Source organism: Cinclus cinclus, chromosome 1 (assembly GCF_963662255.1).
Source record: "Cinclus cinclus chromosome 1, bCinCin1.1, whole genome shotgun sequence".
Classification (NCBI taxonomy): Eukaryota; Metazoa; Chordata; class Aves; order Passeriformes; family Cinclidae; genus Cinclus; species Cinclus cinclus.
This window is the reverse complement of record NC_085046.1, coordinates 107,229,909-107,518,266: the sequence shown is the minus strand read 5'-3', so window position 1 is coordinate 107,518,266 and position 288,358 is coordinate 107,229,909. Positions and strand designations below refer to the sequence as shown.

General features: G+C 39.2%; 1 protein-coding gene across 1 annotated transcript; it reads left to right on the top strand.

Moving 5' to 3' along the window:
* Positions 1–90,853: 90,853 nt before the first annotated feature.
* CDH2 (cadherin 2) lies at positions 90,854–203,680 on the top strand. The gene is made up of 16 exons (XM_062501341.1): positions 90,854–90,928; positions 101,714–101,825; positions 166,764–166,990; positions 168,820–168,966; positions 170,037–170,192; positions 171,577–171,721; positions 172,773–172,945; positions 177,819–177,956; positions 178,318–178,503; positions 180,354–180,610; positions 181,947–182,089; positions 183,279–183,512; positions 183,828–184,061; positions 185,285–185,424; positions 196,141–196,305; positions 203,474–203,680. The coding sequence occupies exons 1-16, from the start codon at positions 90,854–90,856 to the stop codon at positions 203,678–203,680; spliced, it is 2,739 nt and encodes a 912-aa protein (XP_062357325.1).
* Positions 203,681–288,358: the final 84,678 nt, after the last annotated feature.

The window sequence follows — 288,358 nt, the reverse complement described above, 5'->3', positions numbered from 1 at the left end:
ATAAAGCTAAAAAGCAGAGGAAGGAGAAATGTCAACAACACTTGGCATGGGTACTCCCCAGATTAGCTGAATATGCCCATCAAAGGCATCTCCTACATACCAGCCTGGGACATATGTCCCAAGGGCCTCTCAGCTTCCAAGGCCCTGACATTCAATAGTGCAAAACAGCATCACAGTAATGCTATATCTATTCCCCAATTAGTGGCCATATTGTAGGTATTAATGCAAGATTTGTTTTAATTAACTAGTATTTTTAGCTACTCAGAATGACTGAAACTCATTTTTCTCCACCAAGGATGTATACTGTGCTAATTATAATTTAGCTCTATTTTGAGCTCAGAAACTGTGCATAAAAATGTTGTTGTCCAGAGTAAAAAAAAAAAAAAAAAAAAAAAAGTCTGCCAGAAAGAGAATGAATAAATAATTGTCATCTCCTGACAAACATAAAAGCAGAGGAGGAAACACATATGTGATTTGGAAACAGGATTACTCAAAGATTCAGAAGTAATAAATCCAATTACCTTGCTTGATTCATCAATAAATGGGAAAGTAGTATTTGTTTTATTATCAAATTAAGTTATTTTTTGGAAGTAATCCACTTAAAATAATTGTTTCCTAGCATCAAGGAAAAGTAATCAGTAAAAAGGAACATAAAATGTCTTTCTACTGCTTTCTGTAAAAGGCTTTTTCACATTTTCCTGAGCACCAGATTAGTCCATTATAAACAGTGGAAGAGAAATTCAAGGAATCCAGATAAGAAAATGCTGCTTTTATAACATCTTTTTGCTCTAACTACATGGCACAGTGATTTAAAAGCAAAAGTTCTCACACCCCAGATTCAGACTAAAACTGTCTTCTGGGAACTCTGCAATTCAGCTACTGTTGAATTTTCTGTCCTCAGTGAAACAATGTTGGTGAAACCTTTGACTGCCAGGGCTGAAGTATTCCCAAAAGCATCTTCTGCTCACAGGCCGTTACTCTGTGTGCAGAGTACAAAAATATTGGCAAGACTGGGTCACCAATATTGGCACAACAAATACAGATTCACCTATCTCAGCAGTAATGGTTTAAGCAGAGACAGAGGGAGATGGAAAAACCAACAACAAGCTATCTGTTGTGGCTAAAATATACTGCAATTTTATGACTTATGTGAGTGGAACCTGCAAATGTAATGTAAAGAGCAAAACAGGGAGAAAAACACTTAAAATCTTAAATGTTTCTTTTTCTAAATCTCCTTTCTGCAAGGCAGCCTTTGAACCTTCAAACAGTAAGGCATCTAGAATGCTGTCTCACGCTCAGAATTTGGTATGTAAAAGAATAAAACATCCCTCTGCTTATTGAAAAGGAAATCATAAATCCCACCAATGCAGACAAGGCTTTTATTTGTCATCAAAGAACTGATTCATCTCATGCAGAGTGAGATTCAGAACTTGGATTACAGAGATTATCTGGCAGTGACCAGAAGTTTTTGTGTTCACTCTGTTCTAGCCCGACTGAGAACTTTTTTGCCCATCTGCTAGGGAAGCCTCCATTGTGTTTCACTGTGAAGAGGTGAATCAGTTTGCATTGCCCTGCTAGACGCACCAGTACAGAGTTTAAGACAAAGCTGGGACTCAATGATGACAAATTAATTTTTAAATGAAAAGTTTTCTAACTTTGTACAAGCCATGGTCTGGAGCAACCTTCTGATAGCATAAGTTTCAACCAAATGAACAGTTTTAAACAATGTAAAAATTGCTTTATGGCAATGTCTGTGAAAAGCACCATGGTGTGAGAATCTGTTTCCATGACCCCGACACTCTTTTTTCCCCTGCATCCTATGCTCCTAAATTACTAGGAGCTGCAGGGTTTTACCTGACCACAGTTCTCCAATGCAAGTAGCCATTAACCCCTCAGATATGCAGGCTGTCCAGCTCTCTACTCTTGCATATATTCAAGCTAGGACCTAGCACAGTAATGGACAAGCCACAGAATCCTTTGGAGTTAATTATTTCAGCTCAGCAATCTATTTCTGGGTGTCACTAATATTAATGTAGAGGTTGTATGTTCTTATCTAGGACTGTATTTTTAGCTGGCAGAGACCCATCTGAAGGCATAGTTGGTTGTCTAGGGTTGGAACAAAATGTCAAACTATCCAACATCTAAAAATATTAATGTAATTGCATGCTGAAAAGTGATAACTGAGTGAGTAAATACAAATGGATGTCAGCTTCAAATTGTGGAATATACTGTTCTATTTTTTCTCGCAATTGGCATCAATCACTTTAATTTTTTAAGATTCAGTAGCCAAATATTTTTTCATACTGCAGTGAAATATTTTGGTTTAACTTTGAATACATTATGAAATAATGCATTTAAATACCTAACAACAACAACAACAACAAAAACAAACAAACCAACCCAGCATCCTAACACATTGTAATATTTACAGATGTTTACATATTCTTTAAAATAATAATTGTATCTAAAATTACTAAGTTAAAAAATCTCATTAAGAACTCAGGTGCTAGCATGAGGATTGGAATTACCACTATAAACATTATAGAAACATTATAACTGCACATTCTGCTTCTGAGATAGTTTAATCCCACAATTCCTTTTAATGATACTCATTCTCAAATGATATTGCTGTACTTTAAAATTTTGGGGAACCTGAATTCAGTGGAGAACTGTTTAGATAAGAATAACCAGTGATGTATCAGAGCAAAAATCTAGGATAGTCAAAGGGAGAGAAAACCAACAGTGATTACAATAAATGAACAAAGAACAAAACTCATAGATATAAATTAAATCAAATACCTTTAGGCTCCTGTGAAGTCTGAAGCATACCACTACATTCTAATTTCAGGGAGAAAAACCAGAGGAGGAATTCTGCAGTGATTCTAAATAGAGCATACTGTGAGCACAAGGATTAACCGCAGTGCACTACATAAAAAAATAATCTATTTTTGTCATCTGGATTCTATGACTCCATATTTTTCAGTTCCACTATAGGAGCATTTGTGATAGTTTTTGGCCTCTTCACTACACATACATGACTTTTCACTGAGAATCCCTTTGAATAACAGATCAGAAGCACCTGGCATGTGTACACAGTAAGACCATATGACCAGGGAGGAGTATTTTCCCTTGCAAAATTCTAAATTCTGAAATCCTCCATTATTTCTTCACATGAAGTCCATGGCTCTTACTCTAAGTTATTCTATGGAAAAAACTCAGTGCTGAGGAGAGAAGCAACAAGAGACTGAATCTAGAGTGAGCACCTGGGCCTCTTAACTCTTGAGGGTCTGGGCTGGGCTGGATGCATCTCTGCTAAAGAAGCTGGAAGAGCTCTATAGTCCTAGATATTTTTATGTTCCTCACCTGCAGGGGAACTCCAAACTAGAGAAGATTCAGAATGCCCTGCAAATTTGCTATTCCTGATTTCCTCAAAAAAGGAAAAGATGTCTGACTGAGGTGGGAACTACTGATTTTTTCCGTTTGTGTGTAGACAGAGAAATCAAAGGACCAGAACCCAAAGGTATTGCCTCTGTGACAGGGCAGACATCGAACCAAACAATTAGAAGTGCTTAGGGCAGAAAAATCTAGCCTTTTCCCACCTAATTTTTAAAACCTGAAGTCCCCTAAAAAGGGATTAGTAACCTAATAAAATGTTAATAATGTATTTATTAATATTTCTATTATTTGTAGTTCTGCTAAACCACTCTTATTTCAAATACAAAGCCAAATCCCAACAGGGTGTGTGATCTTAGGACTTCTCATCTCTAGCTTGTTATTTCACAGAACTGGGCAAATAGAGAAGCAATTATAAAATATGAAATTTATGTTTGAAAGGAGAGAAATTATCAAGGCAGACTCAACATGCACAAACATTTTTGTTAAACAGCAGTTAACAAAATCCTGGGTGATACACAGAGCAATGAGTTTTACTGCCAAAGGTTAAGTTCTGGGTGCACTCATCACTTCAGGCTTCATTATTTCTGAAGTACTTTGTGGGACAGGAAAAAAAAACCCTGACACCATTCTGTCTGAAGATGGCCCCCTACAAGGGTGGAACTCACACCCAGAAGACATCAGAAACCTTAGAACCTCAGTGCTTTTAAAAACCAATGTGAAACTTGTCTTTTACGCTCCATCTTTCCTCAGAAACTCACACAGAGCAATCTCATTTTTCCCACCTGCATGGAGAAAGCAGATAGTCACAGAGATCCCTTTCTGCCTGTGATGAACAGCTGTAGGTCTACAGATGTTGGGTTTCATTTGGTAGAGCACACCATTGTATCCTCTGTGTTAAAAGGTGCTGAGCTGGGGTTTGATGTGCTGTTGTTATAGCTCCATTTGCACTTCTTGGAGGTCTGGACAAGTTTCTCTGTCTGGTTTGTCCTTTGCTAACCCAGCTCAGTGAACTTAGGTTCATACAGAGAGCGCAGGCTTTGAAGTTATCTGAGGCAGGTGTCAATGTTATCATCAATAGCACTTCTGACACATGACTTCAACTGGGATTTTAACTGCATTTTTGCCAATACACAATCCTTTAGCTTCCTCTAACTTAGCATAATTGCATTACAGGAATTTCAAGGAGTTCTTTGAACCAAGGCACAATTAACATCCTTTCAAAGAACATTCCCACCCAGCATTTACCCTAGGTAAACTTCCTTTCTGAAGAAACAATCTGTTTAAGTGTAAATCAGCTTCTTCACTTGTGGAAATAGTTTCCAGTATCTTCTCAAATACACTTTCATACCAAAACCAGTCTTCAAGGCTTTGCATGTTATAAGGCGCATTTTTAGCTAGAAAGCAGGTAAACAATTAGGTTAATTTTAAAGATTATTAGAAAATTAGTCTCTGCCTCTAGATTACTAGCCCATGAATTCAAGAAAGAAAAACTGACAATGGATTCCTAGGTAAAAGCTACCAGTGGTCTTCCACTTTTAATCTCATTTTTAAATTGTCCTGAGAAATCCCTGCTGCAAACGTTGGTTGATTGGAAAACAAACAGCAGCTGTAGAAGACAGATGAAAACCAACCCGAATGAAGCAAAGACAGGATTATCTTGTCTTCTGTCCACTGCTGAGCAAAGAGGAAACTTCAGACTCCAGAGCTGTCATTTTAACACCTCTATATAGGAATAAAATATAAGTTGAGAAAAATCCAAGTGTCTTAATCACTACATGGTGTCATTTAGGATATCATCTGACATTAGCTAATCGTGCACATCCTCTTCACTTCCCTAAGCCAGGCACTGCTACTGAATGGGAGAAGATAAGAAACCCATTTTAAAAATATTTTTAAATGACAATGTTTAATTTCATCATTATTTTTAGGAAAGAAAAACCCTGATAAGCCTTTTAAATAACAATCCACAGCCCTGTGGTAACAGGCTGGCAAGTGCAGGTGAAGATTCTGTGCTATAAGAAGCTTTGAAACATCATAACTAATTCTTTCCTTTCCTTTACATCTAATCATGCTGTGCTCAAGCCATGTAATTTCCAGAGGCAGGCTATTTGTGTGCTGTGAACATTTATGAGTTTATACATCATATAGTATTTATTAGAATTTGGACATAAACCCAAGAGTTTTAATGGTGGAGTTGAATCACATTTTGCTGAACACATACACAGAAGAGCTTGAACTACTGCCTCTTTTTTTTTCCTTGGATTATCAAGGATTAACTTAATGATTTCTGTGAGGGAAAAAAAAAACTCATAAAAGGAAAGAGAGGAGGAGATGAGAGTTTTGGTCATATTTAAACAAAAGAACTCATTGCTAAGCAGATGTGATGAAAATATAATTTCCACAATTTAGAAATTCAGGTTGTTTATTTTCCTGAGCCAAATGTTCAGCCTATAGATGTCTTTGCATTGGAGATCTTATTAGATTCATCTCTTTTCAGAAATATCTGATGCTATGATTAAAATACAACCTCCTTCATCAAAGGTTTTCAGTCAGGAAAACACTGTTCAGGGATAACCCATAACCTCTTTTGGATCCCTCAAAATATCACTTACCTGCCAAGGCAGGGTCACACATTTATTCCTGGACTGCAAAGGGAGGTGGGTACCACTGAATAATCCATTTCCAGAGTTCAGGGCCTGGAACAAGAAATCTTAATGATCTTTAATTTCTGGGTTTAGTGGTTTACACTACATATTGTGATATTTCTTGTTCGGGTCCAAAGCAATAAAAATGCTTATAAAGTTCATCCTACATCTGGCAAATACATGGTAGAGGAGATCTAAATCTGTGTTCTGGAACTAATTCTTTCAAAATGGAGTCAAAGGAGGATTTAATCAAGTAGAGTTAATAAATTCACCAAGCCCTTATGATCACTATGGTCATGCTTTTAGAAAAGATCACAAATCTCACAGACAGCTGCTCTCAAAAAAAACCAAAAAACAAAAAACAAAAAACCCAAAACAAACAAACAGACAAATAAAAAACATAAATAAATAAATAAATAAATAAATAAAGCAGAACAAGCTTAAGCTCCCAGAAACTTGCTTCTCACTGTGCTAGTCCAGATTGTGTCTGGGGTGAGAAGATAAAAAGCACTGAATTCACACTGCTCCAAAATTGAAGGAGTGCAGGGGTGAATCAGGCCATTAAATTTGTAATCGGATCTGTTGATTGTCTGTAGTGCTGAGTTCTGCTCTGCTTTAAAATAACTGGAATTTTATTTATAAAGAGAGTATATACCTCAAACAGGCTAGCAGTCCTGGAAAGCTGTTCTAAAAAGTTAAATTCTCACATTATCAGATAATCTCATAAAAATTTATATTCAAATTAATCCACTACAAAATCCAAACTTTCCTGGGAGAGATTTCAACCAGTGAGCATCCCTTTTCCATTGAGATCAATGTCTTCCAACCTGTTGCATTAGGGAGGGTTTTGGTTGGGTTTTTGTTTGGTTTGTATATTTTTCATTTGCACTGACAGGTCACACCTGCTGGTTCTTCCTTCCTTCCCAGGGAAAAAAACAAAAAAAAAAAAAGAAATACCTTAACTTTTCTCAAAATTTATTTAGACAAAATGTACAAATTTTTCAGTGAAAGAGAATGTTTGATTGCTCATGCTAAAACAAATATGTGCTCACTTACCTTTGCTCATGCTTGTTTCCATAGTAATTTCTTTGTCAGAAAGACATTAAAATAAAATTAATATTTTAAATTGCTTATACATAGATATGATTACATATGCAGGCACACATGAGTTCAGATATGAGGCTAAAAAGTTCTTCAGTTGCAGACATAAGATATGTTGGCAAAATTGCCCAAATAAGCATCAATAACAAAGAAGTTATCAAGTCCTTCCTGGGAATAACCTTAAACAACACTGCTTTAATCATTTGGTGGTCAACCTTGGATTGGAGACAGAGCGCATTATGTATTTCCCCCACAGCTATGCAGTCATTTGTCGTGTACATTATGAGTATATGGAAAGGACATTCTTTAAACAAAGGCAGCAGAAAATAAAGTCATCTTCAATCACTGTCATGAATATTCTGCTTAATTGCTGATGGCTTTTATTTCACCTCATTGCAATGCCCAGTCTGCTGTCTTGCAGCCAGGCATTGCAATAGAACAAAAGCTGCAGTGGGCTCTCATCCTTCTCTAGGGGTCCAGAAACAAGAGCAGAACCTGCCAGTTCAGACCAATAACTGCTGCGAGGCGATGGCGGTGCTGCAGGAGGAAACAGATTTCTCCCTGAGAAGGCATAAGACAAACACCCTTCCCATTCACTCTCCCGTGATTGAAATGACACATTGCTACATCTGTCTCCGACACATGACTCTTAAAATCACAGCTCATTATCCTTGACCTGTCCTTAATGCTGTGCCTAAAGTAAGCATTGAATAGACTTTTTGACTGCCCTGTTCCCAAAGAAAACTTCTGTTTTTCCTGTCAGAAGCCATATAGTTTTTTAAAGTATCTACCTTGACAATTCCAAGAGACCTTGGCCACATTGGCAAAGAGTTCTGCTCTTTTAAAAGAAATATCCTCCATCCTTGACAAGAAGTAAATATATCACCTAAAGTTACCTCTGCTTTTCTCCTGTGTTTGACATCCAAAAGGTGATCCAGTGGCTGGTCAGCTGTGGAAGAAGTGCTTATTCTGTCCTAATCAGCATAACAGGCCATTCTGGAGGGAACCCATTCTATAGGGAGAAGGAATCAGAATCAATGGCTTTGCTGTTGATGGTTGCCACATACTATGGTCTTCCCACTTTAGAAAATTCCACATTACTTTGGAGCACTCACGGAAACATCTGTGGATTTGTGGGTTGATCTTTGTTAAATGTTAACTACTTAATGCCACAGAGCAGGATCTCTCAGCAGAGCCTGTCATCTATTTGAACAAAATACAGCAAAAGAAGCAGGGTAAGTTTTGAAAAGCTGTCTATCCAAGACTTAGTGAACATAAATAATGTATTTCTTCCTGGCCTTGGTCTGCTTTAACACAGCAGCACAAGAGCAGCCTTGCCACTGCTGCTGAGTGCAGCTAATGGTCTTTTTTGTCTAAATTACAGTTGGTCCCTCTAAAAGTGTGTTTCCTGCCAAGTGTGGTTTCACAAAATGCTGAGTCAGAGGAGCTGTGGGGAGGGACCAACAGCGGCAACGGCAGCTGGACACGGGCCCATGGCATTAATGGCACTTCTAAAAGAAGGTTAAGAAACAACAATGTTCCTGGCAAAAGGCGCAAAACTGGAAGGCAAATAAGCTGTAAGGCAGGGTAAATTACAGTGCATTATTTCTCAGAAGGGAATGTCTTACTATAGTTGCTTGGTGACATATAGACTAATGCCTTAATATTTAGGAGTTGGTCCTTTAAAATATTCATGTTTTTCCTATTGGCCTAAGGACTCAGATGCAGTCAGTTTGACATGCATCAGCACAGTGGTCTGTCCCAGGAAACTGGAGGCAATTTGCCCTAGTTCAGGTTTCTACAAGAGAGACTTAAGTAAGGCAGCTCACTTTATTTTTGCTTGAGGACACACACATTGGCAGCTATTATATTCCCACTGATAAGCTGTGGGCTGTTAATTCACACTAGTATCCAGTGGACACAAAGTCTGAATGCTTGTGAGGGTGTTGGCCAAGTTTCTGTCTTCCAGCTAGGGTAAGAGTTATGTCACCTCACCTACCTGGACTTGACATCAGTGCTTCCACCCAGAACTATCTCTGAAAAAAAAAAGATGACAGGGCCACACAGGCAGCAATAGCAATGATGAGACAAGATGAAATATAATTTTCTTTCTGCATTTCATGTCTGAAAATGGAAATAGGAAAAAGGTTAAGTTAGGTGGTGTTAAAAGTAGTTTAAGCAACTCCTAACTTCTCTGGACACTTGTCCCTGTTCCCTGTCACCCTCAGTTGTTGTGACTGCAAAGCATAAGTGCAAGCACAGAATGAACAACATAAGGGATTACATGCATTTGCAAATTAACCCCCATCAAAACTCCTTGTTTTCCACCCAGAAAAGTAATTTAGCTCCATGTACAAACTCCAGGGTCAGTGTAACAAATAGGGCAAGAACAAGTGACTGCAGGGCTGTTTCAGTCAGCACAACAGTAGAAAAATGTCCATGCAACCACAACCACCTTTCCAACTTTCAATGTCTTTTCCTGCTCCAAGCTCTAATTCTAGCAACATGTGACCTGATCTGTTTCCTCTTAAGTAAACTGTAAACTTACCATTAACCTTGATATAAGTCAGATTGATTCTTGATATGTAATGGATATGATTTTCCACATTTCTTCAAGGGTAGTATCAAGGAGTACATCAGCATTGCTGAATCCACTGCCCCTCACTGCCTGTCCTGTAGCAGATATTGGGTCACCAAGCAATCAGAGGCCAAACTCCACAAGCTTACCTGTACCCCACAGAAGGGCTCTCAACAGCACAGAAGAGCAAGGACTCAGCAAACTGCAGGTGATCCCACACAAGGACACACTGCTCTTCCACAACACCACCCTTTTATTAGGGCAGAAGGTGAGTCCCATGCACAGGGTGGGGTCCTGCAGCAGCTACTACCAAATAAGAGCAGTTCTGCCCAAATCTCTCCACAAAAGAAGGGCCACAGAAGGAGGAAGGGAAGGACCACATTTACTATCACAGAGAGAGCCTTCAGTTACAGTGAAACCAAGTGTATAGGCTACCAAGTTCAAAGCAAATAAGCACAAACTTGCTTGCAGCTTTGCCACAGGCAGGAAGCCATGGCCAAGAGGGCTGAGCCTGGCTTAACCCTGCAATCTAGCACTTTTTGCTGAGCAAATTCTTTGCCCAGAGCAATGAAGAGGCACAAGTGCCCCACACTGGTCCTTTTCATCTCAGTGAAGAAAGTAAACACAGCAAGACTTTCTTTTTACCCTGGTCCCTATTGCCTCCTGGCCTGTTTCTCAACTTTGAAAGGGTTTAGAGGTTTTAGATACAACTTGCTCTTTCTTGCTCTTTTGGCTTTTTTTCTATCCCTGCTCCTACTTTAAATGGATTGTTGATGCAGATAAGCAATGAAAAGGGGAAAGACACTCTTTATGTTCTTTTATAACCTTAAACATCATTTGTGGAACAGAATCAGCAACACTAACCTGGAGGGATGTTTTCAGAAGCCACTAATAGATTGATACAGTGAAGGTGCAGCTCTGATGTTGATGGGTCCCTTATGGAACCAGTTATACAATGAGATAATAACAATTTATGTGACTGCTTTCTCTATCATACCTTTTCTTTCAGAGTTGTTAGGTTTTGGTTGGGCTACTTTTTTTTTTTTAGGAGATATATTTGATGCATTTAGCTGACTCTTGGCCCAGATTTTCACTTGTAAAGAATGTCACAATCTAACAGCCTAAATTTATTCATTCTTGGTTTATTTATTTTCTCTAAGGAAACATTTTGCATATCAATGGAAAACACAAGGGTCTTTCCCTTGAACCACTTATGAGAGTAACTGTTAAAGGACGCTGTTCACAATGCACTGAGGAAGCAAATGACACAGACCTTTTGGGCATTCAAATGTCAGGCTGGACATTTGTGTGCTGCAGGAGCAACCTGTGGGCTTTCTGCTGATGGCTCAGCTCTATTTTACATGTACTTTCTATCGCTACATTTTATTGTTGTTCACAGTAGCTCACTTATACATTCCTTTTCATTCCTTAAGATTTTTCCAGATGAAAATATGCCTGAAGCATTTTATGTACTGATAGATGCTCTTCTTTCTTTTGCTTTAAGTTTTATTTCACTTTTTTATAAGAAAACTAGACAAAACTGATAAGATGGGGTATATAAGGACAACAGAGATACAAACATCTAGAGAGAGAAATGGGACCATGGCTCAGGAGGGCAATTCAAGTTTGTACAAACACCAAGCAAAGCAGCCTGGAATGCACGGAGAGTCCCTCCAAGATCTAACTGCTTAGTAAGCTACTTGTCTGCTGCTGGCTTACTTCTCTTTTCTGTGCATTTCTAAGTGTTCTTCCAGATGTCTCCCTCATTTTTCCTCATATCCTATCATGAGAGAAGGGTAAGAAGGTGCAGGGTCTCCAAAGTGAACAAACAGATTTGTGCTGCTTCAGAGTTGTCAATTTTGTTTGGATTGAGTCTTCTTCTTCTTCTGTCCAATTTTCAGCCTGTAGCTGCTGAAAGAGTTCAGAGGAGCTGACAACTATGGACTACTCTGTTAACAGGGTGCAAGTGCTAAGAGGAAAACACACATTTTTCTACTTCCAAACTGGAAGGCACTTTGATAAACATGCAGCCAGAGCACTGCTACTCACAGAAACCAGTTACAAATGAACTTTAAATCTCTTTGCTGTCTTACTTTTTCTAGAAGTGTTAAAGAAGTAGCAAGGTTAGGCCTGGATTATGCAGAGACACTTGGAAAAGTTATGGTCTCCTAATAGCCCATTTAACATGTTAAATGAGCATAAATAAATGTAGGATTGTGTGTTTCACAAGATTTAATTTTATGCTAGTTTCTGTACTCATCGATTTTCCCCTTTTCTTTCCTTGAAGAGCGCCCATAAAGGGAAACCCTATAGGCTCAACTTCACATCCTCATAAGGATGCATAAGGATAGTTAATTGCTGTAAGTCCCTACATTTTCAGCCTTAAGGGAAAGCAGGACTAGAATACCAATGTAAATGGGCATTATTCAAAGCAGCTGCCTCTGGGCATAGCATCTCTGCCTCTCTGCAATGAGCTCCCTCATTAGCTGGCAGTTAGGAAGGGGTGAGGTTGGGAGAAGTGGGGCTAACAGACAGGGCTTTATTGACTGGTGGGGATGTCTCCCATGAGCTTTTTGGGAGAATGGTGAGGGCTGCTGCTGCCTCAGAGGCACTTGAACCTTGACGTGTTAGAGTTTTGTCTCATCCTGTCTGTGGACTGGTTGGTACTTCTGGTAATTTTCAGTTAGTAAGAGCAGATAATGGGGAATGAGCACAAAAGGTCCATTTTGAAAAATAAATGTGGAGTTTTAGTTAGAAGGAAGGATTTCAGTAATCATACACTTGTATAGTTTTGAAATGGCTGGGCTTGGTGCAAGGTCAGAGATCATATCCCCTGTGGCATCCCATGATGGCTCAATATTGGCAAAAATTGTTTGGTTTGTTTTCTTTGTCTGCTTGTTGGTTTTTAATTTTTTTTTTTTTTTGGTAGTTGTGTTGGAGGGTTCTTTTCTTTTCTTTTCTTTTCTTTTCTTTTCTTTTCTTTTCTTTTCTTTTCTTTTCTTTTCTTTTCTTTTCTTTTCTTTTCTTTTCTTTTTTTTTCTTTTCTTTTCTCTTTTTTTCTTTTCTTTTCTTTTCTCTTTTTTTCTTTTTTCCCTGGACTGAAAAATACATGGCTTTGGCTTGTATCTCAGTAATACAAATTAATGGTTAGTGATACAAGATAACTTCAGTTTACCATAAGCCTAACATATTTGAATTTTGATTTTCTCTTCAAGAAGGATAAGTTGTTAAATATCATGATGTCTTCTTAATATTAGACCTTATAGTGTTTCTGCTGAAATCATAGAATCATATAATTGTTTAGTTCATGCAATTATGTATTCATGGCAAACTCCTAAATTCCATAATCTTTTTCATGTAGTGCACATAGTTTCTTAATAGCAAACAACATTTTTATAGCTGGCTCTGCTCTGGAGTATTCCAAGTCTGATATTTATGGGTAGAAGAGACTTGGATGGTGCTCCAGTAACAACCAAGACAACCTCTAGACATAAACCTTATTTCTCAGACTGAGCCACCTGCATGTTATATTTTTATGTTAACTTTGAAACCAGTAGACAAGATATTTTAGGTAATGTGTCATTAAATGTAGTACCTTTTCAGATTAAGAGTGTTATACATTCCTTGTTTTTATGCTAGGGTTGCCCCATTGATCTTAAGTATGAAGTTAAGGTATACTAGGGCCAGACTGACTCTTGACATTGCAAGATACTTTAAAAAGCCTTGTAACAGCAGCTGAGGATTTCCATGCAATTTCTTTCGTGCACTGCTTTTGTATAGTAAGAATTAGGTTAATATAGCAACTCCCTTCAGTGATTCACAGGTGTGGTAACTGCCCCATGGAACCACTGCAAGTTGGCAGAGCAGAGCAGACTTGCTCCTCCACCACTGCCCACAGGGACTGATTTCCCTTTTGTCTCCTAAAGATGGAGCATTTTTTCTGTGAAAATGAGCTGGCCATAAAGTGAAGCAAAGAAATAAAAGGGTGACAGGATGTATTTTCTGATTGTTGGATAGCTGCATTCATTGCTGTGTTTCAGTGTGGCTCCAAGAAGTGTTAGTCAGAGGACTGGTGCTCTAGACATGGCACTGCCAACTGCATTCATCAGGCCTCCAAAGAGGCAGAGAAAGCTTCAGTCCAGAAGTATTAAGCAACCTTCAGACCCAGTGTCTCGCTAAAATTAATGAGCCAAAGTCATCAGCATGCTCTGTCTGTTCTGCACTGCCCCAGCTATAGAAAAAAATATGTAAAACTAGTCTGATGGGTCAGACAAATACCACTTGAGATTGTTTCATATTTCTAAAGATGCACAAGAGGAGCTGGAAGACTGGACCCAGGCTGTTTCTAATTCCCTGTCAAAGTTATGGTGGTATTTAATTGCTAATGTTGCCAAACATATTGAAAAATGTAGTAATATGGGAGCCATACAAATAAAGAGATCTAGATTGTTCTCTACCTGAGTCTGCTAATATTGATTATATTTCATAAAGCATGCAATTATGCTTCTGAGCACAGCAGTAAAATACGCTGACAAGTTTTCAAAATCATGCATTACAGTGACACGAACATTCTTGGTTTTAGAAGGAATTTGGCCATAAAATTACCTTCTCAATAAAGACATTAAAATATTACTTGCTAGATCCACAAAAGCATTTAGAAGCCATTGCTAAATAAAAATCAATGAGAAATAAGTGTTTAAATGGCTTTGTGGATTCAGCTGGTATGTAAATGACAGAAGATTCTACTTTTTGTAGACTCCTTATTACAGATGGAAGACAACATTGATTGCAGAATCTGTGAAATATCAAGGGGACAAAAGGAAAACATTCCCGTGCTGAGATTTCTGGTGTCCATAGCACTAGGGTTATACCTCCTAAGTAATGCAGTTGGGTTTTTGAAACAATTTCTCTCGATTTTCAAAAAGGAATGTGTGTTTTCAGAAGCAAAGCCTTCATCATCTGATTCCTCAGTTCATTCAAGGGAGCATATGGAAAATAAACACATCAATATGTCAAGCAATGGTTTGAAGCAAAAGCAGATGTCACAATTGAAGTAGGTGGACAATTGAAATACTTCCTGAAGGTTTCACGCTTTAAGAAGAATTGATATTCTCTCCCTGAAGTACCTCCAGTTTCCGTGGATTTCAAAATGGCTTTTAAATTCATGACTCAGTTGTCTTTATTATCCACAGATATACACTATTTACCAACAATTTTACTAAAATGTTTTTCACATGAAAAGGTAGAAGAAATCTCTTTTTGTCTGTTCACCTTTTATTTCATATGTAGGAAGTAGAAAGCTGTGCTTGCTAGGTTGGGAAAGACCTCATTAAGTCAAGGTACTGAAATATTACAGTTTAACCTGTTATGGAAAAGGAGGACAAAATACATTCACAAATAATATAATCATCACATCAAAAAGAGGTTGTCAGCTAAACTGTCACAAATAGCAGACAGTGAGCTCTAAATTTTAGAAAAAGCTCCTGAGTAAAAGATCTGTTTCTTACCTCCTTACAATACTATAAATAAAAACAATTCTCAAAGTTCATGGAATTACACCAATATGAGCTAAGAAAACATCAGATTAATAAAATGCACATTGCATCAGCTCAAACAAGAGATTTTAGATGGATTAGGAATAAAAGAATTTTTGAGCAGACCTCACCCAGACTGCATGTACATTCCTGCCACTGTGTCTGTAACATCCCCTGCTCTTTTCAGAAGCCCTTGCAGTGCATTGCTCCTCTTCCAGATATGAGGGCAGCATCCAGAATTTGGCTAGACCATCAGAGCAGAAGCCAGAGCACCTTCCTGCTGTGCAGACCTGAATAAAATTATCCAGAGGACTTTGGTAAAAATTAGTGATCTTCAGTAAAATTACACAACAGACCTTGGTAAAAATTAATTGCATAGTTTAGCCTAGAGCACAGAGGACGGCTGTACCAAATGAACAACAGCAGAGTTTGGCCTACATTGGAAAGAGCTGATTTTGATGTTGGTCAAAAAATAAGAAGGGGGGAGAGGGGGAGCCTGAAATTTATTTTGTTACTGATTCCAGCAGGAAATGAAAGTAGATCTTTCTTTTAAGGCTGTTTGTTGAGTCATACTGTTCTGAAATTTTCTTCTTTGTATTTCTGGGAATTATCTGTAGTGCCAAAGTACCTTCTTGTTTAAACAATGTTTTGGATTGCCAAAGTGGTGAGGAATGTGTGCCACATCACACTGTTTCTGTAATTCTTCATAAAGAAGCAGATGAGGCTGGTCTGACCACTGTAGAAGCCTCAATTATATTGAAGGTTCCTTGTGTTTTGTAACACTGTAATCAAAAGGTTCTGTATAATTCAACATCACTAGAATAATGGCTAATTTGAAAAAGTACAGGGATACAAATAGGAAACTGAAGAAATTAAATTCAGCAAGACTCTGTAAGACTTTAGTGGGATTAGAGAAAACACAAAACTATTCAGGCAGCAGGCTGGGTTGCCTAGAAATGGGGTAATTGTTTAAGGTAGTTAAAAACTAAGTCATTTACGCTCCTAGGGCCTTTATTGTTAGCAGACTGGTTATCTCTTAATTTTCTACCTTTATCAAAGAACAGGTTTTTGCCACATAGTATAACCAAGTCACATCGCTCTGTAAAATAATATTGTTTTGTGCACTAGATACGCATATTTCCATGCAAAGGGATTCATTTTTCAGAGAATTATAGCCTTTGGAGAGAGAAAAGACCTATTAGGTCATAAAATCTGTACCTCTGCCAGCACAGGATTTGTTGCATCGTCTATGTATATTTATTAGTGTTTTGTTCAAGCTGTTTCTCAAAGAAGCAAGGGGACTTCCAGTGCTGAACCAGGGAAACAAAAATGTGGCTGAGTTGATCTCACCAGTCAGCCCTTATACCCTCTCTACTTTTACTAATGTTGTTATTATTAAATACACGTTTTTCATTTTCAGAAATGCTTCTGTACTAGTCAAATGTTTATTACAATTCCATCTTAAATTAAAAATTCATTCTCTTTCAGACAGCTTTGTGTCTCATATTTAGGGAGAATTGAAGTTACTGAAATTTAGGAAAAGAAAATTATTCCTTTCTGACATTTTCCACATCTCTGAAGATGGTAACCAGGATGTAGGGGTTTACAGGTGAAAACTTTGAAGAAAAAGCCATCTACTATATACCAACATGATGTAACATTTCATCTGTCTGTGTCTTATCTGAATTTCATACAAATCTGCATTATGGAAATTTATCTTAACTTTTGAAGAGGCTTCAACCTATGCTCTAGATCAAATGAGAAATTGTATATCATTACAGTCAAGGCCAAATAAGGGCTCAAGGTCAAGCATGGTATTAAACTGTTGTTAAACGTCCTTAATGAACATGACACTTCAAGAAAAATAAAAAGATATGTACAGTTTCTTGTTCTCATTCATAAATTATTTTCAGTATAAAAACCTACTAATTTATTCTAAATACAAATTTCTTCCATGGAATTCAGCTCAGCTGTGCAAATATAAAAGGATTTATTAAGAAGCTCATAATCATAAACCTCATCAAACAAAATCACATAGAATTTCACATAATTGCAGAGTAGACACAAGTCGTACTTTCTGATGGCTGAACTCAACATTATTTTGGCTTTTTTGTAGTTTTAGAACAGGCTTTGTATGAATTTCCAAAGGTGTTTTGAGGGTTATTTTATTATTGTTCCTACACTTTTAGATGATGATAAAATTAATATGGTCTCACTGATCTAGTGTTAATCAAAATCCCCAGGTCCACACTGGCCACTCAAATAATCTTAGTGAATACAGGGGGATAAAATTGCCAAAATAATTTCCTTGGCTCCTTGTTCACAGAACTAATAGCTTTGTGAGCCAATTTGTTGTGTGATTTGGCCTCTTTGTGTTGATCAGTCCTGGTATTTTAGTATCTTTTTAAGAAAAAAAACCCCATGCATTACGATTGAAGAGTGTTGATTTTTTTTTCCTGGTGAAAGAAGACCAGAACCTACTGCCATCTTTTGCCACTCCAGTTTGTCATTTCACTTTATGAAAAAAGCAAACATTAGCAATCTCAACCTGACATTGCTGAGTACAATATGAACACATTCAGAAACTGAAAAATCTTTTCAGTGGTGCTTGTCGGTGGCCATCTAGAATGACAAGAAGGAAAGAGACCTCCTGTGTATGTGCTCATGTTTAGGAGCATACCATAACCCACAGGTCTGCATGAACTTTCAGCATAATATTAAAAGGGTTGCAAGTTTTACAAAGCAGATGTGCTTCTAGATGTTATCATATTGGCCAGTCACACTAGTGCTGTAACCAACAAAATTGCTCAGCCTGGAGCTCTTTCAGTATAAAAAGGAAGGTGGGACTGGCAAGGTGTTTTCAAAACCCTCTTCTAGGGAACACATATTCCTGGTTATTGAAAAATCAGATCTGTCAAACTTTTGGCTTCCTGCATGTCTGTATTCCACCGGGCTTCCAGGGGCAGGTTTCCAGCCAAGATGATGAAGACTGAAGGTGGATGATTGTCTTCACAATAGCTGGTGGATAGACACTCTGCTGAGGCCTGCCTGTCACATTATTTTTATAGGTTCTGACAACAGCACAGTCGAGTTTATGAAACAGATGATTCATCCTATGTATAGCTTTTTCTGTGCCTGAGATATATATGCATATGCATTAAAAACATGGTGGGAACTGCTGTCACAGAATATGCCTGCATAAAGAGAGATAGTAATTCTTCTTGAAGGGGAGCACCCACAGAACAGAAGCGACACGCTGGCACTCTGAAATGCCGAAATGCCATTCTAATGAGATAAGCAGCATTTAAAATTTGTGCTCCACTGTATTTTCAGCTGCATTATTTTCTGTGCATCTAAAACTTTATTAGCAGTTTAAGGGTTTGTCTGGGAGTAGTGTGTGTTTATTTGTACACTTTTTACAGAAAGAAACGTGTTCAAAAGCCCCGATAGTCTGTTCTTTGGTTGAATGATGGTCATGCAGGATTTACAATTGGATTGTAAGGACAGGAGGACAGGAAGAATACAAGTGACAAATACAAGAGTCTCTCTGCCAGCAGGGAAGAAGAGCTGTAATGAGCAAAACTCCCAACTTGATCTAATTTAGAGCCAAGCAGAGCTGCAAGAATGTGTGGGAATTAATCTTTTTATTTATCCAGAATGAAGGAGGAGAATTAAGGGTAAGCGGAATAGCACTGAAATGGACAGATTTGTATTCCCTCCTGAAAAACATTGCATCTAAGTGCCTGACGGCTAAAGTTCATAAGTGCAACAGCAGATTTTTAAGAACTGTAAGAAACTGTTTGTTCTTTCCACATGGGGGAGGGGAAAGAGGGTCTGGATTTGACCAATAATGTGATCATTGTTGAAAATCTACAGCAGTACAATAAATGAATGGAGAATATAGTCTTAAGAAAAAGGAAAATAGAAAAGTAAAAAAAGTAGAAAAGATTAATGAGTTTTCCTGACTTAGGCCCCAGCTAAGCAAAATGTCTAATCAGAGAGCTAAGGTTTTGCAGTGTTTGGCCTCTCAGCTTGAAAAGATGTGATCAGCATGCTAGCATGGTTATGGTTTCTGCTCATCTGGGTTTCTACAACTTCCAAACAGCCATATCAAAACTCCACTTGTCTGCTCAAGCAATTCCGTTTCAGCCTAAATAAAATTAAATATATGAATGACTCATAGAAATAATTCCATGTTGGGAATCTCATAATGTCACTACTGTTCCTTGATATAAACCAGGTCACATAGTTGGACTTAGCTTGCACATAAACTTATTCCTATAGTTGCTGGCTTTTTGCACTCACATGCATTTTTATGTCCCCTTCTCCACAAGCTTCTTTCATCTTTCCTTTTATATACTGGCAGCTTGCCAGTATAGTAGCCAGATCCCCTATTACATGCCAATTAATCCCTTCTTGATGAATTTGAGTAATTTGTATTTTATTGTACACAGTATGGAAATACATCACGGCAAAATGTAGTATAAATAGGGCATGGGTTAGTCAAGTATAAAGGCTTTTTTGTCCTCTACTAGATGCGCATTTATAATTTCAAATTAAAATAACCAACATCCTGCTACAGCAACCTTTTCCATTGTATTTGAAAAGCTTTTTAATAATTTTTTCCCCATCTAAATGCTACCAGTGCAGTTTGACGTGTTTTGGTTTCGAAACAGAGATGAGATGTAGAGTTACTATATCATGCCGTTCTAGAAGTCATTGTTTAGTAGCAGTATAATAGTCTGTAATCAATGTAAAAAGGCAATTGTCTCCAAGGAGGTTTCTTCATACCTCTGACCTCTGCCCAGAGAAGAGCAGGTTTACTCCTATTAGTGAAACACCAGGAGATTTGTGTGCTCCCGCCAAGGCAGGGACGTGTGTGTGAACCACAGTCAGAAAACATTTTAATTGGAGGCCCACAGTGGATTGTCAAATCTACCTCTGCTTAAATCACATACTTAAATCCAGCAGAATTTACTGACACTACACCTGTGAGGTAAACAGGTGTTCAAGCACAGCTGAGCTGGAGACTTTGGCCTCCTTAGAGCACAGTCCCACACTGACTGAAGAGATAAATGCTCCACAATGCCTGAAAGACAGATTTTGCCATATCTTTCATTTTCTTTTCCTTCCTTCCTTCCTTCCTTCCTTCCTTCCTTCCTTCCTTCCTTCCTTCCTTCCTTCCTTCCTTCCTTCCTTCCTTCCTTCCTTCCTTCCTTCCTTCCTTCCTTCCTTCCTTCCTTCCTTCCTTCCTTCCTTCCTTCCTTCCTTCCTTCCTTCCTTCCTTCCTTCCTTCCTTCCTTCCTTCCTTCCTTCCTTCCCCTTCATGCTGCTTCACTAGATATTTACCCTCTCCCCTCCATCTCACCAGATTCAGTGCTTAGCTGACCCCTAGGAAAATTCCTTCCATTTGCTTCACAAACAGAAAAAAATCCATATACACTTTTTTTTCGCAGATTATGTTCTGCCAATTTATTTACTTGTGATGCTATGTTGAGCTGCATCACCAAGGCCAGTACAAAGTAAGTGTGTAACCAGAAGCAAGAGCAGAGGAGAGCTCGGAGGAAAGGCAGGGTCTTCACCCTCACTGCAGCTGCTCTTAGTTCATATCAGGTTGCATTAGGTACTCTTTAAAAAAGTAATGTGACTTCTGAAATTGAAACATAGTGCCACCTCTTTAAATGCACTTGTGTTCATAAGGGCAGCGGCTGAACTGGTCTTATTAAGTCCAGTTCCAGTTATAAAACCCTGCAAAGGCATTCCATTGCATAATATTATTATGGTGCCTAGATGCTTCACTCAAAAGTCAAAGGAAATTAAAGCTCTGTTACACTGCAAAACTGTGTACCCAATTAGAATACATAAACTGTTCAGACAGAAATGTCTGTATGTTTAAGAATAAGAAGGATTTAACTTTTAACCAACCTTAGAACACATCCTTGTATGTATCCTTTACTTGTTAATCTGATTTTATTTAGTTCTAAAAAGGGGCTTTGCATGCTAATTCAGATTAATCAGGTCTGACTGCATGTAATTAAAAATTAGTAAAACAAAGGCAGACCCTAAATCAGTTCTTAAAGAACATCTTCCTCCAACTACAAAAGATTAGACTTTATGCATCAGTAGCTCTGAAAGGAAAAACAGTTATTATTGAAGAGTATGCTAACATTTTATCATTAAGAAATGAAGCACGTTTGCCTAACAAAATTAAATGATCCAGACAATAAAGCACATTTGCTGAGATCAAGAATGATAAAACCAACAGTAGAGTAAAATCCAATGCAAAAAATATTAAAGCCCATTACTGCAATGAGGTTTTGGCAAGGGACCTCTGTGCAATAAAGGTCATATAACATTTCAGTGTTTGCACTGGGTATAACCCAGGGAATTAATTCCAAGCTTACAGTGGAAAAAATATTGGTATTTTTGTGTGCTTCATAAATAATAGAACTTGAACATTAAATTAGGAAATCTTCCTTAATTACCTAGTCTTCTTTTTGAATCTGTGGAATTTAATTAATTAATTTAATTTTGCTAATCCATTTTGAATTTGAGAAGCCTTTTTCACCCAGTTTAGTTTACTGCAGTTGGATACTAATATCACAGCAAAATATCAGAATTTCCAAAGCTTCTTTATAATTTATTTAGATTGATTTTTACAAAAGAGAATATTTGGAATTACTACCAAAAGAAAAAAAAAATTTGCACAGCCCTGTAAAACAAAAAGCTTAATTTCAGGGACAATGAAATGACCAGAACAGACACACAACAGTTTCTTTCACAGCTGAAGTCATGCCCTTTATTTTATGTAAAAGGAGAAAATGAAATTCAATCCTGTCTCCAAAATCAGGCCTTCTTCTGCCCTTTGCAAGTCTCATTTGTGTTATTAAATATCTTTCAAATGAGTCTTCAGCCTGCTCTTGTATGTAAATAAGAATTCCCCTGCTCCCCTCACCTCTGTGCAGGTATCAGGGCCAGAAACTCCAGCCCTGGCAGCTGCTATTCCAGCTGCAGTGAGGTTAAGATTATATTGCCAAGAGAAGTGCTCCTCTGGGACCTGAATATAAACCACTATGAATATTACGGCCCATCTAGGATAATCTCCAGGAGCAATGAGCCAGGATGGGTAGGCTTGCAGTGGTGCCTCCCCAGCACATGAAGAAGCTCACTGGTGAAGGGTCGAGCACTTGGCTGTCACCTCCAGCAGCTGGCATTCATTTGCCACATTTCAGAAGGGTGCTGCCCACAACTCAGGGGGCAAATAGCCCCAGAGGTACAAGTAGGGAAGAGAGGCAGTTACTAAATCATCCTTTGAGATCAACCACAGAGTGTAGGCTTTTTCCCATAATAAGTATTTATCGGTGCTAAAAGTCCCACATTTTCACAAAAAAGTGGAATTCAGTATGTTGAAATCAGCTCTTCATGGGGGCATCCAGTCTGATAAAGTCTAATTTACTTCTTTGGATTCAGCATTTTAAGATGAATGCTGTCTTGTCCAAGTTACCTTCCAATTATTAATGGCTGCTGCAAGCATTTGTCTAACAAGGGATTTCAGAATACAACACAGTTACAGTTGCACATATATTAAAATATAGGGCTTAAATTTATCTCAGGAAAGATTTTTCCTCTGGGAAAGCTGCAAAATGCAACCATGCTTTCTATTTTTGGCAATAATTAAACTATACTATAAAGAGTTATTAGACTAAATGACACTGTAAACCCCAGAAGCAAAATATCTGACATCACAATATGATGTTCTTAGTCCTGTCTCATACTTCATTCTTTTCAGCTCTACTGCAAATGAAAATTAGAGTCAATGGAAACTAAAAAGGTCTTTTATGCATGAAATAACATATTAACTCACAGAGAAAAATAAATACTGTTTACCTATTTCTGTTTAAAAATGTAAATTCTTCCTGCTGCAGAAATTTGTAAAGTAAAATTGCTCAGTACTTCTACATCTCTCATGCTTATCTTCTAAATAAACACTGATAAAACCAGAGTTTTGAAAGTAATAGAGTATGTAATAGGAAATTCCCTTTGTCACTTGCATTAACACAGTGCAATGAAGTCCAAAAAAAAAAAAAAAAATAAACTATTATTCTGACAATAGTCACTTGGAAGATAAACTTATCATGGATTATATATCTTCTTTTAAATAATGCATCACACACTTTTCTGAACCACTGCAGTTCCTTCTCAAGGTGCTGTAAAAGCTGAACAACCTGAAGCATATTTATACAGATTAAGTGGTTTCTAATACTCCAAAGAGCACTTAATCTGCATGAATGTGCTTCGTGTTGCTATGTGCTTCTAAAGCCTGAACAAGGAGCCTAAGTGATTCTGAAAGTCTGCTGCACATTTGTATTTTGATAAGTCAAACAAAGGCAAAAATGGAAGAAATATGTTAATTGGCCCTGGCAAGCAAGACAAGCAACTGGCAATCAGAGGCTTTCGAGCCTGAGCTTCTTATTCTCCAGCCATGTCCTTAAAATGTCTCAAATTATACTAATAATGCAAGTGATTATGCTAATATAGACTCAAAAATGGGATAATGCTGGAAATGATGTATCCTTGATAAAAATGTTCCATAATCACCATGACTAATGTTTATTAAAATGCTGCCCTAGAAACTGAGGCAAAGGCCAGCTGATTTACCTTAAGGGTTCTGCTGTGGCATTTTTCAGATATTCTGTGTTTATCGCTTTTTCTAGCAGACCATGTAAATAAAAAAACAGTGGTAAAACACTTGGCAAAAAAAAACTTCATATTCTAACACCTTCCTCTGGCAGAGGCAGGAAATGGTTATTCAATAGACAGCTAACATATCTTTAAGGTATGCTGAAAGTGAAATGCACATAAAGGGAATTTCAACATAAATCCAACTGATTTTTATCAGTTCCACACTTTGTCCAGTGTTGACTAAAATAAGGGGAAGATATTACAACAGCAGAATTAGCACAAAACCAATTGCTCTTCCTGACTAATGTGGGGGGACAGACTCAGAGGTGTGTTTTGTTGCAGATATCCTTCCTCTACCACTGTTTGAGTTAAGGACACAAGAAATGTCTTGTGGTGAGCAGAAGGAAGATATTCTCCTACTGTATTTTCTTGTGGGAAATGAAGAAACTTGGTGGTAAGGTAGGTTCTGAATGCACTGTGACACATATGAAAAAATTTTGTCATGTAATTCAGGCTGTTACAGAGGGTAACTTTGAAAGACTAGCAGAATGAGGTGTACTGTCAGCAAGATGCACTGTTTAAGTATCATCTAAAATAAATACAAAGGCATCAACATTTTTTGTTGTTGTTTTACTCTATGCAAAGTAATAATGTGTGGGATCTTGTAGAACATGTAACAAATATTCAGTACAAACTACTTTTCCAGCAACTGGGTCCCAGAGCTGTATAAATATCTCCAGAAAGCAGTGCCCAAGGCTTTAAGAGTATGTGAAATGAAAAGGATACATCTGTCAGCTGGTGTGTAGCACAGGAGGCAAACTGCTGAGTGAATTGGCAAGGGAGAACAGAAGGTGATAATGAAGACAGCACTAAAGTCACTGGAAGAGATGGAAGGTAACATTTGCTGGTCTTCAGTTCAGCATGGTTCAGAGCACTGGATCATTTGGAAAAGTTCATTGTTTCCTAAGGCATAAAGGTACTTTCTTCACAGAGTGTTTGTCCTCGGTATCTTCTACTGACACCTGTCCTGAGAGACAGAAACAGTCTTCTGAGCTAATAAACAATTCACATAGTGCTTGCCACAGTAGAGCAAGGAGCATTTGGGGTTCATAAAGGACTAGAGTAATAGCTGTAGGGAGCAAGAAAACATGAAGGAAAAATGATGCATGGCTCAGAGTTGCCATTTCTTTTTCTTGTTTATGTTTTCTGTAAGTTTATTTACTGTAATCCTAAAACAGCACTATTAACCGACCCCAGCCTTGGGGGGAAAGGGAGGTCTGCCATAATACCTTTGGAAGGGAAAGCTTCCAAAAAGTCAAGAAAAATACAGGCATATAAATGGATGATTCAACCCAGTTAGGCTACAATACTGAATAATTTATACAAATACATTTGTGTGGGATGAGCCCTAATTCCAACTGTTTGGAAACCACCATATTGAACAAGTCCCTTGTATGCATAGGGACAGGATGTTTTCTACCCTGACACCTTAAAATGTTAGAGGTAATAAAATCAGTGCAATGTGCAAAGCATGACACATACCAAACTGCTCCTTCCTCACATTTGTCACTTTAATGAAGCCATAAAACTTGGGCACGCAGTGAGGATGGAGGGATCAGTGGTGTTTGGGTTTTTTTTTTAAATACTTGGGTGGAATATGGCTATTTTGTCATGTGGCTGGATAGGTTTATAGGTGGAGCAGAACAGACAGATCTCCACCCTTTTAGGTTACTCAAGAGTTGGATGTTAGGATAAAATTCAGAGCTGTAAAAGAGCATTCCCTGCATTCTTTATTACCCTCTTGCTATTGTTGCTTGAAAATTTTAATATTTCTCTGACATATGCCAGAAATGTAAGTCCGCAGGATAGCACATTCATAATAAAACCTTCGGCTTTTGAAAAAGCAAGCCTAAAAGGTCCAATGCCATAACACTGCATTTTATTTGCATGCTGTAGGATGGTTTCTTCTGCATTTCACCACGCACTGGTTCCAAAGGAAATTAGACCATATGTTGATCAATTTGCTTATGTGTGCAGTTTACCAACTTTGCCCCTAACAGGTGTGGATATTGCAGCAGTAATGGACTAATGGGATTTTTGTCACTCAGCTGTTTGCCTGCTGTGAAAGGCCACCCTCCCTCACTGCTAGTCTCCATTTCTTCATCCTCAAAACAGCTGAAGGGCGAAGTGTAGCATGTTTCTTGATGCTTGTCCATCTCTTCCATGCCACTGCTAGGTTACTTTTTGAACTGGTCTAAGACAGCTGTTTGCAGCTTCCCCGTTTCCCCACCATTCCTGCCTTCAAAACCTACCAGACACAACTTTCGTAGGACCACGCTTCAGCTCTACTAACACCTCCCACCTCCACAGTTTCTGACCCTGCTTTCCAGTGGTGCAAACACCATGATCCTCCTTCCAGCGGGCTGTCAGGGCCAAGGGGTCCTACCAGATCCCAGCACATTCTTGAACTTTCTTTTTGGATGCTTAAGATCAGCAGTGGACACAGGGAGCTGAAGGTTGTACAGCAGTGAAGGACCTCACTTTTCTTTTTGTGCACCTCTCTTAACCCTGGGAGGAGATCATAGCACAAAAGGTGTTCAAAGCAGCAAGAGTGCTGAGTTCACCAGTATTTTCATAGCATAGTTTTGTAGATACGAATTTCTCAAAAAACTCCCGTTTCTTCTCTCCTTACCTTGCTTTTTTTGGTTGAAGCTGTGCCAAGCTAATGAATCCAACAAAAGCAGGAAAAGCAACATAATAACCCAACCAAGACAAAGTAGTTGTAAATTATTACAGGCAGCTCCAAATTCAATCTGTTGTTGTCCTGGTGACTGACTGGGAAGGAACAATATTTTTTTTTGTTTCTTTTCAGGCTGCAAGATGTCATCCACAATAGTCTGTCTTCCCTCTCCTCCTTCTCCAGCCTTCCTTGTTGTTTCCCCTTTCTCTCAACCTGTTTTCTAATGACACAGCTTTGGAGTTAAGCAATCCCTCAAATTTCAGTGCTATCTGCTACTGTATATTTTTTCATTGATTGTTTCATTATTTTTTTAAGAAAAGCTCAGAGGCACTGTACTCTTAGTCCTCTGAAGAGCTCCCTGCTCCCTGCAGTTCTTGCATTTCCTTTTTTACATGCAGTCATGCAGCCCTGTGTGATGTTAACTCAGCCCAGGAGCCAGTACACCACTTTGTCACCCTGCTGCTTTGTGCTCCTTTGACTCCTTTCTGCCAGGCGCACCAGTATTTCTACCACTGATCTCTGACTCGGAGCAAACAAATAATGAGGCTGACCTCATCTCAGAAAATAAAGCAGTCTTTTACCTGGACACATGGTAGCAAAGGGGCTCAGGACTCCATTTCACCTTGGCTTCTCCATTTCACTGCTCCTTTGCTCTCTTTTTCACTTTAACTCATCCTGTGCAAACAAGAAATCTTCTAATACATACTCTTTTAGAATCCAAACTTACTATTTTTGTGACTTTCCTTTTCTGTTATGTAAGATTTTTTCTTAAAGTTTTTATATTTCCCATAGAACGCATAGAAGTGAGGAAGTTTGTATGTTCTACAGTTGTAAGAGCAATGATGGACACTAATATATTGCATCTTTACTTAAACTACGTCAGTACTCTGTCCTCCATCAAGAGGGAGTATAAAAATTTGCCTAGACAAAGCATATATCAAGTAGGAAAAATTGCAAATAGAGAATGTGTGCACATTTGATGCCACAAGAGTGGCACCTTATAGTAAGTTGTTTAAAACAAAAACACCTTAGAGCAAGGTGTTTATAAAAGCAAATAGAGATATGTAATTCCTATCAACCTACTTAGCTGCCTTTGCTTCCTTCAAAAATTTCCTCTTTCAAAAATGAAAGCACTATCCAAGTATTAACACATACTACGTTTAGGAAATAGGTGGAGTGGTGCTGTAACACTCCTGTAAGGCAAAATTTCTGAAATTTGAAATGAAGCATAACGTTCTTCATAAAAGAGGGCTGAGGTGGGGAGATGTTTGGTTCAAATTGTCCACTGCAATAGGATCTCAGTGCCATGTGTTAAGACAAAAAAAGAAAAAAAAGTACTGTTCCTATTACTTATCAGCGATTATAACAGAGGTGGGTGGTTTTCACACTCAGTTATACAGGAGTCTCTTATCTGTCTTTAATTTACTAAACAGGAACATGAGAGTAAATTTCTTGGAAGTTCACAGTTGGGATTTTAAAATTTCTGACTGCAAAAATGAGTTGCACAATTATAGGTGATTACTCACGTTAAACAAAGAGAAATTGTGAAGATGGCTAGAATTCAATTCAGCAGTAAATAATTGTAAAACAGATATATATGGAATAAATTCTTTACAATTCTCCTGAAATATGTGTTTGCCTGAACACATATCAAATTTACTTCTGAGATCAGAGAAAGACCCAAGAAAGTTATGCCAGTCATATTCTTGGCAGCCAACAATAGAGAAATGCTGTCAAATATGGTATAAATTTCCTATTAGCACATTGTACATTCTGCTCCTCTTGCATCACCCACGGCCATGCAGTCAGGAGTGGGTGGAGACTGGTGACAGCTTGGTCCCCAGGCAGGACCAACAGGTGGCTCTTAAACACCCAACAGTGTTGAATGTGTCAGAGACTCCACAACTGAGGGGTAAACTCCACCAGGAAGAAACAAATGCAGGAGAGGACTCCTTCAGCTAATATAACACACCAAGGTGTCAGAAAGCAGCAGGAATAATCCCATGGCCGTGGTGTCCACAGCATGAAATACATCTGTGAGCAGAGGACCCAAAAAGAGGCTGGCAAAATGACAAAGAAATGAAAAAAGCCAAGGAACTGCATACAAGAAAGATGGCAAAAAACTAGGTGGAGAATCAAGACATTTGCTGTCTTGATGTCAACAATTAATGGCAGATGCTGCAAATAGCTTTTTGCTCAGCAGCAGTGAGTTTTAAAATGGTTTTGAGAATCCCCATCTACCTTCCTTTCCTACTTCTATTTTTTCCACACCACACCCTTATTTTACAGGCACTGTTGCTTCTTGCATCCTGAATAGAGGAATTTCTCCCACTTGAAAACTTAACCAGCACAAATGAGAGAAATTAAAAGAAGGGCTGTTGTGGAAAGAAATAAATGAAGAGGCGACAATTGCTCAAGACAGCACTACTGGAATGTGAACTTTGCCATTCCGTCCTATGTGCCTTCGCAGTTGCACTTCTTTTCTCAATATTGCTATGCTCTGCTCTAATCCCTTGCAAACCTGAAATAGAAGGGTATAATTAAATGATTCAGCCCCCCTGCCTCCCCAGGACCCTGTGCCCTCAGATGAGGGCAGGTTGGGCTCCTCAGGGAGCCCAGAGAGAGAGACGCCCACATTTCAGGCGTCTGGGACTGGCTCTGCTGGTTGCTTCCCCTCAGTACAAAATCTGATTCGAAAGGACAAGCTGGAGAAGTCGATGGAATGGCCTGACATTCCCCTGTGCGCAGACCCACTGCTTCAAAAGCAGAGATGAAAGGCATCCTCACCTTCCTGGTTCCCTACCCGGGGGCACCTAACCAAGGGGCTGGTTGTTAATATACTCCTTGGGAAACTGGGGTGCTTAAAAATATATATTAAAAACGACATGGCCTGAATCACATTCTGGAAAGTGCCCTCTATAGCTGATACAGATCGCTGTGCATCAGGAGCACTTTCAAATAGAATGCAGTAGCTGTTCCTGGTTTTTGGCTTGCAGGTGGGCCAGATGCCATAACTGGATGCCTGCAAAAAGAGATGCTGGAAGTTGAAAAGCAAGAAAAGTTGTTCCAGAGAAATAACATGTAGAGAAAGATCACCGAAGACACAGAGTTCACCCCTATCACCCAGCACACATAATGGTTTAATCCCAGCTGGCAACTAAGTACCACACACTCACTCCCACCCCTTCCCCTGGTGGAGAAAATAATTGGAAAGAAAAGGTAAACTTTTTGGGTTGTGATAGGAACAGTTTAAAAATTGAAACAAAATAAGATATAACAGCATCAGCAACAACAACAATAATAATAATAATAATAATAATAATAATAATAATAATATCCAGACCCTACTGCTAATAATAGCTAATAAAAGGAGAGAGAGGAACAAAAGCAAAAAAAAAGTGATGCACAATAAAACTGCTCACCACCTGCTGAGCAGTGTCCAGCCCATCCCTGAAAAGTGATCAGTCTATTTCAGCCAACTTCCCAAATTTATATACTGGACATGGCATTTCATGGTGTGGCATATCCTTTGGCCAGTTCAGGGCAGTAGTCCTGGCCATACTTCCTCATGCTTTTTTGTGCACCTGCTTTCTGGCAGAGCATGGGAAATCAAAAGGTCTATGGCTTAGAGTAAACTCTGTTTAGCCACAAGTAAAGCATCAGCATGTAATCCACATTATTCTCATACAAAACCCAAAACACAACATTGTACCAGATACTAGGAAGAAAATGAAGTCTGTCCCACCTGAAATAAAACCAGGACAGCCCCATCACAGCTAGACATGTGCTGTGTTACCCACTAACAGTTTGCCATTGCACAAAGTCCACCAAAGTCCCATTTTAAGCACCTTCATTCATTGTTAGCTCCCAATTCTCAGCTATATCTATATATATGGCTTCACATTTCTCCAAAAATCCAAGCTGGATGCAACCTTTCTGAGAGGTACTCATCTAAACCCTGTGTCCACTCTATCACAGGAGCTGTCCTGGGCCCTGACCTAGTGCATAGGTCAGTTATAGGGCAGGCTGTCTGTGGGTCATGCTTCCAGATAGTCCTTCAGGGCAGGTGTAGGTTTAACACCTACACCTACATAGAAGGGAAATGCTATTTAACAGACAAATTTTGTCCATGAATTTAACAGGACTCTTTGTAATAACTACTCCTGCTATGCACTGATTAGTTCGGATACATGCACACATACGTATTTACGTGTATGTGTGTTATGCAAATATATATTTATATTGATGCCTTGAGATCACACATTTTGTATTATAACAATTTCTTACGTATAGTGTCTTTTCTAAACAGATGGTTGCACAGAAAAACAGAAGTTTTGTTGGGTAAGTACTAGACCTGTCAGTTGACACACCAATATTCTTTATTACACATTCCTCTTGTCTCACCTTAAGTTTGAATCACAAACAAAAGCTAACATCAACCTCTTTGAGCATATCCTAAGTGGGAATGATTTAAGGCTACTTAGGAGAAAGATCCCTCATTTTTTGCTGCGCCCTCACCTTATTTGCAAGTTAATGCACAAGGCAGACCGTAGGCAGCCTTAATTTAGTTTGGTCTCTTAGCTCTCGAATCCCTCATCTGTACACTGCCATTCAACACAGCGGGGGTGTCAGGTTCTCAGACCAGAACAACTCCAGTCCCTCTAATTATTGAGTGAACTTTGTCTTTGGCTTTCACTGAGGTAATGGAGCCCACAGGGAGCAATGATCAGGTCTGAAGTATAATGAAGGTCATTCTCATCAAGATATTTATTTCTTTAAATTAATAAGAATGCGGAAAAACACCTATTCTGAACTGTAAAGACACTTGGGTTGTCTAAGCTACAGGCGAACTACAGATGAAACTGTATTGCATGAAGAAACACTAAGAACTTCTGAAATGGAAAATAAAGAAATCTGCATCATATGTGCTGCATGTTATCCATAAGACTCTCCAAAGTCTCATTTTACCACTAGTGTCTCCCTGTTGAGGTGACTGGCATTCAGCCTGTGGGGTGGGATAGCTTCTTAGAGTTTCCCAGGTTTCCCAGGTACAAGCTTAGATAAGCAGCCAGAGAAGTCTGAAAGACAAACATGGGATAAAAAGAAAATCTTTGTGAATCACATTCACTCTAGCTTAGTCAGCTGGGGAAGATAAATCAGCTGTACAAAACCTGGCTGCATTTGTTGTCTAGACAAAGTTAAGCTGGATGAAAAGGTAGATCCTTTATTCTTTTAGAGAAGGGATGTGTTTGTGGAAGATACTGCTGAGATAACCCTGAAGGATGAAATCTCCCCTTTGCTCAGAGTGCAGGGAGCAGACATGGAGTAAGTGGGATTATTGAGACTCCCGTGCTATGGGGGGGCCTCTACAGTCATGAACTCAAGGCTGTGGACAGCTAATCACAAAATCTAACAGGAACATGAGGGTAGGAATAACACCTTGTTTTTTTAAGGAGTTGGGGAACAGTGATAGAGAATATTATGTTTCAAATATTTAGGGTCAAGAAGCAGGTGCGTGGTTAGTGGTGTTAAGGACTGATTCAACCTTACCTTTCAAAAGCCTTCAAAAAACATCAGAACACAGTGCCAGTTAGGGCTGCAAATCCAAGCACTGCTTTGGGGGCTATTGAAACTGATACTAAGGTGACTTTGTGTTAAGTCAATATGTTTTAGCAGACTCCTCTAATGAAAACAAACAAACAAGCCAGCAAACCAGCCACTAAAAATCACCGCAAGTAAAATGCCATTCCGAGAAAGTCGAAAGGGTCTTTGTGAATGAAGTTTTCTTTCACAATATTACAGACAAAAGATGCCTCTAAGGTCTGAATGGGGCACATGGCAATGAAGTTGATCCTATTTTCTTTTGTTTTGGATTTTCAGAGCTCTACTTAATTATTCTTTCCTCTTACACAGAATAAATGAGGACAAGAAAGACCTTTGTGTTTTCTAAGTAATTGTAAGATAGACAAGGAAAAAACATGGCATGTAATTTCTTTCTGCTCTTAAAGGCTCCTAAATAAAGTACATCCTCCCCAGTCAAGGATTCACAGTAGCACTGAAGGACCTCTGCAAAGCACCCAACTTTCTTCCAGAGAGGGTATCTCATGGTTTGTTTCCATTCCTGCATCTTTGATTTAATTAGATATTATTCAGAGCATGCTGAATCCCCAAATTTTAGTCTAGTATTAAAATATCAAGCTACGAAATCTTACAACAACTTTTAAAATATTTTTATTTTTCCCCCTTTTTCTTTTCTTTTTCTTTAATTAGTTTTTCTGTTACAAGGGGATTTAAAGCTGATTTTGGGTTTGGGTTTGGGTTTGGTTTTGGTGGTCTCTTTAACTGTCTGCCTGTTTGATTGCTAACCACAATCTTGCTAACATGACTTCTGGACAAGCTGACCCTCCTGTCTGGATGAATTCATAATTGCATCCTATTCTGATCCTACAGACAACGCATCCTGACTGTGTCATGCAAGCTGGGAATGTTTTATTCTTGTGCATCTCCTAACCCTCTCCTAACAAACAGAATCTTCTGCTCAACAGAAGTACATCCAAGATATTCTTCAAAATAAAACACAATTTCAAATTCATTCTTCTGCCTGGGATTTTGAGATAATTCTTTTCCTCTGTTACTTGAGATAATTCTTTTCCTCTGAAAGTTCTGAAGATTCCTTGTTTTACAGATATAAATATAGGTGAGATGTGTTTTTTTTATCTCTCTCTTTTTTTTTCCTTTTTTTTTTTTGTAAAGCTCTTCTGTTTCCTTCTAGTGTCTCTGTTAACTATTTAGGATATTGCTTTGTAGCCTTTTTGAAATGTGGCAAGCATTGTTCTATCTTCACAGTTCAGAACTGAACGTAAAATTTCATTACTCTATTTTGCCACACATCTGTCACTCATAGAATATAATGTAGCTGAGATGAAAATAAATGCAACTCTCTTGAAAAACTGAACACCCTCCAGTCCTACTAATTTCAGGGGAACTGTAGCCTATTAACAGTTCTGCAGACTAGTCTTGTTCATGAAGTCTTTTGCTCCCCTGCAAAGCACATAGTGAATGCCACCACAGTGGCACACACTGAGTGACATGTGCTTCAGTTAGAGTGGGTTTAAAAACATCCCCTTGAATTTACTTAGCAAAATGCTGTTCATAATGTTTTTATTGCCTAAATTTCAATTATTACTTCCTGAAGTCCCTACTGTGTGAAAAAAAGGGAGGACTTTGTTAGTTTTGTGAAATGGACAATTGAACTATGATTTCTGCAGGTCCAAGATATTGTTTTGTAACAATGACAAGGTTAAAAAAAAAATCTTTAAATCAATTTTGAAAACAAGTGATTCTACTGGATGTGGATGCACTTTATATTTTCAATATAATTTCATGCAATTCTTGTTTCTATTGCATTTTAAGATTCATAACTAACTCTTCAGATGGTTTAAATGCACATTTATGTTAGTTCTAAAGAGACTTTGCTACATTGCACTAATTGAAGTTGTGATAATTTAAATGTATAGAATTAAAAAGGAAATACATATCTTTTATGTTCTTATTTCTGTGCTATCAACACTTCCTATTAAATAGCCACACGGTCTTCTTTCTACTACAAAAGATGCACACATCAAAACCAACCAACTCAGTGAAGAGTTTTATTTGTCAGAGTATCCTTAGGACAGAAAGGAACTTATTAATACAATATAATTCTACACTGCAAAAAATCAGACTTGAAGCTATCTCTTTTTTCAGGAGCAATAATGGGAGTGTTAGAGTCAAGATAGCATAAGCAATTGTCATCCTTTGACCAAGCTTTGAACTTAGGCCTGCTCTATGATCTTCCACCTTGGCTACTACCAGTGGAACAAGATAAAAGAATATCTTTTCAAATAAAAATGAATGTTTGCAAAATGTATCACTGGATTGAAATACTTAGCAAAACTTCTGACCTTCAGTCCTGCTGAATTCAAAACACAAAGGAAGCTTTGAAATGCTGCAAATTGGGCCTAGCTGACATTTAAACATCAATTTTGAATGTGTCGACACCAAAATATCGATGCATCAGAACTGGGGCTATTGATTATTTTAAAAATGTTTCAGCCATCTGCTTTCCTTCGCTTAGTTTCACTTCTGTCAGTTCTTACAATGAATAGACTTTGGTTGGGGATTCACAGGCAAAGAAACCTCTTGTTTGAAATAAAAATGGACCAAGTAATAGTGTTTCCCTGAAATTGTTGCCCAGACCTTGTACGACCATGCTGCTAGCTCTGCTCACCCAGCGCTGCCAGCAGGAATGTTCTATAAAGCAGCTGTTGCCTCTGAAACTCTTGCATGGAAAACCCCTGCCCTGAAAAACAACCCACAAATTGCTGGGATCTTGGGATTCCTGCTTTTTTTTTTTTGTTTTCAGGCTGTTTGGAATACTATCAGTGCATGGTTTAGCCTGTGGGCTTTTGTCTTCAGAACTCCTCAAGCCATCATTTTGGACAGACCACTCTTCTTCGCACCTCTGCCAAGTCAAGCAGGATACCTTAAAGCACCTTGGCTCATCTTCATCTTTGGTCATAATGGAAAGGGAAATTCTCCTGGACAGAAACATCTACAAAATTCATCAAAATGTTCTTTTTGCCCTCACTCAGGTATTTGGTCCCTCCCTTCCCTCTCTTCAGATCTTGGCGTCTCTGTCCCATGACAAAGGATTTCAATGCTGAGACAGAGGCTGCCAGAAACAAACTCAGGATTGACCTTGAATGATCTCCGAATTAGGGAAGAGCTCAGGACCAAGCAAAATCCAAATTCACATGGTCAGCTATATTTTTCTCTCATTCATGTCTAGTGCATAATTCTTTCTGGAGTTTTTAAGCATTCTGGGAGGGATCTCTGGAAAGGAAAGCTATAAAGCAGAAGGGCAGTAAGATGGGCACCTTATGGAGTAGGTCTGAAGAAGACAATGAAAGCGGGGAGGTATTGGAGGAGTACTGCAGGTACTATTATTTTTCTGCCAGTACCAGCATGTGGGGCACTGTAGGGGAATGTTTATTTGGCCAGGCATTTCTGAAATGCATTTTGATTATTAGTGCTAAATTAAGCCTGTAATTGCTGTTTGTTCTTTTGGCTTTCTTCTTGTTGTTGCTGTTGTTGTTGGGTTTGGCCTTTTTTGAGGTAGGATTTATCATTTAATCTGTCTTTTTTATTTCTGAATGCTGGCAACCTGTCTGGCCATATGGCATTGGGGAACAGTTCTGTTTGGCTCCCATTATGTCCTACCACTTTGCAATCAGATATACCCAGGTGTTCTGAAAAGATGGAGGCAGATCATTGTCCCTATTTCATGAATGAGGAAACTGAGAAAGGTCACGGGGTTTGCTTGGCCCTTCTTGGGACACTCTTCCTAGAACAGAGCAGCCGACCCCTTGGCACGCTCCTCACTGGAACAGCACTGTTGCCTGGGATGGCAGCATGAATGGCACAGGTGTGGGGGAGCCAAAGGTAGGCACAAGCTGTTCAGTTTAGATTATCATCAGGTTTTAAGTGCATCCTCCACTTTGCATTTGAAAAACTAACTGATTGTGCTATTATGTTTCTCCTCACTTCCAGATGCATGCAGCTGCATTTCTGCTCTCACCAGAGAGTAAGGGACACAATCTCCACAAATCCTAATTGTAGGTACTTGTCACATAAAGAAAAAATACACTAACTGATTCTTTGTTTGTTTGGTTGGTTTTTATTAAACTACTTTAATTGAAACAGATAAAAAAAAAAAGTGGACATAAACTTTCAGGTAAATTAAATTAGGTAGAAAAACAAACAAACAAAAAAATTATGCCTACTTTTAAACCTTTGAGACCTGGAATGTAAAGAGATGTTTGAAGCCAGTGGAGAACCTGATGAGTAGGTTTCACTACCTGATCTCTATGTCCATTTGTAATGTATTGTCCTAAGCCACTTCATCTGAAAAATGATTCAAAGTATAAACACATCCCTAGCTTTTGCTGTTATGGCCCAGTACATTTAGTCAAAGAAATTGGGTCAGTGTACTTTTTATTTTCTTTCCATTCTACTAACTCAACAGGATACTGGCCATATTCCAAGCATGCTGTGTCCCATTCCAGATTTCATAGGCACTGAAAAAAATAATACCAATGAAAAAAATGGACTGTGGATGGCTCAGCTGACACACCCACAGGCAGAAAATGGCTGGTTGTTGCAGCACATTATCCACAAAGGAAGACAGACTGTAGGTTTTGTTATTTTACATTTCATCCTGCCAACCATGTCTATTGGTTGTCGCAATCAGAGCTGCTGCTGCTGCTGCAGGGTAGAAAGAGAAAAATAAAATAACAAAGATGGAACAGCAGAAGCTTCTGCTGGTGCTATGAATACACACAGTAGAGCAGTGTAGGTATAACCTGTTATTGGCTTGATTAACTAATTGGTCTCCGATATTTATTTTCTTGTACCTGTTAGTGGACTGGGTGATAGTGATTAAAACTGGTCATTTGGACATGTGAAAGTTTTGTGAACAAAAATAGCTTGTGAATGGGACATTATGGAAGTCTTTTTGATGCACAGTGGAGAGGCAAAGGAGCTATAGCTATATGCATATGTGTGTGTATATATATATGTGTGTGTGTGTGCGCGTATATAGGACAGAATATATGTATGCATGCACATTATGCATGTATACTATATATATATGTGGGACTAAAAGCTCCTGAAATCTAAAAGCATTTTCCAAATATTGAAATATTGTCTTCTTTCCTTAGTCATCTTAGTATGATTATATAACTAAGCAATTTCACTATAGAGGAGGAAGCATTGCACACCTACTCTTGGTATAATGATAATATACAGGAGGGCGTTGAAAAAAAATTTAACAACTAATTAGCATCACAGTATCACTCCTGAATAAAAACAAAGGTGTCTTTTAATTTCTAATTCCTTAGAAGTTTTTATGTGTCAAAGGAACTGCTATTTAAAATCTTCCCTTGTTTCTCAATTGTTGGGATTTTTTGGCATTTATATTTTTGGTGTGTATTTTTGTCAGCCTGGACAAAGAAGAGAGAGAAGCTGACAGTCTATAAGAGTGTGTTTGAGTGTATGTTTGTATATTTACACATGTAGGTGGGCTGGAGGGGTAGATAAAAACAATGGGAATGTTTTAAACAGATTGGAAATTTAATTAGGAAAGATTCAAAGAAGTTCAGATGCTGCAGAGAGCCTCATAAAATTCAGTTGCTTAGATTGCCACAGAATCCTCCAGTGCTCCCATTTAAACCATGGAGAGAGCGCCCAATAGAGCTGGGACAAGAGTGATACTCAGTTTGTGCACAACATTACACACCAAGACGCAGGCTGTAACCTTCTGTAGAATCACAGTGTCTTCAGCTATTGCTTGAATTAGTTGAATGACTGATCTGCCCTCAGTAAGTGCAGAGCAACTTCATGTTCAGTGAAGCAGCAAACGACCCGGGGATTTTCCTAGCACTCCTATCAAAAGGTAAGTAACACCATTATTCGGGTAAAACTGAGGCACTGAGAAATCCCAGAGTAAATCACAGACACAACTGGGAATAAAAGCTGGACTCCCCAGTTCCCAGACTTGTGCAATAACCAGTAGAAAACTCATCTTCTTTTAGTCAGTGGGGAAAAACAGCTGAATTCCCATGGGGAAGCTGGGAATTACTCAGTATAATCCTACAATTAAAAGCCAATACTTTTACTAAGATAAATCCTATTGCAATACATGCAATCTGCAGAAACGAAGCCACGATGAAATAAGGAAGCCTAACCAACCTGGTCCATTGTTAATGAACTAAGATTGTTAATGGTTTATTCACACTTATCAGACTGGTGTCAGACAGCAGCCGTGTTCTGGGAAAGCTTGTTAAGGACAATCTCACAATCATTAACAGGGATACGCCTCCAGCCTCCCACAAGAGAAGCACTACCTTATCAAAGTTAAAATGGATTTAAAATAATTGTGAGCCCATGAATTCTGCCAGGAAATACATAAAATCATTTTGGGATTAATTTTCCTGATTCTTGTTTATTCTTTTCTTCTGGAGTAAACAAATATTCTGTATAACCAAACATGTTTCCAGGATGCACTGCCTGAAGTCAGGATGTTTTTGGCAGAATTTGGAATACAACCCTAATCCCCAAGTCCCGGCACTCTTTCATCAGTAAAGAATTGCAATCAGGGCCTTGTAGCAGCAATCAAACAGAAGTGATTGTCATGAGAACAGAGCACAGGGAAAAATAGGATAAAATTGTATGGGACTTAAAACAAGTAAGAGATAAAGAGATGCTATTGAATAAAACCAGTAGCAAGAATTTCTGACCTATTTATGACAATTTGATTAAGAAGGTGAGAGGTAACTATCAAAGTGGGGAGATGATAGCTAACAACAGATTATGGGAGGGTAAGCATTGTCACTGTGTGACGCTGCAGTGAGTACACTCGGTGGAATTTTTCTCTGTTTTAAAGAGCAGAAGCTTTTGTCCCAGGGATTCTTTTTTTTAATTTTTTTTTTTCTGTTTGTTTGTTCATTTGCTTGGGGTATTTTTTTTTTTACTCTTTTTTTCCTGTTGGACCTGTCAAAAGAATGATTCTGCTACCTTATAAAACCAGTGACATTTGGAAGCAAACCAGACACCGAAAGAGACAGGTGTGGTGCTTTTAGCTCAGCACCCTCAACATGAAGCTCACAGCCTGCAGCATCACCCACGTAGAGAAGGGGACACACAAGGTCCAGGACACTCAGTCACCTGGCTCAGAGCTTGCATGCAGCTGAACTGTCATTCACCCCTTATCAGTGCTCCCTCCACAAGCCCAATGTCGAGGTCAATTAGAGGGCAGTGTTGGAAGGAACACTCACCAAGTCAAGGGCTGTGCAATGACTAACCTTGAAATTAATCAGGTTTTCCTCAGTTACCAGTCATTTTAGCCTGATGCAGACAGTAATTCTTAGAAAGAAAAGAATGAACTGGTTAGCCTGCCCAAGCCCGATAGTTTGTGAGTAATTTCACTTCGGTTTTGCACCAGCATCATAAGAGAGCTTCCCCCATTCACTTGTATATAAACCAAGTATTGTGCTACTGTATCCAGGAGAAACAAAGCTGCTTAAGTCGAGAAGCCGTGTGTAAAAATTCAGGTTGCAAATTAACCAAGTGCCTAATATTGCATGCTGAAATCAGTTGTCTGTAAAGAAATCAGGGCAGTCCTTCACAAGTGTGACCTGAATTTTATTTCTTAGCTTCAACATGCCATAAACCATTTCCCTTCCAAATACAGAACATACTTTAAAAATCACACTTAATTTTGCATTTTCACAAAATCAGAAAAGGAATTACGAAGGTTCAACATGTTCAAAAGCAGTAATTCTTCACTGTCTGTCAATTATAGCTATAACACGAAACTTCCAAAAATAGTTATTTGGAGGTGATGGTATTTCTGTGGTGAGAAAAGTGATTTCCACTGCAGCTTTTGCTTTTTGCAAGAAAGTAAAATACTCCCTGGAAACCCAGATTTCTCCTCCTTTTTGGATTTGATGAGTTTTCGTACAAACACATTTATCACATAACACAAAAAGTTCCTGGGTCATGAAAATATCAGCAACACAGTCACAATTTGTTTTCAGTTGCCAGTAGATCATGGAAATTACAGGACAGTTCTTCGGTGCATTTTTGAGTTACAGAATAGGTTGCAGGGAATCAGACACGATTTAACATATGTTAGATCCTGCAGACAGATTTGAGCTTAGCAGTAAGCATGTGGCTAGTCTAATTTAGAGGAATTATAAAATTAGGCAGGACTATTTCTAGGATTGGGTTAGTCATTCATTTTTAGACTCACAGCATTTGAAGAATCTGATCACTTCTTTATTTCTGAAGGATAATTCCCTTAATTTTGTGGCATTAACTAGCTTACACCAATCAGCTCCTCAGTGTCAAAGATAAATGTCTGCTCAGGATAGCATCCTGGGCTCCTTAATTCCTCTAAGTAATGTCATAGCAGCAGATGCATTGCCAGGAGTGAGACACAGGTTATTTGTAAAGCACAGATCCATGTTTTACACTGTGTCCCCTGCCACACCTGACCAGACACCTCAGCTTGGTAGCACTGCCTCTGACAGAAAACAACTCTCTTATGCTGCTATGGCAAATAGTAGCTTCTGCATTAAGCCATTGCCCCCTAACAGGCATCTAAACAATCAAGTGGGTTTTGCTTATCCCTTGTAGCATCTTTACTGCCTGGGTATTTTCTCTTACAAACTTTTTGCTGGCTTCAAAGGGATTGGTATTTTTTTTCTACCTATTTAAAGTCATGTATTGCATATGCACTGTGTTTATCTAAGAAGCATAGGGAAGGGTGGCATGGCATAAATCTGCTGATACTTCAGGGATAACCTTGGATTAACCTTGGATGATATTCCATTTTACAGGATTTTACAGGCTGAAATTGCCAAAGACAAGATTTTAATAAAAAATGTTATTAAATTCTTTTTTACCTTTTTGTTCATAGAATATATATTGAAAATAGAATCAGAACACCTTAGCTTAACCTTTTACAAACCTATACCACAACAGAATAAAAAGGCTGCATCTCATATGGAATTTGGCTTTTATTTATGAAATAGAGTTTAACAGTGGGAAAAAAATGCACAATGTAGCATTTTTGCCAGCAAGATATTTTATCACCTTCTCTTGAAGCTCACAATAGAGAAAGGACAAGGTGAAAGGGCAACTGATAGCCATCTTTACCACAGAATTCTTCAATTATGCTTTATCTTTCATGGTTTCTTGTAAAAGAGAAGTTTCAAGAAGTACCATACAGATTGTAAACCTTGCTGTGGACTACAGTGAAATGACTGCTACCTTAAATGCAGGTGTTAACAAGTGTCATTTACTATACTTTGCAGAAAAATCTGTGCCTTTCTGATTTTTTTTTCCCACCAGTTTAAGCTGTTTTCTCCTTAGAGGCATCAGGAATAAGTTGTTGCTAGTATATGAGAAGAAATTATTTTGTTGCTGAGCTCAAGTTCCATTTCACACTTCTGCAAGCATTGCCCACTCTTTCTGAATCATAAAGCATGACAACCCAAATTTCCTAGCATGAAGTTTCTCCATGAATAAGGTTTAATTGCCAATGAGAGGTCCAAAACTTTTACTCATCAAACACTTTTTCATCAATCATGGCTTCATGGAACAAACATTGTCTAAGCTTTTAGTCTAACTTACATTTCAAAATTGCTTCAGGAAAGTTAAAAATGTCACAAGTTAATCTATAATAAACCCACAGCTTTGTATGTGACAAGGCATGACAACTCATCTTTGTAAAAGAAACTCAACTGGTATGCTCAAAAGCCATGCCTGCTAAAAGAACATTAGATTTTCACCACATGCTTGTACTGGTTCTATACCATTGCATAGTTTTGTTGCTTTGGGGGGGGAGGGGTTTGCTGCTTCTTCTGTTTATATTCTCTAAATTTCCCTCCTCTGTTTCCAGATCTTAATTTTCTGAGACTGGCTTCTTGAACTAGACCTCCTTCACCATAAACTTGCACTAGCATGAAGAAAGAAGAGGCACAGGGAGAGGGGAAAAAAATGGTCAAGTGCATTCCCCAAACAGAATTATCTGTCTAATCTAGACTGTGTGGCTACCTGATAAAGAAAATATTTGTAAACATTCAGGTACAAGTTTCTCATGTTTTTTCAAAATGTCAGAAATAGATGCTGGGTTTTTAGCATTAGGCAATAGTGCATTAAAGTACAATTATTACATTTAACACAAGTAGTGCTGATATGTCTGCTGATATTTCCAGTAAAAAATTTATTTTTTCCTTGTGAATGCTGATAATTTTGGCATGAGCCGATTGATCTAAATAGAGCTTCTGTAATTCAATAATGTTCATGTTTAGAAATTAGTTTTCCCATGGGGTTTGCTACACTGATGAAGTACAAACTTAAAGTAAATGGAGCCATGTCACTTTTGGCATGGTTTTCTCCTTACAGTCACTTCTAAAAAACCCCACAACAAAACTGATTTGTTGGCGGATTTTTTCATCCCCTCAACTGGGATGGGACTGGCAAGCCATAAGGTTCTATAAAAATGCCATGGAAAGGAACGAGGATAATGAATCCTTAATGTCCTAAAAGCAACAGGTTTGTCAATATCCATCTGGGGAAGTTTGAATCTGATGTTTTAGTGCTCAACAAACAGATGAATCACCTAAGGATACGTGACAAACAGTTTATCAGCTGGACTGAAAAGCTGAATATTCAACAAGGGCAGACACACATGGTTAAATAACCCTGCTACTGTATGAACACAGGGCCTGTTATATGCCATGATCTGAGGTTATATAAACACAGACATGTTCGAGCATTTGTTAGGGCTTTTTCATTTTTTATAGCATTACTGGAACCTTCCCGAGAGTGCGGAAACAGCATTTGTTGGAGAACAAGCCTCATTAAAATAAATGACAGTGTTGCTACTTCCTCAGATAACTTTGCTCCTGTCTCAGCAAAGGTGGACTGGTTCTATTACTGGGAAACATTCTCTATTGCCAATTCTGTGGTAGAGGAATGGCATTCTAAATTTAAAAATCCTTTGCTATTGATCCATGTTATCACATAATACTACACTGGCTTGCATTAAACAGAAGATACATTTTCGTCCCTATGAGGGGAATTAAATGCCCAATTCTTATCATTGTTAATAGTTGTGTGCCTAATGCCCAGTGTGCCTGCCTGCAAACATACCCCCTTAATTGCCTAATGTGAAGTCTTGAGAGAAGCAGATTATTCAGCTTTATGTTTCTGCATTTGCAAATATACCGAGGAACTGCTGGCTGTGGCACAAAGAACAGATTTGTCAATTTGTTTATTTTCAAAACAGGACAGCACAGGGTCTTTGTTCTAGCAACTCTTGGCTATAGAGCTGTGAAATTCTTAAAAAAAAAAAAAAAAGAAAAAAAAGATGCATTTTAACATATGGATTTCTACAGTGTGGGAAGGCTTTGCTTTGCATTCAAGACTCTTTCCAATTAAACTGAATGTTAGCTCAGCCCATTTAAAATGCATATAAATTGTGCTTACGGGTTTCCAGTTATGCCTACCCTCCTTCTGAAAGATACCATGAAGGGCGTGAGCAGAAATGCAGAAATGTTTAAACCCTGAAGCTTACAGCTAAGTTTTTGTTTTTGTGTATTTTCCCTCTGGATGGAAAATATAGATACCTAAAGATTGTATTTAACCCTGGTTTTTGAATAAATTGAGGAAGTTGTACAGTGAAAAGCATATATCCTGAACAATTATTGTTATTCTGCATTACACTAGTGTTGAAACAATTTTGGCTATGTTGAGTAGTCCCCAGAGAACTTCATTAGCTTCAGTGGGACTAAACCTAAGGTCACATTACTTCCCACAATGACAATACGAGAATTCAATTGTATTAGGTGAAACATACTATTAAAAACTGTATACTTGCAAATACACTCCAAGGCTGGGAATAAATCTGAAAAATTCATGCACGTGATTTCATAGTGACTGTGTCTGTTTTGGAATCCAAGGTTTATTGGAGTCCATAACATAATAAGTCACTGTATCCTTTGTAAAATCTTGTGGCTGAAGTTTTCTCTTTTAAAATAATAAAGGCATTCCAAATAGGTTTCTCACAGAAACTGTCTTGAGATTCATTTAGTGCAGATCAATCTGTCCACATTATCTCTATTCACACATTCCAACCACCTCCATTGTCAGAAGGGAAAAGCACAGCCCAGAAAACATCTAAACAAATAAATAAATCCTTTTTCCTGTGCTTTGAGGAAAGCAGAATATCCCTTCACAGAGAAGCCTGAGAGAATTAGGTGGCTAATGGAAGAAGGATACATCAGCCTGAAGTCTCAAGGGTAGAAAGGATGAGTTGCTTCCGCAGGCAGAGCTACATCCTGAAACTTTTGGTGCGTCTGAAATCAGCAACATTTCTGTTCTTTCATCCGGGGGGAGTGTTGTGCACAGGGAAGCCCCCTGGGTGCCTGAACCATTTCTCATCAGGCTCTGCCTAGGATAGCAGCTCTTGGTTGTATTTCCCCCAGGCTGTTGCCCCTGGGTGTTGATCTCCTTGGAAAAAGGTCCCTCCTGCAGCTCACAGCATCATGGTGTCTCTATGTTGTGATAAGGTAGGGAGGAAACCCTTCTTAGCTGCTTCACGTCATCAGGGCTGAGGCAGGGCAGAGGTTTACAACTCCTCATGCTTCTCATTTGACTGAGTATTATTCACATCTCTCAGACAGGGCAATAGCACACTGAGAAATAAACCTCTTTACTCTGCCATATCCCAGTAAGTGATACATCCTCATTAGCAACTGCCTGAGCCAGTCAGTCAAAGATTTTCCAAATGCTTCTTAGCATCATCTAAGTCCCATAATATTAATACCACCGATGTCTGCTACATCTCTATGGGATTTTAGTAAAGAAAGAATGTTATTAGAAGAGATAGTGTGGCTTTCCCTTCATTTGTTCTTACCCTATATTTGTTAAACCATAAGCAGTTTTTCAAGTCACACCAATCAAACACAAACATCTAGGACATAATGTTCACCGTCAGATGCAGAAGTCCAGTCCATAAAGAGCCAGATGGATGCCTGGGAGTGGTGTAGTGGTACCAGCAACATTGGTTCCAAACCAGCTCTCAAAACCAACACTGTTGTTGTTAAGTGAATTGTCACTTCCTCTTCACTAACCACAGCAGAAAAATCATTATTCTTTCTGGCACTCATTAGAGGCACTGATACCTTCCTTGTATGAAGTCCCAGGTTGTTCAGATCCCATAAGACACATGCAGCTCTTGGGAATGTTCCAGCTTCATTGGTACAACTGGAAGGGATTTATGGGTGGGAAAGGGGAGGCATAAGATGAGGCAACATATCTCCATGTGAAAACGAATTTATTCTGTTGCACAGGCAGGAGCGAAGAGACTCAAAGCTGCATGAGCAAAAGCTGAAGGCTCCTCTAAGCTCCCCATACTACTCTACCTCGACAGGATACAAAGTGATAATTTATCCAAACATTGAAGACAGAGTTCCTCGGCTAGCATAAACAGGAGTTTACGCATTGGCTCTGGCCCTCCTGAGAACAAACTCCCATTGACTGATAAGTGATCCTGAGGATAAGGCACTATTGTTGGGCTGTTTCTAAGAGCTGGCCCTCATAAACTAATCCTTTCATGGGTGCCATAGGCATCACATTCTAAAGCACTAAATTCACTTGAGAAATCCCACAATTAGAAGGCAAATTGACTCACCAATTTTGCCTGTAAAGGTCTTATTTTGCCAACCTATATTTAAGAGGGCACGAATCTAGGCATGATAAGATTATCAGGGCACAGACAGATGAAGAGGAGGTGGGGCTACCCCGAAGTATTTTCAAATCAAATTTACAAAGGAATTCTGTGTGCTCAAGGGCAATTATAGTCACGCAACTGTAGGTGACTGAAACCCATGACTAATAAAAATTAAATTGGTCCAAAATTAATCATATGCAGCAAGACTGATTTGATTCAACCAGATTAGCTACTAAAATGCCTCGAGAGGGTTGGATTAGCAGATGATATACCCTTCTATCTCAAGGCTCAGAGAGTAATATCTTATAAAGGCAAATTAACAATCGAATACATTAGTTAGTCCTCTCTTGATCTCTGTAAAGAAGAAAACAAGGAAAACATGACTGTGTGTGTTGGGTTGTTTCTGCATTTTCAGTTCTTCCATCCAACTTACTTCAGCAGATGATGCAGTGCATGGTTAATGGCAGACTGAGTAGAAAACAAGAGATCACTCTGTGGTAAGTACAGCACCACAAGTTTTGCATTATTTGACAGTAAAAGATTGGTTAGTGGGGACAGATTTCTAATATTCAATATAAGATTTAGATCAAGGAGATGTGTTAAAACCAGCTGGTCTTTTCAGCTTCCCTCCAATCTTGTCTTCCACTACCTGAGCCAACGGTAGCCTAATAGTCTCATTCATACCAGTTTAATTTACAACAGACCAGGAGACAAAATGGCAAAGCAAACCAGCCTTAGATATTCTTACTACCTTCTTCCCATCTCTAAATCAAATCTAGGATTCAACATCCATAGGTTCCTGTTTTGATATACCTCTCCATAAAGCATTAGTGGTTCAAAAATAGAATAAGTATGACCAAAAATGCAAGGAAGAAAAGAATAGTCTTTTCAGTTACCTCAGAAGAAGTAGATACATCTAAGCCTTGTATATATGGGCTAAGGATGAGCCTACACATATCCAAGAGTACTTTCAAAGAGTTCTTTCTTCATCCCAGGCAAAGGCAGGTGGATTTTCATCAGAGTAAATGGCCCTGTGCCCTTGGCTAACTTTAAACATGGAGAAAACATAACTCTGATATCCCATGGTTTGCTCTTGATTTCTTGTGTTTATTTGTAGGCGTCACTAGTTCCTCCCTGTATCTTGTAAATAAATTATTGGACAGAATAATTGTCTCGTGCAAAATACAGTTCAGATAATTTTTGTAGTGCTCTGTATCCATCAGTCATATTCATGTAGCTAATAAGATAAAGTGGGGAAAAAACCCCAACAAAATCCCCAGATTTTCTAATATGTTGCCAAGATGGAAATATTGCTCTAAATTGGAAAAGTATGCATTTAGTTTTCTCATCAGCTGGATCTAGCACTGTGTAGGAATTTTTCCATCACCTGATATAGACTAGAACACCATCCCAAACTCCTGCTCACTAAAATCTTTTAGTCCATGCACTTGTACAGGAATGACATCAGCTCCATAACACTTTCACTTTTCCTTGTAGAGCATATAAAAATAATTCCTGCAGTTTTCAAGTGCTACTTAGGACCTGTAACCCTAATTAAACTTTTTTTGTGATGTAGCTGGCTAGGTTGAACAGCGTCAGGTCAATGTATTGGAAGCCGCTTTTCAATTTGAAAATTACATGAATTGACTGAATTCAGTCAAAATATGGACAGGGCCTCATTTATCTGAAATCTGATTTATAGTAAATAGAAAAAATCAGGTTTCATTTACATAACTCCCTGAAGATGCATATTCTACATAAATTTACTCACCTGTTCTTGTTCCTTTTTATAAACCTAGGAAAAGACAATTTCCCCAAGAATATCTATTGGAAAGCCTGGAAAAGAAAACAGAATTGATATGTATGGATGTTTTTTTAATGTTTGGGAGGCATTTATTTCAAGAAATAAACACTTTTATTTTTATGAATAATATTATTAAGGAGAGCTCATGATATTTAAAAAGGTTCATTATTATAGCTTTCCTTGAATTCACTATTGAGTCAAATATAGCTGCAAAACCTTCAATATCTTTGGTACTTATGCTTGAATCATCTTTTACATTTTTCATAAGTCTCAATCCAAAGAAAGTGAAAAAAAGGTTAAGTCGCTATAAAAATTATGTCAATTAAAGTAATCTTTTTTTAATCATCTTCCTATGAAGATCAAAATATGTCCAATGTGAGCATGAGCTCTGTCTTCTCCCCTACAGGAATTTTTAGACAAGATTTTAAGCCTTTAGCCACCAACTGAAATATATTTACAGTGCTTATGGTACACAACATTAATTACAGAGGATTATAGATTAATCTAATTTGGAAGAGGGCTCTGGGCATGACCTAGTCCAAACTCACACTCAGAACAAGTCTACTTTTGGGTATGGTTGCCCAGGACCTTGTCCCGTCAAGATTTGGGTGTCCATGGGGAGTGAGATTCCACAGCCTGTCTGGGATCCTGACCCACTGATCCACAGGTGGGATCCTGATGCACACCACTGTCTCAGTGAAGGACTCTCCCTTTAAGCCTTGATGCACAGTGCCATAGATGCCTTAGCCTGCTGGATTGCAAAAGGCCTTCTGCCTGAAATGTTGTAGACCGCCTTTTCTCCTTTCTCATGCCCAGCATAGCTCCTTTTCACACCAGCTGCCAGGACAGTGCTTTCCAGAGCCTCTGCCATGGTATCTTTCTTTTGTTGCTCTCAAGCTGCTCCTTCATGCTGTTTATCTCAAGCACCTGCAAACAGTGATGGTGTTGTTGTGGCAGGGAGGGGGTTTCTGCTGGTGTGACAGTCACCTCTTCTTTCTGCCCTTCTCCCCTTTCCCTCCAGCTGTAGCATCTGGATTACATTAGAGAACCAACAATGTACATCCACAAAGCTCACCTATGAAGCACCTGCTGCTCATCAAAGCATACTCCAGGTAGTGCTAACTTTCCTCAGCAGGAGAGACCAGAGAGGAGTCTGAGCAAGGGCTGGTGGTAGCTACTGAGTTACTGTGGAAAAAAATACGATAAAGGAACCCTGCTGCATAGGAGACAGGAAGGTGTTCGTCTGGGCTCATCACTTTCCTTCCCAGCTGGCCCATGAGCAGTTTACCCACCACCTTCTTTCCATCTGTGTTTCTCCTTCTCTGGCCCTTTTCTTTTTCCCTAGAAAGTACCCTGTGCACCATCAACTATGGATGGACCTTGATGATATACATCCATGCATGTCAACCTGCCTCAACACACTTTATGTTGAGAATATTTTAGTTGGAATTTCCCTTTCTGCAACTCATTGCTGTCATCTCTCATCCCCTTTTTGTGCATGAAGAAGAGTAGGGCTCTGTGCTGCCTCTAACACTTCCTCAGGTAATGAAAGACTGCAGTTAGATACACACGAAAACATAGACTTTCCTTGTATGTCACATCCTCCCATCCCCTCAATGACATAGCAGCCCTCTTCTAGACTCTTTCTAGTTTGTGAACAACTCTTTTGATGCGCCCCTAAATCAGACCTAGCACTCCAAGTGTGGCTTGGCAGTACTGAACAGAAGGGAAAATAATTTTGTTTAGCCTGCTGAATATTTTCTTGGTAATGCAGCACAGGATGTGTTTAGCTTTCTTCCCCTACAGTGTTGGCACATTTAACACTACCAGGTCCATTTCTGGAGAGCTGCTGATACCCCAGTAAACTCCAGCTGGTGTCCATTCATGGGTTTATTTCATGCCAGGCACAGGAATTTACATTTGCTTTTGTTGAATTTCACAATGTCCTTTCTTACCCTTTCATCCAGCTTGTTGAGGTCCCTCCCTGGCAAGCCCTGCCCTGCAGCATGCCGGCTGCATCCCCCAGATTTGTACCATCCATAACTTGCAGGGGACTCATCCATGCCAGCCCATCACCCAGGCTTTTGATGAAGATGATGAACAGGATCAACCTCAATGTCAGATTCCCAGGAACATCTGACTGCTGCCAATTCAACTTCCTGTCATTAACTACAACTGCACATCCAAACCTTATCTGCTCAGTGAAGTTATGTGGATGTTTTTCCATACTATGTCGACTGGTTTACTAAACCTGAGGCAAACATCCACTGTTCTCCACTCATTCACAGAGCTTGCCGTTTCACCAGAGAAAGAATTCAGGCTATTCAAGCACAAATTGCTTTCAGTAAACCCCTCCTGGATTCCCAGGCTTCACAGCTCTCTCAGGATTTCCCAGTTGCTTTAGCATAGTGTCCTTAGCTCAACCACACATTGACAAAAACAACTGAGATTTCTTATTTTCTACAGTTAATACACTAGTCTGAGCAATTTTAATGACATTGTGAAAGCATATAAAGATCATAAAACTCAATGACTTAATATTTCTTCTAAGAAGAAGACTTAATATGACTTCTAAGAAGATGTATAGCACAGCACTTTCAAAGGGGGACATCCTCTTTCACAACTACACAAGTGGGCTTGTAGTCTGCAAAGCACAGATGCTTTTCTTTTAGTGGCTAAAATTATGAAATAAGCGAAATCTTAAGGGCCATATCTTTACTTATTCACATCAACCCATGCATTTTAGCTGCAGTGTAACTGTACTAGTTTGTGCAGTTTCTGCCAAAGGAGGATCTGGGCTCCAGTTTCTATTTCCAGCTCTGTTTTGCTCATGTGAATGCAGCAGCTAATTCAGAACATATGGAAGAATTGGGGGAGGGAGCTCCTGTTCTCACAGCTCATGCAGCTAGTTTGAATTTTTGTTAAAACTTAGAAAAACTCCACAGCACATACCGTGTGTGACAAGTCACCATCCTGCATTTCTGATATGAATTATACTGCATAACAAAATGTGAGTGTAAAATTTAGTAGCACAGCAGTTATGCCACGCAACACTTCACCTGCCTGGGACTACAGTTATTTCCATTTTCAAAGTAATGGACTATTGTATCCCAAAATGTGCTGAGAGAAAACACACTAATAGGATTTTATGTAAACACTTGGAGAACAAATTTATACAATGGAACTGGACCGGAATTATTTGATTAAATGGAAATCATTAATGTTGTAAACAATACAAAAAGAGAGTAAGCCTAAACTGAATGCGAAATAATGAGAGAAAAATTGGCTTTATACTGCTTAAAATGCACAGGTCAGATCATGCAGCTTCCACAGTATCTGCTAAGGCAACTTTACAGTAAAAATGAGAGTTTTCTGTTATAGGAAAAAGAGCTCCATTTGATTGACTGGGAGAGATGTATTGCAATACTGATCATGAGCTCTAGGTCGACGAAAATATTTATAACTCTTATTTACCTCCTTCTTTTCCCACTGAAATAAACTGAAAGTATGAATACTGTACAATTTTTAGATCGGAACTATTGTGACTTAAATCCCTTTAAAAAATGGTCTTGACTTGGAAGTTTTCTTTTTCCCAGAAAAGAAAAGAAAGGGTATATCACAAGGGAAAAGAAAAGGGCAGCTTATATTTCACAATCCTTGCTTGGATGCAGCCCATTCCCCTGCTTCCACAGATAAGAGAGGGTGTTTAAACAAGTGAGATGGCATAAGCTAGAAGAGGCTGGAGAGCCTACAACATAGGCAAAAATACTGCAAATTAGGAACCAACACAATGAGGACAGTAGTTAAGTGCTTATAAATACCCATTTCCTATGGCAAAGCTGTAATCCAGATTCAAAACTGCTCGTTTGTGTCTTTTGCTGAATTTTCATTGCCTCTCCAGAGGCAGGAAGGCAGGGAGGAGAGATGCCAAAGCGACACTATGCCCTGAAATTTCACTACAGCTCTGTGCTTGGTTGTTTCAGGTGCAGTGCTTGAACTGTAAAGGTGCAAAACACAGCTCCCCTCAGGTACTGCTCTCATTTGTCAGAACTGCAGAAATGTGACCACCTTAGGAAACATACCTTTTTTTTTTTTTTTTCAGCACTCTCCTTCTAGATACTAGATTTAGATGCCTGACTTTGGACACTAAACGAGTTTTAAGATGTCAGTTTTCATGCCCAGCTTGAAGGCCTTTTTTAAAAATAATATATTTAGCTGGTATAAAATGAGCTAAATATATTATTGTAAAAACATACAATGTATCCCTTGTAACATATCCCTTAAGTAATTTGGTCTATTGTGCTCATAGTCTGCTTAATTTTTATTTTTTGTTTATTTCTTCTTTGGTTCACCTTTGTTTTTCTACCCTGTGGCAAATAAACAATCCTTTTATTGAAGATAGATGGAATTGAATGTGAAGAGTCATATGTATTACTCACTGAGGGTGCCTTAGAGCAAAGGGAACTACCTTACTTTTTCTATTCTCTCACCAACCCCTCTTGTAATAGCGCAGAGTATTGTTACTATCATGGCATGACTCAGAGAAACAGCCAAAGAGACATTTTAGAAGACAGGATAAACAGCTTCTGAGGAACTGGGGCCCTATTTCTGTCCTTTATGCATCCTTTTCAACCCCTTACTGAGATTTCACCAGATGCTCTTTTCAAATTTCATGAGTTTGGGGCTTCCCTACATAAGAGTCAGCTCAAAATGCACCTCTATCTTTCCTCTTCTCCAGGAAACCCTGGAACAAATAAAATTCAAAGGCAACATTCAGCCAGACACAAATTAGTTTGGGGTCATTTTGAGATTTGGCTTGACGACTGAACAAATTCTTACTGCATCCCCTGCTAAGCCAGGTTGTTCATCTCTCATTTTAAACTCTAGGTACTTTCAGTAGTGTGGTATGTGCAATGCTTCCTGTCAAGCTGATATGAAAAGACTTTCATATGTGAAAAACATTCAGATACAAAATCACCAGGAAATTTGGGAGATGGAAAAATTCCAGCTTTACAATATCCTCCCAGAAGGATTTGCTGCTAAATTGAGATCTATTTGTTTATCGCTTTTTAACTCTCTATGGGAGACGCAGCACTGGGACAATGAGACATACACATAATGAGCTGGGTAGAAGAAATGCTGTAAGAAATATCCCCAGTTCCAGGGGTTATAATCTCTCAACTTTGTTTAACTCATTTTTCCTGTAACTTAAAGAGCACTGAATTTCCAGCCCTTAGGAGATGACTACTACTTCTATTACTACTATTACTACTATTGCTGCTACTACTACTAATTATTATTATTATTATTATTATTGCTATTGCTGTTGTTGTTGTTGTTACGTATTATTCTATAAGAGGAAGAACTTATGAAAGAAGATTTTCTGTGAGTCTGCTCTTTTGCCCTCATGTCCATCTCACTGCAGGTGCCCCCAAGCAATCCCTGTCTTTTATGATACTTCTAACTTGAAATGGATTATACATGCCACAGTCACTTTGGAACTAAGGTCAATCAAATAAGTTTTGTACATTCATAAGTAAATAAACAGAGAAACATGCATAATACAAAGGAAAAGGCTTGAAAGATGAGCCTGGAGTCATTTACCCCATTGAGGTAAACGCTATCATTCACCAGTGGGACCTATCATAGCTATCATAACAGCAGGAAGAATAATCTGCATAGGAAAAATATGAGTCAGTAATAAAGGTAGGTTTTGAAAGTCTAGATCTGCTTTGATCAAACACTGTTGTATTTAAAACACTGCCAGCTACTAAGACTTAAATCATTGCCGGAGAAGCTAAAGAAATGTCAGAGCAATTGAACAGGAAAAGGGCTAATTTAGGAAGTCAAGACCACATGAAATGGAGCAGTTTCACTTGTGAAGGGAAAAGCCTCCATTCTTGTCAGCCTCGGAGTATAACCTCAGTCCCATCAGGACCAACTCCCTTAATGCCTTTAATTTAGCAGAAAACATCAGTGTTTAGCTGAGACAATGAAAAAGACACCTGTATAAATTCTATGGAGCGGATATAAATTCCCACCTGCCTAGAATTTACAGGCTTAGTATTAAATCCCACCATGGATATGCAGTAATTTTATGAGTCAGAATTTTACCATGGTTTAATCATGGGATACAGGGTTAGTCCATGGTTAAAAGTCACTGAGATCCAACAGCAATTAGAAAAGTCAATGTGGAAGGTTAATAGTGCCCTACTTGGATCTCTAAACGATTTCAAAACTGAAACATAGGGCTCTCTGTCCTCCTCAAAAACACACATCAAACAGATTTCATAAACTTGTTACAGGGCTGGGAAAATCCCTATTCCCTATTCAAATTCCTTTTGGAAGTACTTTAATTTCTGTTTAGCTTCCAGTATCAGAATCTTGTGAAAGCACCCCGCAATATGCATATCTGTAATTCTCTTTTGACTCTAATATTTGTATTAAACCTCAAGTTCTTTACAAATTCAACACTGGTAATCCTAAAATACATCTGATGTTACAGAGGACAGCAGCTAGCTCAAAGCTCAGAAGTACAGTGGTATTTTAAGTGGCATTATGAGTGCCTTGGAGTGATAAACTTTGTTGCTTTTGGACTGAGCAATTTCTTATCTGAGACTCCAGTGGGTAGTAGATGGTCATATTTTGTCATTCTTTGTCACACTTAACGTTATATGGGGAGTATTTGAATGACCACTCAAGTTACTTTTTTAAATGCTGATGTCATACTTCTCTTCCATGTGGCAGCATGTGTAATACTGAAACAGTAATCAGGACCTATGAGAAAAAAAGATATTACAAAACCAATCCCCTTTTTTTTCATCATTTTATGAGAAATTGCTTCAATGTCCAGTTGTGAAAGACTTTTTCCAGACCTTTATAGATCTCTTGCTTAGGCTGCAGCTTTTTGCTCTGTGTTAAAACTTTTTCCCAGCATGTCTAAGTGAGAAACTCTTCTCTTTTCAGTCACCGCAGAAAAAAAAATAGCAGGTTTCATTGATGTTAAACATGGAAAGGGTTAGCAGAAAAGCAGTGCTATGAGTGACTTCTTTCCCTTTTGTCAGATGATAAAACAGAAATACCCCAAATGACAGAGTCCCAGATCAGATTTCTGATTGTGGCGTTTTCCTCTGAAGAGTCCAGTATAAAAATAATGCAATGTTCTCCGTGGTCATACTGCCCCACAGCCATGGAAGTCCTTGTAATTGAGATCTCTGTGTTCAGGCAACATTCCAGATGAAGTTGGCGAAGGAAAGTGAAACTGATCCTAAGAAACCATTTACACACTCCAGAGTGTGCATTTGTCAGCCAACATATACATATCATGTGTAGCTGAAGAGCTTTCAGGCCAGGAATGTTTTTGAGTGCTTATGGATAAAACTACACAACTGTACATGCCAGGGTAAGCCCAGATGTGGGTCAGCAGCAGGGCTCAAGCAAGCATCACCTCTGTGACGCAAGGCAGGTGAGACACACTGAAATATCTGTTTTGTATGACACCATCACACGTTCATGGGTTCACACACATGTAACTGTGTTGGTACAATTACATTCCCATCTGCATTTTTAAATCACGCATACACTGGTTTTGACGTTTCACCTGACTTTGGGAGACACTCCTTTCTCTGGGGTATTCAGATATTTGGTCCTCTGGACATTATGTGAATAATAATATTAGTATCACATCCTTTACTCATTCCCCAGTTTACTTTCTCCCTAACCAAACTAAAAATTGATAACTTTATGATGACTATATGCCTACACTAGTTTATTCCCTTCAACACACTCACCCCTGCATGGGGTGCCATTAGCAGCTGCAGCAGTAAACATCACTCTAACAGGGAGTAGCTTTTATCAGAGGATGACAGACTTCGTATTTACTTCATGAAGAGCAGTGCCGTCTGTCCTAATGCTCTCACTTTTACTACTACCAAGAAAAGCTTAGGATTGACATTGAAGGTACTGACTGACAGAACATGCCAAGTTAATACCAATAACTTAGCAGCAGGATGTAAGTAGGCTGGCAGGCTCTAACCTAAAAGGTACATAACACCTGATACGAATGGAAATACTCTCTCCTACACAAGGGAGCCACACCCATCATTCTTATATTATGTCTTTCTTGGTTTCTAATTGTACTGGCATTATATTATTCCTTGTCTCCAAAAGCTGTATTTCAGATTCCTTGACTGTCCAGAAGGAACCAGTCAAGAGGTGAATATACTGGTATTCTCTTTCAGTGCTGCCATGACTTCACAAGAGATGTCATGTCACAGCCATGTACAAGCTGTGTTCTGGTCCCAATTGCTTTCATCTTTCCATCCCCTTTACAGACTTTAGTCTGTAGTTGTAGCAAGACCGAAAAGTTTTGGGTGGCAGAACATCTCTTCCCATGTGCTTGTGCAGCAAAGAGAAATAGGCTCCTATCCCAGCTGAAATCTCTGGATGCTGTTTTAGACCACAAAATGCTTTTGGATCCTGGCCCAAAAGAGATAGCAGCGTACACAGGGCTATAATAGCACAGCTCTGCCTTGTTCTTTTTCACACATAGCAGTTTCCTTGACACTAGACCTGATAATTATTGAATGAATGGCCTCTTCCACTCTCAGCCCCCAGCAACCATTATCCTAATTACAGTCAAGCTGGAATCAGGAGAAATAATCCCACAAAATCAACATCATCAAGTTATACCTTCAGCATACAAAGCTGCAACCACTTAATTCTAGTCTGGGGTGCTGTGTAAATCACCTCAGAGTATTCCACCTGTGCTTTGAATAAAGTCCACTCAGCTTTTGTAAAGCTTTAAATGTATAAAACATGTTCATTAGAACGAGGTTATTTGCATGGCAAAATTACAATTTGCTGGTGAGAGGGGTATTTTAAATCATGGCCAGGTGGAGATTTTTCTTTCACCAGACAGTAAGTAACTCAGAATCCATTAACTTCTGAGGACTTGTATCTTAAAAGAAAGTTACGCGTGCAAAATGAAAAGTACTGTAGTCTGACAGATCTGGATTCATATGGATATTTTAATTTTACAGCAAGCATAAGAAAATGGTTAGCAGGTTTCATACTTCAGCTTCCATATTCCATATTTGCAAGAGCAGTACAGACCCAGATACAGCACTATTACATGGTTTATTCTGACAACACAATATGTAATGAATGAAAGAACTTGTTACCAAGGAGATAATTGGCCTTGAACAGTGAAAATGTCTCAATGTGCCAATTTTCAACATTGGTTTTTCTTTTGCTGTGGCTGTGAATTGTTGCTGGCCACATTTTTAGCATAGCAAACTACTGTCTTTATTTTATTTTTGTATGGCAGATTCCATATTCTAATATATTGTTCTAACAGGGATTTTATGCAAGGTTTGACCTGCTATATATTAATAATCTTTAAAAAAAAGCCAAAACAAAATAATAATAATAATAATAATAATAAAACAACAATTAAAATAAATAGAGCATCAGTAAGGAAGGAGAGTTTGCAGACACATCAAAAAAAGACAAAGTAATATTAGGCGAGATAGCCTCACAAGAAGAATTGAGTGTATAGACAATATTTTGCAGGATGCAGGAATGGTATATGTTGATGACATACACTGAAAGGAATCCTGCCTACCTGTCTGGCCAAATTTCATTACCATCTTATTCTATAGTCTTATAACTTTAAATTCTATTACCATCTACATACAAATATATTTTTCTAGGCCTCTCTGATACTGACTTTTAGGATATTATCTGTAAATGAAATCTCTTTGACTTTTTTCTTTTCTTTTTTCAAAACCAGCTTCAAAACAACAAACTTCTGAGACATGCATATCACACAGAGTATAACAAATTGATTAAATTGCCTTCTTCTCAGTCTATATCAAAGCACAAGTACTAAGCATATATGACAATTATTTTTAATCTTTAGTGATGTTTGATATTCAGCTGTTCACCACGTGGAGAGGTGTCCCCATTTGCCTTATTGTTCCCTGTCCTACTTGTTGAAGGTGAAGCAATCAATACCACTATTTTCTTTCATTATCAACAGTAGCCTGTATCCTACACCTCAGTGTTCCTAAGTTTGTGTATCAATAATTCTTTCCACACATACAGAGTCTGGGAATAATTGAAGGGACCAGCCCAAAGGTCTGTCTTTAGTTACTGCCTTAAAAATGCCCTTGCACCTTGCTAAAGTTTCTAGCAGTTTATTTCTAAACAAACATTGCAATTAAGTCTATGCATGATCATCTTCCAATACTAGCAGTGCCACCCTTTCCTTCCTCAAAAGCTCCCACTGCCCCCTTGAAGACTGACAGTCCTTCAGATCCAGGGGACAAAATGTTCCTGCAAGCCTTCCTCAACCTGCTGCAGTCTGAATATGCCACCCTGGTAGATTCTGGTGAAATGAGCAAGATATCCCATCTCCTTCAGGCTGCAGAAGGTAAGCAGTGCTTCCAGGAGCAGCTGCCAGATGGTCTGTGACGAAGCAGCCCCTCGAGTAACTTGGAACTCAGGAGCAGCCATCAGGAGGAGCAGAGGAGAGAAGTCTCAGCCAGTGCACCCCCTTTCACAGCCTGCACTGTGCTGCTTCTCCCCATGCTGGGGTCATTCATTCACATTGCTTCCCAGCCTCTAGGAAGATTTTCTAAGTTTCTAAAATCCAATGCTTTTTCTTCTCTTTTTCCAAGGGTTCGCTGACTGCAGACCTAGATGCAGAACTAAAGGGGTGTGTCTCCTTTGTTCAGAGAAAAAAAAATCCATGCCTTCTTCAAAGACTTTCCTGGTGCCACCATACCAGAAAAACACATTGAATGCTCAATATTCTTGAATACTTGTTTCTCATCCAGTTTTCCCCCTTCCCACAATTTCAACCAGTTTCTTTTCCCTCCCATAGTTTCATAGATTTCTCTTTGCTTCCTGTTTCCTTTAATAAACCAGTAATATCACAGCATTATTTTCTAACTGCAAGTACATGGTTAATTGTAGGAAACAAGGAGATTTACTTTGCAAGACATAGGAAATCAGTGGATAGCTGTGGCTTTCAACACAGGGATTGCTCTCTCCTCTCAAAGAAATACCAAGAATAAGTAGGGAGCATCATTAAGTCCACTCTCCACAAAACCCCCATGTTGTGAAAGAACAGCATGTAGGGAGAGCATACTGTAGGTTTACAGGAGGCAGAACACCTCTGTGTGTTCTCTGCCCCATGTTTGAGAGTACATCTTGTTTGAAAGGAGTGGGTATAATGGTATAATATATATTAACAATTTGGTTCAGTTTGGCTTGATATCCTGTGTTGGGATAGGCTTGGTGTGGTCTGGATGCAAGAGAGGAGCCAGAGCTAAGCAGAGACCTCTAATTTTTATCTTGAGCCTCCTCAGCACTGTGAAACTGCCCTACTAACTCTCAGAAGTGATGCTCACATCTCCTAGACCTTGACAGCTTCTTCTTATTTTTCTTTTAAACTCGTTAAGGCAGATGGGACTAAGTTCCTTGTCGATAAAACCTGTTAACTGGGGTCATTCTATCACTGCTTTATTGTCTTGAGTACCCACTAACCTTCAAGCAGTTTCACAAATGTGTCCTGCTTCATAGCTGTTGAAATTTAACCAGTGAGTCTTCGACTGATAGATATGGGCAAGACAAAAAAAATCTTATTACTTCTTTTTTTTTCTCTCTCTCCAGATTCATAATAGTGAAACTGAAACAAGAATTTAAGTCAGTTGAGTCACTTTATTTTTGCATTTTTCTAATGCAGGAACTTTTCATCAGGCCAAGAGAAATAGATTGTTGATGTACTTATGAGAGTGCTGCACACAAAGTGTATTCTGATATCATCTTTCAGATTCACCAAAGAACATTTGTCATCACTTCTGATAGAATTAAATTGTGGTTGCATCCAAGGCATCAGCTGAGGAATAAAAATGTGGAAATTCATGCAAAAAATACTAGTATCAACATTAGCATGCTGAAGAATGCAATGATGCAGAGACTTTGTGCAGACAGAAATACAATATAATCTCTGCCTGACAACTCTTATTGTTCCCATGCAAATGAAAGGGAGACCAGAAGATTTTATGGCATGGAAGTAACAGTAAAATAAGGGTCACATAATAAGTCTAAATCCAAAATGAAATTTGGGAAAATTTGGTTATCAGTAAATTTAAATGTTTTACTTCATAAAATTAAATTATTCTGATTTTGTCAACTTTTTAGGTTGTGTTATCAGTAAGGAAAAACAAGCCTCAAAATGGAAATGTGCTCAATTCCTCTCTGATTTCCAGTTGCTGGTAAAATTGCACTATTAAAATTTTGGCCAATCAACAGGTATCTCTTCTGCCCTCCCTTTTCAGCCTCCTTTTCCCCCAAACCAGTAATTATGCTGTCAGTTGCCTCCCAATTCTCTCCTAGGTATTTTCTCAAGGCTTGTCCACAGTACAGAAATTTATGATACAAAGAGCTGTGCTGGGCTTCTAAGGATGCTTGTAAAACACTTCACATCCATACGCCAAAGTGCTCCAAGTGGTTTGTATTTCTGCCAAAAAACACTTGGACTTTTCTTGTGTTCAGCAAGGGCTAAACTTGGCTTGAGGCCAGTAGGGACAGCACTAAAGGAGATAGGATGCAGCACTCATGCTGCAGCCCTACAGAGGCACTCTGTACATTCCCGAAATCCGCCCCCTGTCAGAGCTACACTGGGAACTGGGAGATGGGTGCCCAAAGGGCTCTGCAGCTGAAAAGCCTTGGGGATGTGAGCAGAAATGCTCCTATTCATAAGAGCAGTCAGCAGGATACCTCTGGATATTACAAATAGTTGGCATTGAAACCAAGGAACTGAGATAAGCTTAATAAGAACCCTTCTAATTATCAGGGTATTAGTAAGGAAGTGAGAAAATGACATAAGTAATAGAAGGGATTGCTGCTGCTCACCCCCTGCCCTGCTTGTCGTCCTCAGCCATGCATGCAGAGCTCTCCCTTCTCTCCTTTCAGTCAGGATCTAGAGAAGCAACATGAAGAAAAGAGGGAGGAGGGGGGAAACCCACATTCAAAATAGCAGCAAAGAGCTCTTCTGCAAAGTGTGTCTGGAGGTACAAAAGATACAGCTGGCAGCTTACACTGCTTTACTGAAATAATGAGAGTAGAGTTGTACAAGCAGCTACCTAAAATGGGCATTATTAGTTTTCTTTATTAGGGACTGGGTGGGAGAGCAAGGACAAGCAGCACTTCCTTGTGCTTTGTTCTTCTCACTTGACAGCCTTTTTTGTCCTTGAGATATTCTCTCAGGGGGCAAGAAGTACACATGGCTCCACGTCACTCCAGGACTGGGAGACGAGGGTGAAGCCCAGCATATCAAGGGGCATGTGTCTGCAGCAAATCTAATTGTTTAAAATAACCTGGAATAATTTTGCCAAGAAAGCAACAATTAATTGTAGACAAGAATTTAAACTAAAATTAGAAGGGATTTTAAGTGTCATTACCTAATTCCCCACATAACACATTAGGCACAGAAGAGGGAATCCTGATTTAACCTAATGATGAACACTGACCAGATTTTCAAAGTGAAATAGTGGGATTCCTGTGGGGGAAGGAGCTGTGCTCAGTCACAGAGATTTGGAGTGAAAAGCAGTGCAAAAAAAGGAAAAGACAGCCAGCTTACTTCCTTCTTTGCTGTACTGCTCTACCTTTCCTTTACTCCATTTTTTAGCAGCACAAACTCCTCACTGGACAAACCCCATGACAGCAAGTAACAAACAGTAATGTTGATGAGGACAGGCAGCAATTCTGGGTTTGTTGTGCTGATGAGATTAACTGGAGGAGAGGCAGAACTGAGCAAGGATCCAGTATGCCCATCCAAGAGCTCCCTGTCCAAGCTGGCTGCATTTTGAGGGGGACATGACACACTGGTCCATACCCTCACATTCACACATACCTGCAACGTACTCACACAGAGTCAGACCCACATCCTCACTGTCTTGTGCAGGTCACTCCCCTATAAAAGCCTTATTTCACTGTCTAATGGATTAGTCATATTCTTTCAGTGATAACTATCAGAAAGTCCCCATCTTGTGTGTGCTGACATCTCATGTCAATCTCAACCACCTTGAGATGTTTCGAAAAGCAAAACTGTTGGGTTTTGGCCAGCCCTTCTGACTCAGCATCCTTGCCTGAGGGCACAGGACATCTTCACCTTATCAGCAACTGGGATATAGTACAGGGCTCTTCAGCTCTTTATTCTTTCATTTGAACCAAGGCCTGCTGACCTAGCAGGTTGTCTGTTAGCCTAATGAAACACTCTTCAAAGGAAACTTTCCTATTTCTCTTCACTGAGCTCCCTTTCTCAGCTCCTCCTCCCATGCTCTCTATTACCATAGACATTCTCATTTTCTCCAAAATCACTTCCCCTTGTTCTGCCCAGGAGACACCTGTCAAAGACCTGGACTTGTGGTGGTAAATACCTCCATATGCTTTACAGATCCTACACTATCTGTCACTTGAGTTGTTGCATAGGATATTTACATGTTAGATGATAAACTTTTCCCAAGCAGTAATGAAATTTTATGTGTTGTTTTTTTATCTCCTCTAGAATCCCTCTTGTGCACATAAACAATGAAAATACTAAAGCCTCTACATGGAACTGGGGCAATTTAATATCTACAAAGAATAAGGCCAGGCTTGAAATAAGGCTTTCAGTTTCTACAACCAATGTAAAACATGGGAGACTGATGGGAAAAGCTGGAAATATGTTATGATGGTGAGCTCACAAGTAGGTAGCACCTCTGAGATTCATTTGGTATACAATAACACACTAATGCCAACCTAGAAAAATACTGCTGGGGTATTTAACAGCACTTAGACACTACATTTTGCTGCCTTGCCTCTTGTTTGTAAAATCCAAATCTTGCTGCCCTGTTCCCTACAAACACAGTACGTGGTCACTTTTGCCTTATCAGGCAAACACTAATAACAACAGCAATAATACTGCTACTAATACTACTACTAATAATAATAGCCACAGCAATAGCAATAATCACCATTAGATTTCCCATTTCAAGACTTAATTACTGCAAGATAATTACTGTAATACCTTTTCTGATCTCACTAAAATCTGTCTTACTTCTATTTGCTTACAAGGATGTTATTGCTGAAATCAAACTTGTTTACACCAGTGGTGTAAAACACTGGTGTTTACACTACACCAGTGCTGTAAACATTCACATTTGAATGCATTTGCCTCCCATTGCTACACTGACCCCCAAGTCTGTTTTCCATTGTTTTATATGGCTTCACTATTTAGCCAGCATTTATTCTGAGTATGTTATATCATCTTTGGAAATCCAGAACTCCCATTATTTTCACTCTGCTTGCTGTAATGCTCCAACCAAATACAGACCAGGTCCAGGCAGGGCTCTCACTTCTTTCATTTACATTCTGGTAGAGTCTCTGTTAGGTGAAAACATGGGTTTGGTTTGCTCAGCCTGGAGAAGGCTCTGGGGAGACCATAGAGCAGCCTTCCAGTACCTGAAAGGGACCTGTGAGAGAGCTGGAGTGGCATACAGTGGACATGTAGTGATAGGGCAAGGGGGAATGGCTTCAAACTGAAGGAAGGTAGGTTTAGATTAGATGGTAGGAAGAAAATTTTTACTGGGAGTTTGGTGAGACTCTGGAACTGGCTGTCCAGAGAAGTTGTGGATGCCCCACACCTGGAAGTGTTCAAAGCCAGGTTGGATGGGACTTTGAGCATCCTGGTCTAGTGGAAAGTGTCCCTGCCAAGGGCAGGGAGGGTGGAACAGGATCTTTATGGTTTCTTCCAACACAAAACATTCTATAATTCTATGAGAAATGCTGTTCTGCTTCAACAAGATTAAATGAAAAGCAAAAAGAAAGAAAAGACCAGTGTTTTAGCCTGCACCAGCAGGTAAGACTCACCCAAATAAGCTGCTGATTTCTCCCACACTTTAAAAGGCAAAATGACTTAATGGAAATGCCAACGGAGACCAAGCCTGTATTATTTCTCATCCAATTCATCTCTGTCACAGAATGGTGCCTAATGGCTACAGGAGAGGTAAGCAGGAAGAAGTCTGTATTTTAAGCGGCATTTTGAATATCACTTGTCATTATAAAAGTTAAAACATTTGCAGTAAATATTTCTTCATATTTATCTGGAGATCTAGATGAAAGAGAAGGAAACACAATCAGGATATAGGATATTTCAGTGTTCACAGAATCATGGAATCCAGCTATGTAAGTCGGACTCAGGGGTGTGCAAGCATGAGGTCAGAAGGGAAATTAGATTTATCTTCCTGTGATGCCCAACTGTAAAATGCCCAACATTAACAATAACTCTACACTTCTTGAAATGACAAAGTTTAGATTCAGAATTGAATCTAAATGCAATTCAGAAAAACACTTTTATCATTGTGAATAACAAGCATATCAGTGTTAGGATGCCATATGTTCTTACACCAGAATTACCTCAGAGATTAACATCGTTTTCAAAAATTCGTCCTAGTAGACCATTAGACTAACAACAGCTTACCTCAGCTGAGTACAAACTTGACTGCTTCTTTTTACAAGGGAATAAATATGTTTCTCAGAAAATATTATGCTGTTGTATAGTTTCCCTGAAGACACTCTGAGGGTCACCATGAGGGATGTTGTATTGATACAACCGTCTTTGTAAATATGTTTGAATCTCTAAGTGTACCAGGCAAATTCAATATTTGATTAAGAGAGAGATACTCAGTTACTTGCAACATTTACTACTGCCTGAGTAAAACAAAATGCCACAAAAATGTTGCCAAAAATGCTGCCACAAATATTGGAGATCTGCAGGAATGCCTTCCAAGGACACAAGAAAGATCAGCAGTCCTCAGAGAAGCTGCAGGCATAGTTCTCATTTTACAATCTATTTTTCAAAAATTTCTTTCAATATTACTGCTGAAATTAGAACAAAATAAAAAGGTTGTTTCTTGTAAAATGAAATATTTTGTCTGACTTAAAAAGATCTCCTTCACTTTGGTTTGGATGTTCTCATTAAAACATTTTGCATTGCTATTTTTTACTTAATTTTTAAAATCAAATATTTAAGGCAAAACCAAATAAACAATTACCAGACATTAAAATATTTTAACCTTCATCAGTTAAAATAACAAGTCAAATTCAGCAGAACTTTCTGCAAGGGTTTAGCCATTCTCAGAAATGTATTTTCCAGCAAACACCATCTGACAAGCATTCTCAACTGAACATATCTCCATTGCTGCATCACTGAGAACACCAATCCACACATTATCAGATATTATGAAACCAGAGATGCCCAAAATGTCGAGAGCTTTGGTCAGTCTCCCTTACTCCTCATCTGGCAGCAGAGGGAATCCAGCCATAAGGCAGTTGGGATAACAATAGATTTTCAGCAAATTGGGCTGCTGTGCCAAAGCCCTGGAGATCTTCCTGACCGCTGCTGTCACTCCTGCTGCTGAGTGGGTGCCAGTGGGAGGCCAGGGGTGAAGAACACAAGTTTGTCCCCTCATCCATCACGGGAATGAGCCTCCCTCCCCATGGCCACCCTTTGTCCCATCTCTGCCCATCCCAGTTGCACGAGAGGACGTTGGCCTGGCCCCACCTTTTCTGCCCTCTGGTAGCACAGCTCTGGTTTTGCTATGCAGCTGAGGAGCTGTAAGCTGGCGCTGCGCCAGGTGCGCTGTACTGCTACGCTTTGGAGGTTTTCACAAGGATGAAAGAAAGCATTTAGGGAGGTTCCAGAAACGATGCTGATGGCTGCCATGCTAATGCTTGTAATGAATTCTAAATTGGTAATGGGACCACTTATGGATAACTAAAGGCTTATTCACTCCCCTGGATATCTGCTTTTTTCCTTCACTACTCTTTGCTGGATTTAGTGCCACTATTCACTTTGCACTTTCTCTTCTCCATTTTTTTCCAGTTCTTTTACTCTTCTGCTGTCATTTCCCATGCTGTACTATTCTTCTAAAATTATAATCTGTCTGTCTCTGCACTTATTCTACTGGCTTTACTGCAGCAAATCTATGTCTTACTAATCTCTAGGTACCATTGCTAGTTCTTTTTTCCCATATGGGACTTATCACTCAAGTTGCGTGATTTTGAAACAATGAAGTATGGATAATAACATTTCTAGGAGCATAAAACTTCATTTTACTTGTCCTGAAAAAAAGCAAACTTCATTCATACCACCTAGGGATGGGTGGTATAATGACAAGTGGTAAAATAATAGGTGGTACAATAACAAAGGATTGCATTAATGGGCAGCAATCATAACTGACACAAACCTGTAGTTTCTGGCTGATACAGTTTTAAATGATGTTAGTGTTGATTGTGGTGTGTCTTTTCGCCTTAGGAGATATGTGTTAAGTATAAAGGTTTGCAGTTAAAATTCTGTGAGGCGCAAGACTCCTCCGGAACATCTATCATGTCAGCAGAACTGCTAAAGTGTAACTCTCGTCAAAAAAAAAAAAAATGACACTATAAAAATTACATCTATCATGTATCCTATTTATTTTCCCTTGGTGATTTCCAGATTAAATCTGCTCAGTTTAAAAATAAAAGAGACTTTTTTTAAACTGTTTTTTTTTTCATCCAACAGTCTATGTTACCTGTTCGGTTTCTGAATTAAAAAAAAAAATGAAAAGAACTATGTTCCTTCTGTTCCATACACACACAACAAGAATTCTTCAGCTAAAATACAGGTTATATTTACACAGATATGAAATGAATCAGAACAAACCATATCTCACTCACTTTTCAGACCAAAGTAAAACCTATGGTTTTTTTTTAACCAGTAAGCCACAAACATGTATAAATGACATGGAGTGATCAAACTTGTCATTTTCACAACAGCAAACTGAAGAACGTTTCACACTAAACATATAGCTAACTACATGCTACACATTTATGCCTCTCTCTCTCTATATATATATACAGATACACATGTATGTGTATGCACGTATGCATGTAATACACACCTGTGTATTTCTACACATGTGTATCTGGATATGCTTTCAAGCATTGTCCTAATTATAGGCTGTCAATGCTGTTTTATATCCCTTAAGTACTTGTGCTGATACCCTCCTAAAATGTCCTTCCACAATTAGGAAAATTTGGGAAAAGGACAGTACCAGCCTTTACCAGCACCAAATGGCTGCAGCCTTGCGCTGCTTAGTCTGCGTTGAAAAGCATTAGGATTACTTGAATAATTTCCTACCCCTTTCCCATGTCTCCCATTTACTCACTTATACTTCATTAACTTCATTATATTTCATTTCTCTCCCTTTCGACATGCTGAATTGTGTCAAACTGTGTATCTTTTCTATTTATAAGAGATAATAGTTACCTTGTCCTTGTTATCTCTCCATAGAATATGAATAAACATGTTATAAAAGGTGCTATACCACCAAATAGATTTGGCTAATTAGCAGGTATTTTTTTTCCCACGGCAAAGGAATATTATTTGAAAAACAAAATACAACAAATCAAAAAACTACTATAAAGAATGCTGCATTTAAAACACAAGGGTTATGGAGAAAGCAAGAAATGCAGGGGAAAAGATGATATTTCAGGAAAAAAATAACTCTACTTTGTCTTCAGCATTAATGGCTAGAATGGGAATCAGATTGTCTCGTTTCATGAATGAAGTATAGCCAAAATGCAGGTGAATCAAAGCAAGGCAGAGGTCATGCAGGTAAACAGAATATACTTTTGGCGTGTGCTTTGCCATGTTTGAGTTCACTGGCCAAAAATATGTGTGAGCAGTTGGTCCCCCTGACTCAGTTTTGGAGGATACTTTGCTTGTACCAGATTTCTCCACAATTTTATTTGTGAAATGTCTTTTCAATCAATACTATTTAATTACATAAATCTGGTGGTGGTTCATCCCTCCATCCCAACCTAGAGGCAAATTACATCATCATCCATTGTCTTTTCCCATTATAACATTATTGCAGGAAGTTATCTGGTCAGGAAATTATCAACACTTAGGAAATAGTAGTAATAATAATAATAATAATAATAATAAATAATAATAATAGTAAAGCTTAAGCATGTGTTCTCAACAATGTAACCTACCATGTGTAATTTGATCTGTTTTTCACTCCTTGTGCGGGGTCACAGTCTTTATTTTCCAGACAAGATTTGGGGTGGTGCCAAGGTAACTGAAAAGTCACCTAAAGCTCTCAAATTATGACTAATGGGTAGTAGTATTATTCTTCAGACACAAGAGCAGTTTTATGACAGAGGTAAAGCTTGTCTGTGCAGGAGACACAACTCTTTAGGTGTGTCTACAGGACTATGAATTAAGCTACCGCATGAAATAATGGCCTTTACAAATCTTGCCACTTTCTGCTACAACTGCATGTGATCAATGTTAATCATTTCATTTAATGTAGTGCTGGAAGGTGAAGGGGAGAACAGGAGCTGAGATAGAATTTAAGCCTCAATTTGTCTATATCAGTGGTTGGCTTACAATATGGTCTTAATGTATTTGTGTCAGTTAATAAATTGCTATAAAAATCTACAATAAAATTGAATTAATGCTGACGGCATATATCTAAAATCTATACTAAGACATATTCTTACGCTGTTAAAAATTAAAACTGTATAAGAAATAGTTTAATCATCATGAAAAAGGTCAAGATTTTATAATCTCTTCCCACACCAAATCAAGAAAAAAATTAAGATCTCAAGAATATTCATTACAGTCCAGCTCAATTTAAACAATTCATTCAACAGTGTAATAAATGTCAACAATGAACTTATTTAAAAGGTTTAAGTAACTTAAATATTCAATTGAAAAATTATTGACTCCTGAAATGATTGATTCTATTGTTTTACAGACAGATTTTTTTGCAATTTTAGACAATTGTTTTGCAATTTTTAAAACTGTCAATTTCTTGCCAAAACAGAATCTTTCACAGGAAGTGATTCTGCTCAAAAATCATGCTCAAAAAAACCCCCTCTATGTTTTTCTGCCTAAAACTGTCATAGTCAATATAATTAAAATAGAGCTAAGAAGTACAACATGTACATAAATAAAAAATGCCGAACATTAGTTCTAAACCCCAAACATCAGCTAAGGACAACAGAGGAACCAAATCAACTAATTTCTGCTCTACAATGTCCAGTGAAATCATGCAATAACCCCAGGTCATGACTGAGGCATTCGTCTTGATCTTCACCTTTGGTGGAATATTTTTTAAAAGAAATTACTCCCCAGAAGACATGAAAGCAACTTTTTCTTCCTCTTTCTGGTGAAACAGGAGCCTATGTGTCTGAAGTGTCCATGCTAGACTTCCTCACCACTCCCTACCCTTCCTGCATATCTCCGACACATGCTCTCTTTCTGCCATAAACACTCTCCCATAGTTCTTCTCAGCACACATTGTTTAAATGTACACCTACACTGCCACTCTTCCTTATCCTGTGCTTCTTACCTCTGCTATTGTTTGAACTATCAATAAAAAACACAGAGATGAAACTGATTTTCATTAGAAGCTGGTGCTTTTTCCTAGTGAACAAAAATAATTATTCCCTTTTAAAATGGCTGCTGCTTCCCACTGCCTCCAGCAGCACTGATGCTAAGACATGTATAAAGACAGAGGCTTCCTACCCTGAAAGAGGAAAGGGCTTTTAGAATGATGTTCATAAAAAGGAATTAGATGTTGAAATGTGTATCTGCTTGGATAAGTGTAGTCACAGATTTATCCTGGCTGTACTCCAAGCTAGGAAGTTGTGCATGTGCTGTGGCTTGGCAGCCAGGGAGGCAAATTAGCAGTGTTAATACACTCTGCTTTTCAGCTTTCTGCTCCAGGTACAACTCTGGATCAGGCTGACTCATATTTAGGAAACTCAGAAAGAAAGATGGGAGAATAGAAGGAATATCTGGTAGAGTTGACCCTCAGGTATGAGCAAAAAGACTTCAAGAAATAAGTTCCAGAATTAAAAAAAACCACCCAATCTGGTTGGAAATTTATGGCAAACCTCACTGTAATGCACTTATTCATAAGTAGCAGCACATTAACATTCATAAGTAGTATCATGTTAATATTCATAAATAGCATCAAATCATCTTAAAGTAATTAAATGAATTTAAGTGGTGAAATTCTTAGAGTTTTAACATGTTAGCTGTTAGACAACTTAATGACAGCAAGAATTGTAGCCCAGCTTTGATTGTCAAGTTGTGAGAAAGTGAAGATCTTGCTGCATGTGCAAGTGGGATGTGACTTCAGAGATGTGACAAACAGCAGCCTCAGAGTGACCAGTCCACTTAATAACCTCACAGATAACCCCACAGAGACCCATACATCTAACTTAGCTGGGTGGCCCTTAGCTTGATCATCCTCTCCTCTTCCAGTCCTTACTAGGAGACATGGACACCTGGGAGCCCTTAGATCACTATTCCTCACCTATTCCTTGCACATTCTCTTTTCCTCTGCTGCATTAGCTTCCATGGACATAGAGAGTAACAAGAAACTCTTTACATATTTGAAGTTTGTAATCATGTCCTTCCCCTGTCCCTTTTCCTTATGGAAAATATCTCATTATGCAGTCTTGCCTGGAACTTGAGGTGTGTCAAATTCTAGATTACATTCATTCTTCTGCTTTTACACCTAAAACTGATCTCAGTCCACCATCTAATATGCTAATTTCATTAAAAATACTGCAGTTTTCCAACATACCAATTATGCACAGCAAGATTTCAGACCCCCTCTTCCCCCACTTGTTTTTTTTTCTTCCTTTGCATAATACATTTAGATTTCATGGTGTTTAAAAGAAAAAGAACTAATTCTGTGCATTGGAATTCCAAATACAACTTTCCCTGATTTAAAACTCAGGCTTGGGCTCTCTAGGAGTGATGACTTCCTGTGTTGTTGCTAGTCGGGAAGCCTAACCTACCTCCTACATTTAAGATAAGAGGCAGCCAAAGGTACAACCACTACCTGGATGAAACAGTATGATGAGCAGCTCAGTAAGCATTTCTCAGTTTAATCCTCTTGACCTCAGGCTGCCAGTATATCACTGCAGTCACACCTAGCTAAATAAAGCACGTTACAGAAGCTTAGTTTATTTTTCCCAGACCAGAACTGGGTGCAAGTTGGTTTACCAAGTAAAAAGTAAAGACTAAGAGGTAGCTAAAAGGAAATGTGGGTATATGCCTAACCTTTTATCTTTTTCCTGATTTTCTGTGAATGAATGAATGAATGAATGAATGAATGAATGAATGAATGAATGACCTGAAGTTGAGTAATTTTTACCAAGTGTACTGATCACAGGCTCTTTGACAGGGAAGATTTTGCTTCTGCAGGGTATAACTGGGTCCATAATGCCTACACAGCTGAGAATAGAGCTATAGGACTCCAAGGTTTCATCTTCTGTGATGAGTGAGGGGAAAGCCTGTCACTTAATGAATATACTAGCAGGATCTAAAGCACAGTTTGTCATGCAACCACACCAATATGCTTGGATTTTCTGTGGCAGACACTTAAAAAAACCTGGGCTAGTTTGTATGTAGTCCGTAAGCGTCAGATTTAGCAGGAAATGCATAAACATCTTTCTGAGAGCGACCTGCCAGTGAGGTTTTAAATAATGAAAATAGCTCATCAGATACAAAGACCTTCATGATAGAGAGACAATGGTTTGATATGAGAGCAGTCTCAGGGCTGATTCAGAGCTGTATGCAGCATGCAGCATCACTGGGTAGTCCACCAAAGCAAATTAGCTGGTAAAGGCACCATGCTCCCCTCTTTGGATGACACATACGACTGGGACTGTCTAATGCAAGAAATCGAGCCTTTCCATCCCCTCAGCAATCTTCCCTAGGGATTGTACCTCTTATGTTTCCCACCAAGAACAGATTACCTCCTCAAGTCCCCTTCCTTCATGTAACAACTTTACAGGGCATGTCAACATATAAATTCACCATTAGAAAGAAAAAAGAAGATAGAGAGAAAAAGTTATTATGCACACCTACCTGATTTCCAAACACTAAGTTTTGGTTTTGCGATTTTCTTTTCCCAAATACAAAATTCAGTCTTTACAGTTGTTTGTGTGGGTGGAAGGATGCAAAAACATAGGCAAAGCTGGCTTTCTAACAAATGTTCTTGAGATTGAGTGTTCTTTAATCTCTTTCAGGAGTTAGAAATTCTCCTAAATTTTACTTTGTTGTTGAGCAATGCATTATTTCTTCAGTACAAGATGAAGTGATGATAAAGCCTGAAAGCAAAATAAATGCACAGAAAAAATAGACTTTAGAGCTGAATTTCACAGCCTCAGCCATCTTGAGGGATGCTGTTTTATTTGCCTTTTTAATACATTAAATCTTAAAGGGTTATTATGTCTAGTAACACAATAAACATTACAATTTCTCTGTAGTGCAGTTTTATTAGTGGAAAATGTAAAGATGGGTTTGGCAATGGTTGAACAGCATGTGACTAGACAGCCAGTACGGAGAAGTCTATGATAAACCAGCAGCAGCCAGAACAGCAAAATGGCCATTGAAGCATCAATGATAAAACTCTCTAAGCAAATAAATTTAGCAGTTCAGACATAAAGAAAAAAACAACAATTCAAGAAAAATGTCTGGATTTGATTTTTTAAAAGGAAATCTTATTGCTGCTCTTTTTAGAAATTAATTTATGTATTGAAAAACATGACTTGTGAAACTTAAAGAGAGTGAACCTCTTCTGATCATATTATAGATCATGCGAGAGTATAATGGAAGTAGAAAGGAGAATAATTTTGCTGTTCATCCTGCCTCAAGTTTAGAAAAAGTGTCTATTTTTGATCCAGTTGATTGTTGGTTACCACTAATATTTTTTTTTGGTAAAGTTGTACTGCATAATAGAAAACTAGAAGAGATGTGAGAATATGTGGTTGTACAGAGACAATATTGGCTTATTTTTAAAGACAAATCCTATGACTTAATTACCTGTACAACTTCACAAAAGTAACACAAAGTGACAGAAGTTTCTAGGCTCTATATCTCTCTCCTTCAGACCATGCTTTTCACGCCGTATCTGTAGTTTAAACATTTACATTTGCTGAATACATGCCAACAAATTCCCCGACAAGTCTGGTGATGAGATGGGAAGAAAGATTCAAAGGGAGACTTCAGTGTTTTGAAGGTGCTAGTATTTACTGTTGGCTTCTAAATTAGCAAAACACATATTTCAGTCAAACTGGGAAAATTAACTTAATTGTTTTGTCATTATAAAAGTTCTTTCTCATCTATGATGGAAACCTGTCCTCTATTCCAGCCTTGTGAATAAAGGGAAATAAGAAATTGAAAATCTTTTACACTTGGATTAAATAGCAGGTATGTGGAGTGAAGATGGAAAAGGAACTGAAGATCTAACAAGCTCACATGTAACTTAAAGAGCTGAGATTAAAGTGGCCTATTTAACATCAATTTTACAACAAAGTAATAAAAAAGTGTAGCAGAGGTTTTCAAGATTCTTTATGGTTCTTCTGTATTTATTCACTTAGCCACCAAAAGCTTATTCTATGGATTTATATGTAAGTTGTTTTTTAAATAAAAGTTTCTATGGCAGTTCCAAGTTGTCTGTCTTTATTTAAACCTCATCAGAATGTTCCAAAAATAACTGTAATGTAAGTATATTTATCAGAACTTCAACAACCTAAGTCAATATTTATTTCAAGTACTATGTAATAGTGGAATGCTGGAAAGTCCTGTATTAAGTCTTACTATTACTCAAAATTTTCTAAAACTTGGGATTTATGAAATTTGAGAATACACAGGACAGCATCTACTCAATTTATGGAGGCTCCTTTTCTTGGTTGTCTTAACAGGCTCATTCAACTATAACATCCCCTGTAATATCAGTCTTAATAGGTCAAATCTTATCAGGCTAGAGATACTCTTGAAAATAGAATCAACACGGTCCCTGTTCACCATCCTTCTTGAAGATGAAGAATAACTTTCTACTTTCACTCCTCCTGTGCAGTGTAAAGCTGCTTCTTTGTTTACACAGTGCTCAGGATGAAAAGGCCCTAAACTCAGCAGGAGCCTGGTAAGCAGTGTCAGTAATAAAGGCATGTCAAAAGGCATTTTGCAAAGTTCATTATTAAACTGAACTTATGTTCCACCTTCCGTGGAAATTTTGTATAGTCTTTTATAACTTTTTGATGTAAAGAGTGGGAGGAGGGGAAGTCAGGCCTTTTTATTTTATTCATTGTTTTATCTAATGCTGAGTTATTTTGGTTTAAGTACCTTGACATTTCACTGCATTATGAATACAGTGTAGGAAATAGAGAAAGATGGAGAAAAAACCGTGCAGATAAGAAAACAATGAGAGAGAATGAACAAGGAACATTTAATGAATATGAGGGTTTTTTTCCTATTAATTTGCAACCAATTTTTAGACTTGGATCAGACTGAATAACTAACTTTGCTATCAATACACAGATACACAGACAGCATAAAGTGAGACAACGGCTTCTTTCCTTGAAACACATTCATGTTAAGTAAAGTTCAGTTTGGTACCATTAGAATAGTGCAAGAAAGCTTATACTTTTCCCTTGAAGAATTAAGCAGTTCAAAAAAAGCCTCCAGGATGCCTAAGACTAGGTACTAAAAGCAAAACCTCCATTAGTGTTTTCATTTCTATTTCTTGACCTAAGAGGCAAAGTTGGAGGAAAGGCTGGAGGCTAGAACATTACACCTCTTTCATGTTTAAAGCACCTACAACAAGAAGATACCATCTTTGAGAATGCAGAAAAAAGATAGGTTTTTCCCTTGTTTCTTTTTTGAACCTGCTGATGAAAAGGTGCCCCGGTTTGAGACAAATTTGGGACTACACTGATTTTTTTTTTTCTCTCAGAATGAGATAGCGGATTTGCATTGCTGCTACTTACTTTTTGATTGTGAATAAGACCTCTTGAAAGAACCCCAACATTTTAGCTAAGCAGCTTTTTCAGTTTTGCTCCACACCTTACTTATAACACTACTTAACCTTTGTTTTAATGACAAGCTTGAATATATTGCCTACTTTTATCAAAAGCCAAAAATAACACAGCACTCTGTATTTTTCTGTGCAAATATTGTTAAAGCTGGAGGAAGAAGGAAAATAAAACTGACCTGAGCAGAATGAAAAATTGTGCCGCAATTAAAAGAACTCTGCTGTGGTAGAGAGAGAAAATAAGAAAAGGAAAAATACAGCAGCACGTAAGAAATAAACAGCAATTAGTGAATGAGACTATTGCTGCTTAAAATTGGTATTTAAAACTTGGAAGAAGATCAAGCAACTTTCTTGTAGCATTCCTATATTAACATGTACAATGAAACTTCATATCAGCAAATTGCAGCATAAAGACATCAACGTGTTATGCTACCATAAAATAGCATGAAAAAGTCTTAGAGGGGAAAAGAAAGGAATCTGGGGGAGGAAGGTTTCTGCAGTTACACAAAATTATTTATTTTGTCTCATGTGTATTTGGCAATGGAGATTTAAAATTTAACAATGACAAAGACTTAGTATTGCAGCTAATGTTCTAAGCAGAGGTACTTATATTACTTAAGTTTCTTCTTTTTAATGTTAGAACTTTGTTCTAACATAGAAAAAGACAGACAAATCCTGTAGAAGAACAATATGTTTGCTTAAAAAGTGCATTTCTGGTATAACAAGGATACTCCTCTGAACATATTTTATTGACTTTTAAAATGTTAAAAATGTTCTCTATTTCAGAGGTAGAAGTTATATTAATATTAATCTAAAATCCTCCTAATATTTCTTTTGCTTAAAACAACAAAAGTTGGAAGAGTTCTGTTACTGTAATGCATAATAATACACCTGTCCCCAAAATGTCTTTTAAAAATGTTATTCATTGGGCTGGCAAAGCCCCCACTCTCTCGGGAAATTGTTCCAAACCCCATCCTATGTGAAGGTCTTCTTTAGCTGACATTTATGTGATTTCCTTCATGGACATTGTAGGGAGGTCACAGACCAAAATCCAAGTGTTTGTTTTTCATTCCTAATAGCACAAAGATTTTAAACATGAAGCAATCACTCTCTTCTTCAAGAAAGGTAATTTATCTCTTCCCTTAGCACAGCCAGATCCTGGAGACTTGCCACTTCAATTCTCTGAGATTTTATAACCCACACTACAATATTCAAATAAAATTTTATTGTATTGTGAAAAGGGGAGGGAAGAAGAAAAACTGTGTTAGCACTGATTGAAGTTGAAACTTCAATCTGTGAAGGTCAGGGAATTGAAAATAGCTTCTTATATTATCTTTATTCAGCTTCAGTGTGTGAACATGTAGAAGTTTCTTTTCAGACAGCTGTGTGTTCATGGAACAAAATATCACTTTAAATAGTTTCAAAATAAACTAATTTCAAGGTGATCAGGATCTCACTTTCAAAAAAAATGTGTAAAATATGATTGACCTTTCCCCATAGATGAGTATGGTAAAGCTGTGTGTTCCTTGTTCATGTTGTTTGACAGGGGAAGTTGGTGGTGCCCAAAATAACTTACTCAAGAAAACTTATGACTTGTCACCAAAGATATTAACTGTATGATTTCCTGTAAAGCCAGTAGAAGCCGAGATTGCGAAATCCAGACAATTTATTTAAAATGCACCCTTTTCAATTGTCAGCCATCAATTTGAAAGGTAGCTAAACTGTCTATTAAGTCATCAAAGCAAATCAAATGCCTACTTTTCTTAGCATTTCCTGTGTTTTCCCTGAAATTAAACTTTTGTACATTCTTTAAGACAACAGTAATCATGTCATTGCTTTTGGACATACTGTCCAAAGCTGAGCATGTTTTTAAAATTAATCCTATTATCCTGTCAGAAATCTCTCTCCTTTCATCAGTTGAAAAAATAGCCCCCCGTAGAGAGTCAAAATCTCTTTTTTATCATTTCAATGCTAGCTACAATTAACTTTGTTATTTTAAAGAACTTACCCTCTTACTGAAGAGACCTGAAGAAAAAAGTCTTCAGTTAAAAGGACACCTACTGTCATCATTGTTAGTCTCTTATGAAAATTGCCTCATGTTATATTTTTTCATGTTGTGCTGTACTTTTTTGTGAATACTGTATGCAATTCGTACACACACATGTGAGTGGCTGGATCACTGAATAATAAATATTAGACTTTATTTTCTTCTATAAACAAATTGATAGCCTATAGCAACATATCTCTTTCTAGACTGATTAAGAAAAAAAAAAATTATAGGAATATTTAACACAAGAACTTCAACACCAACCAGCTAATCACCTTGGCTGTGTTTTTTTTAATAATGTAGCAGAGAGCTCCTCATGCAACATTTACTCAGAATGTAAGAGCTACTTTCAATGCAGTTGAATGAAAATTAGGCTGAATTTTAGGAATTAGGATAAATACTGGCCACAGAAGATTAAGGCACATGAAGAAGCATCTAAAGGGTAACTAAAGTGCAGTACAGTAGAGGGCATGTTGTTCATTCCCTGCAGTAGGGGCCAGAGAAATGGCAGACTCTCAGGTTATGACAAACTTAAGGAAGAAATTTAATAGAAGTCCATGGATCCACTCTTAGCAGTTAAAATGTTACTTGAGCTTCACCAAGGATAAGCAGGATTCAAATGTGACCATTTAGTATATGCTCAAAATATTCACCTCTCCTTTTTTCCTGGTGACCTCTGGATGTTATTAGTGAGTCCACCCTAACAGTAGGCTTCTTCTGTGAGTCAAAGAAACTTCTATCTCAGTGCCTAATTTCCAGGATATTTAAAATTTCTATTTTTTTTTTCCTCTATACAGTGCCTGATTTAACATGTAAGGAAACTTCAAGCTTTTTTAATAGAGTATTGCCAATGGAAAAACTTTGGTCATAAAGGTAATGTAATGGAGGTGCAGATTCCATTATCCAAGCCTCTGCGACCTTCCCAGCTTCAAGGGTATTAATTTTTATGCTGATTACAGAAGTAGTTTTGTTAGTTCCATGTTTGAACTGTGGGCAAGGCACTTAAAAAGATACTGTTTAATGCCTTTACTATAATACAAATATATTGTTTTTCTTTTTGGGAATTTATTTTAAGATTCATTTGTTCTGTAAGGGCTAGAACTGACTCTAACATGGTTAGAGATCTATAAAACTATTATGGTTGTGTATATAGATGACTGTATTGGCTGGCCAGAGTTCTATTTCTGATTCTTCCATGCAACACAAACAGAGTTTGTTTTCTTTTCTGTTATTTTGTTTGTTTGTTTGTTTGTTTGTTTTAAATTTAAGTGAGGGGTTGTTTTTTTTTTCTGGGGGGTGGGGGGAAGTGTTTGGTTTTGGTCTTTTTTTGCTTTATTTTGGATTTAGATAAATCATTACCTGGGTGGAATAACAGTATTATTATTTCATTTCCTTTTGGTTTGAAACAAACAAAATCCTTCCTTGATATAATATTCAATATTTTTGCAATGGGTGTTTTCTTCAGACCCAGCATGACATCAAGAAAATGAATTCTGTCCTTCAGTTGACACTGGAAATATTTAAATTTTTTGCTAGGATTGTGCAGAACATTCTTAAAATGTATTGGCACCATACTCCATCATGACGTCATATAGCTAGAATAATGTACATTATTTTGCACTAAACACTGACATAATTCTAGTCAATGGGATTTTGCCTTGTAAGAGTACTTAATTGGTGCAAAACCATGCTGACTCCAACTGCTTAAATGATCTCACTAAATGGCATTGAGGTTAATTTTAATCTTGATTCTGTACTTCTGTGGTTTATGGGGCTGTGCCAAATTTTTAGAAAAGAATGAGCCGGGGAGAGCCACAGCAGTCAATAAAATAAACTTTCTCAGTACTATAATAATAATTCCTGGTACAGGTTTTAGCAAACTATAGTGAGTAAAAATCACCAGAAAAAATGCTTCACATACACCTTTCTGAGGCCGCACCTGTAATTGACCATACGCAAGATGGTCATTTAAAAACCATCAATCAGTTTCAGCACAGCAATTTAGCAATATCAAACCCCAAGTGTGTCAGTGCCACTTTAAGAACCAGCTTGGAGTAGTCTCACAGTAATGAGACTATTTTGATGTTAACTATTTTTTTCAAATGTGCCACTCTCTAGTCTGAGAAAATGCACCATGGTACGATTTTCCACTACATACCTCTATCCTACATGCTTGGGTTGTTGTGGTTTATTTTTCTCAGTGCAGGACAGTACCTGAAGAATTTCAAACTTTGACTCAGACTTACACCCTCCTTGTTTTCTTTGATATACACTACTTCTGCCATTTCTGTTTTTGAATTTCTTTCAGGACACTTGACAAAATCTTGAATAATGCTGTGAATATAAATCTTATTTATACAAATAGAATGTTCCTTTGCAACAGGAATTCTCTAGCAGATGGATACCACTGTACAGTATTGTGTACCTTCAGATGTCATGGTCATCTGACTCATGGAACAGGAGCAAAGGCTCCCTAAGGATTGAGTTGCATATTTGCATTCCTGAGTCCATTAGGACTCGTGGAGGGATGTATATGATTAACCTTCACAAGGGTTCAAGCCTTCATCTTTCAAAATCTTCATCTACTGGACAAAGTATTTTTTTCATGTTGCCACAGAGCCTCATCAGTTATTAAGGAAGATCCCCTAATATTAATGTGGAAACACCAACATTACCAGGAACTGGGGTTCATCTTCAACAGTGTTCAAAGGAAAATATGTTCTCTGGATAGCCTAGATACTAATGTTGCTGAGAATTCACTCCTCACTAGGGAATATCTGATTTATTTTCAGTTCCCCAGCATATGGTGCTTTCTCTGTGTTCCACAGACAGCAAAAAATAATAGTTTAGCTTAATTGTGCTTATTTTAAAATTGGAAAATCCTTTTGGCCCATTTATGGTTAAATGCTGAATTTTCCCAAGGATGTGTGGAAAGGACTGTTTTATTCAGAAGGAAGGAAAGAAGGATTAAGTGATTGTTGTGGGAAGGTCCTATAGCCAGTGCTTGAAAAGATGCTCCCTACAGTGACAGCAGTAAAGCTTGGGGCCACACTCTATGTTCAGCCTTTTGCTGAAAATTTCTATTGGCATAATTTTTCCACTAATTTTCTTTATTATGACTCCCTTCCTGATTCTTTTTATCCAGTTTGATTCCTTGATCCTGGCATAAGAAGCTATTTACTTCTCAGTTGTCTCTTTTTGGCCCTCTTAGAGCAAATATAATAATCCCCCAAACACGTTTTCTTCTTTTTCTCCCTGTAGAGATGTCTGCTTCTCAATGGAGAAAAGGTACCCCCTTTATGCAAGCAGCAACATGACAGAAACATCCCAGGAGGCCCTCTCCATAAAACAATCCTTTTCCCCTCTCCCATCTCCCCCAGTTTTTGGGAAGCCATTCCCAGCTACTCTTCTACCTTTGCCTTTGGTTTGACATCTCTTGAGAGGCTGAATTGTGTTTGAAATTATTTTCTTCTTCTTAAAGCTTCTGTGACAGCAGCTGGTTGTTCAACCAGGAATGTGTTAGACAAAAAACCCATTTTGTCTAGGGGGCTAGACAAAAAAAAAAAAAAAAATCCTAAAAAACAGCCCTCAAAGCTGTTTAAAAGCTGAAAAGCTGCTTTTACTTAAAAGCAAGTAAAAAAATTTAAAAATAACAACAACAACTGTTAAAGCTGTTTAAAGCTGTTTTTACTTTTGAGGATGTTACCCAGAGACAAGACTTTCCTGAGATGTGGAAGGATCTTACCTAAAACAGACAATGGATAAACTGGAAATATAAACAATGGTGCTCTTTATCATTATCTTTTCCTCATCTTACTCTCAAGCACAGATGCACTCTAGCTGCTGGAAGAGTAAAGGAAAAAACCAAATGTCTGAACAAGCACAGGAGAGTTTTTCTTCTTTGGAGTCTGTGCCCTTAGTTTTCAGTTCTTTTTTATTATACCTGCAAATAATTATCAAATACAGTGTAAAACTAATAGCATTTTGCAATAGCAGTTTAAGCCCAAGCAGTTTTCAATGTTTTATAATGCGTCTGAATTTTCTCTGTAATGTGATTTTGGCTGTTTATGTTATGGAGCAGGTCACCTTGAGTGGCACCATGCAGCACACCCAGATCAGGCCCAGCCAGCCTGAGCTCATGAAAGGCAGGTGCTGCTTGACTGGCCTCATCTCCTGTTATGACACTCTGACCCACTTTGTGGATGAGCGGAAGGCTCTACATGTTGTCCACTGAGACTTTAGAAAAGCCTCTGACACTGATTACCACACTATTCTATTCTCCTAGAGAAACTGGCTGCTCATGGCTTGGATAGGTGCAATGTTCCCTGGGTAAAAACCCAAAAATTGTTGGGATGGCCAGGCCCAAGGAATGGTGGTGAATGGAGTGACATCCAGATGGCAGCTGGACTCAGAGCTGGGGCTAGCCCTCTCTAATATCCTCATCGGGACTGAATGAATCCTCACTCAGACTTAAACAATTATATGATTCTATTAAAATACTGTCTCCAGCAGCAAATTACTGGCAGGCTTTTGTTTCCCCAGCACTCCTTGAGAAGAGCCAGTAGTGTGAATAGAGGGGCTGAGTCGTAATAAGGATGTGTATGCAAAGTCTGAAAAAGCCACTGAATGAATTAACCATTTCTAAAAGTTATATGTTGCTCCAGTCCAGGCTCCAGTGCTGAAATTATGGCGTTTACTCAGTGCCTTTACTCCAGGGAAGTAATAGCACTGGGAAGGAACAGATGTGAGGCAAAGTAACATGCACAAACAAATCTCCAAGCCAACCCAATGCCAGTAATTTACTGCATACAATGCAAAGATACAGCCAAGGATCATATCAGTTGTGGTTTTGATGGATAACTAAACAGTACATAATTATTTGGTTTAACACAACTAAGATCCAGACTCTTCACAACTGTGGTACGTTCACTGTCATCAATTCTCTTCTGTTCTTCTCATACTTCAGTTCTTTTGTTGCCATTTCTTAGCCATTGACACAAGGACGCATACTTGGAGGGATTTTGTCACTAGCTCTGAATGTCTTCTATGTGTTTACAATTTAGTGACTTATCTCCAGGTGGGATTACACATCCTTCTCTTCATAATCTTAAAATACATTCAAGCAGAATCAAAGGGCACATGGCTGCTTTAATGGATATGGAAACTCAACATTATTTATCAGCATTCCTGGCTTCCCAAGGATATTTATTTGCAAAGGCAATCTGGTGATGACTCCAAATCAGTGTCAGGAGAGAATACGGAGAGATATAAAGTGATGAGCGTGGGATGGAAGTGGAAGACTGCCAGGAGTAGAACTGCAAAGAATGTATTTACAAAAGCTTCAGTGCAAAGGAAAATGAGGGTTCTTCCTGGCCCAAGAGAAAATACTGAAGGGTGTGTTTCTGAGCAAAGGATATTATTCTGGGAAACTGGTTCTGATGGGGGGTCATCTGGTAACCAAAGCAAGAGTGTGAAGCAAAGGTTAATATGATCACTCTATCTGCTAACCTGGGAGCGCTGAGTTGGAGTCTGGTACATGTATTACTTCTGTTTTTCAAATTATTACAGCTGGTGGTAAAATACAGCATGCAGTTCTACTACCAGTATTTCAAGCAGTGTTTAAAAATTAGAGGGTCAGACAAGAACCTGGAACATTTATTAAATTATTGGGAACTATGTGTCTAACGAAATACTCAAAGATTTTGATTTAGTTAGCTTAATGAGGAAAAGCTTCACCTTATCAAAGGTAACTGGTCTGTTCCAATACAGAAAAAAGTGAACTCTTTCAGTGCTGAAAAAAGTAACAAGAGTGAATTTCTAGAAATTACACAAGTTAGATAAAAGTAGCTTACTTGTTTTTTCCCTGGAAGAGTTTAAGGCCAGGTTGGATGGAGCTCTGAGCACTCTAGTCTTGGAAAAGGCATCCCTGACCACTGCAAAGGTGTTGAAACTAGATTACCTTTAAGGTCCCTTCCAACCTAAACCACTCTTATGATTCTACGACATGAATCTGTGACATTTTTACAGAGAAGGGCAACCATCCACTGGAACAACTTAGTACAGGCAGCAGTAGACTTTCCAACACCAGCAATTTTTAAATGAAAATACAAATTTTTTGTAGAAAAGAATAAATGTCTAGCTCAGGCAGCAACTTCTTCAGTAATGTCTCATGTAATATTACGTCAAAAGACAGCCTATACTTTTCTCCATTTAATCTAGGACACATAACATTTCCAAAGTAACAATCTGAAGGCAAATCACAAGCATTTATAAAGAATGCCTGACTACAAGCCCTGTGAGGCATTTTCTTAGCTATGCAATAGCTGTGGTGCAACTGCAGTAGCACAACACTCAGCACTGGACACAAAATCCTTCTGCAAATCAAAGTGAACACTTGGGTGTTTAGTCCGTGCTGAGCTCCCTGCTGTTGCCTGCAGCTCAGGAACTGTGAACAGATGAGGCTGTAGCAGCAGCTTATACTGCACCCTCTCCACAGTGCTTCAAAGAAAGACCTAGGTGGAAAAAGTGTCTGTCCCTGACTTGTGAAGTAAGACTTCTCACAGAAGAACCACATTTCACTAGGAAAATATAACTAGAAGAACTTATGCTGGATTCTGTCACTCTAAGTCAAGACTCTATGTCTGCCTCAAAAACATCACCCCGCTCTGCACAAGTTCTTGGCCTTGTTAGGAAAACTATTAGGTGATAGTTTTAAGCCTGTGCTTTGATGAAGTCAAAATCAATTATTAAAATGGCTCCTTCTGACTTCAGAAAAATATATTAAAAAAACAATGAATATGACCCGTTATCAGCAGAGAAAAAGATAATTTATTTTAAATCCAAAGAGCTAAATAGATTTTTTTATTAGCTAGTTAGTTGTTTCCAGAATCTGCACATGTACTGAATTGTGATCTTTCACAAAGAAAATAAATTAGGGCTACAGTTACAAAAAACAAACAAACAAACAAAACCCCCTTAATTTGAACTCTTAAATATTTTTTTAAGACTCTGGAGAAAAAATGGACCAACTTTCACACATGAGAAGCCCTCCAGAACTCCCAGTGATCCTGAGGTGAGAAACAGGAGAGGTGTTTATAAGCAGGAAGGGCACAGATTTAGGGCTTTGACAAAGGAGCGCTGTCTCATCTCGCCATGACAGTAGTTAACACCTTAATCCAAACATCCCTGCCGCTCCTGGCCTCTCAGAGTCACCATGCCATTCTCTAATCCACTGCCTGGCAGCTACCTGGGGGCACTGCTCGGCTGCTCAGTTCATGTCGCTGTTGAAGAGGGGCACAGGCACAGGATCCCCCCAGCCATGAGGATGGACACCTCTTGGGAAGGGACCAGGTGGGCAGGCGGCTAACAGGAGCAAACCATGGTGCCACAGAAAAAGCCCCTTTTTTGGTCTTCTTGTTTGGTTTTGTTCTGTTTGAAGTGGCAGACTCAGCTGTGCCTGCAGAGATCACTTTTCACAGGATATACCTGGCACTGTGAGGACAAAAACCCAAGTCCCCAGGCTGCCAGGGGTCTAACGTACCCAAGGGAGAATACTCTTCCCCTGTGAATAATCTTTAGAAACTTTCTAAAGTTCAGGTTAATGATCTGGTCATATAAATTCAGATAGCATTTGGGGATGATTTAGGCTTGCATTGCTGCAAAATATATAGAAGATCTGCAAAATTTCATTTTAAAGATGAAAGCCATTTTTGAGCCCTACTAATGTAAAAATGATTCAAAAAGTAGGAGAATTTTTAAAAATCATCAGATTTCTCTGCAAGTATGTAAATATTTCTCCATGGCTACTTCACTGCATGTCTAATTCTAACTTGGACCGATTTTTGCAGACAAACTGTAAATGCTTTTAATAAGAGAACTACTACTATTATTCATATACTTATCAATAAAAACAAATTTTCAGATTCTTGAATCCACAATTCCCTAACTTTCTAACTGTTCTAAACTTCCTGAATCCTTTTGCAATTTTTGAGATCATTGTCTGAAAGGGGAGCAACAAATTCATGAAGATAGACAGCCCCTACCATCTCTGCCATGTTTAATCCAACAGGAAGTATTGGAAATTCCAGAGCATTTCCTCCATTCTCAAAATAAGGGACACTGACTTGTTCTATGAAGGTGGCTTTTTTGCAGAATTTTTGCAAAACAGCAGTTCTTGGGGGAATAGGAGGTATATTGGATGCAGATGGATCTGTCAAGGGATATGGCCATGAAACTCTTCTGAACTATAACAACGTAATTTTCAGATCTGTAAAATTGCCAGATTTTGGCCGACTTTAACAGCAACTAAAAAAGGCACAACCTCAATATAAGGATCATGCTCCTCCCTAAGTTAAGCTTTCTGTTTCAGAGCCTGGAGTAAAATATCTGAGATGGCAGCATGAATTTTCCAACAAAAATAAAATTACATATGTTCCCTGATGTCATTCTCCTATAAGGACAAAGAATGTTTCTGAAGTTTTCAAGAAGCACTTGGCTTGAAACAGAGAATTAAAACTTATTAACTAATATAAAGGAAATACTATAGTAAATGAAAATAAGATGTGATGAAAGAAAACACTAAGACATATTGACCCAAGCCAATAAAATTATTACTTGACATCATTAGAAAGATAATCAAGAAAAAAGGAAATAATTCAAATCATAAATAATAAAAAAAAGTGTTCACTGAAGCTAGCTTTTTAAGAAGCAAGTCCACCTCTTCCTACTGGCCTAATCAATATGAAGCAGCTCTGTGAAACTCTAAAACTTTCTGTTGTGGAGATTAGAAATCATCATATGCCCTTGTTAGAAGTCATCATCCTTTCAGTCGATCATCAGTTACAAGTCGATCATCCTTTCTCACACCATATGATTAAAGCCTTGTTCTGGAAAAGATTTTTTTTATTTTTTTTTAAGATATACCACTGAATAGAGATGCTATGCTGATCAGAAGGTCTCTATCTTGATTTTCAATAGAAACTCTCCATGCCAAACAGCTTGAAGGCAGTGGGCAGTGGTGCTGAATGAGATTTCTGGAAGAATGAAGCACAAGCAATCAGCTTGAATATGTTGATCCCAGATCTTCACACTAAGGGTATAAACATGAAGCCAATTACACAATATGCAAATATATTGTATCACATCTGGATTACATATGCTCAGCTTCTTCTCCATAGAGAAATCCTTTCCAAAATTCATTAGCAATTAACAGAAATATAACTATGGTGACAGATACAATTTAGCTACCAGAAAAAGAAAATCCTTTTCCACAAATCATATGTGTGTGTGTGTATGTGTTTACACACACACACACATATATATATATATTTCAATAAAATGTGATTAATGCTGCCGAGGCTTGATAAAGCAGAAACAGATGTGCTGCATGCTACATTCTTCTATCCTAACCCAGCTGATTTTCAGATGTGAGCATAACAGCACACTAATGCTGCAGCTGTAGCTACCTTTCCATGTCTTTCATTTGCCTTGATGTAAGAGAAAACTGGAAAAACATGTAGTGCTATGCATCTTAAGTAATGATAGGGCCAGAAAAGCCCACCAGGATAAACCGTTCAAGTCCTGCAAGAAATTACAAGATACATTCAAATAAATATTACTTACTTACTGCTAAGACCACCTTTTTTTCTCCTCTTTCTGAGAATATATACCTAAATAAAATGACAATTAGAACTTATTGGGGTTTTAGTTCACATAGGTGATCAACATGAAAAAGCATATTAAAAAAACTGAACACTCAGAAGGAATAATTCAGTGTCCTACTTATTTTACTAAAGTTAGAGAAAGACAGCAGCACTAACAACATTTAAATTATTCTAATTTTAAAAATATTTAAGCTGTAGTATCTCTGCCACTCAGTTTTTCTTACCCACTTGATGCTATCTACATAAAACTGCATTCTTCTTGGCCATACATGATTATTTACTTCCTAAAGCAACAAATCATCTTCATGTGGTGCCAACAACTAACAATCTTACTATTCAGAAAGATCTCCCTCCCCTCAGGAATTTCACATGCGTGAAGTTGCTACACAAAATATACAAATATGCTTTTCCCCATTGCCTGTCACAGACTACTCAAAATAAATCTGGAGTCTTAGGATGACAGTAGAATACAAGTTAAAAACCACTGTTTTAAAAACCTGGATTTTTGTTTTTGTTAGTATTTCTTTCTTTTCCGTTAGGAGAATTTATCTGGATTAGCTGATGGTGTTTGCAGCCTTTGGGCCATAGTAAAAAACATTCACTGCTTTTTCCACTATTGCGATAAAACTCAATAATAAGCACTGGATGCCCTCTGACCCATTAATTGTGGTTGGTATTTGGTTTTGGCTTTTTTTTAAACAAAAGTATTTTTTTCGTATGTCATGAAGAATACAAGAAAACTGGGCAAAACCTAACATGCCCTTAGTACTTTTGCTCAATTCATCTATGCTTCCATCTTGTAAATACTCAGACGTAACAGGGGTATGCATGTGTGCAGTGTAACTCACCTTGCTAAAATCACATGCATAAATGCCAGATAAGGGCTTCAACTGTCAATAAAATACTTAATTTGCATAATTTGAATTGAGAAGAGGAGTAGTAGTGGCAGTACCTGGCAGATTAAATGCATGAATAGATCCACAAGGGAAAGGGTCTCCTTTTCCAAAATATTTGAAACCATGAGCAATCTAGTATGTTCCAAATTGAAAGCATTCATTTTTTTTTACAGAAATTTTATGAACCTTAGGAATGAAAATTAATTTGGACAAGTTGAAAGAGAGACTCAACTCCATGACTAACATGGGAGTTACCCTAATCCTCTCTTCAACTCAATCATGGAATTTTAACAAGGTTTTTCTGGAAGCCCTTGAGATCTCCTAACTTGAACATTAACTTATGTCCACTATTTTCATACTAGTTAAAACACAGTCATAAATGCAATCTGAGGCTGAATTAGGAGATCAACCCTTTGAGTTCATTTGTTTGAGTCTTGGCCAGAAATTGCCATCTTGCTGGCTTTTGCATGATATACATGAAAAAAAAGTTGACGATCTCACCCTAGCAGCAGTACTAACTCTGAATTTCCAGCTATGCCTACTTAATGCTAGATTATTTCTGGGGGGGAGGGGGGAGGAAATAAAAGAGGTGTTCCCTTGGGTTTATGCTGCAGATTAAGGATTCCCTGAGGAGTCATTCATGGTTGGAAGTAACTCACAAGTTTCTCCTCTGCTCTCCCAGATAAATGCCTCTCACCATAAAGAGATGTGGTGCAGAGATTATACCTCAAAAGGTATTACCCACCCCTGCTCTCTTATCTCTTTATCATAATACCCAGAAAGTAGGGAACTATGAGCCAGAGGAAACCTTTGGTTTTAAGTAAACAAGGGAAGCCTACTGTTTGATTTGAACTTGTTCAAGACTAGAAGATTCAGTAAAATGATGTTGGTGAGAGCAATTTTTCTGCCAATGTTACTAATCCTGCCAAGTAAATTTAAAGGCAGCAGTAGAACCATAAGAAGCATCAGCCAGAGCTCAGACCTGGTAACTTTCCAGATATGCTGCAGAGTCTTTAGTTTTTCAGGCCTTCAGGGATGGATGGGTTGAAGGATGTGAACGGCCAAGCTCATTTAGGTGACAGGTAATTATTCTCATTGGACAGCTGGTTTATAGAGTAGTTTATAATGTGAGCTTTACATTCTGTAAAATACTTGTAAAAGTGAATAAATGCTCAAATACATCCATTAGCAAATGCTAATATTTTGCCTACCTATCAGAAAATACAAACAGGAATGTGTCACTCAGCGAAAGTTACTGTTTCATAGGCAAATCCAAGCATTCGTCTTTAGAATAGCTAAAAAGACCGAATACATGCTCCATCAGGTGCAGAACCACGAAACTCGTCCTTGTAACAGGATATAAACATCAGCTGTGCCCTTCTTGCTTACTTTCCCTCCGTCTTCGGCTAAATTTTAATCCCGAAACTCATGGCCAGCCGCAGTTTCCTTCTCTCACAGTTCTTCACAACTCTTGGGATCGGTACAATCGCACGGGCTACAACTTTAAAGAGGGCGCGGGAAGGGAGTGGGGTGGCGGGGGGGCTGTATTTCTAGCTGAGGCCGCCGCTGCTCGGCTGAGTCTCACTGGGTTAAGCCTTGCAGGTGGTGTCTGGCTCGGCCGGTGCTCGGGCCCTGCTGTGCCCCGCGGAGGCGGCGGGCGGCGCGGCTGCGGCACGGGCGGGCGCACATCGCGGCCGCGGCTGCGGGGCCTCCTCTCCCTCTCCCCTGCCTTGGGTGCGCAGCTGCACCGCAGCTCACGAGTGACCGCTATTTCCAACTCCCAGGCTAATGAAATCAGCACCGTAAAAGCACGTACTTACCCCGCCTTTCCCCGACAAAAATATAAAGGCAAATCCGCTGTTTTCTTTCAAAACATTGTGCACGACCGTTTGCGTTATTTTCTAAAGGGGGTATGGGGGGGGGGGGGGTGGGGAAGAATATTTTTCTTGCAAGTTCAGATGTAAAGATGCTTTAAAATAAAGAGCGCACCAGCACCATTTTGAATGAACACTTCATGAAATTGCCTAGGGGCCAATGCCTACGAATCTTCCCCTTACTATGTCCCAGGATTAGAACTCTGATGCACAGACACAAAACAACTTTGCCGATTGTGGGAGAGCGAAAATCCGTGCCAGCTCCGCAAATGACCCAGCACTTGGTACTTGCTTCTGTAACTGTTCGCTCAGCAGCGCTTCCCAGCTCCGTTCCGCACGCTGACAATTTTGGAGCCGCGGACTGCGGACCCAGCCAATCTTTTGAAAACACTTGCTAATTAAATTCAGCAGGTAGTTTAGGAAAAGAAATACGGAATGAGGGGGAAGGAAAGTGACTAAAGGAAAGGAAACAAAAAATAAAAAGATGCAAGGCTAAGCAGTAACAGATGAGCGGAACTTGCCGAGCCGCCAGCACCGGGCGGGTACGACCGTCCCACGGCCCCCGGGCTGGGCACCCAGCGGCGCCCCCGCAGCTTCTCGCTGCACCCACTGTCCCCTACCGAACACGGCGGGGACGGCTCCTTCCTTGCCCAGAAAGTTCTCGCCCCCTCCCCCCCCACAAACCGATGCGCTACACTAAGTTTGTGGGCTGGAATTTATTTCGTTCCACTGCTCTTTAGCTGTCGGCGTTGCCGGCCCCGCTGTCCCCAGCGCCCGCTCTCCAGGGACCGAGGAGGGGCAGCACCATTCGCAAGCACAGCGGCGAATTTCCCCGGCGCTCGCTGTGCCGTGCCGTTCCCATTGGCCGTGCGGCCGGCAGGGAGCGACGGGAGGCGGAGAGGGAGCTGCCAGCAGCAGACAGGCAGGCAGGCAGGCACCGGGCGAGCGCGTAGACAGGCGCACGGCAGGCAGAGGCTGCTGGGGTATTGTTATCATTGTGCTTCGGCGGAGGGCTTTGCCTGCAGGGGGAGGGGTGGAGGGAGGAGAAGAAAGAGGGAGAGAGAAAGTGCGGGGCGAGCATGCAGCAGGGCTGGGGCCGGCGGAGCGGCGGTGTTGGCGTGCCTGGGCTGAGGCGCTGAGAGGAGCCGCCTGCCCGAGCTCGCTGGGGGGCACCGGCGGGAGGAGCGAGGCGGGCACGATCCAGGCGTGGGGAAGGCTGCCAGCTGACGGGAGCCGCCGCCGCACCGGCCTCGCAGCAGCAGCAGCAGCGACTACTTCTTTCTTATCTCCCAGCCTTTTGTTCGCCCATCCTCCTCCTCCTCTTCCCTGCCCACCCGCTGCACCGTGGAGGGGGCTCGGCAGAGAGACAAGCAGGCTGACCCAGAGCTGAGTTTCACCCATCCTCCGCCCCCCGCTCTCTCTCCCTCCGCTGCATCGCTGCCCATGAGCTAGAGCGGCAGCCGGCTCCGGCAGGCGGGGGCAGACGGCGACCGCAGCTCCCGGCAGCTGCCGCTGCCCGACCCTCCCCGCCGCTCCCCTCGTCCCGCTCCGCGGGCTCCAGCCGCGCTCCGGAACTGCTGGGGGCCGCCCTGCCGCCGCCCCTCCTCGCCTCCATGTGCCGGGTACCGGGAGCGCCGCCGCGGATCCTGCCGCCTCTGGCGCTGATGCTGCTGGCGGCCCTGCAGCAGGTAAGCACCGCCGGCGGGGACCGGGCCGGGCTGCGGCTCTTTGTTCCCCTGCGGGCGGCGATGCCCAGGGAAGGCGGGAGAGCCGGGAAAAAAAAAGAGGGGGAGTGGGGAAGCAGGCAAGCTCCGCTTCGTGGTGGGGGTCTCGGGATGGGGGTAGGGGAAAGCGGCCCCTCCGCCGGGGTGCCCCGGGGTGGCTCGTGGCCGCTCGTGCAGAGCCACCTGCTCGGGGCAGCCCCGCCAGCGGGCTCCGCGCCCGAGAGAGAGGAGGACGCTCCTTCCCGGGGCCGGCTGAGTGTGGCCCCGAGACGCGAGAGGTGACGGGGGCAGAGATCCCCCCCTCATTCCCGGGAGAGCAGGTGCCGCGGGACGCGAAGGGGAAGCTGGCCGGCACCCGCGCGCTTGGCAGCAGCACGGGAGCTCGGCCCCGCCGCGGGCGCTGGGGACAAAGTAGCGGAGTGGGGGACGGAGCGAGTGTTCCTCCTCCGCCCCGCGTGATTGAAGGGCGGGCTGGGGTGCCAGAGAACAGCCCCCGCGCCTCGGCTACTCCCGGCTCCCTCTCCCGCTAATCCCTTTCCCGGGAAGAATTTAATCAGCCTCCGCCTGGGCGCTGGGCTTCCCCACCCCCTGCTGCTAACGGGAATTTCCACTGGGACGGGCTCTTGCCCCGAAGTGTTTAATTTATTATTATGAAAGTCCTGCTGCTGCCTCCCCCCCCGGGCGGCCTTGCCGGGGCGCTGCGGGCGGGCGAATGACGGGGTCCCGGGCAGGTGGTCGCGGGGCAGCACCGCTAGCCGCGGTGTGCTCCCCGTGGGGTGCAGAAACTGGAGATCTGGGACGAGATGAGAGTGGCCGGGAGGGCGTGGGGAGGACGGGGAGACAACAAGATGGATCCCGTTGGGGCAGCAGGGGCAGTGCCCGCGGGATGGTGGTTGGGCTCCCTCCGGCAGCCGTGGGAGCCGCAGCGGAGCCGGGGCACCCGGTGGGTTCCCCGTTCGCTTTGTGCTCGCTGAGCTGGTATCCGCCGCGGCGCCGGGGGTGGAAAGAGCGGTAAATCCAAGGGACAGATGGCGCAGATCATCGCCTCTTAATGGTATTTACGATTGGGGCATTTCTGCCGGGCCGGGGGAGCGGGTTGAGGCGAGGCCGGCGGCGGGGCCGGGGTGCCGGGGCGGGCAGGGCGCCCTCCCGCAGCGGCTGGCGCAGGGCAGGGGGAGGCGGCGGCGCAGCCACTGTCCATGGTGCGGCCCCGCTGCCTCCGCCGCACCGGGGGCGGGAGGAGCCCGCCCGCCCTCCTGTCTTCGCTCCGCTTCTCCGGCTCTCTGACACTCCTGTCCCCTCAAGGGGTCCCCGGGCAGTTGAGTCCTTCGCGGTGTTTCCGAGGAGCTCTCAGGGGTTCATGACTTGTACCAGGCGAGCGAGGTGCTGAAACGCTGCTCCGCGGCAGCCGGGGATTTTCCCTTTGAGTCCTAGGAGGACGCGAGGCAGGGTGTCTGGTGTGACGCGGGAGTGTCCGGCTGGGCATGAGCGGCTGCATGTGATAGCAGACACCCTGTTCAGAAACTTGTGTGTGCCACTTACCGGCTGTTGTGTTGGGTTGGTTTCTTAGTGTTGTGTTTTTTTTTTTTTTTTTTTTTTTTTTTTTTTTTTTTTTTTTTTGTTGTTTTGTTTTTTGTTGTTGTTTTTTTCTGTTTGTTTTTGGGTTTTTTTAAGTCCTTATATGCTGTTTAGTGTACATGCTTTCAGTTCTGTTGTCTTCCTATCTCAATAAATCTGTAAAGCACAAAATCTGCAGCAAGCTTTTATTACATTTTTTTTTTTTTCCCCCCCTACCCAAGGCAGGTTTGAAATTGAAGCACAGGCTATGAATTAAGGACAGAAACTAGCCGTGTTGCTTTCACGTATCCTTCAGTGTCACTGGCGCGTTATGGTTGGGGAATCCAATTTCCCCCTTGTTTGGCTGTCCATTAAATCAGGTTAAGGTTGATTTTTAATAGTGTGTAACAAAATTGGAGCTTGGATATTAAATCAGATTTATAGACCTGTGTTTGTACAACACTTTCATTTTAAGAGCTCTTTTCCCCTTTCCCCTTCTTCAATCATGCATACTGTAAGAATCTTCACCAGCTAGGTGCAGTGCTAACTTTTTTCCCCCGTCGTCATACCTACTACTTTTGGTTTGTAGGAGGTTATTTGTGTCATGTTCTTCTGAAATGTCGAACTTTTTCACTTACTTTTTCCTCTCTGCAATGCAGTACCTTTATTTTCTAGAGTTATTAATCAGTTTGTTATTAATTAGTGGCGTAGAAAAGTTGTCATTATGGAATTACTTAAAAGATTGTAACTGCAGTTAGATTTTAAGAGCAGATCTGTGGATGTTGTTTATGTGAAAGAAATACAGCTTCAGAGTTTTGGCAATGCACAAGGAAGAGGAGAATGGAAACTATACTCTATTTTGCTGGTTTGCGTATCATTATCAGTCTGGGAGTATTACATGAAAAAAAATCCTGACAGAAGAGAGGATGAAAGGAGTCAGTCTTGTTTTTCTAACTAACAACAATTCCAATCCATCAAAGGAATGGGAAAGCTAGTATAAGTTTACAGAAATGAAAGCACTATTAGAAATAAACTGGAACACAAATCAGAAATAAAGCGCTCAAAAAGGGAATATATTTTTAAAAAATATAAGCTAATTGAATCACTTTGTGGATGTTGTCTGTTTCTAAATCAAAAGCAAGTGAAAACAATAAAGCAGTGTTGAGCCTTTTGAGCCTAGGTGACTGGTTTGAATTCAAATTATGACAAAGGACATAAGTTATTAGCCTCTGCAGGCAGTTCTGGTCTTATTCCAGGTCTTAGCGAATGTATCCAGGTGATAAAGCTACTACCCTAAATGACACTCCTGTTAAGCTGCCTCAGCTGAGAATCTGACAGTGGCATTTCTTGCCAGCTCTACCCCTGTAGTAATTACCCCAGCAGCAGTGGTCTCTGGCAGAATTGGGGTGAGGAATATTAAGGTTGTTTTTTATGGAAACAAACAAGATCCCCTACTGTAGGTAAATCTCCTGTCTCTCACAATATATCTGTTCTGTAAAAGCAATGCAACACACCTGTGTCTTCAATTATTTTTTTAATCTGTCTAAGCACGAATTTTATGGTATCTCTGATAAATGACTTCACTAACAGACTCCAACACCATTAACTCCTCTAAAAGTACACGGAATGTTGTGAATTGAATGCATTTTATAACACATTCATAAGCCCCTGACCAGGGTAGTTATGTGGAATACCTCAGCCTTTTTAGATGTAGATCTTTGTGTTCTGGTTTTGTTTTGTCTTCAAAGACTCCACTGGAAAAGTTAAATATGGCAGGATATTGCAGCAGAGAGCTTTCCAGTCATTGTCTGGTCTAGGTGATAGTGATACTACTGACACATCCTTAAAATTCAGATAATTGCAAAGCTGAATTTCTTTGGATATTAAGCTGAACATACTATTTAAATATATTTTGTTAAAATATTTTTTTAAAAAAACCTCTCCTTTTTACATCTGTTATAGGGGATACAGGATAAGGTTGCGAAATTCAAAGAGTTTTGAATTTAAGTCATTAGTTACCAGAACAGGAGATAATCAGAATTATCTGGGCAGATATTGTAGCGAGCTCAGAAATACATATTCTGCTTCTGTACCAGAAGGCATATATTCTCATGTTGTCAATCTACGTATTTTTAATAAATGTGTGTTTTCTAGAGAGCCTTCTATTGCTCTGTCTCTTCCTGGGTAGTACTGCTACCTAGGCATGAAGCTCAGTGTGCTGGAAAGATGAATGCATAGTTTTATGATAGCAGCTTTTAAAATAGTGCCCAAAGTTATCATATTTTTGAACTATATCTAGTCAAGAGTGTGTAATTCAAGAACTTTCTATTTGTTATTTTCCTTTCTGTTTCTAGAAGCTGGAGGACCTCCCAGAAATACCATTAGAAGAACCCTGTCTTGTTTTATCTTACTTGGTTTCATTGATGCTTTTATATCAATAATGTAATTTATTGCTTCTTTTACTAACTGAGTACTAACACATGAGACAATTTACTTGTGACAGAATTGCATGTTTTTATTTAAAAATAGTTGGAGGAAGCTGTGAGTAAAGTTATTTTTACTCAATACAGACAGTATTGTGTAAGGAACGTGTCGTGGTAAGGAACAGGAATTTTTGAATGGCTTTTCCTGCTTAACAGAATCATTTACCAGTTGAATTCTCTGTTTCGCATTGGTTTTATAAGTGCTTTTTTAGGTTAGCAAAAGAAGTTCAGAAAGCTTGGAATAGTTTCAGTTGTTACCAGCACTCCCATTAGGATGAGAGCCTAACTTATTTTGAAGAATGTATGCACACAAAGCACAAGTCCACTCCCAAAGGCTGTGCGGTCTCTAATGTTCCATGGAATTTTTATTTTAAGTATTTGTTGTAAAAGGTAGGAGGAGCCTATAGTGGCCTTACGCAGTAGCCTGTGTGCTTCCACACAGACACCAGTTGTGTGGCATAAGGTTCAGTGAGACAGATCACAGAAAAAGCTGATGATCCCACAAGGATCATTGAGTCCAGCTCCTGGCCATGCACAGCACCATCCCCAAGAGTCTCAGCATTGTCCAGACTTGGGGTGGAGAGTAATGAAGGCAAAAAGAATACTTGACATTGTTTGCAGGAGCAGTGGTAAAGCACTTCTGACTACCACTGAGCTGAGACCTGCTCATTGGCCAGCAGTGGCATACAGTGGCAATGAGGTGAATCCTGAGAGGAAAGAAACATACATTATTGCAGGATTATTGCATTATTGCTTGTTTATAGAATAAGTCTGTTTTCCTCAAGTGTAGTTTGTGAGAGAGATAAGAGGGACCTTTTTCACCTGGGTGTTGGACCATGCTGCTGTTCACCTTGAGAGGTATATAATCCAAGTGTGTCATTTGATTTGATCCTGCACTTCTTGTTGAAAGATCATGGGAGTTCTGTTTGAATAAAGAAGGGAAATTAGGCTTTCTATTTTTAAATGACTTACGAAAACAGATACAATATCAGCAGCTTCCAAGATGGAAGGTGATTCACTGCCAGATCTTCTCAGCATTTCACTTAAAGTATTTGGTTTTAGTCAGTATTCGTATATTTAATTAAATACCATGTTTCCAAAAGGCGCGTTTATCCTCTCCTCTAGGCACTCCTTGACATATTTAAAAATATATTTTTACCAACACACTCCTCTAGGGACTCTCCATTTCCTTATAATTAGCATATAATTATCACCCAGCATCTGAAGACAGAGTTAAAATTTTGTGATTCCCCCCACAGAGGCCTTGCAAGGCCTCCCCAAAGGTCAGAAAAAAGCAGCATCCTCCTGTATGGAATAGCAGCAGTTTTACGGGCTGAGGTGTTCAGTATGAACAATATAATGGCTATTATCAAATCAGAGAGAGGTTGTTTCTTGTAGAAAAATTAGAATGTGTGGTCAAATACAGGACCAATTTTTTTAGAAAAAGTTATTATTAAAACAATTATTAAAACTTAGACATACAAAAATTTTAAGATAGCCTTCTCTGAGCTGTGGCTTACCTGAAGAACCATGTGTTTTGGAAGATGCAGCCACTCCCATGCTCTCCTAGTTGAGAGAGGGTGAAAGTCCAAACTTGGATCATGGGTATACTAAATAGCTATATCAGTTTTTAATAAACCAAATGAATATTGTCTCTCATTGGGGGTTAACAGGATAGGCTGTGAACATGGTTTGTAAAGCTGGATGATGAACAGATGCATGGTGGTGCTGGTGGATGAGAGGCAGGACATGAGCAGAGAGACTGTTTATATGGGCATGTAGAGATAGGACAAGTAAGAATGTCTACAAACTCAAAAACAGTAGGTTGAGATTAGTTAGTCTTCAGTTGGTGAGGCAGTGGAACCAGTTGTCCAGAGAAGTTGTGGATCGCCCATCTCTGGAAATGTTCAAGGTCAGGTTGAATGGTGCTTTGAGCAAGCCCCACTGGTTTGGTGAAAGGTGTCCCTACTCATGGGCAGGAAGAGTAGAAATAGATTACTTATACAGCCCCTTCCAACTCAAGGAGTTGTATGATTCTATGAACCTTTGGTGGCTTCAGGCAGGTTACTTTAAACCAGATAGTAGCATGAAAGTTGTAGGTTCTCTTACTTGGGGAAGGTGCTTGAGTGCTTCAAGTGTTGGTTTAGGACATTGGATTTTCTGATCTAAAATCTTGTGGTTCATGAAGCAGAGCACTGATTAGAAGTGAAGATGGTAGAACGAAAGCCCTTTCTGCTGTAACTAAATGACTTCTGGGAGGATGTGGCCTGGCACCCACTTTGGAAGGTTTTGGCTTCCAGAACAATTTGAATGAAAGGCACTTTTCTTTTTCTCTAGTCACACTCTATGGTTGAAAACAAATTGTACTTGACTATATTTGCTGAAGTGCTGAGTACTGTGAGAGTATAAACTGTTGGCAGCTTCATTTGCAGCAAGTTGGAGATTGAAGAAAGAATTGCCTAACATTTTGAATTCTAGTATCTAAAGCTTTTCAGAGATATTTTTATCATCCAGGGTATCTTTCTTATGCCGTATGACAGTAAGTAGGAACTCGTTACTAAATAATATCACCTCGTACAGCATATCCCATTGTGTCAGATAATGCCCGTACACAAAACTAAAAATGGAGAGAAAAATCTCAAGAGTTGCAGCCTAAGTTGCAAGTGAGTATTGGTTATCATCCTGACTTTTAAATTTATGAAGAAACACCTGGTCTTTAAACATAGTCACAAATGTTTCTGTGATCTGTGCTTAAGTGTTGAGTATTACTGCAATAGTTGGAAATTAATGTTGGTTATTAAGGAGGAAGAGCTCAAATCTGTCATTATTGCTTCATCATACATAACATGTCAGACATTGTTTTAAAATTCACACAATAATGTCCTGTGAATTGGCTAGACTTGTCAATTGGTAACTGTGCTATATTCAGTTATATTGTGTTGTATGATACTTCTTTGAGAAACTGCTTGGTTTCTCATTTTACTACTACCTTGGCTTCTTTACCTATGGGACTGAGTTACAATGATTATAAAAGAAAGCAGTCTTCCAAAAACAACTTGCTGTGCATTTTGGTACAATTGCTCTTAAGAAATCTTGTGTTGTAGTGCATGTAGATGCAAAGTAGAAGAGACTTGGATATTTCAGATTGATAGCTACTGCTGAACTCCAGTGATGTATATGCAGAGGAGGTGGTGCGATTACATTTTGAAATACATATTTTTTAAAATTGATATTTACAGATACTGGGAATTTTAAATATGTTTGTTTTTTAGAAACAATAGAGTTTGCTTATGAGTCCAGACCTGTCAATACTAGTGAAGAAATTCTGCCTGACTTGACTTAGAAACTTTTCAAAACTTTGAGGCCTATATTGTTGGAAGACTTACTGGTAGTACTTAAAAAAATTACATAAATGCAAATCCCTCGAATTATGCAGATGAAATTTAAAACAGGTTGTTCTGGTATTTTCTTTTTGTTTTTATCTTTTTTTAAATCAAGCCGGAATACAGCTTTAGAGTTAAACCACACATTTAATATCTAGAGATGAAACTAAAGTAGCAGAGGAGCAGGGTGTCAAAACTGCAGGCTTAACTGCTTAACTCTATCAAAATGGTGAATCCTTTTAATTGATTGAATAACATGTTTGACAGAAGACTTCTGATTTACAGCATGTTGCTTCATAATTGTCATTTTCCTGTTGCATTTAATCTGAGATCTACAGTACTGAGTCTATATGCACGATCTGATACCATGTGTGACTATCTCTCTAGCATCTGGAGATGCTAATGCTTATCACTCATTTAGCAGTTAAAATGGCTAAATAAGTCATAAAGGATGAGGAAAGCAGAATAGTTTTTTAGAAATAACTTTATTTTGCTGTTGCAAGGTTTGTTAGTACTTGAGAGGAGAATTTTCCAAGTGCTGAGCTTGTTCAAAGCTTTGTGACTCCACTGAGTAGATTTTATGTGGGTACAAGCTAAGGTAATTGCTTTCTGTCTTAAAAGATGTTTTGGTTTTTTTTAATAGTGTCTTTCTGCAGATGAATGTAGAAGTAATATTATCTTAAATTTGAAAGTGTCTTGGGAATTGTACTAATCACCCAAAATGCTGTAATTTATAATAATGTGTCCCATAATCTTCACAAAAGCTTTTGCCTTTTGCCCCAGATAAGGGGATAAAAATATGTCAGCATCCTTCTTTTCTTAGAGTTAAAATGGTTTAAGTCTTGCACTGTTCTTAGGCTGAACTTGATGTGACCCAGTGTGTCTGAAGTTGCAACTTCTACTTAATTCAGAATGTTGAACACAGGGCGATTAAGAATTGCTGAAAATTTGAATTCTTCCTTCCCTTGTGTTTTTATTCTGAAACAATCTTTACAAAGGGCTGTTTTTGGAGAGCAGAGTACAGTCTTTTGTTTCTGGATAAAATTGATGGCTGCAAATGAAAAGAATAAAGAAGGCTCTCTATTCATGTTTCCCAGCCTTTGTTTCAGTGGGCATTGTTTCAGTTTATAAGAGCTGTTTAGTACATATAGAGTACTGGAAAGGCTGAAAGATTCCCAAACACCGATGTGCAGTCTTGTTAAAAATCCTGCTATCTCCTCAGCTGTCCACCCAGTACCTTTTTGTTTCAAAGATACCATGAAAGACTTTTATTTCCTTTTCCACCATATTACTTTGAAGTCACCTTTTGTACAGTAGTTTAAATGAGTCTTACTGTTTTTCTTTCAAATTATGGAAACCTTATCAGACCTGTGATTTGAGTTCTCAAGCTGAGGAAACTGGCTGGTTGAAATTTTAGTTATTTTTGATTTGCCATCTTTTTATCTTAAAAACTCAGTATGTAAATAGACTGTTGGCACCTAGCTACAGATCCTGATTCCAGTTTTGAAGGGAATATAGTCCTGTGGTAGCTAAACTTTATTTGCTTTCTCTTTAGGGTCTCCATATAAACACATTAAACTACATAAGCAGTTGTACACAGGTGAGATACCCATGTAGGTCTTAAGTCACAACAGCTTAAGTTAAACTGAAACTTGATAATTACAAGTTCTCTTATTGAGCATACCTGGATAGTGCATTAACTTGCAAGCTAGTAAATTCTAATTTTTTTTTGTTTGTTTTTGCTAGTGTCAGTGTTGTGTATTGCACAGTTAGGATGCTCTTGGTGTAAATGAAGTGCAGTGGGTTGAAAATGCCTCCTTGTATTAGTGATAAAACTGTTCCAACAAGGGTTCACATGCTGAGTTTGGCCATATTTGTCAGTGGAGGGATTATGCTTCTGCCTAGTCCCTTTTCCCTGAGGAAACCCTTGTCATTTGAAGTGCCCCTGTCCCACCTCTGCTTTAATGCTCTCTTTCCCTGAGGTTACTGTGGTGAATGGGTGTGACATCATAATCTCCTCTTTCTCCCTTCTTTTCCATTTTTTTCCTGTAGGACTTGCTTTGCAAGTGTATGCAGACATACTTACATGGCCTTGTGTAGTTCTGCTTGATGGCAGCCCATCTGGGAAAGCAAACAGGAAAATCTAATTTAAGTCTTGATTAGATTTAAGTATGATATAATCATACCGTTGCTTGTGTTGTCCAAGATCATATACTACATCTGGGCATGCACGTGGATAGGCCTTTGTTTATCATGTAGAGGTGTGTGAGATTGTGTGAGGGCAGTCAAGATTTCTTGGATGTATCTGAGCCCTGGCTGGAATGGGAGCTGAGCTCTCTGCTGTGTACAGTGTGAAAGGGGTTTTGCCAGTGTATGGTCATGTAGCCACATGTAAGGTGGGCCATTGTCTTGTGCAGTACTAAAATGAGACAAAACCAATCCACTGAAAATAAATCTTGGTACTTTGCCACAGGAGATGCTTTCTTTTGGTTTTCTTTTGATTTTGTTTCTTTTTTTCCAAATAGGCAACAAACTGTCCTGGAAAATAGTTCTGCTCCAAGAAGTATCTTCTAAACATGGAAGACTACAGAACAAACAAGTTTCCAAATGCTGTATTATATTTCTTAATAGAAAGGCATTTATGAAGCTCTTCTAAGAATGTGATTTGAGGGTAAACTTTCTTAATACGTGAGAGAACAAACAGTTTCAGTGGCTCAGCTCTTCCATTGTGCAAATTTAATGAGCTACTCTTCTTTTTAACTTAATGTCCCTTTGAAATAGGAGATTGCATTGGAAACATTTGGCTTTATATGGTATCTGTTTGAATGTTAGCACAAATGTAAATTCTGTTAAGTTACTGCGAATGTAACATTTTGTTTTAGTTTACTTGTTCTGGTGCAGCCTCACATAGAAATACTCTAAATAAAGCATTTTACACCAGTAGTTGAAGTGATCCCTTTCAAGTAATCTGGCTGTGAAAAAGTTGACAGTGTGTTTTGTGCAACATTTATTTCCAGAGGAAGGAATGTTTTTGTTCCCTTTATGATTCCCCTTCAGTCTAGATGTCTGGTTTAGTGGAAATGTTCAGTTGTCAGAAGAGTCAAGATGGTGTATTATTTAGATCTTACCAGACAAGTGGGATTTGTTCCTTCCATTTCAGTTATCAGAAAGATTAACCCTTTGCCCTCGCGGTCCTAATTGCAGTCGTTCAGAAACAAAGATTCTGCTTGTAAAAGACAGCAGCAAAGTGGAGTATGTGCCAACTGGAATGTTTCTCTGGTGAATGTGGGTTGCAAGTATTGCATAAATTTTGTCTTGTGTTTCAGGCACCAATAAAAGCAGCCTGTGAAGATATGTCATGCAAGACTGGATTTCCTGAAGATGTTCACAGTGCAGTAGTGTCAAGGAGTGTACATGGAGGACAGCCTCTTCTCAATGGTATTGTTAGAAAACATATTTTGAACTTTTTTGTTTCTTGTAGTTGTAACCGTAAGTCGCTCTGGAGCATTTTCATCCTTAAATAGGACACAAACTCTTGCAGGAAAGAACATCAGCTGGTCTGTGATTATTTCTTGATCACTGTCATAGGAGTTGCAAAATCTGTTGGAATTAGTGGCAGCACATGCACCTCTGACTGCAATTTGAAAACACAGTGTTGCAAAACTTCCCATTATTATCATCTGATTCTTGGCACAGCATTCACACTGATGTTTCTTACTACCATTGATAATAAGTATGCCACTAGTCTATGCTTACAGCCCGTGTATGTATGAGGAGGTAAAGAGTTTCCTTTCTGCTTTACCATAGAAGAGCTGCAGTTACACCCAGTGCTGGTGCTTGTGTCAATGCAGAAATAGTTCCCTTACTGCTTTTCTGGAGAGACACCTGTGGGAAGCAAGTAGTGGGACAGGCAGCAACGAGAGAGTGCTTGTTTGTGAGCCCCTGGTCGGTGACCGCAGCCCTGCAGGCTCTGTAAGGAAGTGTGCCAGGAGAGGCAGGACAGTGCCAGGGCTGTCTCAGGGACAGTGCGCTGTTCTCTCACCCTGGCACCTCCCTGCATCCGAATGGCGTGGTGCCCAGGCTGGGGATGACCTGCTCACCTCGTGCTTGGTGAGCACAAGCCCTTTCCTCCACCAGGGATGCCCTGCAGTCAGTAAACCTGCTCAGATTGGTCCAGGTTGGGAATTCAGTTCACTGTTCTTTTTGTGTCTCTATTTTGCAGGGATAGAGTAGAGCACAGAGGCAGATGCTCTAAATATTTCCTAGATTTCCCAGCTGGTTAAATTTCAGTATACAAGTTTGCAGAAATAATGTTTTTTAAAAATCTGCATTAATTTGTTGGTTTTCTGAACTGCTAACATACTTTTTTTAATCTAATTTTGAAATTGTGGAACTAAGAACAACAGTTTTAGGTGGTTCAAATACAGCTTAAATAAGGACTAATTTAATTTAATGTGTTGTTTTTTCACATATAAGTTTGGCTACACAGTTCAAGACATTTAAATGAAAAAAATTCTAATGAGTCTGCAAAACAAATGAAGTAAAAGCTGTAGTCTTGATTTTTACATGCTGTATGTAGCAGTCTCTTGTTAATTATATTTTACAGACCTGTTTTGTGCTTTCTTAGAAGTATAATGGAAACTTGAATGCAGGATGAATTGATTAGCTTTAGTGTATTTAAACTTGAGTTACTAAAGCTTTCTCTGTTTAGTTTCAAGACAGTATATTCTACCAGCACAGACTTTTCTTTTATTAAAAGATTGCTTTGAAATTTATGTATTGAAATAAATGTTCTGCCAGTTGAGAAAATAATTAAGAGGAAAGAGAATATTCCTCCCTTTCCCACCAAATGGGAGTTAATAGATGGCTCTTCTATAGACTCCTATAATAGACATTAACCTGAGAACTCCTTTGTGTGTGATGAACAAACACAGGCAGGGGGCAGAAACAGGGACACAGAGCACAGCAGCCAAATGTTTCCCAAATGTTCCACCTTGAAACTACCAAATGTTTCTTACAGGTTAACTGTTATACCATCATTCCTCTTGAAATGGAGATCACACAAGTTTTGAGATTGTTCTCTGAAAGTTCTCTTTCACTCTCTATGGAATCAAGGTTGTTTCTGCAGTTTTTCCCTTTTCCCACCAGTTAGGATCCACAGTAGACTGGGCACTAATTGTCTGTTGTCATTGCTCATGCAAACCTCATGATAATGTCTGATCAGCTTTAACTGAGTCCAGCCTGGTAACATAGGATGACAGACTGACTTCCTGTCTCATTATTCATCCCAGTCCCACAGTCCCTTCCCTTGCTTCTCAGAAGTGAGTGAAGCATGACCGTTGGTTTGTCCTTGAATGGTATTAAAATGCATAACATTTTTGGGAAGTAGGAATTGGAAACACTGTATGAGGCAAACAGTATATATCACATCATATCAGCTGGTTGAAAAATGACCTGGGGGAGTGTTTTTCCTACCACCGTTTCCTCAACTGAATTACTGCAGTGGTTAATTCTTTTGAAAATTTTGACATGCTTAAAAGCATATAATTTGCTGGTTACACATAAACATACAGTCCATCATTGCATAGCTTTGACTTAAATTTAATTACACTGTCATTTTGAAATACTATTGTTGTCAAAAGCCTATTTTCTGGTTATTAAACTAGATTCAGATGATGCTGGAAGTTAAGTATAGTTGCATGACACTTGCTTTGTAGGGATAATCATGTTCCTGATTCTGATCTCAGCTGCCTCGCCTATCTAAATGCATGGATTTATTTAAATTGGAAAAGACCTCCAAAACCATGAAGTCCATACATTAATCCAGTGCTGCCAAGTTTACCACTAAACTGTGTCCCTAAGCACTACATCTGCACGTCCTTTAAATACCTCCTGAGATGGTGATTCCAATAATTTTCTGGGCAGCCTATATTTGCCAACCCTTTTGCTGAAGAAGTTCTTCCTAATAGCCAATCTAAACCTCCCCGATGGAAGGTGATGCCATTTTCTCTTGTCCTATCACTTGTTGAAGAAACCACCAATCCCCACCTCATTACAACCTGTTTTCAGATAGTTGTAGAGAACAGTAAGGTCACACAATTGGCCTTGGCTCACTGATCCTCTGTATTACCTTCCTGCCTTTCATCAGGTCAGCATTCCTGCCCAACTGAGGTGCACTTAATCCCCTCATCCCAATCATTGATAAAGATAGAGAGGGCTAGCCCCAGCTCTGAGTCCAGCTGTCATCTGGATGTCACTCCATTCACCACCATTCCTTGGGCCTGGCCATCCCAACAATTTTTGGGTTTTTACCCAGGGAACATTGCACCTATCCAAGCCATGAGCAGCCAGTTTCTCTAGGAGAATAGAATACTGTGGTAATCAGTGTCAGAGGCTTTTCTAAAGTCTCAGTGGACAACATGTAGAGCCTTCCGCTCATCCACAAAGTGGGTCAGAGTGTCATAACAGGAGATGAGGCCAGTCAAGCAGCACCTGCCTTTCATGAGCTCAGGCTGGCTGGGCCTGATCTGGGTGTGCTGCATGGTGCCACTCAAAGTGACCTGCTCCATGTCCTTCCCCAGCCCCTAGGTCAGGCTGACAGGTCTGTAGCTCTGCAGATCCTCCTTCCAGCTTCTTGTAGCTGTGCATCCCATTTAGTTGCCTCTGGTCAACTGTGACCTCCCTGGTCATCCAGAACTGCTGATAAATGAAGGAAAATGGCTCCCTGAGCACTTCTTCCAGTTCCTTCTGTATCTTTGTGTGAATGCCATCTGGCTCCATAGACTTGTGTATGTCTAAGTGATGCACAAAGTCACTGACAATTTCTCCTTGTGTTATGGTGGCTTTACTCTGCTCCCTGTTCCCTCTAGTTCAAGGGCAGGGTACCCAGAGAACAACTGGTTTATTACCTACTGAACTGAGGCAAAGAAGGCACTAAGTACCTCAGCCTTTTCCTTATCCTTTGTCCCTATGTTTCTATTCACATTTGATAAAGGATGGAGCCCTCCTTCTTATTGCCCCTCCTTTTATTGCTGATGCCTAGAAAGATTTTTTTTTTAAACTGTCTTTAAATAGTAATCTGTCACCAGATTATGTTCTATTTGATTTTTGGCACTTCTAATTTTCTCCCTGTATAACCTTGCCATCTCCTTGTAGATACTTACACCGGTTTCTGTATGTTTTCAAGATGAAAGCTTTAATTTTCTTTGGTTTTGGGCATTGATCCCACCAGCACAGAGGTTTTCTCAGATATCTGCAGAGTAATTTGACCCTAACTTGATGCTTTCCTGACAAGTTGATTCTTAAAATGCTGCCCAAAAAAATGGTCATGTGTTCATCACGTCTCTTGTTTATTTTGCTTTTGTCTAGTACATTGGGAGATAAGCTTCTCTTAAGTTCTTTGGCTTCTGTCTTACCAAAACTTAAATAAAATCAGAGTTATCAGATGATTTGCTGGTCTCTGCATTCCAGTTGTTACAGTAACATATGATATCTGGCTTTTAAAACACTGTTATAAGAAATGTCTATACTACTGTATATCACTACACTATACTGTATGTTTTTGGAAGAGGTTTTTCTTTTCATTCTGTGTTCAGGTGCTTGTTTTTGATGGAAGATCAGACTTGTTCCCATTGCATTTCAGAATACTTCATAATGACTTCATTCATTCATATGGCTAGGACATTATGACAGCATCTAATAATTTTTTTCCTTTTGTGCATGAGGGCATGAGAGGCAAATACACATTCAGTTGTTATCCAGGTGTTCAGTTGTCCCAGTCTGTGAAAAGTTGGTGGAGTAATATATATTAAGAATAAGTTAAACTGGAAAAGAGAAAAAAGCCCCTACCTTTATTAATGTGGGTTGGTGGGGGGAGAAAAAGAGCAAAAGAGCTGCCCTTGCTGCCCTTGGTTTCAGGATGAGGAAGTGGAAAAGATTATTCTAGATTAGAAGTCACAGAATTTGGAAACTGCTCCTTCTGTAGGCTGTGACTGAGCTGTGTAGGTGGTAACCTGCAGCATATAGGCTGTCCCTTATTGCCTCCTTCTGGCGTAGTGTCACCAGTGTCCCATGGTTCTGTGTTCCCCTGGAACAGACTTCACTGGTCATAGCCTTGGAGATTCTCTGAAGCTGATACCTTGCAGTTTCTTTTGTACAATGTCTGGCAAGTCTGACTTCAAGATACAACATGCTCAGGTCACTAGATGAGTACTATAAGCCTAATATTTAATTTATTTATTATGTTTGAAGTTTCATTTCACTCGATACTGGTGGCTTCATTGAAATTACCAAGTAATTTTTACCAAGGAACTAGGTGAGCTCAGAACTACTGCCTTAATTTCTGTAAAGGGAGAAAAAAAATAATTTCAGAAGCAGATTTAAGAGAAACTTCATTCATTGCTAAATATTGTCTTAGTAATAAAACCATGGAATTATTTGAGCCTCCAGCTCTTATAAAACGTAATATACTTTGAATTTTTTAGGATTAATCCTCAAGCATTTAAAAAAGAAAATAAGTAATGTGCAAATAAGTCTCCAGTCATCAACTAATAGAAGTGGATAGCTAACCCAAATTTAAGGCACAATACTTAGGACTGGTTTCTGAAAATAAAATGTGATTACTGCTTGGAGAGCCATAAACAAGATGTAGTATTCAGAGAAGAAGAGGTTAAGTCAGGAGGGAGTTCCGTTTAATATATTAAATGCCCTTGCTTTCGCTGGTTTTATCACATTTTTGTAGTTCATCTAGGGAAAAGTACTTGTGGCAGTTTGATACATCCAACATGTTTATCTAATCTTTGTTCTATATCCTGCAAATTTTGAGGTACAAATAAAGCGTTTTCAGCTGAAATCATTCACCTCCAAAGGTTACTTGAATAGTTTGCAGAATAATTTCCTAGAGATTCTTACTCTGATAATTATTGTAACAGTTTCTTATCTTTCAAAGATGTTAACATTGTCTGTCCTGTTAATTTATGGTTTTAGTTTTCTGCTAAGCAAATTCCTTCCTAAACCATTCCTTCAAATGGTGTGTAGCTATAAAATATTTCTAAGGTCTTTGTGTTGCACAATGATGAAGAAAATGAAAATGTTTTGGTGTTGATCACAGGGATAAGCAGTGATTATGGATGATTGACACTGCAGTTTCGTGAGCCATGTAAGCCGCAGTAAGCATCAGCTCTGCCAAAAAAGGCACACTTATGCCTTCTCTCCTCTTTGAGCCTGGTACTGAGTGCTCATGAAACCATAAAATGAACAGGGTTAGCCAGTTTATCTGGGGTAAACCTTCACTCCCACTCCTTTAGACTTTTTTTCGGAATGATCTTGTTGCTTCAACAGAGCCATGGTGTCCCTGCTGCCTTCTCTCTTCTAGTGGTGAAATACTTAGAAAATGGCGTTTCTTTTGATGCTTTCAAACTGAGTGACAGAACTTGATTTTTGTGTTCCCATAGACTCAGTTTGTAGTTAACCATTGAAAATATCAATTGGTGTCAACCCAGAAATGTGGTGTTCTTGAGTGTGGCCCTCAGGCATGGTCTGGTGTTTAAGAGTAACTTGGCATTTCTCCATGATCTAGTGGAGTGTTACATGGATGCTGTCTGTCCCAGGTGAAGCTACTTGGCTTTGTTGCTAGTATTGTTTTATTATTCTACATTTAGAAATGTCTACTATCAGCTAAAAATAAAATTTCCTTTTTGAAAAGTCATAATGTTTAAAATTGAAGAAAACAGAACATCTTTTAAGAGACATTAACTGTAGAGACAAGGAAAGTGTTTTTAGAAGAATTATATTTTCCAAGAGGGAAGTTAGTCTTTACCCAGGAAAAGAGTTTCGGCTATTTTTTTTTCTCCTACTTATTTTTTTTTCTTTTTGTTCTATGAAAAAATAATGAAAATAGTAACCACTTTGTTTGAAATCTCCTTGCCTTAAGCAAAAAGGCAAGTTGACAAGTTCCTTCCAGGCAGACAGCCAAAGAATCTCAGATGGATGGGGTTCCTCTATGAGCTGCTAGCAAGCTGGGGAAAAATTGTTTCAATTTTTCCCAAATGTATTGTTTTCTGAAATTATTTTCCTGTACTCTTCACCCTGCCCCCTCTTGCAAAAGAAACCCCAAAAAACAAACAAGACAAAACCACTACAATCTACAATCACCCTTCTAGTTATTCTTTTAAGTCTTAGTGGGAGTGAATTTTTTTTTTCCAGAAGCTTCTGTTGTTAAGATATTTTTTTCTCTCCTCAGTTCTGCTTAAGATTTCGTAGGTTTAGTTTCGCCTTCTTCTGTGAGAAGCAGAGTAAATTCTGTTGCTGTTACTTGGTGATGTTGTGCCTTGTTGTTTTAATGTTACAGTTGCATTCCAGTTCTTGTTTTTTTGCCTTCTAAATACTTTTCATCTTCTTTTCTCAAACAGTTTTCCTGTTTGTACTCCTTCCATACCCCACAGCATCCTAAAATCTCCAGTGTCACTTTTGAGCTTGCTATCCTGGATTGGAAGAGCTGCTTCTGTTTGTTTTCACTACGTTAGCGCAGTACCTGTTTCGTGATGCCAGTTGTCTGTTCATGTACCGAGCTCTTAATCTATTCTTGGATACTTGTCCCCTGAAAATTAGAGCTTTCTTTTGCTGAAGCAAGTGACTGCTTTTCTTGAGATGTCATTTCCATACTCCCTTTTACCAGCTACTTAAACATGGATTATATCCTGGAGTATATATAGTGTATATTTACCTTGCTGAACAGTGGTAATACACCTATTTGAATGGTGACTCCTTTTTGCTTTTGTCTGACTTCTATGTGATCTCTGATTTTACTTTTGAGTATTAAACTACTGACTATAAGTGCGTATTGTCTAATTTCAAGCTTGTATGTTGAATGTTATATACCTACAAATGGGAAATAAGCGTAAATAATGAAATTCAGTGGTGGTATGAATGTGTACAAAGAACTAACATTCCAGAAATGTAATTCTGTTATCCCTGGGTGGACTCTAAAGCTGTTGCGGAATTGTATGTAGTGTGTATATATGTATGAAACAATTTGTATATCCAATATCAAAGAATTTATCACTTGAGTTGTAGATAAGGAGGAATTCTAAAAACATCTTACCAAAATCTACTAAACAGAATCTTTACTTTTTATGGAATATTTGTAATACAGATGGGAATACAGTTTGTAGTAAAATCCTAAATAAATTACTCTGTCCAATTTTTCCAAAGAAGAAACCTGATTCTCCCTTATTCCCTGGAAAAGGAGCACTGCTTCTGTTTCTCCTGTCGACTCTTAACTCTATCTTGATAAAGAGAAAAATATACCTACAGACAAACTGTAGATACAATCTTGAATGGTTGCAGTATTCTGGGATCTGTAAACTACTATCTTAATGAATTAGTCCCGTTCAGATAGTAATTTCTGTCTGTAGTGCATTTACTTGGAATGCACTGAATTAATTAGTACTTACTCCCTTTTCCTGTATTCAGCTGGTTACTTGCAAGAGTCTCAAATGCAGTGTCCTTTCTGCGTGCAGAAATCTGAATTACAACAGCAGAATTGTTAGCTGCCTCAGTAAGCTCTGAGCATGGCTCAATGAAGGATGGCAAAGGGGATGTTTCTTTCTGCCCTCTGAAGCTGGGTCTAGCATTATAGTCTTTCTAACAGCATTTAGTGTAGCCTTAGTTCAATTTTAAGCTATACCATCTGGCTTTGATTCCCAAGGGACCATTATTTTTCCTGGAATCATTGTAGTTAGAGCATTCTTCAACGCTGACCAGTGCTCTAGGGAAGGCTGGGAGGAATGGTGGCTGCAAAGCTGTGCAGAAAATCTCCCAAATAGACAAAGGTGCCCTTAGGTATGGGTGATTTATTTAGTTGGAGAAAAGAGTTGCTGTTGCATGCAAGAGCTGCATGGGAAAAAATTGTTTCTTTGTGTGGTACAAAAGTATATGGAACACATGGAACAGAAACACAGGTGAGGCCTTCTGTGTTAGCATACATAATGTGAGAAAAGGATGTTTATAATTAGGAATTCAAATTGTCGCTTAGGACTACAGTACATGTTCTGTTGACGTGTCATTTTTCTAACAATCTGGAAGACAAATGTATGAGAGCATCCTACTGAACTGATATTACAGGAAATATCCTTTATTGCAAAACATATTAACATACTAAATACAGATAAATCCCTCTAGTATTTAAACACTTAAAGACCACATTAAATCAAATACTGCTGCATTGAAGACTTGGATTCAGTCAACAAATCCCAAGTACAGTTTGAACTGCTCTGATTTTGGTTGAATGCAGTGGGGCAGATTTATTGATTCTGGTTGAACTTGGGACATGCAATGTGAGGGCATTTTTTAATTCTGGAAATAATAACTTTTGGAAGAGTTCACTTCCAGGCTTTCACAACATGTCCTAGGCATCAGAGCCAGCCTTGCTAAAAACTCAGGAGAAAGAAGGAGCAGAAGGAAGGTGCAAAGAAACAAGGTTGGATTTGGATGGAGAGGAAATTTACTGGCCTTGCTATTATCTTCTAATTAGACTGTAGAAGGAGCAACTGGCCTGTGGTACCCTTTAAATCTTTCCAACTTAACACAGCACAGATGGTTTTCTACTCATATCCATATGCTCTTGCTGGTTGATGTGTCCTCCAGAGGGCAGGGAAAATAATGTTGGGAGATCTTTGGAGTGAAACAATGGAGAATGGAGCTGAGGCTGGGGAAGGGATGGAAGCAAAAGAATCTAGGTGATGAATGATGATGGATGGAGGTGTGAACCCTGGTGTCATTCAAGGGGGAAGGGAAAGCACAGGTTCTCCACAACCTTAGAAAGAGCAGAGAAACTTTGCATTAGTTGGAAGAGGAGGCAAAAGCAACCCCTGGTAAAAAGGAAAATATCTTGGAATACTTGCATATTTCCTCATGCCATCCAGTTTGATCTAGTCATGGGCATCCAATACCCACCATAAAGGAAATGCTGAGGACCCAGTAGAGCTAACAGTATGAAGTAAGTGAACATGCAGTGCTGAGAAGCTTTTCTAGTAGAAACCACTAGGTCTTCTTGACACCAGAATGACAGCATGGTGTCCCACATCTTCATTTTTTTTAAATTTATGCTAAAAAATGTAATTAGATCTGAGTATTCAGCCAAGATCAGAAAATGCAAAAGGAAAAGCCTTTCAAAGAGAAATATGTCTTATAGCCAAGACATGAGGTTAACCAGAGTACCTACAGCTGCACATCATGACTTGTCCACTATTTTGGAGGCAACATTGAGTTTGAGCACTAAGGATCCATCAGTGTCTGTGAAGTAGTATTAAAACCCGCTTCTGCTTCTTGTTACAGGTGATGTGATACCACCAATATTTTTTCATTTTTCTCTCACCTTGTGTGTATAGATGTGCAGTTTTAGTGCATATGAAAACATCAACCTTAAGTAAAGCTAGGAGAGGATATACCCAAAATAAAAAATATCTCTATTTTTGCAAATGCATCACAATGATGTGGCTGCAGGATGAATGATTTTCATCAGTAAGATGATCCATCACAAAACTGTTCCTGCTTTTTCTGGTGGGCTCATTCTTTTCTGGGTCAGGTTAGTTGATTTGCTAGGATCTGCTGTGGAAAAGGAGATTAATGAGAAGAGAGGTGTGTCAGTGGTGATGAGGTAAAAGGGGGTCATAACTGAACGAAACTCCACTGTGTTAGATCCTCTGTTAGTTTTTTTCCCACCATCTTTTCTCTCTGCAGTTCTTTCTTCCTGCTATCTTAATGTATTCCAGGATTGGGCAGCTGAGGATCAGTGCTCTGCCATCCCTCGCCCTTGATGCCTGCTGCATCCCAGCACTACCCAGGCACAGTAGTGAGTTGTGCCCACGGTTCTTAGCTGGGTTGCAGGTGACAGTGAGCAATCCCATTAACCTGCCAGCCTGGCTGCAGATAATCCTGGAGAACCAGGGCACCCAGTGCTGCCCACGGCTGCTCTCCCTCACCCTGCTGGCTGCAGCTCCTGCCTGTAGGCACTGATGCTCTGGGCAGAGGAGCAGCACAGCAGGGCTCAGCTGCATCTCCTCCTCCTCTGAGCTACCTGCAGAGCTCAGAAACTTGCCTGTTCTGATGTTTTCTTTTCCTTCTTTTTTACTGTCTGATGTGTTTTGGCAGACCTGTGAGCAGTGGCAAATATTATGATCGTGTCTGTTTGCCTACACCTCTTTCTTGTGCACTGTGCTGCCTTTTAAGAAGTAGATCTTGTTTGGTTTTGAAAGTTAATGGCACATGCCTCTCAGGTTGTGGAGAGGAGGAATTATTTAAGGCCCTCTGTGAGTTCCAGTTTAACTTTCTCCTAAACAGGAAAGTTAGAATTCCTAAAAGCACAATTGATAACATAAAAGCTATCAAAGTAGCAATGCAGTCTGTTAAAGTGTTTAAAAATTTGATTTGCTGCAGTTTAAAATGTGAAATAAATGTACACTAATTGTTTTGAATGGAGATGAAGATGGTGTTTGAAGCCAGTCTTTAAAGGAATTAGTGAGATAGCACTGCAGTTAATGGTGGAGCACTATTTTCCTGTAATGGGCTAAGCAATGTTCTCTAATTAGCTTGCAAATTGATATTCAAATACAAGTAAACTGGCAATCAAATACAGGCAAAACATCTATGTAAGTAGTCTTTGGCATCTGCATTTAGCATACCTGTACCAAAATTATGTGCGGATAAAAGGTAAGCTCTTAGCTGTTTCCAGCACGGAGCTTTTATTAATGGTTGCTCACTTCTTACAATATTTTAATTTAAGCACATGAAAAGAGGAAAAAATATTTTTTTTCCCCCACAAGTGAGTACTAAGTTTGCATGAGTTTTTTCCTGTCTTCATTTCTTCTGGATTTGTCAGCTAGTTGTGCATGTAAGATTTGATACATGGCTGAGTCAGTTCAAGTTACTCTGTTAAGTTTTCCTGGATTTGGATCATATTTATGTTCATTATTAAAACTATTGCTATATGGTGTAGCCATTTCATTTTCAAGCTTTGTGCCCGAAACTAGATGCATAAACTGTTAGTGGTATTTATGTTGTAAGGTTTTCCGTGGTATGTAATACATGTTCTTCAACTTGAATTAAATGCCTGGCACAAGTAGGTCTCTACAAAGGAGAATCATAGAATGGTTTGAGTTGGATGGAGCTTAAAGACCATTTAGTTCCAACCTCCCTGCTGTGGACAGGGACACCTTCCACTGGACCAGGTAGCTCAAAGCACCATCCAACCTGGCCTTGAACATTCCCAGGTATGGGGCACCCACAGCTTCTCTGGGCAACCTGTTCCAGTGCCTCACCACCTTCACAGTAAAGAATTTCTTCCTAGCCATACAAGAAAACTGTTGCATAAGAACTGTTGGGAAAGGTGAACAAAGATCACACATTAAAAATTTGGTTTTCAGGGTCTTCTTAATCTCTGCATTTTCTAATTTATAAAACATCTCTCAGTCATTGACACGCTGATACCTTGCTAACTACCCTCTGTAAGCATATTGTTCACTGACAGAAGTGTGAACTATATCAGTGGGTCAGGTATGTGGTTTTATCATAGTACTCCTTCCATCAGCTGTTACAGTGTTTGTCTAGCATCATCTTTTATGTTAAAAGTTCTTTGGAATGTACTTCCCTAAATCAAATCCTTATCACTGAGCATTTATTAAATCCAATTAATGTTTGCATAGATTTAGCTTTCAGTGCTGATTATAGTCTGAATTCTTCAAGGAGGAAAAACTCAAAATCAAAACCAAAAACCCTTGTGTTGTGTTTTCTGTAAAACAGGAAGTATGCATTTGACACCATAGAAATAATACGTCGGTGAAAGTCTTTGACTTCCCAGTTCAGTATGTGTTAATCTGTTCAGATAATCCCAGTTTTCCCTTTACAGTGCTTTAGTGCATGTATGTGCTTTTATAAAAAATAGATCAGTTTGGTTCTCGGGGGATGATTAATGGGGGAGTGTAGGTCCCTCAGAGGTCACAGGTTCAGATCAGTCTTTCATCTGCATCCAGTAACTTAGAACTGCTTGGTAGGTTATGCAAAAAGAGCTTTGGCTGATTTGGTTTCTTCTGGTGGAGTCTCTGTTGAAAAGGTACTTACTACCCAAGAGCAGAAATACTGCTGAAATTAGTGGAAACTGGGTCAGCACATGCGGGCAGGGAGTGCTCATGTGTATGAAGGTAGCTGGAGAAGGTCAATATCACAGTACTTTCCTGGCTGGAAGAGAGAAGCACAGAAACAGAGTGGAATTTTAACCTCTTGAAGTTCATTTATGAAGAGCTGAGATATGTTAGGACAGTAGTTCTAACAACTTGGAGCAAATAGCACATATCTAGCGTTTTAGGTACTGCAGGTGTTTTTCCTACATGTAATTGATTCAGTGCGTCTGCCAGAACTGGAATGAAGTCTGTATCACACTGAAACTTCAAATACAAATTAACAGCAAAAGAAATCTCTCTCATCCTTAACCCTGTGTGTCACTACCTGCACTTCTGACCATGCCAAGTCTTATTTAATTAGAATCTTGTCGTTATGCCTGTGTGCCAATTAATTATTTAAGAATGATATGTGTCATCATTTATAAAAGTGGATCTTTTTTCCTCAGAGAAAATGACTATATCAGTCGTTACAGCTGCAAATGATCTGGAAGTTATTTTCTCCTTCCAGTTTTTGAAACAAAGTCTCTGTAATTTACAGATGCATGCCGAAAAGCCAAAATAGTGTTGCTAAACATGGAAGATTTTTGTTAGCCTTCAGTGAGTTTGCTGTTTAAAGGGAGCAAAGCCTACAAAAGCACAGGTGCAGCTGGCTTTGGGAAGCAATTTTGCAAGCAATATCCCAGCAGAACATGGCTGTTCCAGTCTGCTGGGCAGGTCATGGTGCGGTGATGAAGCCTGACTTAAGGTGGCCACTGTCTCAGGGTCTGTGGGTTTTATGTTGCAGTTGATTTCAAACAAAAAGAAGAGTTACTGAGTCCTCACAGTACTGAGTTGTGTGTTTTGTCACAAAACCCAACAATAGTATACAAAGATTCTTAATTTTTAAGCCCTATCATGAAGGACATAGATAAAAAACTGAAGAAGCTTGCTCTGAACATTTGTTCCTCTAAGTAACTATCAACTTCCAAGAAGTACCTAAGTTTTTGTAGGGCAACCAAATAAAGTCTTGGAAAATGTTGCTTTTAAAGACTACTGGCTGTCTGCTCGAAGGTGATAGTGTGACTTCTCTTGCAAACAATTAAATTGTGAATGTGTGCCTAGCAGATGAACAGTCCAGTAAGGGCTTTATATGTATTTTTTAGTAGAAGTAACTTCTTGTAAAGCAGTCACACATTTGTAGAAGGGATAGAGATAGATAAATAGTTTGGTAAGCTGTTACACCAGTGTTTCAATTATGTCTGTCAACCACATATATTTATAATGCAGAGAATTATCCAGTTTATGGGTAGGGTCAAAATGTCACTGCAGGTCAAAACGTGGGGTTTTTACTTATAGGTCTTTGTTTTTATTTAGTGCTAGAGTTCTGGAGTCTCTGTATTACTGTTTTAGTAAGAATCTTGCTGTCTTACATTTTAAAGTTTCTGCAAACCATGTACAGATCTGCATGCACAGGTTAAATTAAATTCTGAGCGTACTATGCCATGAACTGAAAGAAGAAGGTCACCTTTATGCCATAAATGCAAACTGTGTCAATGACATTGTTCATTCTGTATCATGTAGTTTATGTTAAATTTGCTAATTTTTCCAACAACTAAAAGTAAATTTGTGTTTCCTTATATTTTCTTATGTAATAATTGTTCTATTAACAAAATGATAATATTAGACAAGTCTTCAGAAAAACCTAGAGATGCCAAGGGGACGGTGGGGTCTGTAATACTGAATATGGGACAGGCAAATGGTTTTAGGTTGTTTCCGAACATACCCAGTTAATTCTGATAATGTGATTGGGGGATTAATTCTCATTTATGCAGAGTCTCTTTGCTGTCTTTCAGAATGCATATGTATGAACATGATACTTCTCATTTTTTTAACTGATGTTCCTACTAAACATTCAAAATACATTTTCCTCACTATAGCAAATATTAAAATTAAAGTTTATCTTGTAAAAAGGTTTTTCTACAGGCTGCAGAAATTTTAATGTTCTGTTTTAAGATTCTGTGACTTAAACCGTCAGGTGTTCAGAGCCCTCTGAGGTGGATGTTGCGGGTTCCAGACACTATCTGTGACTCTAAAAAAAAAAAAAAATTTGAATCTCCATGATTGAAAGAATTAAAGAGTGCTGCAGGGGGGCATATTAAAAATGGCTGGGAAGATTAGAAGAATTTCAAAGACTGATTGGCCCAAGTTCCCTCCTTTCAAGAGTAATAGTTCCCCTTATTTAGAGGATACAAGAATTGCAGAGCAGTGTTGGCAGCTCCCGAATAGAGAAGCATATCTTGCTAGTGAGAGACAAACATAAAACAGATGCATATTAAAATAAGGTTTGCTGATAACAGTCCTACTTGTGCCTCACTTTTCCAGACCCAAATGCATTGGGAGATTTCGTGTGGAGGCATTTGCATTGCTGTGGGTGAGGTGGCTAAATTAAAGCTTGGCCTTTGTTTTTACTTCTATACAAGGTGTAGTAGGACCAAAGAGGGGTGGGCTGAAAGAGGGGTGTCCATGATACTGAATGGTGTATCTTTCCTGATACCAGTCACACTGCAGAGAAGACAACCCAGTACACACCTTCCCTGGTGACAAAGGAGCTCAGGCAAATGTTACTTCTCAAGTCTAGGGTCTAAACCCTGTATTGGAACAAAGTGATCTAAATTGCTGTGGGAGAAGGCAGTCCCACATCTGTTGCTAGCCCTTCCCAGAGGTCCCAGCACAAGTTCTGATTTAGTTACAGTGGTCTTGTAGCCTCAGCATAAATCAATGCATTGGTCTGATCACATGGCAGGCTTGAACTGAAAGAGGCATGATATTCCTCTGGATCAGCAGGATGAGTGAACTGGTCCCATAGCTGCACTGCAGTGGCTTCTGGGTGAAGAGGGATATGGTACCATAGGCTGCAAGACCTCATCTTTTAGCAGGATCTTGTCTAAATCATTATAGTCGTCATACCAGAAGTGCATCCTAGCTGTGTTCATAAATATTGCTCATTTTCTACTGAGGTCTTCATCTCTCACTGGGCAGCCATATTGCTTTGCTGTCCTTTTAGATCTGCAGAACCAGGGTGGTTGATTTGAACGCATAGTATGCAAATCAGATGACCTTTTCACTGTGATTACATTTTTTTTAATGAATGTATAAATCATGGATATTTTCACCCTTAGCTCAAGCCCTTCTGTGAAATACGACAATGATGTGCAGCATTTTAATCTTCAGTCTGTCCACTCTCTCTCCCTCCACACTAACAATGCAGCAGTAAACCCCTAAGCAAGTGGCAGTCTCTTCAGAGCAGAAAAGTCATGGGCTTATTGCAAAGACAAAATGAAACGAGCAAAGCCGACTACCATAAGTTGTAAGTAATTTTTGCATGTGCTCCCTGTTGAATTCCCTTTAGTCACCTGAGTTGTGTAAAACATGACAGTCTGCCAGGGCTGCTGCAGGGGCTTCAATGGCATTTTCGGCTCCTCAAACTCTTCCATGTGTAGAGATTTGAGGGATAGCTCTGCTGAAGTCTCCTGCTGTAACAGGGAATGCTGCTGCCTCGGTGTACGCATGCTGGCTCTCTGCTGGAGGCTGCCATCCTGCTGCTGGGCTGATGACGCAGGCTGCCTGTCTGCGCTTTGCCTCCAAGGGTCAAAGCCTCCTGTGAATTATCAATAAAGATGTGCTGACACCGGGGCAGCAGCAGAAGAACTAGAGCAGCACGAGGATGTGCGTGGCGTCCTGTCAGGCCTTGCTGACAAGATCTGGGGTTGGAAATATTTTGTGGTGGGAAGGCAAAAGAGCCCCAGGGCTCTTGGTCACAGGGACCTTTGAAGAGGTCTTCAGAAAATGGTCTGCGGTGCTTTCTGCAGTATATTCCTGTGGTAGCAGGCTTGCTGCCCTTGTGCTAAGGCTGAAGCCTTGCTCCAGGTGTATGTACTGTGGCACCTGGGCTCAAAAATAAAGAGACGCCTTTCTCTGTTCCTTGTAGTAATCATTTTGATTAGGTTTGGGTTGAAAACAACAGGAATGTTTTCTCTTAAGCTGAAGGCCATGACTTGTTTTCGTCAACGTTTCTAAAGCTTCCTATTAAAGGAGGAGAAAAAAAGCCCAGCAGCCTTGTAAACTTAACTACTATGAAGTTCTTTAAAAAGCACAATCTATTTCTCTTAAATTAGTGGTCAGCTTAAAAGTAATTCTTCAAAACCAGTGGATTACCATAAGTACGTAGTATAAGAAAGAGGAAAACTAGGTCTGGAGTTTCTGAGAATACTTGAAATTCAAGGCAAATCTGGCTAGTCTAATATCAACCACAAACTTAGTAAGTTTCTAGTATTTAGGGATTTGGGATTTTGATTGGTTTTTATTTTGGTTATTTCAGCTGGAAAAGGGAAATTCTGTAGATCTGCTGTGGATCTTGCATTCTAGAAAATATTTGGAAGTTATTTTTATGTATCTTAAGTGAATGTTACAGGGAGCGACAAGGGTGCTGGTTGTCTGTTCTGGGGCTAATAGGAATAAAGGTGTATCTCAAGATTGTTGTGTGTGATGAAGAGAATTTATTGGATGGCATCTGTGTGTTTCTTCAGATAAATATTTTTTGATACCTGATTTTATTATTATCTGACCCAGTGGTCAGGACTTATGTTGCTTTTTCTTATGACTTACGTGTTTTCCCATAAAGTGGGATGTTTGTTAGTACCTTTTCTTTTGAATTAGAACATTGATGTGCAGTTGTGTAATCAACATCCAAAGTTATATTAGTGTCTCCTACTTGTTTGCATGATTATTTTTTTATTTGCCCTTGATTTGTATGAGCCTATGAGCTACAATCTGTCTGTGTGCCCATGGGCAGATCTTGATTCTGAAAGTAAAAGCTGACAGCTGTGGCCAGAGGGGGCTTTTCAATGCAATACAGTGTGGCTTTGCCAATAATTTTAATTTTTCTAAGCAGACTTTAAGGGGGGGGTGAAGGAAGGCTTTCATTGTTTATTCCAGAATTTAATGAAGACATTTCTTTGTTATTATTTCTTCTACATCTGAACTATTTTGTGCTCTTATGAGAACATTGTGAAAATCAATCTGCAGTATTTGGACAGTACAGAATTACTTCCTCATCTGAATTCAGTGATTGTCTGCCTTGCATGGGTGAATACTTGACATGGTGCAAAACTTCAGAAGTAGACTGTAATACTGAAAAAATAGAGCAATTGTAAGTAGTATTAGGAATTTGGAAATGTTCAGCTTTTCTGAAATGCTATGCGAGGTACTGAATATGAATATTATTTTTCAAAATAAGCAATTTTAGTACACTTGCAGCTGTGTACCTATTAAGCAGAGATCAATTAATAGCTCATGTTAATTAATGTGCTTCTCAGTTTTACTGTGAGTATTCAGTGTGAGGAAGGAGGAGAACACAAGAAGATAGAAAATTACTTAATTGAGCTCACCATGGGTTTTTCTTCTATTCCAAGTCACAAGTTGGGAAATCCATGACATGATAAAACATGGAAATCTGTAGTTCCTGCATACTTAACCATTAAGACTGGTAAGTAGACATTCTTTCTGTAACTTTTTTGTGCTTCTGTCAAACTGCAGTAGATGTGAAAATAAGGGACAACTGTTTTTCTTAAATGATAAGTACAGTACCTCAGTAGTAATTAAATTACATAGGCTCAGCTCTCATTAGGTGAATTGTTTTCTTCTTTTCTCCTTTACATTCTCGAAGCAACCAAAAACAGTAAAATGTCATCATTTACTGTCAGTACAGAAGCTGCGTTCAAAGCTTGAAGTGAATTTTGTTTTCTAGAAACCGTTGGTTAATAGTGGAGATGAATTGTGCCATGCAGCACTCGACAGCATCTTGTGAGCTGATTCTAGTGTAGGAACTGCCCAGAACTACAGGGAACATCACACTTTCCTTCAGGAATCCTTTCACTTTCTAGTCACTGACACTGTAAGGGGAGCAAGAGCCCACATCCTGTTGTGTCACCAGAAGTGCCAAAGATTTATGAGTGTTTTGGAGGTAGAGTACTTGCTTGTATGAGATTCTGGATGGAAGGCTGCACTGGCCAAAATAATCTGTCCCTTTGCTCAGCCCTCCTGCTCCCTCAGAGAGTTTTCTGAGTGCTTTTTCCATCTCTCAGTCCTTATACTTAAAATCTCCCATCCCTAAATTTCAAAAGTTGTATTTTTCAGTACTTGGAAACACTTTTAAAGTGGTATGACATTGACTTAGACAGTAAGTACAACCTTGGAGGAGCAAGTTTTTTAGAGCAGAATGCCAAGAATGGTTTAAAAAATGCAGAGCAGTGTTCATAGTCCAGAGTAATTAAGCATGAAAACTTCCCAGTAAAAATGTTGAGATTGGAATGGGCTTTTCAATAATGCAATGACTCTGCCATCTACTAAAGCATTTGATTTTTTACAGAAATGAAACAAAAATACCCCCTGGTTTTATGTAATGTGTTTTGCAGCCTTTTTCTTTTGTTTGATGCTGTTGGAAAGCTCGGAAAGCAATAAGAGTCCAGAGCACATAGTCCAGTTTTTTCATCTTCCATGGTGATCCTTTACTCCTAGAAGGATGTCTTCATTGCATACAGGAGGAGAGTAGCATGTGGATTAAAAGTATCTAGCTAAAGTAAGCATAAGGCTAGTTGGAATTCACCAGGTTGCCTTTACTGAAATTTTTTCTCCTTAAATCTCGAAAGTTATCACTGTTTGTTTGTCATTGTGCTTGGCTCTGCATCACTGGTCAAGGTAGCTTGTGCCCTGTGAGTCTGAAGGGCTGATCTAGAAACGTCTGTATTGTGAATGTGGGAAGGAGAGCTTTGGGGTCACAGCTCTGAACGGAGCCGCATGCATTAGTGAGGCCGTGCTTTCCATCCCTGGGCATGGTGGCATTTGTGTGTCACAGGGGAGAGGGCAGTGAGTTTACTGAGGCACAGTGTACCACCAGTTTTACCAAGCAAGTCTAATCTCTATCCAAGGAGATCGATCAGAGCTGTGCTCCACCATTGCACTGGGAATGAAGGTACAATAGCAATCTTCAGAGCCTTGGGAGACTTGAGATGCATTTTTCAAAAGTGCATTTTAAAAAAGAATAGCAAGTATCAAATGTGATCTCTATATTTAAGAAGGGTCTAGCTGTAGTAGGATAAGCTTCCACGGACCATCTGAAGTAGAACAGCCTTTAAAGAAAAATAAGTCTTTTCAAAGAGCAACTCTGTTTCACCCTAAAGAGACAATGTGAAGAGCCCTCACAATAAAGTCTTCTTACATATTTGGATGAAATAGTCTTTTATAAAGGTAAAGAAGTAAGAAAAAAGGGGAAATCCTCCTCTCAGCAAAGGCTTGGAGTTAAAATATTCATTGAAGACAGATTTTGGTAACTGCTAATGTTTTGCTGGCAATATTTTCATCGCAGGGAAAGCTGAGGATGGTTGTTTAACCTTTTATTTTCTTTTTCCCCTTCTTTTCTTCCCCTCTATTTTTTTTTAGCCTTAATTAATCCAGTGTTAAGTTTTGGAGAATGAAGATTTTTGTTGCTACCAGGTACTGTCTGTCCTTTGATACAATTCTTACATTTTTATCTTTATTTTCTGCGACCTTAAAAAAAAAAAAAAAATCTAAGGAGTGAATTCAGAGGGAGACCAGAAGGTACACATGCATCAGACTTTGAATGCCACAGATACCGAGGCTATTTCAGGCAAATGACTTAGCAGGCATGGCAGTGAGCTGATGGCCCTTATCTCTAGCTGTCACCTCGTAGTCAGATCTGATGGGACCTGAGTGTGCCAAATGTGTGCTGCATTCCCAGATGCTGTCCTGCCACAGCTGAGGGGAGGTCAGATGCTGGAGGCACCTCTGGTCATCTCCAGACAGCTCCCAGGATGGCAACAACAGAAAGTGTCTGTGGTTTATTTTGGTCCAGTGACTTTGTCTCTGGACACGAAGCAGAGATGGGAAAATCAAAGAACTGCATGCCTGCAGGATCCTGTAGTGGGTGTGATTTAAGTTATCTGCAGGGGACAAGGTGTTCCATAAACTTCATCATATGGATTCTGGCTGTACTTTCTGCTACATCTATAATGAGTTGGTGGTCATTATTGTTTCATGCATTAAGTGAAGTTTATATGTAAAAGTGAAGTGTTCAGTCAAAAGTGAAGCAGAAATTAAGAAAGACATTAAGGGAAACAGGCAGTGCAGATTTACGTGCTGAATACTTCTAATAGCAGTGAATAGCTGAACATGTTTCTGTGGGCATCCTTTACAGTTACAAGAGGAAGAAGTGGGGTCAGATCCCACCATGCTGGTTGAACTTATCTGTTTCTCCACTGTCAGGGTCTGTATGATACAACAAACAAATGTACAAAGGTGACACAAAAAATACTGTTAGAAGAAATTTTAAAATCTTAATTTAAAAAATCATGATCTACTCAAAATGTGAGTAGAAGTCTCATGATTCCCACTTATTTGTCCATCTACGTAAAATAATACAGATCTAGTAATTCAAAGTTACCAGATAGTAATACAGGAATCTTTGGTCCTTAAGGGGTTGGACTTGCAACCTGTCAGTATCCTTTGACTAGTAAATTAATGCAACTCTTTAACGTTCCTAAAGAAAATATTTAAGGGGAGGAGAATACTACAGTGAGGGTACAGCACCCTGAAGTTGTTACTTTTTATGTACCAAAACTAGAAATTATGGTAGTTCTGGCAGTGGGACTGAACTTTGACAACAGAAATTTTTTCCGGATGTTGTTTGTTTTTTTGGGTTTTTTTGTCTTGTATGTCTCCAGGTTGCTGCTCAAATATATTGCCTGGGAACGTGGGGGTGGATGGCCTTAGAGTGTTGTTTCTTATACCAGCTGAATCCTGCTGATTCTGTAGAGCCTTCCTTGATGTTTCATTCCCTAAAAGAAGGCAACACTCTCCATTTCTCATTGCTAGACCTGTGAACCTCTGGCAAGTATGGTTCAGAGGTCTCATGTAGAATTGTTACATGACGCAATTAATGTTCAACTGCATTAAAGCAAAGTTGGTCTTCTGTCAACTTCTACACTCCCAAAGAGCAAAGAGGCTCGAGTCGGCACACTTACTTGCCATCTGAAGTCTAAACAGGGATGTGGTCAAGAAGGAAGGAGTTTAAAATTCTTTCATATTTTTCCAGACAGAATTTTGTTAGGAAGGACCTTTGTGGTGATGCCTTTTTATGTTTGGAAAGCTCTCTGACAATGACAAGTTCTGGGTAGTGCAGACTGTCATTATTGCAGTCCGTGGTCTAACCATTGCACAGTATGCATATTTTGTGATGTCTATAATAATCTTCTGACAGGCCAGGGCTGTTGAAATGCCACATAAAGTTCATTCCATCCTTTTCACTAGTTAGCTGAATTTTCTTCAAAAAGATGGTTTTGCTTTGTGGTAAACCTTGGAAGACATTCTCCAGTGTTTTCTGTATGTAAAAACTAATGACAGCATTACAAAAATAGCCCCAAACTTTTGAGTTGTCTTGCTCCACTCCTCATTTGTTTTCAGAGTATTTGCACATAGGCTGAATTGACCTTTTTGATTTAAGTTTGCTCCATGCAACAAGAGGCTCTGGAGTTACTTGAAGGGCTCTCAAATCTGTCTATACTTCTATACTTTCACTATATCCATACCTTGCTGAAAGCAGGACCCAGTCCTACCCCTCTGCATATCTTCGTCCTGCTTTCATAAATGCAGACCCCAGCACTGTTTTGCCACAGTTCCTGCTGTTGTCCTCTTCTGTGTCCCCAACTTGCTGAACCAAAAAGGCCTCATCTTTCAAGAGTGTACCTCGAAGACACCTTTGCTTCTGCTTTGTCGAACGTGTTTGAACAGGTTACCATTGTCATGTAGCAGCTGACAACCTCCTTGTGCGTATGCTCAAGTGGTGGCCAGGAGGTGGTAAACTGAATGCTACCATTCATTGCTAGTTTATGCCAAAAAAATTGTAGGTGTAAGGTATGTACTTGTGTGATACTTCTTTTGACTAGATAACTCAGCAGATAGACCTTTCTGTTCTTGTGCAGTCTTACCATCTTTTATACAGAGCCCTGTGAGGTGTATAATGTTGGGAGTTGGGATATCAAACCTATCTGAGTTTTGTGTACTGAGAGCTAGTCTTGTAAGACAGTGGAGCAGGGATTGGCTTAAGTTCTTCCTCAAGAGTTATATGTAAATGCTCTGTTAAATAGTGAAATTATTCTTACAAGACATGGTGTGCATCTTGAGAGTGTAATGAAAGACTAGAAGTTCAGGAATTACACAGCAGAGAGGCATAAATGGTTCTGCAGGGATAATGAGAAGTTAGTGATAGTTTTCTCCTCTCTTGGGATGTAGGGAAAGACCAAAGTTAACTCATTTTCTCATAAGCCCTGTAATTTATCAAGTTACTTAGATGTTTGTGGTTTTCCTTTGTAGGATGCCATTCCACAAGATGGCAGTACTCAAAGGGCTGTGTTCATTCTTAAAGTGAGATTACAGGGTGGGGAGAAGTGGCATCAGTTTAAAAACAGAGAGGGGAAATTCTGTCCCCACTTTTAACTTTGCAGCAACAGTAAGACTAACATCAGCTTGCATTTTAGGCTGGTGATGTGGTGGGAGAGGACACTCTTGACTAGTTGATTATACAACAGATATCCAACAGAACCAAGATAATACAGGTTTTGAGAAGTTTTTAGATAAATACTGTACATTCTTACGGAACAAACAAAGCACCAAAGTCCAGCCACCTTTGTGCTCAGTGAAAACCTGATTTTTAAGAAAACATGGGTTTACCTTTGCTTTTGAAATCTCTCCTAATGGGCTAGAAGAGTTGGGCAGCAGCTGTGTGGTGAAGGCCTGAGCACCAGCCCACTTAAGCGCACTGGTTGCGCCCCCAGTCTTGAGCAGTTGCTTTTTGGCTGCTGCTGTTACAGAAGCTGGGCCTGTTCAGCTGAATACTCTGTCTCTGTCTTTCCTTTAAAAAAAAAAAAAAATCTACTCATTTAGACTGCAATTAGGAGAAAAGTTAATGACCTCATATGTTAAGAATGAATAAATGTCCAGAAGAAGTTTATACTTACAGATGTTTTGAGTGTCGGTAGCCTGCAGGGCTGCTTGCCAGGAAGGGACCTCTTGGTCTAATGCCAAGACTGAAGTGTTAGAAAATGAGTCATTTTATCTCTTCACCATTTGTCTTGCTCATTGGACATATGTAGGTTTATTTTTTTTTGTTAACTGTCTAGCAAGACCCCTCTCCTCTTTTCCTGAGCACTCCTGTCCCCTTCCCTTCAGCTGTGGGTTATTTTGTTTGTGGGCTGAAATGGTGCTAGAAAATTTTGAAATAGCTTCAGTTAAAAAAACCCCAAAACTGGATAATTGCAATTAATTAATGGCAGAATAATACATGTGCTTTAAACGTGAAGTTTCTTTCAAGATATATCTTGTTAGTAGCTGCAAAAATGATACTGAAGGAAAACCACTATTAGCTACAGAAGATGTTAGGTTTATCTTGGTCTTCTTTCTGGTTTGCAGGCTGGCTAACCAAAATGTACAGAAAATTTTTTTGCTTAACCCTTCCAGGAAAGTATTGCCTCAGAATGAGGCATCCATAAGCAGGAATGTTTGCCTTGGTGCAAGTGGGCTAAAGACAGAAGTTGTAGGTTGTGTGCAGTTCTGGAAACATGCATTGATCAGTGTACATATGCAATTGCCTATGGCATATTTTCACTGCAGAAGAGCTAGAAATACACAAACAAGCACAGTTTCTAATACAAGATAATTTTCTTGAAACTAATTTCTAGTTGATGACAAAAAATAAGGATTCTTGGTGAGTTTATTTTACGAATTATTTTTCACAGCTCTATTAACTTTAGAAAAAATAGAGAAATTAATTTATTTAATGGTTTGTGTTTATAAAACCACTATTGTCATAAGCTCTTGGTTTTTGTTTTTTAATTTAACTTTATTTGGATTCTGTGGTGGACATTTTTGACACCAAATCATGCTTTGCACATCTACACCAGCTATTTGGATATAGGCTAAAGCTTCTTGGTTTCCAAGAAGTTCTGAGAGGTTGACTGTTTTAAGGCAGTGGCTTAGTATCCAGGAGGGAGGTGGCCAAAATGCCATGCTGGCATTGCAATAAACTTCTGTTGTTTTATTTTTTCTTCCAAAAAGCAACCTTGAAATGCATGTTAGCTCAGGAAAACAAGGACCTATTTGACTGAAGACCCTTCTACTCCACACTTTTTTCCCTTTTCCATTGCAAATCAGATAATCTCATTTCTGATGCTGCTCAGAGTTCCATAACATAAATCTGAGTAGACTAAATGTTCAGCTGCATCTAATGACTTCTGTGTACTTTTGAACTGACTGCATAAATTATATAGTAGAAGATTCATGCACAAAATATACAAATACTGAGTAGCAGTAAATGGGGTTTGTGGATGAAATTCACTCCATGCAGATGGCCCATTTAAGATGCTTCTATGTGACAACCTCTGCCAGAGGTATGTTTATGGGAGGAGGGAGAGTAGTAAAGGGTGAAATGTAATTTTGGCACTGTCTAAAAGGACAGTAAGTAAGCATCTTACTTGACAGCCTGTCCAGGATTTGTGGATCAGATAACCTGAGTGCATATCTTTCTTCTAGTTTTACATTTGTATTGGAGGCTGCAAGTAAACATTACTCAGTAGAAGGAAAAGTAAAATAATGTGAGTTTTGTTGAAGAGCTTGGTTGTTGCAGGGGACAGTAGTCATATTAAGGAGTGATCACAAGCTACTGAGTGCCATCACTCAAATAGGGTAAAATCTAAGTGTTACCAGGTGTGTGTAGCCAAGGGATGCTATATGAATAAAGATTTAAAATTTGATTTCAAGAAAGGAAATGTGAATTCTGTGAACTGTACCTAAATTACAGAGAAAAATCAGAGGGGGTGGTCGGAGAAGGCTGATGGCAGGACTGTGGAGGAGCTCTTTGGGACAGCACCCTATAGTAAAAACTGGTAGGCAAAAATTATTATATTATTTGTTTAAATAAAATTGACCTTAGAAATAATTCTTGTTTTTTTGAGTGAAAAGCATCATATAAATCTGACATTATCTGGGCCCTTATTTATATTTACAGCTATAACTATCACATTTAGAGGAAAGTAATGATGTTTTCTCCTTTTAAACATAATTACTGTAAGCAGCAAACATCAAAACTCAGTGTTACCAGAGCACTCTTTAGGATACTTGAACAAGCCTGGTTAGGAGGCTATATGCTAAGTTGAAAGCTGTGGTATATGTAGGATTGAGAGAGAGAAATAACAAAAATTCAACAAGAGGATGCTCCATTCTGTTGTCACTCTAAAGTCAATGTCTGTGTGCATGTATTCAATAAAGCGTCTGTAAAAATGGCTTTGTACTTCCCAGTGTGTTGTTCAGCAGTGAGATGTGCATCAAATATGATTACTGTGCAAGTTTAATTATGTTCTTTCTAATTGCTAGGTCTTGCATTTTCAGTCTGGAACCTAAGTTTAAAGTGCATTTTGCTTTATCATCTTCAATATTAAATGTTGTGTGGCTTCATCTAAGCCTTTGCTTTTGCAGCTCTAGTCCTGGCAGGTTGGCCCAGTGGAGCTGTTGAGGCTGCACTGTAAGAGATATGCTGTATACTTATAAATAAAAGAAACTGCTTTATCTTGGTACTTCTACCAACTATCCCATCATCCTCCAAAAATAATTTTGCCTAGCACTCCCACAGGTGCACTGGCTTCCTGAATTTGGCTCACAGTTTACAATCAATGCATAATTTGTTCAAGAAAGCTTTTGGTTTTTTTTAAGATAGGATGCTATAATGCCATTCTTAACCTTTCCTTTTGTGTACACAGAAGTGTCTCCTTCATCCTTATGAAGTATGCATCCAGTGATGCATTTGTATATTTGTTGTTTGGGGCTGTTTTGCTGTTGTATTTTGGGATTTTTTTTTCTGGGTGATTAGGTAACTTTTCTTATTTTTGATAGATCTTTTTTTTTTTTTGGTATCTCCCTCTCTAGTTTAGTGAAGCTGAGAATCACAGGCCCTTTCAAAGACTAGATGTAAATTTGCTCTCCCAGAGTGTTGATGTTGCTAACCTTGACCCTTAGCAGATATGTCATCCTTGATCTTGTGGAGTTGTATGTGAGCTTTCATGAGTGAAACATAGCCAAAAACCTGATCTTTTTCTTTCCCCCTGAGAGTTTTTTGAAACCAGTGCTAGTTAGAAAGCCGATCTGAGGAAATTCCTACGTAGAAGTACACGAACTTCAGGGATTTAAGCCATTCTGTCATCTGCTCTATCTTAGAATTGTTTGGCACATGCATGACTATGCAGGTTCAGCAACCTTGCTGTTTTGTCTTTGCTTTGTTCAGTGCAATCTCTGGAAAGTGAGTCATAAAATGGTTTTATGGGTAACACTTATTCACCACTTAGAAAAAGCAAAAAATGATGATCTTATTTCTCTCACATATTTATTTGTCTGCAGTAACTTGTTCATCCCCAGAGCATGTCAGAGTATTGCCTCCAGATTCTTCTGGGGAAGTAGGTGGGGTTGTTGTTTCATGTGTTTATTGTGGGTTTTTTCCCAAGGTTTTTGGTTTTTACATGTTTTAGAAGGATTTTCCAACAACTTTATTTTGCTATTCCTGTTTGTGGATTTTGTTAGGAAAAAAAAAAAAAACAAAAACCATGAAGTAATCTCTTGTGTGGTCAGTGTCCCAGTTCAAGACAAAATTTAGAAGGAAACACTTTACATCACCCCAGGAGAGCCAGTGATAGGGCTTTCTAAATCCATGTTTTGTAATTCCTGCCATACCAGCAAAGCCCATGTGGAAAAACACCAAGATTGCAGAGAGGAAAACAAATCTGCAGGTGAATAGCTCTGGCTTCTGTCACATAAGGTTGCAAAGAGCTAGGAGCTGTTCCCTCATGAAAGGCTGTTTTTTTTTTTCCAGAGGTGTGGTGCAAGGTTTTGGAAGTTATAAGAGTCAAGGGAAGTGTGACTCTTTCAAACATAACTGCATGCTAAGTGATTCTTACTAAAGACTCTTGCTGATATTCTGCTTCCATTGTTCCTATCTTCACAGGCTGGTGCACTCGTGGCACCCTCATGGGTCATGCAGCCTTACAGATTTCCTCATCCTCCTCCGTATTACGTGTCCTTCAAATACTTTGCAGATGATATCATGCCTCCCTCAGTTGTTGCTTCACTAAGATATGTGAACCACCGTATTCAGCTCTTTAGTCATCCTATATTAATTGCTCTTGCCAGGCTATTTCTTATGTTTGTTGCTTTACTTCCTTTTGGTTTATCTTTATCCTTCTCTTTGACGTTGATAAACAGTGGATTTGGAATACTAGTTAGGGAGGATAATAGTATATGGCTAATCATAGCCAATTATCCTACCTCCAGTCTTTCTGGATGACATAGCTACATGTTCTTTATTTATACTTTATGTCATTAGAAGAGGAAAGTAATCTTTGCATTGACTTAAGTAGTGCATTGACTTAAAAAGAAGCATCTGCATCTTTTGGTTGCAATAAATTTAACAATTTTTTTTGTTGTTTTGTTTTTTTGGGTTTCTTTGATGGAGGGGAAATTGATATAAAGAAACATAGCAATTTAGCCATAGTCCAGTTACCAGTGAGGTGGTAGATTTGTAGTCCTTTTGTAGCTCTCTTTTCTTGACCTGGTAACCTGTAGTCAATTCGTATATTTGAATGGTGTTTTTAAAACAAAGATCAAGGAGCAGTTGACAGAAAACATGCAAGAAAGCAAGAAAAAAGTTATTACGAACATGTGAATCATGGCAACTAATATTCCAGTGAGAACTGGTAAAAATTTTACACCAATTTTTACACTTCTTTATAGAAGAAATGTGTATGATTTACTGCCAGGCATTTTATGTCAGACAATTAAAATTATTTAGGAAAGCTGGATATCTGAAACAGAATTGGAAAGCAGATCAGTCTGGGGAATTGTCCCATCTGGCAGATGTCTGCACGAAATCACTGCAAGCGAGAATGATTTTTTTTTCTTCTTTCCCCCAAATTATGTGTGCTTTTCCAGATTTAACAGCAGCCCTCTAAGAAGTATGTGGTTTGAGTTTCACTGTTCCCACTGTGAGCGCCTGTAAGCACCATTGAGGAAAGAGAAATTTCCAGATTGAAGCAAATAAAAGGATTATTGCCCTTCAGAATTGTTATTTGATTGGTTAAATCTCACAGTCCCAGATTTTTATTTTTCTGGTTGAGCAGAATTGTTGAGCAACCATAACTTCCTTGTCTCTACAGCCAGATTCCATGTGTCAGTTCTGTATCTCAGTTGCGGTGAGGACAGCTATTCAATTAATATGATTTTTGCTTCTTGTTTATATGTTTTAGGAGGTCTCCTGTAGATGTGTTAAGAGCTCTCTTACCAAGAGACTGAAGTTTACTAGATGGAGAGGTACATGTCCAGTGGAAAATGTTTTATGCCTCCTCAAAAAAAGAGAAAAAAAAATGCAACATCTGCTTGGTTTTGTGTGTTCCTAGCTCTTTTCAGATATCCATACACCCATTTTTTCCCCTTCTCTGAAAACTGACTTTTGGACTGTGAAGGAGAAAACAAAAGTTGAAATAGTTGTCATTATGTGTATTCTTTTTGAACGTTTAGCTTCCTTTCTGAAATTAGAGCCTCTTCCCAATCCTGTGTTTCCTTTCTTGTGACTTGTAGTTGGAATAAGAGAACATATAGTCACCAACTGGTAGGTTGCTCTCTGAACAGCTCCAGTGAGTGAAGCAATACTTTAGAACCCTGGTGGGCAGAACAGTTTTAAATGTTTTGTTCATCTTTAAAGATTTATTGGTTTGGGGTTTTTTTAATGTAAATCACCAGATAACACAGTTTATCTGAATTATATTTCCGTGTGCTTGAAACAGACTTGGTCAGATTTTAGATGCTGGATATTTATTTATTACTGGAATAATGCTGTTTAACAAAGTTTATTGAACATAGCAAAGATTTTTTTCTTGCAAACACACTCATTTTTTTGCACGGGAAATAATTTTTTATATGCAACCCATTTGCTATGTTTTGGCTTTCTGCAGCATGATTATTTCCTTTTTTAAGTCATTAATATTGCATTGTATCTACTACCACATGGAAAGTAGAACAGTCCCTAGTAAAATGATGACTGGTTAGATTTGAAATTATTTTGTCCATAAATCTTGGCTTCTTTTTAATTGTTCATACCTGAAAGAAGCAATGCTTTGAGAAATAATTTACATTAGATGTGGCCAGAAAACCTCCTGTGCGGACCATGTGAATGAGAATAGTTTCTCTGGAAGTTTGTAGTTTAAGTTCAGTATTTTCAGGATGAGAGTTTTTCTTTATTCTTTTCATAATCATGGGTGCATCACACTGGCTCTGCACAGAGGTGAGAGAACTGAGGAACCAGAAAAATACAAACCTTCAGCAGACGTTTGGATTAGTTTTTGCGTTACAAAGACTACATTCCAGTATACATAACTGGTTCACCCAATTCTGAGATAGTCACTTACCTAATGTAATCATGACTCTGTTATGGTTGAAAAAAACCCAATCAATTAATACTTCAAGCTAGAGAAGAACCTTCCTGAGATACTACTTTTTTTTTTTTTTCTTCATATAAAATAGCAAGTACAATTTTAGAATCAGTTTATTGTGTTCTGTTCTTGTTCCCATGCTGGTGGAAGTCATGCTTAATTTTGGCCAAAATGAAGTACTCCCTTTATTTGTCTGCAGGTTTTTGCTTCTGAAATGAGCACCAGAGAGAGCCGTGTATTATGCAGTGTATTTCTCTGCCTTGGTCACAAACATAATGTTTCTGCCCTCATGGTCTCTTCAGTACATACCAGCGTTGTACTTGGTCACACAAGGAATTCTAGCTGCTGTGGTGGAGCTATGGGACACTTTAATTGTGACCCAGGATTTATACTGTGCTCTGCAGTACTGTGAAAGCATTATTGAGTCCTGTACTCATCAAATGTGTACTGTGATGTGAAGTCTGCTCTGAAGGCAACAACACATTCCCTTTCTGAAAAGAGGCTTTGCATGTCTCTGTTAATACAATTATTCAGAATTTTTACAAAGGAAGGAAAAAGCCTTTGATTTACCATGTCCCAAAGTGCTGAAATAATGTATTTTTAAATGTGTTTAGTGTTACATTTCAGACTTTTTCCAATTTTAAGTTGGGATCACTTAGAAAGCAGAGAAGATTTAAAGTTGCAGTGGTCATTGTTACCTGCTTAATAAAAGCCTGAGATGAGCAGTATTTGGGTTTGATACTGGCAAAAAAGTCCATATTTATTTATTTTTCTTTTAATGTTATCCGATGATAAATTTTTTTGCGCAAAATTTATTACAATTTAACTATGATTTAAAGGAGAGGTAATGTTTAAAAGATGGCTCTGGTATCCAGATCTTGCATCTTGTCTCTTTACTTAGTATCAATGCAAACACTGGCAAGACCTCTTGCTTTGTGTAGGAAAAGTACATATTTCCTTTTTCTCAAACATGGAAAAATGCATTGGCCTCAGTTTTGATCTTCAGAGCATTTTCACATTTTCTGCTGAAACTATAGTATGTAAAGATAAACTAATACCACAAAAAAAAGAGAAGGCAGCAAAGTGGCCCCACTGATGCCTTTGTAAAACACGTAATTTAATCTGTTTGAAAACAGTTGTGTTTCCTAAACAGAAGTCTTATAAAGCAAAGACGTAAGGGTGTGGAAAGCAACATTGATTTTTAATTGAAAATCCTGTCCTCCTGTGATGCTGCATAGTAGTGATGTACACATTTTGCTCTGCTGTAAAGTGCTGCATCCATTATTTTGTGAGTTTGGCTTTGGTGCAGCTGGATTGGGGCACAAATACAAAAGAATCTGACTGAGCAATTAAAAGGACCCTTTTGTAGAGATGAGGCCTAAAACTAGTTCTCTCCAGCCTGAATTTTTGTTATTGTTACTGTTATTGTTCCTGTTGGTCGTTTGCTAAGTATAGGAACAAAAGGGTTTTTATATTCAAGTTAAGAACAGAGTTTCTAACAAGGTGGAACCAATAACTGAGAATTAAGAACTTGGATGTTTGGAAGAGCCAGCAGAAGGGCTTCCCATTTGAAGACTTCTATTAGCAAAACAAAACACACAATTTTTTTAGGAATGTTCCATCCATCTTTATCCCTGTTTCAAAATCAAATTTTCCATAGATCTGCAAGTTTTGCTTTGGTCGTCTCATAAATAGTAGACTACATTGCTACATAAATAAAAAGACTTGAGATTTAAATTGCAGAAATGAATCCGATCTGGCACGTTTGTCTAGCATTAAAATTTCATTGACCACCACTATTAAATTTTAGGAGTAGGTTCTTTTTATACACAATTAAATTTCCATCTGCATGAGAATGCAGGTTTTTATATTCAGTTTTCATAGTGAAAGAAAGGTAAGATGCTCACTGGTCTAATACAGCATGCATTGAAGCAGTCTGAGTTTAGCACAATAATGCCATCCATTGACATATTGTCAGTCTGTCAAGAGTTTCTTTCATAATTCAGTTTACTTGTATAAATAATGCGTAAAAATGTTGAAATTATAGAGTAGAAAATAATGTGGATCAAATAAATGTTAAATCAGATTTGTAATTATTAAAGTGCTTTGCAAATACTGAAGTAGAAAATTATGTGTAGCATTGTTGGTCAAACTTTTTAATTTTTCTTTCAGGGCTAGAGTCATGTAACCTGTGATGCAACTTCCACTGCATTTTTTTTGTAGGAGCACTGTGTCTACTATTTCAAAAATATCTCTTCCAGACAACTGTGCACTTGGAATTTCTGAGAAAATGTGGTATACTTTAGCCTGAACCTTATGCTCTTAGCAAGCACAGTGGTCTCATCAGCAGATTTCCCTTTCTGTGCTGTGTGCTTATACTGGGGGAGAACAATTCTGAAACAGTATTTTATGTTTGCTGTACGTTTTTATTAGCAGTTTCCCTCCCCCTTGTCTTTTTATCTGCCCTGTGCACTTCTCTGGTAAAAATGCATTTGACATGCAAATGATGATAATCAACCTTTGCAAATCCATTTGACTCAGTTTGAAGGGAGCAGAAATGGAATGATTGAAAAAGAAGAATGGGATCCTTGAAATACTCGTGATATGTGGTTCTTCATATGTTGTCTCTTTTTCCTATATTTACGTATAGAGATAAATAACGTGTGGGGAAAAGGAAAACTACATAACTTGCTTTTGATGGTTAGTTTCATAGAGTCTGCAGTAGTTTTACTAAGGTACTCATGTTTGATTAATCATATCTTTAATTGATTGGGAACTTTCATTGCTTCTGAATGCAATTCCATTTTACTAACTTACTAGCTCATTACGAGTATTTTTTCAAGTAAGGATTAGTTATATTATACTGGGATATGCTTAAAGTGTTTTCTTTTTATGTTAGATTTCTTTGAAAAGTACATTTAGTAAGCCATTAACATGGAAGACTAGAATAGTACATTAACAAAATGTTTGACAAGTATGATTCATTAAATGTACATTGTTTTTTCATTTCATATGGCTGTAAAATTAAAATTGCTCTTAATATAATTCAGCTTCAACAAATGGTGCTTTTATCCCATTGAAAAATAACCACCTTTTCTTTCTGTTAAGCAAATTAAATATTTTTACCAAGTAACTATATTATTAACTTAAGGTACTTCAGTTATTTTGACAGACACAAGAGGAAAAAGAACTCTGGAGGTTTTGCTTAATATATTCAATTTGTTATAACCAAAAAACCCTAAAAGTTTATGCAGTAAATCATAATTGCATAAATTTCAAAATATAAACACTATGATCTTTGGATTGTGTCTTGATAGCATAAGTTTGTGCAAAAAGGAGTGATGTAAAGGGACTGGGCAGGTAAGTCAAAATAGCTGAAAAGTAAATGTCATGCCAGTTTAAGCTGTTGTTCATGACATTTTTAGAGAGGCTGAGTTCGAAATTGGAGGCAACAATATATGTGGAAGTGTAAATTGCCTTTAGTACGATGGCGATACTGACACTAAGTCTAATCTGTACAAGCTTTCATGCAAACTGGATTTCAATATTAGTAAATGTAATCAAAGATTTTATTTTGTTTTCACTACTTTCACATTAGGTGAACTACAGATAAAAATGAATAAGATAGATTTATAACTATTTGTGTGTCATTTGACATCAGGCATAATAGTTGAGCATTAAAGAAGATTGCCATCCTAAAGTAAGTTTGGAAAAAAGAGTTTTTAAATCTAATGGTACTAGCATATAGAAATTGCTTTAATACAGAGATAATTCTCAGTCTTTATTCCATCTAGTAGCCCACAAAAGAGTCTGTATTTGTAATTTTCTGTAAAATTAAGCAGGAAGACCCAAGACTATGAAGTAGAATAGAAACCTCTTCTTTCATGGATCCATTTCTAGGTGAGTAGATGTGCAGAAGCATCTGTGCTGTGCAGGTAGAAGCATCCATTTGACCACACTTCAAAAGTTACAGTATCTTGTGTGGGCATGGAAGACCAAAGCTGTTTAAGACTGTAGGTTGACAGTCTACCTGGTCCTTCTTGGGCTGCTTTCTTGTCTTTCTGTTTATAGTAACAAATCAGTATTTGCATAATCTATGCATGGTCATCATTGTCTATGTAACTTTTAAAACACAATGATGAAAATATGATAGAAGTACTCACCTTGTCAAAAATACGATAGAAGAACTTGCCTTGTCTTTTGAGATGGTATGTCAGTATCTGTTTACACTTTGGTTTTTTGTGTTATTATGGTTCGATTCTCTGGTTGCTGCTTTCATGGAGTGAGAAGCTGTTTTTTTTCTTATGTTCTTGTGCATGCTTTTGTTCCCACATAGTTGGTTTCTTTGGTAGCCTTGGTTTACCTCATGACATCTTGGTGGTTCGTCTTGGATCAGCAGCAGAACTGCTTTATCATGCTGTTCTTTGGGCAGATGTGCAGCTCTTTGTGTGCCTGCCTTCCAACTTTCTTCCCGCCTTTTGTCTTTGTGGCGTGGAAATTAATCCTTCCTAAAGGGCCTGTCAAATTCAGTCAGGGAGAAAAGGATACCCTCCCAAAGCTGGAGAAGAAAATCAGCAGGTCTCTAGGGATGAGCCTGTTTCAGCATGGCTGCATAGCTAAAATATTGGAGCTGGTGGCTCTGTGTGTGCCATCTTAAGAATTTGTCAGTGTGAATAACCCCCGACCCTCTGACTGTATGCAAAGCAAGGCCTGAATAACAGCTTTGTGCTGCAGGAACTTAACACATGGAGCAGGACTAAAAGCCGGGTTTCATTGGTTATTTTGGACATTTAACATTCAAGTCTTGTAAAAGAAAGAAGCTCGTTATGACTCAGTTCCGTTAATTAGACGTAAATTACTGTGTTCAGTGCCTTAACACAAGGGAAGGTAAGGGGGAGTTCTGCAGGACCAGTAGATACAGAAATTGTAATTAGATGAAGGCTTGGGCTGGGAAAGAGTGGTTGAGCACAAGCTCCCATTGAGCTCAGGGGCTCACAGTGAACTGTGTGTGCAAGGACTGAAGTCAGAATAATCACTTTTTCGCCTCCACCCAGATTTGCTGTGTTTCATTCCAAGATGACTGGTGTAGCTGACTCTGAATGATGTGATGAACAGATGTAGTTCATCTAGTAAAGGTTTTATCTTCTGCGGAAAGCTTTAAGCAATCTCCGTTTTAAAAAGGCGATTAGCCTTTAATTCTTAAAAGTTCAAAGGGACATCCAAAGTATTCCCTGACTTCTCATGGGCATAGCCATGGGCTTCTCATAGTATTTATCATTTCTTTATCATGGACAGGCTAAAAATATTATGCCTATTACATATTGTCTAGGACACCCTGTCCTGAAAATTTGGGTTTGAAGCAGAATTGTAAAAGCATTAAGGAGATAAATTAATTTACATGTGTCTGTGTTCAGGAAGAGGTAATAATTTGTTTTGAAGCTAACAATTGTTATATTAGATTCCGTGGGTTTTTTCCATTGCTTGCAAAAATACCCATTTGTAAAATGTATGACTTAAAAGATGCTTTCATCCACTAAAAAGGATTTCTAAAAAGCATTTTGCAGTTGGTTGATTCAGATTCAGAGATGAAAGGATTGTTTTCCACAGCGCAAACATGGATATGTTTATTGCCCATCTTGATAGTAAATAGCAATAGCCACTGTCTTTCCTCTCTGCTAAGATTTTGTCCAGTGGTAGAATTAAACAACATCTGTCTCAACAGTAGTTGTAGTTTTGTTCCTCTCTCTAGAGCTGAATTCAGAAGTAACATATTAGCATAACATCCACAATGGAGTATCGTTTTTGAGATAGAACTACTTAAAGCATTGTTTCATTTGTCTTTGAATGTTAGTATCTAACAAGGAAGAGTTAGCTGCAGGGACTTAATGACAGGGCAGGCTCATCGCTGTAAGATTATGCTGTAAGATTAACACAGTGAATAATTTTTTTGTTCCTGCATTGTTATCTGTCCAGCTGTTCCATGAATACCTTTTAGAGCAGAGCAGTAAATCTTCCAGTAACTTTTATGCTGTTTCCATAAGAACAGTTTCCTCTTCTTGTGATAATAATGTTGGTAAGTAACTAGGCTGGTTATATGTAGTGAAGCTGGGATTTGTGGTCTTGCCTCCTGATGATTAGGCTTTCTTTGTTCAACAAAGAGCCATTGAAGTATTAATAAAGGCAAAAACCAGCAGGTTGCTCAGCGCCAGTCAGAAGCCAACGTAGGGAGGAGCAAGGAGCAGGCAAGGGGAGGACACAGATGGACTTTTAAGCAAATACCAAAATGTAATTTCAGGCGTTTCTTGTAAAGAAAATAATAAAAGAGTTTAAAACTTATAATGAAATGGTCGGTTTGGGCAACTGACACCCTGTGTATTACAGAATATATTAAAAGGGTTTACCAGTTGGAATATCACAGTTTGAAATGCAGGAAACACAGATGTTACATTTTTGTAAAGGCTGTTGGTGAAACAAAACTGTGATCTGCTCCACTCCCAATAATCCTTTTTGAATTTGGTTTTGATTGGTACTCATTTTCTAACCTTTGAACTACCTTTGAAGTAGCAAGCTATAAAAGACAGAAACAGTTTCACAAACGTTAATATTCCAGAGGCAAATCTGACCCTCAGGCCCATACTTGTCTGCAGGCATATCTGCTTCTGTGACTGCTCTGAGTGACTCTTGTAGCTGTGCTGTTGTAGGCTTCTAAAACCTAAACTTGTGAGGTGTCCTAGAGAAGGAAACAAAGTGTTTTCTTTGAACAAAGTGAATTGTTTTATTCTTAGCTCAAAGGGTTTGGCTTGTAAATCCTGTTTTAGTCTTTTCAGTTACCTCAGCTAGTTGATAGGGAGAAACATTGTGTTCTTCACTATGCAATCTTACTCATTAACTGTGGTCACTGCAAATCATTGTCAGAGTGACAGTCTGTTAGTGACAGGATGGAAGATACCATGTTTGCCCATGCAGCTGGAAGGGCATAACTGTTACCACTGAAGGTCATTTCAGAATGCAGAAGGAATAGTGGATATTTATTTTAGACTATTTTTTCATGAGCAATGTTAAATGTGTCATATATCCAGATTGTAAGAATGCTGTCTACAGATAGGAAACACTTTATTTTTCTCATTGCAATAGTGCCAGCTGAAAATAGCCTTATAGATGTTATTGATGTGATTCTTGTTTGAGGTAGGATAGAATTCTATGCTGATTCTTTCTGCTCAGTCAGTTTACCGTGTAGACCATTTAGTGAAATGCTTAATAAATAAACTCTTGTGAACTATATAAATAATTAGAGAACCAAATTCTGTAGCAGACCTTGGAGTCTTGCTGGAACAACCTGTGTCCTACCTTCTGCATCATCTGAATCTAACCTAATACAGTGAAGTACATAAAACACAAGCCTAGTTAAGTCTGTAGTTATCAGATTTCTCTCCGCCAGCCTGGTACTCCTGTGTCCTGGTACATGTTTTTCTCCTTCCTGTTAGTCAGTAAAAGAATGACTTCTAAAGAGGTTGAATCAAAGTAATCAAAAGCATTAATAGAATAAATGAATTTCATAGAGAAATCTTGTATGTAAAAATTTTTTTCCTAATCTCTAAGCAAAAATATCAAGGACGCTTCTCTTATGCATAATTTGGATGGACCTCCTTCCAAGCAATAGATCTTTTGTAGTTAGATACTCTTCAGGAGTATGTGATCTCTTCCACTAATTTGTTTGAAGGGCTCAGCTTCCAACTGCTAATTTTGCTCCCTTGGTTGTATGTGCTTAAAATCTCAGAAAATTTTAAAGAGAAGAAATCCTTCTTCTCTAAAGAAAGAAATGTCTTTACTTAAGACTGGCTTTTATAAGACTTGGAGTGTAAGATCATGTATTTTTGTTAGCTAGTACTGAGCAGCTGGTACTTTTTGGCCTCAAGTGGTGCCAGAGGAGGATTTGATGGGATATTAGAAAAAAATTCTTCACTGAAACTGTTGTCGAGCATTGGAACAGGCTGCCCAGGGTAGTGGTTGAGTCACCATCCCTGGAGGTGCTTAAAAGACATGTAGATGTGGCACCTAGGGTCATGGTTCAGGGATGCACTTGACAGTGTTATGTTAATGGTTGGACTCAATGTAAAGGTCTTTTCTAAACTGAACAGTTCCTTGATTTTAAACCTGGATGGGTCCTGATTGGGGAGTGCCTTGTTACAGTTGCCTGAATTCATGGGATTTTTTTGGAAGCTTGGCCATTTTGAGAGAAACTGTGTGTTTTCAGTAAAAAAAAAACAAAACAAAAAACAGCAACAAAAACCAGTCCTATATGGCATCTCTTCCCCGTTGATTTCCCTTTGTAATCACAAGTCCCTTTTTTTTTCTGTAAACATATGAACTGGAAACTTCATCTTCTAACTGATCTTTGTTCACTGTGCTTTAGTCTTAATAGCTTCCCTGCCACTGCAGCACCGTGAGGTTGTACCAAGAGAGAAGCAGAGCCTTCATGAAGTGCAGTCAGTGCTCCTTGGGGAGTTGTGTGCAGTGCTTAATGTCCAGTCCTTAAATTTCAGACTTAGGTTTGAGCAGTGTATCTTTCACAGGTTGTGGGAAGCACAGGATAAGGTAAAGCAATCATCAGTCTGTTTTTATTTGAGCATCTTGAAATTTGGACATGGGTTTGTTCAGCTCTTTGCTGGGCGAACAGCAGGAGCTGGTGGCACAGTTTGCTGACAGCTGCTGAGAGCCAGTCAGGGAGCACAGTCAAATAGCAAAGCAGCAGCATCCCTATGTACGCAGTGAAACTAAATGCATTGCAGGCTAAAGACAAGGGGAACCTGATATTTGTATCTGATTCATTATTCTAACAATTGCATTGTAATCTCTTCTTTCCACTGTTACTTCCTGTCTGTTCCCAGCTGGCATGTCTTCTCATATTAGGCCTTATGCCCTTGGTTTTCAATCTTCCGCTATCATTTCTATTGCTCTTTTCTACTTAGCTCATCACAGTTTTCTTCAATGGCCTATTAAAGCTTCCCTCTGGATTCTTCCTGCTCTGTTGGGCACAGCTCAACAATTTATGGGAAGCTTTTTGTTTGTGCCCGTCAACTGCAACACAAACCAGAGAAGGCGTTGCTCCGTGTCAAGTGGCCGTGCTAATTGCGACCCACACTGGGTGTATGATCAAGGCTATTTCAGATCCAGGGTAGGAGCCTTGCCAGGCCAGCTGGTACCCATTCAAGGTTGGGTCTGGTGTCTGAGTCCTCAAGGGGCAAGCACACAGATATCTATCTATAGCTCAGTGAAAGGATTATATCAGATCAGAGACTTTTGAAAGACTGGTCACCCTCAGATGCTAATTCTCATCTAGACCTGTAGGCAGTCTCAAGCTCAGAACTATAAACAAATATTTCAGCATTTTTTCCCTCTGGATATATTTATGTATAAACCATTTCTGATCTGTTCTGACTCTCTCTCTCTCTCTCTCTCTCTCTCTCTCTCTCTCTCTCTCTCTCTCCCTCTCTCTCTCTCTCCTTTTCAGAAACACTGCTTAAAAACGGGCTCTTGTTTTAGTCCCGTTAATTTTATTCAGAACAAATCTGTTTCAGTCTAACATTATAATTTTTTTTAAATCAGAAAAAACCCAAACACCAAATAACCACAAGTTATTTGCAAGTTATTTGCAACCAAAAAAAGCATTCTCCCTCTTTGCAGGTGTCTGGCTGTTCTTTGACTTTGTGGAAATAGTTGTATAGGTGGATTGGACATTTTTTAAAAATGATGTTGGTGGTGGTGGAGTATGGAGTTTTTTGTGTCTGGAACTGATCTCATTTATCATCAGCACTGAGTATGTTTGCTGGGTAGATGACACCAAAATACTTTTATCATTTGAATATGCCCTGCAAAAACTCATTTAAGAATCTTCACAAGTCTCTCTTTGTTCAGTGCGAGGTCTCCGGAAGTATCAGGAGAATCAATGTGAGGTGGGAAAGGAGCCCACTCCAAATATACATCTAGAACCACTAAGATCTTTGATCTTAGTTTGCTGGTGGTTTCCAAGTAGCCCAGGGCAAATCTTTTGACTTTGTATGTGTGCCTTTCTTTGGCTCCAAAATAAGAATACTTACCCAGCTGAGAATAACATTGAAAAGATTTTAAAACAAAAAAAAATGCTTTGTCTGCCGCAAGTCTTGTCATTTTTAAAAACTACACGAGTTGGCCTAATTAAAGATAGTTCTTCATCTAAAACTTACCATTCATTGTTAATCTTCTAGTCTGTGTTGTCTGGGCTCTGGCTTCTCCAGTGAAGAAGGAGTTATTTTTAGATCGCAGGTTTCCCAGTCTGGCTTAACCCTTTAGCAAAGCAATTTGTCTTTCAGTTGAGTATGGAAAGTGTCCAGATGATGAGACACATTTGAACTTGCCACAGTTGGTTGCAAGAAGTTCCACCATCTTCAGCTAGTTGTTCTTGTCTTTAAAATGTTTACATTTATTTGATAAATGGTGTAGAAAATGGGATGAATTTCTGGAAGCCTGCTTCTGAGGATCCCCTGAAGACAGAAGCCATTATATGAATACTTCATCAACAGCATCCCCATGTCAACGACTTAAATGCAGAGTTAACTTAGGGCAGAGATAAACAGCATTCGGTGTCTTGAGGCATTGTTGTGAATCCATATATATTTAATAATGTATGCGTGTAGGGTGTCCATGTATATACAAATGTCCTAAAATACAGGAAAAGCCATTAGTTTACATTCTCAATACATTCTGCATTTTTCTGTATCCCCTAACATTATCAGTCTCTTTAAAGGTAAGCTGAAATTCTGAAAATACACTAGCTGATGGTCCTTTTCCAATATATGTGAGGTTCTCTTATGTATCTAATCCTTATCTGTGGATAAAGGGCAAAGGAAACATTTTTAATGAACAAATTAATACAAAAATTTCAATTCTCTGTCTTTTATTCTTCTGTTCTCAAAACTGAATATTCTTCTGTTCTCAGTTAATATCAATTATAGATACAGTCTTTGAAAAAAATCAAAGTTTTAATGCAGTGTTATTAGCAAATTTTGACTCTTTATCTAAGAGTGTCTAAGGGAGTAATGTGACCACTTTTGAATAAGTGTAGCAATAACCTATATATTTTGAAGTCTTAGATGTTGAAATAATTCCTGGCCATCAGAAATTTGAATGACTTTCCTATGAGAGCAAAAGTGGTTCTGAGTCTCTTGAATAACTTCACAGGCAACTAAATCTCTCCCTTGAAGTGTATTTAGTTGTGATTTTAGCTGAAAAGGAACTTGTCACGCTTTGTGTTATGAATATTACATTTATAGGGAGGGAGAAGCATTTAATTGTTAATGTATAGTTTATTTGACATCAATGAGTTTAAGCAGTGATTTACCTCCAACTCCATGAGTTATACACACCTATAATTTGGAATCAGATTGGAAGACTGTTGATTATAGAACTAGAATTCCTGTTGCTTCTGCTTAGCAATCTGTTACACACACACAGTCAGCATCCATAATATTTATTATAGGATAATAAATTCCCTTTTTGTTCCCCCCCAATACATATTTGCTATATGTTGGAACTTTGCATCTCTGTTCTCTCCTTTACAGTAAGATGTCTGTGAGCATCAGTGGGAGTAGAACAGAGCTGGCAGCATATAATTCTAGTGAATTCCTCTCTGCTTTGGTGGCACAATCCCACAGCAGGAATACAGGCTTTTTTTTGCATTTCTTTTTGCATCTGCAGAATAGAAAAGGGATTTGGCTGAAGAAAATGGGGAAGGGATATAATGCACAGATTTAAAAAAGTAAGGGAAAAATGAGCTAGAGGAAGTAATGTTCAAGTACAGTATTAAGAGCCTACTCTGATAGGTTTGAAGTGATTTTGCTCCTTTGGAAGCAGATGACTAAATAAAGCAATCAGGCTTAGATACCTTCTTAACTAGTGTCTCCTACCAATTTTTTTATCCTGCCAGTTTCCACCATAGGAATAGCATGGACATAAATACCAGCTAGAGCTATAAAGGTGATGTTAGCAGCAGGAGTGTAAAACCTCAAATTTTCAGCTACTGTATGAATACTTAGATGTATATATTAACAGTCCAAGACTGCATCTCCACAAGGATTTATATACATATGTCCAGTTCAAAGCATGTAAGTAGTCCAAGATTATTTGTAATAATACAAATTATTTTAGTGGTTCAGGCTTTGTTTTCCAGTCAGGCAAATCCTACAATTGACCTCATGGGGATTTGCATTATCTAAGGCTGCAAAATATGCTTTTTGACTGTATAGTATAATATTTTGTATGTTTACATTACAAATGTCCTTCCGTGATCATGCTTAGTTCCTGTAATTCTGACTTCATCTGTTACGATGAAGGTTTGGCTTCGGAAAATTGGAAACAGACTTGTGGTTATAATTGTGTCCGTAAACCATGCAGCCTTTAGTGCTCAAGTCTAAATAAAGAACAGAATTCTCTTAAAACAGAGTAATGGAAGAAAGTAGCTTCTGCTGCAAAAAAAAAAAAAAAAAGAAAACCTGTTCTACTTAAAAGTAAAAGTTTCAGTATGTTAGTTTGCAAGTATTTATTGTAGGTATTGATCCTGTGAAAACAGTCTGTTGGCTGATTATTGCAAATACAGAAAGCATATAGAGATTTATTGTTCAAATTTGAACAGGTCCACGGAGTTTCAGTCTCTTTTATGACAAAAGGAAGGAGGAGAACATTACAGATTCTGGTTTCTACAGCTGTGTTCCTTCTTGTTGTTTTTAGGTTTTGTTATATCAGGACATAATAGGTGGGTCAGTGATAACTTTGAAATCTGGCAGTCTTTGTACATAATCTACGTAATGCCCAGGTCCTTAAAAAAGTTCTGGTAAACTGAGCTGCAGATTTTGAGGTGGGGCTGAGAGGAATGTGCTTTAAAGAACAAACCTCTAATTTACTCTTTCCCAGATTTGTTACATTGAAATAATTTGAACAGACATCCAATATGGCATGTTCACAATGGTATAATTCAGCTATCAGTAGGAGCATATTATCTTTTCAGTTTCACTTGCTGTAAATAAACACAGTAGATTTTAATTACAGTTTTCCTGAAAAGTAGAATTAAAACTTCTAATTTTTGATTTCTTTTTTGGTCTGGGAGTCAAGAGGACACTTATGTGTGGTTTTGAGGTTTCTGAATTGGATCTAGGGAAAAAATTCTTCTAGATAGAAATTTCCTTACCATGAACATGCGTTATGGTCATTGCCTAACTGTTTTACTAAATGGCCATGGATTCATCATAGGAAAACATCTTGTACCCCTATTCCGAGCAACATTTGAGAGCTTCCTCTAGCAGAATGAGGTAGGCTGCAGATACGCATCCAGCTTGAAAAGTGATTTTGATGCAAAAGCATACACAATTGCCTTCTTTGTTCATCTTCTGGTTGCTCTTCCTCCCTGTTAAGATTGTGCCTCTCGTGTGATGTCATGTCACAAAATGGATATGGCTGTTCATTAATCTCATGCAGTACTTCACTTATTTTAAAAACAGAAGTAGATGGAGAAAGGATGTTGTATATTGTGTTCTGCTTCTCTCATCATCATGAAAATCACATGGTTGTGTTTTCTGAGCCTAGTCCTTACTGTTGGCATCAATGTCTGAAATGGTGATAGAACAGCCTGAATATTTAGTTCCTATAAACTTCACAGCAGAAGTCATGATTCCATGAGTGCAAAATTCACCTGTATCCATATTGGAGGACCTCTCTGTGGCAGGCAGGGTTTTAATTTTACTGAGTGAAAGAGAATATTTTTTTCCTCACAAATAGTTCTGAATTGTACTGTTACAGATGCTTCACGTACATGAAGTAGCTACACCAAGGAATAGGCTCTCCAGATGAGAGGTATTCTGTCTTGATGATGTTTGTCCTGGTTTGGATATGCCTTAGCTATGTGATGCCTGAAATGAGGTTCAAAAATCCTTATTGTGATACTTATAAATAGTTTGATAGTGGTCTCAAAAACCTGCAGCTGCTGTCAGCAGTTCAGTTAATTCAATACACTGTTTTGCATTTAGTGACAAAACAAATGGGCCAGAATTAACAGAGTTGGTTGCTTTAGCACTACTTCGTTACGTAGGCACCTCTGATGTGGAAATAGACCAGCAGCAATTGCTCCCATCAGGTTGAGTGTCTTTTGCATCATTTGATCTAGGTTTTCTGCTGTTGTCAGTCAGGTGTATGAGAGGGTAGCAATTATCTACTACAGATACACAGTTTTACCTAAAGACATTGAGAAATCTTCTAAGATGGTGTTGATGCTGATTATTTCAATATCCCTTTGTCAGGTACCTATTACATATCTGTTCTATTGCTCTTCAGAAGAGACTGTAAAAGCAAGGAGTTATCACCTATCTGTGTAGCCTCACTGCTTCCCTCCTCTTCAATCCTCCATATGGACAGGAGAGAGGAGCCACATGCAAGAAGAAGAGGTTATAAAGTGAAAAATTACCTTTTTTTTTTCCTGTTTCACCCATCCTACTGTAAGAACTAAATGTTGATATGTCATGCACAACTTTTAGTGTATTCACAGAGTTTGAAAATGGGCATATAAAACTCAGCAGCCTGTGAAATCAGAAAATTTATAAACTTTTCATGTAAGCAGGAAACGTGTAGCAGGGTGAGACCTTCTATCTCTTTTTGTGAGAAATAATTACAGCTGCTGCACTCTGTTTGCAAGTAAGAAGTTGGTATGGAGCTTGTCCTGCGGGAAGTTAAGATGTGGAGGCAGACCCCTTGCACCAAATATTGCACTGTCAGCTAAACAGTCACAACTATCCAGCTAGATCTCAGTGTTACAGTGCTTAATTCAAGGTTTGGTAGATGTATGTGACTGTACCTAAAACCAGTATGTACTATTATTGTCATGGCATCCTCTGATGTAGGTCTAAATTGCATTATCAGTGAAAAGTATTAAAAATTGAAAAGATGGTTGCACGTGTTGCACATACTGCAGTGCAATATACTGACCAGGTGCTATGTTCTTACAAAGCTAGAATCTGACAGTGTAGTGTAGGAGTTGTATTTCAGCGTTACACAACTTACTCGATAATTGGAATAAGAAGCGTTCGCTGCTCGTGGTCTCTTTAAAATAACAAACTTCGGTCAAAATTCTTACCCATGCTTACCTCAGTTACGCTGAGATAGAACTTGGAGTTTTCACAGTTACAGCCTAAATGTCACTAGCCATTTCTCCCCTAGTTACCTCAAGATACTTTGCTGGATTTCTGCTTCAAAGTTTTGAAGGAGCCTAGCAGGACAACACTTGAATAATTGGAGAGAGCCCCCAGAACAGCTCCAGGGCCCTTGCACAAACAGGAGAGACTGCTTGCTTTATTTCTCTTAAAGACCTGTAGGTGGAAGGATCTAATGCTTGTGCAGGGCTAAACTTTCAAAGTGAGCAAACGTGAGTCTCATTTGTTAGAGTTTCCATGTCGAAGGCTCCTGTTCCTGGGATAAAGGGTGCTCTGGGGCTGCATGAAACTCCTAAGCGAGTGCAGATTTCTACCTCAGTGAGCTGGTCCTGCTGCCAGCATTCCCTGCATACCCATCCCAGGGAGGCCCTCCTCTGTAAACTCCACATGAAAGACAGCAGACTAAAAGCCTTAGAAAGTGCATCCAGCTTTTTGTTTCCTTTGTCATCAATACAGTGTGTTCTGGTGTCTCCAAGACAACCATGTCTAAAAGGCTGACTGCATCTTTCACTGCTGCTCTATAGCAAGCTTGCCGAGATTGGCTGTGAGGGCCAACCTTTAGCCAGTTTTTATCCATGTGTTTTCTGGATAGTGCCTAAGTTACTTTATGTGCTTGCTTTGGTTTCAGTTTTATTGCAAGAATTAAGCTTTACTTTATCAGATACTGGTTTTAAAGATTTCTGTTTTGGGATTGTCTCAGCTCATCTTTCTTTGAATTATGGCAACGAGCAGCTAGGATGTTCCCAGTAACGCGTGCAACAATGCTGCCTTTCTTTGCATTTCGGGTCCATTCTGCATCTGATAATAGATGCCTTCCTGCTGATGAATAGAGATGTACTGAATCTTGCATTCTGCCTGCGCTTTTGTTGCCCATGTCTGCCACCTCCTTGAATGATTACTGGTTTCAAATATAAGTTGAGAGAGTCAAAATACCTGGTTTTATGATTTCTCTATAGCTGTCTTGTGAGTTTGCAGATTAACAAACCCACAGACTTGGGGGAGGAGGTGAGTGCTCATTCATGGTATGTGTTCTCTGAGCAACATCATCACAGTCCTTTCCCAGTGTTCAGCTGCCCCAGATCAGTGGCCTCTGTGTCCCCTTCCATGTAATGTACTTCTCTGCCACTTGCTTAGAGAAAACTGGTTAATGAAATACAGTTCCATGAGGTCAGGGGCTTTGGGAATACCATTGTTCTGCTTCCTTACAGTTGTTTAGAAGAAGCAGAATCCAAGGCATGTTTCTTCAGGCTGAAGTGAAGAGTAGTTAAAGATAATGTAATTATTTGTGGTTTACAGCTGCCACAGTCAAGAGCACCACCCCTTCCCTGCTGTGGGCTGTGTCAAGGTAGTTAGCATGGTTCAGCATATGCTTAACTCCAGAAGTTAAGCAGCTGTTGCTATCACTTTCCAGAATGTCTCAGACCCACATGCTTAGATGAAAGAAAAAGAAATAAAATTGTCTCATAGAAAATTCCAGCCTGAGTAGTGGCAATTCTGTTTTCTTGGCTGTCTCATTGTACTGTAAAAAATACATAGGTAATGCACTGTAAAAATACAGAGTTAAATATCTAGATAGATAACATTTATATATGTTGGGAAATCTTTAAATGTATGCATCATCTTTAATAGTGTTTGTTGTAGGTTATTATTTGTATGTCAGAATCCCGTATCTTAGAGATGAACTTGATTACTGCAAGCACTGTATTTGTGTACTTGTGAAATGGATAAGGAAAGAATTGCCTGAAGACTGTAAGAAAGAACTGTGTGAATAAGACAGTATTGGTGGAGGTATAGTCTGCAAGAGAGTGAATGAGAGCAAGCTGTGGTGCCTGTGACCAAGGCCATATCTAACCTGGCTGAAGCATTCTCCCTTGCCTGCATGCAACTGGTAAGACCAGTCATGTATTCTCTTAGCGCTGTGTTTAGAAACATTTCCTCTGTTTTTTTTTTTTTTTACTGGGTCTCAGCAGAGCAGTCAAATTGAGAGGCAAAAGGATATGGTATAAAGGAGGAAGACACTGGGACATTCTTTATGCTTTGGCAGCCTTGATTTACACACACACACACACACACACACCCTCTTCCTCCCCTTTTTCTGTTAGTCATCAGAAATTTTAGGAAAAGCCACTGGAGCAAATCCTCCATTGGGTAGTAAGATTCCAGACATCAGAAACTGAGTTGGTGCTCCTTTTCATTTTCCCAGGATGCAGTCTTGAAGTTCTCCTGCACACCAAACCCTGCTAAATCAAAACTAGTGTGTAGTACAGAGGGTTTTCTGGTAACTACTTGTTTCCCTTTAGCACTTTGAAAACACAGTGACTACTCTGAAAAAAACAGTCTTTGGTTGCTGAGATTTTATTTATTTATTAAGTATCAATTTGAGATGCATGTTCAGGGAAGGTTTTTTTGTTCAACTTTCAAATGAAATCACTAGTGAAGACTCATGCATTTTTCTGTAGCAGTCTGTTCATTTTTTCTTTTATTGCTTCATTTAAAGCAAGAATAAATATTACCAAGAGTACTTCAATGCTTTCAATTTTTAGGTGTTTTTTTTTGTTGTTGGTTTGGTTTGCGTGGGGTTTTTTTTGGTGTTTTGTTTTGTTGTTTTTTTTGTTTGTTTTTGTTTTGTTGTTTTGTTGTTGTTGTTGTAGTTTGTTTTTTTTTTTAACAGCATGAAATTACATTTCCAGTAGACACCATCCAAGAGTCTTAACTGAGCAGTGATGTAAATAACACTTAGAAATTGGAGAGGGTGGGAGGATGCATGACTTCTAAAATATTTTTGTGGAGATTTAAATTTCATAAAGACTTGCAAGAACTTAAGGTTCATGTGATTGGTCTTAACTATATTAACAGGCTGTGGCCGGTTGCTTCGAGCTTTTCAGGTCTTGCTTAAATTCACTAAATTCACATTCATTAATAATGTGGCTGCCATCCTTCAGTAGCTCACTTGCACCATAAATAATTTGTTTCATGTGTGTGTAATGTTTGCAGTAAATTGACTGATGTGGGTGGGCATTGAGTTATGTAATAATGAACTTGAAACTATAATTAGTTTTAATCTCCTGTGCTGTCAAAAAAATCTGTAAGTCAACGCACTTTTCTCTGAGTTACTGTTCTAAGTTGCATCTAATAATCACAATTCATAATCTGTTAAATTTTTAATAATTTCACTGTCTCATGTTTAATGTTTTCATTTGAAAGGTGGATTGTTTCTCTGTAAATGGATCAGTATGAGCTGAAGTCACCTTCTTCTATGAACGTAATAATTTACAAACTACTTCAGTTTTAGGAGTTTTGACAAAAATTGCACCTTTTCCTAGATAAAGTTGGGGGAAAGATAACTGATTATTTCAGGTGAGTATGAAATTATTCCCCTTTGTCACCAGCTGTGTTCTAATTTCTTATTTTATATGTGCCAGTGGTACAGCATAAAATACACAATGGCCCACAGATAAAGTTTGCAAATCCATGCTTCTGTTTTTATCATCAGTCATGCTTGCTAGTGGGCTCTGTCACCTAACTTCTGCCTAGCTCTAAATAAAGTTATTTTTCAGCTATATATCGCTTCCTTCAACTTTCCATGAAGTTCTTGAGCCTGACAGAGATTTTTTTTTTTTTCTCATGAGGAATCTCTGTGGCATTGCGGTTTGCTATGAAGGCGAGGGCAAATTCTTGTTCCATTTGTAAACCTTTGCAAAAACAGCTTGCTAAGTGGTTTTGGAGGAATTTGTTTGCCTTCTTTCTGTTTGCTTTTGAACTGGCATGCTTAGCACTCTTGCTGGACATGTTATGTAGAATAATTGGGGAAGGAAGAAAGAGAGAGAAAAATAGAAGTGTGCCACATGTTGCATAGAATTTGGCAGACTTGATAAAGAAACAGACCTACGACTGACAATTTCCCTGGACACCCTTCAAGTAAAAACATTTTTGTAGTTTTCACTGCCCAAGGCAAGCTGGAATGAATTGCCATTCCTCCTAGTCAAAAGCCACTTTGCACAGTAAACAAAATAGTCACTAAACAATTTGCTGCCCCTAATATTTTGCTGACCTGCATGACCCCTTGTCCTGCCTGTATGGCACAGCTGTGCCTGCAGCAGCATCACCAGAGAACTCACAGCTACAGCATTTGGGTGGCATTTGACGTTGTCTTCCTGAGCTCTGGGTTTGTGGGTCAGAGCAGAAATTCCTCATCTGAGCGGAGACTGAGATGGCTTCTCTTGCCTGGAAAGACAGAGGTTTGTAGCAGTTACAGGAGGAACAGAAATTGCTTGTGTATAGGCTCAGATGGTGCTTCCCCTGTGCGGTGTAAAACCACCCAGCTCCGCTGTGGCACCAGTAGCAGTGGATCCTCCTCGTCTCTTCTCTGTCCACCTCCATCTGCAGGGAAACTCCTCCTGTTTGACCAGGGACTGATTTTCCTTGGGGTTACCCAGTAAAGCAGCATTTATAGGGGTGGGGATAGGCTCATGCCCCTCCTCCTTTACTGGACGGTTGTATTTACCTTAGATCATGTTTTATAGAAACTTCATTTGAAGCCCTTAAAAAGTGTGGGTGTTGTTTTTATTTCAATTTATTATCTATGGTAAGAAGAGGAGATAGTCAAACCATTACTATATGTGCATGATGTTTATGAGGAGATGAGAAATGCAGACCTGGCTATTAGTCCAGTAAATGTAGTAAAGTACTATATCAAGAAGCCTAAATGCACCTTTCAAGAACTTGGTAAATTTAATTTTGGGAAACAGTAATAATTAACAATACAGCATCAAGCAGTATCAAAACTGTGTTTAGTTCTGATGAGCCAGTTCTCTGCTTCAAAGTTCTATATGTTTGTTGACCAGGCCTTCTAAGTATGTTTCAGACTCAGATGAAAAAAATAAAGGACAAAGCCACCTTTTTTACTTTAATAAAATAACTCTGAAATCTCAATCTTCTGCAGCTGATGACCACAGTGAAGAAAAATATCCAATATTAGCAAATATGTAAAAACCAAAAAGTGCTACATGACTGAGAAAGACGCCTCCATTTCATTTTCATCTAGGGAAATTAGGTAGCTTTTTTGATCATAAACATCTAGTTTTTCCTTCAGATCAATGAGAATCACAAGCTAACCTGTGCTTTTGACTAAATTAGACTACAAAGAAAGAATGGTTCTCTTTGACAAGAGTGGACACATTGGCGCAGGTCATACTCATTTTTTTCTAAATAAAGAAACAGATTTCGGTACATAGTTTAAGTGGTGACAGATTTTCAGGACAGTGTTTTGAAAGTAGTGTTGTGTTCTCATTCATTTTTTAATTACTTCAGTATGACTTTCAAATTTTTCTTTACAGACTTCTGTGCTGATTTCTGAGTCCTTTGTGGAAGTCTTCTGAACTTCGGTCTTGCCTGCTCTTTAGAATTAATTTAAGAATAGTTTCTCTTTCTCTCTTTTTTTTTTTTTTTTTTTTTTTTGCAAATACAGCTTAAATTGTGTTTGCTCTTCATCCATTATTAGATAACAGCATCTCTACCTGCGATGGGGAGAATGCACTTGACAGAGTAGTGGAAAGAAGTGATGTGTCCAGTGTTGTTGTCCCCTAAAATACTGTGAGTTTTCACAGGTGACGGAGATGTTTTTGCTTAAGACTTTGCTGTTTGTGTTGGCTCTGACACAATGCATCAAAATTTTGGGGAGGTCATCAGGTCTACTACCTTTAGAGACTTCTCTTATTCTGTCTTCCTCTTTCCCATTTGGGAGAATGATAGAACAAACACCTTTGTGGCAATTGTACTGCCCTGAAAAACACATTTTATGGCAAACACCTCTCAAAGACGTAGTCGAAAAATGTGAAGGCAGAGAATGGGGTTGAGTTATGTGTGAGAAGGTAGGCTAAGAAAAAACATGGTGGAGTCAAGCTATATTAAGGATATTAATTAATACCAAAACAAGTTAACATTGCAGTTCTTGGCAAAAGTGCAGAAATATGTTGGATCTGGAGGTAAACTACTGTTAAAACCAAGTTATGTAGCATAGAGAGACATGAGTCAGTTGAATGTGATTTGAAGACAAATTGAATGCAGTTACTGATTTTTATCATGGGATTTTGTTGAGAGTAGCACAGCTAAATCACAGTTCAGTGACTAAAATTTCATATCTCAAGTTCCTCTTGTTACCTTGGTCCTCAAAGAAAAGTTTGAATTGTGTATTGGAGACACCCAGCAATTGGAGACACCCACCAAATTCCCACCCAGGGAATCTAGAAGTTGTGACTATAATGTACAAAATGCCACCAGACGTACATTGAAAGTGACATCTCTGCCATTTTTATAAAGCAAAAAAATCCACTCTGTAGTGAACTTTACAAATTTTTAACTTCTAATAAGGAACAGCAGCCATGTCCTGTGCTTGTGAGCCAAAATTCTTGTTAATTTCCCCCAAATGCCTTTCTCCATACCCCGGGTACTGTATGTATTTCATTTGTGGCATCGCGTGTATGTTCCTTGATATTTTTTATTTTTTTTTATGACACCACTAAGCATGAATCTGTTAAGACCTTCAGATGAATGTTATTATTTTACGACATCATAGTATGTTTCCTTTGTAACATCCTTAAGTTATGTACACAGTACCACAAGGATTATTGAAAAATTGACCGGACCTCAAAATGAAGTTCAATTTTCAGTGACTCTTTGCTTTCCCTTGGCAGCATATCAAAGCAAAGTAATAACATTTCAATGCCCGTATTTTAAAATGTGGCTCAGATGTTTATTGTAAGGTCAGATCTGTTCCGTTTCACTTGCTGCTTCTTCCTGCTGCGGGAGAGGCTGCTTTTAGTTTGCAGAAATCCCTTTCTCATGGGAAGGTGAGCTTTAGATAACACGAGCTTGAGCCCTGAGAGGCAAATCAAAATAACACATCACTCATTTACTGTAGGCATTGCCTAACTTAATAAGAGATGTTCTGGACTCTGAGTGCTCAGCTGAGATGGGCAGATCAAATTGATTCTATTGCTTGCTAACCTGTCTGATTACCTCATCAAAGTGTTACACTGGCCATGTAGACTCCCTCCACTGGCAGGAAAGTCTGCAGTACAGGGACTGTGAGCAGTCTGTCCAAACAAAGCTGAAAACATGATTCCACATGTTCTGGAGAGTGCCTTTTGGACAAGTACTGAGCCTGTGTTTGTAGGCTCTCAGACTGTGTTCCTTGGAAGCCTCCTCCTGAGGGTAATTGAATTGCTCACCTTTGCTATAAAATGGGCTAGGGTGATGTGAATATGAATCTCTGTTCCAGTTACAATGTGCACCTTTTAATATAAAGTACAAAGTAATGGAGAATACCTGCATTAAAATTATTTTAAATCAGTAGAGCACATTTCGCTTTGGGGGCTATTTATTTTCAGGTGTGCATGTGCGAGGGGACAGTTTGTTTTGTAGCTTTTTGTGTTGAATTAGTTTGTGTTTTTTGAGGTGGGGTTTTGTTTTGGTGGATTTTTTTCTTGCTTGCTTTGGTATAGTTTTGTCTGTTGGTTGTTTTTTGTTTTTTTTTAAACTTCCTAGAACACTGCCCTAACCCCTAGTGAAATAGGTCCTAAATATCACTGCAGAGACTCCAGTTCTTTCCTACAGATGCAGACTGGCCACACCTGCATGCCCATGGCTGTCAGTTCCCTCAGACAGAGGTGAGAGGAGAGAGCAGTTTTTTATCTGCTACTGACGAACATCGGACTCCAACCATCTGATGACAGGTTGCTATTTCATGCTCTGCAGTTTTGTTTCAACAGAAATTCAGTATATGCTGTTTCACTGAGTGACTTTGTGTTCTCCCCATTGGTGACACTGTTGCATTTATGGACTGACAGCATGTTCACATGCATACAAAGACACATCTGGACTGTAATATTAGAGAGGAGCCATGCATCGTGGACCAAGAAATGAAAGAATTTTGCCATGAGTAACTTTAATGCACTTTCAGATAGATCATGAATCTGCTTATATTAGCCATCAAAGTACAGCATCTCTGTGCTCTTTGCACAAGATGTTCATGGTGATGCTTATCCTAAGGAAAAATATCTCTGGATCAGCAGTCATTACTGTAGAACACATTGGATAGTATTTTCTGAAGTATACAGCAAGCATAGCGTGGCTTTCTTTATTCCATTTGCAAACTGACATTGTTTTTGGGAAGAGGAATTGAAAAGAGATGTTTGTTCTTGTGACTGAATGCCACAGGTGTCGTTTTGAGGAATTCAAACATTTGAGGAGAATTGAGAGGAATACAGATGGCAGTTGAAATAGCCATTGAAATGTTAAAATGTTTATTACAATGGGGTTTTTCCATTCAGATTCCTTTTGGAAATGAATATTTAGTACTCTGGTAAACAAAGCAAGGAGTGCCTTCTATTGGAATAGCAGAGTAGTTGGGTTTCTAAAGGAAGATTTAGTTCCATTTTTGTGATGGATTGATTCAGCAAGTTACTGAGTGTTTCCATTGTTTAGGTATTTGTATTATGTTTGATTCATCTAAATGTTAGAAATTATCCAATTTTCATCTTGTACCTAGGACTCCTAGGCAGTCCTGTTATACCAATTGCTGTAGAAATAATCCCCAGACACTTGGGTTGCAGTCTGGGCATTTGGACGGTGTTGCTGTGTAATCTTTACTAAGAAACTTAGAATGTTGTGACTAATAATTGAAAAATCAAGACTGCATAGAGTGCAATAGCTCAGTGCTTCTCAGCAAACTATTCTTGACTCAGACAGTAATAGGTTAATTGCCACATCCAGAAATGAGTCCTAATGATTCCCTCTAGGAACCATTACCACATGTAGGGCTTTTATTGAGATATTTATAACTGTAATCTTTGGTCTCAAAGCTCATGTAACTGTTCAGTCCAGCAAAGGGGTTCAGAAAGGTAATACCCTGCTCTCATCCTTAGGCTTGGCTAAAAGTAGAATTTTCAGTTCTAGTTCAGTCAAGCCCCTGCTATTTTAAGGCATTATTCCAATCTAACACAATTTGAATGTCAAGTGTCTTGTGTTTTGTGCTCAGAAGGCCCACAGGAAAGTCTAGACATACACCAAAAAAAAAAAAAAAAAAAAAAAGAGAGAGAGAAAGAAAAAGAAAAAAGCTGCATTTATCATAGGAAGAGTATCTTCGAATATGTCAGAAGATCCATTCTTTTTCTTCTCTGTTCTTCTGTGACTAGACTGAATCATGATTGTAAAACAAGAGTCTGTTCAGCCAGGTCTGTCTCTTCTCTTTCCACCTGGAATAAATTGCATAAATTTGCACAGAATTGCTTTGGCATAGAATCCTGAAGTATGTCTTAATTTTGCAGTACTGAAAGTTCCTTCTTGAATGAAGTCTGTATTTCTCTCATTTGTCTGCAGATTGCGTCCAAGGATTTATTTTCTTTTCCCCTTCCTATATTAATCCTGGTACCAAGTTGTGCTGCTGTCATGCTTGTCTGCATTTTGTGAAGAAAATGTTTTTTTTAAGCAGTGTTTTTTTCCTCGTGTAACGCCTCTTTTATTTCTGTCAATTCTGTTACTGTCAATTTGAATTTGAGAGGATTATCCGAGCCTTGTAATTTTGTAATCTCTAGACAAGACATTCAAAGAATGGTAAAAGATCTTGAAGGGAAGTAGCATCACTTAAATTTTGACTTACACTGTGTCACATGTACACAAATAACCTCATGTTGGTCATTTTAGTGAGTTTGCACTATATGATACAGTCAAACATGAAGCAATAGTGCTAATTCTGCTTGCAGCCAGTGTTTGTTTAATTTACCTTGAGTCACGTAGGCCTTACATGAAATAAAAGAACCATTTGACTTGACTCAAGTCTGAGGTCCTGACTCTGCAGCATAGACACAGAATGTCCAAGTTTCTCCTCTTTGTTTTTTCTTTTGTGCTGCTGATATTTTGTGACCTTGCAAGTATGGATGGTTTTCATCTCATTGAGAATATGGTTTAGGTAGTCACCCAAGAAGATAAAAATAATTAATAACCATTTGTGAGTATTCACTAAGTGCCAGTCACTCGAAGGTATTCCAGCACTGATTTTTTTTCTGTTCATTGTACTTATTTTAGCTCATGAGGAAGAATACATAATGTATGTACTAATTACTCTTTGCTCCCTTGTGTGGACTGATGACAATATTAAGGTTTCCCTATGATGTTGCAGTGTTTTAGGTGAGCTTCCATAGTCAGCAATGTCAAGTAATTTCCTACATATTTCCAATTAAATCTAATTCTAATACTGGTGGTTCTTCATTTATTTTTAAGGCATCTGCAAACATGTATCGGATCGAGGAGGAATGTTAGGCATATTTGGAGAGATAGTATAACAAGATTCTATGAACAACCCAAACAATAATCTTAAAATATGTGAAATCAGTCATTTTCCTGTTAGTTCTCTTGATATTTCCCCCTCTTTAATGATCATCAGTTAATTAGCATGCCACCTTAGCTATTTCAGATGTTGAAAGCAATACACAGAGGGAGTGAATACCCATTTAGGGGTTACTTTCACCCACAGGTACTCCCTCATAATAGGATAGACATAAAACTTTTTGAGTCCTCTGTTTTGTTATAGGCAGCACTACTGTGGCCTGGCTGTGAAATACTCTGTACTAGCCTGCACCCGTCACCAAGAGCTTTTTCTGAATTTTAAGGTCAGCTATCTCTGTTTAAGAATAATAATGATGATGAAAACCTGAGGTCTGACTAGATACAATTAAGCTGCCATGGCAGCTAGTTTTCTGCCTAAGGCCTACTGGACATGATCCAGTGATACTATAATCCATGGGATTTATGATTTTTATTGCTATCTAACCACATCAGTGTAAATACTGCTGGGCTGTCTCTGCCGTCTCTTCCACCCCCTTTGGCAACTGGCAGGTTTCTTGCCCTTGTTTAATACAAAAGCACGGTGTTCAAGCAGGGTATTTTTTCGCTGTTACCCATTTTCTGAGGAAATGAGCATTCCTGTGTTACAGAGTGGTTCTGCTTTGAGATGAGCCGTGCCTGCTGTTTGCTGGGGGGATGCTGGTGCAGTTGTGTGCATGTCCAGCTCCGTTGGCTGGAAGGTTCTCCAGGTTCCCCCCAGAGGATAACAGCCTTTGTCTTTTAGCAATGGTGCACAGAGCTGCTACTGTAACTAGAGTATGACTAAGGACCTTTTAAAAGTCAAAAAGAATAATTGCAGCTTTGGAAAATTAGACCATGGCATGCCCAGAGGAGTGACATGTGGGAGAGTGACAAAAGCCAACAGTGCTGGGCAGATGAGACGAAGGAAGGAAGAAGAGGAAATCTGTATTGGTGTTTGTGGAGGGTCCATTGCATTCAAATGTGTGCTGGTTTGTGAAGCTGAAAGACAAGTTTAGGGAGAGTTGTCCACTTTCCCCTTGAAGCATCCACAGCCACATGGGAGGGCTGCAAATTGTAATCTCAAGAAACAGGTGTTAACCTGGGGTATGCAGCAGAATACAAAACATGGTGTTCCCACATGTGCTTCAAAGACTTTTTTTTTTTTTTTTTTTTTTAAATGGGAAGCAGCATTGTTGAGGGGTGTGCTGCCATTTTGTAAGTGCTGGGAATTTGTTTGCAAATACAATGATGAGTTCTGCCTGAGCAGTCGTGTAATTTAGTGAGAAAAATCCCTAATTTTACTTTATTGTATTTCTTTTTATGGTAAGAGATGATGCATTGCCTGAAAGTGATATATACTACTCTTCTATGTTCTGTTGTTTGTTCCTAAGCCTCTTTTAGCATGGGGGCTTAAGCCACTGTTAAAAGCTGCTGACCGGTTGAATTTATAAAATAGATCATCAGTTCATTTGAAAGTACGCACCCATTTGATATTTCAGCAAGTTCTAGCTTTTTATGGAAACTCTAGGAGCCTGGATATTTAGTTTCTTTGTTAATTTATTGATTTTTGTAAAGACAGCCTCTGATTATCTTTCTGCCTAGGTGTGGTCCAAGCCTAAGCTATAGCCTGAAATTAGTAATGCTTTGACACCTTAGCATCTCTGTCAGGACCACAGTTCAAAGAGGGGACAGGAAAAAATGGGAACATTGGGGAATAAAGTTTAAAGAAACTAGGAAACAGAACACCTGGAAAGGCAGGAAGAAAGAACAATAAAGAAGAAAGAGAGAAGAGCTAGGGGGAAAAAAAAAAAAACCTTGAAACCTGAAACCTAAAAGGACTTCAGGCCAAGAACAGTTAGCATGGAGAACATACAAAAGCATCTATTCTCTGTTCTCACTTTCCTTATTGCTAGTGAGGGAAAAGAAAAAAAAAAAAGAGCTAACTTTTTTGGCATTTTCTAAAGATAGATTAAAAGGGCAAAGCAGCTTATCCAGTTTTTTTACTAGATATTTAAGTCATTACTGTAGCACAAAAACTGCCCTTTAATTGCTGCACTGTAATTGTAGGTATTTGTTTCTTATGCTGCTTAAGGCCACGTAAAAATGAATAGAAGTAAAAATAGGTCTGTGTTAAGTGCCTCAATTTTGAGACTGTTTTCTGCTAGCTGTCTGCAGAGACAGTACTTTTCCCTTTAGTCTCCTGGTTTGACTGTTCAGTAGATACATTTTTTAATTACCAAATTGGATTTTAGCAGGTGTAGTCAGTTGATGCATTATGGGTATAAGAGATTAGTGTTTAATCCTTCCTTTTATTACTGTGTAGAATAGTATACTTGGGAAAGTACTAAAGGTGCATTGCATACTCCAGAGTACAGAAATGACATTTATTACTGAGTTTGCTTTCAGCTAGCATCTTTTAGAAAAAAAGCTGGTGCAGAACTCTGCAGGAGCCTATAGGCTCATCTATAGTGAAACTGCCTTAAACAATAGAGTGGAGGAAAATGGAAAGAAACCTTTTTGTGTTTTAAAACAAAAGCAGTTGTCGAAATGCAAGTACTTTCCCTCTTGAAGATGATTATTCTCTTTTTCTACATTTTATTTTTTTTAAATAAAGACAAAAGGGGTGTGAAAGCACAGATCTTTGTGCCAGTGAGTGGTAGAGGCAAGGACTGAAAAGGGTCAGTGAATCAGATATAATTTGGACTCTGTTTGAGATACCAGTCCTGTGTTTTGCTGATGGCTGGTATTCCCGTACTGAAAAGCTGCAGAGGCATTTCTATCAAATAGAAAGAACATTATCCCCATTTTCATTCTGGCATGCCTGTTAGGACTTTGTTCTGTAAACAAAGAGGATTATGGGAACTGGAAACTAGATGGCATTTTATTAAAGAACTGTGTGAGTCTTTCCCTGTGAATGCAAGAATTAGGCAGTCTGGTGATAGCTACCTGTGAAAGAAAACACTTTAAAAATAGACCTTAATGTTTGAATTATTAGGGTTCATAGGGAAACAGTTCTCGTGAATGTAGGAAGGAGCTATAATATTTCCTAATTGTCCCTGCAGCTAAATACTTTAAAAGAAAAACTTTCACAGTAATTTTACAAATTGAGAATGAAAAAGAATATGTTGCAGAAATAGGGAGAGGGAGATTTATGTCCAGTGTTCTTCTGTCATGTAGACTGCCAGATTGCTTTGAAAGTATGTTATTTTAGGAAGTGTACATATTTACCTAGCTAGAACTAGCAGTTTCAGGAGTGGGGAAGGAGACAGAATTGCATTGAATCATAGTTGTGGTAACCACTACAAATTATTTTTACCAGCATAACATACAACTTCTATAAAAACTTAAGGTTTTTGTACAGTAGACTACTTAACATCCTAATTCCCAAGAGTAAAGTCATACATCAGTACTAGGTTTCACCTAACTCCTGCTGCAGATCACTTGAACTGCTTTCAATTAATGAAAAAAGTGTACAGCATGTATTAAACCTAATTCTTGCAAATCACTTTTCCTTTTAATTATTGTTTTCCTAACTGAATAGACAATTAAGCAATGGAAATTCAGCATGGAAAAGTGGGAAGTTAATCTGATATTAGTCAGATCATGAAACACCTCAAGTTGGTAAATAGCTTGAATACATCCTCAGTTTTACCTCAGTTGAAACACTCTGATGTGACGCTTCTTCACTGCTTGAGAGCTTCATAACCAGGGTTACCCACAGAACCAGGTTGTAAAGATGTTGAAGACAAGTGTGAATAGGATTTAGAAGCAAATGGCCATATTTGGCCCTTAGTAAATGGCAAAACTCCAGTTGGGCTTGCGTGACCTGCTGAAGCAGTCCTCTATTCCAAGTAGGCTGGGCTGGCAGAACACAGTGCTCAACACAAGGCACAGGTTTTCAAAAGCAATTATTGAATTAGCAGGCTTTGGTAAGTAGCATTCTTTTGACAGCCAGCTTTCTATTCAAGTGTCACAAGGCTAAAAATAAGTAGGACTAAGAGATTTTTGGATGGTCTGGAGTATGGAGTAAACTCCGGGTCATAAATATAAAAGAGATGAAAAGGGATTAGAAAAAAAAAGACTAGAAGAAGCTTTTAGAAACAACACTGGTGTATGGAAATATCTCTAAAGGATATAATGACAAATGGAATTACAGTACAGGTGGGGAAATGCCATTGTCTAAAGTAACCTGAAATATTATATTTCATATTTATTTTGACTCAGTAATTTCTGTAGCTAATTTTCTTTGTTTACAAATGCAAACATTTTTCTAGCTGATGTATATAATCCATCAGAAAATCAGATATTAAATAATACTTAATAGTATTTCAAGCTGGTTTCAGAAAGTTCTAAAATCAGACCAAATTTAATGGTGGTGATAGAAAAGGCAAGTTAGAACGTGCTTTTGTTCTTCGTTATCATAACAGTTCACCAGGATGTCAAAAACCCAGTTTGTTTGAAGGTCATCCATAATTATAGTAAAGGATGTCTCATGGGCATGACAAATGCCACTCCAACAAGGCATGAACTGAAATATGAGCATGTGCACTATGTCAGTAGGACTACCAGATCATCTTACAGATACAGAAGTAACCAGTATGAATAAATTACTAATTTATAAAGGAAGAGGAGGGGGGCGAGGGGGGCATTATATGGGGTTTCTCGTGTAGTTTTCTCCTGCTTCTCTCTCTGAGAAGCAAAGACTTGTTAATACAGTGTTCTTGGAGACTGTTGAGATACAAGTATGCAGGTGGCTAGACAGTTCAAGCAGCCCGTTTACATACGGTTTCTGGATCTGTCAAAGGTAAAAGTGGTATCTAGTAGGTAGTTGTACCTAAGATATTTTCTTGTTCTGTTTATTTTGTCTGATGCAAAATGATCCCAAGTGTATTAAATAAGTATAGGTTTTTCTGTTTTATGATGCACACTCTTTACTGCTGAAGTCCATGTGTTTGTTGGCATTTGTTGCAGTTTTCCATGGTGTCTACTAAGGGAGCCTTTGCCTTGAGGTTGATGCTTAGGCATTGAGAAGAGCATTGAAGAGGAGTAGCATTCCAACAAATTTACAGAAGGAAGCACACTAGTGTGCTTGTATGCATGTGGATGTTACCTAGTTGTGAATTGAATATTCTGTAAGTGCAGAAAATCCAAATGGCAAACTCAGTCTCACAATCAAAACGAGTAATAAAAATTCTGTGTTAATATTCTATGTTGCACATGAATGTAATATGTTCATGAAATATTGTACACTGGGCTGTATTATTAAAATCAGTTATTTTGCTCAGTCCTTATTTGAATTAAGTAATTCTGATATTATTTGCCTAGGACAAAAAGAGCAGAAGCATGTTGTCAAAAAGTGCAAACCAACCTTACTAGCTGTTTTTTATAGATACTATGAATCATTCATCTCATTAGACCTGAGCATGAGTGGTGGTGATCTCTAGTGCACTTTAAATGAATTTGCATGTCTAGTTCTTAACGTTTTGTACACTACACATGTATGCGTATGTTGTAATTACTTTCATGCAAGAGTGTTAAACTGAAAGCTTCCTTTAATACCATGGGGCTGTAGACTTTCATTTTACAATGTTGTAGTCTCAGAGGTCCTCTTTTATTCTTTATTTAATAGAATATACTTGCCTTGGTTTTAAGAAAATATTCAAATTAGGATATTAATGGTCTTTTGTCTTAGGGTATAATATTTAATAATAATCATATGCTAGTACTAAATGCAATTTTTCTTTTGTTTAAAGACCCTACTTTTATAAATCGTTGTGCATTGCCTTATTTTGAGCCCTGTGAACTGAGTGCATTTGTTCCCCTGTTACACATTTCTGCTTTGATGTGACCAAAAGTATTCTCTTTAAAACTGAAACAGTTATCTGTGAGTTTGACTGAATACTTCCCAGGGCTTTCAAATAATATACTTTTGGAAAGCAGATACTTTCAGAAGATGCACAGGATACTCAGAAATACTTAAAAATCCATTAGTTATTTTTACAGATTATGATACTCTTATCTGAACATTTATGCAGAGTGTTACTTAAAAACAGTAAAATCAGGTGCTTGATTATTCTTTCTGTTGCATATAAAGGGACTAAGATTCTGCAGAGTATATGTAGTTAACATTTTTTTAAGTGGAAAAAAAAATGTGATTGATCTGTCAACATAAAGTGACTTGTGGAAAGCATGCCTCCCTTTCCTGTGGTTTTTAGAAAAGAGAATGGTTGCATAAGCAGTCATTATTCATGGTAAAAAAAAAAAAAAGATTTCCTGTAGCATTTTTGCAAAAAACAATCTTTGCCTAAAAACCTACTGTCAGAAATCACTCTTTGTTCATACTAGTTGAACACTGAAAAATGAAGCAAAGTGATCTAAATTGAATTTACAAGACTGATAACCATGTGGCTAGGGGGAGAGTAGCTACTGCACAACCTGTACTCTGTCAAGGGAATTTAATTATAGATGGTTATACTTGACTATAATTCGTTAATGTGTGCTCCTTGCAAAGAGAGAATAATTCTCACATTGACAATTTTATATGTTTTTACCAGGATACTGTCAGAGAAAGGGATTTTCATTGAATTTCATAATACACAGTTGCCTGGGGGAAGAATATCAATGGAATGGCTAGCAGGGTGGGGTTTTTTGTTTTATTTTTGTGCTGCTGAAGTCTGTATGTAAGGAGATGGGGGGGGGAAAGAAATCTTCTTTAGGAATTTGAATTAATATATTCTGTTACTGTGCAGTAGTTAGGAAGTAATTTTATTATAAAATATTGTTTTGATATCTTGGTCTTTTGGACCATAATGACAAATACTCATTTTAACTTCCATGCTTTTGAGAAGCAATAATGGTCAAAGTTTAGATTAATCTTCATTCACTTTCCCACTCTTGTACTTTTCAGAAGTAAGTCTGAGAAGAGCCAGAGGTAGAACTGGCTTTGCTGTTTGTCCTTTTGGTCAAGACACTTTTTTGAAAAGCAGAGTTTGAAAGTAGTTGTAGCTGAGATGAGAGACACAGAGCTACGGCTTACGTTGCTGTCTGGTGGTTTTTTCTTTTTTTTTTTTTTTTTACTTATGTGAATTGTTTCTGAGAGGTTTGTGTTAACAGTGGTGGCATTTCAAGGATGCCCATGCTTGGGGTCTGCATCATCTATGCCTCTGTAACCTTCTGCAGACCTGTAGCTTGTAGATTATAGGGAAGGAAGTAGTTGTACATGATAAAGCAGGTAGGATGGACTTGAGGAGCCATAGGAATTGCTTAAATAGGTGAAAACTTACACAAGAGGCTATTTATTAAGAATTTTAGAAAGGCACTGTCTCTGCTTATGAAGAAGACCAGAGGCAACCTCTCCAAAGAGGATCACAGGAGCAGCCCTGCTGGTGAGGCTTCAGCCTTTTACCCAGGCAGATTTGTTCTTTCAGGGGTAAGTGCTTTGTGGACATGGCATGCTCTTCTCCCCAGGGTGAGGCTCGCCTTTCATGGGAAAAGACTTTCAAATTCTGGGATCTGGGAAGAGAAGTATTGCTGCCCAGTTCACCAAGATTAAAATTAAGAAGGTTGATGCTGTGTCATTTATTTAGAGTAGTGCTGTGCTTTGTCTCTTTTTTCTGTCTGATGGACCCTTTTAAAATACATTCCTTCCTGTCAGGAGAGGGCAAATGGGGGATCCTGGATAACTGAAAGAGTGCAATAAGAAAAGAAATTTAGTCTGTCATCTGAACATCAGTTTGGTCTTTAGTGTTCAAATACAAAAAAGTAGGATTCTTCTTCGTACCTTCCTGAAAATAGTGCATTACAGAAGAAAGCATACGATGTATGACATTTAGTAGTGATTTTTTCTTGAGAGGCACCTTTAGGTTTTGAAGCTAAATAGTTTGTGCATGGTTTAGCACAATATAAAAAGTGCAATAACTGAAATGAGGCATAAAGCTTCATTTCATCTTCACTATGTGGATTTCAACACAACCTTCATAATGGTATTTTACACTTCTATTGCCCATACAATCAAAATATTTCATAATGCTTTCGGAACATTTAAGAGCGATCATTGGTTATAAAAGCACACGTTCATTTTTTTACTTACTATTATTTGCAGTAACCCAGAAGACAAGTGGTGGTGAAAAGAATTGGGTAGAGAAGGCAGTAACCTGTTACCAGTTCTGTTTTGTGCATAATACATCATTATCTCTACATTCGGTTTTACTGACTTCTTGTTCCAGTGTGTGTCTTTCAGACACAACAAAAGGAAGGAGGGAGAGAATGAAACAATAGGTAATTCCTAAGCAGATAAAGGGTATGTGTGGTACATAACATGCTTTAAAAAAAAAAAAAAAATTGACAAACCTCCCCCCGCCCCCCCAGCAAAAAAAGTATAAAAACCCAAACAAAAACTCAAGGTCCTTAACTTAGGTTTTCTCTGTGAGGTATTTACTGGCTCCTTCATCTTCTCAATGAGGGACAACTCAGTCCCAGAGCTCATAAGTAATCTTCCTGAGATGGCACAGCTGAATCACAGGCTGATGTGCGCACAGAATTTAACATTTTTAACATTTCGGGATTTCTGCCTTACCCCCATTGGCAGAGAACGTTCTGGAAGCACAGTTGTGTTAGCAGTTAGGGTTGCAGCGTAACAAATTTTGTTTAGTGAAACAGCTTGGCTGGATCTTTGGGAAGCTTGAGGAGCAAATCCCCACGACCATCAACTGGCAACCAAATGAAATGTACATGGACATGGAAGGAGATGGTTTTCTTGCTCTGGTGGTGGGGTAAATTTGTAGGAGGGAGGCTCTTCCTATCTAGGGTTAAAATCTCCGCCTGGCAGTCCACAGAAGAATATCACTGTGAATGGACTGACTGGTAAAGTGCAAGTCCTAACTCATAATTGTATGTGATAATAACAGCAATGAATTAAGTATCTCTGCTTTTGAGTTTATTCTTAGTGCATTTGATGCCACAGCAAATTCAAGGTAGCCCCTTTTACATTATTTTGTTTGTTTGTTTGTTTGTCATTTTATGTCTGTTTTACAGTGGGGTTTCGAAGCTGTGATGGAAATAAAAAAATACACTTTGGTAGCAGTGAGCCAGAAGATTTCAGAGTAGGTGAAGATGGTGTGGTCTATGCAGAGCGAAGCTTTCAACTTTCAGCAGAGCCCACAGAGTTTGTTGTGTCTGCTCAAGACAAGGAAACCCAGCAAGAATGGCAAATGAGGGTGAAACTGACTCCTGAACCAGCCTTCACAGGGGATTCGCAAAAGGTAAAGCAGGAGCTAAATGCAGCCTGTATAAATGTATCTCCACAAAGAGGCCTAAAAATAGGGGTTTAATTTTGCCTGTCATGCACCTCTCCATGACCCAGCTTATTAATGGACACCTAGCACATGCAAAGCTGGAGCTTTAGAAGTAACTTCAATAGTCTTTTATTCTGCAGTTCTGCTAAGGCATGGAAAGACATGCCTGTTTAACTATATAGGATTCTTTGTGTTTGAGCTTTTTGTTTGTATAGCTTGAGATTTATACCTGAATTTAAGTCTCACACACCCCATTTCTTTATTTTAAATTGCTTGAAAGTATTATAGTATTTATTCAAGCAGTTAAATATAACCGCAAAATAAACAAATCTGTGATAGAATGCATCAGTCACATTTATTAGATGGGAGCTCTAGATTTACAGCAGTAAGTCGGAAAGCACTTCTGGCAGGGAATATTGGCTTTGTCTTGTCCTGTCATAATCAAATTGGAGATTGTAAATTATTCATGATTCCAGCACTACTTGGTAAGGAAGATAGTCTCCCTCTGCTGGAAGCTGCCATAGGATAAACCATGTACTGTAACAAAAATCAGACATAGCAATATGCAATTAGCAATGTATTTACTTTAGAAAAGTCTGTTAGGTTGTCTGCCTTTTTCTGTTATATTACATGTTGCCTTCTGTTTCTTGCCTTCTCCTTAGTGTAGGAGAAGTGCTTAGTTTACAGGTAAGTAACAAAATTTATCCATAGATTAACTTGTAATAGGTACACATTAAAGATTTAAGCATAATGTTAAAATAGGTAATGTGGTTATGCAATACATTTTTCCAGAGAACACTCTGGAGACCACTGCTGTGTAATCCTCAGTTATTTGTTTGCTTTCTTGGTGATTGTGTTAAATCTGCTAAGGCATGTTTTTCACAATGTAAATACTGTCATTTTGTTCATGGAAGCATAGTAAAAAAGCAGATGCTTAGGTGTGCCAGAGCATGCCCTGTTTATTCGAAAGACACTATTCAGGTATCCTTACCATCAACAGAATGTAGAGTTGTAGAACCTGGCCTTCAGTTGGGCATCTGTTCATACTGTGTGACATCGTCATTTAGATTAAAAATAAGTTATTCTTTTAAAAGATTTGGAAAGTGTTTTTTGTCACTCTGTTTCCAACCTTAAGCAAGCTAGCTGTGTGTGTTGTTATCCAAAGGATGAAATGACTGCAGATACAGAAGGGAATAGGAAGGGAATGTTGACACTCAAGCGGAGATTAATGCCCAGTGTGTAAAGTGGGTCATCTACTGCATCCATCATGGCTGACATAGGTTTAAAATAATTATAGCATTAATTCTATGGGATTTAATAGGGTCATAAATATTTGAGACATTCCTTACCAGTATGTATTAAACTTCTCTTGGAACTCAAATTACATTATAGCACACCCAGATCTAAATTTAGTGTACAGTAGCACATTACCTGAAATGAAGCTCTAGCTAATGAGAAATACATAAAGGCATACTATTAAATTCTGAAAAATATTAACTACTTCTGAGAAAGTGCTAGATAGTTTACACAGTAGTGCCATGTTATAGATGGTTTATAATTCCCTTTCTCTTCCTAGCTGAGTAAGGAAAGAAAGGGTTCTTACAATTTTGCAGCACAGTTGTAAATAATACTGGTTATTTTCAAACTGCACTGTGATCGCAAATAAAACAGTTCGATGAACACAGAGGAAAGACTGCCTTTCAGTCAATTATGTAATTGTACCTGAGTTACTTTATAATGGCTGCTAGTAATTCTCTTTCTAACATGTGCTTAATTTTGTATTGTACCTGGGAAAGGACCAAAGGAAAATTGAAGAAATCATATTTCCATGGCAACAATACAAGCACAGCAGCCCTCTGAAGAGGCAGAAGAGAGACTGGGTTATTCCTCCAATCAACCTACCAGAAAATTCCAAAGGACCTTTTCCTCAGGAATTAGTTAGGGTAAGGAAGTTAATATAAATGTGGTTTCAGTGTCCCTCAGAGAGCTCTTGAAGAGATTTTGTGTAAATAATGTCTTGTTCATCGTCCAGACATTTATCAGAGACTCATGGGCTGGTTTTTTGTTGCCTCCTCTGTGTTGCGTGCTGGGATGCATCTGATTTCCTGGGGTTTAACTTGTTCCTATCCATCTGTACTGGTGGAAGATGACTTGTTTTGGGTGGTGTGTTAAGGGGCTCGATCTCTGCTGGTTCAGGAGCTCTCCACTCTCCTGCACAGGAGTTCTCTGCCTGGGAAATAGTGTTGGAGTGAGCAGGAAGCAGAATGCACCAGGAGACCAAAGGAAATGGGATCTGATGGGGTGAGGACAGCAGCTGTTCCACAGAACTCTGCTGCCCAGAAGTGGCCACCACAAAGAGCCAAGCACCTCTTCTGGGCTGGCTTCCAACCATGGTACTGGCTGGTCATGATCAATTGGTTGGAACTTGGCAGAAGATGAGCCCAAGTTGATAGGACACAGTTTCACTCTGTTGTGTGTATGTGCTGGTGATCCAGCTGCTCCTCAGAGATGCACTGCCCTTCAGTTGTTTCCTTGGAAGATGAAACAAGTTCAGTCTTTAAGCAAAAATGGCGAGTTCATAAAGAGTTTGCCTGTAATGGAAAGGAGCCTGTAGCTTTGGGCTGGAAAGGTATAGGAGAAGGGGAAAAACACAAACCAGACTTCTAATTTCATGTGTAATTTTATGAAAGTATACATTTTCTCTAAGATCTAAACAATTCTGCTTAAGGTAAAAGTGTTTGCTTGTTTCTATTTAGCATGAATGATTTTTATTCTGAGAAACAAACTGGGGTAATTTTACATTTCTGAATATCCTTTGACCAGTTTCTAACAAAGAATGCTGTTGAAAACTTCAGACTTTACACCAGCTCTGTACCATTCCAGAATAATTATTTTTGCAAGTACAGCTTAAGGAGCGAGGAAAAAAATAAATAGAGCTGCTGCTTGTCTCAGCAGCAGTCCCATCCTGGGCTTGTTTGTAGCTAATGTAAACTTCATCTTTTTTGACACACAGATTAGGTCCGATCGTGATAAAAGCCTTTCTCTGCGGTACAGTGTGACTGGCCCAGGAGCAGACCAGCCTCCAACAGGCATCTTCATCATCAACCCCATCTCAGGACAGCTGTCTGTGACAAAGCCTTTAGACCGGGAGCAGATTGCTTCTTTTCATGTAAGAGGTTAATTTACCATAAATCAGATTATCAAATTGAAGATGAACATCTGCTTCAAACATGACTTGAGCAACCAGTGTTTAGTTTTGTATGAGATATGATTTGAAGAGTTTGTAGCAGATTTGTATTTATTGTACTTAATAAGGCTAACTCTTACTATATTTAAGCAGCTTAAATACATTAACATACATAAACAATGATTAAATGTATTTAGATAAAGTAATTTTAAAATACTGAGATATGGATACTGTACAGGCCATTGATCACAGTCTCCACTGAATTGTATATTTTCCAAAAGTTTATTTTTAATTCAGTAACTTAAATTAGGATGCGACTGCTATTAGAGTTGCAGCTGCTGTGATTTGAGAAACGGATGGGAAGAATAACATACCAATTTTTATTTTAGGGGCAAATCTAAGCATTTTAATAGAATTTTAAATTAGGTCTGTCAGCTTATGAAAATGATATTCTTTGCTCTAAAGAAATTGACAAAGTAAACCACAGATTCCAGTACAAGTGGAAAAGGGAAGTTTAAATAGGGAGAGGGGGAGAGCAGGCTGTGACTTAAAGTTCGCTGTGTTTTTGGGAAACCATGCTGAAATCACCCAGCTCCTGGAGAGAGTTTTCCAGCATGTTGTGGATTAAAACACTGCTTGTCTTGTGTTCTGGGGAAGCCCTTTGAGGGCCCTTTGAGCCCTTTACTGCTCTCAAACAGAGGACACAGCAGGAGGCATCTGGAGGGAAGGTGTGGGTGAAAGGCTCTCTCAAACAGCAGCTCTGGCATCCATAAGATTTTATCTGAGCATTTGACATTGGCCATTCAGGATTTACTGACTTAGGAATTTACATTTATATGAGTCATTTCCAGAGTGGTGAGTTAATAATGCCATCTTGCTGCTTTCTAGTAGCTTCATAGCCATAAGATACGTGTGTGTGTGTGTGTATGTATGTGATGGGAATTAGCAGGACTGCTGTAGGAGGAAGTTGCTCTTTTCCCTAGCAGTGGCCATGCTCTGGTCTAAATACACAGATGTACATTTAAATCTGCATATTTTTAGAGAATATTTTCCAATAGTCATTACTGAAACCAGAATTCTATATGACAGTAGGCACTAGTAATAATCAAAATTACATTATTTCTAAACTAATTTTCATCAAATCTAAGAAGAAAGTCTGCAGCTTAGAATAGTTTGGAAGTCTGAACATCAGTTTCATTAGTGACTTGGAAATTTGAAAGGCCAGTATGAGGAAGTAGTGGCAGATAACAAAATACTCTAATTGAAAAATGTCTGGCCTGAGACTTCCTGTCACTGTTATTATATTATTATATCTATTTGCACCTGTAGGTTATGCAAATTCTAATATTTTTAATGATTTTTGCAGCTGAGAGCACACGCAGTGGATGTAAATGGAAACCAGGTGGAAAACCCTATTGACATTGTTATTAACGTCATTGACATGAATGACAATAGACCTGAATTCTTACACCAGGTTTGGAATGGGACAGTCCCTGAGGGATCAAAGCCAGGTAATACATGGGCTTTTGGGAAGCAGAGGTATTATTTTGAAGTATCATATTTACAGTATCATTTTGAAGGAGTGATGAGGGGGTTACCTTCAGACCTTGTAATACTTCAAAGTGTCTTTAGTGTGATGAGCAAAATCTCAGATTGTATCTTCTTATTTCACCCTATTTTTAATGTGTTTTTAGAATGCTAGGCTTCACTTCCAAAAGGCAAAAATTGCTATGTACATGAACTAAAACCAGGGAATGCTTTAAGAATATGTCTTCTGGTTCATGGTTTTCAAAATCCTAATTATAACATCACAGTTCTTACCTTTATTTTTATGATAGACATTGATGTTCATTTAGTTGACAGGTCAGGGTATAAGAGACTTCCGAAATGTCACTAGATTCAGTTCTAGTTCTGATTCCCAGAGGCTTTGCAAATACTGGGATTTGAAATCAGTGCCATTTGAATTCTTCGGAAAACCTAAGTGTTGTTCAGCTCTCATTAAAATTCTAATCAGCTTAGACTGAAGTTTGCACTATGGCTGAAGCCACTTTCTTAATTTGTCAGAAGTGCAAAATGAAAGGTTAGCACCAGAAATGAGTTCTCTAACTTCTCAGTGTTTACTTGGCATTTGAGTTCTATCTCAAAGACTTTTGAAAGAGTATTATTTATATTGATTTTCAGTCACTATCAGTATGTCCCCCAATTCTGAACAATAAGTATATTTCCTTTGGCCCAATTAATAACATAAGTATCTAAACATGAGATGTTCTCTTGTTACAGAAATGTTATTTGTGGCAGAACTGTAAAATTCCATTGTTTACATAGCTTCTTCAGTTATAAGCAAATCTAGTCTTTTATAAACACAAGAGTATTTTTATCTCCTCGTATGTATTTTAATTACTCTGTTGGTGAGTCTTGAGTTTAGCCAGTTTGTTTTAAGTAAAGAAGGAATGTGCAGATTTTACCAAAAGAAATATGTGCTTTGACCATGCTTGTAAAGTGATCTTGTATAATCTGAGTGTAAACTGTTTATATAGCATCAATTATTTATCCTGCTGCTAGGAACCTATGTGATGACTGTTACTGCCATCGATGCTGATGATCCCAACGCCCAGAATGGGATGCTGAGATACAGAATCTTGTCTCAGGCCCCGAGCAGCCCCTCTCCAAACATGTTTACAATCAACAACGAAACCGGTGACATTATCACTGTAGCAGCTGGCCTTGACAGAGAGGTATGGCAGGTCTTAATCCCATGGGCTGGGTTGCACTTAATATTGTGAAGATGCACAGCTCGGGGCTGTGGGTGGGTGAGAGGCTGGGCAAGAGCTGACAGTGTGTGCCTGCAGGCAGTCATATCCAGGGCTGCATCAGAAGCAGCCTGGCCAGCAGGTCAAAGGAGGTAATTCTCCTCCTCTGTTTTGCTCCTGTGAGACCCCTCCTGGAGTGCTGCATCCAGATCTGGGGTTCTCAGCACAGGAAATGTGTGGACTTGCCTGGAACAAGTCCAGAGGAGGGATGTGAAGATCATCAGAAGGTTGGAGCGCTTATCCTGTGAAGATAGGCTGAGAGAGCTGGGACTGTTTAGCCTGGAGAAAAAGAGGCTCTGGGGAGACCTTACTGCTGCTTCCTTTCCAGTACCTAAATGGGGACTACAGGAGAGCCTGGAGAGGGGTTTTTAATAAGGGCATATAGAGATAGGATAAGGGGAGATGACTATAAACTGAAAGCAGGTAGATTTAGATCAGATAAAAGGAAGAAATTCTTTACTGTAAGGGTGGTAAGATGTGGAAACAAGTTGCCCAGAGTGGATGCCCCATCCCTGGACGTGTTCAAGGCCAGGTTGGATGGCATTCTGAGCAACCTGGTGTAATTGGAGGTGTCCCTACCCAGAGCAGGGAGTTTGCACCTAGAGGACCTTTAAGGTCGCTTCTAGTCCAAACAATTTCATGGTGCCATGAAATATTTCTCCCCCTCTTAACTTACTCCCTTTCTTCACCCTGCTGACACTGGTCATTGTCCTAGTCCCAGAGTACAAAACTCTGGAGGAGAGGAAATTATGTTAGGGATGAAAATTGGACCTACACATTCCATACATGGAGATACTCTTATCTGTGTAGGGTCTTGGAAGAGATTTTGTCCCATAAGCCTGTTTGCTCTTTATAAACAGGTAAACACTAAAGCAGAGAAATGCAGTAATAATAATCTTAAAAAGAAATAATCTGTCAGTAATTCACTGCTATGTGCTGAACAAGGTCCATCCTGTCTAGACAGTTCTTCACTGTGTCCACCACTGGAGAAGGAGTGTGCCAGATCCTCTGCTCTGATGCACCCATCTGTGAGGTTGGGAATAAAAATATTTCCCTCCCAGTTCCAAATCTGTGACACTAACTGTGCTTTTAAGCCACTTGAAAACTTCACAGGAGATAAGCATTATTTTATAAACAAGCTATAAAATCTAAACAAATCTCTTTTGAATACATCTTGTTTCAACTTCTGTATTACTAACCTCATTTTAGCTCATTAAATCCAAAGGACTGGATTTGATGTTCATCTTTTAGCTGCGTGTTTATAGATATTTAAAATGGAGAATAAAAACGCTTTCTGAAGTTCTACATTTGCTACTAATATTCTGATGCATTTCAGTCTGAAAGGGGCAATCAGAAGATTTGAAAAGCTAAACAGACTGTTAGATATTGCAATTAATATTTGAGGTTTTATTAACATTCATTCTGTTTAAGTTGGTTTTGAAGAGAAGGGATTTGAGAAAAGGAAAACCCTGAACTTTACAGTATTGCCCTATTAAATTAAAAGAATGATGGGCAGCTTTGCTCTTGTTTTTAAAATCCCCTGGTCATCTTTGACAGATGAACTTTCAGAAGGACATAGCAATAATTCTTGAGGTTTTATCACTTCTTGACCAGCTGTACTGGAGGGATTTAACTTGGAAGAAACCAGCTGCCTGTGAAACTTAGACCCTCACATTAACAGTTGGGAAAGCCTTGTCATTCACCATCAGTTTTCCTGATGGATCACTCTGCTGATACGCAAATGGGTATATATAAACATTTCTTGAACATGTTAGATATTAATGATTAAAGTTAAATCATTCAAATATTAAATTAAATTAATATGAGATAAAATGGTTTCCTTCCCAGGCTTTGCTTCCTCCATTTCCTGAGTCATTTTTGGAAGTCAATCAAATTAAAATGTCTGGGAGTCTAGAGAGCTGAAGCTGAATCATCTTCTGACAGTGGGCTGGGGAATGCCTTGTGGTCCATATACCTCAGCTGGTCTGCCTGCTTCTGCCTTTTCACTCTTTTCTACATTTCTTGTCTCTCTTTATAAAGCTCTAATTAAAGTCATAAAGTATTAGACATATTTTTAAAATCTTAAATGTGACACATTTTTTATGGGAGTATCAGTGTTGTAGGCATTAAAAAAAAAGTGGTTCCTCTGATAGCATTTCTCATCTGCTGGTATTTTAGATTAACATGCACAATGCATTATCTGTGCTAACATGCACAGGAGGAGATTTGCTTAGGTAAGGAAACTCAGCTGAAGGCAGAAGAAATCTTTCATTTGTTATCTCAAAAGATGCAGTTTCATGAGATCCAGCTGCTCTTACTTCTTCCGTTATTGCTGTGGAATTCACTTCAGCATTAAAACATCTGCCTTGATGCTGGAGGTGCTGAAGAAGTCAGGCAGGGTACTTAAATTTACACACTGACATTCCTGCCTCACGTGAGGTTAATTCAGTGAAGTGCTCTTTTATTTGGCCTGTGTTGAAGTGGAAAGATGTGAACTGATGAGGTCTGCGTTCTTTCTTGAAGCTGTCAGTTCGCTTTTGGACGTGTTGCTGCTAAGTCTCTGTGCAGGCTGCTGACACATGCTCCGCAGCTTATTCCTGGCTGCTTCTCAAACCACAGTAAAAAAAGGAGACCCTCTTTCACCTCCCCCCATTTCTCCATGCTTGGAAAGTTGCATGCTTGTTGATTTCTGAAATTTCACTCTCAGCAGTTGATCTATTTTATGTGAGTGCTGGGCAGAGGGGAAAAAACAAGGAACTAAACAAAAACACTGATATTGTGTCTTTTGGGGCACTTTCTGGGGAAGTTTTCAGCATGCCCATTCTTTTGGAATTAAGTAAGACGATTGTAAGGAAGCTGAGTCTCTGTGTAATAATAATGGAGTTTTCTTAATGAAATTTTATTCTTGGGATCAATGTGTTAAGACCCAGATGAATCAGAACCACCTGCTGTTTCAATAACATAGAATCATATGGCAGTGCGATTTGCTTCAATACTGCTTTAGATTTTATTGCTTCACAGTAAGTAAACTATTATTTTTTCCTGGATGAAAGTGGTAAAAGCATTTCTTTGATTCCCTCATGACTGTTGCTCTTATTGGTGTCATGAAGGAAGCCTTTAGGATGTTTAAAGTCTTTTGAAGGTCAGTTTGCAAGTATATTTTCCAAGCCAGAATTTATATATATATATATATTCATTATACATATTTATACATATGCATTATACATATATACTGCATTTCTGTAGACTTAATACTAATGTTTCTTTTTTCAAGAATTGTGGGGTGCACATATAGCAGTACACATTTGGGGTGTCTTGTGAAGGTTTCTGTGTGAAAGAGGGCATGAGCATAAATCATTATCATCAGTGGGAGATGAAGATCCATACAGCTTATTTTAAAAACTTTCTATTCCGTGACTCATAGTTGCTGCTTGGAAATGTGCAAACTGTTAAACCTCTCATGTCTGTCGTACTGTCTGGCCAAAGTCTCAAAGAAAGCTAAATGCTATCAGTGGAATTATTTGTCCTTGCTCATTTTTTGTATCAATACCTGTAATTCCTTTTTTGTAAATGGTGTGATTCTAGGGGTGTCCTGCTTAGGGTCAGGAATTGAACTCTCTGATCCTGATGGGTCCATTCCAACTGAGCATGTTTCATGATTCTGTAAATTGTTTCCATGATAAGTAATCTGTTCTATACCCCACTCTTTAGACAAAGAAAATAAAGTACCAAGTGAAAAACAAAAACCCAAAACATAAAAATAGGCTCTTCTTGAAATATTTTTATTTTGCCAAAAGATTTTTGCCAGTGTTAGTAAACCGTTTGTGAAAGTGCTCTTTAAAAGTAATAGCAGCTCCTTATGTTTGTGTCCTTTCTTTTGGAAGAACTGAATGGTAGCTCTTCTCTCCAAGGAAGGACGATGAACTGGTAAATGAAGGAGCGTGCACAATATTTGAGAGCAATGAGTCAAAATAAACTTTTCAGCAATTCTATACAAAAGGCATCTTTATGATTTTCCTTTCTTCTTCTTTTTTTAATAGAAACTTGTTGATGCTTTTTTAAGCAGCTCACCAAGCTGAGGTCAGGTCTCCACCAGGCGTTTCTGGTGCTTAGGGACCCTGGCCCCACTCCAGCAGTGAGGGGGGAGCGAGTGCCTGGCTCAAGGGCTGTTAGCAGCAGTGGGGGGAGAGGGGGCCATGGCTGCCATATTCAGCCAGGGAGTTTAACATTTATGGAAATAGCCTGTTTGGTGCTTCCCTCCCCCTTTCTCCCAGTGCCCTTACTCGTCTCTGTTGGCCTCGACATCTTTGGTTTCCATAGAGATCTCAAGAAGTTGCAGCAGCAGTTTTATACTCAGGCTTGGCTGAAACAAAGCCTTGGCAGTTGTGGCCGTTTGGCCGACAAACCTATCTTGGCTCAGTGCTCTCAAATGCTTTTGAGGACTTTCCCTGTTTTAGTATAAAATGCACTCTGGTTCTCTTTTCGCCATTTGAAAAGCATTATTAAACCTGTGATCATGCGTTAACTGTCTAAAGCAGTTTGATTTATTAGAGTAAGAAGCAGTCAGCCTGTCCTTACCTTGATGGTCTTTGAAGAAAGTCAAACAGTAGTTCAATATAAGCAACCTGCTGCTGTATTCCTGTGGCACAAACTTTGCTCCTGTCATTTTGGGTGATGCTAACTAGAATAAATTGTGTGATGGGCTTCATCGTTTAGCAGAGTACAATTTTGGGAACACTTTCTGTCCTATGGTAATGTTAGTTTTGTCTAAAACTTACGTTGTCACTTTGTGTTTTAGAAAGTACAACAATATACATTAATAATTCAAGCTACGGACATGGAAGGAAACCCAACATATGGTCTTTCAAACACAGCAACTGCTGTCATCGCTGTGACAGATGTCAATGACAATCCTCCAGAGTTCACTGCCATGACTGTAAGTACAGCATAGGAGTTTCTGAAGGATGTGCATATTTATAACCATTCTCTGTTTCTCTCATTATATTCACAGACAGTAAATATTTATTACTTATTAAATACCATACTGGCAGGCAGAATCAAAATACGTGCAGAATATATATCCCTTACATCCAGTGTTCTGCTTTTGACCAAAAGGCAAAAGCTGACCAGGGAATCAAGCCATTGGTTCTCTGCATGGCCTCAGGTAAACTTCATTAGATAAATTGTCAGAGCTCCAGTGAAGAGAGATGGGCTGCCCTGCTTTGATGAATGTTCAGCCTGGTGTGGCTCTCGCATGCTCCTCCAGATGAGGTGAAGTGTTCACTTGGTTTTTACAGTTCTACGGGGAAGTACCAGAAAACAGGGTGGATGTGATCGTAGCGAACCTGACGGTGACAGATAAGGACCAGCCGCACACGCCGGCGTGGAACGCCATGTACCGAATGACTGGGGGAGACCCGACGGGCCGCTTCACCATCCTCACCGACCCCAACAGCAACGATGGGCTGGTCACTGTCGTCGAGGTGAGGCATGCTTGCGTTCCAGAGAATTCAGCAGAGGTGGAGGAAGTGGGGCAACACTGAACGGGGGGAGATGTGAATTCCTGAGGCCAGCATGAATCTGGAATAAAACGGATGCTTCCTTTCTTGTGGAGTCTGCTAGTCTGTCTCTTTGAATGTTAACCTTGCTTATGCTATCAAAAGTATTCTACCTGCTCAGTTTTAAAAATCAGGCTAGGTTATTAGAAATTACAGATCTTGAATCTTTATTTGCTGAAAGTTAGGAATTGCTCTGTGAAAAAGTGTCTGCTTGGCATTTTTTGCTAGCCTAAAGGAACAACTTCCTACCTCCTCAGTTAGTAGTCATGCGTGTTGTCTGCACATTTTATGTCAAGATGTTCCATTAAGGAACAGATATAGGCAGTCAAAGCACAATCAGAGAGGAAAAAATGATAGGTGGGAGAGCACTTCTACAAGAGACATTAAAAGACTGGCTATTTTTAAAACTTCATTTAAATACCTTTTATGGAATAACCTGTCTATCTTCATTCTGCAGCCAACACAGCTCTGTGTTGAGGGATGACTTATTTCTAGTGATAATAACAATGTGGTTCTATAATTAAACCTGCCAGGCAGTAGCCACGTTTCCTCATGATCCTCTGATAAACGTCTCATCTCTGAGTTGGCCTGCTCTGGTTTTGGCTGATCCATTTCAAAGTCAAATGTATGATGCCAGTAATCCCATTTGGAAAATTAAAAAATCTGCTTTTTCTTTTCTCTCTTTTGGTTTTGTTTTTTTGTTTCATTTAATTTCATTTCTTTTTGTTTGATTTTATCCTCCCAGTATGTAGGTGACAGAAGGAGAAGGATAACCTACATAGATCATTAATAGTAATTCACACTGGGTGTTTTAAAGATAACTGGTCTTCCTCAGAGGAGCCAGTTGTTGCATTGCAGTCTACCAGGAAGAATTATGTGAATGTCTGTGCTTTTTAGCACTCCTTTAAGTGCCCAGACACGGGAAGAGTTGGAAACCTGCCTACAGTTTTTATTGGCAGTGCAATGAGTTGATCTGTCAACCCATAATGAAGATTCAATTGTCTCTTGTCACTTCATACTGCCACATGCCAACTGCCCTGGTAAGGTACAGGGTTTTCTTCCAGTCTGGGATCTATGTGAGTAGTACAGTGCCTAGTACAAAGGCAAATCCTGTCTTCTGGAATGCCTCAACCCTGTGCAGCATGACAGAGGAACTCTACATTTGCACTGTTTTTACTTTTCCTTACACTGGACTTCTGGCTTAGTGAGGGAAATCTCTAAACTGAAGGTTGTCTTCACTGGGAAGATGGAAACTGAAGGTGTATTAGAAATTAGGTTGGCTGGGATTAGCAAGGGTCTCTCTAGTGAGATGTTGAGGGCATGAGAATCTCTGATCTATGGGAATAGCTATAGTCATGAATTTGTTTGAAGGAAACTTTTGTCCTTCTAACAGTAAGAAGCAGCTTTCTGTCCGCAGGAGAAATCATCAGGAGGCACATGCAAGTGCTGGCACAAAGCTGGGAGCTTTTTCATCATTCTGTGGTTAAACTATTTGTTTGCTCATTTGTCTCTCATGGCAGTACCAGACTAAGTTAAATCCAGGAATGACAAGATTTCTGGCTCTTCTGACTTCAACACTGCTGCTGTTTCTGCTAAGCAATACCCCAGCACATGGGCTTGTGTTGAGGTGATAATATTGTGCTCTCTTCATACTCTGTGCTCATTTTTGAGAAAAGCTGTACAAAGTAATCTTCAAAAATGTGCTTTAAAACGTTATTGTGTGTCCATTGCTCTGTGACTAAACATTAACACTTCCTGCTCTTTGCTCTTTCCAGCCTATTGACTTCGAGACCAACAGGATGTTTGTACTTACTGTAGCTGCGGAAAATCAAGTGCCTTTGGCTAAGGGGATTCAGCATCCTCCTCAGTCAACAGCAACCGTGTCCATTACAGTCATTGATGTGAATGAGAGCCCATATTTTGTTCCAAACCCCAAGCTCGTGCGTCAGGAAGAAGGTCTGATGGCTGGAAGCGTGTTGACAACTTTTACTGCTCAGGACCCAGATCGTTACATGCAGCAAACATCTCTAAGGTCTGTATAAGCATTTTGCAATACCTGTGTTATGAAATGGGTGGGGAGCAAGCAGGTGACATGTGAAACGACTGGAGTTACTGTAGCACTCAGCTTGCCCAGCACATCCTGTGGGTTTTGTGCAGCTCTTTCCAAAGGGATTTTGACTGTAGAGAGGATGAACTGACCAGTATTTATAGGTGTGTAAACTGGGTCATTTTCTCATCCTAAGTTCCATTTCATCAAGATAGAATTCAGTTACGCATCTTGCATAAAGTAAATGTTCTATCCCAACAAACTCAGTCAGAGCAGACACATACTTCTGTGAACTAAGATCATTAGCAATTAAAATTCACCAGTAATTTTCACATGGCAACAAAATCAGATTGTTGATGAAATCTGAAGGGTTTTCTTTTAATTTTTTCTCCAGCAATGCAAAGTGGTGGTGTTGTTTGTCTGTGAACTGTTGTACAGATAGCTATGATTGTAATTTGATCTTAATTTTTCTTACATCTAAAGCTTTGCTACATGAGCATGCCTCATATAAGACATGGTCATTATGTGCAAAGCTAAGGCTATGACTGCCCATGGGACAGGAATCACCTTATTGAGCCTTTTTTTTCTTTTTTTTAAGCTCATGTAGAAGTAAATCCAGAACTTACGTTCTGTCTTTCCTTGCAAAATCAAGATTACTGCAATTTTATTTGCTCTTGATTTTTAGTTAGCTGTTTCTCATACTTTGCACATTTCTGGACATAACCATCATAGAAGTGACAGCATGAGGACTTCAATACTAAGATGGCTTGCACTTGATTAATGTCAGAGGGAAAATTTATCAGATAGAAGATGGTTTTGAAAGACACTTCTTTTTCAAATTAAGATGAGAAACATGCAGCAAAACCAGGGCCTCTGAAAATGAAGTGATATTGAAGTGCTAGAACAATGTGAGTTAGTGCAAGTAACACTCCATTTTTACCTGTCTCCTGCTCTCAGAACTCTGACAAGATGAAAATTAGTATGAATAGCTTTGTAGATGCAGAAAAACCGAGAAGGATCCCGACTGAATATTTTAATGGAGTCTGAGTATTAATGTTATATAATTCATGGTAATTATATGGTTTCCTTCAATTACACAATAACTTATAGGGCAAGGCACTTCAAGAACCAAAATTCAGGACTGATTTTAATATGCATTTCCAAGAAATTTACTCACGGGGCTTGATAAATGGGAATTTGTAAAATGCTATCTTCAAATTCCAAAAATGTGTTCAGAATACAAATTAAAATACTAATACTGTCTTTGTTGTCAATATTTTTGTTGGCAGATAAGTAACACAACTTATGATTAAATACACAGGTACTCAAAACTTTCAGATCCTGCAAACTGGCTGAAAATTGACCCTGTTAATGGACAAATAACTACTACAGCTGTTTTGGATAGAGAGTCAATATACGTGCAAAACAATATGTATAATGCAACGTTTCTTGCTTCTGATAATGGTACGTATCAATACTGTGTATTTTTTTCAAAAAGCTTGTCTTCTTTGTGATTGATTGACATTCCGTTTTACTAGGGCAGAAAACAGAATATGCTTAGAATACATCCCTTTGGAAATCTGTATTACTATCAGACTGTGTATAATTTCTCAGGTACTTGGGAAATGGCTGAAAAATAATTCTCTGAGGTTGCAGAAAAACACTGTCTCGGTTACATTAGTTGAGTTGACAGAAAATTGAAAAAACTCTGCATGGGAGTGTGGTAGGTTGAGTGAATGCACAGCATGAGTGGGCTTTATGGGGAGTAATGTGTCATTGGAAGGGCTTTGTATTTTCCCACTTTGAGACTGCAGCATTGCAGAGGCAAAAGTATCTTTTTGTTGTCCGTTTGTTAATGACAATTAACACTGCTCAGAAATGAATCCTTTGATTTCAGCTGGAGTGCTGTACTGTTCATAGCTGATAGTAGAAAGATGGGCAGGCGCAGTTAGAAATATTCTCACATTAGAAGGGAAAACTGAAACACTGGGGCTATATGCCTTGGAAAGAAGATGTGGTAAAATTTTCTGACTGGAAGCTAGATCAACTGTTTCTGTACTTTGGCTCTGTTCTGGAGAAAAACATAAATAGAACTGGAAGGTTATAGGAGGTGGAATGTGAACCATTGGTAGTTATACTGAAAAATCCAGTGCCAAATGATCACATCAGTGTGTGATTCCAGCAAGGTTTATGGAAGCATCACACATTCAATATGGATGGCAGGAATGTCTAGAAATAGCATGCTGAAAGTCAGTATTAGAAAGAGTTTAAATAGCATATTTATGGTAAAGGGTGATCTTAAGCCTTCAAAGTTAGGAAATCATTTTTCCAGAGGACAGACTATCCCAAGTTTGCGCCTTCTTGTTTGAAGCCTTTGATGTGGACCATCTCTGGAGATTAACTGTCTGTCTGGTCAGTGAAGTGCATGAGTCCCTGATCTATGGATCTGCAGTTACTTGCTTAATTGTGCTGAGTAGGGCCATTTTTCTGAGAACAGACTACATAAGAATTAGTAGGAGCAGTGACAGTGTTAGATTGGTTTTTAAAAAACAGAATCCCAGAACTGAGGTAAACACATAACAGTGTTGGTACAGCTTCATTTAAATAACTTTGCAACTGGAAAGAGGCTTAATGCTATTTCCTTTTATTTTAGGAATACCCCCGATGAGTGGAACAGGCACACTTCAGATATACCTGCTGGACATCAACGATAATGCCCCCCAAGTGCATCCAAAAGAAGCCACAACTTGTGAAACACTGCAGCCTAATGCTATTAACATCACTGCTGTAGACCCTGACATAGATCCAAATGCAGGCCCATTTGCCTTTGAGCTACCTGACACACCTGCTAGTATTAAGAGGAATTGGACCATTGTTCGAATTAGTGGTAATTAACATTATGGAAATCTTCATAATTTTAAAGAAACTTTAGTAAATGTCTTCTATTTGCTGTTATTTTGCAATATACATGAATTTGGATAATATGAACAAGAAATCGCCTCAGTGTAAGTTCCCTAGAGAACAAGAAATTTTAAGAAAGAAGAGATGGTCACAGCAGTCAGGGAGTCTACCCTGAGTATCACATAACAGTTTGAGCAAGAAGTTAATGCTGAGCTCAAACATGAGCTATTTTTGCCAACACTGTTTTAATCCCATATGACCAGTATAATACTTTTAATCAGTGCCTTGTTTTTCCGCACAGGCGATCACGCCCAGCTCTCCTTAAGGATCCGGTTCCTGGAGGCCGGGATCTATGACGTGCCCATAGTAATTACAGATTCTGGAAATCCACATGCATCCAGCACTTCCTTGCTGAAGGTGAAAGTTTGCCAGTGTGACTTAAATGGGGACTGCACTGATGTAGACCGGATTGTTGGTGCAGGGCTGGGCACTGGTGCCATCATTGCAATTCTGCTCTGTATCATCATCTTGCTCAGTGAGTAGATAGCTCTCTTAATTCTACTCCTTTATTCTTGTTTTGCAAGTACTGTATTATGTTTTAGTATCAGGTATCTTGAGAAAGACAGGGTAGTTATTAAAGGCTCAGGTCCAGGAATTATTGCTGCATGGTTCAGTGTTTTGGACAAGTATGAAAACTTCCTGATAGTACAGGATTTGGAGTTGGACAGAGTACAGCTAGCACCTGTTTGGCAGTCAAGTCCTACAGGGGGTTTGTGAAAGAGATTTTCCATTTATACCCATGGATACTTGTAATGTTACATCAGTGTGTAGCCAGGTTGAAGATGTGATTAGTCCCCAGGCATCTTATCTCTCTTGTGCTGACAGTATTGTGATTTGGTGCCACCCATAACAGGTAACAGTGCTTCTAAGGAGTGCTCTGATGTTAGTACTATTGTGCTTCAGATAAATGCAAGTAGGAATTACTGTTGGAAAGTAACACATTACAGCCCTCCATGTAAGGCCTGACAAGAAAGGCACGTGTTGCAATGATGTGTGTAAGTACTGCACAAAGCTGTACTAGTATTTTATTTTGTGTGAAGTGCATTGAGTAAGGGAAATTACTAAAAATCATGAATAAGTGTCTGTCCAGTGTAGTAAATTGGATGCTAGCTCTCCTACCCATTGGAGTTAACTGATTGCCTATTGTGGTGTAACACAAGGGAGAGATTAGCCTGGTCATAGTACACTATGCACCCATCTAGAACATAGAGAATTATGGAAAGGAGTAATAAAAATAAAAAAAAAACAGATCCTGGCGAAGCACACAGTGTATTTACTTTCTTGATGCAAGATACTTTTTAAATGCTAGGTAGGAAACTAACAGAGCCTTATTGAAGGAGAGATTTCTTTCTGAATCTAGTGGTTTATGAAGCATAGTCTTTCTTAATTCATTTCATGACAAGTTTATTTTGCAGATGTGGAATGGATTTACTACTTACAACCTTGAATATGTGATTGATTTCCAAACTAAATTGCCTATAGTGGTCTGAATTTAAATATCTCTTGCTTAAGCTGCCTTTTGTCAAATTTCTAATTTAAAAAAATCCTGTACCTTATCCAGAACAGTCAAATCAAACTTCATTGCTTTTTGCTGCTTTCTTTTTTTTATGAATCTTGACATTAAATTTCTACAATTTTCTATGGCTATATTTCACAGTCAAGATGTGGTTTTGTCTCTTCCATTTTTGCATTTTGCAGTTTTAGTTTTAATGTTCGTGGTATGGATGAAACGCCGTGATAAAGAGCGTCAGGCAAAGCAGCTCTTGATTGATCCTGAGGATGATGTGAGGGACAACATTCTGAAATACGATGAAGAAGGGGGTGGAGAAGAAGATCAGGTGAGCAAAAGTTAATGGGTTTTATGTATAGATTTTCACTTCTCACTGCACTTCATTTTGTTTACATTGAGACACTCTGGTAGATAGCTTATTTTTACATTAAGTACTGAAGGCAGTAACTTTAAATAAAACATTCTTTCTCATTTTGGTTTTTTTTTTTTGCTATTGCAGATATACCAATTCCTTGCCATTTGGATAAGATGTAAAAACAGTATCTTGTCGTCTTGCAGTAAAAGCATTCTGACCAGATTCCAGCTAAAGCTGTTATATTTAAATGAAAGTTAACATCCACTCTCATTGCTGTCTGTAAACTTTACTCACTCCTTGTCTGGGAACTTGTGCAGCAGCAAGAGTGCAGGGTGCCTAATTATGATCTAAACCAAATATAACCCTTTCTTGGTGGTGGGTGAATGTCTTTCTAGATACATAGTAATGTTGGCTATTGACAGATTTGCCACCACTGGGATTTCAAGCTTGGAAAGCATTTAGGTTTCAAGTAGCTGTCAGGGCACATCTGTGTTTATTCAGATACCTTCCCAGGCAGATGCCATATGCATTTACTCTTATGTCACCTCTGGTTGAACCACTGCTGATATGTCAGAGGACTAGGAGTGATGTGTATATGCTAAGAATAGCTTATTTTTCCCCCTCTCTCTCCAAGTTTAGTGGATTTTCTAGCCGTGTGATTTCCTTCCTTCAGAGGACATTTATTAAGTGCTTTATGCATATGACAAACAGTAGATTTATGCACATTATTAATGGTAGAAGTAAGTGTAGTAATTACAAAGAGAAGAGTGCATATAATAGAGTCTAAGAAATTTTCCAGTTAAAAGCCTTGAAAAATTAAGTGCAATTCTTCCACACATCCCCAGTCTCAGTCATCTGGCACTTCAGTTATCTGAAAAGTGTCTCCCTTCACTGGTACAGACTTTTATAGTTTCTTTATGCTCATTTGTTTGTTTGTCTGAAATTTGTGTTCCCCTTAGTAATTTCCATGCTTCCTGCATCTCCCCAAGTACTCTTCCTACTTCCTGGCTTTTCTGCATAATATTCTTCTTAGGCAGTTTTCAAAGGAAACTTCAGTTTATGCAGTTTTGGAAAAATGCTTATGTTCAATAAATTGAAAGCAACCCTTTGAGTCTATGCATGTATTCCAGTTGTTTGTGTGTAGTTTGAGTACAAGAACTGCATCCTGTTTGTGCATCTGTTATTGTACAGGAAAGTTACAATCTTAAAAGAAAATCTGGATATTTTCTCTCAGTCCTGTGAGAAGTAATTTTTCAGTTCTCATATGGGAATATGAGCTCTTGCTCATCCCAAATTCTCTGGAGGATCTGTTCAGAAATTGTCATGGGTCTTTGATTTTTGATCGCTGTCCACGTAACCCTCATGACAGAGTGAGTTAGGTTGTCTGAGTACAGTCCATTGGGATGCCATAGGTGATGGCAGGGTAGTGGTGGGAGGGACTGCTCCAGATCAGAAACATTAAGCATTGTACGAGTGTACAGTGAGACCAAAACAGGGGTGGTTCTGAAGTCACTCCTTGTGCTGTGCTCCTCTCTAGCTGGCGGTGCTGTCTTTGTGAGAGATGCAGTTTAGGGTGGTGTGGCAGGAGGAAGCGTCCTGTGAGTGCTGCAGAGATCAGTGTGATGTAAACCATCCATAATCACAGCCTTTCCCCAGCAGTGAATGAATGTGCTGCACGCAGTGCAAGGAGAACTGCCAATGGGTGGACTAGCAGGAAAATGGTGAGAGATGTGAAATTAGGACCATTTCCTCTCACAGTGGGCATAGAAAGCATCTAGACAAGAGAATTTTAAGGGCTTTAAAAAGATTGAAAGATTTTTAGTCACAAACCCCTTCTTACTTTGTAAAGATGAATTTTAAAGCCACTACTGAGATTTATTTATCTTCACTGCAGCCATTTTGTTCAGGTACACAGATCCCTTTTTTGATCCATTGACAGTAGGCCAGTCTTTGGGGGTCTGAAACACCCTTGCACACTCTAAATGTAGAAAACACGTCCAGAAAAGAGCAGCTCTGACAAAGTATAACAAGCTTTTATGACCATTTCTACTGTAGCCAGTTATACAGCACCAGTGAGCAGAGTGGGGCTAGGTTCTCTCATAGCTTCAAATCTAGGAATTTGTTCCTATGCAAAATGGATGAAGAGAGCACAAACTTTTCAACTTTTTTTTTTTTTTTGTCTACAGTGATGATGTAAATATGTTCTGTCTAGATTTTTTGGGGAGATTATTTTACTTTATTTTGGTTAGACACATTTTTAAACCTAAATTCTGACTGTACTTAGCTGTGATGATGATAATTCCTAAGCTTGTTTCTTCTTGGTTCCCTCCTGGCCCCCCTCACCTCCTCTGCCCAGGAGGAAGAGGGAGAATTGCATTTCATTGGGTTTTATTTGGTTTTGCACACATTTTATGTGAGATTTAAGAACTTAGAATGTAAAGCTTTTCAAATGTCCCAACAAGTCCTCTGCAAGCAGTAATCTCATTTTTGCAAATCATGGTTTAGCAAAGTACTGCATAAGCAAAGATGCATGCAGAGCATTGTGGGCAAAAGGTATTGGCTATAAAGATCTTTACATTTTTACCAATGTTAATGAAAGTATTCAGGTATCAAAGAGTGGGTTCTAAAGAAGTATGGGACTAACATAAAAAATGTATTTTCAGAATGAGGCCTCATAGGGTAAAACTGCTACTGCTCTATTAAAATCAAGAAAAATTGCTTCATGTCAATCTTGGATCCATAAGTCATCAGCAAATTACAGGAAAATGTTCTGCATCAATACTAACTTTTTTATGGTGCACCATCCCTAAAATCCTGAGGATTGATTAAACAAGCAGCTTCAGTAGAAGGCAGTACACAAGGTGACTCAAACACAGAGCCATCCAGCCCAGAGTACATCTCATGTGGTGAAATAAAAGGGAATTTTAAAGCCTCGTGTGCGTCTCAGTGGAAACAATATTTTAAAAGCTTCAGACATTTTCATAATCGGTAAAATTACTTTTATTTATAGCCAGCAAATTACTTTTTAAAATTGCATGCTTTTCTAGAAGGACAACTTGAAGATTTTACCCTGTGTGGCCTGATATTTCCCAGATGTTTAGGTTATTTGAAGATAGGATTGTTAGGGCTTGAAGGTAAGTGATAGAACTTAGATCTCTCTGTATCCTGAAACAAATTAAACTGGAGGTTTTTATCTTAAAATAGTTTATTTATTTGAGAGGTTTAATTTATTTATTTTGAAGCTGTGCAAGTTGGGCTTCTTAGCTCTCACGGCAGACCCAGAAACTCCTAAAACATGTTCAGCATGTTCCTATCAAGCTCTCTGTACATTCTGTCAGAGTGATATCTCCCATAAGAAATTAGATGAGTTCAAATTCCAGCTAGTTCCTCTGACTCACAGCAACTGCCAGCAACAAGTTGGAATTTTTGTTTGGTTTTGTTCATGTGTTTGTGGGGCTTTTTTTCTCCTCCTCCAGCAATTCCAAGGAATTATGATGTGAAATCTGTAATAAAAGAGCAGTTTAGTCCGTCATGAAGGTCTTCTGTTAATCCCATCTGAGGCCATCTTGGTCTGCTTTGTTCAGTCTGACAGACTGAATGCTTGTCAAGAAAATTGAGGATCTTGAATGATTCATAATTGTCTTCTACCCTGGCATGATGTACGCAGGGTCGTGTGATCTCCACAGCAACTGAGAAAAATGCTATGAATTCTCTAAGCCAGAAAAGCTTTTGATCTATGGGTCATAACTGAAGTCAGCCTTGCTCGCCTCTGAAGAGCATTGTCAACACTGGAAATGTTCTGGACTTTTTTCACCTAGAAGAAGCAGGCTGAAGAACAGACTCCAGTAGGTTTAAAGCACTCCTAGGTTTAGAGCACTCCTGTCGTTCCAGGGAGCAGCTTTCTGGGTTTTGTGAACAATGACTGTACTAGCAGAAGCTGGGGATAAGGGAGGAGTGAGAGAAAGCGGAGGTATTCCAGATAGGAAGCTTTGGATTCTTCTCGGGATTCTGTTTACTATTTTCTACTTTTAACAGTTTAGCTACCTGATTTAGAGAAGATGGGCCATGAGAGGGTTTGAGTCAGTACTCTTCTACAGAACTCAGTGGGACAATGGGAATGGCTTGGGAAAGGGAGAAGTGTTGCAGGTTTTTTGTCGTGGGTTTTTTTTTTAGTGTTTTGTTTTGTATTTGTTAGGTGTTTGTTTTTTGTTAAACCTTGGTACTTTGTTTTGTTTTTCTTAAAATTGTATCTGAATCTGAAACTCTTGGGGGTGGGAGACAGTTATATTCTGAAACAGAAAGTTCAAATTGCAAAACAGGTAGTGAGTGCCTCTCTCCATGATTGATGGACCTCATGATCAGTAGCTTGCTGTTGTTAAGCAAATGGAGTGGTGTAAGATGCAAATGGTGAATATTCTTTGCTGACACAATGTACTCTGAACTTCTAACACCAGTTTCAGTTCCAGACGCCAAAACCTGCTGCTGACTGAGCCTTGAAGCACTTAGCATGTGTCTGCAGCATAGTTCACACACACAGCACATCACAACCCATAACCATCACTAACTCATTGTCGTCGCATCTCCCGGGCCATTTGTGTGACTCACATCAAGGCAGTGGGTGCTTGACTGGGATATGTGCAGCATATGTCAGCCTGATAACTGTGATATATTTTTTTTCATCTAATTGCTTTTCTACAATACATCTCATTGAACAAGATGATTCTCTCCTTTGAGTTCATTTCTATAATGGTTTCTGAATTTTAGTAGTGGTTGCTAATGCAGGTGGTCCGGTTGAAGCAAGTTGTCTGAGCAAGTGAGTGGTATGCTTTTAAAGTATTGCAGATGAACTGTTTTGAACATGTAGTATAATCTATCTCTCAGATCTTTTCGGCACAAGAATTTCAATGTGATGATTTTACTATTATTCAAAGTAGTTTTTCTTGCTGAGGAGTCTTCATGGTCCTTGCTGTATCAGTTTTTTTTTATTTTTGCATTAGTCAGTACCTTGCTTTTTGTCATATTTTTTACATATTTAGGTAAAGAGAGAAAATAGTAGCATTTATTTTAATTACGTTAATCACATTAAAAATAGAAGATGAATGTTTGTTTTGTTATGTGTGCAGGATCTAAATTCTAAACAGAAATTACTCCCTTATGAAAGGGTAGCTGTGGTTCCAGCATTCATGTGTTATAGATAAAAGCAAATTAGGTAATCCTTCTGAATTTTTATGTGTGGTTTTGGGGGTGTTTTTTATTTTCTTATTGTCATAGCCTTCTGGATGCCCACATTTTGAGATAACATTAGTCTTCTGTGCTGGGTATTGTTACCACCTCTGTTGTAAACATGATAATGGTCCTTACCTACTTCATGAACTTGATAATTCCAAGTGATTACATTTTCTTTTTCACCACACTATCTGAGTGTTAATCAGATCATTTATTCTCATTTTTTGACTTTCATTTTGCATTGCATTAAGAATAGAACATGTTTTATGTTCTGAAATTTCAAACATAATGAATGAAATAAAGGTTGCTATGATATTCCCCATAAATATACAATACTATAATTAAAAAGTAGTTATTTTGGGGATTGTGTTTGCCTACTAAGGCATTAGCTTCACTTTTTTGAATAAGTGACTCATACAGTGCTCCTGTGGAGGAATTACTGTCATTCTTTGGTGAATCTTTATCTCAGGATGTGAAAAGTTATTTTTTCATAATTCCATTACAAAATTGTTTTGTTTTATCATATCTAGAACCTCTGCCTGCTATTGTGTTATATCTGCAGCTGGAGGTTTCACCTTTTTATTATGAAAAAGATAAGCTAGCTTCTTATCTTAAAAATTACTAACTTGTAGTTCTCCAGATGCATCTATAATAAAAGGGAATGGGAAAAGCAGTATGGCAGAAAGTAATCTAAAAGCAAGTGACAAACAAAGAGCAACTGTTGGTGTAGGCATTTTAACTATCTTCCCACCTGCAGCCTACATCTAGTCAGTCCTTTGTTTTTGCTTTTTTTGAAGTCTCATTATTTCAGCAAACGTAAGATTTTGGGGGGGGAGTGTTGGAGCATTTTTCAAAACTCAGGTAATATTTAAAGTGCAAATTTCTGATGTTTTTTAGGTTGCTGTTCTGTAAGTTTGGGGGTAGAATATATAGCAGGATTGGTTTTCACACCCTTTTTCTTTTTTCTTTTTTTTTAATTTTTTTTGTATGTACTTCAAAGTCATAATTAGTTCTGTTCTCTTCAGAAAATAAAATACCTGAGTTTATACTAAGGCTCCATCTCCTCTAAAAGGGTCAGGTAAAATTCAAATTTCTGCTACTCTTGCTTTATATGCACCTAAACCACTGCAGCTGATTGTGTTCAGTGAAAGACACTTACAGGTCTCACCATCAAATTTAGTCCAAGTGATCTGGTGACAGTTAAGTTGATTATTTCTTGTATGGGGATGGAGCTGAACTTGCATATTTCTTTGCAAAGGGTGCATCCCTTGAAAATGAGAAACGGGTACAGTGGTTTTGTTACATGATTCATGTGTCCAGTCATATGTTCATGCCTCGCCAAAGCTTCTGTTCTGTAGAAGGTGAAAAACCAAGTCATCCCTGGAAGTGTATGACACAGTCTCATGAACAGCCAGGAAATAAACCAAGAGCTCTGAGATAACAGAGAAGCCAGAGTCATAAATCATTAATGAATGTCAGTCACATTCCAGGCACTAGGCTGTGGTAGTGGAAAGTTCAATTCAGATGTAATGTATTAAAATATTTCCTGTTTTTCTTTCTCAAAAAATGTCATTCCTGTCTCTGCATAGCATTTTATAGTTTTAGTTCATGGTGCTTTTCTTCTGTTGTTCACAGTTCTGCATCATAATGCTCCAGGATACATTTATACAAGGCAGTTATCAATTACTGTAAACATTTTTACTTTGTTAGGGTTTTTTTCCAAAAACTTAAGTAAATCTCCTAATTTAGAAGAGCTAATGAGGATGAAAAAAAAAATGTTTGAAACATCTCCTGCTGTAACTGATGACTGCTCTATGATGGATTATTACTCAGGTGCTGTTCAGTGAAAAGCTGCCTTGCCCAAGAGGAAGTTGTTTAAGGAAGAGATTTTTGAAGGCTACATTACCTTGTTTTTCAGTGATTACTGGGGAGTGTAAACTGGCCTTTTCTTCTGTTCTGGATGTTTTTTTCTATTCAAGTTGAGATACTTGAACTGTGCTTTGAACTACTGTGCATATCTACTTAAAGAAGTGCTTTTGGGGGTTTTCGAGCCTTCTGCATACACTTCTAGTAAGGTAGTTAATTTCGAGGTCTTTTCTTAAAGCTGTTAGAACTAAGGGAAGAGCTAATGTCAATATTGCAATCAACTTGGAGGGAAGAGGGGGTTATTGGAGTTTGGGGGTGGAGCCAGTGAGACTGATTGATTTCACAAGATGAAACTTCTGATAAAATGTTCTTCTAGCTCATTAAGGTTGTCATCTCTTTAACCACCAGTTATCGAAAAGGCAGCTATAGTTTCTCCAAGTGATAACAGATCCCTTCATAAACAAGCAGAAAAAAAATTCAACTTGCTTCAGTTACATCCCTGTTGTAGAATGTGAGGTTTCTATTTCTCTGTTGACTGACTGTAGGCTTGAACTGTCAGACTAGTCCAAGTTTCTTGTTTTCAAAGGCCTGAGTTTTTCTAGATGGAAATGGGAGCAAACTAATATGTCTTAGCTATACTACAGTTGAGAAAAAATAATTCAGTTCTCTCTTTCATCAACAATTGTAAGTTTGTCCAGAAGTTTGAGGAGGAAGAAACTTGAACAAACCATATGTTTGGGTATGCTCAAGTCCAAACTGAAGGAAGGGAATTTTTTCTAGAATTGCTGGAGTTAGGGCTAAACAGTACAAATAAATACCTCTGACAAAAATTGGCAGCCATATGAATTAGATGCTCACAACTCTCACTGAAGTACATTTCCAGTGGAGGGCTGAGACTTTTTTCCCCAATGAACTACCAGTAACCCCTAAGCAGATTTTAACTATGACCAGGTTATATGGGAAAAGACTGGAGCAAAACAAAAACAATGTTGAATGGTAGTCCTGAAATTAAGAGTATAAATTATGACCCGGAATACTGCTCAAAGCTGTCTGTCCCAACCCTATCCCAGCATGCTCTGTCTTTGATGTGGCTGTTTTCTATTCAGCTGTCACTTCTACAGTTAGCTCTCTTAACAAACCCTGTTTGTGTCTAGCCTTTCAGTCCGTTCAGGAGCTTTAGGTAGTATGTGAAAAGCTTTCCCACTTCCCTGTCTGTGAAAGCGGCACTGAGTGAAGAGATGGGACCTCAGCACCTCTTAAACAGCTTATGACCTGACATTTAAAAACATTTTTCCTTCATTTACTTTGCAATAGTTGAGTAGAGTTGACTTTAGAGTTTGCTTGGCACGATGTTTTGGGGAAGTGTTGGCCATACCCCACTGATGTGCAGCTGGTGTTGATTTTAGTGATAAACTGTCTGAGAGTCTGAGGTAATGCATACAATGGATCTTCTTTTCCTGTCTGGACACTTAGTAGACTTGAAAGATAAGTTTCCTCTGATGGAAGGCTAAATGACAGTGTCACAAATTACCCTAGAAAAGAAAACCAAAGTGGGATTCCACTTCAGGACACCTGTACTGCTGTTACCTCACAGATTGCTGTCTTTGATGACTTCTTAGCTATTAGGGTCTGGATATGTCTCAAGCTGTTAAATACATAAAAAAGGATGCCTTAGATGTGGGCATAATAGACTGGTAAACGTGATTTATATTTCTGTGTGACCACTAACCAGTAAAAGAATTGTATATATCTGTGTGTGAGTGGGAAAAATATTATCTTTATAGAATTGAAATTAACAGAGACTCTCTTCTGGTTTTAATACATTGTTACTTAACCATACCAGTTCGAAATCCTCCACAATGAAATGCTTAGATTTAAAAAACAAAAATTCATTTCTCCCTGTTGGTGTTTTCCACCTTTATCTTTTGGGTGGGTATGAAAATCACTCGTGTTACATATTTATAAATTCTAAGAAGTACGTTCTTCTGTGTTTGATAGGATTTTCTGATAGCATGTCTCTAAACTATTTTGATTTATTTTACGTAATAAAAAGGGAAAGGATAAAAAGTTCTGTTCTGTTTACTTTTCTCCGATTCATACTGCTTCCCAGAGATCACTTATTATTCTGTTTGGTACATGAAGTACTGAAGGGTAGGAGTTACAGCTCTGCCCCAAGGAACTTGTAATCTAATTAAAGCATATGAAACTGCATTCTCAGATCTCAGTAGAGCTGTTCCACCTTTTTTGACTGTATATTTGTGTGCAGTCATCTGAGAACCCAAGTAACAAATCAGAAGATGTAGTGGATTTGATAATCAGGTACAGTTCTCCCCACAAACTACCATCACTGCTGTCAGAAAGAATTCTTCTCCTTCTGAAAAGTCTGGGTTTGGGTTCACAGGAGGTCATAGTCTCAGAAAGGATCTACATCCCGTGAGATAGCAGCAGCAGTTAAAGCTTGCATTTCTTCCCTTAGGAGCCAGTAAGGAACTAATGAAAAATAGTCTGAACAGACAACTTCCAGCAAGTTGAGATAATAAATAAGATTTTTACCAGAACAGTGCTGTTGAAAAATGGATATTTTTGATGGATAGAGTAGCTTATTTAGGATGTTTATAACTGGACTATCTGTGGGGCAGGGTATCTGTATATCTGTACAGGGTATACAGTAGAGTTGGAATGAGCACCCATTCACCACATCACCCTGATAGTTCTTGAATGGCTTTTGTTTAAGCCTTGAAGTCCAGTTCTTTGTTGCACATTCTCACCAAAGCTCTGTGTAAAGGCATCCTAGAGCAGTACTTTCTACTAGACATGGCAACAGTGAGGAGAATGACAATGATGAAATGCATCACACTGTGCAAAGAGAATTCAGGCATATCTATGTTCAATGCATAAAAAATTATCTAATTAAATTTTTCACATACATACATACTGCTTATTGGAATTCATGCTGCTATACTAACTTCATCAGTCTGCCAGAGTTTGACACTGCAGCATCAAGTACTTAATGAACAGATTCATGTGTAATCTCTTGAAAGTGCTTAGAATTAAGGCCAAATCTGAGGAGCTTTGTACTTCTTACGACATTTTTCCCCCTTTGGCTTTCATATTATGGAAGCCACATAAAATCAGCAAGGAGTCTTAAATTCATTCTTTGAAGGTATTAGAAAATACTGCAGAACACTGTGCTTGCTTTTTTGTTCAGAATGTATGGTATTTATTTTCTTAGAAAAATAAGAGTTGGATTTGGCATCTTTGCTCTATGCTGTAAATCATCATTACTAGGTAAAGTGTTTAGTCCCTTAATAGTACTACTCAAATCCCTGCTTCTCAAGGGAAAACTTACTAGAAGCTCTACAAATCTGATGGAATAGAATCAAAACAGTATATTCAGGGAGTATAAATCAAATAAGATCCTGTTGGTATGCAAATAACAGTGTTACTGACTTACTCTCAGTAAGCATTACAATCCTGAAAACAGGACTTGTGGTGAAATGATACTTTGCATTTTCCCTTTTTTTCCTTCTTATGTTTCCCATGACAGATATTGTTTGAAATTCTACTGTCGTACTTCATCTGTTTTATATTTTTCAGGATTATGACTTGAGCCAGCTCCAGCAGCCTGACACTGTGGAACCAGATGCCATCAAACCTGTTGGAATCAGACGTCTTGATGAAAGGCCAATCCATGCAGAACCTCAGTATCCAGTCAGATCAGCTGCTCCTCATCCTGGGGACATTGGGGACTTCATTAATGAGGTAAGGAAGCGAAAAAGGGTTTCCTCCTAAGATCTGATAATCTGATATATTTTGTTTATTCAACTCTGTGTGAGTAGCTATTTTGTTAACACATAATAACTTTTTAAAACTTTGTTGGACAGTTGAAATTGTCTCACTAAACAGAAGTAAATATGTTCTTTTAAAGTGCAGACAAATTTAATTAACTCATTCAGACAGAAAGGGAAGATATATCAATTAACTTATGTACATTCTCATTAATTACATTCATAGTACGTTATCAGCTGCAACCACAGTATCTCCAAGCAGGATTATGCAGTGGGTTCCAGCTAATAAACAGACTAACAAAATTGTAGTGTAGCCTAAATTAATTTATTAATTCTCAGTAATTTAATAATGGAAGAAGTTCATTTAATTCTCCTCATACATTACCCTTTGAATCCAGATAATAGTGGAAATTCAGTACCTTCAATAAAACCAAAAGAATTCCTTCAAATACGATTAGTGAGAAGGGCAGCTAAATTAAATGTTATGTAAGTGCTTTTAATACTTGTCTTGTCATAGAGCTTTCAGAGATTTTGCATTATCTTTGCTTCTTCAATCTAATAAATGTAATTGAGATTCAGACTATACCAGAGTACTGATAGTTCTGAAAGAAATTATACTCATTATTTCTATCACTGGTCAGTCTTAAATCATTGGTGTTGTGGTACTTACGATAGAATGTGTTGCTTGTGCTTGCTGGTTGTAGAAGAAAAAACAAGCTAACCCAGAATTTGCTACTATTTGTACTTTATTCTGTACATGAATTGTAGTAGTTAATTATTTTCTCTGGTTTTTTCATATCTTCCTTGTCAGCTGGAGCTGGACACATATTGCAGAGTACTGCAGAACAGTTTCTGCAAACGTGTTTATTCTTGTTTGCCTTGAAGAAAAGTCAGGCTAATATACTAAAGTCTTTTGTGTTGAAAAGCAGCAGAAAATTGAATTTGCCCCTTTTAAGGTATACGACAATACAGTTGTGAAAAAATTTAGAGGGAAGTTGGCGAGCAGGAAATGTACAAATATTCTTGTAATTATATTGTATTTTAAGATACTCCGATTTTTTCATGCCTTATGCTTCTAAATATTACAGTTATAATTGGTTTCTGGAAAATAGTGAAGAAATGGGACAATAACAGGCCCAGAATGGTGGCCAAGGCAGTGGACATATAAGAACTTCTTTGTGCTTCCAGACAATCTGAGATTCCCATCCTGTTCTCACACAGCTGTGACCAGACAGTGCCCACCTGGCAGGCAGTAGAGAAGAACCCCTGTTTTTGTTGTTCTCAAAGCAGCTGGGAAGCTCTGCTATGGAGCAAAGGTGGGGAGTGGGTCTGATTCTGCTGGAAATCCAGGAAGGGGCCCAAGGTTGTCTGGCCTCCTACAGTCTTTTAATGGCTTGGCAAGCTGTTGATACATTATTTTTCAGTAGGTTATCACTCTTGAAAATGATAGCATCAGTGTGTACACATGGAGCTGAAGAAACAGTACTTGCTGTCTTGATTTAACCCAGTATGTTTATATTGCACTGCAGATAAGCTTGGAGTCATTTTCTTCCTGTTATCTCTTGTATTCTATCAGTACCTCCCTTTATGCTTCCCCTTGCCATCCACCAAAAAAGAAAGCTTCTCCCAGCTATTCATGCACAGTAAAACAATGTCATTAATGTAATTGATTAAGAAAATATATGGAAATATATATGAAGTTAAAGAAACCACAGCAATTTTCTTGTCTGCAAGTTAGCTCTGAATTATTTGTATCCTCTGATTGAAAGCAGCTATGTCAGGTAGCTTCTGTGTTTTAAGTGTTACATATTTAGCTTGTCTTCTTCATAAGGTTTTTTTCTTAGGGTTTCACAGAAATAGACTGTTTTCACTGTGTGGCTTTCCACCTAATCCTCTCTCTAGCAGACAGTAGCCACCCAAATATTGTCCATGTTCTGTCTGTTTTCCCAGAAGTCTGATAAGAATAGGCATTTTATTTCTCTAACATAGTGTCATCTTAATTTGTGTTTTATGGAAAAAAATTCCCATGGCAGATGTGATTATAAATTGTCTACTGGGAGGGAGTGCATGGGGGGAGGATGGTCTGTCTTTTATAGTAGTAGTCATTGTTATGGTTAAATTTCAAAATTATTAGTGTCTAGAGCTTAAATGTTCAGGCTGCACAGGTTTTCAGACTCTGCAGAAAATTGCACCTGCAGTCCTGGTATGATTAAACGCAAGAAACTTGGTAAGTTTCTCTCAGTTTTACTTGAGGTAAATTGAAAAAATATCTTGAGTAAAGCTTGTACCAGCCGTTTCTGAAGGCAGTTCCTACAGAAGATAAGCTGAACTGTGGAAACAACATAGCAAGATAAGAAAGAGCAAAGTTCATATCTCTCTGCATCCAACTTCAATATTATTAGATGTAACTCTTCCCTTGGGCATCTCTAAGCTGAACCACCCACAAAACTAGCCCAGTCCCTAGCTGAGCAGGGAGAGGCTGCTTTTGAATTGTCAGCACTTTGGTAGCAAAGTCTGCATTATCCCCTTGGTTTGAAAAGATGCAACACTTTTGGAGATCAGTCTAATCTCTTTTGGAGGACTTGACCCTATTCCAGGAGATGTGGGTCAGTATGATCTTTCAGGATGCTGGTCCATGTGTGGGAATTAATTGAATACATTGAATGCTCACCAGCACCTCAGACACACAGCATTGTTCAGATTAATTTCTGACTTGCTCTAGCTTTTGACAAAAAAATAACTATAGGTCGGTCATTGGTTTCAGGTACTGGAGGGTTTAGCTGCCATTGCCAAGCAAGCAGGTTGGAGGGGTGGTCTCTTCTTACTTTAATTGCAGAGTCATAGAAATAAAAAGCAAAAAGAGATATAGGGGCTCCTTTAGGTTTTTTCCCTTTTAGCTGTACTCTGTTTTTTCTGATACATTATTTTCTATATGTTAATCCGTGTATTAAACCTACTAAACTCAATGAGACATACATGAGTAAGACTGTTTTGTAGTGTTCTGATGATTTCTCAGTTGAAAAAGAAGTTAAAATCACAGTAAAAAGTCATGCATTTTTATAACACAGAAGTTGAGATAACATGTGCAGAGCTATGAACTGTCTAAAATAGGAAGGTTCCAGACGTGTCTGATAGCCAAAATAGGATTTGCAGGCATAAGCTAAATACCTCAGGGACTTCATTGTTTTGTCTGTTTCAATGGATAGATGAATCTGTAATTTCAGAGGGGAAGGGAAAAACCTCCTTTTCTTCCAGTTCAGTGTACAAACAAGTCAGTGAAATAAGTCATGTGTTATTAAGAATCCTCTGTAGACTTTGTTTTCCATTTTGAGCCTTTTAAAGCCTGCAGAGTGTAGAGCATAATTAACACTTAGAACAGTCAGGATTTGCAGGACAGTACAAATTAGACCTGTTGGAAGTAGTTTTGTTAATCCTGTTTTCAAGACCCACCTGTATTGTCCCTAGAAATCTCAAGCAAGTTATATTGTGGTGGAGAGTTTGTGGCTAAGAATATATTTATAATCAATAGAAGACATAATTGGAGGTAAACTGCATTTAAATTGCAAACTAAAGGTCTCATCCCATGGGGACATGCAGGACCCTCAATTCATTCTTAGTAAATGGTTATTGATACAGTGCACCTCCATGCAGAATGCAGTCCCTCAGTGGTTTCTGTTTTCTCATGTCAAAAAATGGTTCCAGATAGAAACCAGTTTTTTTCATTTCCCTGAAGGTCTCTGTTCTTCTCTTCCTTCTCATCAAAAATCTGCTTAATCTGATTAAGTCGTAGGATTAATGAAAATAGGAGCATTAGATTTTGTAATGTTACATGTTAGTTCAAGATTTGAGGGACTGCTTTCCTTTAATTAGAGATAAATGGAGAATGCTGCCGGCATTAAGGCAAGTTTACTGTTGTTCCTCAGTCAAGGCACTGTAGTTTCTCAAGTTCTGCCCCTTATTGCCTCCTTAGTGAAAACTCTACTATGGATATAAAAGAGGAAAAGGAAAAAAGTGAGTCTGTCCAAGATCTCAAGCTGACCTCTCTGTTGCTATGGCTCTTCTGTGACTGCTTGTTGTGCGCTGGTGGTGTAGCAAACACAAATAAATGTGACAATTCACTGTCCCAGCAGGTTCCCCTGCTGCTGAGGATGTGCCCCGGAAATTCTGTTGTTGAATGAGCTTCTCACTCCAATAAAAACTTTGGGTTTTCTGATCAGGAAATTGTAAACCAAGTAACTGTAACAACTCTGCAGCTCTGAGGTTCTTGAACACATCTGGTAAAAACTGAGATCTCTTTTCAGAAGCGACTGACAACAAATGCCTTGGCAGCAAAATCGGTAGAAGCCACTCCTGGCAGCCATTTGTTGTCTTTTCAGCTGTGCAGATGCAGCAGGCTGTGCATGCACACCACCTCCACCCACTGAAAGGGACAGCATAGTAAACTAAGAAGGTGGTAATGCTGCAACCAAAGGGAGCTTCATAAGCTGATAGCACTGCTGGGGCTGTGTGACATGCTGCAGAACCCAACAGCAAAGTGCAGCAGTACACTGGGTATGCTCAAAGAATTGGCTTAGCAGAGGGAAAGAAAACATCACAGTACTTTCTTGTTTTAGTATGTAACTTGTGACACGAATATAGCAGAAATCTTGTCATTTGAAGAGTTAGAGGCTAAGTTCAGTCATTCCACTGTGAACCAGAAGATAGGTAAAAATGTCAGTGTAAATTGTGCTGTGCAGTTGAATCAATACCTCCAAAACATGACCCGTAGCTACGTTCTCTGAATGAAATGGATTACACCGCCAGCACAACCTTTGAGAAAGTGAATTTGTTAGTGAGATCCTATCTTGTAAGTTAGTAACTCAAAACCAGTTTCCTTTTCTGAAATGCTATCATGATAGCAGCAGCAAATTGAAAAAAAAAATTGCAACTTCCCCTTTGGAAAAACAGATGGAGAGAGGCTGCCTTCTGCCTTGTCATGGATGACTGATAGGTATCAGAATTTCTGCAGTGATGTAGGAAGATGTTTTGTTCACTGATTTTTTAAAATAAATTGGTATCCCATGGTTGGCTGGCTATTAGTAGGCAGAACTGCAGGGAAATAACATTCTGTCTCCAAACCGACTTTCTAAATGACTTTCACACATGGATACCTGGCATTCATACCTCAGCATTCATATCCTTAACCTCAACTGGTATTTATTCTCCTTCCCTATCATCTGTGTTCCAAACACATGGGTGTCTGTCACCCCAAGCAGGCTTAAGGAAAGATCTAAATACCATAAGGCCAGTTACTGCCTAAGAAGTAGAGTTGCCTTTGTGCTTCAGCAGCGGAAAATAAGAGAAAGCCTTAAAACTTCCCCCTTGGAAGCTGGATAAGGGATGTCTTCCAGCACTTGCTATTGCCTTTTCAAAATCTCACATCTTCTGTGATTATTATGTCCATCAGCTTGGAAGATGCCAGAGAGAGATAACAAGCATCACCAATTACTCTTATCTCCTAATTCAAAATTGCACTTTTAATGCAGGCTATTAATAACCTTCTTGATGTTGTTGTACCACATGAACTGAGCATTTCAAGGCCAAAATTTGTTCTTGATAAGAGGTCATTAGCTTGATAAATATGTTGGGTTTTTCCACCACTGATTTGGAAATTATTTTAGGTACATTTTGCGCAATTCTGAATTATTTAAATAGGTACTAACGAACCAAGATTCACGTCTACCTTATCAATGCCAAATGCTTTAATTAATGGGTTTAATATGTATACACTCCATCATACATGTTTGTAGAATAAAAACCAGATTCTGGTTCCATTTTGTCATATTTGGACAATACACAATTGAGAGTGAAATGTACTGTTCTAAAACCAGAATACATTAAATGTGAAGGAGAGACACTCACTCCTTCAAGTAAGTGGGAGTATAATAATGCCTTTTTTTAAAATACATTAACATTAAAAATTAAAAGTAAAACCAGCACAAATATCACTGGTAAAAATTAATGGTGAGCAATTTTAAATCTTAGCACAGCCTTATAGAATTCTGGAAGATACATTGTCCCCTGTCAGTGGCTGCCAGAGTAGATCCTATTCAAAGTGGAAAGTCTTGAAAAAGCGTTGTTAATCCCATGGAAAAAACTGTGAGGTTAAAAAGATAAAAATCACAAGAGGGCTTTTTGACTTCAGGCTTCAGGTTTTTATGTTCAGCTTGTAAATCTTCCCCAGATAAACACAGAGAAATTGTCTCATATTCTAAAGTTAGTTATTCATATAACTGTTTAGGTTTGGACTTAGGTAACAAAACAGGGTATGAAGAGGCTTTTCTCTGGAAGAAGTGTGGTTCTTTCCTGGCGTTTCCTCCAGTTTCCCAGCATTTCCTCCAATTCATTTTGTGTTGGTTTTAATTTGGGCTATTCAACTCTGTAGACTGGAAGTCTAAAACTGCTGATGGCCCACTGTTCATGTGTTGATGACTTCAGTACTTTGAAGTGAGGAAACAAAAATGTCATCATCTTGTATTCATTCAGCTTTAATGTCACTGTATGTTTTTTCTGAAGAGCAGGTGGATCTCACGGGTGGATGTAGCAAAACATAAAAGGCTTAAAACAACGTACCATATATTTTTTCTCACAGCAGCCTACAGAGGTACATGAGTTTGGAGGACTAACTAAATATGGATTTTGGCACATGCAGATGGACTGCAGGCCAGAAAAGTCAGTGGATATGCTATTGACCGTGTGAGATGGCTGTTGAAGTGAATCTTTGCAAACATGCTTATTTCTGCTTCCTCACATGCCTAACCATTCCCACATTGCCCATGGCACAGGTTGTGAGCTATGTATCTTTGAAACTGCATATTTACTAGCTTCAGGCCCAGTGCCATCACTCTCTCCTAAGATTTTGTTAGGGCTGTAATTGCAGCTACATTCAAAATGTCCAGTGCTGCAATGCTGAAAACCTGGTCATTCTAAAAGGGGTTACAAAAGTGTAAATCCCGTTTTTGCACCGAATGGCAGGAGAGGAAGAACTTTTGTTTTCTCAAGTGGTGCTTGATAGATAACTGCACTGCAAATATTCCAGATATGCTTTTGTCTTGCTCTCAGATACAGAACTTAACCTTCTTTTCTCCCTTTCCTTCTTGCAGGGACTTAAAGCAGCCGACAATGACCCTACAGCCCCACCATACGACTCCCTCTTAGTCTTTGACTATGAAGGAAGCGGCTCCACTGCTGGATCCTTGAGCTCCCTTAACTCCTCAAGTAGTGGTGGTGAGCAAGACTATGACTACCTAAATGACTGGGGCCCACGTTTCAAGAAACTTGCTGATATGTACGGTGGAGGTGATGACTGAACTTCAAGGTGAACTTTGGTTTTGGACAAGTACAAACATTTCAACTGATATTCCCCAAAAGCATACAGAAGCTAGGCTTTAACTTTGTAGTCTACTAGCACAAGTGCTTGCTGAAGGCTTTGGCTTAGGCTGCAAACCAATTTGGGCTCCGTGGAATATCAGTGATCCAATGCTGTTTGGAAAAAAATATTGAGCTCAGTTACACTTGAATTTTACAGTACAGAAGCACTGGGATTTTATGTGCCTTTTTGTACCTTTTTCAGATCGGAATTAGTTTTATGTTTAAGGCTTTAATGGTACTGATTTATGAAATGATGCATTAAAGAGACAAAATATGTTGGGGTGGGGAGGAGTAAGGTGAAACACAATATACTTCACAATGCTTTTGTTACATCGCATTGCTTTTATTAAAATAAGGAGATTAAAAATAAACAAAAAAATCCTCATGGAACAATTTTATTATCTGGGAGAGAGGACCATGAGGTGGAACAATGTACATTACTTCTAGTTTTAGATGTTAGGGGACTTTTTTCACTAAAATTCTAAAACTTATGCAGCTGGTTGCAAATAAAGGGAGTTTTCATATCACCAGTTTGTAGCAGAATTGATTTTTTTTTTCTTATGCTAGAATGTTAGACACATTTTGGTCTTAATCCATGTACACGTTTTGGTTTTTGTTGTTTTGTTTTGTTTTTTTTTAATTTCTAGAATTTTTTTCCCACTTCACTGTAAAAAATGGTATGTGTACATAATGTTTTATTGGCATAGTCTGTGGAGAAGTGCAGAAACTTCAGAACACGTGTATGTATTATTTGGACTATGGATTCAGGTTTTTGCATGTTTATATCTTTCGTTTATGGATAAAGTATTTACAAAACAGGTTGCAAACAAGTGACATTGATTCAATTGTTGAACTGTAGTTAGAGTACTCAATATTTTTTTTATTTTTATTTTTATTTTTTTTTGTTTGGGGAGGGAGAAAAGTTCTTAGCACAAAAAAGTTTTACATAATTTGTACCAAAAAAGGTGTGGAGGGAGGGGGGGAGGGGAGTTGGCCTGATAACTGGTGGCACGAGAAAATATACAGTATGTTTTTGGGGTGGGGAGGGGAGGGGGGGAAGGAGCTTTCAAACTGGAGAGACTTCTGAGAACAGCTTTGCCTCTGTATTGTGTACCAGAATATGAATGATACACCTCTGACCCCAACGTTCTGAAATAAAATGCTAATTTTGGATCTGCTGCTTGGTTTGGCATTTTTTCTTCCACCTGAGCAGTCCTGACTACAGTAAATAAAAAGTACACAAAATGTGTTTGAGTTCTGTGAGAAGTTGTGTGTGCTTCTTTGGCATTTCCTACTGCTGGACGGAAAACAAGTTGCATGTAGATGAAAGCCCAGCACAATTTTGGAAGGCAAGTTCCCAGGTAAAAGCAAAGTAATCTGTGCTGGGATTTCTAGGCATTCACAGTTTTCAGTTCCCCACTGATGGCTAGCTCTTTGGTTTAATATGCATTATCTAAATAAGAATTTGCATTGGTTTTGGCTCATTTCTAGACTGACAGTTTAATGAAAGTGTGGTTATGCTGTGGGTTGCATAAATAAATTGCAGACTGTGGTAGTCCTCTGCTGCCTGGACTTTCTTGTGCTGAAGTGAAGACAAACCCCTGGTAACCTGAGTTGCACATCAAATTATGTCCTTCAAGGAGGTTGTGCAGTAATGGGAGTTCTGTCAAAAAGCCCCGTTAGGAGATCTGTCATTAGTAAACATGTTTCTGACCTGTTAACCATGATTTACTTTCAAACCAAGCATAGGAGGTACAGCAGTTCTGTCTTTGTTCTCTTGCAGCAATCTGCTCAGGTTTGATGCCTACATTTACAGACATTAAGGACCTAATTGAGAACGGTGTGAAGCTCAAACTCTGCAGAAACGCCACAGTGGACAGGGAGGGGAACCAGGCTCTTGGTCTGTGCTGGGGCAGCTGCATGGACAGTTTGTTAATCTGGGGAGAAAACCCTTCACTCTTGTCACTTCACTGCTTCCTCAACATTCACACCATAATTTCCATAATTGGACTCTGGGAGGTAAATCCCGAAATCTGATGTGGGGGGTGTTAACGCTGCATGGGGGATATCTCCACTGGGCTTTCCATTCCTTTTTCTTCCTTTCTTTTGCTCCTGATGAAAGCCTCTCAGGTTGGGATATACTATTTTAACCTCTGCACACCTGGCTATAATTTATATCATGCATTTGCGACTATAACTTAATGCTGTAATACAGCCTTGATTTTTGAGTAATGTCAAAGTTACCAACAAGCACCATTAAGCTATTTCCAAATTCAGTTTGTAGTTTAAGGAACAAAGGATGCAGATCAGTATGTGGAAATAAAATCTGACAATGCATAGTTAAATAAGGAAAACTTTAATAAAGGGAAGGATTTAAACTGTCAGTACATATTAAATAAGTGGAAGACAGCTTTTAGCACAAAAAAAATTATGCAAAAATGTTTTTTAAGCATAATCCATTATTGTTACTTGGAAGGAACAAGCTGGAGTTGCTAAATTAACTTTACTCATTGACATTGAATGTTAAAAGGCACACTGGGAGAGAGATCTGTGCAAAACTTCCAGTTTGGGCTATAGCACAATTTTTTTTCTTGAAAGTGGACAGAGGTCATCTTTTATAAGCACTTGGCTGTTCTGCACAGCAGTAGGAGCTTTATCTTGATGAGACAAACAGCTAGCTCTACAGCTGCTTTAAAATCATAGCAACAGTTCTCAGACCTAGTGATTGATCAGCATTAGATCATGCTGCTGAGCAAAGCAACAGGCAAATGATTTTTATGCCTCTCAGATGTTTATAGAAGAAAATGGATGTTTGAACTGATCGTCTTTCATCAAGTTCCAGATTCATTCTTACTCTAGAAATACGCAACCAGGTTTTGTACCTGTGATACCTGCTTCAATGTCCATCAGAGGGCTGCACTAAGAGGAAGATGGCTGAATGTTGGGCCCTGCAATATCTTTGAAAAACAGAAATTTTGGCAGCCTAATTTTTAAATGGCATTTGGTAGCAGCATATATTATCTTTGTAGACACTATCCCAGGGAAGTTACTGACAAGAAATGAGGCTTCAGCAACTTTCACCTTTCAGCCTTCCTGCAATTTGTATTTTCTTTCAGTGGTAGTCTTTCATATCCTATATAATTTTCAACTTCAGGGCTGATAAAAGTGGGGAAGAGTGGTTTCAGGAAGTGAACATTTGAAATGGTTTACGATGGCCTTATGTGTGGATGGGTCTACCTTACTGCATTTTCTCTGGGATTGCCAAATATTGACGAATATATGCTAATACATCCCATAACAGTCTAAAATGTACTCACCATGCTCCCTTCAGGCAATTGAACTCCCAAGTGGTTCTTTTGATGCCAAAGTAGCAAAGTGACTAAAAGCCACAGGAAGGCTGCTGCTTGGGAGTTCTCTTTCTTGGTATGCAGTAATTTTTTGGGCAAGACTCCTTACCCAGAAAAGCTAGTCTGGCATGGTCCTATTCACCTTAACACCCAAGGGAAAATCTCTTCTGGCAGGTGATGGGACACACAATCCCAAAAGGGTCTCTAAAACTTTTCTGTAGTTATTAGAGATGTCTCATGTAAACCACTGCCTCTTCCTTTACACAACTACTCCCACCTTCCTAAGGAACATTCTTGCTAGCAGTAGGAAGGTAGCATTATTTGGTAGGTTTACTTTTCTGGTTCAGGAGTGTGAAAGCAAAGTTCCTGCTTTTACCTTAGTCAATATTTATTAGTCAAATAAAAATCAGAAAAGTCAGTCGAACGCTTAAATACCTAATCCGCAGTGGTATATCTTACACACAATTTTCAGCCAGGCATGATCTAGATTTGTCCTTATGTTTTTATTTGTTTTGCATTTGCTTAAATAAACTTCAATGTTTAGTCTCTCTCTAGACAAGGGTCTTTCCTAGGAATTTCTTTAAAGCATAGGATAATTTCCCTTTACTGAATTTATGTCACAGGAATAATGAAAGTGCTTTCCCTTTAGCAACAAAGCCCAGATGGGAAATAGAAGTGGGGAAGAGAGGCTAAAGAAAAAAGGCTGTGTTCCCTGCAGGGACCCAAGGTGCCTTCCATCACACAGATAGGGAAAGAGCATCCCGTTTGTTAGGGACCCTTTGATGGATCAATGCAAGACACTCTCCACCCAACCTGTGGCTTTGTAGTGGCCAAACATCATTTTGGGTGTAAGGGAGGGCTTGGAGATGTCCCTTCTCTGGAGTTCTTGGTGTCAGTGCTGTTGGGTTATGTTCCAGCACTGCGCTTTCCCAGTTTTCCTCTTCAGTTTACCCAGGCAGTTGAACAGTGCCAAATCTCACATCAGGTTTTATGTAATCTTCAGATTACAAGCCACAAGGAATCAAGGTCTTAAGTCTTAGTTTGGGTTGGTTGTTGTGCTGCAGGCTGGAGGACATGTTCTCCACGTGGCAATAACTGGGAAGGTTTGTCTTCCTTTTCAAAGTTCAGTGTCCTGAACAGTGTTTTACCCCCGAAACTTCTGTGGGTTTCTAGGACACCTAAAAGCGCAGCAATTGCCAGTGTTACAGTAGGTACTTAGGATCAAATTTCGCATTTATGTGCTCTCCTGACTTTTCTGCCCCAGAAGGACATACCCTGTGGTTCCAACGTGACATTGCATCCCTGCGCAGGGAGCTTTTGGGAAGACCAGACAGGGTGAAGCGGTGGACACGTGCTCTCTGAGCTGCTCTCCTGTTGTGCTGGCTGCAGAGAATGCATTTCTGTGTGTCTAACTGTTGCCTCTCAGAAGATCTACGTATAATTGTGGATCTCTTGCAGCCCTTCTCTGAGCACAAAAAAGCTGCCCATGTAGGACCCCTGGAATGCACCCACACCTCTCATCTCCTGCAGGCCTTGCCACCTTTACAAAGCACTTATTGCCTCAACAAGATGGTCATTATTTTCTATTTGCTTCCATCTTTATTCTTCTCGCCCCACCTATGTTTCAGAAAATACCTCGGACCATTTTTCTTTCATTAACAAAGGGAATGCACTCTGGTTTATGAATTATTCTTGTTTGTTGCTGCATTTCCCATATAATGTATAGTTTTTAAACCCTTTTGCCTTGCACAAGTAAATTCTACTTTCTTAGTTCTCTTGGCAAAGCTGAGAAAATGTTTCCAATTTTGTTTCTGTCTCTACTTACCCATTTTCAGTTTCTGTAAGAATTTCTTTTTTGCTCTTGTTTTCAGACCTTTAATCAATATGCAAAAAAAAAACCAAAAAAAACCTGACCAACCTGTTCTTTAAATTGGCTAATTTTTTCCTCCTAATGGAGAACATTCTTGTAGAGTTCCTGTGTTGCACCCAGGAAAAAAAGTTAGATTTTGCATTGCTCACAATGGATTTTATTTATGACTATTATTTAAAATATATTCATTTTGAGAGGCTTTTTTTTTTTCCCCAAGCACTAATGCATTTTTAAACCTCATGGTGGTACACATTTATGTAATTTCATGAAACCACCTTCAGGTGGTTCACTCCCTCCCAAAGAGCCTAAATACTGATTCTGAAAGAAACGTATTTTGCTCTGGGTATGAATAATGAATAGTAGCATTGTGCAAATTACTTTTATACTCCTGCTTCTGAAGATAAAATATGTTGATATGGTATGGGTTTATGCAGGCAGACAGATCCATGGGCCCACCCATTCTGGGTTCCGAATTACAGAAGTTTGATTATTACATTACATTTGTTATCTGCAGTGCTGCAGAGTGAGCTTATAAAAACCCAGCTGTCTCTGTGCACCATAAATCAAAAGTAATGGCCAGATAATCAAAATTATGTTCCAATTCTAGAACATTCATTACTGGTGGCATTGTGTGAAGCAGTTATAAAAACAAGCAGTGTGCTAGGATGATTAGAGGGAATTACACTAAAAATGTAGAATCATTACTGGTATGTTTTGACTTGAAGTTAACAAAAACCACTTTGCTCATTAAGGTTATTTCAAGATACACTGAGAAATAAACAAAAAGTTATATTTTAGCCTGACCTAGTCAGGAAGCAATATTCAGAGCCCTATCTTTCTGAGAACTGATTTTTCCTCATTTGGGCAAAATGAAAGTAAACAAGAAAAATGACCAAAAATATTCAACCCAACCCTTAAAAACTCCTCATGGAATGGGAGAGGCAACTTCAAAGACCTGCTCTGCTGTCATGTTTCATAGCAAAGAATTCCAGGCTACTGCCAAGATTTTTGATCTTTCCTTTTTTTTTTTTTGTGTGTGGCAAAAATTCACACTGACTAGAGAACAAATTATCTGGCTGCAGAATGTCTAAATCCAAGCTCTAACTCAGAGTTAGTTACTTTGGTGGTTCCTGTTTTCCTTCTTGGTATAACTAAGTAAAGAGTTGTTATACCAAGAAAAGACTTTAACACCTGAACTACTGTTTGGGATGTAAAAAAAGCCCAGTCCATGCTGAGGAACTATGCCTTGGTGTTTTATATACTGAGTGAATGCCATTATTTCAAAACTAATGAGTTTTTTCACAAAAATCTTGTGGAAATCTCTAGATTGTATCCTGAAGGAAACAGTTCACAAATCCTTTGCATTTATTCACAAAATGAATTGTTTTCTGGATGTTCCCACTCAGCCTTCAGCTATTTGAAGGCAAGACTTAAATGGCAATAAGGTTTTTGTATGGGTTGATGACCACAAGGAAACCTTTCAAGCACTAGCCTTCAGGCTTGTCCTTCAGAGCCTGGAAAGCAATTCTTTTTGCTGAATAGCAGTCCATCAGGTTAAGTTCTCATGAAAAATGTTTCCCCTTTGGAATTCAGTAGTGTCAACATATATACTGCAGCAGTGCATGACAGAGTGTAACTGAGAGTGGCAGAGCACAGCCTGTCCCAAGTGGGTTCAGACCCAAAGCTCCTCACTCAACTGAGATGCTCCCATTGGGGATGCCCCCAGGCATTCAGCTCAGGGAAACATTGATGTCTATTATTCCTGCAGCCATATATGATAGCATTTGAAGCTAAACAGCCTTGTATCACCAGTAATATATGCATGAAGATATTTCTTTCAGAAAAGAGAGACTGACATAACAATTCCAAGTTGCTGTCAATTATCGGTTGACTTCCTTTTGAAAATTGTCCTTTAATGACTTCATATTTTTAAATCACTTTCTGTATTCACTAAGGTGCTGTGTTTCCTGAACTCTGGACTGTGTTGTGATGATAGGTGACCCTGTTTAAATGAGCTTTTAAAGAAATCTATTTCAGAATTGAGTTTTTGGAAGAGAATTTTGATGGCAAATTTGTTGGCTGATGGTCTCAAAGACCACTAGACACTCAGACTTTTAGTAGCTGCCACAGGAATATCAGATCAGCTGCCATTCTAGAGGAGAGGGAGATGATGCTGTGAAATTAGATTTTAACACTGCTCCACTCGTAAGTACAGTAGGAAAAAACATAAAGTAAAATGCTGGCTCATGAGCTAGATGCTGTGTAAGTATTTATTGCAGGTCTGTGGGCCACCTGCACAGTGATGGTGATTTTGCAAGGACAGAATTCATATTCAGTCCCAAATGAAATATCAGGCTTCTCTGAAGATGATCACGGGGTTATTTGTCCTTTCAACTCACATGAATATGTTGTACTTTTGCCCATTTGTACGTTTTATTGCAGGGGACATTTTCTCCACTACTTGAAAATCCTTAGTGAGTCTTAAGTGCAAATTTTTGTTAATTGAATGTAACAATATTCAATTTGTTAATTGAATATTGTGGGATCCCTGACAAAAAGAAAATGTTTGTGAAAGTCCACCGAACAGAGGTTATAATGAAAGTAGGTGGAAAGGTCAGATTATAACAGTACCCCCATCAACAAAACTATATAAATTTGCCCATTGCAGACAACTGGAGAGGTTTTTCATAGCAGCAGCATCTTATTGTGTTAGTTTTTTAATTCTAAGAAGAATCAAAATGGGTATAATTTTAGAACTAGAGAAGCAGGGATGGAATGAGCAGTTATTCTGTGATCTTAAAGATTTGGGACTTGTGACCCCCTCAGTGAAAATAAAATTGCTAACATCAACCCATCTTTTGCAGACAGCACCTCACATTGATTTCATACATAATTCAGCACAATTGACAGCCTTTTCAGGACAAACTGGAGACTGATATGTTATGGAGGCTAAATTGCCTCTCCCTTCTGTAAAAGGGGGTCTCTAGAGGCCATGATTTGTTTTTAATGGTGTAAAGAGCTGGACCTGTGAAGAAGTTGGACTATGTTATGGCTGATGTGAAGATGCTCACAGTAAAGCAGTGGCACTGTAAAAAAACTGCTTCCACTGAATTTATTATTCTCATAAGATATAAAAATAAACCCTTTTCTCCCCTCTGTCTTGCCCCAAAATGTAGTAAAAGAAGTGAGAGTGCATTACCCATGTTTAGTTTTGCACATGCAGTACCAGATATATTATATGTGAAGCCCAGCTGTGGTGGGACTAGCCAGCAGAAAAGCTCTGGGAAACAGCTCAGAATCCTTGCTGATGCTCTTGTGCTTTTTCACCTGTTGAGTTGCTCAGAGAAATAAGCAGCTGCGGGGTAAACCTGGACATAAAACTGAAATGTGTTCATTTTCTCTGTCTGAGTTTCCACCAGAGCTCCTGGATGTTTTTTCTGGGCTCTTTCCAGGGTAAGAGCAAGTGCACAAGAACTTCTTCATGAAGTAGCTGCTAATCCCCACCGTCCTTCACACCACAGGAACATTTTCATTATTCCTAACCACCCTCCAAAGGGCTCCTTGTGCAGTGGCAAGGACAGGCACATGTGAAATAATAACACTAAGAATGCATATTTTTTCTTCATCATCTCTTAGAAAAATCTTTTGACTCCATGGACCACCACCTTTGCCAAACAGCTGGTACACAGCTCTCCTCTTGGTGACCACCCAGACTATCCACCTTTTGCAGGGCCAAAACCAGAACAGAACAAACTTGTGTTCCTTAGCTGGATGTCCCCAGAATCCCCACTGTTAATTTGAAGTACTAGCAAAAAACTGTCCCACAGTTTAGGAACAATAGTATCAGAGACACATAGTTCTATATTAATTTCATTTTTTTGTTGTGTTTATGTGAGTCACTGACGCACACAGTCTGAATTCATTGATGGTATGCAAGATTCAGTGCATGTAAGAAACTATTCTTGCAGTGTAATCAGATAATTAGATGTTTTGTCGCTGTCTTGTGCTGTTTAATATAAAGTACTTTGAATGACAGTATGGCAGCTCCTTTCAAGCAGACTTTACAGGCTGCTTGTTGCAAACTGCAAGTTAACTTTAATTGGGTGTCCTGAGATTTGCTACTAGGAAGGTAATAACCTCAGCACAATAGCATGAAGCTGCATCTTTTCACTGTTGTCAGTGTTGTAAATAAAGGCTAATTTTCCAACAGACTCACTCTTTCTTCAGCAATCAGGTTTACCAAAAGAGGTAGAACCTTATTCCATAATTTCTGCAGACTCTAATATGCAAAGACGTGAACAACCCAAGAGGTGTTGTGTGTGAATGAGTGTATGGGGGTGGGGACTGACAAAGGAGAACTGCGTTTTGAAATAACAACATGAATTTTATTGAAAAAGCATTGAGTTGCTTGCCCTTTTATTCAGCCTTTATGATAGCAAATAGAAATGATTTGGCTTGCTGGCCAGACTTAGAAATGTGGAGGTAGAAAAAAAGGCAGCCCAAAACCTCAGTGTAATTTTGAGTCAAATGAGGTTTGGATCAAACTCAATGCAATTTATTTTTATATACTGTCCTCCATGCAGAGTATTACAAAGCAGTTTACAGGGAGAGTTAATCATCAGAAGCTAAAGGGAAAAGTAGGGTTCTAAAAGTCAAAAATAATTTGGTAGCAAAGAGAAATCATGGGGGCTTTTATTGCAGTTCTGAGGGAAATGAGAAAAGTTCCAGGTAGAGTGCTTTTTTTCTCGTTTTTGGTAGGCAAAGTCCTGTATTCAGTTGTGTCAGAAAATGACACATTCTTTTTTAATGACACTATTTTTGAGTGGCTCATCTTGTCAGAGAACCATGTCAGTGTCACTCTGCTCTGAAGAGCTGCCACATAGACTACTTGCCATAAATAGGGAAGAGTATTACTGAGACAGAGCTTCATACACTACAAGATTTTTCTTTAATAAAACCTGATATCCTCAAAATATCGTCAACTTTATCCATTTTGAGGTTGAGCTTAAAAAATATTAAAACAGAATTCTGCTATTGTATTATGGTCTTATGAATGAATGTGAACACACTCACACACATATACCCACACACTAATTTATTAATAAATTAATACAAAATCTTTTGTATAATGGGGCAGATTCTCTGATCTCCTGCTTCAGTTTTGCATAACTGCTAAAACTATTCAGGCTAAACTAATTTACAGTAGTTAAGAATTTTATTTATTTCACTTGCTTTGTGTTTACAAAAATCAATTATTTGTATCATTCAGTTAGTGACTCTCACTGTGAGGTTTTAGTGATGCAGGATGTAGAAGGAGCAACATAGTACCCATGTCTAGCCCCAAAATTATACGTACCATTGGAGTCACCACTCCCTAGCTGACTTTCTGTCCAGACTCTCATGGGCACTCCAACAGGCACACAAAGTGCTTTCCAGACCTTCAAAACACCTCAGGAAAAACAGAATTTTCTCCTGCTTGGTCTTCTTTATCTGAGAATGTCCTTCCTTGAAAGACCAAAATAATTCCTACTGCTCTCTGTGTTATGTTCCCTCCTTGGTGTTTGTCTTACACTGACAGCTCAGCCTGGAACAAACCTCAGAAGACAAGGGGAAAACAGGTGCAAATGCTTTCAGTTTGGTTTGGTTAGCTTAAAATTCTAACCAAGCCAGACACTTGTTGTTTGTCAAATTCTCCAGATTCTTCCAACATTTTTATTTATAAAGTGGCCTGTCAAAGGATTTGATGTATGAATGTCAGGTTGATGGGGAGACGGGGTCCTACCAGAGCCTGGAAGCTGTTCAGCCACTTTTCAGGAAGGAAAGGTGGTCTGAAATAGTCAGGATCAATTACAGCCCCAGAGTAAACAGAGGAAAAGAAAGGGAAGAGGTGTAAAGCTGCACACAGTGGTGGGCACTGCCTCTTAGATAGACCTTGCCAGAAGAGAAGCAGCCCTCGGTGCTGCACCCTGATGAGCTGCTTTATTCCCATGCCAGACTTGGAATGCGCTTCATTCTCACTGACCAGAAGCACGGGGTAGGGTTTTGCAAAAGAAAACTGTTAGTCTAGATCACAGAATAGGTAAGAAGATGCAAAATGCTTTTTCTTTCCTGTGCTTTTGTCAGTCATTCATTCAGGGGGTCACTTTAGGAAGTGCTGATTATAGGAGATGCTATGCCTCAAGCTTCCTTCAAGTACACTTTTAAAGAATATTGTGATTCCATTCATCATTTTTCTAAACGATGACCTCTAATGACACAGTTTTTACACAAATGTAACTTCACAGACCTTGATATTCATGTTTATTGCCACGAGGCAAATGTTGAGCCTACGACTGAGCATGTAAGAGAATGATGATGAGGTTAGATGGTGTGTGATATTGTGTTACAACACTTGTGGGTTATTGTAACAGCAGCCTCTGGATGTTAAATCTCTTCCTAGTTCAAACACTTTTTTTCTGCTAAAAGCAATTTTTTGCCTCACCACCCAAAGCCTGAAGGTGCTAAGGTTTTCTTCAGTCACACATTTTCACTTAAAAATAGGGGTGCCTATTACAAAAGGTTTCAACAGTTAGGAAACAAAAAAACTGGCTGTAAAATTCAAATAAGAGAATGCTTACAGTGAATTTTCTAGTTCAGAAATTTCAGAAAACTACTGCTGCCTCATATTTACTCTGTGATCACACAGATCTTGTGAGGTTAAAGATGCACAAAATGCCTCCATTTACTTTTATGTATATACTCTTCTGATATTTCAGCCCTCACTTCCCTGTCCCTTATGTTTCCTTTGCTTTTCAAACTAATGAGCTTTCAGCTTTATCTGTATTTAGTACAAACAGATTTTTAGGAGATGAGTAGGGCTGTGAACTACATATTCAGGAAGACAAACTTTCTTGGTTTAACAAGAAAACAAGACACTTGTATAAGCTTTTGTTCCTAACCTTCTACTTTTCTTTAAAGATTCAGCTCACAATATTTTCATATCAGTGACAAAAAAAACCAAAAAAACTAAGATTTTCAAAAGTGTCCTTGATGACCACCACATTCCAAGCCAAATACTCTTTCAAAGTCTTAAAAAAATGCATTTGGTTTATGCTATATAATTTTGATAGCCAGGAGGGCAAGCAGGAGTGGTCTCTCTGAGAAGAAACCAGAAGTTGCCTCCATGTGGGCCAGAGACATTTCCAGCTGGCTTCAAAAAGGATCTGCTGCTGTTCAGGCCTGAGCCCTCAGCAATACTGGTGGCATCTTTGTGATAATACATTTACCAAGAGTGAACAAACATGGTGCAGCAGCTGTGTGAGAAAAGGGGAGTGTGAAAAATGTGCAAAAAACAGCCCTGCAGACATCAAGGTGAGGGAGGAAGGAGAGGGAAGAGGTGCTGCAGATGCTGGAGCAGAGATTCTCCTGCAGCCTCTGGAGAAGGATGCAATGGAGCAGGTCGTCCTCCTGCAGCCCAAGGAGGACCACGGTGGAGCAGGTGAACATGCCCTGAAGGAAGCTGCAGCCAATGGAAAGGAGCCCTTGCAAGGAGCATGGAGTTGTCTGGAAGGGGCTGCTGCCCATGGGTCACCCGTGCTGGAGCTGCTCTTGAAGAACTGTACATCATGGGAGAGACCCCATGATGGAGCAAGGGAAGAGAGCAGAGGAAGGAGCAGCAGAGGTGAAATGGTATGGACTTACCACAACTCCCATTCCCCATTCCTCCCTCCCTACTTCCTCCAATAAAAGGGTCAGGAGTAAAGGAGTGAAATTGAACCTAACAAGAAGGAGGGATGGGGGAAAGTGCTTTAGTTTTGTCTGTTTTTCTCACTATCCTACTCTAATTGGCAATAACTTACATTAATTTTCCCCAGGCTGAATCTGTCTTGCCCATGACAGTAACTGGTGAGTGATCTCCCTGTCTTATTTTTCTCACCCATTGTTGAGGAGGGATAACGAAAGTGCAGCTGGGTAGGCACCGGGTGGCCAGTCAAGGTCAGCCCACCACAAAAACATATCCCCAGTAATAAATCTTACTGGAGCAGTATCACAGCATCGTTAATTTTTCCAAACATAGATAGAAAAAAACCATACAACTTATCCCTTACTTCTCTCAGCCCTGTGCAGCATTAATTGAATAGTGAAATATCCCAGGAACTTTGCAGCTCCAAGGATTTGAGAGAGGGGAGGCCAAGAAAAAAACTACCCTGAAGGGAAGCTGATGAAACATAACCAGGAGATTTAATAGGTTTAAAAAAACAGCAAGTGGTTTAGAAATGTAATGAGGAAAAAACCCCTCTGGTTCAAAAGCAACTGCTTTCTTGTCCATTTGCAGGATAATCAATATCTCATCCTAAAACATCTGTGAGCAAATATAAAAAAGAAAGAATGCTGTATTCTGGAAAAGTTTGCTGACCAAGCCCAAGTTCCATCAGAAATGGAAGCATAAATAACTTCAAAATATTGATAATGATTCTCAGGGAAAAAGAGCTGAATAAACAGCACTGAATAAAATGTAAAATTGCATTTTATCTTTCTGTTTTCTTGTAAAACTCTGTGCTAGCAGACCTGGGCTGTGTCTGCCTCCAGCATTTGATCAGAATTCTATCTCAGTCAGCCTTTTTTATTTTCCTGCCTTATTTTAAGCATAATTATCAGATTGATAAATATGTGCATCAAGCATAGCATTAGCAAAGCCTATGTTCTGAATTACTGTGGGATTGCTGCTTCTAGGGAGCAGAGACAGTTTAGGACCAGAAAATAAGCATGTTTCACTGAACAGATTATCTTTTTTGGCTAATAATAGTTCATATCAAATACCATTTTGTGAAAGATAGAGACCAGCTTGCATACCCTCTGTAAAAAAAAAAAGCGGAGAATGTTCTCTACAGAACTCGCATATTACGAAATCAATTTTGTCTTAAAAGACAATTTTCAGAGTAGTTTCAATCCTAAAGTAGGTCTGTATGTTGCTGGGCTCCTTATATATTTATACCATAGTGAGCAGTACAAGAACCCAGCAGTGCTCTCGTTTCAGGCCCTGTATAAAATTCAGCTTAAAGTCAATGAAAATGGAGGCTGAATTGTTCACATGCTGAGAATTTCTGTCTTGAAAGATCCAGTTAGATCTTACAATACATGCACCAGCTTGAACTAAACATCTAACTCTTTCAGGACATCAAGACACTTGGCCATTGTCGCTCCATTATAAAGTGTTGAATCTGATTTCTTCTCCACAAATCAAGGTTCACTTTCCAGACCAGCACTCCTGAAACATACCTTCTCCTCCTTGGTACCAGAGGCTTTCCTCGAGGCAAGCTTAGCTTTTCCACTTTTATGAGTAGCTCAGGCTGTTTCTTGTAGAGGGCAACAACTTTACTGCCAAGAGAAAAGCTGTCTGAAACAACATGCTGCATCCAACAAGCTCAATTCCTGTACACACTCTGTTATTGGACACCACAATGGGATAGGAGGGTGGTTATCAGCAAAGCATCAGCTAACTTCATGTTTTTCATGGAGTCCTACTTCCCTCTCTTTTTTATCATGTCAGATGGGTAGTGGCAACAGCTGCTCCATAAGTGCCTTCCAGCCCCTTGTGCCTGCAGCATTCAGCTGGCTGCTGGGGCCAGGTGCTGGTCGAGAGCTGAAGGCTGCCCAAAAAACATCAGAAAAAGAAGTTTCTGAAGGCCCCCTCTGTGGGCCAGTCACAAATCCCTTTTGAGTCTCAAAAATATGTTTTAAGCTACTTAGTATAATGAGTGCAATGTTCCCAACCTAAGCCTTTCACAGGGCCATTATGCTCATTATGCTCATGGATTCATAGAATAACGGAATCACAGAATCATAGAATCATAGAAACACAGAATCAGAGAAAGATTTCCTGGAGCTGGAAAGGGCCTTAAGGAACATCTGTTTTCAACTCCTCTGTCCTGGCCACAGACACCTCCCACTAGACCAGGTTGCTCAGAGCTCCATCCAACCTAGCTTTGAACAGTTCCAGGGATGGGGCATCTACAGCTACCCTGGAAAACCTGTACCAGTGTCTTACCAACCTCACAGTAAAGAATTTCTTTTCTAATACACAATTTAAATCTTAAAATCTACCCTCTTTTAATTTAAAGCCATTCCCTTTTTGCCCTACAACTATATGCCTATGTAAGAAGTCCCTCTCCAGCTCTCTTGTAGCCCTTTTAGGTACTGGAAGGATAAAGACTTGTATCTGGAGGCTTTAAATGGTCCAGCTGCAAAGCCTTGGACAGTGTGAGCTACAGGATTGGGGGGGAAAGTTTTTTTGGATGTACTGCAGTCACATACAGGACTGTCTTTTGGAAGGTTTCAGTTTGTCCCCTCACTGGGTAAGGAGATGAGGTATTTTAGCAAAGAGATACTGAGCATTCTTAACCACTGGGCAACTGTTCACAAGCTTGTGTCCCTGACTTAAAGCACTGTCATGTGTTAGAGAAAAAAGGAAAATATCCAACAATGCAGTAAAGTCTCCTGCTCCAAAAGGGTTTTCCATTCTATGTAGGTTACTTTCAGGAGCTGCACAGATTCAGTTGCTTGTGCAGCCCTACAGACTGTATTACTGCACGTGTTTTCCAATTATCCAACTTCTGTGAGAACAGAAGGTCAGCAGACCATTCTAGATAAATATTTTTGTCACCTTGTGCTTGATAACTAAGCTTTCCAAAGGGTAAACAGCCATGATTTCATCATCAATCTTGGAATGACAAGGTTCTGAAGTGCATGGAGTGCATGACATGTTGCTCCAATATCAGGGGCAGAAGATGAGCATTGACAAATGGGGCAGAGGGTAATATTTTGATTGATTGTTTGCATAGGAATTTGTTGGTGAGGCCTGAGAGCTTTGATAAGATGCAAAGATTAAGATGTAGAATTTAAACTAAAAAAAAAAAAAGTTTCTGTTGCAGCTCTGGCAAGAAATGTGGATGGAAGATGGAAGAGAGTATTGAACAAAAAGACGAAATTCTCTAAGAAAGTATTTCCAAATGCAATAATAAACTAATTAAACACTGTTAGAAATATAATGAAACTAACACTGTTTCCCACAGGCAACCCACTGTCTTAAATAAGCATTTTAATAATCTTCCTGTGGATTTTGGTACAATTTTGTCTGACCTTTATTTAAAGACCACGAACACAGCAATTGAATATGATTGGCCAACTTGTGTGAATTGTCCTTAACCTAGAGTCAATTCTCTTTATTTTGTTGCCTATTTTCTTCCTCTTTACTTTTAAATACAGCTTTCCTTTCAGGGGATTTCTTTTCATCAAAATCTGCTGCATTTTTCTGTCTTCCTGTGGCTGTTGATCTCTTGTTTTATTCTCCCTAAAGCTTCTATAGTCAGCTCCTGATATTCTGAATTTTTTTCTTTGCTAGAATCAGCTTTTAAAATATTTTTAGTACTCTTAGAAGTTAATTTAATACCTATTAAGAAAATAGAGGACTGAATTCACTCCCTGTATAGCCACAATCACATTCAATGTACCTTATGGGAAGAAATTTTTTGATACTGCAAATGTTGTTCCCTAGCACTGCTGCTCTATATCTGGACTAAGAGTTGAGTCTCCATGCTGAGACTGATAGAAGTAGGGGCTCCATCCTTGGGTATGCAGCTCTGCCTTGCAGAGTGCAAGATTTATACTTTTGAACAAGGACAATTGTTGCAAGATTAGATGAGCCAAACTGAAAATACATGCACAGCTGTGCATGGACAATCACTGTCCTCCTGGACTTCCTCTTCTTTAAAAGAAAAAAGGTGGTCCTTCAACACCCTCCAATATCAAATAGTGTTCCAAGCTTGACAAATTGCTGCTGACAACCACAGCCACCACAAACAAAAATGATCTGTCAAAAGGTAAGAGATTTTGGAGTAGTAGTTCTACAGCCCTAATTCATACTTTCAAAGAACAGGGTTATATACAGCTGCTTTGCTGTCAAAGACATGAAGATTTGGAAGGTACCTTTTATTTCCTCCCACGTTTAGCATATGTTTTAGTCATCTATAAGACTTTTCCAGAGTGGAGGAAACATAAGAGGAGGAGGAGGAGGAGGGAAAGGGAGGAGGCAAAATTTTCTTCCTTTCTAAGATGCAATCTGAAGTGATTATAGAAATACTCACTTTAGCTGTATATATTTTTGAAGATAAGACTTGTTCATATCAATCAAAGCAGAGTGGCAGCGGCCAAGTGAATTTCTTCAAGTAGCTCTTCTTTTCACAATCTGATGCAGCCCTTTGATATGTTTGTTCAGTTGTAGAGGGGCTCTAATGTCACAGGCACAGCTGGTTTCCCACTCAGCTATCACACTTAGCAGTGGGGGGCTCTCCTCCACTGCAGGTGCCTCTAACATCAGTACCACAGGTATTCCAAAGACCCAGGGTTTTCTGTGGGCCCATTGCCTCTCCAGTTTTACCTCCGTCTTACTAAGATGATGAATAAACTCTTCATGAAGTTTCTTTTTTAAAAAAATTAGTTACTCAATTCCAGCCACTGGTGGTTCCAAGTGAACAAGATCTTGGGATCCAGCCATTTTGCCTGAAGATGTTGCAAATCTGTTAATGATAGAGGTTAGCAAAGAAAGGTGGTGGAACCAGGAGACCTGGACAAAGAAGTAAAAGCACTGAATGACATCCTGGTAGAAAGTGTTGCGGAGTTAATCATTTGAAGAAGCAGGGGGTGGGAAAGGCATGTGAAATTGCAATTTTTTGCTTTCTGAGCTCATTTTAACCAGTTATACATAATGCTGCAACTGTTAGACCTACTAAGCCATTTCCACTGACACCAACCATGAATGCCAACCATTCCATTGCTTCCAGTGAGAATACAGCTAGGCTGATATAAAATAACTTTACCCTAGAAAGCAACATTTTCAAGTGCTTAATTTACTATTTTTAAAGTTTGTTTTGTGGATGAACAGCCTTTGTTGATATCTCTTTAGGTTGCAACTGAAACTGAAGCACACCTAGTTTACTGTTAAGATTAGGTAAAATCTAAAACATCTGAAGAATTTTAGCATCATTTTTCTGCCTTGAGCAAAACAGAAAACATAGAAATTAATATTTCAATAGCTGGCTTTTTATTTTAAATTCGTGACTGGTGGAGGTTTGGTGACAACATTTTTGGCAAGTTCTGACTGTATATGAATTGTGTTGTATCTCCTTGCATAGCATAAGGCTAATTAAGAGATGGCTATATATAGTTTGTATCTATACCTGTTGAGAGTGGGCAGGCAGTAGCTGTCATAGAGAATGGTGTGGTTATATTTTTGTGTCAAATGTTAACTGCTCTGGAAGCAATGTCTCTGTGTCCACCACAAGCAGTCATTCTTCAAGGTCTGAATATTGAACAAGTCAGTCCTGGGACTGGTGCAGAGCCATACAATCCTATACTGACTTTCTTGGCTTGAAGACAGTAGGCTTCAGCCTTGCAGTGCAGGATCCACCCTCTCATGAGTACTGCTGAAGTTCCACAAGGAAGGAATCAGGACTGCTGTCCCTTGTGATAGAGAGTGGCAAACTCAGGTGGCCAAGTGCAGCATACAGGAATAATGGCACAGAGAATCTTTCAGCTGACAAGGAGATCTAAAGCACCTTCAGATATTGTTAGCAAATTACCCCCTAACCATGTAAAGGAAGAAATCAAGGACTAACCTTAGAGAGAGCCTGGGACATGCTCGAGGCAAGACTTTCAGGCATAAGGACAATAAGGCCTCTTTTTGAAAAGCATTATAAATTCTCTACAGAATGATATCATCATCAAGTAGGTACATCTATGAGTGTGTTCAACACCAAATTTAGCAAGAGAAACTTGTGCATGCCATGCATCCACACTCTCACAGGCTGCTTATACCTTCCCACCTGAAAGCTGCTCTTTGGAATGTTGTTTTATCACTTCTTCCCAGCAGCTGTGTAAATCCTACAGTTTGATATTCTGGCACAGGAGAAAGGACTTGAAGAAGAGGAGGTGTAGAGTACTCTAGTCATTCAGTGGATAAATGTGTCAGCAGTGGAGTACATTGCAAATTATATCTCTGGGAAGAGTGCTAAGAAAAATAGATATATCTGGTGGTCTGTAGCTCCTCAAGAAGCTTTTTCAGTCCCCCCATCAAGATGCTGCAAAATAAAGAATTTGCATATTTGGGACAGAGAACCTGGGAGTGAGGTATGGTCATGAGAAAGTGTTACAGAAGCCAGTGCAGTAGTTCCCATCTTCCACATGGTTTTAGCAGACAGACAGACAGACAGACAGACAGATAGACACAGCTGATTTATAATTGGCCTTTCTTGGAACTTAGAGGCAGGCCCCAGATTGTGATTGTCATTTGAAAATGCTGCAACACATAATAAAAAGAGTATGGAAAAACTGCAGTAATCTGCATTACTTGTGACATCCATACAGCAGACATTTAGAGTGCCAGAGAAATTAAAGTAAACATAAGAGGCTTACCAAGTTGTTCAGAATAAATGCACACATTCTCAAGTCTTAGAAACAGACAAAGACATAATATACGGCAAAAAATGAAGGATTGCACTAAAAAGTGGTCATTGGCCTCTCTAGAAGTAATTTAGGCTAAATTCATGATGCAGATGGCATAATCTCTAGGGTTATGATCCTCGGCAAAGATTTGTGAGGGGTGGGTTCTTTGTTGACTGTCCTTGCTCAAGGTCATGGAGCTGACCGTATGCTGCTAATGGCATTGTGAAAATAGAGAAAAAAGCATCAGAAGGAAAGGCAGGCTTTACATGACTCCCTCAGTCACCTATCCAATTAAAATTGTGCCAGTTGAAAAATCATCAGGCATTCACTATAACAGCTGTAGACTCTTGGAAAAAACCCAGTGGGATCCTAGTACTTTAATCATACTATTGATCTCCCTTTGCCTCTATCATTATGGTATTCTGGATTTTTTTGTTTTTGTCTGTGTGGTTTTTTTTTCATTTTTATACAACCTGCTAAGATTTAGCATTCAATTTCTGCATAAAATGCAAAGGGCCAAATCTGTGTTCTTTTGTACAGCTACACACAGCCCACACAGCATTAAAAAGAACAACCATGATTTTGCTGGTTGTGTCATATGTATGTGGTAATATGTAGAATTATCCTTTAAAGGATAATAGCCTCCCTAAATTGACCTAAGATGGAAGAGTAGAACAAAATAAATAGCTATGTTCTATTTAACATTTCTCAGAAAATAACCCTATGGTAAATTACAGTAATGACATCATGACCATGGAGATAGCAAGCAAATAACTGAAAGGCATTGTTTTAGTTCACCTGGTTTATGTTTCTAACTAAGAACTAGTTCACTATTTCATAATTCTGACACACAGAAGTCTCTGTTAAACATCCAGACCACCTATTTCTTCAATTAAGATGTGAGAGCTAGCAGTACATATTTTGTGGCATTTAAAATAAGCCCTTTAGCAGGCCACAAAAGATCAAAACCAAGAAGTAATATAGTTTTACTAGGAAGTTGTTCTGGTATTCATACATCATGTTGAGTACATCAGAAAACAAAGTCAGTTTAAAAACAGTTCTGTTCCTCCTAATGCACCAAACAGGGCCTGAAATTATTCACTTTAAGTTCAGTGAAAAAAGCCCCATTACATTTAATGTGTTGCATCAATTGTTGTTGACTAAAATGTCAATATTTACAGTTGCCACCAGGAAATATCAAAATGTCACAGCACTTGCCTTTTGACAGCAGAAAACTAGCTCTCCTTGGTTAGCACCACATGGAAAATACTGGGAATAGCAGTCACAGTAGGGATAACAAAACGCTTGATGAAATCCAGGCACTGAAATCCACAGTGCTTTTCTCTTCAGAGCCACTCCTAATGCAATAGGTCTACAGAGGCACAGTAACTCCCACATCAACCTCTACTGCATGAAATAATTAAGTCTACATCAATGATTTGGAATAAGAGACCATTGCCACAGGATCAATGTTGTGCACTTTGAAGAAGAACAAACCTGAGCTGCACCATGCCATTTATTTTCCATAAATGCTTTGGCTTTGCCTTGCTGTTCTTGCATCTGCAGGAGCCCATTATCCTGGATAATATTCTGTTCCATTGACAATTATATCTTATTTCTGTCTGTTAAGTAGCCACTGCTTTGAGGATCTCTCATTATGTGCTGCAATTCTCATCACTGAACCTCCTTTAACTTTTACTGCCAGGAGTACATTATTTATATTAACCCCTGCATGTATCCAGAAACACCATCTCAGAGTCAGCAATCTGGTAGAATTTTGATGGCTGCAGCAGGATGATCACTGTACAGAGCTTGGGAACCAACTGATTTGTATTTAAGTGATCAGCAGGGACAATAGAAATTGCAGGACTCAGAAGAAAATGAGTAAATTTAGGTTTTTCCCACATGCTGTTTTCTCAATAATACAAGCTTTCACTAAAAGGAGGGGGGGAAAAACAAACAAACAAACAAAACATCCAAAACAACTTCTAGCCCTTCCAATTGCAAATATAGTCTTCACTAAGTAAATCCCATCGCTGCTGTTTTGTTGAGTCTGCAGCTAGCCAGACTGAAACAATAGCACCCAAAGAGCCCACAACTCCCTGGTTGCATCTTAATGGGCTGTTTGTTAACTTCAAAGCTGACCATTTAAATGCTAACATTATTAGGCAAGTAATACAAAACATAAGCACCCAGCTTGAATCATTAGTATTTAATTGCCTAACATTTTCTCGTTTAATCTACAGCACTGTGCAAACTGGTCTTAATTTTGGTTTTGAACAGTGGAACACTCACTGTTACGTTGCTCTGTGTGGAGGGACTCATGAAGAAAAAGCAAAACATTTAAGTTTGAAAAAACCTGTGTCTTTTAATGCCACAAACAATGCAGCTTTACTCTAAAGTTTTCTCAGTTCTTATTTTAATTTCTTTTATTTCAGTTCTTTTCCTTGGCTGGGTTGCTTGTTACCTACTCTGGGCAAGTGCTGTTGTTAAGAAGTAAGTGAAGATTCAACTGCTAATGAAAGAGTTCAGAGTTGTTTCCTCTCTTCTTTCCTTGAGCAAAAGGAAGAAAAAGCTCTTTATACTGTTTTTTTCAAGGTGGTGTAAAGGTCACTGACAATAGCTCCCCTGCAGATGCCAATGTTGACATTTTGCCTGAATACAACAGAAACATGATAAGCTATGGAAAAATGCAAATTTTTTTCTAGATAAAGCTGTTTCTGAAACGTGATTTGTTCCTTAAAATAAAGTACAGAATTTAACTCTTATCTTAAAATCTTATCTGAAGCTTAAAGCATGTCCCCGAATGTAAAAAAAAAAAAACCAAACATACACACAAAAAATAAATATATACAATGAAACCTTTACAAAGACTAATAGACTGATGTCTAAACTGATGATTAAAGTAAAGTGATGGTTTGCGGTTTCAGTTTTTAGCAGCCGAGTTCAAGCCTGGAGTGAGGCTTGAAATGAGGAGTGAGGATAGAAATTCCATCAAAACCCACCTCACCAAAAAATAATCCCCAAACTCCTTTTTTATTACTGAGAGACATCTTATTGTTCATTTCAGAGGTAATGAGAAAGATGACAAAATCAAGCAATTGTGGTGTATTTTTGACATTTTGTCCTCTGAGATTTCTGTTGTGCTGTTCACTTTTTTTCCATGCTTCTCTGGTGTCTGGTCTTCATTGTTAAAAAAACTGGGGTTTTTTGTCTTCATCTGGGAAGTGTTTTCTATTCCAAAGAAAAAGCATAATGAAAACAACATTCCAGTTTCTCTCCAAGGTAAATTGATCTTGACCAACACCATTTCCCCCTTGAGTAAATTTAAGTAAGATTTGAGTAAATTTACCTGGAAGGAAATATTACCCAACTGATCCTCACTTGGTGCCCCATCACTTCCCTGCAGCTCAAAATGCTTTTTTTTTTTTTATTTTATTTTTTAAGAGTCCCTGAGGTAGATGGACATATGAAACCCATTTATGCAGGAGAAAAAAAAATCTGTGTCATGTTTAAATATTTTGTGTTTGCGTGACATTTTCACTCAAAAATTAATTTATGGAAGATTATTTTATATTAAACCTGTAAAGCTCCCTGGGTTCACCATCACACAATGTTGGCCTGTGAGCATTACACTGATCAATGTGAAGAATTTTGTCTCAGGACAAAGAAAGCATTACTAGGCAGATTTACCAACAGATTTGCCAAAAGAGTTACAAGGTGGAGATTCCAGCCATCCTTCAAAAGAAGCCAAATAAGATTGCTGTAAAAGAATTTGAAATTAGTGACTGCAGGATTGGAGTTTGGACAAGAGCTCAGGAAAATGCAAAGCAAAAAGTACGGAAAGGCAAAAGATAGAGCTCTAATGACTGGACAGCAAACTGGTTAAAGTGTTTCTTCATCCCTGGCTGCCTGTAGACCTTCTCCTTCTTCTCATCCATAACAAGAAATCAAAAAAATCCCTCTATCATCCTGTAACATGTTACACTGCATGGCAATCCCTTTTCCCATTCTCAGGCATGGCTTTCTAAAACCTCTTGTGTGGCTCTCCTGGAGAAAATATGGGCTGAACTTTTGCAAACTAATCTCAATATTGTTTCACCCTGGTTTGGCCATTTTCATTATACTGACATCTTTGATCCATTCTTTACTAAACACAACCATTGGAATGTTACGAATCACCTTGTAGAGCAGCATAATGCTGAGATGCAGTAATGGAGGGTGCCAGCAGATGGTGACATATGTAAATTTCTATAAAGATTATGTGTAAGAAAAGAATCTTTAGAAGGTGCAGATACTTCATGTATTTCTACTTCTATTTCTTGCAATGCTCAGGGAAAAAAAAAAATCTTCCTTTCATTATTTCTATCTTGGCCTGCTACAGCTGGTGGCAGCTGTTTGGGGACCTATTTCTACCACTCAGATAATTTTGTTTGGCATTGATGCCTGGGTAGCTGCTGCAAACCATCTTGGAAACTCCTACAGAGTATGTCTACATTATGCTTTTTTGCTGAGGGTAGTTTGTTAGGTTGTTTTTTGTTGTTTTTTTTTTCCTTTTTCCTTTGGAAAAGTTATTACCAAGTGCACTGTTTACTGTTTATTGTTGGTATCACAAGGGAGCCAGAATGCAAAATAGATGGCTGTAATAGCCACAGGGTAGCATACTGGGGGCCAGCAGAGGAGAAATGCTAATCACATTGCCATTTCCTGGCCCATATGGTCAGGGCTTCAGTACACGATGGTTTGAATTGCTATTATGAGTACAAGCTAATATCGATTCTACAGAGAAGGCTTTGGCAAATCTATTACCAACTCTCTTAAACTGCACCTCGCTAACAATTTAGGGTAGCCATTCATCCAGAGAAAAGAAATACATCTCTGGGCTTGCTGAATTCTTCTCTGAGTTGACGTTATAGGAGGGAAAAACTTTGTAAAGTGACTTTAGTGTTTTTTCTTGGTAAGAATGAACTGCATATCTGTCCTGAAGGAATGACTTGCTCAAGCAGCAGCCCTGTCCTTGTATCCCAAACAGATCTAGCTCACTCATTCAGTGTGAAAACCCTTTTGGCCACAGAAGGCATTACTGCCCCAGCTGTCATTGTCTCCCATCCACCAGAGGCTTTCACCCCAAAATAGAAAGGGCCATGTGTTGCCACACCAGTCCTCTCCAGCAATCTTTCCAAACTTTCCTCTCTAGTGGCTCAGAAGAAGATGTAGGATTGTGAAAAGGGTACCACTGAGAGACAAGAACATCCTCTGAGGCTTTGGGGTGGACAGCTGGAGGGCAGGTTGGGCAAGCAGAGGCACTAGTTTGCAATCCCATGGCAAAAGTGGTCCCAGCTCACCTGCTGGAGCTTTGCAAGGCTACAGTGGTGCTGCCCACGGGCCTGTTCTTCTGTTGGAGAACTAACTGATGCCATTTGCAAACAGTGAAGAAATCAAGTAGCCTGTGGTAGCTGAGAAACCGAGACATTCTGCTGAACCAAAGAAAGGTTTGTATTCCTACCTTTGTATTCCTACCAAGCATTATCCCACATATTCAGACTAGGGAGAGGAAGAAGTCAGTTACAACATTATGCAGTATACAACATTAAAGAGACCAGAATGGAGACAATGTTATTTTCAGGTGTGGTCAGAGTCAGCAGTGCACACAACCCGTGCACAGTCCTAATGTAAATCACACTGTTTTGAATTCACTTTTCCCTAGTCAGACACTCTTCATTGCCCTAAAAGGTGGTCCTTTTATGGTACTAAGCACTACTGGCCCCACAGCTACCAGATATGACCAAGAGGAAGCCTCAGAACTTCTTTGCTCTTCAGGTTCCTAAACCATCCAGTCTTCTTCAGGCTACACTTCATTTGGTCAGACAATGGAACAGAAAGTCCTCTCCATTTCTAGGTAGCTCTGGGAGATGTGTGTGTTTCTCCATTCAAGAGCACAGACGAGCCAGCCACTGCTGCCACTTCAGTATAGTGGTATCAGCAATCCTTTAGAAGAGATTTTGCTTTGAAAACCTGGCCTTGTAAGGGGTGAGGAAGATCAAATTTAGAAGAAAGCATGGTGATCTAAATACATCCCTATTATTGGGGAGTGAGTAATTTTCAGTCTTTAGGGTTAAATTTTCCTTAAAAATACAAAGTGTACACTTTCAGCTCTGGAATTATTCTGTCTGGACAGATGCTTTCTTGCTATGCAGTCACTTCTTACAGTCTTTTGTATCTCTAGTTTGACTGTCCCTAAATAGCATTTACTCACAAAGCCATTGCTACATAGCATGTGTTCTTCTGCCTAGCAAGCCATGTGTCCATTATCTTGGAGATAATATTATACATTATTATAGTTTTGTACCACTCATCATGACTATAACAGCTGTAGATTATCCTGAGATTTTTGCATCAATGTATAATTTTTCCTGAGTCAAAGATTTGTCATTTTACATTTGGCCCTTGTAGTGCATTTTGGGGTTGGCTTTTTTAGCTGCATAGTCTTGGGAATCAAAGACATATACACACACAAAGTTGTTTTGCTGTAACAGGTTACAGAAAAACATATGAAGAAAAACATTTGAAGAAAGACATGTCCTGTTATGAAGTTACAGAGCACTGCACTGCAGTCATGATGTTGCTCCATTCAGAATAAATCAGAGAGGAAAGAATGTAATTAGGTGCACTGTGTATACTCAGGGAATGAGGACATTATCAGTGAGGACCTTGATGATGGAAAACCTAGCAGAATTTGTAGTGTGAGTAGGTGTGCACTCTCCTCTTCAGATTTACACTTCATGGTAGGAATAGATTTGGTAGCAGGGCTGGCTTCAGGAAAAAATAAAGCCAACAACTGACTGTAATGGGCAGCAAAGCAAGCTGAGCAATTAGAAAGGGCTGACCATTGTCCTGTTTTGTGAGAGCAGTGTCATTGGCTGAACTAGAGGGTGTGAAAATAAATCTGCCTCTGTTGAGAAGTAATAGGCAATGAAAAGAAGACTGACTTTGGTGGTTGTGCCTGTTAGGAAGGAAGGCAGCAGAGGAGAGATGGCAGTGGTAACTGCCTTAGCTTCCCTGTGCCAGCACCTGCCTGGTCCACACAGCCTCACCATCTGTTCTGCACTGCCCCAATATTTTGGTTTGCCTCTGCTGCTGATAAACTGTGAGCCAGCTCTGTCTTGAAAATCCTTCCCTTGGATAGAAAGCTGTGGTTCTCCTCCATCCTGGTTCATAACACTGTGTCTGTGTTGTAAAAGATCAAGCTCTTCAGACTAGGTTTTTTCAACCATTCTCATTTTACCAACTTTATCTTCACCATGTTGCAGTGCCATCATACAGCACACAAGAGCAACGGCTTTTTCTGTCCTGTGTCATTATGACCACTACTTAATTCTTGATTTTGCAGTTCTGCTGAGGTGCAAAAGCCCCCTGCTCACTGCAAACAACATCTTGATAGGATATGGGTAGAGCGGGATAATTTTGAGATGACTTGTAAATCTAAATTAACTATGTTTTTCAGGATACAATTTCACAATATGGACAAGCTGATGTACAAGTTCACCAGCGACTGAAGGGGGAAAATGTGGTAACTTTTCTTCTGACTCCTCTATTCTCCCCTTTTCCTCCTCCCCATCTCTTACCACAGCCATCTATGTCCACACCTGATTCCACTACAATGGCTCATCTGATCTCAAATGAAACTGCTTTCTCTTGTCCTTTTTTGCATCTGATTGGGCTGCTGTGTCTTGCTGTGTGACTTACGTGAGTATGAAAGTGATCTCAAAGTGTACGGTGGGACAGCATGGCTAGGAGCAGGGTGGATGGAGATATTCAGGAGTGGAGGTGGACCTGCTACTTCCACAGTGGTATTTTATTTGTCTCAGACCATGTCAGAAGATCAGACTCTAATTGTGCTATGTGCTGACAGAAATCTTGTCATTAACTTGGACATTTCATAGTCCAATAGCCACTGAATCAGTTAGGCTGGAATAAACCTTGAGATGTCTTTCAGCCTGCTCACAGCAAGGTCAAAGGGACCATTGGAGGTCTCTTTGGTTAAATGTGTGCCAATGGACTTCAAGAAACCCATTTTGGTTGCAAGATTTGCCTGCTGGCAGTTTGTAGAGCATAAAAGTACCTAGACTGACATGAAAGGAAGTGAGTGGATTCAGCCTCCCAGCAATTTCATGAAATATGTCCTCTGTGTAAGTGGTATTCATGGCCTCATATTCTCCTTCTGAATCTGCAGGTTTTCAGAACAGTTCTCTTGGTACATGCTTTCTTCTATAAGGGGTCCCTTGAATGCTGTTTTCCACAGTAAATCCTGGCAGGTTTCACTGAGAGAGAATGCAAAGATGTTCATACCTCATAAATACATAAGGCAAAGGATGTCAGGGAAGGGAAGTATTCTCTCCATTCTATAAAGGAAAGCTTTGCTGAATCTTTTTTCTCCTCCAGAGTCCCAGAGAACATGTGCAGCAGCGTAGCAATGGGGACACCAAGCTCCTGAGGCTCAGTCTAGTACCTTTCCTGTAAAATTGTTTCTCTTCAAAGCTGTCATCTAGGAGGATTTTGTTAGCTGCTCACAGCTCTGAGATTTATTGGGGACTTTTGCCTAAGCTCATTCTCTTTCTTGAATACAAGTGTGCATTTGTTTCCTTGATCTGCTATCACACAATTTCATTTTAAACAGAGCTTACTGAGCAATCTTATGTCAGCCTTTGCATTTGTTCTTGTGCCATGCACAGATTTTTCTTTGTCTGGTGTGCCTCTGCACACTTTATGGAGATTATAGCTGCTTTAGTTTGTACAATCACTGCCTTACTCACTTAATTTTAAAAATTATTTGTAAATCCATTGGAAATTATTCTTTCTTCAGGATGTTCCAACATCAATATGAAAGATATTTGAAAGGCTGTTGCAAAGTAATCAGATGCCTTGCCTTCTTTTGCCAGCTGTTGGGAGCACATGATGACCAAGTGGAGAGCTTTTATCTGGGTGCAACAATCTTAAAATGTTTTGATTGGAACATTCATTTTATTCACTCTGTAAGTTCAAAGGTGAATGAATTTTGTCAATGCTATTCTCCTTCACAGTGTGAGTTCAGATTTTCAATTTTTCTCCATTGGATACTTTTTCTCTTGTGCTGATACGCACTGAAATATTCCGCCTGGCTTGCTCAGTATTTCCCTAGGAATCCTTCCAGTCTTATCTGCTTGGGTGGATAATTTCACCCATTCACTGTTATTGCTCTCACTTACCATTTGATATCTGACATCCTTTGCCCATCCTCATTTACATCCTCTTTGCAGCTGGTATAGGAAGAGACCCTTTTGACTTCTTATGTTTGCCAAAGTTCATGAGCCTCAGAACTCTGTGTTAGGTGTGAAAATGGATGAAAGAGTTGGGCATCTTTTAGGTAATACCTTTCTACTCCTATGGCCATTAATGTCGAAAGAATTAAACACTAGGAGGCCAGGCATTTTCTCATAGTTCAAAACAGGTTTCAGTCAATATTCAGCTTCAAGCTCTTGATTTTTTTTCAGGACAACGTTTCTAAGAAAAAAAGAAAGGGATGTGGGTTTCTCTTGGTGTTGTTTCACAGTTGCCCCCACTCAAGACCAGCCATACCCAACCATGAAAAATTTCTTTAGTGACTTCATATTGTTGTTTCTGTATGGAGGCAGAGATCTATGTAATGGTTGGAAAGAAAGATGTTTTTTTATGTGAGAAAGATATGACTTTATTACCAAAAAGAAAGAGTTGCAACTGAATTCATTGGAGCCCATGGCATTTTCCCACCCTTTTACTATACTCTTGGCATACCAAGAGTGCCCCTTCTGGGAAACATCTACAGTGCCCATTCTAAAACACTAAATTGTTGACTATATTCCAGCAGTTTGTTCGAAAAGGCAGACAGGTTCTCCAATATTTCACTGCGATGGTGCAGCCCCACTTTCTGCAGCATTAATTACAGTAGTATAAGATACAGAAGCAATAATGCAAGTGCATCACCAGTAGAGACAGTGACATGCTCTGGCTTTTCAACCTGACTGCTTTTTCTGCTCATCCTTCCCAATGCTAATTCCCCAAATTAACTTTGCAATGAACATTTACCACTCCTGTAATACGGCTGCATCTGCACTCCCAATTATCAGAAGGTGTGGCCAAAACATTTCCTGAATCATCGCCTGGTCTCTGCACTAAGGACGTGTGAAAGGATTTTGGAAGGTCAGACACTTTCTGTGTAAACAACATTGAATGTCCTAAAACACTCTGTCCTCACTGTGAATTCCGAAACTTTTATTCAGCACTTATGTTAGCAAAATTTACTTGCTTAGAGGCATGTGAAAGACAAAGGCAAAGTGGGTTAGAACATGGCCAGACCTAATTCAATTTTGTATGTAAGTGATTATCCTCAGGAAATTTTTACTTAGTACTACTAATTTTAAAATTAATTTCTTAGGAAAGAGATGAGGGAAAAAGTAATTTATATATAACTCAAGAACTACTGCGGCACTGGGATAAAGTGTAGTGCAAAGATGTCTGAGCACGTTGTTTAGTGCTTGTAAATAGACTGAATCCTAATTCATGCTTCAGTTTAAAATGGGCTATTCCACAGGTCATATTTCTTATTTTCTGCAGCCAACCTGTCACCTGGTTAATATTGCAAAGATTTACACTAAATTCACCAATGCCAGTTTAAAGTGTCAAGACTCCTTTAAAAGAAAAATAAAGTTAACCTGGGCAAAATGAATAATACATATTTTATAGCCAAAAAGTGGATTTCTTTTAAGTTTCAGAACTGTGAGTTCCTGCAGCCTGTGATTGCAACAATATTTTTTCCTAAGGAACAGAAAGCATTTATACCTTGATATCCAATTCCTTAAGGAATGCCTATACTTGTAAATTCTAGTATATTTCTTCTCCATTCATTGTGTACTCTGGCAGAAGTTGGGAACCATGTAAATTTTTACTTTATAGGTGCTGAAGCACAAGCAAGCAGCGTCACCCCTAACACCTCCTGTGAAGCAAGAGTCCTTGATTTTTCTCCAAAATTAAATAAAAATAAAACATTTATAAATTGGTGCCCCAAATTCTGATAGTTTCTTTCCACAGGAAAGCAGCACCTCACCACTGTAGTTCCTAATGACCATGCTAGCTTACACGTCACATTTGACAATACTTGTAGTTTGAAGATCATATAATGTAGTGTAAATCTCATTTTCAGATTTTAATTAATAATAGAAATTGTAAAGATGGCTGCAAAATGGCTACAGATTGCATTTTGGTTATTTTCAGTTGATGAAATACAGGCAGATGCTCTTATCAAAACAGGTCGTACAATGCCACTCATGGGCTGAATTGAAATTTTCAGTGATTTGGAAGTTATGCAATCCTGTTGTTCTGGGATAACATGACTATGATTCACTGCCTCCAAAACAATCACAGATCAGCAACTCCTTTCTGCCCCCAGCCACTCTCTCCCATGTCAGAGTGAAGGTCACAACAATGTTCAGCAGGCTGGTGAATGCCTGGGGATTTTGTGGTTTGTGTTTGACAGAAGTATGTGAACACAAGTTTGTCATCTAGTTTGCAAGTGCACAGGGCTTACATCCTTAGCTATTATAAGGTAAAAGTAGTTTGGGAAAGCTGTGTCATGGAGCATAAGAATGCACCTCCTCTCTTTGTCCAAATATAGTTGTATTTCTAGACTGAAGGTCCCATGGGAAGAGTGGATTTAGAGGGTGTCTGGGCAAAGCAGACTCAGCTGAGAAAATTTTATTTAATTCATTGCCAAACCAAAAATCGTACAGTTGAAGTAAAAAAGAATATGAGGACTTACAAACACGTAAGTAAATCATCCATTTTCACTCTCTGCTGACCTTTGTGAGGCAATGGGCAGCACTGGGGGTGAAGAAGCAAAGAGTAATGCTCTTCTGCTGCCCTTTGTCTTCCACTCATTTTCCTGCCAGGTTGCTTCTGAGTGTCCCTGTTCCCGGGTGGGTCCCTCATGGGTAGACCTGGTTAACTTCTGCCCTTCACAGAGAGTGGGACTTCAAAGGGAAGAGGGCAAACAAAGAAGCTGTGGAGCAGCTCTTTTGGAAGGACAATATATCTGCTGGACTGTGAGAGCTGTATCAGCACCGACAAAGCAAAATCAAAAGCCAGAGTGACTTCATAAAACCATGCCGTGGAGGGACACTTAGGGAGGGTGAGGAGAAGACTGGCGTGAAAGGAGGAGTGAGAAGGGGTAGGTTTAGAGCCGTAAGGTGGAGGTGCAGAAAGCCCAAGAGAAGATTTAGCTGTTGATGTTCTTCTTGAGGAGAGGGACGGCCCTTGTGCTGCTGAGGGAAGACCACCAGCTGTTTGGAAGTGATATAGGTGTTTTGCTCTGTTTTTGTGTGTTTGTGTTAGGCCTTGGGTGTAAATACCTACATATTTTCTCCCTGCAGGTTGTGCCACCTATTCCTGTAGGGATGGATCTGCTAATCTGGGGCATTTGAAACAGCAATCTATTCCCATGCCTTCTGGAAACCATGGAACACCTACCTCAGTGGATACTACACCCTCTGACACTTTAAAACACACGGATACTCTCACTTAACCTCCTCGGAAATTTGTATTTTTGTTAGTCAATTTTTCAATTTTTAAAATTTCTTCCTGCTCCCCAAGAAGCACAGTGTAATACCACTGCTTCAGTAAGAAAATCAGTGGGTGTCCCAGTTCTGTAGGCATCTGTACATGACAGAGCTCAGGGAACTTGTGCTGAGGAAATCTCTTTGAACTTAATGTCCCTAAAATTCAACTAAACTGCAAAAAACTTCTTTAAAAAAAAGTAGTTGGAAACTTTACCAGAACTTTATCAAAATTTTACTGGTCTCCCATTCCTATTTCTCTTCTAAAAAAAAAAAAAAAGAAAAGAAAAGAAAAGAAAAGAAAAGAAAAGAAAAGAAAAGAAAAGAAAAGAAAAGAAAAGAAAAGAAAAGAAAAGAAAAGAAAAGAAAAGGAAAAGAAAAGCACTTTTTTTCTCTTTTTTTTTCTGTGTATTCTGGCTCTTTTCCTGGCAGAACATACATCCATGCACATCCTTTGTATAAATATTTAAAATTTTTCCTTCTGACAGCTTTGAAGTAAATGCTAATATGTACACTTGCCCCGCTCATGAATGTCAGCTTGCTCTAGGAACCATATTTTTATGTTTATTGCTACCATGTGAAGTGAGAGTCATGAAAAAAATATGAAAGAAAAAGCTCTAATATTAAAAAGTCAAAAGCAGAAGAGAAGATGTAGGAATGACCAACTACCAATTCTGAATGGAGGGAAGTTCCAGAGGAGCTTACTACAGAAGCAGTAGAAAGGGAAGCAGAAAGGGAATCCCATTTTATCCCCCAAATGCTCTGTGAAGATGTTGGAGGAAGGAGGCAGAGAGGCCTCCCCTCAGACAATAAACACGACATCCACGTTTTTGGCAATGCCATCTGTTTCTACATTTTGCAGTGCATTGCTACATACAGCTGCTGCCACCAAATGCCCAGCTAATTTTAGGGTGCTTATCTGTGCCTGAGTTTGGGTAAGTAGTCTCTCAGCCTTCATCTGTAGGAGATGACACATGAGCTCTCCCACCTGCTGTAGTTTTCCTGACAATGTCCCTTGGGAGACCATAAAGGCAGCTATACAGTTGTGGGACGAGAAAGAAGGGTTATAAAATTAATTAGAATTGCAAAGTTGTCAGCAGCATAGGCTATAGTAAGCAATTTGTTTTCAGTCCAGGGAGGGGTTGACTTGCAAAACAAATTTTAAAAACCACCATCTTTTTGACTGGAAGGGTGCAGCAAACTCATCAATGTTTGTGTAAAGAAGCAAAGCAGGATAAAGCAAAGCTTGTGTATAATGCAAAACAGCATAGTTACAGGAAAAAAGAATGAGCTGTCTTAGGAACACAGACTGTGTTAATCTCTGGACAATGCAGCCCCTCACACCTGGGTTGAGGAACTTGCTGCTGAAACAACAAGAAGTTGCATCCTGGGAATGTGGAGACCTGTATTTGTAGGACTTCTGGCTGTTTTCTTGCTTATTCATGTGCATTTGTAGGCATGGAAGGGGAGGAGGAACTGCCTACCTATACATTCAGTGGGACTGTCACCTCAGCTGGATGGCTGTGTGGAGAATGCCCTAAAATGTACTGGGGAATAGTTGAAGGAAGGATAAATTGAATGGTAATTCAGCCATGATTTGGTGTGTGGAAGAGTACCATTGCTTCTCCATGTTTGAACCTTTGTGTTGAGGAAGGCCTGAGAAAGAGACATTTAAACCCAAGACCTAGTGGTCAAAGAATTTGAATGGAAGCAAATTGAGAGCAAAATACTGAATTGTAGGAAGACTTATGAGTTCAACGTGGCAGAGAAACATAAAGAAGCCTTCATCATAGTCTCCTTGATGAAAACCATGTGTTGATGGAAGCCGAGAGTCAAATAAAATAAACAAGTCTATCTTAAGAATGCCACTAAGAATGTCTCATAATGTAAACTGAGAGTGTACATTCACCTTGAATACTGCTTACAATTCTGGGCACAGCAGTTAAAAAGGGTAAAGCAAATGGATCCAGAGAAGGACAAAAAAAATATCAGAGGAATAGCAAGATGTCTCCTGTGTGCATGGTGAATATAAAGGTGAATGCCTTAGAAAGGAACAAATAAATTATGACATAGCATAAATACATCCAGTACAGACTAGAAAAAAAAGAAGGTTAGACAGAAGCACCTGCTTGTTTTCATGCTAGAAAAAAAAAATTACAGAGACACCATAAATGATAAGGAAATCAATTTAAAACTGTTAAAAGGATAGTTCTGGAAGCATAAATAGCACCCAGCCATGTATACACTGCAGTAAAACATGACTGAGAAAAAGGATCAGTAGGATTCCAAAGAGTCCTTAAGACCAGATCTCCAATGGTATTCAGGTGATTAACTCCTACTGAAGCACATGTAGTAACTTCAATTAGTTATGAGCTCAGTTTTGGGAAGTTCTGAGCATGCTGGCTGTAACCCAGTGAGAACATGCTTTGCTTTCAGCAGGTAAATATTGTCCTTGATGAGTGCAGCAGAAATTATACCTGTGAGGTTAAGCACACACTTACATTATTTGCTGGACCTGCATGAGCATGGGCTTTCCATACATAAAATGCCCACAACTATTTATCCTAGGGGAAAAAAATTGCTTCATTGAGGAACAAACATCCAGTGACCTGTATACATTTAACTGTAACATTAGGACTCATATAATAATGTACAAGAGCTGACTGAAATATGAGGAAGAATTGAGCACCAACTGGAAATACAGGCTGGTTGTTTATTTCACTGGCAAGAAAGATGTTACATTAAAAAAAATTCCTTTAGCTTAAAGCTGCATTTCACTGTCTGATACTCTATTTTGGAAGAAATGAGTAGTCTCTTGCCAGTATGCCTTAGTGAAAAAACAAAAGAGAATAAGCTTTTTAAAAATACATCCCCACACCTAGAATATTTAAAGAATCAAATACGTGAATCAAATATAATAATAGTTTAGAAAGTTTGAAGTTCTGGTTCATTGTTGCTGAGAGCTGTTGGGATTAGTTACATGGTATGTGCTCCTTGGTGGCAGAATGAGCTGCCCTTCCTCCACTGCCCTTCAGCCCTTTATGCCTGCTCCCACACTCATTCAGATGTGCCAGCACAACTGCTGGTGGGATCATTTCATGGACCAGATTAGGGAGATCTGTGTTGAAAAGCAAGAAAACAAACAAAAAACAAGGACAAAAGCCTTTTTTTCCTGGTGTTTTTCTCTTTGCCCTGGATTGTATCAAGGGTCTGAAACACAGAGTGTTCCACAAACAATTGCATTGCCTCCATCGAGGAGACAGCAAACTGCAGCAGAGGGGCAGTGGCTGGGTCAGGGCAGTGCTGAGGAACTTCCCAAGGCAGTTTTGTCAGAACAAATAATATTTAATTGCCCCAAAAGTCTCTCTCTAGACTCAATTACATCAGAATTTCATTCCAAAATTGATATTCATCCCATCTCTCTGTAATTGTGATTTTATACATGTGTACATATGCATAGAAATCTGTGTTAAAATTTTATATATGTGTGAATGTGTATCTCTAAATTTCAAAAATACTCACTAAGCTCTGACATTTGTTTTCCTTGAGGTAAAAAAACCTGAGAAACAAAACCACACAATAGGCAAACTATGTGTTTAGAGACAGAACTAAAAATGCCTGTGAAAACACATTGCAATGTTTGTAAAGACCTATACAATAGAGTCCTAGCTGCCTGCCACACAAACATTCCTCTCTTGTGAATGGATGCTTAACTAAGGAGCAACAGACCATAAGCGTGGGCAGAGCAGCAGATGGCAGGTCACTCTATTAATATGGAGAATTCAAGCGATTCCAAATATTTTGCTGTGCTTTTACCCCCATGATGTGAAACTGTGTGACAATGGAGTGAAGTTCCAATGGCTCCATTTTAGGGACGAGGAATCTGCAGATAGACCTAACTAGATATTATCCCTTTACTGCCAGCTCCTATTTACTGTAATCAAACCAGCCATTCTTCCCTGCTCTCTGAAAGTGTGTTTTGTGTCTGTCAGCAACGTACTTTGTAGAGCTTATGCGTGCTGAGATGCAGAATCAGTCTGTGTGCAGATATTTTCCCTGTCCCCAGGATAAATGGCAAAACAACATGCCCAAGAAAATGAAACAGCTGATGGATCTAGAAAGACGACTTTGGTCTCCAGGCTTCAAGACTGCATGCTGTGTGCTGGCCTGTGCCTGTCACTGGAAGGCCTCATGACTAAAGTTATCCTAAGATACAATAAGAATTGCATCCTCCTTTAAACTATTAGATGACCTGAACTTTAATGTGGCTACCCTTAACCACATTAAGTGGCTTTCCACATTCTAAATCTTCTTAACATTTTGTTACCCGGGGAGCTTTATTAGCATTCACCTGTGTGAAAATGACTGGGGAACAAAAATGCAAATTACTCCCAGATAATGCAAATATGTGGCATTTTGCAAATGAACCTTGCAAAGCTTATGCACTTGTTAGAGCATATTCCTGGTGCAGCTTCTATCCTCAATTAAGCTGGTGATGACCATAATATATTATACTGCATGTCAGAGGTTAATTGTTCTCACCTTTTTTTGTCTTTATCTCGCCACCTTTCTTCACTCCTGACCAGTGACAGCACCAGCTGGAAGCAGCTGTCTTAGTTTGCAGTCTTGTGTCAGATGTGTTAAATGCAGGGCTGCTGAAGGTGCAGTTCACATTACTCCAGGGGAATATGTTGAATACCCAGGGCCTGAGTTTGGGCGCTGGACTTCTGCTTTTACTTAGTTCTCCATGGAAGTAAAAGCTGACTAGGAGGGGCATTCTGTGAGCTTTATGACGTAGGAGCTGTCCCCAGGCTTTTCTCCCTTCTTTTGGCCTGCACTCACTTCTCTGAATTAAAATAATGCTTGTTCAATGTTTCAAATATGATAGGCATTTCACAGTGAAAGGAATGTGCAGCTCTTCCCTGGAAAAAAAATCAGAAAAACAAATAAGTACCAAGCCCCCACTGAAGGGCCAAACTTCAGATAAAATTCTGTCCTGGAACATACCATTTTTATCTGCCAATATATTTTATTTCCAGGCACAGCTCTACCTGATCACTATTACATACACTCATTGTATTCTGCACTGTACAGCAGAAATGGGATCTTGGAAATAATACATGTAAATACCACTTTGAAATATTTCATTTTTGCTTCTCAAACAATAATATCTTTCCACACACTAATACTTATTAAATGGACCCAAATCTTCCAGGTTCATATAATGAATACATCAAGAATGTCCCCATAAATAGACCCTATATATATATATATTGATTTTACATATACTCTTCCTAGAAAATGACATAAACAAAAAAAAATTATTTAAATGGCAGCCAGTGTTGTCATTTAAAAGTTCAATAATGTGCGCAGAAGCAAGAACTTTTTCAGATAATCAATAAAGGGCAGAAATCTTCAATTCTACTCTTTTTCACAAAACACCTCTGGCTCCTCAGTAGCATATCTCAAGGGAAACTGACAAATCCCTTCAAATAATAAGTATATATTAAAATTTGTAACTCCCTTGGTTACTCAAAAGGACAATAATGAAGATATTGCATTATGTGCTATTCCAGTCTGCCATCTGACCCTATTTTCATGGACATGAATGGTTTCTTTCTTGTGTCTGTTCCATAGGATCTATCAACTCTCTTCCTCTTGATGTGTGTCACATCTCTGACACTACTTTTCCTCTCAAGTGATCTAGTCAATTAACACAAGTAGATTAAGCTATGAGCAAATGTATCTAAATTGTTTTTAACTTTCTTTTCAAGATGATGATTCTTATCAGAGTTCATAAAAGAACTCCAAAATCTGTACTTTTCCCCCGCTTCTAGTTGTTTTTAAAATGTAATAAAAGTTTTTGCAACCGTACACCTTGACAAAATGCTGGAGGAAATAATTGGGTTTAACCCTTACATTATGAAGATTGTCAGTGTGGAGATGTAGGAAACAGGGAGCAAAAGGGTTTTTTTTTTCAGATTACAGTGATGTGGAGTACTTGATGGTGCATCAGCATCAAGAAAATACCGTGTTTGGCTTTTTCACAACAGTAGGAAGGTGACTTATTTTGCCTGCTGATTTGTCATCTTTGCTGTTACTGACAGGTACATTGATCCTCATACTCATCTCTCCACTGTCACAAGCAATTCAGCTAAAGGCTATTATAAATGCCTGTTAACCAGAAGGAGGTTTTAGTAACTAAATATTGCCTATGCTGAAGAGTAGAACAGGAAAGAAAATATTTTCAAGTGTATTTTCTACCTCCATTGATGTTTTGTAGAAAAGGCTTCTGCCACTTACAATTTAAAACTACAAGTGATGTATAAGATTGCTGTGGTGTTGAAAAACATTTTTTGACCTTTTGACTTCATTAGGCTTTTCATTCTTATTTGGAGATCATTTAAGAAATAACCCCCCATATTTTAGATACATAGACATATGAACTGGTACTGGTACGGTAACTGCCACTGTTTCTTATTATGTCATCTGAAAAATCACAATAATATGGGGGAAATATAGGGCCTTTTTTCACACCACAGAAATAAATTCCAGTGCTTCTTAGATCCCTCTAGTAGCATGTGCAATATGGAAAGATATTTCATTATTGGAAAGGTCACAGAACATTGCTTTTAAGTTAAAGACTTTCCTTGAAAATATATTAGGCATATTTCACTATGAGTTTCTAAAGAATCTATTTAAGGAGTGACGAAAATAGTCTTATTCTTTCCCAGTCTGTGAAGAAAATTGCTTTGGGAAAGAGAATGGTAGTGAGGGAAAGGGAGGAAGAGGGGAAAAACCCACTATGCAAACAACATAATATCATTACCTCTTCCTTTTTTCTCATTGTACTTTTGCACATACACTGTGAAGATAATGTGCTTCCTGGACTTTGCTGGCTTTGCTGGAACTGAATATCACATCAAGCACCCCAGCCCAGCACTGGTTTCACAACCCTGTCTGATATTCCCTTTGTGCGTCAGGCAGAGGCAGATTTTGTTTCATGCATGATTCATAAACTTACTGCTGAGATTCTACAAGTTGCTACATCTCCCAGACCTATTTCAGAGGCTTAAAACAGAAAGAGATGACTGTACTTCAGTGGGAAATGGTCACATGTGCCACATCATAAGATGTTGCTGATGTCAAGGATGACACTTATTTTGAATACATGGTAATAAAAGTAGCTCTTTACTGTTGCACCCAAGTCCTAAAAGTTTTCTTGAGTCTTATTGTGTGCTGTGTTGCAGTATTATTTCACATGCTGACAGAGGAGACACCTGTATCCCCAGCACAATGAACAGGATAAACACAAACCTCTGCTTTATGTGGAAAACTGCTGCTTGAGAACGTCGGCAAATCACTTAATCTTCCAGTCAATCATAACCTTTTCTCTTACACAAATATGTCACAGTAAGACCACCTTCCCTTGAATTAAGCTTATTCTCTTCACCTATTGGGCTTCTTTCCTCTCTTTTCTTCTTTTTATGTCTCCGCAGTGTGTGGTAGATCCTTTCCTCCTGTTTTTTCCATCATCTGGAACAGCCATCAACCATTATGTGACTGATTGAGTCAAGCTCATTTCACATTTGGTATAATTGTAGACCTATTGTCACTGGCCTATGCCTCCTTTCTCAGCTAGGAAAAAAAATAGGGAAAGAAAACAACAAAACCACCACCACCACTAATAATAAAGGCAATAGAACTTTCATTCCCGAGCTTCTTTGCAATCCCAAGATGAAAGCCTCTAAAAACCCAAAAGGCTACAGCAATTCCCCTTACTTCTACCTAGACCAGGTATAAGATCCATTCTAACAAAGAATATCTGTATTTGTCCTGATAAATGTAGCCCACAGGGATATGTTCTCAGATGTTTTTGGTAATGGCATATATAATCCATCACAGTGAATTTTGAAGTGGGGCCTCAGGAAGGGTGATGAATTCCTGAATTGAATTAGTTTATAGCAAGGCAAATGTGTACTCCTGTCTGTAGCCCTGAAACTGTTCCCTACAGATGGTTAGTCACATCCTTCACTGTGTTTTCCCCTGATTAGGCAGAAGCATAGGAATTCCCTGGGGGACATCCCATTCAAGTGAAACAGAGCAGGAATTTGTTGGCACCCAGGAGAAAAAAAGCCCATGTTCACATTTCTGACTTCACATTCCTCAGGGTTCCCCAAGGATGAGAGGACATCATCTTTGATCTTGCAATGGGCCTTGCAATGGGCCCGCTCATCTTAGACACGATTGCTCTTGTTTATCAACCACAATTTGTACATAAATGTTAACAGGACCAGAGGAAAACCCTGAAACATGTCATGCTTTTCATATCACTCTTCAGGTTTTTTTTAATCATGTCTTCCTCTGCTGACCTCATAGAACTTAAAATAAATGCACTTTTGAATACACTAAATCACAGTATAATATACAACTACAAGAAGGATTGGAAGGAAGATCTGTGGAGCTACACTCTGATCTCAGTGCTGGAAAAGGTCACAGAGCAGATCATCATGAGTGCCACCATGCAGCACACACAGAAAAATCAGTGGATCAGGCCCATTTGGCATGAGTTTATGAGAGACAGGTCTTGCTTGACCCACTGTGCCTCCTTCTATGGGGCCAATTAGTGGATGAAGGAAAAGCTGTGAATGGTGTCTACCTGGACTTAAGCAAAGCCTTTGACAACATTTTCCACAAGATTGTTCTGGAGAAACTGGCTGCTTATGAGTGGTCTTTGCTGGATATAAAAAAGTTTGGACAGCCAGGCCCAGAGAGGTGGGCAATGGAGTTACATCCAGTTGGCAGCTGTCACCAGTGGTGTTCCTCAGGGCTCAGCTGGAGCATGGTCTGGCCAAGAAGATCAAGTGTACCCGCAAACAGTTTGTAGATGACACTGAGCTGGACAGGAGGGCTGATCTGCTGGGGAGCAGGAAGGGTTTACAGAGGGATCTGGACAGGACAGATCCATGGCCTGAGGTTCAACAAGGTCCTGCCCTGGGGTCACAACAACCCCATGCAGCACTAGATGCCTGGAAAGATGCTTGGTGAAAAATGAGTTCAGGGGGAGGGTCAGGGGAGATCTTATAATTCCCTACAGCCACCTGAAAGGAATTTGTACTGAGGTAGGGATTGCTCTTCTCCTGGCAAACGAGCAATAGGGTGAGAAAAATGGCCTCAAGTTGCACCAGGTGAGGTTCCGATTAAATATTAGGAAAAATTCCATTACCAAAAATGTTATCAAGCATTGGAACAGGCTGTCCGGGGAAGTAGCTGAGTCACCATCCCTGGTGATATTTAAAAGATGTGTAATATGTCACTCTGGGACATGGTTTAATGGTAGGCTGGGTAGCAGTGGGTTAAAAGTTGGACTTCATGATCTGAAAAGTCTTTTCCAAACGAAAAAATTCTGTGATTCTGTGATAACATATGGTTCACCCCAAAAGTCAGCTGAAGAGTATTGGTGTCTTGTGTAGTATAACTAAAAGTATCTTCTGCAATAAACAAAAATTATTAATCTGTCATGGAGGACAACCTCAGAAAGATGCCCTGCTCCTCTCTTGCTCTTCACTGAGGTGGAGGTGGCAGTTTCTTCCTGTTAGGGAGCTAATAAGGACAAAAGTAGTAATAGGACCAGTATTAGTTTTTTGCTGCCCTGACCTTTCTGCACTTTTTGCTTAGTGACCACTCAAGGAATTTAAAACCAACGTGTTCATCCCAGTGATGTCACATTACCAAGAAACCTAGCCAGACATTCAAGAGCAAAATTACATAGGCTTTCCCTTTTTTCCCCTAGCTCACTTTTATCTCGGGTCTGTTTGGGGAAGGAATAGGAGGAATGGTTTAGCTGAACCTTCAGGCAGGTTTTCAAGTCAGGTTGAGGAATGCCATGACTGAATAGTATTTTTACAGTACTGAAGATTGTGTTTTGAAAAACTTTTAAAGTTTCCTTCCAATTAGTCTTCTGCTACATTTTTTGATAGATGAGATGTTACTTGGATACTGGCTGCAGTACCGGGTAGATGCTGAACTTAATTCTGGTTTCTTTACATGCAAAATCCCTTTGACACAATGGATGAATTCAAGTTTTTTTTGACAAAACTTCAAAAATAAAATAGGATGGGGCCATGCATAGGATGGGAGTGTGTTATTATGACAGATACCGTGTTTCCCAACATGCAGCAGAACTTGCTGTGTGGTTTGTGTGCAACATGTTTTCATTGCTGTCCCATTGAGATAAGGTTGAAAACACTTCTGGTATTCAGTGCAGAAGAATTCATACCTATCATTTGGAGATATCTCCATTCATTTTATATTAAAGGTATGAGAATGTTTTTGTGTGATGATATGATCATACATTCTGCTATCACATAGGTCTTTCATTCCAAGTGCCTGTGCAATGTCTTTAAAGGTTTATATGGAGGCTGTGTTTTACTCTAAGCGGTTGTGTCGTTCCCGAGTGCTCCTCCACATGCTGCAAAATGAAGACATTTAGCCCTTGGCCCTAGGAATTAGCAGCAGCCTTTCACTCAGCTCACATTTAATTTCTGTTCAAGTCTTTTTCAGTGTGTCTTTGGACCACATTGTGAGCTGGCATTACCCCTTGTGGAACAATTTGCATAACACAAAGTATCAGAAAGTGTCATTTTGATTTTGTCTGCTCCTGTTGAAGTGTAAAGAGCCACTCAAGATGTAAGGCAGGGGGGTGTTCTCTGTTCCTTCCTTGCCTTGATTCAGAACCGCAATGGCTCTTCAGGCAGACACATCAGCATTTTCCATGAGGAAAATGGAAGGGCAAGAAACACTACAAATCCCCCCTTAAAGCTTGTATGGTATGTGAGGCAACTGGAGTTTTTCTCAAAGCAGTAATTAAAACAAAGCACATACTTGGTGCAAGTAAAATAACTGTGTTGGTACTTTAGTCCAATCTATTCTCTCTGTAGTATTTGTTGCTATAATTTGCCATATCCAAAACAGTAACTGTTGGTGAGGTTTTGGTGCAAAACTCACTGTCTTTGTGAAAGGACTGTGTATATATAATTAATTTTAGGTCTGCTCCTATTAGTCGTCATGGTGATATAATAAACCTTTTTAAATTTTGTAAAGGACAAGGAGAGAAAGGAATTTCTGGGAAGGATTCGGTTTCTGTCATCATAGCTCAATTGTCTTGCTTTCTCTGGTAGCTACGCTGCATCAACTCTTTGCCAGAGCCTGCCTTCCCTTCATTACAATTTTCTAAATCTGCTCCTTGCCTCCTGAACTGTCTGGCATTTTATCTGGAGGACATTTAAGTTCAAGGAAAGGGACAAGACAGTAGAGATTCTCTCCCTGAAGAAATTTAACCTTTGTGCTGGATTGACATGTCTGTGCACTTAAAACCATTTTATACCTAAATCATGTCTAAGTCAAGCCTCTCAAGCTCTGGTATTTCAATCTTGAGGGAAGGGGGGAAATTTGCATCTAATTTTGAGAGGCTGGTGAGAGGAACTGTGTCAAGAAAGATGGCAATTATGAACAGGACAGGCTGTGTTTTATGTGCTTGTTGAGGTATATGCATAAGCAAATCCTTAGCTGCTGTAAATTAGTGTAACTCCACTCACATCCAAAGACTCTCCATGTTCATTATCTGGATCTTTATTTTCAGGTACTGTGCGTGCTACAGAATTTCCTGTGCGAGGTAATTTGCATTCAGTTGTGCTCCAGCTGCATGGTTCTATAATGTTTATATGCCTGTCATTATAAAATGCTGAGCGAACAATCCCGGGGACTAAACAGGAGCATATGAAGAGCAGAAAAGACTTGGGATGAAGTGCATGCCTCGCACAGCTATTCAATGTGTTAACTGCTTTATTATTATTTTCCATTATTTCTTAGCTAGACATAGACAGTCAGCTGTAGCAGAAAAAAAATAATCCGTCCAACAATTAGAAGAAATTTAAGAAATAAAGCTGTGGCACAGCTGCCTTTTTTTTTTTCCTGCTTCAAGAGCTGAGAGAAAAATGCACTTTGAAGCTAAGCTTTTCAGCGTAGAGAAAGAAAAAAAAAACCCAACAAACAAAAAACCTACCAAAAACAAACAAAAAACCCCAGGAACAATACAGGAAAACTTCAGAGTGTGCAATGAGGTTAACCCTGAAGGAAAATGATATTCACTGCAGTGCACAAAACATCTCCTTGCTACCTGGTTTCTGTGTTTTACTCTAAGAAGCAGAAAAATTGATGAGAGGGGAACTAGGAGGCAAAAGTGCAGCAGTCAGAAGGACCAAGGGAAAGTAGCCCTCAAGATGAGAGCAGGAAAGAAACAAAAGAAGAGAGAAGCAGCACTAAGAAAGCTTCTGCTCCTTTATGCAGTCATTTGCAGCCTCCCTTTCTGCAAGGGTCTGAGGCATGCTGAATTCTGGCTGTCAAAGCAGCCCAACAAAAACCTTTTAGAGACATCAGATGTTCTATCCTGCTGGCCACTGGTCTGCTGTGGGATTTTTTTGGTGCTGCCATTTGAAAGCCGCTGCTGATGACACATAATGAGTTAACAAGAGTCATCACTGACATCTCCAAGTGGTTTTAACATCTGGGTTATGAAGTTTACAAGAGAAAAGTGTTAACCATTCAAGCACTGTCACAATGTCTTTTATCCTTCAGCAAAATGTTAGGACTTCTGATTGTGCTATTAATGCATTCCCTAATACAAGGAAAGTAGAATTTCAGACATAAAACTTTAGGCAGCTCGCAATCACGCTTTGCTAAAAAGCGTTACCCTTGAAAAATAAATCAGTCCTTTAGATTGTTAGATAGTCAAGCACAGAAAATGCTGAGTATCCAAAGAGCTCTCTTGCCCCTTACTATCTAAATTGCAACACTTCTGCCCTCCAAGGGAGGGAGCAAAAACAGCTTCTTCCTTTCAGTTAACCAGTCACAAAGCCCAAATATCCAAGAGCACGTTGCTTAAGAAAAGCCCCCATTTTGAGACAGGATGTTTAATGGATATTTATGGACAAATACTGCAAAACAAAACCAGATTACTAAATTTAAATACATGTAGTTCTACAAGAAAATAGACCAGTGTGATGAAAGAAATTTTAAATGGTTGAGCATCATTGAATTCCAAGTTTGAATTACTACCACTGAGAATAAACCTAAGAAAATTCAAAGAAGCAGGATTTTAAAGAAAATAACACAGATAATTTGAATACACATTTAAGGTCCAGTTCCATCTGACCCCAGGGAGGTTTCCCTCAAGCAAAGTGGGTGCACCATGGTCAGCCAAATAGACATTAAGCATTAATAGACACTACATGTTCTTGAGGGACCAAGAAGGATTTGAGAATGGGGAGATGAACAGAATGCACCCAAATAAATGGATTAAGCAGTAAATAGGTGTGCATCTGAGATCAGAGATGTTTTGTTCAGGTTTGGTTCAAGCTAGCACTAGAACTGTAAACAATATTTCTGCATCTGGACCAATAATCTTCTTCCCTAATGGAAAGAAAGTGGAAACAAAATTATTTCCAGTGAAAGACATGTAGCTAAGTCCCAGCTGGGATACACTACTCTTCTTTCATTTTTAACCATCGAAATGTGTCTCATGCTTTTGAAATCAAGAGAATATGTTCTACCAGTATTTGTTTTACTTGGCCAGTTGTTGGTAGAGGAGGTCTACATGGGGGGCCTCTCTGAGAAGCTGATAGGAATTTCCCCATCCCAACAGAGCCAATGTAAGCCAGCTCCAAGAAAAGCCACTGCTGCCTGAGGCTGAGCTCATCAGTGACCCTGGCAGTGACTCCTGGTGTTTAAGATTTGGTTTTACTCTCATTATTCTCCCCTGCATTGATTGGTAGCAAATTTACTTAATTTCTCCAAACTAAATCTCTCTTATCAGTGATGGTAATTGGTGAGTGATCTCTCCCTGTCCTTATCTTGAGCCATGAGCCTCTCATGTTTTCTCTTCCTCTTCCAGCTGAGGAGGGGAGTGATAGAGTGGCCTTGGTGGGCATCTGGCATCCAGCCAGGGTCAACCAATCACATTATCTAAAATGGGGGCTTTCGCAATTAGATGATTCTACTCCAGTCATTTTATTTTCAAAAACATGAGAATTTACCAGAAAAACAGAAACCTTAATCCAAATGACTCCAAGCCTGCTTTATGCTGTAAAGGGAAAAATAATGTTTGAAACCCTAAACTCACAACTGCCTTAATTTCTAATGAACCAACCAAAAATCTGAGACCTTCAAGATGTTCCAAGAGTCTGGGATTCAGATTCCACATATCAAGCCACTTTTAAAAATAAGTATTAAATGTGGTACAGATTTAGACAATTTGATGTACTGAGTTCCACTCATATCCTGTGTAGACAAGTTGTTTTGCTATTCCCATCAATAATGACTTTTGTAATTGGATGTGCTGTGAAATTCAGCTCTTCTTCATAGCTCCATCTATTACCAGTTTCTCTGCTCTCTTTTTTGATGCCCAAATTATCTCATATTCATCTGGACTTTGTCAATGAAAAGCTGTTCTATTACTAGCCTTTGTTGTTTCCTGACTTGATTTTGAGTCAAAGTCCTTTCTTGTAAATATGTATCATTAACATACTTGATTAACTTATTAAACATTGAGGCACAAGCTCATTATGTGTTTGTCTGATGTGATTTAACTTTCATTTGGAGTGAGTTCATTGCAACAGAAAGGCTGTGTGATACAGAGGGAGTGCAGGGGACTTGCATAATGCTCTCTCCTTGTCAAGCAGTGGTTCAAATCCTGTCTCTTCAAAAGCAGCTTTAATTATCACTGTCTAACAGTTTTGGAGAAGGATTTTTTTGGTTGCTGCCTCATAAAACTAGGAGTTGTTGGTATACAGACTTTGTTGCAAAAAGTGAAGAATGACAGAAAATGTGCTTTCTTCTAATACTGAATAAAGTACTTTATTCTAATAGAGTGTTATTCCCCTTTGCTTCCCTTGCCTTTTTTCTCTTTTTACTGCACTGTAGAATTTCTGCTGTGAACTTTTTTCCTGCCTTCCCTGTGCTTGTCTTCTGCTCATTAACTAAAGCAACTGTAAGTCTATTTATGCTACAGTCTGGCCCTGGGCAAATCACCGTGTGAGCGAGCATCCTTTTTCCACCTGCAGCAGCAGTGCCAGCTGCAGAGGTTATCAGCCCAACCCTGCCTCCTAGCTACCCATCCTTGCCAGAGGCAAAACAGCCTGAGCTGCTTTCAGGAAGGCACTTGAATCCAGATGGGGTTGCAGAGATTTAATCATCACCCTCTCGAGCAGGGCCCACTTGTCTGAGCTGAAATGAGTTGGGGAGCTTTTCCATGAGCAGCTGAAGGAGCCTGAAGGAGCAGTAGATTCTGCTGTGAGAGCAGTGATTCACCAGAGCACCGGGAGAGCTGCAGCAGCTCCTTCTGTCACCTTAGGTGTGGGTAAAAGGTGCCACATGTCTGCATGCTGTTGGTCAGCATGCTCTATCTCTCCTGTCTGTAGCATGGGCTTGATGCCATTCTCTGAATTTCATAAAAGATAGAATTCATCAACTGTGCCAACCCTTCCAAGGATGGAAAGCAAAAAGAAAAGCCAAAGCATGATTAAGCATTGCTAAGTCAGATTCTAGCAAGGTGATGGCAGACATAGCTGCTGCATTTTAGCCATGAAGCAAAGTAAATATTTTCCATGCTAACTATTCATGGCAGATAAGAATTCTATCTCCCAGTGTCCCTGGAGGAAAAGCTTCATGTGTCTGTCCAGCTCCGTGTGAAAAGTGCACACCAGACTATAGGTCACAGCAACCCCCTCCACCTCCAGCCCTAGACTAGAGAGGAGATAGGTCATTTTTGCCTTCTAGGCTCTTCTATTTTTCTGTCCATGCAAGTTCAGTTCAGCTTGCTACTATATTAGGGACAAGAGGAATGCCCCCCCTGTCTGCCTGTTTACTGCTCAAGATGCAGATTGCTGGTCTCCTGTAACAAGAAAAATCCCAGAGGGAATAAGAGATTTCTCTACGTCCCTACCATGCTTCTCTATATGGAAGGACAGGCCAGGTCAAAATGTGATTCTTCATGACTACCACATCTTTTGGCTGGTGTCTGATCAGCGAAGAAGCCCCAGAGCCCCTGAACACACTTGTCCATCACACCACCTGCAGACCAGCAACATCAACACACAATTCCTGACGTATCACTTGTCTTCTGCATTTGTAAAACAGTTTTGTTGCAATCCAGGGATGCCTTTCCAGCAGAGTAGAGCAAGCCTGTTCTATCAGGCTTCTGATGTGGGAATTTGAAATTAAGTCAAAAGTTTAATTTCTCTGCAGTGTCTGTGTCTGAGAAAATCACTAATATGCCTGGGAATAAAGCCACTTACTGTGATATTCTCAGGAAGACAGTAGGAAAGCTATGTCTGTGTTTGGAGGGCTAGGACACACTGTCTGTATTAATTAAAAACTGAAATTGATACTTTTCCAGCAGACATACCTGCTTCAAGATTTACTCAGCTCTGGTTCACATGATCCATAAAGAATCTAAGATTTGCTAAGTAAAGGAACTATTCAGACGTTGTTTTGTCAAAAAATGAGGTGACATGGTAGAAGGTGACACCATCCCTTTGCTGTCTAAGAGATAAAATAGCTCTTATGCCCCAGGAAGAAAAATTGTCTCCTTTGGAAGAAATAGTGAGAGAATGTATATGGTCTGTTTTGGGTGGGAAATCAGTCTTGATGATTACCACTGTCTCTGCTGGCTTTAAGCTTGTCAGTCTCTGCAGCTGATAGTCTGGGGTCTTGCACAAGAGCTAAACTAGTTTAGAGTTAGGAAGTCCAGAGCCATTATTTATGATATAAACCACAGGACAACCTGACTATGTGAATGGCAGCTTTTCAATTTGCAATATGTCCTTTATAAAGAATCACACTTCCTTTTAGAACACACAGGGAAAAAATATTCTCATATTCATCGAACTGTTGGAACTACATGACAACAAGCAAGAAGTCTGGAAACCATGGAAAAGAGGGCATCATAATCCATAACACTGCATAATTAATCATTTTTGCAAAAACACAGTCTTAAAAGCCTTGAAGTGTTTATAAGCTTCCAGTGGCCTATTAATAAAACAGTCAAAATGGAAATTAACTCTTTAAAATATGACGGTGTCGAAAATGGAATTTTCCACAGAATAATATTAGTTAGAGGGCATGCATGTCTTTGTCTCCTGCTCTTTTATAAAGAACCACTAAATAAAAATAATTTTTTGATTTAAACTCAAGGTATGTACAGTAGCATATGGGATGGCAATTAGTTCTACAGAACAGGAAAAATGTTAGCAGAGGAGCCATATAACCTAAAAATAAAACAGTTCCAATGGTTTAGCAGATTGGCTAAACAACACATTTTCTGATGGCAGCAACTATCAAGAAATTCAAGCATTTCTCAGTGCTTCATGATTTTTTCCGTAGCCTATCACAGTTTCTTCTTAAAAGAAAGCCTAATTGGTTTACAATACATGCTCATCATTTCATGTGCCAAAAATACCGTCTATTAGAGGAACATTAAGGTGATAAAATAATTCCACAGAAGCAAGAAAGACTAGTTGCAGATTAAATATCTATGGTGTAGTATAAAGGGCACCACAGGAAGATATTAATGTGGAACCTAATTTTGGAAACATAATGATAATGATTATTTTCCAACAGGTAATAAGAATAATAGGCATTTATGCTGGTGTTTTGCCTCCTGTATGATCTGGATGCATTCAGTACAGCTGAGGGGAAGATACCTTTTGGGTTAATGAAGGAAGTGGGGGGGAAGCAGGTGTGTGACCTGCTGTAGAGTAGGACTGTTAGCAAAGTTTCACACAGCTGCCCTCCAGTTGCCACGAAAAGAGCAAGGGTGTTTATGTAGAGAGGTGCTGAGCTTGGGGAATTGAACTAAAACAGTACTGAGCTTTAGAGAAGCTCAGGGTGATTTTTACATAAAGTGAGAGGAGCTGGGAGTATGGAGTTTTTATAGTCTTTTAATTCCATTTGTGCTTGGGGAATGATTTTCATTTCGCTTATTTAGGTAATTTTCCAGGTTTTATTATGCTAAGTAAATACTGAAGAAAGATTGTATTATTGATTTAGTAGTCACATAATAACAGTAAAATTAATGTAAATTTAGACACAATTGTGTAAAAAGGACATAAAACCTCTTATTATGCTTCAAAGAAAGAAGCTGAAGTTGAACCACATCAAAGGTTCATGAAGTCAATCAGATCTTACACTATTATGCATTGGTCATAGCCTGAGTCAAGAACTGAGTTCTCAAACAAACACAGCAGATTACAGAGTGGTCCTGGTTCATCACTAAACCATCACATCTGAATTTTTGAGCCATAGATCCCTGTACACATTAATCTGCCTTCAGCCAGAAGTGCTGTTACAGTAGATTGCTCTGCACTGTCCTCTGCTTTGCTCTCCCACTGGACTGGAATCAGATCTTCCTGGCAGATGAGGCCATAAGTTTTGATGCAGCCAGAAGAGAGTAGGACTGGAAAACCAAGCAGGTTAAAACTAGCTGGGAGGATTTTTTGTCCATTTTTTCCCCCTCACCTCTGGGTTGGTTTTACCAAGGATCCATCCTCCACTCTGCACCACTGTGTCTCCACTAGCACTGATGCTCTTTCCTCAGAGAGGGAAGGGCTGTTAACCCACAAGCTGACTGAGTCATGGAAAGAAGTTGTGTTTCCTTTGGCAGAACTTTTGGAAGCATCTACAACACTGTGTGTGTCACACATGGCATTTGCTCTTCCCCTTGGAGCACAGCTGACTGTAGGTGGCACAGCCATGGTGGTGACCTAGCTAGCCAGGATGTTGACCTAGATACAAGCTCATTTTTCTGTCCCTAGGGTGCCTGGTTTCAATATCAGACAGGTAAAAATGGAAATTGGGTTACATCATTGCTCAATGTGACCCTTTCAACAGGTCATGAGCCACAGTTTGGCCCAGTTTTTCTCCTCAGGTGCTATTTACACAATCACGTACAAATAGCAACAAACTACCTTGTCTTGTGCTCTGCATTAACCAGATGTGAGCCAAAAAAAATGCAAGTTGCGTGGGTGTACTCAAAGCAGACTCATACTGAGGAGAGCTTTGCTGCAAGGGCTAACACAGCCAAATGTGCACACTCCATCACAGGGAGCACAGGCAGAGTTAGGTCGTAAATAATGACATCTCTCTGGCCTGCACATGCTCAGAGGAGTAAGGCAGGTTATGAATCAAGTTTGATAGACACTGGCACCAACAAAACCCTCCAGTACCTGCTGACTAAATGCTGGGCTCTAAGCTGCCAAATGCCATGGGAATGAGATTGAGTTATTGCATTTGCAAGCATTAATCTTGAGTTCAGATGAGTTGTGTAAGATCATAACTGAGGGCTTGGAAACTTCTAGATTACTCTTTGCCTTTCTCAGCTATAAAATGGCTGAAGGATTTTTTGGAATTAAAAACAAAACAAATAGAAAGCACTGCTGTGTAAAAATCTGTGTTCCAGATTATAGTACAGAGCATCTTTTTATGGCAGAGTTTAAACTAGAAATGTGGGTGGAATCTTAATTAACAGATTGCTATAGGACTCACATTATCAGTTGCCAATAACTATCATATTGTTTACAGTTAAATATCACCTTTTAAGTCTGCATTTAGAAATATCCCTGACATTTAATGTTTTTTTTTCATAAGTGCAACAAAACCCATAACACATAAGCTGCATGGAACCTTGTTAACATGTTTACCATGATATTCTGATTCAGTTTTTCTCATTCTGCAATTAAGGTCTGTGCAGAAAAGGGAGATGAACCCTGGGTAGTTTACATACCCTGCTATAAATAAGGAATCAGAGAGCACACAGCAGCCCAAGTTCTTTAAAAAATATTGTTCCTTGATGATCTGCATGCGAAATCAGAATCACTTGTGTGGATATGAAATTGCCCAGAGATGGGGTTCTGATATTAAAAAAATTAAAATGGGGAGAATTCAAGGCATAACCCTGCTGAGTTTTATTCTACTGCATTGCCACATGTTTAAGAGGATGTAGTTGGGTGAACAGATCACAGTCTGTAATGGGAATATATTGGTTAATGAAAGCTCGTAGCACATGGGGCCAACATCATCACAGGCCTAATTGGACACAACAGCACTGATCGCAGTGGTGCTGTACCCACATATGCTGGCAGCAAATCTGGACCCATGCCTGTAAGCAATGAGGAGAAATGTTAGAGCAAATATGAAAAAGAACAACTCCACTAATGATTTTGAACTGAGATCACTGGTGACACAGCTCAATTACAGCATTAGTTCCTGGTGTCAGAGAGGGGTTAAAATGGAATGTAATAACTCTTTAACAGAGAGATTTGGAGCAATTAGAAGTCTGAAAATGTCTCTCCGTGTAACTAAAAACAAAATTGCTTTTGAATAGCTATGCTATAAAATCTTTTTTTCTTCTTTTTCTTTCTTTATTTTTTCCTGCACTGAAAACTATGATTTTTACTCCTATTACTCATCCACATGGACTTAATTGACTGAGGTTCTAAACCCCAACCCTCTAGTGAGTACTGATGAGGTTTTAAATTACTCTGAATTGAAGCACTTTAAAATACAGGCAAGGAAGTATGCTAAGGCAATACAACATATGGAGTGAAATGTGGGTTTAGATTATGTTGGTTTCACATCTCTGCATGGAACTCCACTAAGGCCACCTTGGAAAAGGCAGCATTGCCTGCTGTTAATCACTGGGTATCGTTCCTGTGCTTCTCTCTGTAGAAGTTACTCAACAGTCCCCAGAAGTGTGTGTTTATTATACCTGGTCACAGCATTATGATGACTGAGGCTGAAATATTTTAACTGGAGGAAAATCCTGCTTTCCTTTCTATATTTTAGCTGAAAACATGCAGGTAGGGAAGGAATGGGTGAGAGATGGTAGAGGACCAGTTTAATGTCTGACTCTGCCTCACCCAGTTTCTTCCCTTTTTCCTGGCTGCCTTCCACATCAAGATCCAGACCAACACAGTATACCCCACAGCAACCCTTTGGATAACTCTCTGTTTTCATGGCTTTATTTCTGGACCTTCTGGGAATGAGTGAGTTTCTGGGATCTTTTGATCACAAAAGGTGCAGGTTTTGATGATCGTAGCACCTGCAGCGGGAGTTCCTGAATAGAGACGTTTGCACTGAAATGAACAGGAGTGCTAATAGGATAACAAAGCAGCCACACTGTGTGGATGGGCTGCACTGAACTTGTATTTCAAGCAGCTTTTCATCCCAGCACCACTCTTCTGCCTGCTACCCTTCCTTTAAGGGAGGGAAAGCTCTTCTAAATTCCATACTAAGATAATCCGAGCAGCAGTGTTTCCACATGACAACAAGTTGTAGAGCCAGATCTTACATTTCCCTCCTTCCACACCTCAGATGTGTGTTGGACTTCAGGAGAAATGCAAAGCCAGAGAGCAATGTCTTTCTGCTGTCAGTATGTGATCATAACCTACGGATGCAAAATAGATCCAGAACTACTCATATGAGGATGGGAGTCAGGCAAAGAAATGAGGAGCTCTTCAAATGAGCTAAGAAGGGTTGGTCCTGCAGGAGCTGGTGAGATGATGCTGCTCTTCCACACCCTCCAAAGAATCTGAAAGCCAAGCCACTGGGGAGGAAACTCATTAGAGGAGCACAGAAATTGCAGTGCTGCAAAGCCATCCTGTTTCCTTCCAGGTTTGTAACTTGTTTTCATTATGGTGATCAAACTGCTGATGGACACGATGACTGAGGATTGCCAGTAGTCTCCAATAAAGTGCTACCTCGTAGGTGTCAGATATGTGAGACAAAATCCATATCAGATTGGCTGGACCATCTCTGCCTGAAATCTGAGAGTGCTGCCAAGCAGCAAGAGGTGACAATTTCAGTATCCCCATAGATTTCTTTTGGACATAAAGAATTGTAGAGACTAAGAAACCTTTTGAGTTTCTTAATCTTAAACATTGAGGCTAGTAGCTTTTCATAACATTTACCCAAAATTTAAGCACAGGCTCAATGTCGACATGAAGAGCTAAAGCAAATATGCATACATTTCTATCTTTTTATGGCACTACCAGATGTTCTGCCTCATCTTCTACAGTGCTAATGTGGGTAATGAGGCTGCCTGAAAACATCAGGTCACTTGACCTTGAGTGGAATTTTCCTCATTCCTTTGAACAGCAAGGTTGCATTTGTTAGCTAAGGAGGCAATAAATGTTTATGCCCAATTTAAGCAATTGCAGACAGCACCTATTATGTTTGGAGTAGTGGTTTTTAACTGCAAAGTTGAACTGAAAAAAAGAAAGTATAACTGCCGTTTTATTAAGACATAAATCTATGGAGGTTTAATTGGTAGGAGACAGGTAAAGGAGAGCAGTACTCTGCCCCCGTCCAGAATTTCTCCCACATAACACTCCCAGCAGAGCAGTAAGTGCCAACATATTCCACCATGGAAACAAAAGAAAGAGAGATTTTATTACAAGCATAATCTTCAGTGGATGTTCAGTGATCTACAAGTAAGATATTATTACTGACGCTTACCACTTCTGAGACTTGATTAATTGTTCTGAGGGTGTCAGATACATCTTATCAGACTCCAGTCTGTTTGTATAAGAAGTGATCAGTGTTGGATGCTTGTTAATGATTCCAAATGACTCATTTTTTTTTCTCCTGACCACAGTTTTTCATTTCCTATGCAACACTTATATCAATTTTTAAGTCATATATGGCACTTCAGAGTTCCAGGAGACAACACAGTCAATTGCAGAAAAAGTCTAATAACTAGAAGTTCCTGGATTCAAACTGTGATTAGCCATTAACCTATTGTGTGACCTCAGACATGTCCTTTAATTCTCTTGTCCCCAAGCTTAGCTATCTAATATTTTGTCACAGAATTACAACACCTTGCCAAAAGATTAAGAGCCTGTGTGAATCAGCTGTCATGAGAAAATGGAATTAGAAAATAATGACAAAAGGAGCACAAAAAGAAAGCAAAGAAGGTAATGGGTGCTAAAATAGTTACCATAAAGGAAGTAAAAAGTTCATCTTTGTTTGTGTGAGTGCCTTGTACTATACAAATCTTTTTCTAAGCATCAGCATCTGCTTCTTAGGGATTTCTTTACTTCTTCCAGATTTGTTAACTAATAAATCTGGCATCCAGGTACCTTTTAGAACTAAAGTAATCTTACGACTTGAGCAGATGAGAAGTAACTTCCCATGTCTGAAAAAATCAGGGAGCTCACCAACAGCTTCATGGGGAACTTCCAACTGTTCTTGTCAGTGATTCCTGTCCCCTGTCCCCACAGAAAGTTAATCTGCTTAGGAATTAGAAATGCAGGTGATATTGTTTTGTAAACGATGTGAGCTCAATTCTGAAATCTTTTTACACCGTTCCAGACACAAAAACCCCACATTTTTGACACAAGGAATTTCAAACACAACTACATACAACACCTGCTTGCACTGATGTAAGTATGGCCTGAGATACAAATGCTCACAAATTCAGTTGTTCTGCTCATTTTGGTAGAACAGAGAGTGATCCAAGGACATCACAAGTGGCCAGAAAAAAAATTAATTTCAAGCATGAATATGTTCTAAAACCAGATTCCAGAAGAGTCCTGGTTGCTTCAGTTTTACCACATCCATAGTTAAATCCATAATCTTGAGGCAGAGTAGGGATTGCACCTTATCAACTGTAATGGATCGTTATTTCCTTAGACATATTTTTTGCAAAGTCCCTTTTGCATTGTATGGCCTCAATGCTATCTGTTTCTACTTCATTCCCTGCACTTTGTTGTCGTGGCAGACCAGGAGCCACAGACCTGCCTTTGTACACACTTTAATGTCTGTTTCCAGATGCAAATTCACCTACAATGGAAAAAGAAACACAAGCTCACAATTAAAATATTTTTAAACTGGATTGGTTGCATCTTCTCCCTTTGTTACTACTCTGCTCTCATTTCCTATGACTGAGATCTGCGGAAGGGGGGTGGTTGCTGGCCACATGCACACTCTTGTGTGCTGCAGGCTATATGATGAGCTGGTGTCTCATCCTTCCACCTTTCCTCCTATTAGTCCATGGCACTGGCACACCTACACCACCACCACTTGAGTCTTGTTAGGGACTTTCAGAATTCCTTGCAGAAGCTCTGCTGAATCATTGTGTTGCATTTTCTACTGTCCCTCCTTGGCAGAAAGGAATTCTTAAATGTAATTTTTTTTTTCCATAATGTGTATTTACTTTTTCCTCAACCTGAAGGGAGAGAGCTTTCCTGCCACAGTCTAAGGCCACAGGCAGAGCAAAAGTTGTTGGTGCTAGCATTTAAGAATGCCATTGGTACATTCTAACAAACAAGTTCTTGGTCATAGAAATTCTTTTTCAGGGCAGCCCATCTATGACGCTTTACATCGGCAGGCCTCAAAGAGCTTGACAAATGAAAGCATTGTCATTTTACATATGGGCAAAAGAGGTGTGGAACAGGACCCTAGCACAACAAGGGCACGTTCTCATTGCTTTTAGGAAGCAATGAAATGTAAATAATGAAGAGAAAGGCAGAAGGCTGCATACCTAACCCCTTCACCTCGGCATTCTGCACTAGGCTCTCCCCTACCTGACACTGCCAACATAGCATTATCTTCCATGAACCAGTTGGTAATTCGAGAGACAGTGTTTTAATTATTAATAAAAGATGCTTGGAGCCATCATGCCCTATTAGAGACACCTCTTAGAGTGAAACTCTGCAGATGGAGCAGAATATAGTCTTAAACAGTATGATTAATATTTATGCAGCTTGATAAGCTAGTTTAGATCCTGACCCTCACTGGGTTTCTCTGGAGATGTGTCTCTGCTTGCTTCCCTACCCTCCCTCCTCTTTCTCCTCCTGCCCCCATCCTGGTAATAATTGTGTGGCTGCTGCTATAGCACACAGACTTCAAGGTCAAGTTTTGAAGCTAAAAGGGGCCTGAATTCTACTGAGCCTTAAATTGGAGCTCCTGACCACTTCTACTTCCCCCTTTCCTTCATCTCTTTGCAAGGAAGAAGAGGGGGATCGCTGGCATCTATTTAAGTGCAAAACAGGAGGTATGAAAGCACAAAGCTCACACCTTTAATCTTAGATTAGGATAGCAGTTTTAAGTTTTGACAGGGTTTTAGGTGATGCAGAGAGAGAACAATAAGAAACTCAGAGCAGGGAAGCTCCTGAAGAAGATTAAGTGATCCTGTGAAATGGTTCTGCAAGACATAATAGACCACAGGGCAGCATTTCTACATGCTCTAAAATTTAAAGGCACAGGAACCTGACATGTCTATCATGATTTTGTAAAAGGATGGTTCTCCTATTTTTCCCAGTTGTGTTGAGTTGCCTTATTTTACCTCTCTGTGACACTATGAGCCTAGGGCCTATCAATACATCACAGTGGGACAATTCACTCATGGCACACTCTAAATGAAATATCCACAAATTGGATTACCGCCCCAGAGCACTCCATAATTCATGCTTTCACTGCATAATAACAAGTGTGTTTGCATAGGAAAGGCGACACAGAATTTAGCATAAAGCCCCGTTTTTCCAATTTTATGTGATGAGAGCAGACAAAAAAGTAGTAGTTTGCTTATTAAGCGACACTAACCTCAGACCTCTCCATCCACGAGTGAATGCAAGGCTGTGAGCATTAGAGGGCAGCACAGTAACACTTTCCCGCCTTCAAGGAGTAGGATTTTAGGATGCCATCACTTCTAAGTGGTCCAGTTCAGACTGTTCTGTCAAACTGGAGTTTCGCATATCCACCATTAAGAGATCTCTCTTTTTAAAGAGCTGCAGAGCAGAGGATGTGTCAGTCCAAGGAACAGGTGAAAAAACTGTATTTTTCACATTTTGGCTGCTGATAAAGCTCCTGACCTTACAATCTCTCTCTATTGCAAAGACTTAGTAGTCCATTTGTGCCTTGCTTTCTTAGCTCACACTTTATGCAGCTTTTAATGCTGTTTTCTGGGTTGGGGCAGAATCAATCCAGGACAATGACCAAAAGATCAGCTGGAGTATAACTGAAGCACATTGTATCTTCCAGACACCTAAAAAGAAGTCTGGCTTTGGAAAGGGCAAGTTTAAACATGAAAAGAACTACTGCTCTGTAATAATGACAAATCACCCTCTTTGTTATCTAATTTACTAGTGCCAGGCATCTTCACAATTTCTATGCTATGAGTAGAAGACTGACTCTTGGTAAATAATCCATAATTACACTAACGTCAAATTAGGATTGATTCAGGAAGGCCATTTTTACCCTGCAGGATCAGAAAGATTTCTTCTTTTTCTTTTTTACATGACTATGTCACTTCAGTTGTGACAAAACAAGTCCATACAAGACAAGTCCATACAGTATTGGATGCACACACAAATGTTACAAAACTCCTCCGTTGTTCAGACAAGCCAGAAAACTGATCCAATTATAACAGGATGAGGCAGCCCCAGCTCTCAACTAGGTATCATGACAAGCCCAGCTGGAGATCTAGACCAGCAGTGACACCCAGATTGTCATACTGCAAGACAGTGGGCCTGAAAACAAGGTCAAGGAGGAGCTCCTTGGCTTAATTTCCAAGCAGCCAGAGTTCCCATCTCTGCCTCATGCCCACCCCATCCTCCTCATGGCGCAGCAGCTGGCTCACAGAGGACCAGCACTGATCACAGGAAAATGCTGAACATGTCACAACTTGCTGTATTAGGCTGTGAGTGTCCTGAGGTGATATAGATGGGGGAGGTTTAGGATGCATGAGTGACACAAAAAAAGGCATGCCCAGAACCTAAAGAAAGCAAGAAAACCCTTTCACAACTAATGAAAGTGTTGTGGTGTCCTAACTCCATCTTTCAGACAGGTGAGAAGATTTTTCTCCACAGTAAGAAAAAGAAAGCCTGTGAAGAGATGCCTGAGGAGGCCTGCAACACACATTGAAAAGACAAGGAGGAAAAAAAAGAAGTAGAGAAAAAAGTCTGCTTGCAGACTTTTGAACAAACCAGCTGAGTGAAGGCTTGTATCATTGAATTAGCTTTTAAATCAACCAGACATTCCATAGTCAAGGCCGATGCTTTCATTCTTGTACTCGGTTTGACATCCTTTACCCACTCATTCAAACACTACCCGCTATCACTGAACTGTGCTGCAGGGTGCTTGACAAAACACTGAAAAAACAAAAACATACATAAATGAAACTTGGCATGGTATGTCTTTCTGCCTATGTAGATCAACAGCTTTGCCTTTATTGTGAATTTCTTCAAAACAACTTTCTCTTTCAGAAGAGAGTAATTTAGTATTGTCCAGGGAAAGCTTTCTTATTTCATGCATTTAATTGTATCACAGATGACTGGAATCTGAGTGAGGAAACAGACACTTATGTGAATAAACTGATTATGAACAGTCTTCTAAAACTTGATTTAAAGAAAAAATTATACAATGGCTGATTCTTGATTGCCTCTTGGAGCCAGCTCTGGCTCCTATTTGCGTCATGTGTGACCTCTCTGTTTATGTGAAAGCCAGGTTATCTGGAAGGAAAGAGTGTGTCAGGCTGGTTGTCATTTTACATGGATGCGGAATTTAATCAAACACATGTATGGGTCACACACACATTTATATATATATATATATATGTATATATACATTGCATAATGAGCAACTTGGTCTAGTGGAAGGTATTCCTGCTTATGGCAGGCAAGTTGGATCTACATGATTGTTAAGGTCTCCTTCAACCCAAATCACTCTATGACTCTATGATTATTATATACACGCATGATTGAACTTCCTTTATACATGTGACCCTCTTGTATGTACCAACCAGTGGCTCACAGAGCATACCAGTGGCATCCACTATATGGGGCTTTCTCCAACAGGATTTACCCCTTTGTGGTAAAGCCTTTGGAAGCACTAACAGAAAACTAAGTAAAACCCAAGCATGAATATCAATTACTATGAGATAAAATAAAAAAGAAATTTAAAATTGGCAGCTGGGGCAAAAGGAAAGAACTCTTGCCATGATAGTCTGTAACAAGGTCCTTCACTCTTGGTCAAAAATATGGTGGGAATGTGTCTTATCTGATGTTTCCACTCCACTTTCCCTGCCTCACTCATTGCACAATTTTTCTTTTGGTTCTCCATGAAGTCCTTCAGTTTCCTACAAGATTTTCAAGAGCAAGTGATGAAAGAGTGTAGGCAATAAAGGAGCTAAGGTCCACAGGGAATTTAAATAAACTACCCTCCACTTTCTAGCCCATGATGAGAGCAATTAACTGGTGTGACAAACATTTCATGGTTTGAAGCTGTGAAATATCTTATTCCCAGTCTTAGCCTGTAAGGATTATCATTAAAAGCCCTGAAGGTCATCTAAACATTTATTAAGCCCAAACTGTGGCTGTTAGTCAATATGTCTAAGATTGGCCTGTGTCACAGGTCACTTTTCTGATAACTTCATGTCAACTGATCAAATGTGCAAAAATCTAATCAGGAGCTTCAACTATGATCTGGCAGGACTTTGGATCCTCTCTCAGCTTTTCCTGTGGAACTGGTTTCCTGAACATTGCTGATTTCCAGCACATAGGAGTGTGAATTCAAGCAGTTTCCTTTTCATTTAGGTCCACAAAAACCCCTTAAAAGTACAAAATAGTACAGGGATGATGCAAAGAGGCAAGTGCCTGTAAACGGGCTGTCAGCTATTAAAAGTCTACTGCTTCTTTTTAGAGAAGACTCAGCTGCCTGCACCACCCAGCCAGGTGGGCTTGGCTGACCATATGCAAGGTAATCATTCATGTGGATCCTTTCGAAGGCACTGGAAGGGGACCAGAAAACTAAATGACAGCAATCCAAGCCCACAAAAGGACCTCCATTCTTAAGACTAGAAAAAAGTCATGTCCAAAACCTGTCTTACTCTGCATCTGAAAAGCTGTAGTCAATTTTGGTTTTTTATGCAAAATTCTCCACTGCTGCATCCAAATTAAACATCATAGCCTTAGGAGACAGTTCCCTGATTGTCCAGACAAATAATTTTTATTGCAGCTGTTTGCTGGTGTGTTTCTGTGGTTGGAAGGCGCTCTGGGCTTGTGGTTGGAAGGCTCCCTGACCTGGAATTTGAGAACTCAAATGCATCTTCAGTGATGAAACTCCCAAACCTTCTGCTGTACTAACCACTCCACTTCAGAAGTTGTCTCCCACCTAAACCTCATCTCATGCCAAAAATGCGGAAGTTTTGTGGCCAGCTTCCCTGATGCACCTGTTTTTCACATTTACCAGAAGAGTTGTGTTTTGTGTAAAACACAGAGACTCTGGCAAACCTTTCTAAAAAGCACTGAAGGTTTGAATCCTGCCTCCATTTAACGGAATTGCATAGCTGTGATATCATCACCCAGGAGATTAAATGCCTGGCAGAAGTACATTTTCGAAGAGTTAGTAATTTCAACTGCTTGCCTCCTACATGACTGCCTCAATAAACAGACTGTTTTGGGGGTAGTATTTTGCCTCTGTTGTTGAAGAATGAAAAATTTCTTGGAAAATGTGACTCTTTACACAGACAAGACACATGACTGGGAAAGGAGCTTGCAGCACCCTCATGATAAGAATACAGTAGATATGCTTTAGGCAATTATTTAGTAATACAGATAGTACTGACACTGCTTTTCTTCTCAGCATGTACATAAATTATTGTAACACAGTGAATTTCTTGGTAATTCCTTAATTTCTAAGTTCAACCTGACTTGGAGGGGGTTCATGGTGTTGGAAGAGGCAGCAGAAGACACACTTACTCTTTTTTGGTGTCTCATTATGGTCTTCATGGCTTGCCTGACTATGAGTTTGTAAAGCAGTACTCAGGCTTTTCCTTTGGAGTTGCATGGAAGAATGTTTGGATACATGATCTGATGTGACCTCTTCCTCTGTAGACCTCAATAACTTTGTATGTCAATCTTCCCATCTGCATGGAGCACCCTACAAGCCTGGGAACAATTTTTGGATTGGTTTTCCTCTTACATGAGATGTAGCTGAAGTGGGTGCTATTGTTCGTATAGGTTTCCAAACAGGTAATATTTGTCCTTCTTTATGCTGTAATGTACTTTTTCCCCACCTTGAGTAATCATCCAGTTGTGGAATTGTTAAAACTGATGCAGTTGCCCCACTGAAGCTACTGAGGAGAAAAACATGGTTTATTTTTTTGTTTGTTTTTTTGTTTGTTTGTTTGTTTGTTTGTTTTTGTAAAATCACACACAGTTTTAATGCATTTTGCATTGCATGGCTTGTCTAAGACATGTGGGCTTGTGTATTTTGGTGATGAAATTCTTGTATACTGAGGACCCACAAACCTTTTCTACTCCACTGGAAGTATATGTTGTGCATAAAGCATTTATGTACTACAGACTGAGAGAAAAGCCTGTCACTTTTTCTTTCCTTAAGCTCAACACATATATGTCATTCATAATTATGGAAGCAAAAACAACTGCTAAAGACATACCACAATGAACTCTGCTGCAGAACCACAATGTATGGTTTTGGGGAAACGATATGCAGCATTTATTCTGCTTCACTTTTAAGGTGAAGCTTCCCTCTGGAGTACTGGATTTATTTTTTCCTTGAGAACATGTCTGAAAATATCTCCAGCATCTATCTCGTTAGGAAGGCAAAGAGAGCTCATCGGAAGTATATTTTATCATCTCCCAGTATAAAAGCTCCCTCAGATAGGGACAATATGACAGCTGGCAGACAAGCAGAAGACTCTGTCAGAGAAGAAGAAAGCTACTCAACTGTTCTTTAAACTGAGTAGTAGGACTTTTAACAAGCAGGGCCTCCAATCCCCATGACAATACGTTTAGTGCACACAACTCTGCCATCACCTGTCTTTGTTTGAATGCTACATTGCTTCGATCAGTCCTGTTTTGGATGAACACACAGTCCTCTTCTAATCACTCCCTTGCAGAACACCATGTGTAATTCCTGGATTTCACGGTTCCACACGATACAGTTGGGTGTTGCTCTGTAGGAAGGCGACTGCTGTGCGTGTGAAGTATTTGAGTGATTGGGGTGGCAGGGCATAGCTATGCTGGCTGCAGGAGATGGGGAAAGGTGTGAACATAGCGTGAGCTGAGGGACCCACTTCTCAGGAAGAGTGAAACCAATCAGTTGGAGCATGATATTAAGGGATAGAGAGAAAAGGCTTGGAGCGATTGAGGAGAAAAAACCACATTGGGACAGGAAGTGAGTCCCTGTGGGCTAAAAAACCCTTAAAAACATGTCCTCTCATGGCAGAACTACAGTGACATTAGAGATAATGGAATGAAGCAACAATGAAGGAATTTATTTTAGTTAATCTTGATTCATAAATATATATTTCTGTTCTGATCTATTCTCCCCTAATCACTTTTAAGGCAAACTCCTGACTTTTTAAATACTCAGTCAAGACCAGAATAAAATTATGATTAAATTCTCTTATTCCCTGCACAAATGTAAAAAAGAAAAAAAAAGAAAAAAAGAAAAATATGCGCTTTTTGCAGTAAAACAAATAAAATTCTTACAGTTGTTTAGTATCTGTCTTTATTTTCTCTCTATCAGTCCTTTTTGCCACTCCTTTACTTACTGTAAGGAACATGGCCAGCTGCCTAATTAGAGCACAGCAGCTTGAAATGCAGTTGCTTTGTGTCAGAGATCTACCTCAAGTCACAGCCCCAGCAGAGCATTCAAAGAGAAGTTGTTCCCTTGGAAGCTGCTAGCCTTCTCCCTACAGGTTTCTCACAAGGAGGTGAGGATGCTCCAGACTCCTCTGCTTTGACTTGCTTCACTGTTTCTATTAGTGTTATGATCCTTACACTCTCCTCATCACTTTTTTTTCTCTCCCTTGTGGCTGATTGTTTTCTAGGCCTGTGGCAGTTTCTCAGTGAGGAGATGGGCTGTTTATTTCACATGTTCCATCTCTAGCGTATGAATCTGGCTTGGGGAGTTTTGATATTGGCTAGAAATAAACCAGCATGGGAATCTCGATTGCACAAGGCAAGGCTGGGCTTTGTCTTACTTTTCAGCTTTCTGGTCTCCTTCCCTTTGCTAGTTCTCACACAAGTTTCTCTTTCTCTCTTTCTTTCTCACTTTCTCTCTCTCTTTCTCTTTTCCTTTTCATAAAGGAAGACCTTACCTAGGAATTCCACTAGGAAGCTGGGGAAGGAGAACAACAGCATAAAGGGATCGAGTGTTTCAGCAAACAGATATCTTGCTGGGGACATTGCATATAAAACCTGCAGGAATACAGCTCAGGATCCTCTTAGCCAGTGATGCCAAGCTGCAGGAAGGTAGAGCAGGTGAGAGGCTCCTATTGCATTCCTTGCATCAAGGACCATGACATCTGCATTCATCTCTCTCAATATTTCAGTGAAAACCATCTCTATTGCCTCCAGAAGTTAAATTGCATTAGCTGTGCTGCAAGCAAGGTGGTAGTTTTTAGGAAAGATTGCTATCATCTTTTACGTGGAGACTCATTAATTTCTGTGATGTGCTAAATCTGCTCACCTGGTTGATGGTTAGTGCAAGCATTTTCTAATTGCTACCCATAATGCATTTCTAACCCCAGAGAAGCTAATTTAGCAGCCTTTATTTTCATCCCCTTCCATTTTTAAGTTGTATTATGTTGGTATCATGTAAATTTACAAAAGAAAATTATTTCTGCTCTATAAATGTATTATCTGAACATCCACAGCAGAGGCAAAAGTTTCAAATGCTTATGAATGAGAGGAGTCAATGGCAGCAAAGTCAATATTACAAATTTAGTACAAAGTATTCTTCGATATTAAAAATATATTGGCTTCTTTCAGGTGTTGTCCTTTCTTTGTGCTGTCCAACAATGACACAGGTCTAGGCTAAATATATATCTCAGAACTTTTCAAAAGTGACTGTTTTTTTCTCTTCTCAATGTTTTAAGTTTTGAGGTAACTACCCAGAGATATCTGATGGAATCAATTTTTTTTTTTTTGAGACAGAGAGATATAATTTTTCTTGCAAAAGTACAACAGGAAACAGCAAAAAGCAAAAGTAAGATAGGAAACATAATGTCCACACATGGGACAGCTGGCTTTGTGCATGGCTATTAGTGCAGGTGCAAGAAGCCTGAGTCATCCAGATTGCATTTACTTTGAAAAGTCAAATCCCTGACTTTGATTTGAGTTGAAAATGAATGGAGCCTGCAGTCTAAACTAAGCTTGCATTAGTGACCTGCTGTCTATAGTGATGAGCTTCCTGCTGTATTTTCCCTCTTGAAGGGAAAAGTCTGCTGTGGGGTCAGATGAACAGCCAGAGCTGATGCAAGGGTAGAGTTTGCAAGAAGGCTGGGAAAACCAGGGATTGAATTTTCAGTATCTGTTTGATCAGTTTACTGGTAACATCAAGTTTCATTTTATACCCATCTCACCAAGCAGCTAAATTTCAGCCAGACCACTCCACAGGCACATTATGTTCAAGATCTGAAGGGCCTGCCATTTTCATCTGTCCTATTACACACAAGCTCATTGCTGTTAGGCTTGTGGGCAGAAAGTTACTCTTCCAAAGAGTGCAGTGTATTACCTCAGTTATGGCCCAAAAAAAAGGAAAAATGAACCAGAAACCAGAAGAAAACTCAAGCACCAGGTACAGGAAAATAATAAATTTGAAAATGGACTGCCAAAGGTACTGGCCTGCACTGCATTGGTGAAGGATTGGTCGGAAAACACTGGACATGAGTTTACAGTATCATTTGGCCACAAAAGAACAATTGGCTCTAAAAGAGATAAAATAACAGAGATGCTGGGCCTTCTCACCTGTTCTTTAGGGCTTCAGGCAATTGTCTGCACCTCTGTCTGGGTCCTGCCCTGCCATTAGTCCATACAAGTGGGTTGTTCAATGGAAAAGGACAGGACATGACACGGGAAATTGCTGGATGTGACAGATAACCATATGAGGAGCTGGCAGAAGTTAGAGGTAGCACCAAGAGGGATGGATGGATGGATGGATGGATGGATGGATGGATGGATGGATGGATGGATGGATGGATGGGTTTTACAGGTGGCTAAGAAGGATATACATGAGGAGTGGTCAGCTGTCACAGATAATCAAGCTGAGAAGTGCTGGGACCCTCCTGCCCATAGTCCTTCAAGGTCACCAGTGCCTAGGTAACTGCATCAGTAGTACTTTATTTGGATATAGATGTAACAAAACTGGCAGCCATGGGAAAACAAAAAAGGCTGCTTTTTATTTAGGAAGAAGCTGCAGTAGGCGAGTTGTGAGGATGGCAGAAAGGAGGGACAGGGGATAATAAGATGCACAGACACTGTGAGCTGTCTTGGGAATACTTGATGGCCAGCTTCAATAAGATAAGCCTTCTCTTCTGACCATATCACAGGGGCCAAACCTGTGGCTGTGAGTTCCAGGCTGAGGGCTTCCGATTCCACAAGGAGATGGCTGGATGACCCAAAGTGGCATCCCAATGTCCCTGTACCCATGCCCATTCCAGTCTCGAGGGCATTGGCAGCTGTCACTTTAGACAGCTAACACTGTCAGGGACAGTCCCTGGGCACCTTACCTGGGACAGTAACAGGTGAACTCTGGTGGCCCCAAATTGCAAACTGATGTTTTGTCCCAAGAATACCTATGAATAAAAAGATAGTAATCTTCTTTCAAGTGAAAACATAACTGAGATTTTTCTGCAAAACTAACAGCAGTGTATCAGAAAAGAAAAAATAACCTATAAAAATTTTGTTGAGAAAAAAGCACTTATTATTTTAGTGGGATGCAGGGGGTTACTTAGGGACAAGAGAGCAGCAGGTTAATTTCTCAGTCTTCTTACATTGATCAAGTGGGAATGTTTGGAGGACTAATCATAAATAATCATAATCATATCCTGCCTAGATGGATATGGATTTAAACATAGATGCAGTTGCCTGAAAATTATTCTATAAAGATACTGAAGGCAAAGAGGGGATATGTGAAATTAACAGCAGAATGGACTAATTAAGATCTTCAGATAGGTGCTTAAAACTGGATTATTATGTAGAATGTTGCTTACTTGAATTTGCCATTAAAAAGTGCTGTTTTTTCGAGTATTTTTGTTGTTGTTTTCTTAACCTAGCTCCCACCCCCAACTCTTCTGTTTTGACCTCTCAGGGACACAGAGGTGTGTGGGGCAGTTCTGAGCCAGTGAACTGTAGCTGGAGAACACTGAGCCCACACTGCAATTTCTTGGTCCTGCTGCCTTTGACGTTATTTTACTGAGGAAGCCTCTGGGAACACATTGGCACTGAATAACATTGAAAAGAAAAAAATACTTTGAAAGCGGCTTTTTGCTGTTGTTGTCTTAAGGGTCACTGGGAGAGTCTCAGTCCATGCATTCTGAACATTGCCTCCTGAGCAAGCCTGAGTTAAAAGCTTGATTGGTTAAATACTTCTCACAGTTTTTTTCCTGAAAATATATTGTCTCTCTTGTAGTTTCCCATTTCACCCAAGGGTCTCTTGGCTAACTCATGAATTTGTTTAATAGAAACCACAGGAAAGCTGGAAGAAAGTGGACAAAAAAGATGCAAAAAAAAAGCATTGGCTGTGTAAAAGAAAATGAAATGCTGCGTCTCTAAATCAGTATTTCCACACATGGAAGGATAAAAGGTACAGAGCTAATCAGAATTCATCAACGACCCCTTCTCCATAAATAATTTAAATGGTTCTAATTTTTTCAGAAAAGAGCAATTTTCTTAAGATCTAAAAGAGTTCTGCATTCATGGCAAAATTGTTGAATCTACCCAGAGTTTCTAGATCAGCAGCAGTTTCCTTTCCTAGGTAATTGCAGGTATCATGTTGGCACAATTATTTCAAAAATGCTTGTCTGGGACAGTACTCTGGAAACCAAATGTTCACATCTTACCATATGTGAGGGTTCAAGTCTGAGCTCCAAAGGGCAGCCAGCAGCATTAGAGGGAATGTATTTCCCAGCTGCTTTGCTACCACTGCTTTTAACGTGGAAACATTTTGCAATACTCCCAAAACACAAGTTAAACACAAGCACATAAATTCACATGCTGTTTTCAGAGCAGATGCTTTTCTTTCTTTTTTCTTTTTTCTTTTTTTTTTTTTTTTCTGTCAGCTGTGCCCCTCACAAGAATTGATGGTTCAGGTTGAATGCATGTTGTTATGCTATTTTTATGTGTGGTTATTGGGATTACTTCTTGTTTGTGTATCGGTAGCTGCCTGCCAGCTGGTGGCTACATTCTGCTGGACAATTAACAATTTTCCCCATCTGGTGAATAGATTTACTCCACGTGCACCTTGCATGTGATAACATATGAGGTTCAAATAGAGATGTTTTGGAGAAAGTCTGCTCTTCCCTATCTACAGTAGGGCTTTCTGCTCTATGCTGTTCATGTTTTCAGACAACTATGGCTTTTAAGAGTGGTAGAAGTGATCTAAGTGTTTTGTGTGCTCCAGCTAGACCCTGGTGTTTGCAATTCTTCTAGAAACAAAGCAGAACTACAGACATTATGTGCCTAATTTGATTAATAATAAATATGAAGGATTTTTTTCCTTTTCACACAAACTTTCTTCATAATGGGTTTTATTTTTTGGTGATCTGCTTTGTTTCCACTTCCTGCACAGCTTTAAATTACCAGATAATGTGTAAAACCTATCATTGCAGGATTGAATTGTTTCAGAGTCCACTTCACTACATCTCATCCTACCCGATTCTAACTGATCGAAGGAGTCATGCTGTGCACCCATTTAAATTGAAAAGCTTACAGGCTTGGTTGGGCCATTTCAAAGTTTGCAGAGATTTAGCTTTAATCCTCTTAAAATATTAGGCCATGTGACCTTGCATACCATATTGTCAGTGGGATAAAGATCCCTTTGATTTTTATTTACACTTCTTCACATGGGAGGAGGCAGGTTAATTCATTTCATCTCAGTGCCACCTTTGGCTCCCCATGCCCTCCCTAGGTCACTCATGTGGATGCAGGAATGCTTTGGCACGCAGAGTTTGCATTTTTCTGCAGCTCTGTGCTACAGTTTGTTCTTCAGAGGCACACTTACAAGATGTCAGCTTTGCAGGCATATAAATTCTTTTATTTTTGCATAAAAGATGTCCTTCCATCTATCTTTACGAAACTGAGGTTTTTGCTATAAATGTTTCATGCAGACAATTTCTACAATTCATGTACTTGCTTTTACTTTATAACTTTTCAATTAAACAATGGTTTCTGAAATCTGGCAGTTGTTCCAACCTGCTGTTGTTATGAATTTTGCCTTCAAGTTTTGGGATTTTTTTTATGTTTACTGTGTAGCAAAAAGAAGGCATAAGGACTAGAGAGAAAAAAAACTGCTGTAACCATGGAGGATAATGGATTTAAAAATAACTTGAGTACATGGAAATCCTGCAGCCCCTTTCTTCATCACTTTGCATAGCTATTTACACACATGCAAAAGCAGTAAAAAATACTGATTTACTAGTGTCCTTGGCTGGAAAATTAGGTTCATGGAAGCAAAGGTATAGGTCTTTCTGTCTAGAAGAAGGAAGGGCAAAGAATAGTTTTCAGAGATAAATTGAGAGAGCTCTGGTGCAATCCAAGCATTTAGTTATTTTGACAATGACAAAAAAAATTGGAAGAGGAGGAGTACTTTCTACGAAAACCTCCATTTGGCCTAAACCTCATTTCTTCCATCTAGTACTGCACTCAAAATTTGGCTAAGTTTGTTTCCCTATGGTCTTCCAAAGTCCAGGGAAGGGTGATAAAGCAGTGATGATTTCAGGCCTACTGCTAAAATTATACAGTCTGTTCATAAAGTTAATGAGTTCCAATTCAAAATATTAACCTGTCCTGCCATCTGCTAATAAGCAAACTATTCTAATACCATACCAGTATTACAGATTTTGTACATTTTCTCTTCCTACATATCCCTCCTTATAGAAGAAGTAACTCCTGTTACTTCAGTGACTCAGAACCTACTAATGTTTCATGAAGCAAAAACACAGTTTGTAAATTATTCAAGCACACACAAGCCCATTAAACAAAGAAAATTTCCAGGTGATCTAATTTACCAGACAACACTGATCCAAACTTTTTTTCTCTAGCTACATTTCCAAATGACAATGACCATTTCAACAAAAAGCTGTACATTCACAGCCTTGCCCAGTGGTGACAGTCCACGAGGATTTCTGTGGGATTTAACACCGTGTCAAATGTGCAAAACTCTATTCTAAAGAAGGACAGCTTCCAATTTAAATATCACCTTGATCTAAAAATTTTCCAGCTTTTATTACTGAAAGTAGTATCTACATGCTCAAATCAGCAAAGGTAAAACCATCCTCTTTTTAAATTCTATTGCTTATTTTACACATTCAAACACTTTTTCTTTTCCCAGATGAGTTTACCACACATAAATCTTTAGAAGAAATACTTTCATTTTGGGGGTCAGGGGCAGGAGAATGAAGCTAGGCAGAGAGCTACAGCAATTTGGAGCCTCAGCTCAATTTCTGACTGAAAAGAAAGAGGTCACATTTAAACCATTGGGAAAATTCTGTAGGCTTTGGTTCACTTTTCCTTTCATATAACTGAGCTAAACTGATTATCTTCTCCCCACCACATCCACCCCCAAAAGCAGGAGTGAGGGCTGTAACAAGGGCAGCTAAATCCAAGATAGATGATGAGTCAGAGGCTTCAGCTGTGATTTGTGCAGCCTGGCATATTAATGTAAACTGATAGCAGCTTATAATGAGCATCTGCTTTGCCTCCTGTTAAAGATGGGGTATTGGACTTGCTGGACCCTTGATGTGACCCAAGTACAGCTGCTCTGGTGTTCTTTGAAAGGGCTCAAGCCATAGTGCAGCCACTCAGAAAAAAAAATAATACACAAGGCCTGACTGTCACAAGTTCCTCAGACATCTCTGTAAATTGAGAGAGTTTGGGAGTCCAGTTCCAGAAAAGTTAGAATTAGAGACTAGTTTCTGGGGGAGGAGGGGAGGGCATATTCATGGAGAGACTCAAAGCTACCGATGAACTGCAGCCCCGGAATGGGGTTACATTTTTTAACCTAAATTGAGGTTTGGTTTCTATTTGGACTCTGAAGGCTTAAAAAGTATCAGAAGCAGAGAGATGAGCTCCAAACAATACTGTGAGAATGAGTCAAAAGGGAGGCCAGCCTGCATTAGGTAAATGTGAGAATGATCACTCACAGGGCTCCTTCCTGCATAGTCAGTTTTAATTTGTTATCTTGCATGTCTTATAGTCCAAGAAAGGTGATATCTGTGAGAAAGGGTTGGGGGCGGGGGGGAAGTATCTAAAGAAAGCAGAGGTTGAAAATTTGAAAAGAGATTTGGGATTGGATGTGAAAATTGAGTCTCCTTTTAATTAATTTAAAATAGCTGAATGGCAAGTCAATGTTATTTCTCTAAATGTGTGGTTGTAAGCTGAAAAGATACAGAGCACACATAAGGGCATTAGATCTGTAGATCACTACTCTGGAATGGTATAAAACCTGAACTGAAAATTAAATGTCATCCCATGTTTAGTATTTGATACAGTGAAATATGGCTTTTGAGACCTGGGTAGAGAACTGAGGACTAAGTGAGTACTTTGAGATCCTTCTGCTGCCATGTGAATGAGGAAGGCAAAAGCAAGGCTCACGCTGAAGCGGGTGGGGGTGCCAGAGCCTGTTCTTTGCAATGAATTGACTGGATTAGACAGTTTCCACATAAACAGATGTGGGGAAATTTATTACTCTCTGAAAGCACTAGTGTCAGGCAGCAGCAATGTGAGAGAAGTGCCAGGTTATAAGCAGAATTTTTTCTTGGTATTCAAGTTTCTTTCCTAGTTTTCTATCTTTTCCCCCTTCTGAGAGATCTGATGAAATCATTAGCTGCTCTGATAGATGATAAGTGGAGAGAGAGATGGGAATGACACCGTCTAGAATTTCAGAATAGGTTTTTTTTAAATTTCCTTCCAAAACCGCTTCTTGCCCTTCAACCCTTCCTTCCTTTTCCTCCATACAGAGGTTGCCTTCTCTCTCCTTTCTCCTCTTCTATTATGCCCCTATAAGCAACACTTAGTCCTTGTCTCCCTTTGCCTGCAGGCAAGCAGGACCCTGCTGTCCCACCTGCACTGAGCTGCATTCCCAGCTGCCAGCTGCATGCCAAACCACGCTCCCAGAAATGCAGCACAGGTCCTGCCATGTGCTGCTGCATCTGTCCTGGGAGCAGCTGGGCACTGGGAGGGAACAGTGTGGTTTATGGGGTGTAAAAAGAACTGTGAGCAAAAGGGAAGGTAATTTCCTCACTGGGGATTCTGGCTTATTTTGGGAAGCTGTATGTTTTGTTATTGCGTGATTTACTGTGTGATGTGGTTCAGGGGGAAGTCTCACTTAAGCTGTACATGAAGTGGTTTTTTTTATTTGGAAAAGAAAATAAATTCAAAATTGACAAATATAAAAATACGCCTCAACATTTGTGATAGAAATACAGAAAGTTAAAAGGAAAAGCAACACTAAATGACAAACTCATCAGGTCCTGGACAGAATGAGCTGTGGAGCACCACATCCATGGAGAGGGAGTTGGAAGATGCCACTTTACGTCTTTGATGTTCACAACCAAGCAAAGAAACCTGGGAACAAGGAATTGGAAATGAGTGCATATCTTGAGATTAGATTGCAAGGACTGAGAGGATAAAGCTCATTAGAGATGGGGGAGAAACAGTGGAAAGGAAAGAGCTGTCAGATCACACACGTTGTTGGGGTAGGAACTCATCAAGCTGTGCAGTAAATGCTGCCAAAGAAAGACTATTCATGAATCCTTGCTCTAGCAAAAGCATCACCCAACAGGCTCTCAGGAGGAGGATCAGACCTTAGAAAACTACTTTTTGCCTTTTGATTGAGAGTGGAAAGAGCTAGGGTTATAACAAGCACAAGCTGTTTTAATCCAGTGCTGCTTAAGAGGTGATTGCTTTAAGTATGGCAATGCCTCCTGGCTGTACAGGAGTCCCTGAAATCTCTTGAATTGGCTTGAAAATGAAAGGTGACTGTTGTTCAGTGCCAGGCACTCTCCCTAAAGTCTCTCTCTGACTGTTGCAAGGAAGCAATGTGATGGCTGAAGCAAAATGTTCCAATAAACTTAACTACTCTGGGAGTGAATCTCTGTGACCAGCAAAAACAATGCCCAGACTACTGTTTCAGAAGGTAAAAGCAGGCTAGATTATAAATCCAACAATAATTACAGTGTTGTTGAAAACAATTTCACTTAACATGAAAAATTCAGATGATACAAAGCAGTCAGTAAGGCTGAGAGAGACTGCTCTGAGATGTGAGGGTAAAACAAAAAAAGGCTGTCACCGGAAGAATACTGGGTCTAGAAAAACTAATGTGACAAAGCAGCCAGTCAGCAGTTTCAGGGAGAAGATGCAGGCAGACAAAACAAAATAAAGAATAAAAGATAATCAAAGATCTGAAAGGGAAGAAGGGTGTTCCATGTCCTTGGGGTGAATGAAGTAATCATTGTGAAACAAGCATACTAATGAAAGGCCTGGGAAATGTGTGAAAAAAACTTCCACTGTGAGTAACTAAACAGATGCTTTTTATTTAAGCTCTGCTAGAAAAAACAGACAGCATGGAGCAGAGTCAGGCTCAGGCTCGACTGTACAGGATAGCATTAAAAGGAGTGAGCCTTTAGAGGGCAAAGAAGTGTACATGGCTGTCAGGACACGTGGGAAGGGCATCCTTGCCTGGGAGGGGATCCACAGTTCTGTGTCTCAGAGGCAAGGAAACATCTATGACACCTCCTTCAGAGGAAGTGTGTGATTTTTGTTGCTGATTTAATTACCAAATGGGCAAGTAATTACCGAGACCTGTTTGCTGTGAACTGAGGTGCTGGTGATAGTGGTTTGGGCTCCAGGGCACCAATAACCTGTGTTGATGAGGCCAGGGAGCTGCTGGAGGGGATTGATGTCTTGCTGGGACATGGCTGCATGGCTCTTCTGCACAAGACCCTTCTCCACTGTGAGAATAACAGACCTAATGTTTTTAATAGCTGTGTTATAGGCTCCAAGTTACTGAAAAGTGTCTGATCCACTCTAAAGATCCTATATTTTGTATGCAGACACTCCTCCATTTGGAAAAAACTCAGGACTAAATATAGCAGCAGACAGGCTTGGTCTGTGCTCCTTAATTCCCTGACTGGAGATCTTGGCGATTTTACAACCCCACACCAAAATGCTGAGCTATGGCTATACATAAGACCAAGAGTGGTCAAATTTCACAGTGCTGAAGTGAAAGTTCTCTGAAAATCTGAAGCCTGTTTGCATGATTCCTGAGAAATATCTGATGGCTTTTCCAATTCATCTCACTGGCTAATGTGTAAGCCAGGGGTGCATAGCAGTGGTGGCTGCATGTGCTGTGTTGCAGCCCCACATCAGAGGGGTGAAGTGGAGGTGCCTGTCTCCCTTCTCACAGCCCCCTCTCTGGGGGCAGACACCCACGCCTGCCTGCACACCCCGAGAGAGGTTTGTGCACAAGCTGGAATGAATGGATGAGTGGAGGAAATGGGATCCAAGGGTACATTCTGGTGGGTTGCTGTGCTTTGTAAGTGCAGCCTCACTTCATCAGCTTCCCATCTTCAAAATGGAGGGAATATAAACTCCTCTCTAATTTAAAGATAAATTAACTTTTGCTTCTGAAGCATTCAAGTGGCATATTGAGAAGCACCACAGGAGAGTCCATGAAGAGATAAATTATTTTATGCAGAGGGAAGGGATTTGGTTACTGTACAGTTAAGCAGAGGCTGGAACTAGATGGTAGGAGAAGGGAATGAAACAATACGCTGCACAGCTGTGCATTGGCACCATCTATTGCACTGACTGAGGCACAGGGTTTCATCAGAAAAAATAGTATATGGCTTTATAAGGAAAGTCTGTGTTGTAAGTGGAAGGGGACCAGAAAATCTTAAACCTGCCATTTCCTAACCTTTGAATAGTTGACTTTGCACCCACAATGTTCTTTCACTGTTGTTTGTTTTGCATGTAGCACAATACAAAGCAGAAAGGGCTTCTATTATTAAACGGAAATGACAACAGGATGGATATCTGTGGCACCGGGCTGCACAAGAATGCAGTGGAGTCAGCACTTCAGTGTATGATTGTTTAATCCAGCATTTGGGCAGTCTGCAGGCAGTAGTACAGCACTGCACAATCGAGTTAATCAGATTGCAGATTAGAAAGGAGCAGCTCAGGACTGCATCTGTGTATTTCCCCTCCTCTCCCAAATATTTTTCCCACATTGTATCAATTGTACCACTGCAAATCAGGTTAATACATTAAGATGAAACATTTTGCTTGTATCTCAAGACACTGTTCAAGAGGCAAGCAGAGTATACACTGACTTCAGCATATGGCTTCCACGATGTGTTCTGTGCTCTCTTGCAAAACCCTTTTTGTGTTAGACAAGGGTGAAATGCTAACATGACGAGACTAAAGAAACAAGTTGACTTTTGGGGCTTAGAAGCAATAATAGATGCTTGCCTCTCTATGAACTTTGTGTAACTCAAGTTTAACCTTTACATGCCTGTGTAGAATAAGAGATAGATTAGGTTTGCAGGAGAACTGAAGGTTAAAAAAAAAAAAAAAGGCGGTAGTTCTCCTCTTTGAAGCAGCCCCGATCAGCCCTGATACACACAGGACACTGTAATGCCATGGTGTTCCAGCCTCCTCTATTCTGTGAACCCACAGAAAATGTTTTAGAGGAATGGGAGATCCTTAGCAAATTTTAGCCTACAGCAATATCTCCATTTTCTCAGTCTATTATTTTATGTTTGCTTTCAGGCAATGTAAGACCAGTACCAAAGCTAGATGAAGCTGTGCCATGCTCAGCCTTCTGGTCCTGCCTCTTCAATACCTCCTTTCTTGCACCACATCAAAACATAAAATTGCACGGTGGTGGAAATTAAAAGCCCAAGTGGGAAGACAGATCTGCTGCCCTAGTAATTGCCTGATAGCAAGACAAGTTTATGATGACTTAAGCCCTAGAGCTACATTTGCTTTGTGGACCATCATTAAGTGATATAAACCACTAGGTCTCTACAGATCATGGGATGAAAATTGCTCTAATGGATGGGTCAGAAACAGTAATTAAGAGAATTTATAAATAAATTTATACATTAATGAAGTATCCCAAGGGTGATAGATAAAAGCAAATAAGGGGAGCTACAGGATTAGGGGTGCACAAGCAAAACCAGTGCAGTTGCCCTTCTATATCTCCCAAAACACCTCTCCTCCAGGACTGAGGGCACAAACCAGCATAAAACCATACACTCTTCTCAAAGTTTATCAGAAGCCTGGTTTTAGAGTCTGAGTCAGACCCTTCTTTCAAGGTGCAGATTTTTTTTGCATTTGGAGGCATGAGGAGACCCTAATTTATTGAGGTGTGGGGACTCTGATATATGTTGAAGTCTCTCTGCCCCCAAAAGCAGTGTAAGAGTAGGCCCTGAAAAGAGCAAGTATGTAAAGTTATGCAGCATAAGCCAGTCCAAAACAGAGCTGCTCTGATTCTGCCATCCCTTCTGATCCCAATTGTGTATTCCCTCCCTTCCTTTTCTAGCTGCTGCTTGTAAGGTCATGGCACGAAATCTGAACTAACTGGATACTTTGGAAGCTTTTTTCTTTAGTTTTTTACAGTCAGTATTGTCTCCCCAAACAAGCACTTCATGCAGCAGTGTGGGTATCAATCCTGGTGTGAGGGAGTGGGCAAGATCACTGCCGGGGGCAGAGCTGCTGGATGCGATGCTGGGCTGGGGCACAGCTGACTTGGATCAACCTCATTTGCTAAGGAATCACATCTTTGTTAATATTCTGAGTGCTTAATGTTGTTTCAGGCCTGGCAGAAGTGAGTTATATATAGCCCTTGATTACAGACTATGCCTAAATAATTGTCTAGTCCAATGACATGCCTAGAAAACTCTATCACACCCATTGATCCAGAATGAAAAACCTCTTAGATCTTGCCTCCAACTTCCAGAACAGTCCTTGCAGTGTTTGTTGTTGTTTGCAAGTGTTAATGCTTATAACAACTTTGAGCCTTTTCTACTCCTCATGTGGAGTCCTAAGAGGCTGCAGTATAAGTGCACGATGTGCTTCTACTACAGGAGTTGCACAAATTAAAACTAATTCCAGGGAGGTGGGGAGAGTAAAAGAAAAAGGAGGCAATGAAGAACTAGAACAGGAAAGAACACAAAAAATAATCCAAGCCATCTTTATAGATCAACCAGTGTATTTACAGCTACTGTTGAGAGATGAGTTATTTAATGATACCTGTTTTTACCCTGGCCATAGATTTCAGAAATGCATGCAAGTACAATTATCTTCACCCAAGCAGTAAACATTTGGACAGTTTTCAAATCTAAATGTTGTTTATGAATTGATTTTTGCCTCCTTAAGTTCAGCTCAGCAATCCTTGCAGCATACCAAGTGTCATAATCAGCCTGATGGATCACACTGGGGTTATGTTTTACATATGAAATCCTGCAGCACTCATCCTAGAGAGATGCTTTCAGATATCAGTACTTGGAGTGGGAAGAAGAAAAAAACAGTCACAGGAACATATACCCATCTTCCCTATAAATATAAACTAAAGGCTGTATCCTTTAAGGGTAGTCCTTTGTTACTGTGCAGGTAACTCTAGGACTGCTTGTGTGTTTTCACTGTTTGTTGGCTGCATAAGCTCTGAGGGTAACAGGGCCTCGATGTTTTCTTCTAGGTCAAATCCTATGGTCAACTCTCAGTTATAACTGGGGCAAACTGAATGTGAAAACTGCAGGGATTTGTCTGCATGCGGGCTTTCACAATTCTATTGGCTTTAAAATTGTTTATTATAAGGACTTCAGTCTCTGAAGAACCTGTGCTGGCTGCTGTCAGGGACAGAACATGCATTAGATTGATAGAGTAATCTGGTAATGCAAATTCTTCATATTTCATCAAGGGAGCATTTACTCTGCAGTCCCAAATGCTTCTTGGCACAACAGACTGGCAGCACTGATCTCTGGCAAGATGGCAATGCTCTTATTTCTTCCAGAAGGCAAGAACTAAACTACCTCCCCTCCCCTCTGGGAAAGGCTATAAATAGAGGTCTGCTGGGATCCCGATCTCACATTCACAGAGGCAGCTGCCATCTGGGATTGCAGTTGACCCCCTGTCCCTTCTTCATCTCTCTTTCTTCTTTGATGGCATTTGTGTAATTTTGAGGTGACCTGGTCCAGGGAATTAAACCAACTAAACGTAATCATAGGAAAAGAAGAGACTGGTGCTTGAACATACTGCACATTGCTTCCTCCACATTTCTGGCTACACGCAGAGAAGCTCACTACTTTCCACAGGACCTTCTGAAGTTCTGGGAAACAAAATAAACAGCATGTAAGGTGACTTAGGGATTTAAGCTTAATCCACATCTGTGGAGTAAGTTGCCAAAGAAAGGCACATATTCAAACTGGAAAACATCAATCATATACTACTTACTAACCACAGTCACAATTATTATTTCTGTACCAGAAAACCACAAAAAGAATGAAACCTTGTATGTTAAATTAATGGAAACCAAGACAGACACCAAAACAACTAGCTCAGGACTACCAAGCTAAACTTAACTCAAGAGTCACCCTGAACTCATGAGCCTTTGCCATGTCCCCGCTTTCCTGAGAAAGTGTTGTGTATCTGTGCAGGAGGGAGTGTGTCCTCAGGGAGGGACACAACTTAAATGAGAGCAGGAATGCCAGTTCGGGAAATAAGCAGAGCAACAGATGTAGCCAGCTATGAAGATATATCTGTTACATAATTTTTCCCCTAAATGTTTAGCCTGTTAAGAGCTAGTGTCCAATAAAACTGCAGGAGGATATTTTTTTAACTGACCGCTACTGAATGTGTTGGAATAAACCTTCACTAAAGATGCCCCTGGTGCCATATATTTTGCTGGAGGGACCAAGTGACATCTGCTTTATCAAGATGCAGGAAATGCCATGTCCTGTCTAGTCAGGGGCATCAAGCCAAATACTGGTCTCAGTTGTCAGACAGTCAATTATTTGATTATGGATGTACAGCCAGCTTGTGTTTGTAGATCATCTTCCGGCTAGACTGCAAAGATTACATATACATTTGACAGTTAATGTGGGCTTATTTTCAGCTTAAAACCATTATGTATTAACACAGAAGGCTGGCCTCATGAAAGTGAATTGTTCTCAAGTCCCCTGCTGTTAAAAAATTTGATATGCACTGATGAGTTTGCTCAGATCCTCATTCTGTGGTTTTTGCAGAAAGAATAATCAGTTTCTTCTTCTCAGTAAGATGGAAGAAGTAATATTTTTCCCCTATATCCCAAAATAAATTAAAGTTTTCTGGCAGTGGTGCTCATTTCACCCCTTGGTTTTGAGAAACACTATTCATCCAGAGAAAACAACTCTCTCTCTGTTGGCTTATGGATCCAGCTGCTTGTCATGTTGAACCATGTGGAGGCTGCATCTGAGTCCATCTGTATTGCCAGGATCTGTGCCCCAGGGACTCAGCACAAAAACACTTTGATCCCTCCCAGTGACAGGGTTTTTGCTAACAAGCCTCCAGACATTTCAGTTGGTATGTCATCACCCTTGCTAAACTAGAACAGAAGGATGAAACAAAAGTATCTCCAAAGACCTTTAATAACAATCAGTTAAAGGGGAATGAGTAAAACATCCCAGGTGAGACACTTCTGTAAAAAGCATTAGCATTGGCTATATGATTGTAACGAGGATGGAGAGGCTTTTTTTCCCACCTCTTTTCTTTTTTTCTTGTCCTTTTCTTCAGAGATAAAAGACAGGATGGGAGCTATGGACTGTGAATTGCAAGGAACAAAGCGCTTAACGTCCTTTAAATAGCTTGATAGGGTCAAAGTAAGGCAGAAAATCTAAAACACATAGAAGAGAGAATGAACCTGAAAAGTCCTAATATGTTTTATACTGAGTGGCCCCCCTGCAAATCGTGCCTCTTAGTGATGGCCTGATTAGTCCAAATTTTTCACAGACTTGACAGCAACTACAGTACAAACCTCCTGTACACCATGAGAGGATTTATGCTTTTAATTCCCACCATTATAGAGCTGCAAATATACCCCATTGCTTTTACCTTTTAAAATCCAGACTGCATGTGCAGTGCGCATGTGATTTGTGCAGCCATAGTTTGGGATGAATGCTTCAAAATAGCAATCACCTGGTGCCTCTGCACTAGTGCAATAAGTTAGAAGTTTATCTAATGCCTTGTGTTGATGAAGCACTCTGGTCGGTGAATAACTTGCAGGTAGAGTTGAATTTTGTGCTAGACAACTGAGACCTAGGGTTTTTACAATCTAAGTGCATTATTTGAGCAGAAATCAAATTGTCAACAAGGCAGTATGTGATTAGTATCAGCAGGTCAACTTTCAGTAGGTCATGTAAATGAAGCAAAGAGGGCAGCAAGGCCAAAATCCTTGCCTTAATTAACAGAAAGCATACTTTGTAGATGATTTCGTTGCTTAAAGAAAAAGAACAGTGAAGGAGAGAGCATGAAAAAGCAAGGTTATATCTAATATGCCCAGCCACGTTCCTCTCTCTTCTGCAGAATAATTTTTCAGAAAATAGGCAATTTGATCTGAAAGCCCAACTCTGCATCCAAAGGCATGGGAAGTTTTGCCACTTAGAGAATGGAACTTTGTGCAGACAAGTAACAATCCAGCATGACCTAGTGGAGCAGAAACATTTAAGTAGCTCGTCAGCTAGGCTACAAGTCTTTAAACATTTGGTATTAGAAGTACCTATTTCTGAAAAAAGAGCTACCCACAAATCTAGGAAATCAAGGCACAGGTATCTTTTCAACAGTGGAAAATTATATCTATTATATATGTATATATCTATTATATATTATATCTATTATATATCTATATTATAACAGTGGAAAAGTATATATATAGGTATTATATACCTATCAACTGATAGAGTTGATCAGTTCATCTTGTCAAGTACCTTCAATAGTTACCTAAATCACCTATTATTAGTAATGTTGTTCTACTTTGTGAGCATTAAGATATATGTAAACCAAACTTTAGGTAATTTGTCTTTAAAAAACTGGTATTTCTGGAAATGTACCTTTCATCTGGTTTCCAAGATTTTTATTTGAAAGCTATTTTATTCTTTTTAAACAGCAAGCAAGTAAACAACCCACTTGCCTCTTTCCTCCTAATCCACACCAAAATATTTTTTCCTCCTCAACATCACTGAAATATTTCTATCTCCTTTTCTGTTGCAGTATGTAACTGCAGAAGAGAGAAAACTCCTTTAAGCATTCACTGACTCATCCTTGCCATGCAGGGCAAAAGGAGTCCATGTTTCTCCTGACACTCACTGTTTTTGGCTCCTTTGTTGTCTCATTAACATTCTTTTTTTCATCCAGAGCATCTCTGTGTTTTCAAGCTGGGTAACCTTTGCATTATGGCAAAAACAACCCAGAAAAGTTGGATTGCTTGCATCATGTATTTCTTAGTGAATGGCACCCTAAGAAACATTTTCCTGCCAGAGCTCCCAGCTGTCCTCTTGACAGAAACTCTTGTGGCAATGAGTGCAAATAGCTCAGTAAGTGGTTCTAGGGTAAACGTGAAAACTCTCCCCCATGCCACAGGGATATTTCCAGGAGCATTTCATGATGTCACTCTCCACAAACATCAAGCCATGCCTGATGGCAACCAGGCTGACATTGCCTCGGTATTCCTCTTCTCTTGAGAGTACTTTGACAGACTGTTTTGTTGTGTTTTTGTTGGGTGGGGGTTTTTTGTTTGTTTGTTTGTTTTTGGTTTTGTTTTTTGTTGTTGTTTTTGTTTTGTTTTGTTTTACTTTGTTTTCTTTTATTTGATGGCAGCTTTGCAGGTTCATTTATGTTAGCTAAGTAGCAATGTGCCCACTAGTGTGTTAGCTAGGCTTTCCTGCGTTGGCAAAGTAGGGATGCAACTGGCTCTACTACTGTGCTTAAGGTACACCCTGACCAGAGTTTGCTTCCTTGTGGTTTTATTTTGTACTATTACACTTGGGAATATGGGTATGTATCAATCATGACAAGATTCCTGAAGACATTGTATCCTCCTTGCCTGCCTTCTTTGAGCTGTAAAGCAAAACAGCATCATTATATACTGCCCTCCTACATAAGTCAGGTGATTCAATTCAGGAAACATCTGAAACATATTAATCACATCACTGAGCTGTCCAATATGGTTTTACAGCTAAAGAAGAAAAAAATCCATCTGAGAAGTCCGATTCATGTCTCCAATGACCTTCAAAAAGATCCTGGTGACATGAAGTCATAGAGAAGAGAGGGATAGTTATTTTTCCTTGCAGGTGCACCTCATCCTTTGGCATGAAACAAAAAATATCCACTCACTCGAAGACTCCTGAGCTCATTTTCAAAGGTTATGGATGGATTTTTTAGTTCCCTCCTGCTTGTTCTAGCCCAGTGTCACAACCATCAAACAGCTCTGGCACAAGTAGAAAGCAAGAGCCAAAGGGGTTCCTCTCCTCTGTGTCTCTAATTTGTGTAGATTGATGCCTTTTACCTCTTTGTTTGTACCCTGAAGAGACACCTTGGAGCTCAGTATTACCTGAGGAACACTTTCCTATTGTCCTGTTCTTCAAACTCTATGAATTCTTTAGGTTTCCTTCTTTCAGTGAATGAAGCAGAACTCGGTAGCTTACTGCCTGTCTGTAAGTCACTGCTTTGTTTCCTCCCTTAGGTTCTGATAAGTGTTGCTATGTTTCTGATCGTGGTTTTACACGAGTCAAACTTTTTTATTTTACACTGACTATTCTGAAGACTGAGCATCTTTTGGTAACAGTTGTGTTTATAGACAGTAGCTGAGTCAGCTGAAATACCAGGCAATAATAACTGCAGAGAATTTGTATTTAACTAAAAAGTCCAATTTTATGTGAGCCAGAAAAGATTTTTTTCTTCTTTCCCCTGAAGCACTGTGCATATTCTCATTCTAAGTCTATCCCTGAGAGAATCTAAATTTACTCTTTCCTGGCTTTTGAGAAATACACAGCAAGACATCGACTATTGGTGGGTAAGAAAGCTCTGAAACTAGGGAAGAGACAGAAGCTTACAGAAGAAAGGTCCGTGCTGTATTTACTTGTTTGCAATAGCAGTCTGCAGTGTCCCTGGGGGTGCACTGACAGAGCTGAGTGCAGGAGGTGCACTGTGCTGTGGGTAGGCAGGCTGCGAGTCAGCTGTCACACGAAAGCCACGCAATTCATCACACATTTGTTACCCTGACTGTGGCATCACACGACCGGCACTGCCTCCATATGGGAATGTGTGCCTCCGTAATGGGAACGTGGTCACGGCTGCCCAGAGCAAAGCTCAGCACCCCGTGTGTGTGTGGGGAGGGGGCATGCATGGGAGGAACCAGTGCCTTGCACATGGGTCTTTTGCTATGCACATGGACTACATGAGGAACTTTAACACAGGTGTGTGACAGCTTCTGCTCTGAGACTCCTTTCTTCTGCCACAGTGGTGCAGGGGCAGACCTTCATTTACACAGAAACCTCTGTGAGCAGCAGGCCCTATCCTTTATAATGGAAAAGCCTGCAGACAAGAAGAAAGGAGTTCTGCTTTTATGCTTTTGTATAACATAGGCTTTATTCCTCAAAGGCCTTCTCCTGCCGATAAGAACAAAACCCTGCGTGCAAATGGCTATTTCTGCCACCATCCCCAGAGGTGACATCTCCCCTGTCTGCTCCTGGCTCAGGATGCATGGGCTACTGAGAGCACGTCATTGTCGCGAGAAGTGAAAAAGCTTCCTTGACCTGTCAAGCTGGTTGCCTGCTTGGGAGGACATGCTGATGGGGAAACTCTTTGGAAGAGAGATTCTGAGTGTCAAACTTTTTCTTCTTCTTGGTAATGGCTCGATCTAACTGAAGAGCTGTAATTATTACAGATTTTGCAAAAATCACTACATTTTTCTGAACTTACGGCAAGTCACACCTTTTCGTTTTCCTTTTCTATATTTTCTTTTTTTATTTTCCCCCTTTTACTTCCTTTTTCTTTTTCTTTCTTTTTGTTTTTCTTTCTCCCTTTGTCCTTTTTTATTTATTTTTACTTTTTTTCTTTGATCCTTTTTCTTTGTTTTTCTTCCTTTTTTTTTCTTTTCTTCAAGGGAAAGCTGATTGTGCTTTTCTTATTCTCACGTCACATTAGGACAGTGGCAAAAAATTCAACACCCTTCTTTTTCTTTCTG

Coding starts and splice junctions, on each gene's coding strand:
- CDH2 (XM_062501341.1), top strand. CDS start 90,854: ATGTGCCGGGTACCGGGAGCGCCGCCGCGGATCCTGCCGCCTCTGGCG. Junction 185,425..196,140: donor GGGGTGGAGAAGAAGATCAG/GTGAGCAAAAGT, acceptor TATATTTTTCAG/GATTATGACTTGAGCCAGCT. Junction 196,306..203,473: donor TTGGGGACTTCATTAATGAG/GTAAGGAAGCGA, acceptor TCCTTCTTGCAG/GGACTTAAAGCAGCCGACAA.